Consider the following 241,568-nt stretch of genomic DNA (forward strand, 5'->3'; position numbering starts at 1 on the left):
TAATATTTATTGTTATTACTTATACAGTTGCTTTCTTATATAAGCCTACAGCACACATGGGGTTACATGTAAGGTGGAGGACATCACCTCAGCTTTTTTACCCACTCTCCATTAAAAAATCGTAAGCAACATATAGGATGTTATATATCCCCTATATAGCGTTGCCTGTGTTGTGCATCCCTCAGTCACAGAGATTAATTGCTGTGAGTAACAAATCAATTCAGATTGTATTCAATTACTGCCAAGGTTGTAGTAAACAGAATTGACTGATGCAGCCACTGTATGCTTTACAGTTTCCTGTGCTTAGATGTGAAGATGGCAGGAATATCTATTTGTTTATACAGCTCCAGCATCCCTGGGTCAAAAGTGTTTAACACTGCTTGTTCCACATAAAACATACATGCTTAAGGTACCATTTTCATGGTACAACATGAGCAACAAGAAGAAATACAGACAGGTCCCTTCCTTTTTGAGAGTGTAATTGCAATTCACTAAGAATTCCTCCAATATTTTATTATGTACAGGAAATAGTGATAGATAGATAGATAGATAGATAGATAGATAGATAGATAGATAGATAGATAGATAGATAGATAGATAGATAGGATTTAATTTCATTTTAGGTATTCGGTATAGTGTATATTTAATGTGTAGCAGTAGTCTACCTGTTGAGCACGAACGTTTTGTAACGGAAGCACTAGAACACACACACACACACACACACACACCGACACACACACAAACAAACAAGCACGCACACGGAGACACGTATACCCGCGCGCGCGCGCGCACACACACGCACATACACACAGCCTCGCGCACAAGTGACGCGTCGCCTCTGCCACTCTCTCTCTCTCTCTCTCTCTCGCGTGTGCGCTCACGCAGTGATCAGTTGAAAAGAGCAGACCCCTTACACAGCTGTCGGTTAGAGAAAGTTTCTAGCAGCAGGACAGAATAATGGTGGACATTATTTTCCAGCTTTATTTTGGAGAGCATGTAGGACTCGCGCGCTGCTCGAGTCTGTGTAGTGATCATGATCTTTGCTCATTCTTCATCCGTTAATAAGCAGCGCGCGCTGTTCACTCGCCTCGTTTCTGTTTTTATTAAGGAACAGCTTCGGCACTGGCTTTTTCTGATTTTTTTTTATTAAAGGTAAGAATTGATTCTGTGACAGGATTAGGACAAACTGTGACTTTTCCATTGACAGTACACGCAAAATTCTATGATTGAAACTTATTTCCAATTACAATTTTGTATTAGTTTATTTAAATTGTACTTATTTCTTCTTTTTACACTTTGCAATTACCACTTTGTATGTGTTTTTTTTTCTTCTTCTTCTTCTGGATATTCATATATCCTAGTGTCAGGTTAGGATACACTAGATGACAGATTGCCAAGCCTGTGTGTGTTCTGCACCATCATTACACACCTACCTCAAGCAAAAGCTGCCTGTTAACTGATTAATTAGAGAAGGTGTATGAGCAGGGGGAAAAATCTAAAATGTTCAGGAATCTGGGAATCCAGGACCAGGGTTAGGATCCTGGGCTTCAGGGACTGTTGGGGTCTGTGTGATTAAAATATAATTAGCGTTTGTGTGTGTGTGTGTGTGTGTTTTCCTGGTGTTGGGATTTCTCTGCACTAAGCAATTTAGTGTTTCAGCAGGAAAGAATCGTTAAAACAACTCAAGAGTCATTAAAACAACCGAAAAGATTCATTTTTATTGTTTCTTTTGCCTCTTAGGCAAGCGAGATAGTTGATGATTATGATGTGAAGAAGACAATCATAATGCCTTTGAAATCCCAGTCATCATCAGTAGATTATGGATTATTTGTGGAGCCTCAAAAGAACAACCACTTACAAGTTGTAGTACAGTTAGGCATACATAAAAAAAGTATTTTCTGTGTGTGTTTGGAACAATTCTCCGATTAATTATGTAACCACATCTCTTTTAGATCAAAAATGAACAGAGAGTTGAACATCACCGTTGGGGATGATGAGAACTGGACTTTGCCCAACGTGTCCAGAGAATACACCGTACGCCGGAGCAACATCACATATGTTGGATTTTACCTGCATGAGCCATCAGTAGCAGCTATCTTCATAGTTTCATACCTGCTCATATTCTTGGTCTGTATGGTTGGCAATGGAGTTGTGTGCTTCATTGTCTTAAGGAGCAAGAATATGCGTACTGTAACTAACCTGTTCATTCTCAACCTGGCTGTCAGTGACCTCCTTGTTGGGATATTTTGCATGCCAACAACTCTTCTTGACAACATTATTACAGGTTAGTGCGGTTTGTATTGTGTGATTTCATTTAGACTAATAATAATTCTGCTCTTACATTTTGTTCTACTATGAATTTTAGTTCAATCATCTTTTTTTTTTTTTACAGCAACCGCTTAAATTAGCTTAATGGTTTTTCAATATTATATGAAATGTATTGCAAATGTCATCACTGTAGATTGTGTTAGACTTTCAGTAATCAGTGTGTTTAGTTAAATGGCATGGTAAATAAATAGAATTTTAACGGAACAGTGCTCTGCTACTTAGAGTAACATTTTAACCAAGGTAAAAATAAAATCTAAAGTTCATCGTGAGTAAATGTAAAAGGAGCTAATTACTTGTACTTGCTGACCAAGACTACAAATACTAACCACAGATACTTGAGGGTTTTGGGCAAATGCCCAGCTGACTGTATCTCTGTGACAGACAGTGATTACATGCTTTCCAGTTATGGGCATTGTTTTGTTTTGTTTTTTAACCTAATGGTGTTGTGACACACTGGGATCTGTCCCAATCTTTATCCTCACCAGTGATGCAAAAACCTCTGAATCTCTCTGTTGTCTGATTAGGGCATTTTGAGAAAGCATCCATAATTTAGAAAGCACATACAATAGGCATTTTTTTAGAAAATGTAAAAATGAAACACAAAAAGGCTTGTTTATTTATAATTAACACACTGTGGATACCTGCAAAAAGTGTACATTATAATACTGACCTCTTTTTCTTACAACAGCTAAGAATGTGTGGAATCGATTTGAAATTGACATTTGAAATTGACATTTGATTATAAATACTTATTTCTAGAAGATTTTTGCCAAGCTAATATAGATCTTGTGAGTCTGAATTTGTCAATATCAGTTGTTTTTCCTGCAGTTAATATGTTGCAGCTTAACGTTGTTAACTTCAAATGATCCACTCCATCTCCATCATCTCCTATAGCGATCAGATTAGAGCTAAATCAGCTTTGCAACCACCAGTGACAGGTGAAAAAGAAGAAGAAAAACTACCGGCTCTGCGAAAGAGTCACTGCAAATCAATACAGAGGTCTTCCGACTGATCTCGTTTATCCTGTGATGAAACATTTTTATCCTGTTGAGAGTGCTCTCTTTCGGAAAGATGCTGCTCCCAAGCACAGGACATGAAGGCTAATGGAATAGATTGATGAGTATGAAAATAATTAAGATCATATGACATGACATTTACTGTGAAACAATCTTAACCCAGAAATTCTGTTTTAAAAAATAAAGAACTGCCAGAATATCTTTTGAAAGAATGGTGTTCATCCCTTCTGTACAGTTCATTGAAGCCATTCTGGCAGATCATGGTGGCCCAACACCTTCCTAAAACACTCATTTAGTAACACTATGTCTAAGATGGTTTTCCTGGTGCCTTCTACAGCATTGGTCTAGTTTCATACTCACTGGATTTTATCAAACCTTGCTCGTCTTACATCATCATCACCAATGTGAATGGATAAGGGGAGATGGTAGCTGAAGTGGTTAAGTCTCTGGGATGCTGATCGGGGTTCAAGCCACCGTTGGGCCTTTTAGCAAGGCCCCCAACCTCCCTCTGCACCAGGGGCATCATGGCTGACCCTGTGCTTTGACCCCAATGCTCTAAGGATGGGATATGCAATGAAAGAATTTCACTGTGCAGTAATGTATATGTGACAAATAAAGACTACTTAAGTTAATATTGGTGCTATTATGGCACAGTCTCACATGCATCTCTTCTGTGTATCACAACGTTCCCCTGCCACTCATGGTACACGTGTGCTGGGTAAACTATTGATGTCATCATCGGCTAAAACGCACATGCAGGTTACTTTACTTCCTGCAGACGTGTGTAAGAGTCATGTTCATATTCTCAGAAATAGTGACACATTTCCAGTGTAGCAGAACTCACACTACCTCCTACAGTTGGTCTTGGGTTCGTTATTCACATGAAGGCTTTCACATTACCAATTTTTAATGTGAGCTGTGCTCTGTTATAGACTAAACTGCCAGGGTGAAATCCCCCTTATTGAAGTGTTGGGCAACCTGTAAGGTATCTGGAGAGTTACATGACTATGTTGTATAGCATACTCCGGTTGCTGTCTCAACTGAACACTGCTCATGAAAATTTGAAGTGTTCGTTACATTAATGTTGATATCTAATGGTGTGGAGGGGGGAAAAAGGAGATAAATAAGTCATCTTAGGCTAGACATGAGACAACTTTAGACATCAACATGAGGCACATGCAGATCTTTTACTAATTGGGCAAAACAGTGTTGGCTCATGTGTGTTGACTCATTATGAATGCATACGTGTTTGGAATATTTCATAGCTTTAGACAAGTTGGGATATGTATAAAATTTCTGACTTTGGTTAGTATGTTAAAGGGTGAATAGTTCACCAAAAACTATGTCATTTAATTATAGGAGGGAAGGAGAGAGCTGCTTAAGACATGGTGAGATTATGAAGATGTAATAAATCATCACCAAGAGGGGGCGCTGTCTTACAGCACTGATTTAAAGTTTCATGCATTTTACTCAAGGATGGCTGAATATAGCAGATCTTCACAAAAATGTTGGTATCACATTTAATTTTATTTTATTTCATTTTAAGTTTCATATTAGCAAAGGTTCTATGTGATTCGCTGGGTTTACAGGCAATGTACGAAGGTGGAGCTCACTGAAAAACTTTCCAGCAAGTATTAGTTAATTCGCTAATTCAAGAAGAATAAGACTGATTGATTCACAGTGTGAATCAAAGTGAGAAAAAAGTTTTCTGCTTTTTCTGTTAAATTGTCTAGCAAGCAATCAATTTGTCATAACTAAATAAAAAAATTTGCCAACTTCGTCACTGGAATGTCTTCGCTTCAGAATGAATAAATATAACCTTAGGAACAAATAAATACAAAAATAAATAAACAAATAAAAATCAATTAATAGGGAATAAATAAAAATATAAATTAAGAAAAAATATATAATAGAATATAATTAAAAATAAACAAAAATATTTATTTATTTATTTATTCAGTTGTTGTTGTTGTTTGGAGTTAATCATTCTACAATATTTGTAGTGGAATAATTATTTTATTTACCTCATCATTTATTTGCTTGTGTAAGCATTTTCGATATGTAAGAGATACAAAAAAAAGTTATCTTGATGTTTTGTTACTTATGAGAGTCAGCATGAAGCTAATGATTTCATTTTGAGCCTAAAGACAGCTGAAGATGACAGTGTCACTGAAATGTATGTGACTAATTATTATTGGCACATATTATTAACTATTATTAAGTCCTGCATACTGTATAAAGAGATATTTTCAAAACTTAAATAAATAAATAAACAAATAACTTAAATATGATAGTAAGGCTTCCCCTTCCTAACAGCACTCTAGCTCCATGGGTGGATGGATGGGTGGATGGATGGATGGATGGATGGATATTTCAAGTTCTTCTTTATGCTTAGGTTTGAACATTTCAGTTCACAGGCAGCTGGAGTGCAAATCCAAAAATAAAGGAGCGTAAACTCTACATGTGTAAAGAACACTCAAAGTAAATTATTAGCTATGAGACTAAAAAAGGTTCTTCAGTTTTGAAGAGAATTTTAAAGAGGATTGCTTAAATACAGATTAAATCAGTGTAATCAGTTTATTGTGATTATCCCTCAACGAATGTGGATCCAACATTATTTTCCACCCCTGTGATTAGCATGGTTCATGCATATTTAATGTGAAGGAATGGATGATTGGATCAGATTGTATGAAGTTTTGTGTTCAAAGTGAATAATAAGGTGATGAGGTTTTTAGTTTTGGGAGTTGGGGGTGTGATCATCAATGATCTAATACACATTTTTCAGTTTTTATCAGGTACTTTTCCCTCTATTCAGCCTATCTAGTTTTCTTTTCTTTTCTTTTTTAATTTATTTGTTTGTTTGGTTGGTTTAAGGTTAGATGTTGTACATGGCCAAAAAGTGGAATTCTGGACTCATAAGACACTGAATTGTTGTCCTTCATTCATGCCACACTCCTAAACAATGACTTTGAGTATACTTTTTCAAATATATTATATTCAGTATTTCTGTATTTTCTATATTTCAAGCACTACAAAAAATTCTTTGTTGTATTCCTGTCACATGTCCTGAGACTATTGTCCTACGTATGTTTATGTTCTCTGCATTCTTTAATCTTATAGGTTATATTCTTAACCCCATGCCATCTCCAGCTTGAACAGCTAACACAGGAAATATTACCTGTGTTCTGTAATTCATTTCCGTAATTCATTCTCCATCTCTAATTACTGCCTCTTTCTCAAGTACCATGTAAATACATAAAGATATATCTTTATTTATACAGCAGTATATAGAGTGTATAATGTACAAATCTGCACATAAATCATCTGTTCCAGATTCATACACGTATTATTATTTATTGTAAAGTCTAACTATTTTAATGTTTACTGTTCTCAATCCGGATATGTATATATGTATGTATGTACCAAGAGCACCTTAAAAACAACAACAAATTCCTTGTGTGCCTGCGCACACTTGGTGAATAAAGCTGATTCTGATTCTAATTCTGATTCTGATCTTACCGCTATAACACTTTATATTCCACCTTACCTAATACTTTTTCTTGTCTTGTCTTGTCTTGTCTTGTCTTGTCTTGTCTTATCTTATCTTATCTTATCTTATCTTGTCTTGTTATCTTATCCCCTCTCGTCTCGTCTCATCTTATTTTAAAACCTAACCAAAATAGACCTAAACTATATCTAATATTCTGAAACTATGATTACTCAAGCATTTTTGTCAGGCAAACATTCAACTGTGTCAGATTTTCAGGTCACAATTGCAGTTAATGGTATCTTTATGGTATCTTTCACTGCTTGTTCATTCATTCATTCATTCATTCATTCATTCAGTACAATACTTGAAATTTCCAGTCCTTACTGAGCAATTCTCGAAAATAATCTTAGTTATTGACTAGTCCTCACTCCAGTAGCACTTAAAGATGGTGAAAAGGAGAATAACAATAACTGTCCCTGGATATCTCAATGTAGCTAGACTCTAGAATTGATACTTTTTTACTTTAAAAAAAATACATGGATTTTATATATGGTGTCCTAGTCGATGTTGCACTGCATCAGGCAGCGCAGGGATATAGGATTCTATGGATTATACGTCTATGATTATTATTATTTTGTTCATTTCACAGTACTTTGACATAAACAGAATATCTCACCATGTGTTTTGCTTGTATGTGCTCCTTAATATTTCCCCAAAATGTAAGTTGAACTTGGATGCAGTAGTGAAACCAGATTTCAACTATGCATCCTACTACCAAGACATAAATAAGGAATAAAGAATCAGAGCACATGCTATTATAGGCAAATAAACAACACCAGTATAGAGTGATACAGCCAGGTGTTGCTGAACCACAGCAATTTGACTTGGTATAATGACATTTAATACTCTCTTATTAGTTATTTATATAGGATAGTAACATATTATTATTTGTATAGTTATTTTTAAAAAATGTGATATTAACCTAATTTTCTCTGACCTTTGTTAAGAAGTCAGAAATCACAAGTTACATAGAAATCCAAATGCGCAATGTCATGATGATGCACTAGGGACAGAAAATGTACTGTAACGAACCACTGACAGTTAAAATATTATCTGATGAATAAAGGGACGAGAACTTATTGATTCCAGTCTAAAGAATCCCTTAACGTCGGAGCATATTTCAGTCAGTGCTGTTAAAACCTGCAATCATCCTGTATTTAATCACAACAACAACAGTGGAGATGATTTAGCCGGACAACACCCTTACTATCCTTACTAAGATATTTTCAAATAGTGTGAGCAAACACAACAGGCATGAGACTAACAGTAAGGCAGTTAAAAACTTCATCATTTATGAAGCAATTTAGTATTAAAGCTAATTTCCAATAAATGTTTGAGAAAACTGCTTATTTTTCAGATTTTTTTTTACAAGTTTTTTAGCAATTATTAGTGCTCCTTATGATGATGCATTACAGTGAGCGAGACAGAGAGAGAGAGAGAGAGAGAGAGAGAGAGAGTGCTCATTGTTGACACTGAGGACAAATTAATTTGTAAATCAGGAGCTTGGAAGTATTGAAGTGGTTTTGGCTACAAAGAGACACAGAAAAAATTGTCAGTCAACATTAAATAAGAAACCAAATGGACTCAGGCAAGCAAACCTGGAGCTTCTATGATTTCAACATCATATGACCGAACAAAGCAGGCAGTGTAATTAAATTACTGAAGCTGTCACTTTATCATTTTGTCATAGAATACTGTTTTTTGCAACAACAAAAAAAAAAGGACCCCGATTTTAATGAACAATTCATTTGCCATCCACTAACACTACATGAATGTTACTTATTTAACATTAATGGGAGGAATAATAAACTCAGAACACACAAACCTGTTATGTTAGTGTGGTTTGTATACAACAGAGAAAATTCATTTACCTTCTCTTCTTCACAGGTTGGCCATTTGGAAACATGATTTGCAAAATGAGTGGTATGGTCCAGGGAATATCTGTCTCTGCCTCTGTCTTTACTCTGGTTGCTATTGCGGTTGACAGGTAATCTCATTCTTCATCTTATACATACATATGTGCATATGACTTGCTTTTGCCATCAATGTATACTCAATAATCCACCATGAAAATGAAAAGTGGGCTTTAGGGTAGAGGACGTAGATGGGAGACACTCCTAACTATAATGCATGGCAGCCCATCTGAAGGTCAAAAGGTTTCCTATACAGACATTTAACTGGTTTAAGCATTAAATTGTACAGAATGCATATAATTAGCTAGCTAATATCATCACTACAGTGGAGGCAGCTTTATATCAGAGTTCTTCTGAGGCCAGGGTCTGAATTTTCAAGAGGATGAATCCAGCCAAATACGTTCTGGATTCTTGCCTTGAAATTCCGTTGATTTCCATGGGTTCGGGTAAAGGTTCACCATTTAGAGTAGCACTGTCAGTAAAAACAGTGTTTAAATGGTTTCAGGATAAATCCAGCGAGAAAAAGAACTCAAGGCTTAAGGTAGAAGTTCACAGGCTCTTGCCATTTAATTCCAATGAACTTCAAAGCTTCTGAATGAAACAGAGAAAAACTGCACAGATACTCAAAGCTGTAATTGCTTCACTAGCAAGAATAATAAAAAAAATATATAAAAAATAAAGTGATATAAAAATAAAAGTGAGAGGAAAGAACAATAAAGCTCAGAAATGAACAGAAATAGATAGGTATTATTAAACTATGGGTGAGGACAAAATACATGCAGTTTAAAATGATCAGGAAGCATTTCTATAGTAAAAGCAGATCAAGAGTGTTATAATCAGATACACTATATTGCCAAAAGTATTCGCTCACCCATCCAAATAATCAGAATCAGGTATTCCAATCACTTCCATGGCCACAGGTGTATAAAATCAAGCACCTAGGCATGCAGACTGTTTTTACAAACATTTGTGAAAGAATGGGTCGCTCTCAGGAGCTCAGTGAATTCCAGTGTGGAACTGTGATAGGATGCCACCTGTGCAACAAATCCAGTCGTGAAATTTCCTCGCTCCTACATATTCCACAGTCAACTGTCAGCTGTATTATAAGAACGTGGAAGTGTTTGGGAACGACAGCAACTCAGCCATGAAGTGGTAGGCCACGTAAACTGACGGAGCGGGGTCAGCGGATGCTGAGGCGCATAGTGCGAAGAGGTCGCCAACTTTCTGCAGAGTCAATCGCTACAGACCTCCAAACTTCATGTGGCCTTCAGATTAGCTTAAGAACAGTGCGCAGAGAGCTTCATGGAATGGATTTCCATGGCCGAGCAGCTGCATCCAAGCCATACATCACAAAGTGCAATTCAAAGCGTCGGATGCAGTGGTGTAAAGCACGCCGCCACTGGACTCTAGAGCAGTGGAGACGCGTTCTCTGGAGTGACGAATCGCGCTTCTCCATCTGGCAATCTGATGGACGAGTCTGGGTTTGGCGGTTGCCAGGAGAAAGGTACTTGTCTGACTGCATTGTGCCAAGTGTAAAGTTTGGTGGAGGGGGGATTATGGTGTGGGGTTGTTTTTCAGGAGCTGGGCTTGGCCCCTTAGTTCCAGTGAAAGGAACTCTGAATGCTTCAGCATACCAAGACATTTTGGACAATTCCATGCTCCCAACTTTGTGGGAACAGTTTGGAGCTGGCCCCTTCCTCTTCCAACATGACTGTGCACCAGTGACCAAAGCAAGGTCCATAAAGACATGGATGACAGAGTCTGGTGTGGAGGAACTTGACTGGCCTGCACAGAGTCTTGACCTCAACCCGATAGAACACCTTTGGGATGAATTAGAGCAGAGACTGAGAGCCAGGCCTTCTGTCCAACATCAGTGTGTGACCTCACAAATGCGCTTCAGGAAGAATGGTCAAAAATTCCCATAAACACACTCCTAAACCTTGTGGACAGCCTTCCCAGAAGAGTTGAAGCTGTTATAGCTGCAAAGGGTGGGCCAACGTCATATTGAACCCTATGGATTAGGAATGGGATGTCACTTAAGTTCATATGTGAGTCAAGGCAGGTGAGCGAATACTTTTGGCAATATAGTGTATATCCCATCACAGACAGCTACACAGACAAGCATATTAACTTACTGAAACATTTTCACTTGAATGCATTTGAAAAACATGCATCTTTCAACATGTCCACTAATATAAACAACTACCTTTTGAAAATTGTATGAATAATAATTTGTTTACATGGTTCTGGATTGAATAAAATGTTCCTTTGATCAAGAATAAATCATGTCTGATACTGCAAAATTACACAGGACAGATTTCATCCTTTACATCCCCCTTACATCAGCTATAAAAACAGATCTTCCAGATCTACTAGTAAGCCTAGTCTTCAGGTATGTTAAACATTGGTAACTAATATAACCTAAACAGTGCAACAACAACAACAACAACAAAATAAATAAATAAAAAGACTGTACTTCACTTAATATCCATGAACAGCGGGCTACAAATGACTGCTTTATTTAGGGCTACATGGTAAACTACTAAAATGAATAAAACAATGCAATAAATTTAGATAACAGTATATTACACTGTTTACCTATTGGTAAACTATCTGAAATGATTGATTCTGGACCTGAGATGGAGCATGGAAGTTCATGTTCATTAACAGATCCCTTCTTATAACTCTGTGACTGGCCTATGAGATTTATCCAGACTGATAATGAGCCTGAGTAGCATCTGATAATGAGTCTGGATAAGCTGCTATCAGCTTCCATACTCTTCTCTAAACTAGCTGATTGGGATTGGAGCGACGTGTAACTCACAGCACTGATTGCACTCTTTTGCACAGTACTGATTAAGATAGAATACACTATGCCTCACTGCAAGGATTTACTTTTTTTTTTTTTTTAGCAACTGTAGGGGTGTGTGCAATTTGTCAGAATTCCTTTGTGACTGGGAGGATTGGGATAAAAAAAAATGTGCATGGACTGTGTGTATGTGTATGTGTGTGTGTGTGTGTGTGTGTGTGTGTGTGGATGTTCTTCCTGTGCCTAGGGTGTTTCCCAGTCCAAAAGTAGGCTGATTGGCTTCTCTAAATTGTCCGTAGTGTGTGAATGGGTGTGTGATTGTGCCCTTTGATAGGGTGTGCTGTGACCCAGTAGGATAAGCCTAGTGGAGAATAGATGGATGGATGGATGGACCCACTATATTAAGAGTCACAGGTAAAATGTTGTTGAATAGCTTAATCCTTGGCCCGTATGCCAATACTCCCTTGTCATTCCCTTTGGTTTATTTAGTTTTTCACAGGAATGAGGTAACAACAAATCACAGGATGGTAATTCAGTTGAAAAAATATAAGTAAACATTTAACAGTCTGCTAAGCCCCTACGCTTCTTTACCCCACCCACTAAACCTACACTTACCCAACTTCAAACCCACCCATGAAACCCTCCCATGACCACTTAAGAGAAAGGAGAAAATGATGATAATAATAATAATAATAATAATAATAATAATAAAATAAATGATAGAAAATATTAATATTCTAATTCATACCTAGTTTTCAAAGAGATCTAGAATGCCTTGGCTGTGGTTTTATTCTTGTTGTATGGTCTTCTATAATTACAACAGAAACCTTGTATTAAAAGTGGCTTTTACCGCAATCATGGATGTTTATGTGATGCAGAAAAATCATCACTAATGGTACAGAGAGAACGACTCTAACGATAACCCCCTCTGTCACTCCTGATTTGACACGTTATATTCTGAGATATCCTCCCTCGTGAACCACTTCCAGATTAATACTCCCGTAGCAAATAACTTGCTGTGCCAAGCATGTGCTAGGCGTTCCAAAGATCATACACCACAACAGACCTGAATAGTGCCTAGAGGAGACTGTCTGTCTATTCTCATATGCCTCCCTAGACCCACTTGCCTGGCTGATATGCTGCTTTTTGAAATGCCAGAGATGCAGACGCTGTACTTACTACTTGGTTCACTGGGAGGAATTAATATTAGAAACTTTCATGTGACATCCTGAACCAAACCTGGAGCTATGCGTCACATCCTTGTCTCTTATCCGTCTCTCATTCTAGTAGTGCTTTTTCTTTCATCTAGAGTTGGCAACTTGAGTAAAGTTCCCTGTGGATACGTTCTGTCTCAGTAGGTAATTAGCCTTAAAACAGACCTCAGCAGGGGAATGAAAATAATAAATCTATTTTACCAGCATATCACTAAATCCTGACAAACATTTTACACAGTGTATGAAAGATCTGGGGATTGATTGTCCACATGCTATATATAACAGATTATATGTACAATATAACGACTATATGAACTGCATTGTTGATAAGTCAATCAAGTTTCCATTCTCTTCATATGTTTGAGATAATGGAGCTGAAGAAATGATGGAGCTTTCTTTGGCTTAGAGACATCACATCCCCTGAGCTATGTGTTTTGTATGCCTGCATGAAATGTTTTGAACTGTCAGTCCTTTCAATGTATCTAGAACAGACAGTCATGAGCCTAGGCTTGTGTTCTTATTGTGTTACCTTTTGAGAAAAGCTTTCTGGATATGTGTGTATTATATCACTCTTTTTGTTTGCTTCCTTTAGAGCATGAATCAGGCTACCATATGCTTCTCGATAATTAACCTTTCCATATACTTTTCTTTTAGGAAATGAAATTGCATTATAACAATCTCCCATCTGAATCATTTGCATTTCCATTTGCCAAGGTGAGAAAACAAAACAAGCATTTTCATTCATAGACATCTGTTTGTGGGCTCCATATCTGTGTATCTACTCCTGAGCCTTCTGAGAGTAAAATAAAACACTTGCTGCCAAAACCTTTTCAGTCCCTTTGCACATGTCAAAATTCAATCTCTGCCTCAAATTATTTCCAGATATGGCTTTTTCTTTTTCATATATTCTATGTGAATGTAAGGAATAATAGATACCCAAAGAGAGATTTCAGTATACCGGTGCACACCCTTACTTCTCCTTGTAGCAGGTGGGTGAGTGGTTTGGCGTGGGTCTGCATTGTAAGGGAAGGGTTTGAGGACGAATCAGAGGCTCGATGATTAAGTTGACATACATGGGTTTTTTCTTCCCTGCATGTATTTCTATTTTCTTCCTCTACCTACCGTGAACATGTGTATACGAACATGTGAATCTGTGAGCAAAGCAAAGCTGTGGGAGTGTAGCGTGAACTAGAAGGCTGCTAGGTTTTCTGCTTTTTGTTTGTGGTTGCTTTTATTTGCCAGGGATGTTACAGAAAAGAAAAGTTCACGTTTAATATAAATCGTTGCATGTGACAAATCTACTGCTTCTTTATAGAATAAAACATGATGAAATCAATTTTATGGTGACTTTAATTGTGATGTGCATCCAGTGACGTTGGGATTTCTTGGAAGTCCAGTAAAACATTGAACATTACTGAATGGGAACTGGATTATTCTACTCAATAATGGATAGGAAATACTTGCTATACCTGCTTCTGCTGGTAGCTGATTATGTGGTTGAAAGGACTTGGATATGAACAGGTATTGCATTTGTCCTCTTCATTTTCCTCTTCATTTGAAGTACCAGCTGATGGCACACATTCATCAGTATTGGCTCAGTGACTTTGTATCTGCTGAAACAACACTCATAGCTTTTAGCAAGCAAGCAAACAAACAAACAAACAAACAAACAAACAAATAAATAAATGAAAAAATAACAGACTGGTCTCAAAAATGTGCTTTTGCCAAATGGCAAAATGAAATTATATCCACCAACAAAGTAAGACAATCAATAATAATACATAATACTTTCTTGTATTTAATAATTACTGCCATTGGGACGTCAATGTTTAACGATCATTTGTAAATGTAAAGGTTACAAATGATTCATTTTAACTTTGTGTTTCTGAAATGTCACTTTTCAAAAAAATCAAAGCCTCCAAATATTCCCGGAACCTCTACCTCCAACTGCAAATAAGCTCTGTGTAAACACAGAGGAAATTGGCAGGAACTTCAACACTGTGTGTCAAATGATCACATCCTTAAATGACATCTCAATGCTGTGAACTACCGAACTTCATTTTCCATATCAAGATGTGATTCCAATTCCTTTAATGACTTATACTGTATTATGGTATCATCTGAATACTAGAGATATATAACATAGTGTACGCATTCTCCTATTACATTTACATTTTGCTATTGATCAGACACTTTTATTCAGAGCGAACAATTGAAGGTGCAGCAATAGAAAAGCTTCTTGCAAAAGCATCTTTCAAATTTGCAAGAATTCATGAACTGAAAGCCTAGATTGTAAAAGGGTTTTGTGAGTGGTTTGTGTGGAAAGAAACACAGTTTTTTGTATGCTAAGAGCAAGGGCAATTTAAATCTTATGTGCATATATATAAATGTACTGCAGGATAAAGCAATGAGTAAGGAAACATGTAAGGCAATGAATGCAAAGTATATATAAACAAGGTGAGGTCTCACAGATACTGAGGAGGAAGGTCTTTAGCTCTTTGCAGAAGGAAAAGATATACACAGTTGTGAAAATGGAGGTCTATTCTACCAATGAAGTACCAGGATGCTGAAACAGCGAGATCTACAAGCTGCATGTTCAGACATCAGAGGGAAACATATCAAGTGACCTGAGGGTGAAGGTATGTAGTTCAGAACCAGGGTTCATAAGTAATATGGTGCAGAGCCCTTTGAGGCCTACAATGCCAAAACACATGTTTTTATTTTTTATTCTTGCTGTAGCTTGAATCTAGTGGAGTGACCCCTGTGGAGGGGTAACACGAGATATCTTAGACAGCATGCTGAATGCTCTGCACAAAAATATATGGCATACAGTATGTAGGAATACAAGCAAGTAGGGAGTTGCGGTTGTCAAGTCTAAAAAAATGTCTGGGGCTTTTACAATAATACAAAATGAAAGGTCTCCTGATGTCATGAAGAAGACATCTGCTCGATCAGGTGCTTTATATGGTAGGACTGAGGATGTTACACATCACATCAAGCTGTGTGTGTGCTGGATAGACTGGAGGTGAGTGTTGATGGTGATTGACAGGTCCCAGTGGAGGAGAGTTTTGTCAGTTAAGTTTCACATAATGAGTATTCTTGGGAGGTTGATGAAGGAAAAAGAGAAGTAAAGTGTGTCATCAGTGTAGCAGTGATAAGATCCATGTGACCTGATCGCTAAAGTCAAAAATCAAGATATCAAAAGATCAAAAATGGACCAATTTCTTACAACCCATTCTTAGACATATTCTTAGTCTATACTGCCCCACTGCAACACTAACAAAAATACAAACTAAATACAAGAGACAGAATTATTTCACCTGTAATAATATAGTAGTTGAGTATACTAAAGGCCATAAGTGTACTAAAAAGAGTATCTTATAGCGTTTAATCCTTCTATGTTTATTTAGGCCTGCTCAAAAGATATTCTCATCATTATCAAAATATCCAATAACTTAGAAAAACATTATTTGTGCATTCAGTAGTTTTTCCTCATCCATCCATCGTCTATACTCGCTTATTCCTAATTAGGGTCACAGGGATCTGCTGGAGCCTCTCCCAGCACACATTGGGCGAAAGGCAGGGGTACACCCTGGACAGGTCGCCAGTCCATCGCAGGGCCACATATAGACAGACAACCACACACACTCACAGGCAATTTAGAATTACCAATCAACCTAACGTACATGTTTTTGGACTGTGGGAGGAAACCGGAGTCCCCGGAGTAAACATGCAAACTCCACACAGAAAGGCCCTTGTCTGTTCGAACTGCGAGGCAACAGTGCTAACCACTAAGCCAGTTTTTCCTCATGTTAATGAATAATTAAGAGAATTTCACCTCTGTGTCTCCTGAGGTCATTGATCACTGCTTAAGACTGCTCAAAAGCATCATAATGTTGTAGTAACTTTCACAGGCAAGTCTTAAAGAAGAGAGGGAATGATTTTTTTAAGCCAAATTACATTTTCTTTTCACTTTTATAAACAAGAAATAACCCAGAGACCTTCTCTCAGATAAACAGCCAAGAAAAGAAGAAGAAGAAAAAAAAACAGAACAGTGGACCATATTGCATGCATGAAAACAATATCAGTTATCTTGTATCTTCCCAATTTCCTCAAAAACCACCCACCCATCAAACGTCGGTGCGAGCCAACACACCTACACTCCAGTAGCACCTATTAAATCTGAAATATCAGACACTAAGGAGCACACTCTTCCAAAATGAGCATTATTTGCCTATTTGGCTTGTTCTTATTCTCCCTAATGGTAGAAATCGAAGAAAAAAAAATATCCCTGCACTACTGGACACTTTTGCGTGCTTATCTTTTACCCACTCATTTAAACTTAAATGTCCTGAACTGGTCCCTACTCGAGGCAATATATTTGCCTGGAAGGTTTAGTATGAAAAACCATGGGCCCTTTCTAAAATTAGTTCTCGTAGCTATTCTCAATATTTTTTTTGCAATTTTGTCCCGAAAATGAAGTATTACAGGGTTCAGTTAGTTCAGTTCAATTTAACTTTATTTCTATACTGCTTTTAACAATGGGCATTGTTACAAAGCAATTTTTAAGGAAATCTGGGTCCGGATTTATATTTGGCTCTATAATGAGCAAGCCAGGGGAAACATGAGGAAAAAATGTTGAGAGGAATTAGACTCAAAAGGAAACCTGTGTATTTCTGGGGAACATTCTGCTAAGTGACCAAAGTTTTTTTTTTTTAAATTACACTGATTTCTTCATGAAATATGTGTGTTAATACAATTACTTCTTGTTAATCATCTTCCTTCCTGTCACAAGAGAGACACTGAGATGGATGCAGTAACAGGTTGGTGATAGTGCAAAACATAAAGCAGTGATAAAGAGAGTCAAAACCAGGATCACTGAATACTAGGAAACAGACTTGCTAACATCAGGACACAAAAATATAGTTGTATAATATACTCAATAATATAATATAAGAAACAAACAGACAGAGCGTGTGTGTGTGTGTGTGTGTGAGAGAGAGAGAGAGAGAGAGAGAGAGAGATTGGAAATGTGCAAGTGCCATTAACTATGAACATGCATTGTGGGGAGTGGAGTCCATGATTGTAGGCCGTGATGTGTCGTGGGAAATTACTAATGAGCAAGCCTGCGGCTACAGTGGCAAGGAAAAACTCCCTGTTATGATATGAAGAAGAAACCTTGAGAGGAACCATGCTCAGAAAGGGAACCCATCCTCATTTGGGTGACACTGGACAGTAAATAATGTAAATGTAACTAAATAATGTCCTTTCTACAACAGCAACCAAGGGCTTATGAGGTGAGTGTAGTTTCTGAATTCATTATAGGCACTAATTCCTTGCTGTCACAAGCTGACAGATGTAATGGAAGATCTGTGACGATGTGAAAGTCCCCAAATGGCTCTGTCCATGGCTGTCTCCTGGTCACAGGCTGTCCACACAGATCCATCCACAGCGTCAGTGAGCACCAACCATGCTAGCGACGAGACTCCGACCAGGGGTAGAGCCAGTGGTCACACTGGAAACTCAGAACACTGGGAGCTCGGGAGTGTGATGTGTAGCTCGACAGAGAAAGACAGAAAGAGAGAGAGAAAGATATTAAGTATGCTTCTGATCATGTGATGTTTAAAGACAATGTAGATCATATGTAAAGTGCAGGCAGGGACTCCGGCAAGACTAGCTATGACAGCATAACTAAAAGAGAGGGCCAGAATGTGACAGACATGAAGGCTTCCCTGGACCACTTCACAGACAGCAAGCCTGGAGATGGAGAATAGGAAATGGAGTTTGAAATTTGGATAGATCTGACACATTCAAGTCAAGAAACTTTTCACAGAGCTAAGGACAGAAGCTAACATATAATTTTAACATATATGCTTGTAAACATATACATATACAGTGAGGGAAAAAATTATTTGATGCCCTGCTGATTTTGTACTTTCCACTGACAAAGAAATGATCAGTCTGTAATTTTAATGGTAGGTGTATTTGAACAGTGAGAAGCAGAATAACAACAAAAAAACCCAGAAAAACGCATTTCAGAAAAGTTCTACATTGATTTGCATTTTAATGAGTGAAATAAGTATTTGATCCCCTATCAGTCAGAAAGATTTCTGGCTCCCAGGTGTCTTTTATACAGGTAAGGAGCTGAGATTACAGTAGGAGCACTCTCAGGGAGGGCTCTTAATCTCAGCTCCTTAACTGTATGAAAGACACCTGTCCACAGAAGGAAGCAATCAATCAGAGTCCAAACTCTCCATCACGGCCAAGACCAAAGAGCTGTCCATGGATGTCAGGGACAAGATTGTAGACCTACACAAGGCTGGAATGAGCTACAAGACCATCGCCAAGCAGCTTGGTGAGAAGGTGACAACAGATGGTGCGATTATTCCCAAAAGGACTGTCAATCTTCCTTGGTCTGAGGCTCCATGCAAGATCTCACCTCATGGAGTTTCAATGATCATGAGAACGGCGAGGAATCAGCCCAGAATTACACTGGAGGATTTTGTCAATGATCTCAAGGCAGCTGGGACCATAGTCACCAAGAAAACAATTGGTAACACACTACGCTGTGAAAGACTGAAATCCAGTAGCGCCTGCAAGGTCCCCCTGCTAAAGAAAGCACATGTACAGGCTCATCTGAAGTTTGCCAGTGAACATCTGAATGATTCAGAGGAGAACTGGGTGAAAGTGTTGTGGTCAAATGAGACCAAAATCCAGCTCTTTGGCATCAACTCAACTCGCCGTGTTTGGAGGAGGAGGAATGCTGCCTATGACTCCAAGAAGACCATCCCCAGGTGACAGGACAACTGCACCGCATCAAAGGGACGATGGATGGGGCCATGTACTGTTAAATCTTGGATGAGAACCTCCTTCCCTCAGCCAGGGCATTGAAAACGGGTAGTGGATGGATATTCCAGCCTGACAAAGACCCAAAACAGACGGCCAAGGCAACAAAGGAGTGGTTCAGAAAGAAGCACATTAAGGTCCTGTAGTGGCCTAGCCAGTCTCCAGACCTTAATCCCATAGAAAATCTGTGGAGGGAGCTGAAGGGTCAGCCACAAAACCTTAATGACTTGGAGAGGACCTGCATAGAGGAGTGGCTCCAAATTCCTTGAGATGTGAGATGTGTGCAAACCTGGTGGCCAACTACAAGAAATGTCTGACGTCTGTGATTGCCAACAAGGGTTTGCCACCAAGTACTAAGTCATGTTTTGCAAAGGGGTCAAATACTTATTTCACTCAACAAAATGCAAATCAATTTATAACTTTTATGAAATGTGTTTTTCTGGATTTTTTTTGTTGTTATTCTGTCTCTCACTGTTCAGATAAACCTACCATTAAAATTACAGACTGATCATTTCTTTGTCAGTGGGCAAACGTACAAAATCAGCAGGGGATCAAATAATTTTTTCCCTCACTGTAGCAGCCGTTGGTGACCGTTTGAAATGTGCAAAAATAGAAATAGCAGCAATTGAATAGTGTGCATTCACTTCGTATAAGCAAAAATGATCCTTTAATGATTTAAAACTAATCTTTATATCATAATGTGCAGGGAGATTTGCATCATGTTTCAGTTTCAAGCTATCAAAAGTGTAAGGTTTCAAATGCTAATAGACAAAATGTCTTGGAGGAATGCCAGATTTTTGTTAAAAATTGATTAAAAGACTTCAGCACCTTGCAATAGCAAAGAAACCCAATTACTTTCTCTCAATACAGACCGATAGTTAAAATATGACTGATTTTTTGTCAATATGGCAGGTAATTTCCTCTACTAATGTGCTTCATGATTTCTCTTCAGATGTTTATAAAACATGATTTGTCTTGATTTTAAGAGATCTCTTATCTGAAGGTAAAAAAAAATATATATATATTTAATCAAGAAATGGGTGATACAAACCACTCATCTGTACAAGGCTCTGAGTGAAAATGATTCTCTAACCATTCCCAAAGAGGATAAATGGGATACTGGCAGTTATATAAGCTCGGTTTTTATAGCACCAGATATACTTTGAAAATCTGAATCAGCTTCCACTTTCCTAGATAGCCAGACTGCTATTATCAGCATAGGAGCTGACTAATTCTCCCCATCCAAGAGAGAGGGAAATTATTCCACTGCTTCATATCACCTTTAACTTTCTTGACAATAGTGTAAAAAAATGAGTTCCCCTAAATCCTGCACATTTGGTGATACTTTAATCCCATAAGTAAGTAAAGAATGAGTTTATGATTGACAGGACGTCAGTGACCAAAACCTCTGACTTTAAAAACAGACGCATGTTGTTGGCATGCATACATAGTGATTTACTGTGGGTTTTTTTTTTTTTTAAAGAAATGTTATCTACTGTTGTGTGATTCCTCATGCTATCTCCAAGAGGCTCTAATACCAATACCTTGGTTCTTCGAAATGAAGCCTGGATTATCTGAGCCTTTGAGTATATGCAGGACTGACTCCAATTTTGTAGCCAGTAATTTGGATAACAGTTTTCAATACATACAATATGTACAGCCCTATATATTCCTCATTTTACTAAGAAAAAATCTATGTAAATGTAAGGTTGTGTATATAAATATACATATATATTACTGTACAACAATATACATATATATTTTTGTACAACTCTGGGACAGTGCTTTTTGGACTGTTTCTGAGGCTGACAATAGCCTCTTGACCCTACAAGAGGTAGGGAGAGAGGGAGGGAGGTCTAATATCAGAAAGATTTTGATATAACCATAAATAATTCACAGTGTAAGAAATACATGAGTTAAATTTGTTTTAAATGTGTTTTCTCCCTTTCTCGGGCACACAGACCAGATAAAGCACCATAAAGAAACTCCTACAGTGTGACTGTCTGCATTGCTTCCTAGAACATAAAAGAAAAGTGACTCAGGATTATTTTAGGGAAGAAATGACAGAGATGGGATTAATTACAGTAACTGGAACAGATCCATTGTGATCGTGTCCAAGCCTGAGGGGGCATTCCATTTCTGCATGGACCTTGCTGAGAAATCCTCCACAGTTGCAAAAAGGCTCTTGTTATATATATATATATATATATATATATATATTGTAGTTTTCTAGACAACAGACAGATGCATTTAGCTTAAGTGGTGGCATGATATATTTCGAAGGCTGCTGGCTGTTCTGTAAATCAAACTGATTTCCTGTTTCAAATACATCACTGCTTTAAGGGTTTTTAAATATTGGTGACGTTTAGGAAACACAAATTCCCCAACTAGATCAGTCAGTACCAGATAAATCAGGAACTACTTAATGCTGAAAGTCTCAATTCCCCAAACAACCTAGAGCAATTTACCCATAATTACTTGCTATCCATGAAGCCCACAATACCCCTTCTAGCACCAGACAGGTTTGTTCTGTAACTGGCAGAACAAATATGTTAAGAAGATTCTTATTATACTAAAGATGAAAGATTATCCTAACAAAAACATGTGTCTTTCCTGCTTATCTAGAAGAACTGCAGTGCATGATTTAGACATTAATACCTAAATGATGCAAATATACCAAGCAGCCTGTTGCATCTTCCCATAATATCCCATAATGCTTTATGTTATTTCAGGCAGAGTCGAAGAAAGGGAATAAGATTTGAGAGAAAATATTACATGTACTACATAGAAATATTTAGTTTTTCATCAGTGATTTCTGTTTAAACTATATATAATGTAAATATCTAAAGTTCTTGTTTGAATTATGTAGAGTGATCAATTCTTCTAATATTATTGTGATCCAAAAACATTATATAACCTTTCAAGGATGCTGGTGCTGACAGAAATGGATACAGTGTTAAATGATCTTGATTAAATCATGTGTGGAATGATAGCACAGTTGCCTCCTTAAAATACCAGGGTCGTGGGTTTGATCCTGAGTGCATCGACTTTTCAAAGCCCTTTTAATCCAGGCCTTTGAACAATACATGATAAAATCATTTTGGCTGTACAAAAGCAAATTATGTTAATACAATCTATTTTATTCATGTGGAATTATTACACATAATTCAATTAATTAAAGTCAATGAAACTTTATTTATGATCTGTTGGGATGGGATTTGTGTTAACTTGAGTAACTTATGAAAAATATCACGTTCAATTTACGCCTGATTTGAATACATCTGCTCTGCAAATCAGTTTTTGCTTGCTGAATCATTGCTACTTGAGTTCTTCAAGAGTTCAGAATCTGCTTTTTGTGAAGCTACTTCTCTGAATATCTTTAGGTAAATCACAAGCATATTATCACTGCCCATTTTATTAGGAAATTTATCTTGTTGGAAAAAGGCCATGCTGTATGGTTTAGAGACAGTGTCACTGAGGAAGAGACAGGAGTCAGAGCTGGAGGTAGCAGAGCTGAAGATGTCGAGGTTCTCTTTGGTAGTGACACAGTTGGACAGGATTAGGAACGAGTAAATCAGAGGGACAGCTCATGTTGTGGGACAAAGTTAGGGAGGCCAGATTAAGATGGTTTGGACATGTACAGAGGAGGGAGAGTGAGTATATTGGTAGGAGAATGTTGGACATGGAGCTGCCTGGCAGGAGGCAAAGAGGAAGGCCAAAGAGGAGGTACATGGATGTAATAAATGAGGATATGAAGCTAGTGGGTGCAAGTGTTGAGGATGCAGAAGATAGGGATAGGTGGAGAGAGATGATTCTCTGTGGTGACCCCTGAAGGAAAAAGCAGAAAGAAGAAGAAGATCTTGTTGGAAAAAGGCCAGGCACGGATTTCCGCGTTGCACTGTCCAGTTTAGTTGAACTGTTATCCAGTATAGTTTCAGATTCTTGTTCTTGTCTGATAGCAGTGGAACCTGACGCAGTCTTTTGCTGTTGTGGCCCACACACTTCACAGTTTAACATGTTGTGCATTCTGAGATGCTTTTCTTCTCACCATGGTTGTAAAGAATGCTTATTTGAGTATACAAAAGACTTCCTGTCAGCTCAAAACAGTCCTGCCATTGTTGTCTGACCTCTCTCATCAACAAGCGGTTTCTCCTTGCAGACTGCTGCTCAATGGATGGTTTTTATTTATTGCTTTTTGCTACCATTCTGTATGAACTCTAGACTCTGTTGTGTGTGAAATCCCACGATATCACCAGTTGCTTAAATATTCAAACCAGCCCGTCTGCCACAGATGAAGTCACTGAGATTACATTGTTCCCACTCTGCTATTGTACTCTGTTCCCTTCCCACCCCTCTCCCCATTTTCTCCCCAATTTTACCTGCCATTTTTACCTACTATTCCATAGACTACTGTTCCAAAATTGGGCAGTGTCACTGTGATTGACAGACAAGAAATTGTAATGCCATCCCTCCCATCTCAATAGTTTTTTTGCTCCCTTTGGCTCCCATGGCTGTGGCATCACAATAATTTGAACTTGCAATTGCCAGATAACAGAGTCTGCACTTTCTGTCTTATTTTAATATTAATATATCCATAGGAAGTAATGAATAGATATTATTTGAACTGCTAGAAGATGGCTAAGCAGGGTAGCTATATTTTTTCATTGCAGGTAAACTTTACTCATGTTGGTGATGTGGCTGGGTACAGAGATAATACAATGACAAAAAGTGGCAGCTTTCTGAATGTCATCTCAATATTTCAGTCTCTAGCCCTTGTGGCCCTCTAGCCCAGGGGGCACTCTGGTCTTGTTAAAATTCAAACTACCAGAGTGACCAACAAACTGTTTAGTGATCACAGCAGCAGTGTGTATAATAATGTGACTAACAGTGCAGATGTGCACATATATTTACCAAACCAGTGAATGATGAAATGAATGCTCCAAATCAGACCTGCAGCAGGTGTAGCCTGAAAGTCATTGCATTGCTTTGATCGATTTTATTCTGCGGGCATCATATGGGAACTTTTTCTCTCACCTGCATTTTTATTTCTTGTTATTTTATTTTATTTTATCAATTACAATAAACTAATATAACCACAAAATAGTGGTGCTTTCTGCATGAAATATTTATATGATGTCATATATTCTCATATTGACAGAGAACATCCTCTTAATGATTAAGAAATAGATATATATGTTTGAATGCAGTCATCTCAAAATGGTAACACAAATGTAGATTGAGATAGAGTCAGTGTCTGGAAATAGTAATATTAAAAATGGGTTCTGTTACATGGTTGATGTATCCAGCATTATAGTTTGATTTATCAATCATTTTAAAAGGTTCAACCTGCAATGATGTATTCATTTCCCGCAGAAGTAGTTCTACAGAATACATTCATTTGATATTTATCTTGTTAAATTCATGTACAGTAATATAATGTGATTAGAACAAACATGCATATCATGATCAGTACTAATCTTTCTTTCTTTCTTTCTTTCTTTCTGTCTAGATTCAGATGCATTGTTTATCCCTTCAAGCAAAAACTGACGATATCGACTGCCACACTCATCATTGTAATCATCTGGGTCTTGGCCATATCGATCATGTGCCCCTCTGGAGTCATGCTTCAAGTGACCAAAGAGCAAACTATCCGTGTCTTTCTTGGGGATGGAAACAGAACAAGTCCTTTCTACTGGTGTCGGGAAAACTGGCCAAATCAAGAGATGAGAAAAATATATACCACTGTTTTATTTGCCAACATATACTTGGCCCCTCTATCGCTAATAGTGATCATGTACGCGAGGATTGGGATCACTCTGTTCAAGACGGCTGTGCCAACAGGTGGAAAGCCTGGCCATGACAACCGCCATAATGTGTCCAAAAAGAAACAGAGAGTCATCAAAATGCTTCTGGTTGTGGCCTTCCTTTTCATCTTATCCTGGTTGCCTTTATGGACGCTAATGATGCTTACTGATTATGCCAGGCTTACTGAAAACCAGTACAGGCTCATTAACATCTATATCTATCCTTTTGCCCACTGGCTTGCCTTCTTCAACAGCAGTGTCAACCCTATAATTTACGGTTTCTTCAATGAGAATTTCCGGCGTGGATTTCAAGCCATTTTTAAGTTCAACCTGTGCTCGGTGAGCGGTCATCGACGGAAGACCTATTCCCATAGAATGCAGAGTAACTCTGTGCTGCCAGCTAATCCTCATCCCTCTACTGAACCTATCTCACTGAACAGTGTGGACAACTCCAGGGTCAACCATGTGAATGAGCAAGACTTAGTCATGGAGGACCTAGAAAAAGTATCTGAAAGCAGTTTGGGGGGAGCTTCACTCTAAAGGAAGGGATGTAAAGGTCCGGTCTAGTGGGGAGGTGGTTGCATTCAGTTTTTATTATATACAAAGTGTTATATAATGTAAAGTATCTAGTGTTTTGGTATGTATATTGTTCGATATGCATTTAAGTGGCATTCCTGTTTAAGGGTAAAATCTGTTTGCGAGTACTGAATTGACACTTAATTTGGGTGTCAAAACAAAACAAAAAAAAGCCCAGACGCAACATTTCTGCATTTGTATTTAAGTAATACAGTTCCATAAGGTCAGGACAAAGTAATCTAGTCTTGCTGAGTTTTGGCACCAAACCCAAATTGTACAGCGAAACCGTAACAGGAAACAAATTCATCCAGTCAATGGAAAAAAAACCCAGAATAAATATTTTTAAGAAATGAAGATTTTTTTTATGTATGGTAAAAGGCTGGACATCATGTTTTGGGTGAAGAAATCTGCAGCGTTCTCTGGGAGCTAAGGAGGGATGGATTAATATTGACATTTCTTTTTAAAAATCTATCCTATTATAAAAAAATATTCATACTGTGTGGCTTCTGTAGTCAAACAGCGTGTGACCCTGAGATATAAAATGTTCTAGGACTTATTATGTGCAGGATAGGCACTACAACTTCTGCAGGCGTTTTTCGCTCAGCTTGTTCGCTATTGCACTCACACACAATCACAAAAATGGAGTGAGAGAAAATGTGTGTAGTAAGTGATTATATAATTAAACATATCAGTATGTAAATGCCGTTATAATAAAATGCCATAATCACTTTTTTTGAAGGGGGGTATCAAGGGGTTACTTAAGCAATCCCAGAACAAAGATATGTATTTTATTATGTGTGATGAACTCAATTTTTTCAAGCACTTAACCATCAAGATATTTGAACTAATGGGTGTATTGTATAGCATGTTGAGCTGTGCATTGTGAACTAGCACATCAATCATTCATAGACCATAAATAAATTCAACATATTGCATATGCTGTTTATCCATGAGGAATGATGGAAGGATATGTTTAATTTAGGGGATGCCTTTCTTTGTTGCTTTACAGAACAAACTGACAACCAGACAGAGAATTTTGGCGAGGGAGTTTTGTATATTTTGCTTCAAATATGCTTGAAAAAGTTAGCTGGTTGTGGTTGTGAAACATGTCGTGTTTGATCAACAATCTGGGAGTCTTCAGCAAAAATGCCTTTGCAAACTAGATATAGCAAAGGTGAGAAAAAGTGTGAAAAAAGAAAAAGAAGAAGAAAAAAAAACATTTTGGTGAGTGATCTAATTTGAAAGCCTGACAGCTTGGAAAAGGAGTTCAAAGTTATGCCAAGGTTACACGCTACAGGGAAAGGATAATCACCCAATCAATGATAATAACAAAGTCTAGACCTCTGGAAATTAGGTAGTTGAGCAGAATTGTGTTTTGCTGCTGGCAAATAGTGTCTGTTAGTGAGATACAGCTGTGAGAGACAGAAAGAATTGATTATGCAGCCTGGGAAGTTTATTGGAGAGTTGGTCCCCTAGGTTTTTACTATTTATTTATTTATTTATTTATTTATGTATGTGTGCAAGTATATAAGGGTGTAAGAAAGTGGAAAACAAAACCCATATGAATTAAAAATAAACTGTTCTGGGATACAATTACTCTACCCCCCCCCCCATATATCTTTATTGTTAGCTCCATAACTGCAATGACCTTAGAAAGACTAAGATCTGTAAACATCATTAGAAAGCAAGCAACATGAATGATGCTGTTCCTTCTAAACTGAGGCTGGAGTATAATTAATCATAATGCTGTAGTAAGGGACATTAACAAAAAATAAAAACAATAATAATTATATTACAACAATAATAATAATAATAATAATAATAATAATAATAATAATAATAATAATAATAATCTCAACAACATAAGGACATACAGAGTGTTTAATAATATATAAATATATAACATAAATGTATTAAATAATACAATTAATGGTCAGTGTATTTGTGCATTGTTTATTCTCTAGCAGCTTTTTAAATTGTATGTAAAATTGTAATAAATATGTAAAACCATGAGTAACTGTAATCACCTACATAACTGCTAAAGTTGTGTTTCCATACAGTGGACATTGTTTACTTGTCACAAATAATTTGTACTTTTTTGATGGAACTGTGTTATTATATATACTGGTATAAATATACCAGTTTGTTTGGGAATGAAGAAAGTACTCCCAGTGCTGTTTGTGCTATGGATACATGCAATACTGTGGGAATAATACAATGCATGTGGACACCTAACCATCACACCTATATGTGTTTTTGTTTTTTTTGACTGGACAAGATTGTTGACATGGCGTATCACTTAAGGCTGTATTCAGAGTTTAGTTATGATATACCTCAGACATATAGTAGCTCAAGCACTATTCACAAGTTAGACAGAGTAATATTCAGAAGAGTTATACATACAGGGTAGACTATTTTGTATTTGATTTCATTGATATACCCACATTATGAACTGAAATTTATGCGTTAAAGATTTTAAATAAACTAAACAGTATTATTACTTAATTAATCATATCACTCAATTTTGGAGTATATTGGAGGAGACAGCAGCAGATTTTGAGACACAGCTTATTATTTTATTATGTTTTTTAGCAACACTTAAAGTGAGCCATAAACATAAGTGATTGGTCAGCTTATCCTTCAAAATATTGGCATGGTTTCTTGATACAAGAGTACAATTAAGCTTTTAGTTTTTTAGGCTTTTGTTTGACTAAATATACTAAATTATACTAAATAAAACTAAAAGCATGATAAATAAACTACATCCTGCACATACATTACGAGTTCATAGCCACTATGGCACGGCATCATTAAGTTGTGCACACAAGTCAGAGACCATCATTAATATTATTTAAAAATTTGTCTCCTGGTTTAATTTGACAGCAAATGGGGTGAAAACAGCCTATTTTCTTTCTTCAGTCCTCAATTTCAAGTCATTTCAATTTATTTTCAGGCTTAAAGGCAAGTGCTTGTGTGTCAAGGCAGAGGTCTAGATGCTGTAGGAAAATAAATCTGCCAACCTCGAAGGCATGAACTAAATACAGGACATTTGCATAATGTGAATACATTTTTCTGCATAAATAACATTTGAACTTAAGTCGCAAGCTTTGAATACAGTCTTTATTGACTGATTGGGAATTCTTAGTTTTGTGTTTTAACACTATCTTCTAATGTACTGTATACTGTGTTGCTAGATGCACCGGACTCCACTACCTCAAATGCTCAAACTGATCAAAACACAGTGTATATAAACTATTTAATGGAGCTAGTAACTATGATCAAATCACTAAGAGTATGTTCAGGCAGTACTTTCATCAGCAGGTTCATGAGAGAAGGACAATTCTTCAAAAGATATAGCCTATGGAGCTGACAATAATTCTTATAGACTAATACTATATTATCTATTGCTTTGTATAATTCATGCCAATCGATACAAATAATAGCGGGGAGAAATGAATAAGAACGTCCATTTTGTGTGAGATATGGATTAAAGAGTCTAAATAAAAAGCTTCATGGGGTTTGAAAATAATTTTCATCAGCCATGCAATGTTCACATGAATGCAGAGTGATTTGAGGCCCTGATTTTCTGGGGCTTCCGGTCAGCTTTCTGGCTGGGAAATGAATTGTATAGTATGTTGAAATCACATGTAAAAATGTTATCTTTGTGAACCACCCTCATAAAGATTTCGCTCAGAAGTTGTTGACTGTATTACCAAGTTCATATTCAGTTTGTGACTTCACCGCATGGGCTCTTAACATTTTAAGTGAGAGTCATATTGGAAAAATTGATACTGTGTTTGTTACCAATGTACAGAAAAACAAATAAAAACCAAAAATGAAATCCATAGACAGTACTCAGTCTTTTATCCTCTCAGTAGCTTAATACACAATGTGTATAATTAGAAAATGAGAGTCTCAGTTCATTAATGCAGAAAAATACCTGGGGCCTGTGACTTTAAAGGTGCAGCTGAGCTTTAGTTTATATCCTTCATACGAGGGATGAGGACAGAGTGAGCTTGTTAAAGTAATTGGCTGTAAATTAGGACTAAGTTTGTTCTCATATCTGCATGTCAAATTAAGAAGCAGAAGGTGTAATGTAATTGAAATGTCTAAATTAATTTAGCTTTTTCTGAAATATGCAACAACCATTGCATTGAGTTGCTTTAAAAAGTATCAAAAAATCAATTAATACTTTATTTAATTACAAGCATCACGCCTAAATAAAATCTTATAGACATAAAAGACATAAGCTAGAGATACATATCAATAATTTAGTCTTTATTATTCACAAGCAGTTCCTCTGGCAGTCATACATGCCCATGCCATTATACTGCCTCCATCATGTTTAGCAGATATTGTGGTGTCATGAGCTTTTCCTTTCCTTCGCCATACATTTCTCTTCCCATCACTCTGCTACAGCTTAATCACCATTTCATCTGTTCAAACAATCTTGCTCTGGACCTGGATTTGCTTTTTGAGATGTTTTCCTAATCTGCAAATCTAATCTGTCCTTTTTGTTCATGAGTGTTACTAGTTGATTGCACCTCGTGGTAAACTCTCTGCATTTTTATCATTTTCATTCATCAACGTGTCTTTGATTGACACTCTCAAGAGTGTTCTTGACTTGGCTCGATGTTGTGAACGGGGTTTTCTACACCAAGGGAAAAATCCTCAGATCATCGAAGTTGTCTTCTGTGGTCTTCCAGACCTTTTGCTGTTGCTGAGCTCACCAGTGCCGCCTTCTTCTTTGTTTTTTGTTTTTTTGACCACTCGTAAAGTTTCTTCTAGCTCTCTAATAGTTCTGTTTTTTGTTTTGTTTTTTTCAATGTAATGATGGCCTCCTTCACTTGCATCAGCACTTCTCTGGACCACATATTAAGTGTTCCTCATGAACAGCTACCAGATATAAATTTGTTGCAGTAAAGCACATGGAAACATTTTCATGAAATAACAAGGGAAAAGGCTACACCTGGCCATAAATCTGCTTAACATTCAGTTGTCCAATTACTTTTGAGTTTGGACCATGTCAAAACTAGCTGTATTCCTAAATGGTTAATGCAACATTTTTTGGTTAAACCCTTTGAATGACACCTTCATTGCAAATCCATTGTTGTGGTGTACAAATTATGAAAATTGTGTCACTTCTCCCAATACTTATGGACTCGGCTGTATGTTCTAAATGTTTATCCTTACAAACCATGCATTTTCTCAACTGCTGTATCATTTTGTTATTTTTTTTTCATTGGTTGCCGGCTTTTTGCAGTGACAAAGAGAGTTGCACTGCATAGGCCTATAAAAATACAAATAACCAATTGGCAAATTTAATGGATGAATCCTACATGAGATCCTGTACTAAAACAAAGGGGCTGAGATGGGAAATGCCAAGCTGATCTGACCTGACAGGATGCTTCAGTTATTTGAATAACCTCTTTGTCGTGAGGTTCAGAAAAGTATCTCAGAATGCTGTGATGGATGTACTACACCAGCAGAAGACAAATGTACCATGTCAAAATGCACAAGTAGTTTCAAATTGGTTCCAAGAAGATGAAAATGAGTTCAGTGTACTTCAATGGCCTCTCTATTCATCAGATTTGAATCCAATAAAGCAGCTTTCAAGATGTGGTAGAACAGGAGATTCATACAATGATTGTGTGCAATTCAGTTACATCAAACATGGACCAGAATCTTAATGTTAATGGCATGAGGAAATAAAATGAAATGAGGGAAAATGAAAGTCCTAAACCTTATTAATATGTTTTTTTCTTAAAAAGAGGCTAGTGAGTGTATATGCCATTAAAAGTAAGTAGATCACTTCTGCCCTCTTGATAATGTTCCCAGGTTTTGGTTTGTTTCTTACTTCTCGGCCACTGCAGTTTCTGTTCCTTTCATACAGATATATGACTGATTACAGCCTGAAAGGGTTCATTAATTAATGAGAGAGAGAGAGAGAGAGCACATCCTCTGCGCTTTATTTTCACCAAGTACGCTGTTGTGTACAAACCGTTTTTCTTCAGTAAAGATCACAAAACCACTGATGTTGGAAGGGAGTGAGACTCTTTCTAAAAACGCATAACCATCTGTACCATCTTTAGAGTGACAAGCATCTGGTGTTTATTACTACACTAGAACCCCAGCAGCATGAAATTCTTTTTGTAGTCAGACTCGTCACTGTTGGAAATGAGGCTGACGACAGTGGGGTTTTCAGGAACTGCTGGGTCAGGTTTCTTAGAGTCGCAGCTGTGGGTATAAAGACTAAAGCAAAAGGAAGAGGAAGCACATTTGGGTGATTTGAGGTACTGAGGGCAGAGCTGCCAAGGTTGCTAACCAAAAAAAAATAGCATGCTGAGAGCAAAAAAAGGATATTACCACAGAAAATCCTAGAAAATGTTGACTGACAGGAGAGGTCAATGCTACCTGCTTAAACGATAAAACATTTTGGTTGAACTGATATTAAGCCCTACAATAAGGCCAATGTCTTTTCAGCTTTAGTTTCATGACTGACTGCGTCACATTTGCTATCAGAGTTTGTTGGAATACATTCTTCCTCTATTTTTCCATCTAACCATGCTGTATTTTCTGTCTCACTGGCTGCCACATAATCCCAAAACATAATAGATCCACCCTCATGGTTAACGGTTGGCAAGGTGTTTGCATTAAATGCTTCTGTCTTTTTCCAATCATAACTTTGGTGATTGTTGCCAAAGAGTTCCACTTTTTCACTTTAGTCCACTTCTTTTTTTAAAAAAATGCCTCTGGTTTTTCCACATATTATTTTTGCGTACTTCAGAATATGACTTTTGTGATGAGGTCACCGATGACTTCTCCATGGAGATCAGGTTTGTGTGGAAAATGCTTCTCAGTTTCTGCAGGCATTTGCTGTAATATGGAGGTTTTGCTTTGCCTTTCTGCCCAGCACACCGGCAGTTCTCTAGCTGAGAGTTTCTTTCATATCTTGTGTTGACTTTCACAATTCCTCTTAACTACAATTTCTTAATAATATTTCAGACAGTGGAAGTGCAAGCTGGAAGAACTTAATATCTTGCTATAGCCTTTCCCTGCTTTGATTCTCAGCTGTTTAGAAGGAGAGGCCCATAGATATGTATTGTCAATACTCAAGGTTTTAAGAGTCAGAGAATTAATTTTGTTCTAGGAATGTTATACCTAATTACCAATATACCAATTATTATTCTGAGTAAGGAGTACTAACAAGTTAATTAGGTTCTTAGACTTTTAAACCAAGAAGTGTCCAAACATTTGTCTATGCCACAATTGACACTTTTTTTTTCAGTTGTTTTGTTCTTCAAACATGGAGAAGAGGAACTTTTCCCTTAAAGATATTTTTGCCCAAATGTGTGCATACAACTATACACATGTACACTACCAGTCAAAAGTTTGGACACACCTTTTAATTCAATGTTTTTTGTTTAGGGATTTATTTTGTACATTCTAGAACAATACTGGAGATTTCGAAACTATGAAATAACACACATGGACTTAAGTAATCCATGTAATGTAACGACAACAAAAAACAGTCAGTTGTTATTTTAAGACACGAAGGTCAGGTGTTCTGGAATAGTTCTTGCAAGAACAGTATTGTCAAGTGCATTTGCAAAACCCATCAAGCACCATGATGAAACTGGCTCACATGAAGACCATCCCAGGAAAGCAAGACCAAAACTGACCTCTGCTGCAGAGGAGAAGTTCATTTAGAGTTACCAGCCTCAGAAATCACCAATTAACAGCACCTCAGATTAGAGGCGTTATGAAGGCTTTACAGAGCATCAGTAGCAGACATATCTCAATATCAACTGTTCAAACGACATTATTGTGTATTTCGGCCGCCTTCAGCATTGTTTTACAATGTAGAAAGAAATAAACATCAGGAAAGACCATGGAATTAGAAGGTGTGTCCAAACTTTTGACTGGTAGTGTACATAAGTATATAATGTATGCATGTATATATAATGTAAGTATAAAGTATGCAAACAAAAAATCCTCATTTTAACGATATAATGTAAGAGCTCATAATCTTCTATTGTCATTGTAATCGACAGTGAAGAGAGAGCATGCCCCTAGTCCCCACCCAGATACCACAGCCAGTTTTGCTCCCTAGACTTTCTACCATACAGCTGATGATTGTGTGATGCTTTCTACTTTGAACCTTAGGAGATTGCTATAAGATGGATACTGAAAAATATAGCAGCGGCACTCAGTGGATTTTTCATTGCACTTTTATTAATGATCAGTCTGTTTATTGCAACAGACATGCAGAATTGATGAAGTTGAAAAGAAAAATGATAAAGTTTACAAAAACAAAGAAACGCATGCAAAATGCATGTCTTTATTCACACCCCATATTTCTTTTCATTCAGTGAGGCAAACTTTTTAAACATTTACATTCGGTCTAACTGATGCTTCAGGCGAAAAAGTAGAAAAGTGTTTTCAGGAATCTCCCTTAATGGCACACAAAGGGATCAAAACTCAGAAATGTTGCAGCTAAACCTCTCAACATAAGGGTCAGAACTACTTTTTGCTGTCGGTCATTAAATACATATGAAATATGGGCTCTGGTGCAGTCGGCTGACAGAAAATCTTCAATAGCAGCTCTTGTAAAAGTCAAACTCCATGAAGCCCATGAATTGAATACTAGCACAGCTCCCAGAGTGCAAACTAATGCAGTAGCCTTGAAAAAAATCACTTTTATGACTTTGATACCACTTTTAAGTCTTTTAAGTGTACATAATAGAACAAATTGTTCTGATTTCTACAGTGACATTTGGACGTCAAAAAACATATGTGAACACGTTACCATTAGTGTTAAATCAAGACTCTATGTAGAATTTTATTTCCCGCTGTCTATGCAAGGGTTCTTTTAGAGAGCTGAGCATTACGCTGGCTGAAGAAAGGCTATTTATCTGCAATTACTCTCTTTTTTAAATGCCTCTTTTGTAACACTTTTAAATGGTAAATTTACTCAGGTCTGAAATATTTCCACAATATTAAACTTCTGGCACTTATTTTTTTGTATCTTTACAATGTCAACTGCTGTATGAGCAACTCCATACTATACTGGTTTTTCTTCCTGCTATGGCAGAAGAGAGTTATGTTACCTGAGGTCTTTTTTCTGAGAAATGGGAAGAAAATTATATAGCAACTACACCTTCTCCCTATGTGCAATCACATATACTTGTCATGAAAGGAACTACTCCTACTCCATGTCTTTTATCTGAAATACGCCTGATGTGAAATGAACGCAGTACTGATTTTCTGACGCGTGTGTGTGTGGGATGGAGCATATGGAGAAGATATAGTTCTGCTCTAAACCATCGTTTTCCCACAACCTTTAATTTTTCTTTAACATTTCAGTATGCCATAGAGTATGCAGTCAACCTGAAAATATAAAAAGCACAGAGTTTTGTTTATTATGTTGGAAAGAAACTGTTGCATCAGAATACAGAGTACTTTTTTATTACCTACTTTCAATCCAAACAAAAATAAATTTGTTTAAAAAAAGGGGGTATCAGATGAAAATGTCTCCATTTTTTTGCAACTGAGAACGGAGTTCACCCTATGACCTAACTTCTAATAAAATAATTATGCCAGGGTTTTAGGAATCCTCAGGCTGGTGATAGTGTAGTAGCCCTGCATAGCTTTTTCAGTTCCCCTCAAAAGTTATTTGACTCCATGTGTTTCGATTTATGCCTATATGTATAAAGCTGCTCAGAGTAACATCTTTTTCAAAAGTCTTATTCCGAGACTCAAGAGAAAGTATGATTTATAAAGGATCAAAGTTTAGACTAGGTTTCAGCCTCTAAATAATTTAAGAGTACTGGAGAGGTATCCTAAACTAGTTAAGAGTAACAAGATGGCTGCAGAGAGACAGAGAGCATTCACTTTGCAACGTTTGTTGTCCAAATGTCTTTGAATTATATGATGACTGGAAGTTGATAAAATGACATGATCGTTAAGGTATTCTTTTTGTTACTGATCTAGTAAGAAATCCTGGATCCTGGTCAACACATGGTGCTCCAGTTCTTTCCCAGAGTGGCTTTACTGGGTTATTTGAACAAAATGTTCATTCTGGATGCAGGCTTCTCATCCCTTACAGAAGACCTTCCCTTTACACAAGAGTATTATTACAGTATCGGACTGAACCGTTAGCAAAATACCAATTTTTGTTCACCTAGTGCTTTATCATTATCTTATTTATCTGAGCTAGGTTCATTAATCTTTCTGTTTTGATCAAAAGGAATGCACAAGGTGATATAAGATGTGGTGGACAAGCTGGACAGCTAAAAAGAAGATTCTGTGTCCTTCATGGAGAGATTCAACACTCCCCTGAGCGTGCTAGTTGTGTTATTATGGCTTGTGGCATTACACAACATTTCCAGAGCTCGTATCCTTCTACTGCTTGATGATGATGATCATGATGGTCATGATGAAAGTGATCATGATTATTATGCTGAGAATGATGATAATACTACCGACCACACATTACAGTGTGTTTCAGGCAAAGTGTGATAAGAGATTGCTTGACTATCTTGGGTCAAACTGGTTGACGATTAACATCATTGTTTTGGAAACACAAAACACATGTACAATTAACGAGTATTCATTTATCAAGAGAATGTGTAATATTTTACTTTTTGTATTTCCAGCAACTCTATTTGTAATTTGCTCTATTTGCTTTTTTCTTCCAAGAGACTCAATGTCATCCTGAGGAGCTTTGCTCTGAGCAAACTATGTCTTGTGAGGCATGAGGATCATCTGAAAGCCACAGGGAAAATGTCCTGAGATGATCCATGAAAAGATCTGTAAGATGGGCTCCAGCATGTCTGTGGATTAAAGTAACCAATGTCAAGTTATAAACAAGGAACACAGGAAAATTATTACATATATTCTTTTTTGTAACTTCTTTGTTTGAGCAGTGCAATGTCTAGGACATGTGTTATTCCAAAAATGGATGGATTAGCCATTTCCACTATCGCGATCTCAGGGAGAAGATTAAATGGAGGCCCTCCACCATTTTTAGCTCTTGACCAGACAGAAACAATAATTTGATCAAATAAAGGGTTCTGTTGTTGGCCTATCAGTGGCTCACAAGCTTTCTTTGTATGCTGTAATTTCCCTGCTGTTTGTTGGCAAAACATTGTATCACCTTTTCTCACCATTCTCTGCTGAACATCCTGTCTGAAGAAACACTGCATTTACAGTAATCACAATGTCTTGCCATGCATTTTTTGTCCTTACTTGGTGAAGTCGGGCCGAATCTTCCTCTTATGCCCGCCGTCAATTTGAGGACTCACTGCAATAGAACACTTTCTTCTTTGGACCAGTTTGAAACCATTTATTTTAAAGATAAGCAGCTATGGTCTTTCCTTTATACACGTCTGTGAGCGCAATTTAAAATGAAGTGATTCATCAGCATGTGTTGGAACTTGTTATGAAATTTGTGCAAGATTATGTAAAATAATTCATAATGTATTATTTTGCATTCATGTCATTTTTAATTCATTACGTATTAATTCAGAATATTTTTGCACATTATAAAAAAACTAATTTTTAGAAAGGAATTGAAATATTAAAATAATTGTTTCAATGACTTATGTCTCATGAATGAATGATGTCGTGCTGCTGTGACTTTACCCCATGCAGGCTCACTATTGGCTGTTTCAGAGGTTGATGGTGGGGATTTTGATTTGACAACACTGTAGGTCCTTAGTTCATGACATTTAAGTGCTGCTGATATTAAGAAGGTAATAGTTAACAGCAGCCTGTGAATCACCACCATATGCAAGGTTGGAGTAATTTCTCAACCTCAAACTTGTATATTTAGTACTTCTTGTAATTGGCCCAGATACTTAACACTATGACATACTATGTCACTCACATACTTTGTGAGTATAGGCCGTACATCAATTTATGGTATTTTTCAGAACTGTGGACCTCATTGTGAGATCAAGAGATCCCCAGGGGGAAGCATAGCCAACGGGTATGTAATTTTTTTTTAATGTAACTTAACTGTTATCAGAGTTAAAATGTGTATAAATAATGCCAACTGAAATATAAGTTCTTTGGATAGAAAGAAAGCTCAGTAGCTGAAATATTACTGTACAAGTTATTTTTTAAATGTGCCTAATATTTAACTGACTGGACAATACAATATTTATATAAAAAATCCACATAAAAATCCACAATAAACATCCAGAATAACTATGAAAATATAGGAGAAGGTGAACTCCTCAGACTTGGGCTAGAGTTCTCGGTGCCTTTTTTGGGGGCTGGACAGCTGGAGTCCATCACCGGACAAGTTGTTCAATAGTAAGTCATGTAAAAGAAAATGTAAAAGTTGAAATGAAAATGATGGTAGACCTACTGTGGGAATCATTAAAGGTTCTATGTAGAACACTAGAACTCTATTTAAAAAAAGCATAAAACCAAGTAGAACCATTGTTTGTTTCACAAAAGTCAAGAATGATCACTTGCACAGGAAGTTAGCATAGGAAGAGGACATTTAGGTAGAGGGTTCTCTAACTGAGACTCTATCTGAAAGTTAACTATGGTGCAGGAAGAAACTCTGACAAAGATTTAGGTTGTTTCAAATACTTCAAAAACGTCAGTGTTTGCTCAGTGTTCCTCTTTTAATAATGCAAGAATGCGATAGGTGTGTTTCACGGTTTACTGTTTTTTACTGTTACTGTCTTTGAGAAGTGTTTAAAATATCCACAACTCTTTCTTTTCTTGAAAAACACATGGTGGCATATAAAATTTTAATTAGTTTTACTCTGATTGAATTCCCAGGAAAGTGTTATATTCACTGAACTGCCAGAGATTTGAGATGTCAGACCTTAGAAAAGAGATCTGCTACAAAATCCCAGGAGAGGATGGCTGTGTCCTAATTTGCTCTTAGAATCCTCTAGCTTTCTTGGTTGGGTGGATATAGATAAACCGTCATCATCATCTTTGAAAAGCATTTACTACAGAATCACTGATATGCTGATATGCAGGGGCGTATCTAGGATTTGAAAACATCAGGGACTGAGCCCAAAACATCCAGGGCTAATTGAGGAGAGGGGGTAAGCAAGAATAACACGTTTTGTGAGGGCATTTTTATGTAATATTGTTTAATAATAAACACAAATTAACACAAACAGTCTGCAACTTTAGAAAATTTAATTCAATCTTTTTTCTGACTCCTCCCATCATTTCAGAGTATTGCTACTAAAAAAGGAGTTGATTAAATTCATGACATTTTCTCTCACACAGGTATGCCATGCAGTATTATCTATTTTACAGCTTGTGTGTGAAGCAGTGCCGTGCAGGTATACATGCACCTATTATTTCATTCCTGATTTATGAATCAGTACTGTATGAAACTACTGTATGAATTATTCTTTGTTTATTTTTTTTTTAATTTTTTTACAGCTTCTCTTCTCTTCTAGTTCTCTCATCTCTCATTCTCTCAGCTGTCTTACTGCTTGTATCTTGTCTACTTCATGCTCTTAATGACTTTTCTATAATATTTTTTTGAGGGTGGAATCACCAGAGTGTATCTCCGAGCCTTGAGCAAAACGGTCAGTTATCATACCAGTATTTCTAGTGCTGAGAATTCCTTTATCAACAGAACAGCTGAATGATGGAGTCTGTTCTGGTCCATTGTTCCCCTAAGTCATGTCTGTATTTTAACTTCAATACTGCATTAGCTGAATAATAGAAAGTCATGAGGTTCAGACTGTAATGTCTTAGTGCTTTAACAGTTTAGATTTTATTTAGATCTATCTATTATGATCTAATTTAAGGCTTTTGTACGTCTTGAGTATGGAATAATATTCTAAAGGGTCCTATATGTCAGTGGTTTTCAGAATCAGAGACAGTGGGCCTCCTTTTTGACACAACATACATTTGTTAGCCGACTTTAATCAACTGTGTTAACATTAAATATTAGAAGTTAGACTTTTATCTGAATAATAAGATTGTTGTGTTTTCTGACATTTTTATTGCTGTCCCGTTTAAGGGCTGTAAGGTGTTTTAGTCACGTGGTGTGAAAGCGGCGCCGCGCAGACCGACAGGTGTGGGACATTAAAGTATCGCGAGAGCAGTTCTAGAGCGTATTCGAGCGCACACTCTCGCGGTATTTTGGCGAGAGCGGGCGCGCTTGCGGAGAGAGATGCCAGTCAAAACAGTAAACGGCAACAGTGCTCTAATCAAACGATCAACATTTCATCAATTCCTCTACACTCCTGTGGAAAATTCGGGATAAAACATTCGGGGCTAGATTAAAAACATCCGGGGCTCGAGCCCCGAATGAATAGCCCTAGCGACGCCCCAGCTGATATATATGTATAAGTTGTGGTACGCTAGTTACTGTAAATCTAAATACAATATGCTACAAGAAATACCTCTGTGCCTTTAAAAATTGAGCATTATTTAACAGCATTTCCTAGACATTTACATTGTTATGTGATCAACAATGATTAACAGTAATGAAACAGCCTTTATTTGTCACATATACATTACAGCACAGTGAAATTCTTTCTTCGCATATCCCATCCTTGGAGGTTGGGGTCAGAGCGCAGGGTCAGCCATGATACGGCGCCCCTGGAGCAGAGAGGGTTAAGGGCCTTGCTCAAGGGCCCAACAGTGGCAACTTGGCGGTGCTGGGGCTGGGGGACCCAGAGCCTTAACCACTTGAGCCACCACTGCTAATGGGATGTAATCAGAAAACTAATAACTAACAACCAGACAATGAGATTTTTTTTGGTTGTTGATATATTTTGAATACATATTAGTACACTCTGTCCTGGGCTGATTTGTTTATGACCTCATCTTATGACCGTGATGTCTTTTGTTTGGTCCTAGAAATTCTTTCTGTTCTGTTTTGATAAATGTGCTGAAGACAGACCCTTTTTTGTAATAAACTCCCCAAACCAGCAGTGAACACATTAACTACCACATCTGTTTCTCCTGACGTCTTTTCTTTACCTATATATATATATATATATATATAAATAAAACACTGGATATTACACCTTTCTTCTGTATAAATGGTCCCTGTTCATCTCAGTAAATTTCAAAGAGTTTTGCTATTCAATCACTGTCTCTGAATATTTTTTCCGCAATATCTTCCCTGATATCAGCAGAGTTGGCAGCAGCAGCATGACCGAGGCTTCTTCTCCGAGTTAACAATTTTAAATATGGTCTGGTTTGTTCATGGTGAATATCCAAGGACTATGTGGCATGAGGTAGGAGTACACCCTGGGACTTAACTGACCAGGCTGAACAGATAAAATGAAATCTATCATTATATTCAATCAAATTTATGAATATCATCAATATCAATACAGATGGGCAGACAATTGACGGAATATTTTTTTGAAGAAAGCTGACCAAAGCTTCAGTCTTACACCAGGATCCCACGGGACAAAACAAAAAAGGTTTTTAGTTTAATGATGAACTTTAAAGAACAGCTTGAGGAAGCTCATGTGGAGTAATGCCAGGCTTCATCAAAAACCTGAAATATGCTTTCATCTATAGCACTGTAGCTGATACAGACCACAGGGCAGAATATCTCTGCTGGGCTTTTTAAAGAGAATCATCTAATTAGTTTAATTTTAATTTTATTTTAATAAAAAAATTATAAATAAAATTATATACATATATATATGTATATATATATATATATATATATATATATATATATAATATATATATATATATATATATATATATATATATATATATATATATATATATATATATTATTTTTTAAAATTTTAATTAATATTTTTAATATTAAAATATTAATTGAATGTGATTTGTCATGTAAATGAATGTTCCCAATTGTTATGGAAAGGAAATTATACAGCCATTATAATAACATGTAAAGCGTCCTTGACTTATTAAAGATTCTAATACATCTTATGTCTAGTATGTCCAGCAGACTATTCTGATCTTCCTAAAAAAAATAATAACAAACCCCAACATTAAATTTGGGATAGAATTGAATCAAGTCATTTTTTTGCAAATTGCTTTTTACCACATTTGTGGGTTAAATCTGTATATGAAAGCAGATATAATACACTATATTGCCAAAAGTATTCGCTCACCTGCCTTGACTCGCATATGAACTTAAGTGACATCCCATTCCTAATCCATAGGGTTCAATATGACGTCGGTCCACCCTTTGCAGCTATAACAGCTTCAACTCTTCTGGGAAGGCTGTCCACAAGGTTTAGGAGCGTGTTTATGGGAATTTTTGACCGTTCTTCCAGAAGCGCATTTGTGAGGTCACACATTGATGTTGGACGAGAAGGCCTGGCTCTCAGTCTCCGCTCTAATTCATCCCAAAGGTGTTCTATCGGGTTGAGGTCAGGACTCTGTGCAGGCCAGTCAAGTTCCTCCACACCAGACTCTGTCATCCATGTCTTTATGGACCTTGCTTTGTGCACTGGTACACAGTCATGTTGGAAGAGGAAGGGGCCAGCTCCAAACTGTTCCCACAAAGTTGGGAGCATGGAATTGTCCAAAATGTCTTGGTATGCTGAAGCATTCAGAGTTCCTTTCACTGGAACTAAGGGCCCAAGCCCAGCTCCTGAAAAACAACCCCACACCATAATCCCCCCTCCACCAAACTTTACACTTGGCACAATGCAGTCAGACAAGTACCGTTCTCCTGGCAACCGCCAAACCCAGACTCGTCCATCAGATTGCCAGATGGAGAAGCGCGATTCGTCACTCCAGAGAACGCGTCTCCACTGCTCTAGAGTCCAGTGGCGGCGTGCTTTACACCACTGCATCCGACGCTTTGCATTGCACTTGGTGATGTATGGCTTGGATGCAGTTGCTCGGCCATGGAAACCCATTCCATGAAGCTCTCTGCGCACTGTTCTTGAGCTAATCTGAAGGCCACATGAAGTTTGGAGGTCTGTAGCGATTGACTCTGCAGAAAGTTGGCGACCTCTTCGCACTATGCGCCTCAGCATCCGCTGACCCCGCTCCGTCAGTTTACGTGGCCTACCACTTCGTGGCTGAGTTGCTGTCGTTCCCAAACACTTCCACGTTCTTATAATACAGCTGACAGTTGACTGTGGAATATTTAGGAGTGAGGAAATTTCACGACTGGATTTGTTACACAGGTGGCATCCTATCACAGTTCCACGCTGGAATTCACTGAGCTCCTGAGAGCGACCCATTCTTTCACAAATGTTTGTAAAAACAGTCTGCATGCCTAGGTGCTTGATTTTATACACCTGTGGCCATGGAAGTGATTGGAACACCTGATTCTGATTATTTGGATGGGTGAGCGAATACTTTTGGCAATATAGTGTATTTTTGGAGCTTTAAACAAATACAAACACACACTATATTACACCTTTAATGTGCACACACATTCACACCTAGGGAGAATTTATTATATTCAATCTGTCTACTGTCATGGGAGGTAGATGCAAGCCGAAGAAAACCCGTGCACTCGGGGAATATGCACAAAAACTCCACAAAGAAAGTAATTTAAGCTCAGGATCAAACCAGGAACCCTGGAGCTGTGAGATAGCAACTCTACCCACTGTGCTCAGATTAATACTGTGCCAAGAGTATAAGATGCTTAGAGCAGGACTAGCACATAACCCTGCTCATTATGTTGTAGCCTCCTGCAGAGTTTAGTTCCAGCTCTATGCTCTTAGACCTGGTGGTCTCCTGCACATGTTACGTAACTGCATCAGGCATTGTAGCTTAGTGCCGAAATCTGTAGGTGGAAAGATTTCTAGCAGCAGCAAAAATCAGACAGCATTGGTTTTGATGATACAGCATCATGGCTTTATAAGATTCGGAATTAAAAAACGCTAAGCTTGATACGAAGAGATTACAGCTGCCGTTATCTTTGCCTGCACTGAAATAGGTCAGCATCTTACATTGCAGAAACACCTCCATGAGCTGTAATAAATGATAAAATGAGTAATTTTGACACACGCTTTGATAAGCAACTCACCTCTGCTGGAAGGCTCAGTTCAGGTTGTGCACTGAACTGGCATGGAAAGACAGAATGCAGAGAACAAGCAAACCAGAATGTTATAAAAAAGCATTTTCAGTGTATATAAAATAAGATGTTAGGCACTGGTAATCAAAAATGACATTTTAAGCTGCAATCCATTATTCTCAGAATTCATATTTGTATGGTTTGTGAATTTCATAAATTATAATTTCAAAACTTATACTTCTAATAATTATTTCTGTGCGATTAGCAAAGCAACTCTCAGTGTTTATCTGGTCTTATTGCTTTAGTAAAATTGGTCAGAAATCAATATAATTCTGCTCAAATAAAAGTACAAAATTAATTTACACAAATGGAAAATGGTCACACAAGCTGGAAGCTGACAAAGTTAATTGACTGCCACTTTTCCATACCCAAGTTCATGTGTTTCGTACCTTTCGAGTACAATGGGTTGTAAAATGACTGCATTTATAATAACATATCTGGATATTGCAACTAACTAGTCACTTGATCAACTTTATATCAAGCAATTTTTTTATACTGTAGCTGCTGCTGTAATATTTGTGGCTTGCAAAAATATTGCAAAAAAAAAAAAAAAAGACATAATATATGTCTATATATTTGACTGCCACAAAAAATTACTGGTTCTATAGATACATTTACATTGCAGTCAATTAGATTTATTAATTAATCACATAAATAATCGCCTCAATCAGAATAATAATTGTGCTATAATCGATATAAAGTCTATTTCCACATAACTTGGTCAGAAAAAAAGTATACCAATGGAGGCCAATCTGACATGTCCATACTTTAAGATGGATCCCACACAAATTAATTTAGTTTATTTATTGTTTGTGTGTAGAATTTAGCAGTCTTTTCTCTATAATGAAATGGCAAGAACCTACATAAGGACCACCAATAAGTGGATCGACACAAGTGGCCAACATGTTAGTGACTTTATTGTGTGCTGTGGTGTTACAGGTTAATCACATGCAACAGTGAATTTGGAAACTGATGGACTGCGATCTGTAAAGTTATTTGGAAAAGGCAGCCATATGTAAGTTATCCTAGCATTTCTAACTCATAAGCATGCTTTACAACATGTTATTAACAAGGGGAATAAAATATTCGGGGTAAAAAAAAAAAACTATTTAAGAAAGAAAACTTATTGTTTGAGAAAAGTGTTGCAGAACAATGAGTGGGTTGCAGTGCTTTTTTTAAAAGTGTTGAAAACAGTGCAGTCATGGAGTCATGGTATTAAACAAATATTTTCTTTTTAAATTTTAACACTGCTAGTCTGCAAGCAGTCTACTACCAGAGGAGCCACAGTACAGTTAATCAGTGCAACACACATGGCACAGGTGTGATACAAGCAGATTGTCTGTCTGGTGGGTGTTAATACTGTAGTTCCTGAGAATCTAGTAATGATTTGGATAAAATTATATTCAGAGTCTTAAAAACAACCCTTACATTATACTCACAAAGCTTGCCATAATGTTCACGAATTGAATCAAGTCATTTTTGGCTAATTGCTTATGGTTGTTAGACCACACCCACTTCCGGGTGTTCTATTTCTATTCTGAATTCTGGAAAAAATATGACCAAAACATTTTAGGGTGATATCTACAATGCATATTGAGGGAAGATGGGGGGGGTATCTATCATGCTTAAGCCACAGTGAGCTTAAGGAGGAAAAGAAAGTGAACCAGTTTTGACACAGCAGGAGGTCACTGACCACTCTCAACAGATCCAATAACTGTGATGTGCACAGACTGAAAGGGCTTATAAAGGTTATTTTCAGTGAGACATCACTTTAGCCTAGAATGGAAGGTTGGAAATTGGTCTATGATTGGCATGAAAAGTCATGTCAAGGCCAAGAATTTTTACTGTGGGGCACAGTACTGAACAGTCTAAACAGGTACTGTATGGCAGCTGTGATTCATGGCTACTGGTAGGTTTTCCTCTATCCTCATATGTAGTAATTTCACACTGCGAGGAGTAGTAAATTCAAGACGGACAAACTTCTCGTATTAAAGACTTACGGTACCGAAATTTTTATACACTGTGAATCTATTTCAATTTTCACCACTGTTTCCTGCAAAAGCCAAACTAACCCAAGTTTTCAAAAACACTTAGCTTGTTCATTAATATGCAGGTCTTATTTAGGACTGGATACACTAGCCAGATATCAAACCCTAAAACTGGATGTGTGCAATGATGAATGAGAAGTGAAATTTCAATTTTAAAAGTGCCAGGTACGGCTTACTTGATTACATCTTTGAGTGGAAGCTGCATTAGGTCATATATCTTTGTCCTAGCAGGACATATCAGCTCAGAACAGCAGCGCGCTAATTAAATGAAGCTGAATATGTTCAGCTCTGACTACTCTGAGCTTATCTTTAAAGGGGTTTGTCTCTGTTTCTATATGGGTGGCTATTTAAGGAAACAAGTAAAAAGAAAAATGCATATTGAATATGTAGCTTCTAATTGTCAGTGTAGCAGTGTAGAGTGGTGTAACTCGCGCCTCTTTACTCAGCTATTTTAAATAACAAAGTATGAAATCTAATTGGAGTTGATTTTACTATTGCTTTAACTCAGAGTAATTGTCAAAGAGGTTACTGACATAACATTGAAAGTTCTTGGAATAACAGGAACAGGCCAAGTGTTGCTCCAAGTATTGGGATTTCCACTGTGTTCGCTTGTTTACTCTAACCACCCTAAAACCTCTCGGAGGTGGAAAATAATCAATTAATCCACAAGTAAATTAACTGTAGGGAGGAAAACCTCCACCGTGTCCTATCCTTAACTATTTTCCTATAACAGCATGCTTTTTGAGTAGTATTCCTTACATCAGTGCCAGTGTAATAAAATCATACTACTACTACTTACAGTTTGTCATTTACCATTTTGAATACCTCCGTTTAGTCTTACAGAGGCAGCTAGCTGTTCAGGAAATACTGTCTATCTGCTACTAGACAAAAGTAACAATACACAGAATGATTTGATTAACCACATTTACAGGTATTAGTTGCTTACAAACAGTAACAGCAACTAGACAAAGTAGTGACGAAGTAAACTGTTCAATTTCAGCATTAGAAATCGATTACAAATATATAGGGTTCAACAGGATTGCTTGTCAGATGGACTAATATGGAGCTGCTTCTCATTTTGCTGCTCAGATAGACAACACTCTTTTGCTAAGGCGTTCCACTAGATTTTAGAACAGGGCTATTGGGATTTGTTTACCTTCATCCACAATATTGGACTTTAGAAGGAAAGCACATTATCGAGGGCACAGATGTTATGTCATAAAGCCTGAATTACAGCTGTAATCCCAAAAGATGGAGTTGAGGTCTTTATAGGCTGGTTAGGTTCTTCCATAGTGACACATTTTTATGGACCTTAGTGGGTCTTTATCAAACTGAACCAGGACAGGGCCTTCCCTTAACTGTTTCCTCAAATCTTTCTGAATATTGTATCATGAATCGGAAGAGACACACGTAGCTTAGCCTATGTAGTGTATCTCAGTGGTCACTGTAGAATGTTGTCATTAATAAATAGTTATGTGGAAATAATTTTATTACTTTTGTAATTAGCTGAATTTGTGTAATACTTTGTTTAAGATCCCTGTAAGAAGACTTTTAATAATCTTGTAGCAAAGGTTTATGTAACAATAACAACTGGCTGAACACAGGTTGCAAGGTATGTATATGCACACACACACACACACACACACTATATATATATATAAATAACAAACAGCTTAACAAGGAGTGTGTTTCACTAGTTTTAGTCAAGATTGGAGCTTTATCTCAACAACATTGTAATATTTTTTTGCACTCCTTGAACCTCCCTCCCATATTCCCACTAATGTACATAAAACCACACTTCCAGAACATACAGTGGTTAGCACAGTGCAGTTAGAGTTGTCAAAGAAGCAGTGTTACCATAGACATCACCTACCAAAAAGCTAAGCTGCTAGTTCCCTAAAAATGCGTAAAAGCAATATTCCAGCAATCTACAATGTATGCTATGCATTGTTTGATAGGAATTCCCGATATAGCATACATCTCCTTAGCTGTGTTTACATCACTGCTTCCTTTTTAATACCTTAAATAGCATTTTCATAGTGATTACCATGCCTAATGAATATCACAGTGGCTGAGCTTTCAGAAACGTCACTAGAAGACAAGCATCAGCAAATTGCCACAGTTTTGCTCTTCCAAGTAATCATTTGTAATCAAGAATTTCCAAGAGAAATTACATTTGCTCCAGGAAGAGACTGAGAAAGTATTAAATGGCAATTATTAAATGGCAGGCTGTTACATGCAAAAAGAAAAAGGGAGATGGCATTGTGCATGCAGTTCTTACATTTAAACAAGCAATGATTTCCACTAAACAGTCTAAACCATGTGCTAATAGTAAAGTAAAAGAGGGAAACTGTAAAGATATGCTATACTGCTTATTGTATGTGTATATACAGTCATGTGAAACAATTAGGACATCCCATAAGAGCCTGTTTTGTTTTGTTTAACATAGTTAAACAATATTGATCTATTCAAGTAATGTAACTAAACAAATAAAACCAAAGAAAAGTCTTTTTTTCTGTAAAATGTAATTTTAAAAAATCCAAATTCTTGGACACCACCACATTTATTTGTACTGAAAACGAATAAAATGACCTACTGGTGTATCACATCAGGTGCAAATGATTAGAATATTGTTCCAGAGCATTTTGAAGAAGGCTTGCCTTATTTTAACCTCAGACATTTAGCTTGGTTTGCTCTTAATTGTTGAAGTGAGAGGTATCACCATGGTGAGATCCAAAGAGCTCTCTGAGGCTGATGCTTATGAGTCTGGTAAGGGATATAAAAAAAAAAAAAAAGACTCAAAAGAATTTGTAATACAAATAAATACAAATAAAAATGACATTGTCCAGAAAATAATTTACAAGTGGAGAACATTTAAAACAACTACCAACATGGCCAGGTCAGGGTGTCCAAGAGCAGACCACAAGATGCTTAAAGGTGTCTCCAAAAACCCTAAAATATCATCACGGGACTTATACCAAGCCAAAGTGCATGAATCTACAGTCAGAAAGAGACTACACAACTTTAATTAATATGGGAGGTGTGCAAGAAAGAAACCTTTGCTGTCTTAAAAACATGAGGGCAAGACTGACGTTTCCCAAAGAACACAGAGACAAAGGCCAAGACTTCTGGAATAATGTGCTTTGGACAGATGAGTCTAAAATTTAGTTATTTGGACACAGTAACAGGACATGTTTGGTGTAAACCAAATACAGCATTTCAGCAAAAGAACCTCATACCAACTATGAAACATGGAGGTGGAAGTGTTATGGTTTAAGGATGCTTTGCTGCAGCAGGACCTGGCCTAGAATGATTAGAATCCATTCTGAATTCTACACTGTATCAGAAGGTGCTTGAGGAACATGTAAGTCCATCTGTCGAAAAAAAATTGAAGCTAAAGCAGAACTGAACCTTGCAACATGATAATGCCCCAAAACACACCAGTAAATCCACCAAGGACTAGCTGAAAAGGAAAAAATTATGAATTCTGGAATGGCCAAGTCAAAGTCCAGATCTAAATCCTACTGAGATCCTGTGGGGTGATTTGAAACGGACTGTGCATGCAAGAAACCCCCCAAACATCACACACCTGAAAGAATTCTGCATTGAGGAGTGGGGGAAACTTTCTTCCACTTGATGTCAGAAACTGCTAGATGGCTACAAGAAACGTCTCAATGAGGTTATATAATATGCGAATAATAATACTAAGTAAAACATGAGTATATATATATATATATCTATATATATATATATATATCTATATATATATATATATATATATATATATATATATATATATATATATATATATATAGTACCCAGATAGATAGATAGATAGATAGATAGATAGATAGATAGATAGATAGATAGATAGATATAATAAGTAAAATACTCATTCATTTATGAACAAGCTTACAGATATATTTGATAAAAAATGATACTCACTAATTATATTCCATTTTTCAACACAGTGTTCACAAAGTACTTAGTGTTAAGGACCTTTCGGGATTCTCAGGAAGGCTTAATAAAATATCACTGGGTGTTTGGGTACTTAAGACTGTAGAGGGGAGAAGGGCTAGTTCAACAGCCATGTTAAACAAATGTCATGCTCATTCGTGGTGTTTGCATTGCTCATTGTGATATTTAAGGGCTTTAAGGTGCTTGGTATGTATAACCTCTTTCTGCTCTTTAATATCTGCTCCCAAGTTCAGGAGAGGAGTGTGTTATGATATTAATATATGATTGATGTTATCTTGAAAAGGGGTTTAATCACTGAATAATATTAAATGTGTTTCATTGATACATTATTTCTGAGACAAATTGTGAAAATGTCTTCTTGATAAATTTCTGCTGCCGCTGCATTCTGGGTTGCTGTTGAAGCCATAGGCAGCATTACACTTCCATTCATTTTGCTGGCTGACACTTAAATCCATTCAGGTGTTCAAACTTCAGATACACACTGAACCTCATTGATCAATCTTTAAGTCATGTGTGAATGTTTTCGTATGACAAACCAAACTAAAAAAAAAATAGGTTGTCCAAAAGCTTCTGAAAATTTCTTTGTATTTGTGAATATGTGTACTGTAAAATCAGTGGCAGGCTGTGCATTTCACACCTAGGCCTTCACCGGTGTCCGTCCTGAATTAATCCACCTCCATACCATCATTATGACGCCACGGCAATAGATACTAATCAATCGTTAAATAGCAAAGTAAAAAAGAAATTAGGCGACAGTATTTCACACCTCACAAGGAATAATCAATTTTATTACAGTCCGCCTTGAAAATGCATTTGTAACCAAATTGATTTCTTCTCCTCTGTCAGCCATTGTGAGTTAAAATTATATATATATATATATATATATATTAGTTTGTGCAGTTCCCTACCTCTGACTACTCCAATTATTCAATCAAAGGACGGGAAATTGCTGACGTAATTGTATGACTGCTAGATGGCCCCAGTGACACCAACTCGAAATCTGATTGGTTAATGTAACAATTTCATTGCCACTTATTTTAAGCTATGGGCGCCTGCACTATTGATTCTGAAGGCCTTAAGGATGGGCAACACATGATGTCAGCTACTGGCTGAAATATGATTGGATAAATTCTCTTATCATAAATATACACTAGTGGAAGCAGCACAACCGAGAGAAAAGCTACGAAATGTAGAGAATAGAATATTGGGAATAATTTAATACACATTCATGTAAAATATATTAAATATATTAAAATGCACATCAGTGATTCAGATCACTGCTGTTTAGGCCAGCAGAGAAGGCCTTGCTGGCCCTGACGGCCCACCACTGTGTAAAAGAACCAGAAAAGGTAAAACAACAAAATGACTAAATGGTGAAAGGTCATCCACCTAAATTCAGCATGTGCAACTCAGCCACTGAGAACGTTATCTTCTACAGGTGAATCTTATTTCGCTGAAATTAAAGATTTATTGTGTATTGCTATGTTTGAAGTAATTCACTTGAATCAGAATTTTTCATTACATTTAAATGCAAATGAAATATACATGCTATAAAAATCTGACATAGCAGTAATTACATCTACTTGACATATCGGTAACTCAAGCCAATTAAACATTCCAAACCAGAACATTCGAGGTTCATGGTAGTCACAAGATGAGAGCCGATGGCACGAGCAACCAAAACTGGTGACACTCAACACAAGACTTTATATAGAGGTGTTGATTATGGGTAACCCAGAACAGGTGTGAGTGATCATTGGGGGCATGTGACAGGAATATACGACATGCTGAGGCTGATGGGTAATGTAGTTCAAGGTGTATTCTGGTATTAGTTTTTTATACACAAATGCATGAGCTCTCATACTTGTTTCATTCTTCCTGAGACCCACCTCTGAAATATTAAAAATTTAAATTGCTATGTTAAAACAATGCTTGAGATTGTTTACATAAACCAAGCTGCTTTTGTTGTTTTGTTCATTTTGGTACTTTCTTTTGTAGGTAGAAGATAAGTTAGCTCAATCTTCCAGCCAAGCCTAATTATTCTCTTTTTGCTTTTTTTTTTTTTTTTGGTCTGAATATGCTATTAGAACTGTCTGAGGGTTAAAACGAATTAAGAGATGCAAAGAAACAAAAGGTTTTTCAAACCAGATTATATATTTATTTAGTGTGAATAATGACACAGAAAAAACTAATAGTTCTTTGAAGCTACTCTTCTTTCAAACCTGTTGCAAATTTAACAGCTTTGAATAAGTTATGAATTTATTTAGGCTACAGATACAGATGACTGGCCGGTTTTATCTCATTGTGCACCTCTGAATTAAAGTCTCCTGGACACATTAACCGTAAGATCTCAGCCAAAAACATCCAAGTCTCAGATGTGTGTTGATTGCTTGGAAAAGAAAGTGGGTGGCAGTCTTGTTATTAAACGAATTGAAGTAAAGCTTACTGAATGGTGGATATTTTTAAACCGCTGCGCTTTTCATCCAAGAAAGTAACAAATGGCTGCTGCTTGCCCACCACAATTACAGCGTGCCAAAGCTCCCTGCCTGAAAAAAGTGTGACAGGGGCTTTGCAATGAGAAGAAAATTGAATGCCAACACAAAAAAAACTCCTTTGACGTTGACATTTCATTAAGGAGAGAGAAACAGATAAAACAAAAGTTTAGTCTAGAACTGGATCTTGCCTTGGTATTTTATATGAAGTTCCTTGAAAATGAAGGCTCTTTTGACCTTTCATGTCAGGTTATCCAGGTGCGTGATTGTTGGAATACATCAGCAGATTGTTGGAATACATCTGAAGACCAAACTTCGTTGCAGACAGAAAGTAGATCCACTGCTGCCCCTCCTTCCCCAAGCAAAACATTTGCACCAAACAAAATGGGATTCAGTCTGCATTATTTACTTCTCACACTCCTTGTGAATAATCTGCATTGTACCTCGAGATCTTTGATCTGGTGTAAACATTTCCAATTAATTTTGGATCTACAGTAATGCATCTTGAGATTGATTCCATCTAAAAAAAAATAATAATAATAATTCTCTTGTGATCAGGAAATCTAATCTTTGCCAATAGAGCATGGATTTGATAACAGCACTGTGAGTGCACTGCCTCTTCTCTTTAGTTCTGCTCATGCTGATGTGCACGCAGGACACTCAATCCAAATTACTCATCCTTTGCTTTGTGTTTCCGGAGAACAGTGGGAGCAAGCTACATCGTGAGTTAAAGTAGGAAGTGATTATGATAGCTAACTCTGAGGGGGTGGAAGTTGGTCTCAAGATTTCTACCACAGAGGAATCTAAGAATAGTCGAAGGTAAAAAGTTCGTTCAATGCTAATAATAAAATCCAGCACGCAGCCGACATAGGATCAAGAATCTTTAAATACCTTGTTTACAAATGATGTATATGATCTAATTTTTAGATATTCCTATTTGCTTTAATTGAAATAAAAGACAATTACAGGATACGACAATGATGAAATGATTCACCCTATTAACTACACACCTCATATTTATTCTCTCTCTATATAAAGGTGCATCTCAAACAGTTAGAATAAGGAAATTTTTCCCTACAATTTAATTTAAACATTGAAACTTTCATATATTTTAGATGTATTACAAATGAACTGAAATATTTCAAGCCTTCCTCTTGACAACACCCCATTGATTGTCTATAGGGTTCAGGTCAGGTCATGTTCTTGAATCGGATTTGCTTAACAACCTTCTCAAGGCTACGGTCATCCCTGTTGCAGGTGTACCTTTTCCTACCACACTTTGTCCTTCCTGTCAACTTTCCATGGATATGCTTTGATACAGCTCTCTGTGAACAGCCAGCCCTTTCACCAATGATCTTCTGTGGTTTACCTTCCTTATGAAGGTAAGGTGTCAATGAGTTCCTTCTGGACATACATCAAGTCAGCAGTCTTCACACTCCACAGACAATTTAGACATGCTAATTAGCCTACTATGCCTGTCTAGAGTACCAGAGGCCCTGTGTACGGAACAAGGAACTTATGACTTTAGTTTCACTGGGTTTACTGATAAAGACACGTATAAAAGAATCAGGTCATCAGTGTCCTAAAACAATGCCAAAGCCAATAAAAAGATAGCGCATGGTAACCCAATATACACAAGACAGCTATAAGTGTGAGAGTGGCAATTATTAAATGTAAACAAAACCTGGGATTAAATTACAGTCTAGTTGTTTTCTCTAGAACAAACATTGCTACGACTATAGGGCTTTATTTCACAATATGCAATCAGTTTTCTGCACTAGTCCAATTTGCCAGGCATGACACAAGCAGTGCATGTCAATTTCTCTAAATGTCCTCTATAATAAACCAGGTATATGATTAAATGTATGACAAATAGAATAATTGTAACTGAGATTTTTCCATCAGACAGCAGGCTTACTCAGAGTGTATTTAATTTTCATAATAAATGAGGGAAATAAAGTGGTCATTACAAACAAGCCTTGTAATTATGTTTAAATGGTTGTTTTTGCCCTCACTGAATACAAAATATAAATTTGCTGAAAGTAGCAAGTACACATGAGGAACTGCCCAAGACCAAAATTTAAGCACATTCCATGGTATGAATGTAACTAAATCAACCTCAAATCTGTCATTTGTAGCCACGTGTTTGTGTATTAATTTAATTGACTATATGAATTTATTTAAGCTGTGTTTTGTGTTTTCTTGTGCTTGTAAAATGTTTTACAGCATCATCCCAAAAATATTTTAAAAAGTTCATTATGTAAACATACATATTTTATATACAGATATATGCATTTCATAGCTGTTCAATTAAAGGTGCAAATATGGAGGTGGTTCAGAGCTACAGATATCTGAGATGTAAACAGAGTGAAGATGATCATCAGAAAGACTTTGAGGTGGCAGAGAGAAGAATGCTGAACAAAACTACTAGACCTCATGGACACTCACCCTCTATGCAGCACATTAGGACAGTACAGAAGCACCTTCTGTGGGAGGCTGAAATCACTGAGGTGCTCCACAGAGGGACAGAGGAAATCATTCCCTGCTATCAGACGCCATTCCATTTTCTCTTTTCCCAGGTTGCCAAATGAGCTATTTTACCAAAAGCAATTTTGCTGAGTGACTGACTGTGTGACAGACGGATGAATTAACTTACAGCCAAATTGATTGACTGACTGATCCTCAGTGTTGAAAATTATTTGTGTGGAAAATACCATATATATTATATATTTATATTTATTTATAATATATATATATATATATATATATATATATATATATATATATATATATATATATATATATATATATATATATATATATATATATATAAAATGAAATTAAAAATATAAAATTATTTAAGTATTAAATTATATAGCAGATTATATAATTATATATATATATATATATATTAAATAAAATAAATAAATTATATATATATATATATATATATATATATATATAAATAAGTGACTTCTATTATACAGTGACTTCTATTATTAAGTTAGAGAAATTTTCCACTGGAATTAATAAAGCCTTATTATCAAGATATTTTTTTATCTTGCCTTTAATCTTGTCTTAATATTGTTTAGCTGTAGAAATGAATATATAAATAAATAAAAATGAAATGAAAGGAAAATGAAAAGGATTGTTTGCGTGAGTAGATTAAAAAAAAATCAGTACTGAGATTGCTATCTTAATTTGGAGTAGGAACAACAGCTTGAGGGAAAAGAGATGGATGTGTATCTTTGCCGGTCGAAAGAGTAGTGTGTAATAGAAAGCCTATCAGTAAGCTCAGTAATCGACTTGTCACGCACATAAAAACATGCAATTATATCTGTAGTGATAATACATACACTCATACACTTGCTGTCTGAACTCAACAGACATCACAGAGAGAACAACATAATCATTTATATGCATGCTATAAAGACTGTCCAGTCCCATCTATCAGTATTTTCGTAATTCTGAATGTCTTCAATCTCTAAATGAAAGAAAGAATAGGGAAATATTAAAGAGAGGATGAATCGTTAGCTGAGCTGTCAGATTTTATTCTTCTATACTAGAAGAGACAAGTGTCTCATAAGACTGCTGATAAAGTGTGAAAATTTCATTTAAAGATTACGTTCCGATTTTGACACATGAGCATCATAGGCAGATCGCCTGGTCAAAGGTAATGACAAACTGACTTAATTAGGTTTATGTCAGCTTTGCTACAGTGCATAACTATCTAACACTCCAAGCATCAGAGTGTGACATTCACTATGTGAGGAAATAACACTTAGCTAGCAAGGTTTTTGATATTTTTAGATAAAACCGACTGTTTTTCCCACCATCTTTGTTAAACTGACAGATTTTACAACATGATATTTGCAGGAAGATAGCCTAGGCAAGATTATAAAGTAAATATAAGGTGTAAATGTATATTAATAGCCAGAAACAAATACTCCCATGTTTTTTTTTTCAACTGCTTGCCAGACGTCAGCCACAACGACATACGAAAGATTTCCCAGACTGCCACACAAATACTAACAGTACCTTATTTACACTAATACAACATTTTAATTATAAATATACAGCCCACGTAGAAATAATGTAAACTTCTGCATTTACTGCACAAAGTGGGGTCCATGAAACATAGCCATAGTGTCTGTGATTTTCTATTTTTGTTACAGTGATGGCAACTAATCAGTACCGAAGCTATTATGCTTGTAAATAATGTCAAAGGGAATCTAATTACAAAAAACAACATAAAAATATATAAAAACAGGATCCATGGGTAGAAGTTCAGAAAGTGTCCTTCTATTTAAATAATGTGCCTGTTTTAATTATTTTGTAAATCAAATATATACTGTAATCTATAAACTATAATCATTTTTGTGTATAGTGTTAAAGGGTTCTTTCAGTACAATAAAAAAAAAAATTAGGAAACCCAGATGTAAAGTATTTGTCTTTGGTATAAATAATAAAAAGGGGAAATTTGAACAAATATTCCACAAATTAAGATGTTGGACAAAAATTAGCTTTACATTTTTTTAAAAAAGTAAAGAACATTAAGGTTTGACACTATGTAATTTACATTACCTCAGCTCTGCTGCACCCTTGAATCTGTTTAAAATTAGAATGCCTCCATAGACTTTCACACTTAATCAGCTTAGATACAGTATGTCACAAATGTCAATGTCATGGAGGTGGAAGCCCTGGTATTTGGGAAAGATCTGCTAAAGTGTTAGCAAGAATTTAAGAATGAATTCTGACACACAAGGACTTACTCTTGCTGCGTATTTACCTGCAATATGAAAGAGGCATGTAAGGCTACTGCTCTATAGAGGGCTTCATTAAAAACAGACTGCAGTTGAGAATCTCCTCTTGTGTCATCTATTTTTTAGGTCAGATTTCAAATAGATCATTTAAAGACAGGTGATAACTGAAGCCTTAAAGTATGTAAATAAAAACTAGTAATAGTGAGGAATATTTTCTATCCATCTCTAATTCATTAAAATTGCATATGGTGTACTTTACATTTCAAGTTCCAGGAACAGAAGCACACTGAAACTCTTTCCTCCCAGATTTTAGTAATGAGATGAGTTCTTTGGCATGCAGCAGACAAGTTCTAGGAATGGAGGCTGAACTTTCAAGACATTGTCTGCACTTGGTCGTTACCTGCACCTTGCATCATCATATAACTCTTTTCAGGGTACAACATCCTTGATGTGGTCTGAGTATGGTGTGATATGTATGTCTAGAAGAGCACCGACTTTAACTCCACTCTATAAAAGTAAACAGCCACATAGTGCCAAGTGTACCTTGTCTACTATGAGTCCCTTGACCTTGCACATTTTTCCATGGTAATTATTTCGATGTTCTCTTCTCACTATGGGTCTTGGTCATGCAGGTTTCCTGGTATTCAAGACCGAAACATGTCTCTGGAGGTGGCTGGCTTGCTGGTATAGTGGCTTTCTGTGTTCGAGATAATTTCAGGCACCTGTCTTTTTTCTCCAGTATTCCTGCAGAGAAACAAAGATTCACAGGTAATCAGTAGTTTGCTTTCATTCTTTCAGTCATGCACAAACAAATCAATAAACAGACAAATAACAAAAAGAACACGGAAGAAATTCGGCAGTGGGATTTGAGAGGGACAAGTGAATGGAATTTTAAGTTATTTAGAACACTGAATGCATCATCTATTGTTTCAAAGTAAGCAGGAAGTGGTGAACGTGAAAATGAAGGCAAAGCAATTTTCTGACGTTAGTTTATTCTAGTGACTCTGAGCACCTTGTTTACTCCGTTTTAAGTGTGTGTATATATTTCCTAAGTTTAACACCAAGTCAGAAAGTTCTGAGCTATGTTTTTTTTTTTTAGATATTTTTGACTCTTGTTCTTCGTTTTCTGTGTTACAATAATAGAGTATAATGTTTCCATGAATTTGAACTAAACACTGTTTCTGGATCATTAGCACAACTTCTCCTGCCTCCTTTGGCGTTCACATGAGATTTAAAGTCCTTCTGCTTCGTAATGAGCCACTTAGCAAAGCTGCTATATAAGAGCCGGGAATATGTAACCACACAGCTTCTACAGCAGAGATCCTCAGCATCTGTGCTTGGTTAGAGAGATGCTTCTTAACCCCAGGAAATGTTCAGAATGTGAGGACTGCACTGTGTGTTACTTCACCAACAGCATATTTCCACATATACATTCTAGGGATGTGAATAAATATGAATTTACAGGGTTTTTTTGTTTGTTTTTTTATATAATAGAATAATATAAGCAGGAGGTTTTTTACATTCATGCAGTCACGAGTATATAGTCCAGTATGAAGTTGAGGCAAAAATGACCATGTTAACATTAAAATCCTTTTTAGTAAATATTAAGCCATGGGTGCAGTAATTTAAATTAGGCATAAAGTTTAAAGTAAAGTTGAGCATAAAAACTGTTCTAATCAAAACAGTCACATTCACAGCTCTATATAAGATCCTTCATGAATTTGGAGTGATGTAGCTGAGGTTGAAGTGTCAGAGTTCACAGACCAGACCAGTGCTGGTATTTCTGCATTGCAAAAAATCTAGGCAAGTGAAGCTAGCATTTTCTATAATAAACTTATAGTAAACCAAATATGGTTATCAAACAGTTTTCTTAACAATTTTCATTTATATAAAACTTGAAATAACATCAGGTGGCAGAAAGAGACCCATGTATAGAAGAGCATTATATCTGAAGCTTGCAGACAGACCCAAACATGAGACAAAAACAAAATGTACCTAAAGACAGCCCTGGATAATAGCTGGCATGCAAACACAACATACTTCACATTGAGTGGGACGACCGAAAGTCTTTAAATACTGTGTAGTGTAATTGAGTTCAGATGTGTGTAATTAGTAATCAGGGACAAAGGTAATGGGAGTTGGAGACCATGGCAGCCATGACTGTAGGCCGCATAGTGTTATGGGAGTTATAGTTAAATGGCATGTATTAGATAAATGTACCCATTTTCTGATTAAATAAAAAGAGCAAACAGCATGTTTTGCAATGTATCAGAGTTTATAGAGCTTTTTTGAGGGTCTAAAAATGAAAGCACTAAACAGATATGGATACAAACACCCCTAAAACATACAAATGCAAGCTCACACCTTTTACCTGTTCAGTCTATTAGTATGTCCTGACAAAGACTATTAATGACCAAAGGCCACTGATTTTGTCTGTTGATTATGAAAGCCCTCACTGTCACTCTCTGACCACCTTTTAGAAATGTTAAATATCTTGCTCAAGGATTGAAATTACCCATTGTCACATTTTGAATGTGAAATAATTACTACTGTGCAAAGCTGTCCTAGTGAGCAGCTCATTAATCATGTACACATTAATTCTTTCAAGTAGAAACAGTATTACAGTAGCTATTAAATATATAAAAGCTGGAAAAATATAATGCACCAGTGAAACCTTGGATATCGGTTGCTGTATAAGTCATACTACACAATACTGTGTGAGCACAATTAACCACCAGTTTGTTGTTTTTCCACTCTGGCTCCACATGGGCTGCTTTTATTATTCTTTGTATTTTATTCTCTCAGCCATTGAATTGTTTGTGCACTGAGTTTGTAATGTTTGCCTGGTTTGCCTTGCTGTGTAGGAGAAGCATGATAAAAATGAGAATTGCTTACTTGAAATGCATTTAAAAGGTAATGGAGATTCCATAGTGAGTCTGAATTTAAGACCTTGAGAGTATGATTTTAATTGCATGACTACAATAAACCACCATGTAAATAAACCATAAAAGAAGGCTTTAGATGTCATGCTGGATTATATGCTACATAAATAATTAATACTGTATGTGCCAAAGGACTGCTGGCAAGATGTAAGATTTCAGATCTGTCATAATTAGATCAACGGATATCTCTTCATTAGCACCACTGTGCAACATTTAAGGTGCCATTTTAACCTTTCCGTCTGAAGACGTATTCTATTTGATTTACTACAAAAGCATTAGTAGTGCCCCTCAGCAGCCATCTTGATAAAAGAGCAATACTGACATCTCTAATAATGCTAATGTAGCATTATGTGGGAAGGTTCAATATCTATTATTACACTTTCCAGTAATCAGTGTTAAAACATATTATTATAGGGGATGCACTTCATTTTTTTGATGTTTTTATCAGAAATATTAAACACTGCCTAATTAAATTTCATAAAATTCATCATGATGTTTTCTGTAGCACATGTATAGTAAGAAAATATATTTGTATAGTCAGATGCATGGTAACTTAAAAACAAAAATAAAGCAGGTGGTTACTGGTTAGCATGGTTAGCATAAGTTACTGATACCTCCTAAGGAAGTAAAGGCTTTGGTGATCTTTCTTGAAAAGGGTGGTCTTGAGTTATGTGAACCCTCAGGATCTTAATGCTGTCACCTGTCTGCCCAGCAGCTCCACTGATGGAGATAGGTTTTTGGTCCACACACAACTTTCTGGAGTCGAAATAAATTGGTTAGTCTTGCTGATGTCGATGCACAGTTGCCCCCAGCACACTAGGAGGTCTACTTCCTCCCTGCAGGCTGTACGATCACAGGCTCAAGCTTAGCACAGTAGTGCTGTGGGATGATTTGTATGTTATGTCTGGTGGCACACTTAAGGGGTGAACATGAGTGGGCTAAGTACAAAGCCCTGTGGGGCACCACTGTTCAGCATGAGTGAGGTGGACGGAATGTCCTCATAACTTGGACTCTGCAACTGAGAAACTCCGAGACCCAATTGCATATGGAATTGTGTAAGCTGAGGACTTTGTTGAGCAGCTTCAGGAGGTGGCGTCAAACACTGCGAGGAAGTTCATTAATAACATTCACACATAAGCATTACACTGTCCAAGAAGTTTAAGTGTGAGTTCTGTGGCTGAGGAAATTACATTTTCTGTCCAGTGGTGAAAATAATGAAAACATTTCATTATTATAGGAGCATGTGCAGTGGGACTTGTGATGGAAGATTAGGAACCAGTAAGATTGTGGTAGTCTTAAAGCAATCTAGCAGCAGCTTGGGCCTATGGCGTGGCTATTCCACAGAGGGCACTGTGAAGTATTTCATCAGGTCCTGCAGCCATCTGTATGTTTATCTTACTCAGGCATCTCCTCATGCCATTAGTTGACAGCTGAAACACCTGGTGATCTGGGATTTTAAGGCCCTGCATTGTGACTCTGGATCGTTGGCTTTGCAGCATGAATACAATGTGTTGCGCTCTTTCAATTCACAGCAGCTGAGTTTGCTTTTGTAATCTGTGATCACAAAAAAATTACACATCTTGTGCTGTGGATTGAAGTCGCTGAAGTGGTCTTGCTCTTTACAGACACTTCACAATGCCTTGCTTATGACCGATTCTTGCCAGGCAGAGTTTATTTCTAGGGTGCTTTTGAATGCTACATCATAGGTTTGAATAAGGGTCTGGATCTCACTATGCATAAAGAGTGTATTTAATACAAAATTATATCATCACATCAACTAATTTCTTAATGAATCTCACTGATCAATGAAGCATACTTCGTGAGGTTCATGTGAGAGCCCTTCATACCTAGTACATTCAGAACATTCAAAAAATCTCTAAGGCCAATTCTTCAGATGTTAAGTGCACTTTTGAGAACAATGTCTGAAAGCCAATTTGCTTAGTTGAATGATTGTGTGTTCGTTTGTATTTATTTTTAGATGCAGGCAGTGGCATTGCTCTTGTAATGTAATTTAATCAAAAATGCTTCCTGGAAATCGCTTTGCTATATCTGTACTGTTCACGACTGTTGTTCATTAGTTGGCGCTCAGTTCGGTATAGCAGGGAAGATCCATCTGCCCTGCTGCTTGCTGAAACGTTCTGGATGTAGTCAAGTGTAGGGAAGGCAATACATTATATGGATGAACAGATGAATTAATGAAGCGATGTGAACAGCAGTAGTGCATTAACTTTAATGCAGAGATGCATACTGTATTTACCATTCTTCTTTTGTAGTGCCTTACTGTTTTGATTTATCGGTTTTATAATATTTTGCTCAATGCAAAGTAACACTGCTGTGTAAATTAGATGGAAGAACTCAAAGAACAACTGCAGCCATAATTAGGCACGGTTAGTCAAACTACTGCAGAAGGGAAAAACAGCAGTGAGCTGTTAGCAGAGCTGAGCTGACTCACAAATTCACATCTGTCAATTTTATTTAATTATTTTCAAGTGCAACAGGACATTATAATGATGTCTGTGAGTTAATTGGGGTCTATAATATAATTTCTCTGAAATCCTAAAGCAATACCACGATGACATTTTTTTCAGACCTTTAATTAGAGTGTTATTGGAAGAGTTTGACACAGTAACGTTATGTCATTCTGACCCCAGCAAATGTACACAAGTCATGATCTAATAAAGTAAGTTAGCTGAAAGGAACAAAAATCTGCACTGGAATTCACAAAAGCAGTCTTTATGACGGCTGATATTAAAATATAGCATGATAAATGTTAATACAAGTTTATGCAAGCTGTTATGAATAACTTTTAACATGTAGCCCTATGAACATTACCTGTGTTCTGAGGATTTTTCACTGTGCTAACTCATAAAACAACCCACACAACCTGTTAAGCTCAGAGATAAAGTGTATATTTGTTCTGACAAAAAGGATATTCTTACCCTTATCACCCTCCCCTTTCCAGCTTCCTCTCTCCTCTGTAAAATCCATCATGTACTGTACACACTGAATTATGCAATTCTGCACTGATATGCTGTGTGTGTATATTACAAATGGACAATTCTGTCATACGTTTATTTTAGCCTTCAAGTATTATGTTACTGCAGTAATATTTATGCACAAATTCTCTCTATGTCTTTTCTCGTTCAAACAAGAAATAATCAAGGATTAACCTCAGACAATTTTATCTTACTGAAACTGCTAAGGTAGAGATTAGTGAAAGCCTCTGGTGCCTGTATGACATTTCTTTTTTTTTTTTTTTCTTTTTTTTTTTCTTAGGCTTGATCCTATTGAGATGTTATTTTGTTTGAGCAACATCTAATTAAGGCAAGACACTGTAGGTACAAATTACAATTCTGGTCCTGTCAGTCATTTTTGGCTAGATTGTGTAACATCAGTAACCTCTAAATCTCTGGTAATAAAATGAACATCAGAAAAAGGTGACTGTGGCTGTGTTATCTGAAACTCAGTACATCTGATGAAAGATTTAAGCCTTAAATCTTAGCATAATCATGTCTCTTGTCATATGTCACGGAGAAACCTTGCTTCCTGATATTATTTGTAATTATATATTTGCATACACTAGACTACACTACACTGCACTACACTACACTACACTACCTAGAGAGGAAAATCATTTTTTCAAAATTCAAGACCAAAAAAATAATCCATGAAATTTTACATGCTTATTCCTATCCCAGATTAGCAGAATATTACAGGAATTTCCAAAAATATATATGAATATTGTTAAATTTACATTCAATTATTTATTGAAAAATAGTATGAAATATATTTGATATATACTCTTGATTTAACGACAAAGCTATGATTTTTCAATAATTTTTAAAACATGTTTTAAAGCATTGTGTGTGAATGTATGGATACTTAATTTTAAGAAAAAAGCCTTATTTGCATAAATAAGTTAGGGTTAGGGTTTAGGGTTAGAGTTAGGGTTTTTCGAGGAAAAATTCAAAAATCTAAAGAAATTGTTAGCATTCATTTAATGTTATTTTAGATCCTTACATATAAAGCAGTCACTGTATATAAGGGAGGGGGGGGTGCCATTACTGCTTAGGAACATTATTCTCACAGGAACTTGGATTAGTCTTGAAGAAAACTTAGTACTTAATGGACCTCCTATGGATACACTATAAAGACTGCGTCTGACTAATGGACCAGGAGGGAGGTGGAACTATTTATACCACTTCTCTAGGCTTTATGCAGAAGGCAAGCTACAACTCTTTTAAAAACTCTCCTCATTAATACAACTACTCTAGTACACCAATTACAGTTGTTAGTCATTCATTAGATTTCTTTGCATAGTAATTAAAATGACATAATCTCAGCATCAATCTCTGTGAAGTACCACTGCTAAACTAGCTAAGACTGGTTTTCATCCTGTTTAATGTTCCATTGCTCCTTGGTTTATTGTAGACCACATATCGATTTTTATGATTTCTATCTTTATACGTGAAGAAAAGACTTTCCCTGTGCTGTAATGTTAATGATAAAGGAGACAAAGGTTTTCTTCTTCTTCTTCTTCTTCTTCTTCTTCTTCTTTTTCTGACTTAATCTCTATCTTTTACCATTGGATTCATCTAAATTTGCCATTTGCACTTGCATCTAATCTCTGTAATTGAGTCATGACCTTTCTATATACTGTACATGATTTTCTCTTCAAATGTCAAACAAAATAGTTTTTTATAGCAACCACGGCAGCAGTTCTGGACGTCATTTAAATTACTGCACTCATATAAGTTAAATCTATAGTAATGTCCCATGTGTGGCTGATGCACCACATAATCTATGGCTGAAAAATTAAATACATTTTTTTTTTTTTAACAAAGGCATGTTGTATACATGATCTCTCACATGGTGAAGTTACAGTAGGATATATTTTTTTTTATCATTCAATTATGTCATTTACTTCCTGATTCTCATGTGTCAATGCGTTAAAGAAAGAAAGTTTCTTGAAAGGCAAAGCGTTCAGGACAGGTGACAATGTGTTTTTGACTTTTTTGTTAACATTTGACGTTTGTTTGTTTGTTTATTTATTTATTTATTTATTTATTTATTTATTTATTTATTTTTGTCTTATTACCTTCAGAAGAGAGAAAAAAGAGGCTGATCAGAGGTTGCTTATAGCTGCTATAACAGAATTTTACAGGCTTGGTTTGTGAAAATTCACAGCAGTTGTTGTTGTTGTTGTTTTGGAAAAATATACTAATTAATCATATTCTAAATGATTATCCTGAGTAATAAACTCTTTGACCCCCCAATCCCCTATGGACATCTAGCTCATACTTTACATACCACTTCAAAAAAATATATAATAATAAAAATAAGTTAAAAATAAATAAACAAATAAATAACAACAACAACAACAACAACAACAATAATAATAATAATAATTATTATTATTATTATTATTATTATTATTATTATTATTGTTGTTGTTGTTGTTGTTGTTGTTATTATTAATATCATTATTATTATTATTATACTACACTACTACTACTAATAATAATAATATGCAATAAAAAAGAGCTTTCAAAAGAACACCAAAAAAGCTTTTTAGCTTTGACAGTGCACCTTTTGCTGCAAGAAGACTGTTACTTACGTGGCATCACTTTCATGGCACCATGCAGAGATCCTAATATCAACTTGCCTCACTAGCAATCTTAACAGCATCTAAAAGCCTGGCAACATGCGTGTCTTTTATATTCTACTGAAATTCAAAGCCATTTCCACCCACTTTTCATGCCCTGCCAATAATAAATGCTTATCCTTCAGTTGTGATATGTTTTAATGCAAAATCATTCCAAAAATATGTAGTTGAAACGCAAGTCTGTCATTACCGAAACATTTGTCTGAATGAAAAGAAAAGCTGTCTCGGTATGGATGTTCAAAGTCCACATGAGTATATGGGATTCACAAAGGAAATTATACAACATGAGACATTTCATTTTAGACACCATTTTAACATAACATTTACTGCCGTCTCTAAAAAAAAACATGCTTCATTAAACACTGTAATTAGAAGTTATGTGACACCAAACTGATAGACCATCTATACATCTATATCTATGCTATACATTGACATATAAATTAACGTACATTTTTAAAATCCAAATTATTTCTTTAGTATTTGTCTGTTTGCATAATAGGCTATAGAGTTTGTTCTTAAAGTCTTTTTTCCTCCACCTCAAGAGTTAAATCTATCTAAATCCTCTTTTCAAGCTCTAATACCCAGTTGCTTTCAACATTCTATTCCTAATGTTAATGTAATACACTGATCCACTCTGATCCATCTCTGTGGGGTTTTGGATGCTGAACCTATTAAACATTTCAGGCTAGCTGCACCAGAACAGGCTTTGGGTATGCCTTTGTTATTGATTTCTTAGAAGGGTAGTACTTAGAGTCAGAAATTTCTAGACACATTGTGACTATAGTATTTTCTCTGGTAATCATCTCCCAGGCTTGTAATGTAATAAATCAAAGCCCATAATGATTCAGTGAAATGAATTCTCTGTGGGATTTGAGTCTAGAGACTGATAATGGCAGCCAATGATTTTGAACTTTTTGGGCCTGAAAATCTCTATAATTCGTGTCACAGCATGTATCTGTCCAATTTCCTGAAATGAAGTGAAAACTTACAGGGTTTAGGCACTTAGTGTAATCTAAGCAGTTAATGTGTATCGTTAATAAAGAGAAGTGTGGCCATTTTTCCCGACAGCCTGATATAAAACCATCTTTCACAGTTGAGGTACGCTTTGGATTATGCACACTTCATTTTTTCCTCCTTAACACAGAGGGATCAAGCATAAATACCTGTAAGACATACCGAATTTGGCTGTTAGAGATGTCTTATAGCCTGAAATTCTAATCCAAGTTAGCATATTAACTTCATTGTTTCAATTGTGACTTGCACTGTACTTGTTCTTAAAATACTAACTATAGTGCCTGAATCGTTTTCTACTAAATGCCTAAAATTGGACATTCACCCTCTTAGGTATTAATATTTATCTACTAGTCTGAGTGTGATCTGGCTTGATTGTGCCAAGGGTTTGAACTTTAACTAAAAAATAGTTATCTTTTACGAAAAGGTTTTATTAGATCATTGTTTGCTTATAGCTAATACCTGAGTCAGAATCATTAAAAAATGAAAAAATAAAAAAGTTAGAAGAACTAAAGTGTTCCAGTGAAGTCATGTACTTTAATCTAGTGAGGTTCCATAATATTTTCTAACTGGTTTTGGAGCAACACCACCAACCTTCAGACAATGTCATGATGGAATGAGATTCGCAGAATTTATGACCAATTTTCTACTGTTATGTCAATTCTTTATTCATTATAATGAGTTACGATGCATAGATTAATGAAAAATAGAAAGAAATAGTAATTATGGCATGTGAAAAAGGGGGTATGTCAAGTGATTAAGAACAACAGTTTCAGAGTGTAATACATTTTCTCACTCTTCAACGTGTGTGCTAGCGCTCAGCAGTATTGGGCTTCTCTGAGCTAACTACAGATCAAAACATGAATAAAATTGATGCAAAAGAGAATCAAAAAGATATCAAAGAGCTTTCAGTTTCTGAAATGCCAACAAGAAATAGTTAACAGAAATTGTGCTAATCAAGACAGGACCTCAAATACCAAAAAACTGAAAGAATATTCATAAGCCATCCATATGGTTTGTTAAGTTGTTAAGTAATTGTATAAATTGACGTAAATGTTTCAAAATTCAATTTATCTTTTAGTCTTTGCTTGTTTGTATACTAGATTATTTCTTAAAGCTTTTTCCCTTCACCTCAAGAGTTAAATCTATCAATATATAATATCACATAATATAATAATATCATTTGTTCTATTTCTAATGTTAATGTAATACACTGATCCACTCTGATCCATCCCTGTGGGGTTTTGGATGCTGAAGCTATTAAAACATTTCAGGCTAGCTGCACCAGAACAGGCTTTGGGTATGCCTTGTATTGATTTCTTAGAAGAGTTCAACTTAGAATCTGGAGCAATAGTGGCTCTAGAGTCATGTTGTGACTATAGTATTTTCTCTGGTAATCATCTGCTAGGTCTGAAATGTAATAAATCATGCCTGTAATGATTCAGTGAAATGAAAAAAATAATAAGGTTTAGCTGACATGGTAGTAGTGGGACACCATTCTACTGTGCAGTGTTGCTTACACAGACATGATCCGCCTGGAAGCATCATCAGAGGGAAACCAGAGTGAAACTAGACAAAATTCAGGCTCTGATAAAAATGGAATTCTTTGGCCACAATCACCATACACATGTCTAGAGCAAATATTAGCAATATGTGATGAAAAGAATTCGACTGGAGTGAATATTTTAAGCAATGGGGTTGTATGACCGTGACACATTAAAATTTCAAGGGTAGATGGAAGTATGGATTCCTGCAAAAATCCTGGCAAATTCTGGAAACAAATGTGACAGACTGGAAAGATGCTGGCTTCTGCAATTGGACAAAATCCAAATCCTTCAAGAAACAAAAAGCTGAAAGCATCACTGACAGTCCCCATTACTTTAACATCATTACAGATCCATCTTAAACATGCTGTTCATGCAAGACAGACCAAAATGATGCACAAGCAAGGAAAAGAAGGTAAAATCAACTTGAAACGCAGGTTCAAAAATGATCAGCCATCTGTCATCAGTCAAGTGATTCTGATCATAAACCCCAAGCTGTTTCTGTAAGATTTTCTTGACATCATCTTGGTTTCGTCTGGCTGCTGAAGCTGTGGTTTACAAAGCATGTACCATCAAATGTCAGGAGAGGAGTAAAAAAGAATTTCCAAAACATTAAACTTACTGAGCTGTACCAGAGCTGTGGGGTAGAATGGCTTGAAGGGGAAAAAAAGAAACAATAAAATATAAAACCCTGCCTAGATTTTGCCAAAACCACGTGGTGAAATGTGTTACAGTGTGATGAAACCAAGGCATAACATTTTGGACATACTGCTAAAAGATTTGTTAGGCCCCAAACCAAGACAAGACACCAAAAAGCACCATACTCATGATGAAGCATGATGCTGCATCCATCTCTTCAGCTCAGACTAAAGCTTTCATCAAGGGAATCATGAATAGCTCCAAATACCAATCTACCAACCTGCAGGCCTCTTTTAGACAGCTAAAGATGAAGAAAAATTTCACCTTTCAGCACAATAACAGCACAAATCACAAATCCAAGGCAACAAAGAAATGGCTTCCAAAGATCAATAGCGCAGCTAGAGCACAGATCTAAAAAAGCTGTAAAATGTCTTGAAGCATGCTGTGCACAGGAGATCCACTCTCATTTAGATCAGTCAGGTCCATAAGTATTTAGACAGTGACATAAGTTTTGTAATTATAGAATTTTTTTTATGTACACCTCTGTACACCAACATAATGGATTTCATATTAAGCAATCGAGATGTGATTGAAGTGTAGACTTTTAATATTGTATTCAAAGTGTTTAACAAAAATATTACATTAAATATTTAGGAATAGAAACCATTTTTTACATAGTTGCTCCATTTTCACAGGCTCAAAAGTAATCGGACAATTGACTGATAAACAGCCTAGAGTTGATTCCATGTGTCTAATTTCCTAGCGGTTTATAGGAACAATGGCAATTTGGAAGTGGTCTATAGAGATGTCCATGCAAGTAAAGAAGGCCATCATTAGACTGAAAAAAAAAAACACCTATAAGTTATACTTAAAGATATAAGTGTGATGAAATCAACAATTTGAAACATTCTATTAAAAAAGCAATGCCCTGGTGAGCTCTGCAACAGAAAAAGGCCTGGAAGACCACATAAGTCAACTAAAGTGAATAATTACAAAATTCCTTCCCTTGGTAAAGAAAAACACCAACATCTAGCCAAGTGAAGAACATTCTCAAGAAGGTAAGTGTAAAAGTCTGCAATCAAGAGACAACTTCATGCATGTAAATACCGAGTTTACCTCAAGATGCAAACCACTGGTAACACTCAAGAACAGAAAGGTCAGATTAGACTTAGCTAGAAAACATCTCAAAAAGCCTGCCCAGGTCTGGAACAAGATTCTTTAGCCGTGTGAAACCAAGATGAGCTTGAAAGAGTATAGGAGAGAGGAGCTTGAAAGAGCATAGTAAAGGAAAAGGAACAGATCATGAACCTAATTATGCCACATCGTATGTTAAACATGGTGCAGGCAGTTTTATGACATGAGCATGTATGACTGCCAGTGGAACTGGGTCACTGCTGTTTATAGTTCATACTCTATATGAATCCTAAAGTGTATAGAGCTGCTATCATTTCTGCTCAGATTCAGTCAAAGTGCTTCACAGAACAGACAGACAATGACACAAAACATACTGTGAAAGCAAAGAAATGGAATGTTTTTAAATGGTCGCTTCAGTCAACTGACCTCAACCCAACTGAGCATGCTTTCACTTACTGAAGATAAAACTGAAGGCGAAAAGACTCACAGCAACTGAAGGCAGCTAGAGTAAAGACCTGGCAAAGCGTCTGAAGGAAGGAAAGTCAACATTTGGTGTTGGCCAGTGGGTTCTAGACTTCATACATCATTGACTACAAAGGATTTGCATGCAATTATTAAAATGAATCCCTATATTTATCCAATTAGCCTGGAAAAATGAAGAGACTATGTTAAAATGGCAGTAATGAAAATTTGTTAAATCCCTTCAATTAAAGCTGAACGTCTCTACTTCATTCTTCTCTTAATTCAAATCTACTTTGATGATGTACAGATATTCCAAAATACCAAATCTTATGAATCTAGACAGTAGATTTAGATCTTTCTTTTTTTTTGCAAGGAAGAGTGGAATCACATTGCCAAATCATAATGTGCTAAAAAGACTATTTTTGCTAATGCAAGGAAAACATTCATTTTGGAATTTGAATTAAGTCCAGTTTTGTGCACATTTATGCAACCAGATTATTGTTGTATATGTTTTTTTTTTTCTAGTTCTTAACACATTTCTGTCTGCTTTATCTTAGGCTCATCTTTTTTACATCACAAAAACCTGCGTTTTAACAGTTATGATTTTTATATCCACTATAGATCAATTTTGAGAAGTCATTAAATCTTAACTTGCCACACATGTTCCGCTGCTGATATGCGTTGGAAATGCAATTACATGGTGCTTTTAACAAAACCCATGAAGTCACAACTGATAACCTGAATGTTGTTGGGGAAAATTAATAGGAATAGAAGGTTAGACAGATTTTCCGAGGAGACTTTAGGACTTAAGGAAGTGTGATACATTGATTACTACTTTCTTATCACTCACAAAAGTTAATGGCTAAAAACATTACAATCAAAGGACAACTGATAACAGTTTTAGAGACTGAGACAAATTCCATTAGTGCTACAGGACTGCAAAATAACATACGACATATTCTGAAGGCTTTTCTTCATCTGTACTGTGACGTCCATAGACACTAAAAGCATGGGACATTTATAAACCGTGACAGTTATGGAGAATTTACACAGCTGTGATCTCATTTTTCAATGAAGACTCTCAACCTCAGGTACAAATGGATATCCTTCCCCCACCCCATCCATCAACCGTGCTCTAAAATAAAACACGTTCCACACTGGAGAGAAGAGCGAACGCAAGAGATACACACTGAACGGAAGAGAAAGTAACAGGTGACAGTAACAGATGAATATTTACTATGTTCTTTATTTGCTATGTGCTCCCCATTACAACAAACAGCATCAGTAGTGTACACTTCCATTAAAACTAAAAAAAGAAAAAGAAAAAAAAAGTACAAATAAACAGATGGCAAGATGTAAAAGAAACTGACATTGATAGTCAGAACATTAATTAACACCCACATGCAAAGTCAGGACTGGGAATATTAAAGATGTTTTTCATATACAGCGGATCTGTCTGAGGCTCAGGGATTGTCAATAAAAAACACTACGAATACTAAACTACTTGGGCTTTGAGGGAAAAAAAAATAAAAGCTTTGCATAGCATTAGCAGCAAAGTTGTCAAAAGGCAGCAATTCAATGGCATTACATTGAAAATATTTCAAAAAACAGTTTCAAGAATGTTACAATAGGGTTGTTTTTTTTTTCTTTCTATAAAACTCATATCTACAACACCAACATTTTCCATGTTTGTCTTGGATTAAACCGTTTTCATTAATTAGATCCACTAATTGACTGTAAGAACAGATTCGTCAACTACAGTTGTGTTGGGCTTTTACACTACATGCTATTCTAAAACAGCTGGACTACAACTTTCTCACTACTAAATTAAAACTGTTTTTATTTATTTATTTATTTATTTATTTGGTGCTTTTTTTATGGTGCTAAAAAGTTTGAGAAAAATACTTGAGAAAATTGAGCAAATGTCTGGCTCTTACCTGCTTGTGAAATAAGAGATGCTGGATATATGTATATATATATATATATATATATATATATATATATATATATATATATATATATACATATATATATATATACATATATATAAAAACAGACGAGGAGGTCAATAAATACTCTAAAGTTCTTAATTCTATATACAACAGCTATACAGTAGCACACAGGCAAGCGTGTGTGAATGGATTTTTATAAGTTTGGACTCCAATGATACGTACACCAGAGTTCCTTGCTATTGCAGTCAGATGCATTGTGGTTGAGAAATTACCCTTGTTTAAAAATAAACATCTTTCCCTTGACGTCTTGCAGGCGAAAGCGCACCAATTCACACAATGTGCTTTTCGTTAATTAATTCTGTATTAATTCTACCTCGGTGCCTTCAAAATACAGCCTTTCACACTCTATGCACTGCGCTGGCACGTGACAGACTGCACTTTTGTAGCCTCGCTGGGTTCTGACACATAAATATGTCTCTACATGTAGCTCTCTTGCTGGTGAAATAACACGTTTAGCTTAGAGAATAGAATACAGTACAAGATAAAAGTTAGGAAATTGGTTGTGAAGACATAGCTTTGACGTTAATCACTGATGTGCTTACACACAAAAGGAATATGATTAAATACATTTCTCGCTACGTTTGGCGAATAATGGCTTTATAAGGATGAGGTGTTTAGACAGGGAATAACTGAAAATAGTGACAGATCTTCAGCTGCTGTCGTGTTACCCATACACGTTAAAACATTTGCACCATGTTTTAGTAAAAAATAATACTGACTATTACACATACAGTATTTACAGGAACATTCATAAATATTTATTCATTAAACAAACCCTTTTGTGCTTGATTCTGAAATTCTACAAAACTAGAAGCATTTCTGATCACTGGCAACTCGATCGCAATGAGCTCAATGTGCAAAACCTTGGAGGTTGCTGAAAAGGGACATCCGACTAATTTTGAAACATCTTTGGTGCCTCATACCCCCCCCCCCCAAAAAAAAAAAAAAAAAACAACAACAAACAAACAAACAAAAATGTATATATGTCTAGTGTGATTCTGAGTAACCACTTGAGGGCATGACGTAGAAACCAAAAAGTGAACCAGCACTTTACTTCCCTAAACCTCTTATAGGAATGATTTGAATGAAGACAAAGAATAAAGCTATTTATATCTACAAAAAGTCCAGGAATGTAAAAAAAAAAAAAAAAATTAAATTAATCCTTGCTTTCATCTTTCAACTTTGGAAATGTCTAGGAGGCTATCTGTGTGCTGTGATGCAGCGGTAGAGATGTTGTCATCGCGCTGCTTGGACGCTGTCATGGCGGGCAGGTTTCTAGTGCCGGGGTTAGTAGCCTGCACCGGACGTTTTGGAGTTTTGCTCTCAGTGTTTGCTTTGAGAGCTGCACTGCTGGAGGTTTGCTTGGCCAGGCCACTGGGTTGGTTGGGTTTTTGAAGGGGTAGGTTAATGGTTTGATTGACGGAAGCTGAGAGGGTCTCGAGTAACTGTGAGGCTGAGCCAAATCGCACCTCCTCCTCGACCTCGGCAGCTTCGGTCAGGAGAGAAGAGAGAGTGCCACTGCGCTTGCTGCATGATTCACAGCACAGTTTACTGTAGCCCGGGATGGAACAGTACCGAGCGAGGACCTCCATCTGGCAGAATATGGACTTGTCTCCTCTACAAGGCTCATCTGTGACACAAATACATAAGTTGTTGATTAAAATGCACATAGAATTTGTATTATTGGAATTTTGGGTAATATTCTTTAACTGTAACGATTCACATGTATCTCAAGTTTAACATCCTGGAATATTCATGCCATTACTGCTATTTATATAAATCCATTTTTAAGGGTATGTAATAATCAGAAAGTAGTGTTAGAAGCATTCCTATACAGAGACTTTCTTGTACAGAGGAAAAAATACCAATATGAATACAGTCATTTAGTATGCATTAAGTAGACTGAACATTTTCCCAAGATTGACTTGCAACTCTGATTTTGTCCATTTGCCAGAAATGGTCAACTAAATGAAGTAAAGGGTAAAATGTTCTTCCAGGCATTAACTGCTCCTTAAAGGTCTTAAAAGCATCTCAACAGGGTTCAAGTCAGGATTTTGATTCGATTTCCTTTGAGCCATTCACAAGCAGACATGATGTTATGCTTCATATTGTTGTCTTGCTACATAAAACTAACTGTGCTGGAGCTTCAGGTCTGTTGACTACACATTTTCCTTCAGGGATTTCTGGAAGTGGGCAGAATTCATGCTTCTGACAATTATGAGGCTCAAATGGTCATCTGGGATCTTTTGTAACTTCCTGAATGAGTTGTTGAAACCTTTGTGGAGAAATTTTGGTGGGCTAGCCACTTTTGGAAAAAGTCACCACTGACTGAAGTTTTCCATATTTGGCATTAATGCTTGTGGTTTGCTGGAGTCCCAGAGCCTTGGCAATGTCATTTTAACCCATTCCAGATTGACATACTTTAATAACTTTGTGCTGGCAGTAATCAAGCCTTTGTGTGTCTAGTCTAATTAAACACAATTATTAATTAAATTTGGTTTATTAATTAATTGATTGAGTAGCTAGGGAGGAAATTACTGTTTCATACAAATCATTGGATAACTTTGTTTCCCCTTCAACCAGTAAAATCCTTATTTAAAAAGATGTATACTGTCTTCACACAGGATGTGTTTGTCTTATATTAAATTTTCTTAAACTAAGTGTGACAAATATGCAAAAACAAAAGAAACCAGTAAAAGGCAAAAAACCTTTTTCTAAACACTGTAACAGTATGGTGATTTACAGAAACTGCATTTATGAATAGAGATATAATAATCCATTTCTAAATATAAACTGTTCTTCTATCGGCTTTCCAGTTTCTGCAGGTCTGCATCTCTATGCATCTTATCTCAAAAATTCTCAGAAAATGTGTTTTTTCTTCAAGCTTTGAGGGAAAATCCAATGCCTTTATATTTTTACAGATTCAATTCCCTTCACAAATTAGCAATAATATGAACGAAATTCCCCACAACAAACAAAGGTCTACTTTGCCTTAAAGGAAATAGTAGAGTATATATTATTATATAATAAGAGTAAAATGTGATATAAGGAAACATGAGCTCCAAAGTGCGCAACAAAATCTAGACTAAAACCAGTGACAAGTAATTCATACAATTACTTACTGAGTATTCCTTGTTTCGTATTTTATTTTATTTTTTCAGAATTGCAAAAAGATAAGAACATTCGCAGTGAGGGCTTGCTCGTGTGATTAAAGGTATAAGCTCAGAAACTGCACTATTTATAACTAGATGTGACAGCACAATAATTGCAATAAAGGCTCCCCAGAGAGCAGATATGTTAAATGGTCTCTTTGCATGAGAAAATACGCATCCTTTCACTTCACACCTAGCACTGCAGAGTAAAAAGGAGTAAAAAGGCTATGCCAAAGCAATTCTCTTTAACCTTGAAAGCACTTTCCCATGTGGTACAACAATGCTACCTGTCTGGCAGGGTGAAGGCTATACTGCTTTTGGTGTAAATGAAAAACTGATAGCATATTATTATATTTTTGTTTACACTACACTAAAGTTTTGTATTGTTTATCGCTTCACTTATGGGAATTTTATTGAAACTCCTCGTGTAAATAAACGTTCAGCTAAAAATTGGGCTAAACTTTGGAAGGAGCATAAGGGATTGAGCATAAGCACCTGTCTGTTTTATGAATAAATTCTAATAGATGTTTAATGTAGTACTAGTGCAGTAGTACCATAAGGAGCTTCTTCCCTAAGGCCATCAACACAGATATGTATGTCCACCTTACAGATCCTGTAGGACTCTGTACAGTTTATTCCATTGTATTTCTGTTACTGTTACCACATGTAACTCACCTGCACATTTAGTACAGTATGTAGTAATTTTTACTACATACTGTAGTATAAATTACTATTTGATGTGCATTATTGCACATCATATTCCATTATTTCTATTCAGTTTATGTACAGTCTAAGGAGAAGTGGGACAGGTTTTAATTTCATTGCTAGTTGTATACTGTATATAATTGTATATGTAACAAAAAACTAATTTTCACTTATTATACTGTACTGTATATCCTAGTTTATATCCTTCCATTCATCTTTCTATCCATGTGTTTATCCATCCACCGTGCACTTCTATCACTTTCATTGTTATTGATGTGTAATGACTTGGCTCACCGTTGCAGGGTCCTGGGCGGCATGGCCTCTGTGACTCCGGTTTCTCGCCGGCGCACTGATCGCCAATGCGGCAAGTGACCTGACGGCGTGCCACTCCCTCACCACAGGTCACTGAGCACTGGCAGAGAGAATTACAATCACAATCAGAAACTTCATTTGTTTATACATTATATCCAGCAATTTACTATAAGTTAATTCTGTAATTTAAATCATAAATGTGTTAATGAGTTTTGGGTGGCACTCACAATCACAGTTAAAGTGGATTTGCACAGTTATTGTACAAGTACAGGGTGTACGCAATAAATATATATATATATATATATATATATATATATATATATATATATAAGATCTTATTACTCCTCACACTGCACCTCGCTCCCTCCGATCCACTAGCACTGCCCGACTGGTCCCACCATCTCTCAGGGCAAAAAGTAAGTATACATCTAGACTCTTCTCTGTTCTGGCACCGAGGTGGTGGAATGAACTTCCCCTAGATGTCCGTATAGCAGAGTCTCTGACTATCTTCAAACGACGTCTTAAGACCTACCTTTTCCTCAAGCACTTAAACTAGCTCTTATCTTTCCCTGTTTATGTGTTGTTATATGTTTAATAAAAAATTTTTTTTTTAAAAACATCCAATTTTAGGCTAATGGTATCCTAAGTCTGTAACCTATTGAACCAGTGTTAATATTTTCAATGATAGAGACTTAAAGCTCTGGATAAGAGCATCTGCCAAATGCCAGAAATGTAAATGTAAATATATATATATATATATATATATATATATATATATATATATATATATATATATATATATATATATATATATATATATATATATATATATATATTTACTTATTAACTATATTATTTATTATATATTATAAATAATAACTTTATTATTTATTACTTTATGTATAGAGCTAAATGCCAACATGTAACTGTTTCAGAAGTGAAATGTTGAAAAGATGTCAGGAGATTGAAAAGGTGTGTAATGTGCAGGGGGAAAAAATTGCACAGTGAATGGTTTGTTCCCAGGGTTGATGGGATAAAGTGCTTGAAAGAAGAAATACTCTCTGTCTCACCCTAGAAGCATACAAGTTAACGGGGGATAAAAGCTGACAGCCAATTCTTTTCTTCAGTCGAGAATTGAATGTCACAACAGAACACACACACTAATGTCCTCAAAACAAAATAACTGGCTTGTAGTGCTACAGTGTAGAGCCGGATGCTTACTGGCAGACACATTAATCCTTTCAGTTTGTGGCCAAAAAATCAAATTGAGGAGCGGAAGCTGAAACAAAAAGTGTTCTTCTGCCATCTCTTTAAGGCTTGACATTGGTTTGGCTATAGAAATGAGGACTGGATTCAAGGAATAGTATTTAGGTTTTCTAGCATGTAAATGTACGGTAAATATACGAAAGAACTCTCAAGTGGATGTGGGTTAAAAAGTTTAAATATCACAGCTGTCTGAAACGATCTTATCAATTGTAAGTATTTGCAAATGTCAGTGTTATTCATATTCAATGCAGGCAGGAAAAATAGCATATAACATTCGAACAGGTTTAACATAAAGCTTAGCAAAAAAATATATATTTTTCTTCAAGGATTTTCTCTCTCTCTCTCTCTCTCTCTCTCTCTCTCTCTTTCTCTCTCTCTCTCTCTCGCTCTATGTAATACCTGTAATCATAACAGCAAGCTATTCATTTTAAAGATCCTTTTCAAAACATGCCTCTCTAATTGATTTACCTAAAAAAAGTTCTTGACCTGGCTTATTCAAAATTCCTTGTTCTACCAAAAACGCAAGCAAATAAATCGAGTTTTCAAATACCCATGCACAAAAAAAAACAGTTCAGATTCTTTCTATCATGTTTACTTGACCTAACTATTTGCTGTAATAAGCAGCTGAAAGACAAGAACTGTGTGTCTTGGCTTTCAGCTTGTTAACAGAACTGAATTCCAAGCAGCTTACTATATCTTGTGATTAGCTGAAATAAAGGCTTGTGTGTGCTAACTGTAAAGAGCAAGGCCTGTAATGAATCACTTCACACAGAGTCATGAAATTGTTGGATAAAACTGGTGAATACTGTAATGAGACTTTTTTTTTTGTTGAGATAAAAAGGCAGACCTCAGACCAGGCTCCAATCCTCCAATGTGCAGGGCAGGGTACTCTGTTGCAGGGACGCCTGGTCTCGGGTTTCTCTCCGCTGCAGTACTTGCTGTGGATGGAGCGGTTCGTGCCCTCATGCAGGAACTGAACACAGCGCACGGTGCGGATCTGGTAACCCAGGTTTCCACATGTCTTGGTGCAATGTTCCCATTCCTCAGCTATCCACCTTTTGGAAGACAAGAACAAGAATGGGGTTTGGAATTAATTTAGGCTATCAATTAATTTTATGCCAATTCTAATATTAGGAGTTTTCTAGATTGTAAAGCAGGATGGTGCCATAGTCTACAGAGGATTCACTGATCAAGCATAATTTATAAAGATGCTCATCAAAGACGTATTGTAGTAGCCTTCACAAAGCACTGAACTAAATCCAATAGTATATTTGTAGACTGAACAAGCAAGGAGGCCCACAAGTGTTTGATTCAAAGTTGATTTGAGCAATCAATAGAAAGTGGCAGCAAATAACATACTGTATGCATATGAATATAAAAAGACTGGAAAAAAACAATACCAAAAAAAGTGTTCTCTAGTCTCAAAGAGCACATAAGCACAAATGATGCCTTATGCTTTTCCTGATTAAAGTGCTACCAATTACCTACAAATCCTTTCCTTGTAATACTCCTAGAGGAGTAATGTCATCAGCAAGTGGAGCATAGTGTCAGTGAATCATGAGGTTTTCTCTGCGGTATTTATACTTTCAGCTCCTAGTTGGCTTCAGTGTTAAGTGTTTAACACGTCAAAACAGTTAAACACTGCTTTCCTGACCATGAAAAATGTATAGGCAGGCTAATGCGTTCAGGCTAGTGGTATACTTCTGACAGATATTTTCTAAGAAAGTAGCATGACTACACTGCAGTTTTGTTTGCTTTTATTTATTTCTGTGACTGAATGAAGAAAAAAGCAATGATTTCAATCACTTATATACTGTAGTGTTTATCGTGGAGTTGAGAGTAACTGAAAATGACCTTTTCAGGCTTGAACACACTATAGTTGCTTTTTCGATTGCCACATATAAAAAGAGAGAAATAAATTGTGTTGTTGTTGTGTCTCATTTTGATGCCAGGTAGGACTACAATGGTGTGTAAAACTTGCCATCCCTTTAAATGGACTCAGATTTGAAACAATGGTAAATTCCTCTGCTTTTTCGATCACAGAAGCTATTGCACAGTGTAGATGTCCGAAGAGTTCTTATATTAAACATGACTGGAAAATAATAACTCTCTTGTTGAAGTTACTGATATACATTTATGTAGTTTAGGGGGTCAAAGCCAATCGAATGTCACCACATAAATTTCAATATGAATATTTATTTCTGCCTGTATATCAGTTGTGAGATTTATGATAGTTGATCTGGTGTCACACTTGAAATTCTGCTCAAGGCTCAGATTTGTCTGCACCGTTATATCAGCATGGAACAGATTTATGTGAGAAAGCATATTTATTACACTTAATTTAAACACAATAAAATCAGTGATCTGGTTTATGTGCTTGTGCGATACAGCTATGTAGTCCATGCCTGGTGTATGCTAATAAGACCAGCTAAAATAACCACTTTAAACAAAGCTCAGTATTTTATTAAAAAATACTTTTGCCTCTATCCAAAAAAATGTAGTTATGCTGTTGCATATGTAGTTTTATGACTATCTGTATCTCTTTAATCATTCAAATATCTGTAAAAGTGTATTAACTTCAATTATTATTATGGGTTATTGTGTGTATACTGACGGGCAAAAATGAAACATAATCTATTTTAAAATAAATCTATATTTTAATAAAGTGTGCAAAAACAGTTATACTTTTAAAAAAAAAATGCTGTAAAGAAAAATGCGGTAATAAAAATGGCTGTTTAAGGCTGGGGAAGTAGCTGTCTTGAATAAATGAAGTCAAACTGAAAGCCATGACATCTATCCTGATATAAAGCAGCACACGATCTCACCCCAGAGTCTAATGCCAGGCTTTTCATTAAATGAGACAGCATGTGAAAAGATCCCAGGATATTTACAGTAGATGACAGAAGACTTGGACTTCTCTTATAGCTTCTCTTATATATATATATATATATATATATATATATATATATATATATATATATATATATATATATATATATATATGAAAGGCTATAAGGTTACAGTTTTCAATGTCAAAACTGACTTCCATTCATGGAATAAAGAGCAGTTGTAAAGGGGAAGAAAAAGGAAGGGAAAAGAACGGAAGGAAATCAGAGTACTCTGACACTTCATACTACAAAACTAGGCCACCCACTGAAAAGAAACGGGCCGAAATGTCAAGGAGAAGAAGTGAAGAGACGGGCAATTAGAGGGTTGGGATAAGTTGGTCACAGAACCCAAAGGAAAAGATTGAAATATATAGAAGTATTTAGGTGGTAGGTGTGCTTTAAACTGTGTTATTCTCTTTGTTATTTTATAAATACATTTTCTCTAAATAGGCTATTTTAAAAATGTATTAATATGTAATATATATGATCTACAAGAGTAACAATATGGTTCTACATTATTCAAACATTGTCCTTTAATGTGAATTAAACGTTAAATTAAAGGTTATCAAAATGTTTGTCATGTTTTTACATAGATGTTTGTGCCCATAGCAATAATTATCAAATTTCAAAGGTACAAGGCTCTAAAGAACCTTATTATAGGCTGGTAATTACATGTCATGTGAAACCCCAAACCATCCAAAAATACAAACAAAACGCTTAAGGCTAAGACCACGCATACTCATGCTTATGCATACATTTAGATGAAGAGCATGACAGGTCAGCCATAGCATGAATTCAGAATGCAAATCACTCACGTAATACTCTTCATCTCTTTGCAGAAGTAACATATGCATCATCTGGCATTTTCTGTTCTACACTACAAACACTTTCTCTCCCGCAATTGGTAAAAACATGGACAAAAGATAATTCTATGATCATGTAAATGTAATAAATCCAACCTCATTAAGACCTCATTATAACGCCATGATGTAATTCATCATTGATTGTATTTGTGCAACCACAAATGCTTCACTCTAATACCTCATGCCTCTTAGAGGTTTTTCAACATGTTCTTTGTATAGTTAGGGGTACTATGAGGGTTCTACAAGGTGGTCATAAGGGTTTTCCTTGGAACCTTTCATGATTTCCCTGGAACAACAGACGCCTTAAAAGGGTTTAAAGTCTTCCTTTTCTATGCTTTATTTTATCCTGTCAAGGCAATCTTACTTATGTTTGTTTTAACCACAGCATCACAACATTAATGAGAAGTTCCTTAAAGTTAAGCCTAACTCAAAGCAAACTTCTGCAAGCTTGAAGTCGTTCACACACACTCATATGTAGCCAATTACCACTGGATGATTAAACTACGAGTACAGAGAAGTATTATTTTCTCTACTCACTGTGGTTGTGTGCAGTCTTGGAGATTACACATCCTGCGGATGGGTTTGGGTTTCTTACTAATATCACAGTAGCTCCTGTGTACCATCTTATTATCCCCCTTTTTACGACATCCATATTTGGTGTACTGGAATCCTTCAAGAAAACACAACATAAGAAAAGCCACTTAGGATAAATTAGATGTATGCTACACCAGAATGAGGAAGTGTAAAAGAAAAAACGATGGAATCGTACAAATAAGTAGTTAGCAGAAACATGTGTTTGCAAAATATTACCTCCAGCACAGGGACGTGAGCACTGGGACCAACTCTTCAAAGCCCACTCATATGTATCTTCCTGAATGACATTGTTGTTGTTTATTGGGACCGAGTCTTCATGGATGATGTATTTATACATCAGTGATGATCTTGTCTCATTGTCTTTTGGTATAATCTAGCAAAGGAAAGCAAAAGAACACACACACACACAAATCATAAGCAACACTTTTACCGCACTTTACATGTACGGTATGTTCATATTAACAACTACACAAAACTCAGGTGAGATTTAGCGTAACATTATTAACACTATTATACAAGCTGTGTAAACAGATTAATAGTCATGACACCATGAGATGCATGTGGCTATAGGGACAGCCCACAGAGGTTTACAGTTAATTAAAGAAAGCCAGCTCACACAAATGCCTTGATAGATTTTGTTTTTATTGCCTGTCCAATTCAGCAACAATCACCAGGATGCAGAAATTGTCATGTCATCATGTCTATTGCACAGATTTGAAAAGAGAAATAATTGCATCTACTCTGATATGCTGGAACGAGCGTCACTAGTACACAATGAGGAATAATTTTATTCCAGAAATATGAACTGTGCCACTGTATGACATGCCTCACATTACAGCAGCTGGGGTTTTTGTTTGCGCTTTATACAGTACATTTTATTCCGCAATGGCTTGACTGACTTGATTAATGAAAACCATAACCTAATCAGATATTATATCTCATATTTGCTGCTCAGAAAACCACATAGTTTTGATCTATCTTTAATAAGAAGGCACTATACATGTAGAGACTATAGTTAAATTGCTAAAAGGAAAACATTCATGAAAATATGAATTATTTAGGTTACATAAATCTAATGGCTTCACACACATCTCAAGATGCTACATGAAGATCGATCTATATCACTACAAAAGAAACATGAATTCCTGCACTGCTGTGCTACACATTCACTGTTCATTCCTCATCTTCCAGCTTGTCTAAGCTTGACTTGTCACCATTTGTTGTAAAAGATAACCTGTCCTCATCCTCGGTCTCTAACCCAGAGTGAATATTCTGTGGAGCAGGAAGCAGTTGCTCTCCATCACCTCAATTTCTCTGTCAGATGAGCATATCTGTCACAATGCGAGCCAAAGCTTCTTGCTGAAGCTCGCCTCAAGTATGAGCTCCATTTAGAAAGGCTGCTGATGTCAATTGGTTAGTAACCCTGTGCCTTCTTGTGTTACCTAGTGACACATTAGGCAGCAGTTCTGGCTCGATCTTCCGTCTCTGCAACCTCCCACTTAATTTGGACTCCTAATCTCAAAATGAAATAGTGCCAAAGGTACCGGCACACAAATTATAGAAAGAAAAACTACTTGAAATATGTGTTTACGACTGACATTTTTAAAGCTGGAATTGACTGATCAAAGAGCTTTGGCTCTAAGGTTTAGCTGCTGTGAAAACTTGGCACGCATGCTGAGAGAGGGATATACAACTAAGTACTTTTAGATTAAAAAACTCCCTGTATGTTATAAGTCAATCCACGTATCATGTTTTAAACATGCTCTGCAATGAATTAGTGAATCTTCAAACATCAGATAGATATTGGATAAACATGCTCCTATTTATTTTTTTAAGACAATACCGTATATTAACTGAAGATAAAAAACTCTTCTCTACAACGCTATATTCACAAAAAAATTATTATTTTTTTTTCAGTTTTCCATAAAAGTGATTCATTATTAATGACACCATGCCTTAATATTGCAATTCACCAAGAAACAAAAAAAAACACAGATGTGTATTCCCGAGAGAAAGCTCCATGAGGGCCAAATAACAAACCCTCCAAAGAATGAAAATAAATAAAGATTTTTGTCAAAAAGTGTCAGTGAATGACTCGGGCAACTTGCATCAATAATTTATATGGCTGATGTGCTGCCAGATTAAGAAAAGCAGATATGATGACACTTGTTGCCTAGCAACTGAATACTCACTTCAAACTTAGCAGGAAAAAGACAAAGAAGACTGAAGAAGCCTAGGTCTTTAAGATGTGTCCAGGATATATTCCATCAAAATTAACAGCAATCTATATCAATACTATATTAAATACTTAATCTTCTGTAACCAGCTTATCCTGGTCAGGATGGCAGTGGGCATGCATATTAATAAATGGAAAGTCCTAAATAATTCATTATAGAATTCTACACTAACTACGTCAATAGGGATACCTCCATCACCAACAAGCTTCTTGTTAATAATCTGTATGCCAGAACTACCCTTAAACCCAACCTTGATGCTGTTTAGACCAATTTCAAAATCTAATGAGTTAATCTGCTGCTGATGATTTCATATAAATCCAACAAACATGAACCACACATTCCTGAGATATCATGCAAATAAAAAACCTGATTCTTAGGCAAACACTCTGATGGTCGGACACTCGGATGGACCAATGACAAGGACTTTAGGTAGTAGAAAATGTGTCTTGAGCTCCTGAACATAATCATGTAAGAAACATCTTTATATGACAAAAAATGAAACTATTAAAGAAAAACTATTTTAAAAATTTGAAGCTAAAACATTGTGCTAACGAGAATCTTTGTCAGATGAACAGACGGACAACCCCAAAACATTCCCCAATCCAAAAACAAAGGCAAATTAACACAAAATTAAGCAAATTGATAGATATGTGCAAAAAAATACAATTACCAGTATGATGACTGCATCATGTAATGGTCCGTCTGTATGCAGAGTCTCAGCGTCTTCTTCAATGGCATAATCCCACTCGACTCCGAGGTCAATGAAGCTGCGTGACCTCACCTCATCTCCTTTACCATTCAGGATGTAGTGTCCTGTTGCCTGGTTCTTGACAGCTGCAATCGATGATCAGTTACAAACCCTCAATCGTTACAATTGCAGGAAACTATAGGTGTCGACTGAGAGCTTGTGAGCGATGAGAAATACAGATTGTCAAGTGATTTATATCAGGTAAATACTAGTAGACAATCTACTAACAATCTATCTATGAATAGGATAATATTACACACAATATACAGTAGAAAGCTCACAGGAATATAAAGTTAGGATTAGTTGTAGCTAATTACTAGCACTACTGAAGTGTGTAGAGAAGGAGAGGTCGAAATGACACAGTTATTCAGTAACACTGAGGGGCAATGATGCAATCTGCGCCGAGAAGCAAAGAAAGAGTGAATGTCAGTGGAGATTACTGGCAGAGAAGCATGTCAATAAATCATCATTGCTGTCTGGCATTAAACACTGAGCTAGAACCCTGGATTATTACTTAGTATTAGAATTAGGATTCTACTACACTGACATGTTGTGTTATTTTACTACTTTCTAAACCAAAAGTTTGATTTAGCTTTGAGTCTTGATTTTATTAATAAAAACATTCCTTATAACTCACACTGACTCACATTCTGCTGTATCTTTACACAACAACAATGTCAAATCTATATTATTCATACCTCAAGCTTAATGGTAATTAAAAAACAATGATAATCATCATAATGGCAATAATATGAAAAGCAATTACAGACTATTGATGACTGAAATCTTTCTTTGTTTAAAATAATTATAGGGAAAAAAAAGTCTAATAACCAAAAATACAATTTCCTCTTTCCTCTTTGCTGAAATTCCAGCAATTAAAAAGATGTAATGGCTCCATGAATGTAATTGCAAATCCTAGGCTGAATACTCAAATCAGTGCAACTAAGGATAGCCTCATTAGAACATTTGTCACTGTCCATTCATCTATTTTTATCGGACGTTTTAGAAAAAAAAATGTATGTATGTATGTATGATTAAATATGCTCTGACAGAGCAGATAATACTTGGTAAATGAAGAATATACTGTAGGTGCCAACTGGCCGATTCTGCTCTATTGGACGGCTATAGCATTATCAGGATTTACACTCCTGACAATAGAGAGAACACATTTATGCTGAGGCAATCGAAAGCCCACTAAACAAACAGTAATCATAATGTAACATAAAACAAAGGATATAGGTCTACGTGTGAAGAGGTGAGCATGCATCATTTGCTGACCAAAGAGTTGTGAGGACATCTGTCACTTACCAAGAAAGTGAGGGGAAGCCTCATGTTCTTGGATGATCACATGTCTAGCCCCAGGGGGGATGAGGAACATCTTTAGGTAACCTTTGCACCAGAGTGAAGTGGCAACAGAGACAAGATGTTCGGATGGAAAAGACAGTGGAAGCGATTAGTGAGCACAGAGTTGAACATTTAGTTTATTACTTTGCAGAAGTGGACATCTCTTTGTTAGAGGGCAAACGGTCTTGCTGTCAGGCTCTAGGACAGGTTAGAGCCCTACACTACTGCAGTTTGTGTCAAGTCCATCCAGCTGGCTCACTTAAAGCCTACTAAAGAAGGCTACTTGAGCATGTGACTATAGGTTTGCTATACAGACTTCATGCAATACATTTTCGGTGTAAATCTTTCATTTATGCCTCATGAACATGAGCTGAAAGTGTATTAATATAGGACTGAAGGAGAAACCTTCCGAAATCAAGCGAGCTGTAGAGCCTTACTCCCATTAGATGCTACATAATCTCTTTGAAGAATGTATAACAGAAGCTGCAAAAGCAAAACCTTGAGTCACTTTTCAACAAAAGCACTACAAACACTGAAGCACCCTTCCTGATCTTGGATGTCCATTCATCTGCAAAGCCTTGTACCACTCACCAATTACATTTCTAGAGTCCTCACTCTCATTTAGATACACATGTCGCGCTCCCTTGGGCAGCAAGAAGATTCCTCTTGTCTTCCCTTGAAGAAAAATGCAACTATTACGTCTGTATTGCACTGCATTCTTTTACCACTGACTTACATGGGTGCTTTGAAGTCAGGGTCTTATATAGGGGTCTTATATGGGGCGAAATATAGGTTGGTATATAGGTTTCGGCAGCGATGGTGAGCTAGGAAATGGGACGTGAGCACAAAATGACAAGATTGCAGTGCGTATGAAAAGGATATATTGTAAAAGAACAATATAACATGCATAAATAGACACTGCAACTTTGCACAAGTCTTGCTCACTGGGGTTTGTGGAGTCATTTCTAAAGCACTGAATATGTCACATTGTTACATTAGGTTCATTTGATGTTTAAAAATGAAGATGTCTTTTTCATTCACCCTAGTGAGTCACTGGCAAAGAAAGCATCACAATGGGGAGAAAGCATATGATTAGGGAACACAGAATACTTGCAGATTTTGTTTTCCAAAAAGGGCATTTCTTTTTGGCATCTCTTGCTTATTTTTTTCCCTGTTAAGAAAAGTGAGTACACGTTCACATTAGTACAAAGTTAGAGACATTTTTCAGCATTCATGCAGTCAACAAGGCCATGTCACATTGCAGTAAGATCATACCGGATATGTGTTATAACCTGTTAATGACAATGGCAATGACATGACACGTTATCTGTAAGTCAGTTGTCATGCTCCTTCATCAAGTAAACATGCCATGACATACTGCATTGTGAAAACTAAGACAAGCTTTAGCATGCAATTTTACCGTCACAGAAGTGACATCATTCCAAGCAAGGAATGCTCAGTGCCAAAGACATTATGTCAAATGTTGGACACGCTTAATTGAACGTGTGATGAATAAAAAACATCAGGCTGTGCTGGTGTAAGAAAATAATCCATAACAGGATTATTCTCTCTCTCTTTTATGTTAATACAAAAGGAAATCACATCACGTTACATTACAGAGAAACCAGAAAGAGCTAACTCGCCTGTCTTGAATACTTTCCCAAGGAGGACTGTTGCAAAGTGCTAAAACTCGAGACCAAATTTGCTAACTTCTACTAACTTCACAATATCAATACGTTTTTGTTGCTCATGTTTCCATCATTAATAACATAATACTTAGAATTAGATAATAAATTGCTGGAATATGTATATAAGCTGTACAGCTACTATTAAAAATGAATATAAATAAATCATTAATGCTGTGGTATAAATATTTTTCAGTGTCTTCAACAAACATTTTGATAAAGGATTAGGAGGGAAATCTGTTCCTAAAAAAAAAAAGTACATAATGAAGTGAAGTTATTTATTTTTTCAGCAATTATGCCATTCTAAAAATATTAGAAATAAGTAACAATGAAAATAACTCTTCTATTTAAGTGTGTCCAAAATTGACTTGTAGTGAAAGCATGCCATTATCATCAAACTAATCTCAAACTCAGAAGTGAAAAGGTGCACCAAGAAGACTCATTAGAGAGACTCATTGGTTTTATACTTTAGAGCCAGAAAATAGTCAAAGAGCATCACATATCACAAAACATACACACCAATCAGCCATAACATTAAACCCACCCACTCCCTAATATTGTGTAGGTCTGGCTTGAGCCACCAAAACAGCTTTGACCCATCAAGTCATGAACTCCACAAGCCCTCTGAAGGTGTGCTGTAGTATTTGGTGCCAAGAGATTTTAGTGTCCGGTAAGTTGTGAGGTGTGGTTCCATGGATCAGGCTTGTTTCACCAGCACATCCCACAGATGCTTGATTGGATTGAGATCTGGAGAAGTCAACACCTTTGTCTTCAAATCATTTCTGCAGGATGGCAGGGAGCATTATCCTGCTGAAAGGGCCACTGCCATTAGGGAATGCAGTTGCCATGAAGGGGTGTACTTGATCTGCAAAAGTGTTTAGGTAGGTGGTACTTGTCAAAATAACATACACATGAATGACCCAAGGTTTCCTCGTTGAACTTTCCCCAGAGAATTGCACTGCCTCTGCCAGCTTGCCTTCTACCCATAGTGCATCTTGGTACCATCTCTTCCACAGGTACATGGCACACACACACACCTTGCTTTCCACATGATTTAAAAGAAAATGTGATTCATCAGACCAGGCCACCTTCTTCCATTGTTGCATGGAAGGTCTGATGTTCATATCTCCATTGTAGGACATGGACCAGTCTAGCCCCTTTACACAGTGAGCGGAGATATATCATGTTCTGATACCATCAATGCCAGCATCAACTTTTTCAGCAATTATTGCTACAGTAGCTCTTGTGTAAGATTAGACCAGACAGGTTAGCCTTCACTCCCCACACAGATCAATATGCCTTAGGTGCCCATGACCCTGTCACCCCCCCTCCCCTTTGACCACTTTTAGTAGCTACTAAATGCTGCAGAGCAGGAACAAGACTTTGACAATTCACACAGATCCTTCTGATGCTTCCAACACATCACCTTTGAGAACCGACTGCTCATTTTCTGCCTAATATAGCTCACTCCTTTACAGGAGCCATTTGTAATCAGATAATCAATGTTATTCACTTCACCTGTTAGTGGAGTTCATGTTATGACTGATCGGTGTATATTTCCCTCGGCACACAGTACTTCGATTAGTGCAAGGCATTTATACGTTCACAGTAGCTTGCACACGGTGCTGTTACTGTATCATTTTGATACACAAGAACATTTGATACAACTTACTGGGTAATTAATACCTGCCTTCATTGGATACAGTCACATAATTCATGTTGATGTCATTCATTATGAGAGTTTCAATATCTTAGAAAGGAGTTATTTTAGTTAGGTCTTATTATTTTAATCGATGCACAGTCTGATATGTGATGGGACCATAATTACTGTGACATGCATTTATTACAGACAGCAGACCCATTGTAACACAATCACTGCATTGTGGTTTGCCTGTGTAAACTTCGCTCTGAGTAACAGTACATTAGATTAATGCAAAAAAAAACATTATTTAAATGAGTTATGTAATCAGTTATATGCAACGTTCATAATATGTACATAACAAGCTAAGCAGCATAATAAGCATTCATTTTTCTGTTGAGGATGTTTCACAAGATTAGAAGGTTTTCATTTGGTAAACACTGCTTCAATGCAATTTCTAATTATGTTAAATAAAATGTATAATAAAATACATTACTGAAACTGCATCAAAATGGATTCTTGAATTATTTCTCTGAAGACTGAAATTATTATATATTGGTGATGAACACCAAACGTTCATTATTATAACAGTAAAAGCAATTCATCATTCACAATAATGACCTTTGGAAAGGTCAGGGAAAAAGAGATTTTTGCTATTGGCAATCAAACAGACCCGACATGCAAATGGACCTAAATAAGCAACATATATACTGTATAAACCCTTCAGTTGTAACTCATTTAGTAACTCCTCTGGCTGCCAGACTGTTGCACCCTTCAGCATATTTCTTGTTCCTCAAATGTTCAGTCTGGATTTGATTCAGGCTTGCTGTAAGCTTGCTGTCCATAAAAACCTTTTCCACATCTGACCACCATTGGCTTGTAAGAATAAATGTCTTTTAAGATAAAACTTCACCTTGTCTTGTAGCATGGTATAGTTGCTAATGCTGCATGACATTACCAAATACCCATACCCAATAATCAACACTCAAAATTTGAGACCATTCCCCAGATTCTCTTGATTATTATAATTATTTATAATATGTAATTTGCTTTTAGGTAAAGAAGGATCATGGTGACGCTTTTATGAGGAATCTGGCCCCAAAAGTAGGACAAAATACTAGAATATAAGTGTGCCATGGGAAATCATGAACCAGAAGCAAAAGCTTTATACCTGCTTTTTTAGGGGTTCGGGTAAAGGTTCCTTTCACAGTTCTGCAGTGGGAATTGTCACCCCCACACACTCCGCACTTATCTTCCTCCTTTTCAGAACCAATCTCTTTATCGCATCCCACTTTCTGAAAGACAGAAAGAAACAAATTACATATTACATGGCACTTTCTTTGAAGCCTCTGATAGCTTCAATTGTATTAATATTAAATTAATAATAATTGCTGTTTACACATTTACACATTTAACACTACAGTTCCACTGTTCTGAAAAAATGAAAGTGCACCCTCTTAAAACCAGAATAATACAATATGCTTGAGATACTCATCCACACGTTTGTGTTATGATAAATGAACACAATTCTTTTCTTCCAGAATTAGTTTTATTCCCTGTCTAATGCGGTAAAATAAGCAGTACTTATTTGTAGCAGTGTGAAAATGCAGAATTATTATTACAAGGGTGCCAATGCTTACATTTTTTTTTCCAGTTTCTCATCTCTTTTTGCCTCACAACTTTTAGTTATTTTAGCTGTTAGATTCTTTAAGACAGATGCAATCAGGGGATGTTTGCTATTGCACTGAAGCTACATCGCTGCAGGGTGTAAAAGTGGGAGTTGAAGATCAGGGCTGTCAGCAGCTTACCACACATTCCCCTCGTACGCAGATGCTGTAGGGATCCTTGTAGGAGCACCGTGTTCCATCATGCACCAGCTGCTTCATGTATGCCACGTCGCTCGTCTCCTTCGACTGGCAGTACAGGTGACATCTCTTGCTGGCTGGAGGAAAGTAAAAGGCACTGCTTAATTATTTTATTCTGTTTCAGCTTAAGATTACATTTTTAGCTATGACATGTTCAGGTCTTTTTAATGTAAGACAAACCAGATGAATTAAAAATATTACATACTTTGTCTATTTGTGATTATTAACCAAAAATGATATTTCACTTCCAGGGATATTGCCTCCATCTGTTATTTGCACACACCAGATTTTATTCAGTGTCAAAGACTTAATTGCAAAAGATATGTCAATATTTGCATTGGGGGAAATGATTCCAGGTTCAGAGTTTATGCAGGTCCATAAGTTAATTTCTTTTGGCAGAATGTATTGTGCACCTGCAAGGTTGCCAGATTTCTAATACAGAGTTTTTCAGTAGTACATGGACCAGCGCCTACATAAAAAAGCACTTGCTTTTATATAAAATGTGCACATAAATAAATAAATGAATGAATAAATAAATACATAAATGAATAAACAAATAATAATAATAATAATAATAATAATAATAATAATAATAATAATAATAATAATAATAATAATAATCAAATGGGGTTAACTGTACCAAAAAATAAATAAATAAAAAAGAAAATTGATGACCAGAGTTGCCGGTGAAAAGCATCCCTATAAACTCAGCAATAATAAACACATAGCTGTGTACTTGGCTCCAGACTCCCAGACTGAGTTTCTCTCAGAAATAACAGTGGGGTATTCCAGTATGCTTGTTTCCTTTCCAAATACCAATGCCAACGTCATCACTCCGTCACCCCATGTGGGTAACTAATAAAAGGTTCCTGCCATGTCACATTTGTCTTCTTGCCCATTATTATCTCATCAGTAGTTAGGGAAGAGAATTCAAGACACTAAGTATAGCCCTTTAAGCATTTGTTTCTTGCTTTTGTTACTGTTTAAATCTGTGCTCTCACCAGAGTGTGTGTTGACGCACACCTTAGGTGACAGTAATTCTAGTATTTGACTTATTACTATTATCACTACAGCTGACTCGGTCCTTAGAACAGATGCATGGCCTATTTTTTGTGTCTGGTGTTTAGCAGCATGATGCTTTAGGGGCTGAGTGGCTAATTTTATAATTAATATATTCAGAAAAGTCATAACTTAATAACACAACTATTTGTATTTCAGGGCAGTATTTGTTCTGCTAGGTCATGAAGGTGACAAGCATTAATAAAGCCAAAAGCAATGTGTGAAGCTCATAGGCTGTGAAGATACCACTCAATCATTCATTATTTCCCCCCGATACTGTGTGGGCACAGCAGGGTGTGAATAGAACAGCAGACAATAAGCCATACTTCTTTGTCATGTTTTCATGGCAGGAACAGGAAATGGGCAAAAGGCTTAGCTGGTCAGAACCTGGAATTGGAGCATCTTTGAAACACGGTTCTGTATTGGGCGTGAGGCAAATGTCAGAGCTGCTAGTGGTAATGCAGCATCTCGGTGAAGTGCAGCACTCAGAGAATCCTTGTAAAGTGCCTCGTGTACAGAGACAAACCCTGATGTACTCTTTGTGGCTATCTCTTATTCTCTAAACATGAATAATGAGCCAACCAGCAGAGAGTGCTGATAGCCTGAAATTAATTTTCACCTAATTTACACCCAGTTTGCAGACAAAGTCACGTGGCTAGCAGTAATTGCCCGGTATTTAATACACTGAACAGAATATGTAATCAACCACACTTCCCATTTCTCCCTTTGTTTGTCTCAATTTTGAAAACAGCTGTTACTCAAATGCATATGTATGAGGGATAGAAATGCATTTTGCTTGCTGCCATGTGTGCAGTGATTTACCTGTGTGTTTAGGCTCCTATTCCATTTTCCTACATAACATGTGACCTAACCGCTCCCTAAATAAGCACAATCAGGCTCTCTGTGTCCACTCGGGAAGTCCACAGAAAACTACCACTGGGTATACTGATCTCTAAATTGTGATAGTAACAGTTTTTTCCACCTCTGCAATACTGTGAAAATTTGTCTATAAGTATTAGCAATAGCAATCAAAATATTATAAACCCATGTACAAGTGTCATTACACATTGGCACAGGTTTGAGGTATGAATCATTTTCATAACCTTTCAAGGTATTTCCAACATCCACCGTTACTGTCTGTAGTAATTAGCTCTGGAAGGAAGGAATCAATAGGGTTGTCCCAAATAAGTACAGAATAAGAGTAATAAGATTTTCTTTCCACAGGCACTGTAAATGAACATCAGTACACAATTACAGACCTGGCCTCAGGTGTGAACCTTATTAAACAGAAAGGTAGCATCTAATAGAGTACAGTATCTACTGTGGTCCAGGATACACCAGAAACCTAGGTTATTACTGTAGCTAGTAAGCTAGGCTGTAATCAGCCATGTGCACTCACCATCTGGGTGCTCATATGGGAGCCAGTGGTGTTTGGTGTTCTGGTACTCAAAGTGAGAGTTGCGATGCTGACACTGCTGGGCTCTGAAGTCCTCAAAGTGCTTGGGGCAGTCATCTGTGTTGCACAACTGGAATTCATAGTTGACCCCTGGGCAGTCTTGACCACCATTAGATGGACTGTGTTACAGAGTCAAAGAAAACAACATTTATCTTCACCTAACACCATACACAGTTGCTTGATTACATTCAAAAGCGCTAAGTACATAATTATCTCTCTTAAACAGCTGTTGGACAATTCTTTACGCTTATTTCTGTCACAATAAAAATGAAAAAAAAAAGTTTGTCTGTTTACTTTCTAATTATATCAATATAATTTCAACGGCAGAATTACTGACAAAAATAGCTGAAATTACTAAATAGAAAGAATAACACAGTAAGGACAGTACTGAGCATATTATATGGTATCACTGTATACTTTACAACAACACTTTTACACACATATAACACTTCCATTAGTGCAAATTGATCTAAATTGATTTCTAAATTAGTTGGGAGCCTACAACTAATATTGGCTGAAGAAAATATCAAGGTTAGAGTCCATGGTGGGGTCACTGAGCACTGCTTTATGCTGAATATTCTCAGGTTTGCTTCATGTGAGCAAATTGAGACGCTTATTGAAAAAACATTATTCCGCAACAGTTTCTGGATTGATTTAGATGCATGTTCATAGTGTAAATAGTTGCCTGTGGTTGTCAATAATATTGACTTATTGTTGTGAGAAAAGGCTATATGAAAAAGTTTCTCAAATTTTTGAGCGCAAGATCTGTGTGCAATATTTACGCAAGTATTATTGTGTATTGTCTTGAAGGGTGGGGTGTCAATAATTGCCTAAAGAGAACTAATCAGAGTGCCTTTGTGAATATTATGGATTTGTGAAGCTAAACGTACGCTGGGTTGTTGCACTGACGTGTCCTGAAGCGTACGCCTGTCCCACAGGAGCGCGAGCATGAACCGTACTTGGTCCACATTCCCCAAGCTCCATCCTGCTTCACCTGGTTGGCATTTTTCCACATGCAGTGACCTTTGTAGCACCACTAGAGAAAGAGGATTGTATGAGTGCATAATTTACTCTGGAACAAACAACAATATTGCAAAGAAGGTAAGGATTTACCTTTCCGGGTGCACATTCGGTGCCGTCCAGTGGTGGTCCCTTTTTAGTCTTGCAGAAATAGGGGTTATCTGGATGGCTGCACCATAGCTGTTTGCAAGGATCGAATGTACGGAACTAACAGGAAAGAAAAAGTGTAATATGATATTTATGATGAATTTATATGTCAGTTATATTCCATAGCACATGCCAAATGGGTCTGTGTTTCAGTTCTGGGCAAATAGGCCCTGGCAAGCTGATGGGACAATTCATCAGAGATTATTAATGACACTCTGTGGATTTGACAACACAATGACATAAAAACTTTGTTTATTAAGCCACATTTTATACACCAGTATGTAACCCAGGGGCTCTAGGGATTGTAGTTGCACCATAAAATGTGTGAAAACACAAGGCTTGCTAATTGCCAGCAGTCAATATGTTTTCAAAAACCACACATACTGTAAACACTCTTAACAAACTCTGTTTTAGCAAACGTGCCTACAGAAGGACAGTCCTTCCATTTACACTTACTGATGTGCATATTTTGTATCCAACTCCAAAATCGAAGCGACACTGCTCATCCATAGAGTAATTGATGCCAGGAAGTTCAGGGAGCTGTGGCCAGTCATGCTTGAATGGATCATCCAGTAAGCAGTCATAAGAACTGTGAGGAAGCAATTAAAAAAACATCAGTCACAAGACTGATATGTGTTTATAACTTTTTAATACAGAAAGAATGAAAGTAGTTCCTAAAGGCTAGTGAAAATGAAATACACATTGATTTGTGAAACTGAAAGAGGGTCACGGTGAAGAGGAAAATGTATGAAGCTTGCCAATGAAGTGGTCTTACATTTAACGACTAATTGGGAATGTTGGTAATTCATCCACATTGTTAATATGGGTTTCTGATATTCATAGAGTTTGTGGTACTTTCTATTCACTGCCCAGTGGGCATCGCTCTGCTACCTATTTCAGACAGGCTTTAGATGTTTTTTCTGCTGATTAGCAGTTGGTGATGAGAACAAAACTCTTGCTTCACGCTGTAATGAATTGATCAACAATAATTGAACCACATGTCCCCTAAAAACAGAATTATTAGTTTGGCATGGAAAGAAAGATCATTCAACAATGACCGCTTTAATTGGTAGAAAGCAAACGTTTTATAGATAATGATGTTAATTTAATTTCATATAATACAGTAGGTAGAGAAAGAATTTCAAAGAGTTCAACTGAAGAGTTCAATCATCCTATTGTTCATGAGGATTAGCCTCGGTGTGAAGCAACAAATATATTTTTTTCTAAATAAGCTAGTTATCCCAAAACCACTTGGCAAAATCACGTACTTGTGAGTCTCAATTTCCATGGTTTATTATAACTGTCTCTGAGACTGAAAGACACTGCAAAAATCTGTCAGAATTCAGAATAGGGTGAATAAAATCAGTGCCTGTGACAACTTCGGAATCATTTATATATAAAATAGCAATGAAATATTAATTGTGAGTGCTGCAGCATTAAAAAAAAAAATAACCTGGAATGTGGGCACTTGCAGTAATTGGCCCTGTTCATTAAAATGATTACAACTGACTTTGTTTGTAGGCTTAACAAGATAAACTTTTGGCAAAACAAAGCTGAAATAGACAGAAATTCAAGTTGGTTAATGGGGTATCTGTGAAAAAGACTGATTCTGGATATCTTCAAGAATCTGCTAATTAGCCTAATTGCGGTTGTTCCACTGAAAAGAGAGAACTAACACCTAAAAAAAGCTGAGACGCAAACAAGTAAAGAATAACACACGATAGGTTGTGCCACTATAGGAAAAGAATCCATGTCAGGTGGGGTCATAATACATGGAAGCGAAGTGGGATAATTACCTATAAGAACCCATTCCAAGAGTGTTATTCAACTTACACCGATCAGGCATAACATTATGACCACTGACAGTGAATAACACTGATTATTTCCTCATCATGGCACCTGTTAGTGGGTGGGATATATTAGGCAGCAAGTGAATATTTTGTGTTAGAAGCAGGAAAAATGGGCAAGCGTAAGAATTTCAGCGAGTTTGACAAGGGCCCAATTGTGATGGCTAGACAACTGGATGAGAACATCTCCAAAACTGCAGCTCTTGTGGGGTGTTCCCGGTCTGCAGTGGTCAGTATCTATCAAAAGTGGTGAACCGGCGACAGGGTCATGGGCGGCCAAGGTTCATTGATGCACGTGGGGAGCGAAGGCTGGCCCGTGTGATCCGATCCAACAGACGAGCTACTGTTGCTAAGGAAGTTAATGCTGGTTCTGATAAAAAGGTGTCAGAATACACAGTGCATGACGGGTCAGGGCAAATTTGGCAGCAAAAGGACGACCAACACAATATTAGGCAGGTGTTCATTAATGATTGGTCGGTATATACCAATGCCATTGCAAATGATTGCCAGAAAAAGCCTTCTTTGCTACATAAACCTTACATAAACCTGTAATTTTATATTATATTAGAATAACACAGATTAGTATATTTTTTAATAGTCCCATGCTGGTCTTTTTTAAGACTTTTTTTTTTTGTACCTTCTCTTCAAAAGGCCCTTTTATAGTCATTATAGAATGTTATAAAAAGGGGAAAAAATGACATTAATGAACTTTCAGACATTAGTGGCTTTAAATAATATTTCAAAAAGAGATCAACGTTAAGCAAGAGATTATTTCACCAAAAAAATTAGGTACAGTTACATTTCTTCATGAGCCTATTCTTCTATTAAACCAAACTCATCTGATTACACATTTATTTCACACAGAGGCTTTAATGATAACTGATAATGAGTAAGTAATTTACAACCTAATGACTGATTATTTTTAGAAGAGATCATAAACTGAAATACAGAGTGCACTAAAACAATAAAATGTAGCAGTAATGTATTATAATGCATAATGTCAAATGCGACCGATTTAAGCCAATATTCTGATTATCAGCTGCTACTGCTATATAACAGGTACTTTTGACTTTCATCACCATTAATTCTTTTTTATTAATTACAGTTTTTTCCAGTACCGATAATGTGCCACTATTCTGTACAGACCTTTCATTTTTAAGAATAAGAAAAGACAGAGACAGTGAGAGAGAGAGAGAGAGAGAGAGAGAGAGCTGATGACTCACTGAATGTATCTCTTCAGTTCTTGTCCACTGCACATGGACCAATGATAGCGATGAAAAGCAGCTTGCACCAGAGGGGCCATGACGCTCCCCATGGCGGTCTCATCACCACAACGATTGCCCTGTCCATCATGCTCCATTCCCAGCCTAAAGACACAATAGTGAGAAAGAATTCAGTACACAGAATTCAGCAAGTAAAACCTCTGGTTTGAGAACCTCTGCATTATTGCATGTGTTGATATATAATCATCTAAATGTAAATGCATTAATTACAAATAACAGTATGCAGAGCATTCATGCTAGTATTAGTTTAATTTGCTGTTTCACAAATTCCTTTTTGTCCTTTTTGCCATTGCAAATGGCTGATGGAAAACTATCCGGGCTCCTGAAACAACAATAATACAGCTGTGGCAATGATGTGCTTTAGTACAAGAAGAAAATGAAAGACTTCACATTCAATTACGTGGACATAAAAGTGGTATAAAATGCACAAGAATGGATTGCAATTCATCCGCCTCTATATAGAAACAACAAGTGTTTATGTTCTTCTGTGATAATTGCCTAATCATCCATTTTAGCTGTGCTAACACCAGATCCAGAGAATGAATGCAGGCAGGTATCTGGGGAAATGAGCTGTTTTTGTCTTATGTGCAGTGAAAATCAAAGAGGAAGAGAGACAGAGAGAGAGAGAGAGAGAGAGAGACATGAAGTAAGCTCTGATGAGTGTGTTCAGTATGCCAAAGATGACAGGATCGACAGGTGGTAAAGAATTATAAGCGCTTGTATACACAAAGGTCTTTACGCTTTATACACAGCAAGTATTCTGACAGATGATATTATTCAACTGGGAATTTAAAGTGACTTTGCCAAAAGGCTTCAAATAAATGTATAAAAAAAGGAACTGTCACAACACTAGAGACTATCATTATTCTAAGGTGAATACCAATCAACTTTGTACACAGTATGTTCTAGCAAGCAAGTGTCCTGATCGTCAAAATATATTCCAGCACGCTATACAATTCAGCTATTTTGCTAAGAGCTCAAAACTTTATCACGTGTCTGGTTAAGGTCATGAACTTGTTAAGAGTTTAGGCCTGGGGATTTCAACACTAGTCCCAGCATCAAGTATCAACCTGTCTACTTTAAGGCTTTTATGTGATAGTCAAAGCTTAATATTGTTTAATATGATGCTTTCTCCTCCATTTAGTGATGACTTGTCAGAAGTGGCTCCAGTGGAGTGGAGTTCAGAAGCCCTGCTTTATGTGTGAGCGATAATAATACCACAGTTAGTTCCAGTCCACTTATTTGGTTGATCGAGAGGCATTCCAAGGAGGATTATATATAGTATAATCACACTGTTCTGCCATTTGTATCACTCTACTTATATACCGAAACGGTTACAGTTCGGTTCAGCAGATATGGCAAACAAGACAAATTTTATAAATATAACTAGTGACTTAAAGAATGAAAGCTTGTCAGATGAAGATAAAAAGGAAGAAGGGATGCCAATTTTACCTGAAGCATCTTTATCGCAAATGTTAACATGTGAACATGTGCAAGGCTGTGCATTTTGGCTGTGCAATTCGGCGTAGGCGAGCTAATCAAAGCCGTGCACGTATTCATTATACACGTATGCTTGCTCGTGATACTGCATAAATAGATATCATGACTCATCTCTCTTGGAATGTTAAAAAAAAAAACCTTTAACATCAGAAGGAATCCTCTGAATTCATTACACTAACAACATACAGAAAAATGAGCCATTTTAAATAATAATAGGTAGCCTTCTGAGACTGCTGAGAATGTTCATGTACTCTGGGCACTCCAGACTTACACGTGTCCAGTCTCATGGGCCACTACAAAGGCAGAGGAGAAGCCATCCTCATGGTTGAGGGTACAGCTGCGAACTGGATGGCACATCCCGGTGACCGGAGCATAGCCTGGGAGGAGACAGAACAAGAGTTAGGCTTATAAATCATGGCTTCACGTGCATCAACATATAAATAGGTTCTGATTACTGAGGGTTCTTATGTTAAACTGATACTTATACATCTGAATTAAAACCTAGAGAATTACTGAAGTGTACTTCAAGCGAAGGCTATGGATAACAATTTCAGCAAGTGAAATGAACATGGAATCTGTTTACAACAGGATATAATAGCAGATAATGTACATTTACATTTACAGCATTTGGCAGGTGCCCTTATCCACAGCGACTTACATTTATCTCATTTACACATCTGAGCAATCGAGGGTTAAGGGCCTTGCTCAAGGGCCCAGCAGTGGCAGCTTGGCAGCGCTGAGATTTGAACTCTCGACCCTTCGCTCAGTAGTCTAACATCCCCGCAGTCCAACAATTGTTTATGCGACTTTATTATTCAATGGATTCAAAACATAAAAGTGGTTGCATGAATATTCATCCCTGTGGCTTTGATACCCATAAACATTTTTTTTTAAAGAGACACAATTACAGTGTTAAAATGTGAGAATTAACAATACAGATCATTAAGAATTATCTGAGCTTATGACTTATACGACTGACACAAACGACTGATATTTTAATATAAAGTCCACAAGATATATATTTTAGAACAGAAAATCTGAATTAATTTGGATTAGAATCTTCCTACATATTTTTTTTCCCATTTCATTTCATTGTCTGTACCACTTATCCAACCTATCCTCGGGTCACAGGGAGCCTGTGCTCAGGCATCAAACACCCTGGAAGGTGTGCCAACACACACACTACATAATTTAGAGACTCCACTCAGCCTAGAAGCATGTCTTTGGAGGAAACCCACCAAGCCCGGGGAGATGCAAACTCCACACACACAGAGAGTGAGAGTGGGAGGGAGCGAGACTCGAACCCAGGACACTGGCGGGGTCAGGCGAATGTGCTAACCACTAAGCCACTAAGCCACTGTGCCGCCCCCTTTAAAGAGCCGACAGTATCTTCAACTGATTCAACAATCAAGTTACCAAATGAAAATGTATTCTGAACCTATTTCATTACAAAACTTTCCAATAATACAAAAAGACAAAAGAAAAATGATGAAAGCATGAAAGAAAAAACACAGAATAGAATACCCATTTTATTTAGTTGTTTTTTTTAAAAAATTGGCTCATCACTCCTGCAATTTAGAGCTAAATATCAGATGGTTAGCTCTTTGTTGACTCAGTGATGAGTGTATTCTGAGTCATGTCACACTGAGAGAATTTCATCATTGTAAGCTTACAAGCCTAATATACCATGAAACAATATACCAAAAAACGATTTGCCGCAGGGTGATGGCTCTGTAATACAGCAATCAGCGCAGGAAGCACTGAGCTCAAATTGCTTTTTAACTCAACTGTATAAATGTGGAGCAACGGTATTCTCACTTATGGTGTCAGGGTCATCAAAGTCAGGTCCTTTGAACCTTCGCTTCATTAAAGCACTTGCAAAGTGGAAAAAAAATCCGAAAAGATATCTGAGGCACTCTTTAATAGAGGAATACTAAATGTAGAAGTAAAATTAAGCCAGTGTCGGTGAGAGTGCTGAATGAATCACAATGACAAATGTGGCGGAATCAAATTCAGCGAAAAGAGGGCTCCATTTGTTTGTGTGGTTCTGTTTTAGTTGGCAAATATCAAAGACGGTGAAATATTATGCTGAAAATTCATCAGCTAGTGTTGAGAAATAAAACTTGTCTCAATCTCAATTTGTATAGGTTGAGTTTTTCCTTGATATGCTGATGAATTCGTATAAACCTTCGCTTGTTTGATCCCGTCTAACTTCAAAAACAGCTTTACAGATTTACAGGCATGTAGAACAGGGCACAAAGCCAGCACAACAGCCCTTTAGGCTGCATGCTCAATTGCACACACCCACATGAGGGAATCACATCTAAACCACAGTAGCAAGCTATACAACAGAAAGATGGTGAGGAGAGAGAGAGGCCTGAGAGTGAAGTGGAGATGAGATAAGTCGTGTGCTCTTGATGACACAGTATGAAAATTAAGAATGCAACAGTCAGGTGCGAACTCCACTTCATAATTACCTCCTACATTTTTTTTTACCACCAACTACAAAACAGAGCAGAGAAACAAATGCATTTTTCATGCCTCCCCTTCAGTGAGTTTTATCTGGAGGTAAACAGCCAAGTGTGACGATGTGAAGTACCCTGCATGCCGGTAGGGCCAAAACCCTGGCGTGTGAGGAAGATGGCATGGTCATGGTGCTCGGAGTGTTCTGGATCCTCTTTCTGCTGTACGAAAGCCCAGCGGCACACGTTCTCCAAGCTCCGTGAAGGGTTCCCACGTTCAATAAGGCTAATGGACTGAGGGGACATAATTAAAGGCAAAACACATTAGTATTTGGTGTCCTCATTTGTTTAACTTTGCTTAACCACACAAACTAAATGACTATGAAAAATCACTTACGGGTTACAGCATACTTAAAAAAAAAGGGAATATGTGGTCATCAAATTGAATAGAAAATATTATATTTACATAAAAATATTGTGTTTCTCAACACAACGTGATTTCATTGCTTATACTAAATTGAATTTAAGCAAGTTTTCTAATTACTAGATTGAATTACGTAGGGAAAGCATGATCAGTTTACGTAGTATAAGCGTAAATATTACATTGTGGAATCTCATGAGGTTTGCGCTAACTATAAGATTAAATTTAGGAGATTAAAACGTGCATGGAAGACCAGCACAGTGGTAATGTGTGCTGCAAAACACCAGCATTTACTGGTGACGCTGATGTGATGCTGACTTTTGCACTTTACTTAGTACAAAATAAACTGTGTACTGCTCAGCATTACACTGACCCTTGTCAGTTATTGCACTGTACCGCTAGTATTCTTAGCACTTTACGTACTAATGTACTACTTAGTTCTGTGTTTTATGTAGCACCATGGTCCTGTAGGAATGGCGTTTTTCTACGTTACAGTGTACTGCAGCAGTTGAATTGAAAAGCTTCTTTACGTGACTTGACCAGCATCATGGGTTCGAGTCTCAATTCAGGTGTGAACTTGGTGTTCGATTTTATTCAGCGCTTTGAAAGTATGTGATCAAATCATGTTGAAAAATGTACAAAATCTAATTTTGTTAGTTCATTCATGTGGATCTTATGTGTGTATTTGAATTATGCATTTGTTTGCAATCCAGAAAAACTAAGGCAGATATTTTTATGTTTTCTTTTTCTATGCAATTTAATAGAAAGTTTCATTTGTATGTGAAAACATGCATATGTCTCAGTTTGGTGTATCTTACCTTTGCATAGCCAAGCATGATCATCCTCACAAGAACGACATTGATGTGTACGCCTAGTGACTCATCATGGTATATCTCATTCACCTGAAACAACATGTGAAAGAAAAACTCTGTGACCTGAAAGCCAACATTTCTTCTTCTACCCGAACAGAATAATGAAAACTAAGAATCTCGCTTCCAAGTATTAATAAAAGTGTTAACCCAATGCACTGTATTCAACATCACATTTCTTTTCCTTCAGCAGGAGAAGGTCAGGAACTGAGAATTAGATATTGATGTCACGTGAAGCAGCGATGAAGGCTTTGTACACGATCGTCGCATACCTGTTCAGACAGCAATATTTATCCTAACAGCAGTGGTGTATGAAGCCCACTGGGCATTTCATATTTGCTCTGTGAAAACACATTTAATAAATTTAATAAATTTAATAAGGTTTAATAAATCACCATCTGATGATTTTAGCTGAAGTGTCCGGGACCATCGCTTCTTATTGGCGGTCTTTTGAACCCCAAGCTCAAAACATTTTGGCATTATACGTGCTTTCGCCTTTAATCGGCTCATACTGGGCTTAATAATCAAATGTTCAGTTGAATCATGTGTCTTTGCGACTGTCACAGAGAGAGATCTTTTGGGCCTGGACATTTAATTTGCACCTGAGTGCTTGCAGGATAGTAACCATTACTTCCATTTGTTGCACAATAAATAAAGCTTCTAACTAAATTTGATGGAAAGACAACAAGACGTTCGGCTTTTTAGAGGGAATATTTCGGCAGGGCAATGGGGTCAACCCATTAGACTTTTAGAGCTACACACTGTGTTCCTACTATATAAATCCGAGTGAGAACAAACACAACTGACTCCTTTTTCCATTCCAAAACATCAAAGACAACCCAGGAACATTTTAGAATGGTGTATGCCAGGAGCACCATAGCAGTGGTTTTGGCAAAGCAACGGTTCCATGCTACTGCATGCTGGAACCAGACACTCCACAGGATGGATGAAGAAACATGTCATTTAGAAGCTGACTCATGTCTCCTAAAACCTGAACAAACTGGACTCTTACCTGCCAACTGACTTTTGTTTATCAGACTGCCCTGTTCTCCACATGTGAGCTATTTAACGCACAAAATGTTCCATTTTCTTGATCTTGTGTCTACAAAGCATAGATCTGTTTAGGTAAAAGCAGTGCATGAAACAAAAAAAATACATTTTCCAAGCTCTGAATTGAATGAGACACAAAACTGCTAATGAAACTTTTGAGACATACTCTATAATAAATTTAATTGAATTTTCTTTTAGTAATTATTTAGTTATTTGACCCTTTTTACCAGTACATTAGTGTTCCGCTGGCGGACATTTTCGATCAAAATAAACAAGTGAATTATTTTATCACAGAAAGTCTGATATAAAATGAGTCAGGACACTGTTGGCTTTCAGTGTGAGATGTTTTTCCCATATGTTGGGATAACCTTAGTGGTTAAAAGCACTTGGGGCATATCAGAGAGCAGAAATGGGTTTGATATCACCATTTACATTCGTGTGACAAAAGCTGTTTTTGTTTTTTCAGACCTTTTTTTGGGAATATACTGCCTCTAGTATGCAAGGTTCAAACAGAAATACTTATGAAAAACTACAAATTCTTTCATCTGTGTAATTAACCATTACCGTGGAAAACCACAAAGAAATTCAGTGCTTCACACGAAACACAAATGAATCTTTTTAGCCTCTGGTTAAAAACAATTAACTATCCAAATATTAAAAAACTTTAAAATGTCCATAAGGACTAATTTGTCCTCAGGTTTGTGTGTTTTGCCAGTGTATTTGCTTTATTTAGCTCCATTAATACAGAACAAGTTCCTCGGGTTTTTTTTCTTGATGTGCGAGAAGTCTGTCACATGCGGCAATGTTTTCAGTCTTAACAAGTGTCACAATCAACACCCTCCACATTAGAGGAGCATAAACCGTGAGCAGTTTGTCATGTGGCTAATTTTTCCACCTCACTGCTGTAGGAATCCACTGAACCCATACGCTTTCTATAAGCGTGACTATGATGTAGAAGAAATGTAATTATTAGTCCAGTTGTTGCCATGGGTAAGGTAAGGGAAGGTATGAGAAGAGCTGGTACGGAGAATAAACAACCTAAAAGAAAAGTACCCATAAAAGCAAGCACCACTTGTATTAATATCGATTTGTAGGCTGCAGCTGGCTTTGTTCAGCATTGTTCACTATGATTGTGACATTCGGTCATCTTCTCTAACCATTTTATCTTGGTCAGGGTTGTTAGTTCAGAGCTTCTTTGTTTGTGTGAGGCAAGAATGAACATTTGTTTTAAGATTATGTAAATGAGATGTTAGAATGAATGTAACTGTATTTCTTTTCTGCTTGTTTTTCATCGTTTTAAGATTGCTTTTCGGGCTTAAAATAACAAACGAGCTTAAATAAGCATGATATATCGGAAATTACTGGGTAACTAGCAGTGAGGAAAGTGTAGATGAAAGATTGTTGTTAGTGCGTAATGCATTGCTCACAAGGTCACTATGTGCTTTTTAAAAATAGCACGTGTGTGGAGGTAAAGGGGGATGAAAAAAATCAGTGGGATTCGATGCAATTATTTAATCATAGAAAAAAATCTTTTCTGTTTATTTTAATCCTATATTTATCATACGTTTTAACAAAAAAGAATATGGTCCTTAGTCTACATTTTTGTGTATTTTTTATTTGGATCCATAAACATTTGATTTTATTGATATTAATAAATATTTGATATATTGGAACTTGAAAAAAAGTAAGAACAAATATCACTATTTTAATTTTATTTTTAATTCTTTTTTGAAAAATTATTTGGAAAACAGAACTAATTTCTTAATTGTGTGTGTTTAAAAAGGTAAAAAGATGTTTTCTTCTGTTCCTACATTCATTTACAAAGGACAAACAATGGGTGCCATGTGCACTGACCTAGAAGCAATCTGATCAGTTTATAGAAATCTACAATGCAATAATTATCTAGGCAGCTTATTTAGTCTCCACTTGATCCCACCCTTGAAAAGTCTCTTCACCAAAAATGAGGACACAATTTGTGACAGCACAGCCCTCAGAGAGCCTCCAGCCTGAGGCTGTCACACGGCTACTGTGCAGATATGAAAAAACCAGCAAAAGTAAAAGTTTCCTTTTTTTTATGAGCAGAATTGACTTTACAGGAACAGAAATGCATCATAGGAATCATATATTGCCTAATGCATAGGGGACGAAGGGGACGGGGACGGATTTCGATTTGCAATGCTCTTATAGGGAGGGGCGAGCAAGTGGGAGGTGAGGGGAGTAATGTGATGGCATTTATAGGTGTTGCTACAGACGAATGATGAAAGGGCCCCAGTGTTGAGCCGGTAATACAGAGGTCTTTTAAACACAGCTGTTTTTCCTTCCTCACTTAGCTAAGAGGCTGCTGTGTGGCTGCGAATTGGGAGGTACAGAGTCTCTAAGGCCCCTGACGCCTACTCCATGAACCCAGCCCAGAGTCTTGCAATTTTGCTAAATGATTTGCTATGATGATATATATATTGATATATATATATAAAATTTAAACCCCTAGAGTATCCTGAAAAATATAGATGGAGGTGGAGATACATTAAGGATGGATGCCTACAGCCATTTTGTTCCTAATGTTCATTACTTTATTCAGGATAAGACATTGTGACAGACATAATTCTGTGACCAGCCATAGACATAGAATTATTCAGTGTTGACTGAATAAACAGGTGGCTAAACAGTCCAGGTGTGATGTAGCCCTGTTTAACAGCAGATGTCTGCTCTAATTCTGATCTAATTAAACATTACTCCTGCTTACAGGATTTATTTAATAATTTATTAATACTTATATTTAATAGGTAATAAATCATTTGACAGCAGGCCTGCCAATATTTAAAAAATTCTGTATAGCCACTGTCGTAATAACAATTACAAATTTAAGTCTTTTTGACTGCAAGTTATGTTTACAGCGTCATATAGATGTCTTTAAATCTATATAAAGTTATATATATATAAAACTAAAACTGTACTGGCATTGCATAACACCTGTATTGTACATGCAATTTCTGTCTTGCCTTTACACTGCAGATAAATGCAGCACAAATACTGATTAAGAGGCTAAAACCTGGTGGTGTAATGATTTGGATTATATCAGGAACCTAACTGAGATGAACTATGACTACATGCAGTATATTCACACAAAACAATAAAAAGCTCAGTCACTTAAAATATGGTGCAATGATTAACAATATGGACAGATAGCTAAAGATCTCTTAAAGGAATCCAATCTATCACAGAATATAGTATAAACTGTACCAACAACTGAATAATAACCAGACAGATCCACATTTCTCCTTATAGGAGAAACTAATCTGTTGAGAAACACAGAGTAAAGACGAGCACAGAAAGCTTACACTTTTTAATATTAGACAATACACCTGCTAGAGCACGCCTATAACAGAGGTCATGCTGAAACGTTTTATAGCATGCCATCTTTAAGAGACCAAAACAAGCCCATAACTATCAAAATAGGCCAAACTACACTCACCGGCCACTTTATTACGAATCAGGAATAGGTTTGCTGCTTTGCTCTCAGAACAGCCTCAATTCTTCAAGAAATGGATTTCACACTGTGTTGGAAATATTCCTTTTGAGATCCTGGCCCAGGGTGATGTGATCGCAGTACATAATTGCTGAACATTTGTCAGTAGCACAGGCATGACGCGAATCTTCCGTTTTAACACATCCCACAGATGCTCTACATGCTCTACAGATCTGGTGGCTGAGCAGGTACTGAAGTACACTGAACTCATCGCCATGTTCCTGGAGGTTTGAGATAACTTTGCGACATGCATGGGGCATTATCCTTCTGGAAGTTGCCATTAAAAAATGAGTAAATTGTGATCTTTTTAATACAATAATCAAATTGGCTGTGACATTTAAACAATGCTCACTTGGTATTAAGGGAGCCAATGTGTGAAGCATTCCCCACATTATTACACTGCCACCACCCACTACCAGTCTAAACTGTTGACACAAGGCAGGTTGGGTACATGGATTCATGCTGACCTTACCATCTGCATATCACAGAATAAATCAAGATTCATTATACCAGGGGCCTCATTTATAAAACTTCCCATAGATTCCTGAGAGAAAGTGTGTTTTTGTCACACACACACAAAAAAAACAGGTTTATACAAGTTTCACACACACTTGCACTTTACACACTGTTTCTGCTTTATAAATCACAAACGTTCCCAGGTTACTGACCACAAATATCCACAACAATGAAATGTCAGTGAAGATTAACTCACGCATACTATATTTAAATGTGAGGTGCACCGTATAGTGTTAAGTGAAGCATCGACAATGCCAAAAAGAAAAGAGAAAAGCAAACTAAAAAAAACTATCATGTCTATAATTCCAATGACATTAAAATATCTTGTTTAAAAATATGCCTTTGCACTGATCCAGTGCATGACATGACATCCTCACACAATCTTACTCGTTTGGTGGGTAGAGATGTGTATTGTGTCATTGGCTTATCGGTTGGTGAAATGAACAGGGGGAGCTCATTCCAGCGTTTCAATCTGTCAGATATTTTCCAATTTGAGTCTAAGTCTCCTACCTGATGTATAGCAGATTCCTATCTGATGGATCCAGAGCATGCTATCGCCCTTCAGGCAGGCCGATGCTGAGCTCCACAAGTGTACATGCAAGACAATGTGCATCATTGTAGCATATTTCCTCTATGCTTATGTGGGTTATGGAATTAAATTCCCTTGTACATTTATAGAACGCAAGTGCTTTCAAGTGAACTGAGTGTGTGCCCTTATAGTGACATGAGTGCAGTCAATTGCTCTGATTACTGGGAAGCTGGATACTGCTGTAGATTCAGCTTTGATGTTGGCCTGTTCATCCATCATGCGAGGAAATATGATGTACGATCTTGTCAATTTAATTTAACTATCCACAATGGCTGGATGGTATGCTTAAGGATGGCTTGGATTTTCCTGAATTATCAGCAAATTCTCTCTGGAGGTAACCAGTTTCCAGGTATCCAGTAGTTACCACATGTAAGAGGACTCATACTTCCTGTGTTGCTTTCTTTAAACTCAGTACACAGTTCCAAGAGGATGACTCTAAGTTGGTGTGGTCTTGTCAATAAATAAACACAGGCCAATAAACTGACCAGTCTACACAAGTAAATAAACAAACCAAATAAATAAATAAATAAGTATCCTATTATGATGTGTTATTTGCGAGTGTGGTGATTTGAGCATTTAGCTGTAATTCTTTACATATCCACAGGGTGATGTCAGTTCCCACTGTCTAAATGTTACTCATCGATCTAAAGCTTTCATAAATATATGGTCAGACAAGTATTACTTTATAAATCCCGTCTTTTGTGTGAGAGGTTGTATATGTACATTTCAGACCCATTATTGAAAATATGCACCATTTATCAACGTAACAGGTGACCTTTTTCCAATGTCAGTTCCTAGTTTCTGTGAGCCTGTGCACACTGTAGATTAGGTTCCTGTTCTTGCCTGACAGGAGAGGAACCCAGTTCAGAACAACCTTCCTTCTGTTGCTGTCCTTTCAGCTCAGGTTTTGAAGCGGTTTTTGATGCTTTTCTGCTCACCATGGTTGTAAGGAGTGGATATTTAAGTCGCTAGATGTTTTTGCAACATTCATTTTAACTCTAAGGAACACTGTGTTCCTTAAACACAATGGGAATAAAACAGAAATCATGTTTCTGAAACACTCTCACCAGCCTGTCGACAACAACAATCATTCAAGTCACTGAGATCACTTTTTGCTGTGAATATGAACTGAAGCTCTGAATTAACTGTACTGCTGTCACATGATTGACTGTATAATTGCATGATGTACCAGTGTTCATATTAAAGAGGATATTAGAATCTCATCAGAAACCCCAAGTAATTGACATTTTGTCACTAAATGGGACTAGTAGTTGTTATCACAACAAGTACTTGTGCAAAACAAATGAGTGGGCTCCCAAATCGGTAGGGGTGAAGTCAAGAGTATATCATATATCAGAGTAATCTCTGGGACAGTGACACATGTCACATCTCTTGAAAACTGAACTGATCGCACTATTGCACTGGGATCATTATAAAGCCTCAAAAACACCTCCACCTCCTGAGGTGATTAAGGTGGTGTGGGATAGCAATGTGAACACTGACCGATCAAGCATGTCCTGACAGCAACGATCAGTGACAAAACAATATATCAAACCTCACAAAGAATTACAGGCTTTAATCAATTCAATCTAAACAGATCTCTGCAGCAAGAAAATGCAAAATTTGGTCCTGGTAGCATGGATCAAAGGTTCCTAGTTTGATCCTGAGCTCAGGCACTGTCTTTGCATATTTTGTGTCTTCTCCCCATATCCACATGGGTTTCCTATGTTGATTATCTTTTAAATTGCCCCGAGATAGGATATATGAGTGCATGATACCATGTAATGAATGTAATCTGATCCAAAATGTATTTTTTTACCTCACACCCACCATGACCCTAACCAGAATAAAGCAACAATAAATGAGGTGTCACAATGGCTGAGAGCTGGAGCAAAAAGCCTCCAATCTAATACATTTTCATAAAATATCTAGTAATAGATTTTTCTCTTTTGCCCTTTTTTTCAAGTAGAACACAAAAAAAGTTACCTACCTTTGCACATACGGCATTTTATATACTGTACATAGAACATCTTTACACTTGCCCATTTATGCAATTACCTAATTAGCCAATCATTGGGCAGCACACATCACATGTAGATTCAGGTCAGGAGCTTCACTTCAGCTCACATCAAACATCAAAATGAAGAAAATGTGTGATCTCTGTGACTTTGATCGTGGCAGGGATGTTGATGCCAGATGGGCTGGTTTGGGGATTTCAGAAAATGCTGATCTCCTGGGAATTTCACACAAAACAGTCTATAGAGTTTAGACAGAAAGGTGTAAAAAAATTTTTTTTAAAATCCTATGTGTGGAGGGTCTGGAGGCTGATGAGAGAGATGAGAGGAAAGTCTGTAGAAACTCTTTACATCCATGATGAGCAGAAAAGCATCTCGGCATGCACAAAACATTGAACCTTGAAGAGGATGAGCTACAATAGCAGAAAACGACCTCAGGATCCACTCCTGTCAGCCAAGAACAAGAATCGGACACTATCATGGGCACAAACTCACCCAAACTGGACAGTTAAAGATTATAATAAAAAAAAAAAAAGGTCTATTTCCAGTCTTCAGCTGATAAGTTATGGTACAAGGATATTTTCAAAGATATGAAAATGTCAATGATTAAACTATTCACTGACATATGACCAATTACACTTAAACAATATAATAAATACTGTATATATATATATATATATATATATATATGTATTAGAAGAAAGCCAGCCTCTTCATGCCTCTCATGTTGTCAGGAATGCTGCTGGTGGTAGGATGGATTGAAATAAAACAGCCAACTGGAGGAGGTAAGGGTTATGTGTCAGCTCAGTTGTGTGGAAGTTGCAGCATTCAGCTAATTCAAAAAAGGGCTTCTGGGGGTGATACAAAACAACTAATGGCGATCAATTCTTCCTTCTAAAAGAGCCATTAAAAATGCTTCTTCTTTTTCTTCTGTTTCTTTTTTTTTAAACTCAGCAACCCTGGCAGTAATCCATTTCCATTGTGTATTACAGTGGGGTTGGAGGGGTTAGCAGGAGACTGCTGTTGCCACAATCGACACTAACAGGAGGTTTTATTTCTCAGAAGCGACTGAAATAACAATGTATAGTAGGATAAGTGTCAGAAAATGAGTCTGGCACAGTGAGCATGGTGGACATGCTGGCAGCAAGTCATTAGTGGACAGCTCGTTAAACGCCACTGTGCGCCACGCTTCCGAAGACAGATGTGTGCAAAGAACACCAGGGACATCTACTGGAAAATAGGCACTAATATTATCAACCTGTTTTCCACAATACTGTGCAAATACAAAGTTGTTTAACACAGGGGGAAGCAAAACAAAGCAAAGTACGTCTTACAGTGCAAATTATATCATCATCTTGAAAGAATCTTATTCCACTTGAAGAAGGGAGGAACGAGCGAAAGCCTGGTTAATCCAAACCATCCATTTAATACCTTTAAGCAACCAACTCAAGGTCATAGGTTAACTGTACTAATTGAATTCACTGTCACTGTAGTGAAAGAACCATTTTTTATGTAACTCCAATCGATAAAAAGGAGCAGTCTAAATTCATGTTAAGCGATTGTTCTTGCTCACATTCGACACATTCGGAAGAGAACCAACTTTTAATCATCGAAGTTCGAAATGATTGTCTAGAGTAGCTGGAGAGTAATTATTCATTTAAGCATGTGTGTAAGGGGGGGAGCAGGGACCGGAGTTATTAAACTGTAAGCCTTTCATACTTGACAATACTCACAATGTTCATGAGGGTGAGAAGGTAGTTCTGTACATGCTCCTTTCCATGAAAGCGCACCACAGAGTCGTCGACGCCAAGAAGCACCTCGATGTTGTAGTCATCGTCTCCGGCGTGCCTGCGTCTCCTGGATGTGTGGTTCACTTGTTTGGCGATGTTGTCGAGCGCCCCAGGGACGCCGAGTTCTGGCTCTGTGAAGGTAAAAAAAACAAAAAAAAAAACATTTTTTGTATTTAGAAAACAAAATTATTAGCATGATGAGTCAAAGACTAAATCTTGCTTATTAGTTGCTCTGACTCTCTGATTCACTCAGCTAAATCAGCCTGGAAGCAAAACTGACAAGTCTCTTTGGCATACAAGTAAGTGGATGGTGTCCAAGAATGACAAAAATGAACCCTGTGAGTGCTTCATGTAATTCACCGGTCTATAGGGCACTGTCCTTCATGAGCATGGGCACTAAGGTAAACATCTCGAGTGGCTCGTGGTCTGAGTTTTAACTCTACAGTGTGGGGATTGTGAAGCGCATTCCTCTGCTCGTGCATCCCATCATTACATTCGCATTCTTGCTCTGCCTGCCTCCCAAGAGAGTAAACATCGTTTCTGAGGTTCCACTTCAAAGACACTGAGGACTTCCCCCTGCACTCGAGACTGTGTGTGCTTTGTGCATGGCCCTGCTCAGGCAACCTGGCCTGCTCTGGATCAGCAACGTGTTCCCTTGGGGGGTTTCTCAGCTGGTGAAATGGTGAAGTAAAGATAGCGCACAGAAGGAAAAGATGCCCAGATATTTCTAAAAATGAATACTGATGGAAGCTGGCATGGGCAGAGTGCCTAGCCATGGAAATGTACCATGCACGTGCTGGAAGTAGTTGGATTTCACTGGTGCATCAAAATGATTCACTCCCACACACACACTAGCGATGTTTGGCTCTGCAGCCCAGACTTCATCACTTTTTCAACGTTAAAAATGTAAGGACTTGTAATGTAATTACTAATAAGTTAATATTTTACTATTTGCTTCACCACTCAAATTCAAGCTTCCAACTCTACGACTTGTGGCCTTGTAGCATTGTTCATGAACGTACATTACATCTCTTGACGCCAAAAGAAGAAGAAGGAGCTAAATGGTAAATAGTTAGGACTGGATTTAATCTACTTCGTGCTGTTTTATTTACCTTTGGAAAATAGGGGTTGATAGGCTTCCCGCACATAAACCCCCCGATTAACAAGCGTCTCTTTGAAGGCTAAAGCTGGTTCTTTTTTCCTGCCTACTAGAATCAGCAATTAAGATTGAACAGCATATGCTAACAACGTAAAGCGGGAGGGAAAAGATGCAGCATGAGGCGGTTTACGTGGCGGTCTTTAGACATGGCACTGGGAAATATAAAGCCAGAAGCAGCGCTCTGCAGCACTATTCGCTGCTGGAACACTTTATAAGCATGCAAATGCACCATTGTAAATGTAACAAGCTGAGCTGGCAAACTGAAATCTCTGCAGGTTGGAGTGAAACAATAGGGGGTTTTGCTGAATACACTTATTCAGTGTTTGAGTTACATGAATTAGGTGCATTATAAAGCTTTGTGGTTTTTTGTTGTTTTTTTTTCACACTGGTTGTTGATTCACTTGGTCTAGGCCCACATGCTGATTTCTGAAAATCCTGTTGAGATAAACGCAACCACCCAATGAGGATTATTTTATAACATCTCATCTACTTATCTATTTAAATCATTTGCAGTGTTTAAACATTGTGCCTCAAGATGTGCCTTTTCACAGCAGAGGTTTCAGGGGACACACTAATCTGAGCTAGTTACTGTGGCATTTTCTCTCCAAACCCCACAGTTTTGACACAAAGACCTACAAAGTCTTCCTCTGATATTCTCTTCACGCCAGAGTCAAATGCTTGACCTTTGTGGCTTTGGACACTAATGCTTTTTGAATGCAGTTGGGATTTTTCAGAGTGGAGAGAGGGAGATATGTTATGTTATGTACAAGTGCAATATCATAGAGGAATGCCAGTGTTTGTTTAATTATTTATTTATTTATTTGCTTGTTTGCTTATATGCAGGCTGTCAGCTGAACGTCAGCGATTGTGGTATAGCTACAAATGTCATTATTATTCTAACTGAACTTATGTGCATGTGCTGTTTGAGTGTGCAAGCGGATATACACTAATATCTAATAATCACTGTATCATTATAGTAAATTACATGAATGAGTTATGATATCTAGAATTTTCAATTCAATTCAATTTTATTTTATTTGTATAGCACTTTTAACAATGGGCATTGTCTCAAAGCAGCTTTATAGAACATAGTAGCATAGTAAAGTCCAAGATTAATGTTAGACAAAATCATCCCTAATGAACAAGGCTTAAGCGATTGTGGCAAGGAAAAACTCCCTTAGATGGTACAGTAAGAGGAAGAAACCTTGAGAGGAACCAGACTCAAAAGGGAACCCATCCTCATTTGGGTGACACCAGAGAGTGTGATTATAAATTATTATAAAAACTGAAGTGTGATTATAAATTATTATAAAAACTGAAGTGTGGTTATAAATTATTATAAAAACTGGGGTGATTATAAATTATTATAAAAACCGAAGTGTGATTATAAATTATTATAAAAACTGGAGAGTGTGATTATAAATTATTATAAAAACTGAAGTGTGATTATAAATTATTATAAAAACTGGAGAGTGTGATTATAAATTATTATAAAAACTGAAGTGTGATTATAAATTATTATAAAAACTGGGGTGATTATAAATTATTATAAAAACTGAAGTGTGATTATAAATTATTATAAAAACTGGGGTGATTATAAATTATTATAAAAACCGAAGTGTGATTATAAATTATTATAAAAACTGAAGTGTGATTATAAATTATTATAAAAACTGGGGTGATTATAAATTATTATAAAAACTGAAGTGTGATTATAAATTATTATAAAAACTGAAGTGTGGTTATAAATTATTATAAAAACCGAAGAGTGTGATTATAAATTATTATAAAAACTGAAGTGTGATTATAAATTATTATAAAAACTGAAGTGTGATTATAAATTATTATAAAAACTGGGGTGATTATAAATTATTATAAAAACCGAAGAGTGTGATTATAAATTATTATAAAAACTGAAGTGTGATTATAAATTATTATAAAAACTGGGGTGATTATAAATTATTATAAAAACTGGGGTGATTATAAATTATTATAAAAACCAAAGTGTGATTATAAATTATTATAAAAACCGAAGTGTGATTATAAATTATTATAAAAACTGAAGTGTGATTATAAATTATTATAAAAACCGAAGTGTGATTATAAATTATTATAAAAACCGAAGAGTGTGATTATAAATTATTATAAAAACTGAAGTGTGATTATAAATTATTATAAAAACTGAAGTGTGATTATAAATTATTATAAAAACCGAAGAGTGTGATTATAAATTATTATAAAAACTGAAGTGTGATTATAAATTATTATAAAAACTGAAGTGTGATTATAAATTATTATAAAAACCGAAGTGTGATTATAAATTATTATAAAAACCGAAGTGTGATTATAAATTATTATAAAAACCGAAGAGTGTGATTATAAATTGTTATAAAATCTGGAGAGTGTGATTATAAATTATTATAAAAACTGGGGTGATTATAAATTATTATAAAAACCGAAGTGTGATTATAAATTATTATAAAAACCGAAGTGCGGTTATAAATTATTATAAAAACTGGGGTGATTATAAATTATTATAAAAACCGAAGTGTGATTATAAATTATTATAAAAACTGGGGTGATTATAAATTATTATAAAAACCGAAGTGTGATTATAAATTATTATAAAAACCGAAGTGCGGTTATAAATTATTATAAAAACTGGGGTGATTATAAATTATTATAAAAACCGAAGTGTGATTATAAATTATTATAAAAACTGGGGTGATTATAAATTATTATAAAAACCGAAGTGTGATTATAAATTATTATAAAAACCGAAGTGTGTGATTATAAATTATTATAAAAACCGAAGTGTGATTATAAATTATTATAAAAACTGGGGTGATTATAAATTATTATAAAAACCGAAGAGTGTGATTATAAATTATTATAAAAACCGAAGAGTGTGATTATAAATTGTTATAAAATCTGGAGAGTGTGATTATAAATTATTATAAAAACCGGAGTGTGATTATAAATTATTATAAAAACTGGTGTGATTATAAATTATTATAAAAACCGAAGTGTGATTATAAATTATTATAAAAACTGGTGTGATTATAAATTATTATAAAAACCGAAGTGTGATTATAAATTATTATAAAAACCGAAGTGCGGTTATAAATTATTATAAAAACTGGGGTGATTATAAATTATTATAAAAACCGAAGTGTGATTATAAATTATTATAAAAACTGGGGTGATTATAAATTATTATAAAAACCGAAGTGTGATTATAAATTATTATAAAAACCGAAGTGTGTGATTATAAATTATTATAAAAACCGAAGTGTGATTATAAATTATTATAAAAACTGGGGTGATTATAAATTATTATAAAAACCGAAGAGTGTGATTATAAATTATTATAAAAACCGAAGTGTGTGATTATAAATTATTATAAAAACCGAAGTGTGATTATAAATTATTATAAAAACTGGGGTGATTATAAATTATTATAAAAACCGAAGAGTGTGATTATAAATTATTATAAAAACCGAAGTGTGTGATTATAAATTATTATAAAAACCGAAGTGTGTGATTATAAATTATTATAAAAACCGAAGTGTGATTATAAATTATTATAAAAACTGGGGTGATTATAAATTATTATAAAAACCGAAGAGTGTGATTATAAATTATTATAAAAACCAAAGAGTGTGATTATAAATTGTTATAAAATCTGGAGAGTGTGATTATAAATTATTATAAAAACCGAAGAGTGTGATTATAAATTATTATAAAAACTGGTGTGATTATAAATTATTATAAAAACCGAAGTGTGATTATAAATTATTATAAAAACCGAAGTGTGATTATAAATTATTATAAAAACTGGTGTGATTATAAATTATTATAAAAACCGAAGTGTGATTATAAATTATTATAAAAACCGAAGTGTGATTATAAATTATTATAAAAACTGGTGTGATTATAAATTATTATAAAAACCGAAGTGTGATTATAAATTATTATAAAAACCGAAGTGTGATTATAAATTATTATAAAAACCGAAGTGCGGTTATAAATTATTATAAAAACTGGGGTGATTATAAATTATTATAAAAACTGAAGTGTGATTATAAATTATTATAAAAACCGAAGAGTGTGATTATAAATTTTTATAAAATCTGGAGAGTGTGATTATAAATTATTATAAAAACTGGGGTGATTATAAATTATTATAAAAACCGAAGTGTGATTATAAATTATTATAAAAACCGAAGAGTGTGATTATAAATTATTATAAAAACCGGAGTGTGATTATAAATTTTTATAAAATCTGGAGAGTGTGATTATAAATTATTATAAAAACTGGAGAATGTGATTATAAATTATTATAAAAACCGAAGTGTGATTATAAATTATTATAAAAACTGAAGTGTGTGATTATAAATTATTATAAAAACTGGGGTGATTATAAATTATTATAAAAACTGAAGTGTGATTATAAATTATTATAAAAACTGAAGTGTGATTATAAATCATTATAAAAACTGAAGTGTGATTATAAATTATTATAAAAACTGAAGTGTGTGATTATAAATTATTATAAAAACTGGGGTGATTATAAATTATTATAAAAACTGAAGTGTGATTATAAATCATTATAAAAACTGAAGTGTGATTATAAATTATTATAAAAACTGAAGTGTGATTATAAATCATTATAAAAACTGAAGTGTGATTATAAATTATTATAAAAACTGAAGTGTGATTATAAATTATTATAAAAACTGAAGTGTGATTATAAATTATTATAAAAACCGAAGTGTGATTATAAATTATTATAAAAACCGAAGTGTGATTATAAATCATTATAAAAACTGAAGTGTGATTATAAATTATTATAAAAACTGAAGTGTGATTATAAATCATTATAAAAACTGAAGTGTGATTATAAATTATTATAAAAACCGAAGTGTGATTATAAATTATTATAAAAACTGGGGTGATTATAAATTATTATAAAAACTGGGGTGATTATAAATTATTATAAAAACCGAAGTGTGATTATAAATTATTATAAAAACCGAAGTGTGATTATAAATTATTATAAAAACTGAAGTGTGATTATAAATCATTATAAAAACTGAAGTGTGATTATAAATTATTATAAAAACTGAAGTGTGATTATAAATTATTATAAAAACTGGGGTGATTATAAATTATTATAAAAACTGAAGTGTGATTATAAATTATTATAAAAACTGAAGTGTGATTATAAATCATTATAAAAACTAAAGTGTGATTATAAATTATTATAAAAACTGGGGTGATTATAAATTATTATAAAAACCGAAGTGTGATTATAAATTATTATAAAAACCGAAGTGTGATTATAAATTATTATAAAAACTGGGGTGATTATAAATTATTATAAAAACTGAAGTGTGATTATAAATTATTATAAAAACTGGGGTGATTATAAATTATTATAAAAACTGAAGTGTGATTATAAATTATTATAAAAACTGGGGTGATTATAAATTATTATAAAAACTGAAGTGTGATTATAAATTATTATAAAAACTGGGGTGATTATAAATTATTATAAAAACTGAAGTGTGATTATAAATTATTATAAAAACTGAAGTGTGATTATAAATTATTATAAAAACTAAAGTGTGATTATAAATCATTATAAAAACCGAAGTGTGATTATAAATTATTATAAAAACTGGGGTGATTATAAATTATTATAAAAACCGAAGTGTGATTATAAATTATTATAAAAACTGGGGTGATTATAAATTATTATAAAAACCGAAGAGTGTGATTATAAATTATTATAAAAACTGAAGTGTGATTATAAATTATTATAAAAACTGGGGTGATTATAAATTATTATAAAAACTGGGGTGATTATAAATTATTATAAAAACCGAAGAGTGTGATTATAAATTATTATAAAAACCGAAGTGTGATTATAAATTATTATAAAAATCGAAGAGTGTGATTATAAATTATTATAAAAACTGGGGTGATTATAAATTATTATAAAAACTGGGGTGATTATAAATTATTATAAAAACCGAAGAGTGTGATTATAAATTATTATAAAAACTGGGGTGATTATAAATTATTATAAAAACCGAAGTGTGATTATAAATTATTATAAAAACCGAAGAGTGTGATTATAAATTATTATAAAAACCGAAGTGTGATTATAAATTATTATAAAAACTGGGGTGATTATAAATTATTATAAAAACCGAAGAGTGTGATTATAAATTATTATAAAAACCGAAGTGTGATTATAAATTATTATAAAAACTGAAGTGTGATTATAAATTATTATAAAAATCGAAGAGTGTGATTATAAATTATTATAAAAACTGGGGTGATTATAAATTATTATAAAAACTGGGGTGATTATAAATTATTATAAAAACCGAAGAGTGTGATTATAAATTATTATAAAAACTGGGGTGATTATAAATTATTATAAAAACCGAAGTGTGATTATAAATTATTATAAAAACCGAAGAGTGTGATTATAAATTATTATAAAAACCGAAGTGTGATTATAAATTATTATAAAAACCGAAGTGTGATTATAAATTACTATAAAAACTGGGGTGATTATAAATTATTATAAAAACCAAAGTGTGATTATAAATTGTTATAAAAACCGAAGTGTGATTATAAATTACTATAAAAACTGGGGTGATTATAAATTATTATAAAAACTGGGGTGATTATAAATTATTATAAAAATCGAAGAGTGTGATTATAAATTATTATAAAAACTGGGGTGATTATAAATTATTATAAAAACTGGGGTGATTATAAATTATTATAAAAACCGAAGAGTGTGATTATAAATTATTATAAAAACTGGGGTGATTATAATTTATTATAAAAACCGAAGTGTGATTATAAATTATTATAAAAACCGAAGAGTGTGATTATAAATTATTATAAAAACCGAAGTGTGATTATAAATTATTATAAAAACCGAAGTGTGATTATAAATTACTATAAAAACTGGGGTGATTATAAATTATTATAAAAACCAAAGTGTGATTATAAATTATTATAAAAACCAAAGTGTGATTATAAATTATTATAAAAACCGAAGTGTGATTATAAATTGTTATAAAAACCGAAGAGTGTGATTATAAATTGTTATAAAATCTGGAGAGTGTGATTATAAAATATTATAAAAACCGGAGTGTGATTATAAATTATTATAAAAACCGAAGAGTGTGATTATAAATTGTTATAAAAACTGGAGAATGTGATTATAAATTATTATAAAAACCGAAGAGTGTGATTATAAATTATTATAAAAACCGAAGAGTGTGATTATAAATTATTATAAAAACTGGAGAATGTGATTATAAATTATTATAAAAACTGAAGTGTGATTATAAATTATTATAAAAACCGAAGAGTGTGATTATAAATTGTTATAAAAACTGGAGAATGTGTTTATAAATTTTTATAAAAACTGGAGAGTGTGATTATAAATTATTATAAAAACTGGAGAATGTGATTATAGATTATTATAAAAACCGAAGAGTGTGATTATAAATTATTATAAAAACCGAAGAGTGTGATTATAAATTATTATAAAAACTGGAGAATGTGATTATAAATTATTATAAAAACTGGAGAGTGTGATTATTAATAATGTCTTTTCTACAGTCATAAATAGTCAGTTGGAGTTTTCGCTATATATGCTACTGGCACCAATGGTAACAAATGAGTAAAGGTGCATGTCATTAACTAAAATATACATTTTTTAATTAATATATTTCCTTTAAATAAAACTACTTGAAGTATCGGTTAGATTTTCTAATATTTTCAGTGTGTGGTTATTCAGATGCCCAGATTCAGATTATATACCCGTTTTTTACCGTGAGCACCAAAAATGTTTTATATCTGTATCATCTGTATCTGTATCTTCCAGCAAGGCAATGATTCACAATAGGTGTCTAAATCTACAGTCACCACAGAACCAAAGCTTTAGACATGACCAGGCCAGACCTCTGACCTACACCCCACTGAAAACTGGGAACTGTCGGTTGAAGTGAAGTAGAGAATCCATAAAAGACGCTCTAGGACTCGGCGTACTTGCTCAGCATTCACATATCTCACCAAAGCGTTAAAGAAAACTGGTTTTGTTTTGCAGGCAAAGCGAGGTTGGATAAATGCAAGTAGTTTAAATGGAATTCTTAGAAATGTACTTAATGTTAAATTGCTCTTAAAATGTCAATGTGCAATGAAGTTAATTATCTGCAGAGACATTTCTTCAGAACCCTTTTTACCCAACTTTACCAAGGATATCAATTCTTCAGTGCATTAAATGTGTACATATGATCATTTTATGAAAAGAAATGTATAATCCAAATAAGTATATACTGCGCTAAATCAAAATCCTGCCACAGGAAGACAGGAAGTGAAGTGGACTGGCAGTCAAGGACACCTGTCACACTCACTTCATTCATTTTTCTGTGGCACTGACAGTCCTTTTTTGTATCGTGTGTGTTCATTTTCTTTTGGAATGCCACTCAAGCTGTCAGAGACATGATAGCTGAATCTCTGTAAATACCAGAGAGCACGATTTCATGGAGTCGGGAAATAAAAATGGTAAACCCGCCCACATGGAGTTTTGTTTAGGTTTTATTAAGTGGAGTCCTTAGATTAAGCAGTCTGAGGCCAAGTTGGCGGCGAGCTCTGAAACCAAAAGCGCAAAGAGGTATTATTAATGTTTAAAGTACAATAAAAAAAAGACGCTGGGGACTTCAGTGGAAAGCTTAGAAAATTGAATTCCGCATGCTGCCCATACAAGCATGAGAGACTTCTATGGAGTCTAAAGGATGACAGGTTGTTTCATTTCTGGACAGCAACACAAACGAAAACATGGCAGCTTGTGCCTTTGTTTTCTTCGTCTTGCCCCTGAGGCATTGCAGGGCGCGCATGGCTGGTAAGACCCCGTAACTAGCCAGATATATCCGCTCCCACAGCAAAAACACACGCCCCCCACCATTACACACACACACACACACAAACAGAAAGGCTTGGTATTCTCTAGACCCTCCACTTCTCAAAACAAAAACAGATGTGGCCCTATTGATGGAAATACAGCAAGGTCTTAATACTGAGATTTGTCTAAGGTAAACCAGGTGTTCTACAAAAAAAAGCCTTTACCAAACAAAAACAAACAAAATCTTTACCACAAACTCCTGAAAAAAAAACACTTTAGGATATTTGGCATTAAAAGAAACCTGGTTTTGATATCCAGGGAGGATGTGAAATTTCTTATGCTTCATATTCAACGTAGAGATCTGCATCAAAAGGAAATGCGGAGGAAATCCTGGTGCCTGGGAAAGCCAGAGACACATCCTGACAGACGCTGGCAACTATAATATCAAACCGTACTAACCACTAATCTGAACCACATACAAATGCCCTGAAATTATCTTCAGCTTCAGACTCCGCTGAGAGCCTTCCAACCTTCGGATTAAAGGTCCTACATCAGAATTAAAAAAAAAAAAAGTTAAACATATTCTCATGCTCCAAAATTGGCTTGTACTGACATAAGCACTGCTAATCCTGAATAGTCTAAAAATGGGGAAAGAAATGTCAATATACACTCACTGTCCACTTATGCAGCAGCGGTGCGATGCATAAAACCATTTAGATAGAGACGAAGAGCTTTAATTAATGTTCACATCAAATATCAGAACCTGATGAAATGTGATCGCCGTGACTGTTGCATGGATGTCGATTTTCAGAAACTGATGATCTTTTGAGATTTTCACACACAACAGCCCCCACTGTGTATGCAGTTCTGGTGGCTGAGATGCTAAGTTGATGAGAGAGGTCACTGAAGAATGGCCAAGCTGGCTCAAACTGCTATGGTAATGCAAATACCAGTCTTTACATCCATGGTGAGCAAACATACGTCATGAGCATTGCGTCAAATCGTTCTGATGTTTGATGCTACATTAACTGAACCTCCTGTCTTGCATCTACATGTTTTTTTCCCCCCTTTGGCACCGCTGCTACATGATCGCCTGCCTGGATAATTGCATGAATGAGCAGGTGCACATGTGCTCCTAATAAAGTGGACACTGACTGTTTGAGGAATAAAATATTTTTGCTTTAATGAATAATTAATTGTAAATACTGCAATTCTTTAGTCTCAGATAACTATCAATCTGCACAGTGAATGGCATAGTCCTCCGGGCTAGGAATTTTAGGAATGGCTTTTTTTTTTATATCACCCACGTACCTAATGCTGGCAGTCCACACACCGACAGTGAAGAAGAAGAGCATTGTGGGATGGCAATAAAGCACTTCCTGCTTCAGTGCCAGATGGCATGGCTGTGAGGTGATTCAATGGAACAATTGCTCAAAGCTCAACTGGCTTTCTCTGATACACTGCAATGCTCAAGGTTGCCTTTATTTTTCAGACCAGAGCTATCGAGAGCTATAACTATATTCCATGGAAAGTATTTATCAGGCTGTTATTACACCTCATTTTTGAAGGAGAGGATGGCAAGCACAGTGACTGTGTAATCCATGATTGATGATTAATTTAAGAGCGTAAGCACAAACTCTGGCTAGATGAATGCCAATACATCACACGTTGCACAAAATTTTCCCTTGTTGATGCCTTAGGTTTATGTACAAAGCTGAAAAATATTGAATACTTTGGAATCCCTCTGTGTTATTCTGACTCTGAGCATATGCTTGGCTAAAGCTGGCCTGACTAGTGGTTCCAATTAAAGCTCGAGAACATGTGCATCAATCTCATGGTTTTTCTCTACGACACCACATCATCAAAAAAGGGGTCATCAGAAAATTACTGGCTGTTTATCTAAACTGAAAGTATTGTTACAGCATGCATCTTCGTGAACCATAGAGAGTAGCCTATACACCACATAGACACTCACACACTGGTCTACCAAATGGCGTTAATATTTCATCACAAAATGAGGTGTCGATAGGAAAGAAGAGAAGGCTTTTATTTCCCCAACTTGGGGATGAGCGTTAGGTCACAGCACACGGTGTTTAAGAGAGCAATATGGAAACCAGACTTGTGGGACATCACTGTTTTCACAGACTCCATAATCCACACGCCTCAAGTTGTGTGGGTTAAAAAATGTGGAAAAAAGCATCCATCTGCTTTGTCTATGCTGTTAAATAACACATTAGTTGAAGGCTGTCTTTTAAGATGCAGGTCATTTAGTGGCTGCGTAACTATTGCGAAACAGTAACTACATAATAGTATCTAAAACTGTAACAATTTATGGGCACAATGAATCTCAAGGTACACTTTCAATAAGACTAGAATCCATCGTGTCACATTTAATAAGTAAGAAGGACATGGAAGACTTTCTCTACAAAAGATTCCTTTTTGACTATTGATAAAAGCTTTTATTAAATTATGTTCATTTTTTCTTATTTACTAATCACAGATTGAATGGATTTTTTTTTTATCACAAACTGCACTTGACAGCTATCTGTCCTTGTGTTCTTTGTTTAGATGGATTTCAGAGAAAGCTTCAATAAACACTGGAGCGCAAATTGATGAAGGTTTTATGACGCTCATAAAACTTCACTTAACTTTTTTCTTTTCTGGTAACCGAGTCATAATGGGGTTTAAACAAAAACCTGGCGCTTATATCTGTCTTCCTCTTTCTGGCTCACATGCATTAATCTGGTTCATGTGTCAGAGGCTGGTTCCAGTATGGTAATGAGGGATAGTAAAGACTTAAGGTGATGCCATTATTCACAATCAAGTCTCTTGCCTTCACAATGGCTCACTTCCTAGCTGCATGCCATTACTTGGTCATTCCCTAATGTCCCAAAAAGCCTGATTGTCCTGAGTTGTTCACTTGTCACTAAGTGGATTCCAGAGCTACAGCATTCCACAGGAAGTTTCTGACCCTTGACCTTCCTATTGTGGCTTTCTATCGGGAATTAAATCTAACCTTGCCATTCAGGCAACAATTAATAAGATCAAGACAACATGTGGTTGATTGTTGGCCAGATCCTTCCTTTAAAAAACTTTTAACCAATCATCTTACAGACTCATCTATCCTAACCTCATCTATCAATCTTTTAATAATGCTGTGTTTGTAAATGTTTTCGTAAGACTAATTGAGGTAAAAATAAATAAATAAATAAATAAATAAAATTACTGCAGGCTTCATGAATGTTTTGCTAACATTAATTTTCTTCGCACCCTTGTGTGCATGCTGATAGAAAAATGCTAATCCGAGCACATTTGCAGCACAGATTAGTATTTAGCTACAAATCTCGAAGAGAGCTGAAAACAGCAAAATGGCGACTATAAGAGTGCTTTATTAATGTGGTGTGTGTGCTAAATCTCCAGACTTTTCAGCATGTTGGCTACCGCAGACATACTCTAGCTTGTTTTTTTAATGGGTGCCAATACTTTTTTTTTCCTTCCTTAATAGGCCAGTGTTCTCTCTTTGAATTCATGGATTCATATTGGATTGTTTTCCCCATCACTGACACGAAAGCCCAAGTTATACAAAATCCTCACTACATTCATGTGTGCGGTCGAAATAAACAGACTGCTTAAACTTGCATGGAAAATTTCCGTAACTCACATTAGTTTTGACGCGAGGCTAAGTCTCATTATACTATCTTTCTTATACTAACCTTATATGCAAACGCCAATGGATTTTCACGATTAACACATTTATTGTGTGAAAGCTCCCGTGAATGATTTATGAATAAATATGCACATATCCAGTTTGATAAATCAGGCCCGATGTTGCTATGCTATCTAGAAACACCACCTTTCATGTGGCACTAGCCCCGAACGCAATTTTTGAGCCATCCCTCTGAGCTATAACGCACTGCAATCAGATACTATGGATTACAGATTAAGAGCTGAGGTCTGCAGTGACTATTTTCCTACCTGCTATGTGTTCAGCTGGTACAGCCAATTATAAACCCGAAGCCAAAATAGAAAATAAAAAAGACGGTGTAACGTTTACAGATAAGGAGCTTAATGTCAGTGACCATCATCCCGGTCGGATTTGAGTCCTCCTTGTTCACAGTTCTCTCTCTCTCTCTTCCTACCGTTTCTAAATAATGTTCACCTGCTACTAATAAAAAGCATTGTTTGTTTTTGAGACTGTTTGGATTTTCTTTACTTGTCATCAGTTTGAATATTACTCGTTCTTCATTCTTGACAGCTCACCAAATTCCTCCCAGCTCGGCAGCCCTGGCTCAACCTAACACAGCTGTGTGACAAATATAAATCATTTCTTTTCTTTTTTTCTCCAGAGACCAAATCCGGATCTTCCCTTCCGAGGGTACTTTGGGGTTGAGAATAAATCCACTCGACCACTACAGCTGTATGCTTCGCTGGATGTACCAGACAAGAATTCTCAAGGGTTTTCTTGAACTATCCGCACTATTCCTCAAGCTCGCTGTTAATCTAACATCTTAAATTGCCCCCCTGCTAGAAGCTTTTAGTGGATGCAGCATGTTAATGTGCAGTGTCGTGTGTAGCTGATTCTATGCTGTCATTCTTGGTAATTGTTGCTCCTCCTTTTTAAGCACATCTACTCAAGGCATGACCAGTGAACTGTCCACAGGCCAGTCATGTTGAGACAAGATGAGACACTTATTCTGCCGCAAGGCTGTAATTTGCACAGAGATGGAGGTTCTGTGCATAAAAAGAAAATGATATCATTCGCAATCATGAGTTATATAGATATATCCAGATCTGTGTTTGTACAATGATTTGGACAGGAGCAGTGTCTGGTTGATTTATTATTATTTTCTCCTGCCTAATCATTGCATTGTGTTTATTGAAAGAAGAGATTAACATCTGAGAAAGCAACTAAGTGAAAAAGGCAGCATGAGACCAAAGTAGAAAAGGTGCTTATTATTTCTAAATAATACAGGATAAAAGGTATTGTTTTCACATACAGCTCGTAAGAAGGATGGAATAATTCAACTTTAGCCATTTTGCAGACATTTATTTATGTCGTACAACATACAGTTCAGGGTCCAGTGGTTATCTAAAGGTCCAGGGATCTGAGCTCGCAAATTTCCGATCACTAGCTCGGCACCTTAATCACTGACCCTCCCCTGCTCTTTGAAACGCATGCATTACTGAGGCTCATGCGCTGTCTACTGTCTACAGACCTGAATGAAAAGGGCTTCTGTTAATGACAGGAAGCTATGTGACTCATTCATCCTAAGGCATATCCTAAAAAACTCCGTAGAAATAATCTAATTTAAAATCCTCTCTAATGTTCTGTCTTAACCTTTCACCTCACAAAAGATTATGTCGTGCAGAAAAAAAAGCACTCCATCTTTTCACTAATGATTAATATAAGCCAAAAGTTGTCAGTTTTCATTATGCAAATTAAAAAAATGGCTGCTTATGGCATTCCTTCCTTTGTTAGGACGCTTTGGGGGTGTGCTTCTTTAAAGAACTTGAGGTCAAGAAAAGGCCCTGGCTTAACCTCCATGGAACATTCAAATAAATAACACACCTCTAAGAGCCTCTTTTTTTACTAGTCTGCTGACTAACTGTACTCAGCCAACACGCTACCAGGGGCTGTGGCCAAGTCAGTGTTGTAACACACTCAATGGACACATTCTCTACCACTGTCGACGGCTTCGACTTGTTCAAAAGAGGTCCTGTTGAAGTTTCTGTAGAATGTACAGTAGGCAGTGTAATGTATCTCACTGCCACCAATAGAGACACCTCCCTGACCATGACTTACTGGTCACAAATAACCCTAGAGGTATAATAAATAAATAAATAAATAAATAAATAAATAAATAAATAAATAAATAAATTAATCAATCAATCAATCAATCAATCAATCAATCAGCTTCTCAGGTTACTAGGATGGGGTCTTCTGCAAAGCCTGCAGATTTTCCCATGCTGGAGAACTAATTGTGAACTGATTTATATGGATCTGTAATGAGTTGAAGTATATCAGAAGTTGCTTGGTTAACAGAAAGATGAAGTTTCATACCCCTGCTAAAAGCATTTCATTGAGAACTCCTTGTCTGAATGGAGTGAAAATTTGGCTTCTTTACTGAATCCAAATAAAAAATGGATGAAGTGCTCCAGGCTGGTGGTCCTTAGTAAAGCCTAGGATGCACAATGGTTTGATGATGGTGGGAGTATACAAGGTTAGCAAGGTTGAGAGAAAGAACCCTGTTCTCAGACTGTAAAAAAGAACCAGAATTTCCAAGCAACCAGAACAGAGTGAGTAATCATTTCTCATTCCTGGATGCTTGCAACAATGGCACAATGGCACGCCACTGCTTTGCTATAGCAACCCCACCCACCAGACAAGCGTTTACCCCATAGTGAGCATAAAGGGGTGTAGAGTGCCAGTCCTGAGCTTCCCACCTGTTCAGCAGAATCATAAACCTTTTCACAGAAAGCTTTTTGAATGGGAAGTACTCTGATTGAGATGCGTCTAGTTTATTGTGCAAAAAGAGGTCAAACTAAGCATTTGATTGGCTATAACCTATAGAGTACTGGCCTACATACACAGAACGAATTATTCCTCAACGTTTTATTTAATGGTGGATAATTTATCGCTAATTATGCACAATAATGCTTTATATATAAGGGGTTATGATGAAGTGCTCATTTTTTGCCCTCAACACAAGTGCAGCTGCCACATCTGACATAATTGAATTGCCTTCCTGCACTCAAAATATAATGCTTTTAGATTGAGCAAGGCGGTTAATTATAGGCAATCTTGGGAGCCTGGCTGTATGCAGAAGAATTGTTTGCATGATTGAATAAAACACAAAGTTCCTGTAGAACAGACTGCTTGGCAGTGGGCCTGTAGCACTTATTGACTTGACCCAGGAAGGGGCATCCCAGGGGGTATTGCACATCTTGATTGTGCCTGATTGTGACAACGTGAGGTGAAATCCAGCCCTCAGTTTGAAGGACCCTGAGAGTGGTGAGAGTGGTGCCAAAATCTAAACATTATCAAGCTATAGATAAGAGCAGACAGTGGTTTTATTCATCGCTATATGGCAGCTAATTCCAGTCCTCTAATTTTAACTGTGACTATATTTCCTGTAATCGCACTGGGATGTCGCACTGTGTGTATCAACCCACTTGTGTCTGTTTTCACCACATGAAATTCCACTTCCTAGTTCAAAACCGTTACTACAGTAAAGTTAGCAACATTAAAATATATAAGCTACTCATCATAACCTCTTGCTTACTTAGTTCCATGTGGAACCTCCATTGTTTCTTACCTAAGCTTGTGTCAAGAAACAGAAAAAGAGAAGACATGGATTTGATCAAACTGAGACACGCACCAGGGTGTTCGTAGTCCACTGAGATGTCTGAGGGTGTTTGCAGCAGAGCGGATCTTCTATACACCACGTGCACTCGTCCGTTTTCCTCCTGCTGCTGCGTGCCACGCTCCAGAGGCTCAATGAAGTATTCATCAGAGTTGGTACGGATCATGCCAGCCTTTAGGGAACAAAAACAAAAACATGGCATTTAGCACTGCAACAGGGATGAGCTACATGCAGAAGTTTGGCCCTGTAATGCTGAGGATGAAGTTCTGGATAACAACATGAACTTTAGCATATTTTTAAACTTTTGTGTTTTTTCATGTATTCCCATGAAGCACTGTTTTATTTTACTAGACATAACAATGTCATAGTATCACATCTTAGCAACTGAGACAATTTGACTTGTTGTTATAAATACTCAGGACTGTTTCATCTTCACTTTTTTGTGAGCTACTTTTTTCCCCTCTCTCTTCCTTTCCAGCTTTTCTCACTTTTCCACCATATGGTCAGACTTTCAACAGGCACTCCCAAATTTCTGTCAGTGTTTCAGATTGTTTTTTTTTCTGCAATATATCACAAATATTACACATCATGCATCCTGTCTACAGTGTTCTTTTTTTGCAGAGGTAATAAAGTGAACAGGTTTTATTTTTGTCGTCCCTTTTACATGCTTCAGGCATCATAATTTACTGTTCATCGAACAAGCTGAATACTGATGTTTCATACATACTATGTCTGTAAATGTTGCTCTCAGGTGAGTATCTAAGTGTCATTGGGTGTGTTTCAAGTCAGGAGAGTGGGTATGTATGTGTCAATGTGTACATACTTGACGGTTTGTGTGTGTAAGAATGTGTGTGTACGCGCTGACCTCCTTGCACTTTTAAAGCAGCTCTTTTAGTCAGTGCCTCAAGCCCCAGAACCGGCCTCATGTACTCATGTACACAGTCCAGCCTCTCAGAGCTGAGCTCTGGAATGTGCTAGAAGACTAACTCTCTCTCTCTCTCTCTCTCTCTCAGATTCCAGCTTTCTCCTCATCAGAAGTCTGGCCTTCTTAGTGCTATCATGTGCACTTTTCAGAAACAGAGTGCAAAAGTTTTGGCATCTCTGGCGAGATGACATCATTTATTGATTTCAGTGCAAAGAAATAAACACATCCTTTGCACAAAGAATTTAAAATAAATGAATAAATAAATTCTTCTGCAAATCTCTTTTGCACCTGTTAATGGACTTTATATTTGATGGATCCAAATAATAATTGTGGCATATGCAAAAGTTTGGACACCTAGTCTCGAGTTCATCCATCCACAGGGTTATAGGGAACCTGGAGCCTCTCCCAGAGGACTCCCTGGGACAAAAGCCAGGGGATACACTGGATGGGATGCCAACCCATTACAGGACACAAACCTAAACACACACTCATTTTAAAGATGCCAACCAACCTACAATGTATATCTTTGGACTGAAGAAGGAAACCAGAGTACCTGGAGGACACATGGAGCATGGGGCAGATGTGGGAGTCAAACACCTCAACTCCAGAGGTGCAAAGCAAACATGTTAATCACTAAACCACCATGGACCCTAGTTGTAAAGCCTAACAAACTCGTTAGACCTTAATTGGGACTAGATAGGCTTGTTAGATTTGTTAAATCAAGAATTGGCATAGAAATAACAATTCTAGAGCATAATAAATTCTCTAATACAACAATCATAGGCTTTGATAACCAGCTGCCTAGGGACCTGAAGATGAATCTAGCTGATGGCTACAATCCAGGGAAAGGCTATAAATCAAAGGTTTTCCAGCTTACAATTTCTACTGTCTGAACTGTCAGTGAGAAATTGGAGGTAAGGTGAAGTGTGGAAGTCAACGAAGACCAAGAAAACGTTTATTTTTAGCTGTTCACATGCTAGGCAGAAAGGCAACACAAAACCCCAATTTGCAGGTAGGTCATGCAGGAAGGATTTGATGACACAATTGGTGGTGCAGCATTTTACTCAGCAGTGTTGCTTACACAGACAGGACCTGCATGGAAAAATCATCAGCAGGAAACCTTACCTGTGAAATGCCTAGAAATGGCAATAAACTAAACAAGATCTACATTTGCAAGCCGCATTTTGGAAACACGGTATTAGAAATGGACCTCTATGGTTAGGTAGGTTTGCAAGGAAACAAAACACCAGAGTGGACCTATTAAGCCATGTGACAGTGGCACAGGAAAAATTCCAGAATGGAAGAATGGAATCCAGTAAATATCAGCAAATCCTGAAATAAATGTGGCATAGTCAGTAAAGAAACTAAAGCTGAAAAGACTGGCTTCTACAGAAGAGGAATGAGCCGAAACATCTGAAAATCCACTATGAGAAACACAAAGCAGAGGCTTTTGGAATGGCCGTATTTTTAATGATGTACCGAGTCCCCTGACTTGAACATCGTTAAAAATATGTATGTATATCTTAAACATGCTGTACATGCAACACAGCCCAAGAATATTTCAGAAATAGAGGCGTTCTGCAAGACATAGTGGGTGATAATGCATTAAACATGAGTAGAAAAATCTACGCTGCCAAACGGGGTGTTAAGGAATCACTTTCTCTTCAAGATTTCGATTTGGAGTCTTTTATCGGTAGGTGATCAGAGTTCACTCAGAGCATGAGTGAAGATTGCCTGTTAACACTCTGATTGCGTTGTGTTACCGGGGAAGGCAAGGAAAGAGTGTATTCAAAGTATAAGAGAAAGAGAAATAATGTACAAGCAGAATCCTACACCTTTCTAATGGGCCTAATGCAAATACTGTCTGTTGCATAAAACATGGCAATGCTCAAAATGAAATATTTGCACACTTCAGATGCCTTCAATAACCTGGCAAGCATGAGATAGCTTTAGCCTTGACACTCAAAAGCTTTCTCTGAGCTTTAGCTGTATCCATATATCACAAATCCTGAGGTGTGAGGCCAGATTAACAAAAGGGCAACAGGCTTGTAGCTATCTCTGACATATCTACTTATGACATTTTGTAATTAATGTATGGTCATAAATGAAGGATGCCAAGCATAAGCTTCTGTTTGCAAGGATTTAAGGTAAATCTAAACAAAAATATTGGAGGATATAAGTGACAATGAAGTGCTTCTTCTTGCAATATTTACTGTATGTTCCAGCATAGATTATTACATCCATAACAATATTTGAAAAGGAATAATAATAAATTATCCCATATCCCTAACCCTAACCACAACACTGAAAAAAGTTACATTAGCAAATGTAAAGATCTTTGATATGGGGAAATTGTATTTGTAAATATTCCTTAATATGAGATTATATTTATATTCTCTTACTCATTTCAAGCTGTAAATATTCTTATTATATTTTCATATAATGTTCTAATAATAAACGCTTAAAAATGATCTGCTGTACAACTTAAAACTTATTTTGGATCATCATTATACTTTAATATTAAGTTGACTCTATCCAATATATTTTTCACTTGTGGTCATTTTTTGCAGTGTACAGTGCCTATACTATTTTTTTGAACAAGAGCAATGCCGAATAGATGAGCTGTACAACTGCTGACCTTTACATGTTCCGTAAGTAGATGGATAACAGCTTAGCCGCATCTGAGTACAACAGAACGGATGAAGGAAACTAAAGAAACAGTAACGTATTTTTGTGTACAAAGACACACACACACAAAAAAAACCCTTGTCAACAGATATTTGTATGGAAAGATGGTCAGCAAACCATCTTCTTAAATGTCAGGATTTAGAACTACTCATTGGCATTTATTATAATCCTAGGCGCATACTGTACACTAGCAAGGCTGTAGTTCAAACCGTGTCTTGCGCGTATCTATACTGTCCTTCTGTGCTATGGTTATGTATTATTAATATTATAAGAACAAAGAGCAGTGCATTATGGGAGTGTTCGAACTATGATCTCTGAATGTCAAACAATATCTCTGAATGGTGCTTACTTCGTACTTTCATTTAGAATTAACTGTGTTAATAAAAGACGTTAAGAGTCATTTGCCATCTATTCAGGAGTCTTTGTGGCACCAAACCAATTACAACCAGGACAGTCATTTTCACCACTGATGTAATAATACCTTGATCGTGTCTGCAGGTACAGTTTTGGAAAAGCAAATACTATAATTGATGTCTGGGTTCATTTTTAAATCTTTACAGACAACAGAGTTAGGAGTATATTTTGAGATGCACATACATTAACAGCCAAAAGTTTGGACACACTAGATTGTGCCATCCATTTTCTGAACCACTTATCCTACCAATCCTACCGAGCCAATCCCAGGGGACTTTTTAGAGATACCAATCAGCCTACAATTCATGTCTTTGGACTCCTTTGAAACCCCCGAAGCATGGGGAGAACATGCTAGCTCCATGCACACAGGGAAGAATTAGGATTCAATCCTCCAAACCCTAAAGATGCAAGGCCACCAAGCTAACCACTAAGCCACATTGAATTATGTTTTTTTTTTTTTTTTGCATCATTTTATATCAATTCCTGAAACAAAATATGTAATAGCTTCCTCAAATAAGTAGCATTAATTCAGGAGAATAAGTGAGGAGCTCAACCTATTTAGGAATTTTAAGAAAAGCCACCTGGGTGATGCTCCGTCATGAATCTCATCTCAAGTTGTACGAAGATTTTCTTGGCCACTGCATAACTTGGTGCAATTTCATAGTGTTAACGTTTTCATTATGATTCTAAAGCACTTTTATCAGCAGGTGTCTAGACATGTGACTCGTAGTGGACTGTGGATGAATGTGTCATGTGCTTTTGAAAAGTATTTTTCCTTTTATGCAAACCATTTTTGGTAGCTGACCTGGTGATGTAGGTTAAAATGAGTCGCTTTGTTGCTTAATAATTGAGTTCCTCTTGTGCACATACTCCCTTCTTAAAAAATCATGTACTAAAAATGATTTTTAGTACATTCGTATCTACAAGACCGCGAAAAAGAAACTAAATGCAATGCAAAACATTTGCAACCACTTCAAAACAGTGATGAGCTCAGAGCTACGCATGCCTAGCATACCATATACTAGCCAGAGAACACATGCTGCAAAAATGACTATAATACAAGCTATTGGCAGCAATGAAGACGTTAAATTTATAACACTGAGCACTTCCTTGTCTAAATAAAATGCATCACATCAATAATAAATTCACTGACAGGTATGTAACATCATGTGGATATCCCTGTTGTCAACTCAGGGGGTACAAAGATATGACCAATCCTCATGTAGCAGACAAAAGCAGGTGACTTGATAGAGCTTTACATTACTTAAATAGCAGCCTTAAAAAAGAGATCAAGAGTTCTGTGTTCCATCAGTTTAATATCCACAGCATTAGGGCTAGCCAAGCAGACAGCCATCCCTGGCCAAGACAAACATATGGGATTCAGCTGAAGGGGTCCAGTTTTCTAAGACAGCCCTCCAGTCTAAACTTTTAAGGAGCCGGTATGAACGTATTTTAAAAAAAGACGCTACCACCTTCGGAAAAAAGCGTGGATTCAGCCTGAGACACTGCTACCTTTCACCCTCTGCGTTTAAAGGCGTATTTAGTTTAGAAATATGTGCAAACCTTCGTCATCATTACCTGCCATTTTCATCCTTCCTTAAAAAAGGAACCTTAAGCAAAAAAAAAAAAAAAAAAATTACATAGACTAATTTCTTTCACCCAAGGGGAAAAAAGATGCAAAGTTGCCCATCCCCAAGGAGAAAAAAAAGAGCTTTCCTCTAAACAGGAAATTGCGGAAGTAATAGCAAATTATTATTTGTAGCAAAATAATAAAGTTTCCTTTAATCATGCATTAAACGACATGGTTCAAACACATTATTTCTTTTAAACAGGCTACTCAGAATCTCCCACATCCTAAGTGCTCAACCCCAAAAACAAACCTTTGCTCAGAAAACACATTTTATCTAAACAGCCCAATAACTATAATGAGTGAACATGACATGAGCTAACCTCATTTTAATTCCCATTTGTAAAGACAACATGAGAATCAAGTCTGGCTCCTTCATTTCTTTTTGTGCTGTCAAGAGGGGGGAAAAAACGAGCAAACATTTACCCAGTGATCTGAGTGGTGTCGAACCCTTACTGGTGAACTGAAAATAAAACTGAACTCTTCGGGTGAATAGGCCCCAATGTCCAGGGCAATGACAACAGAAAATGTGGGCTCTTCTCAAGTTTGGAAGGGTCATTTTCTGTGTAAACACATAAATATATCAATATAAGTAGCCAAAGTACACGGCTAGACCTACTTCGACTTGGTTTATGCTGAAGCTAAATTAAAGAAGTAACTTGCCACTGCATATCCTCAGGCATCTCCCTTCCTGGACCTCAAACCATATACCAAAACAGCTCAGGGGTCAGGCTTCTGCAACACGCAAGCTCCTTGGCTGAATCAACAGGCTACATCAGTAACTATTAGTGAATACGACTTTTGTGCCCGCTCGTACTTGGTTGGGGGAAGTAACTGGCTCCAGTTCGTTCCATCAAAGGAAACCTTTTTGCTACATCTCAACATTCTGTATATGTGAACTTAAAGAAACACAAAATATCCCATCAGATGTGCGGCAGCACGCTGACCCTAAGCAAAAATACTTACAAATTAGCCATGGTACTGAAAACTAGGAAAGAAATCAGCAACTTTGCAGCGTAATATCATCCTTCTCTTGAGTGTTTTGAAGTGCTGTATCAAAGCACAGGTGCCTCTCCGAAAACACAATGAGAACTTCCCACTGTAATAAATTCACATTTAGGAATTTATGTAGACGGAGCTGAGAAAAAGTAGAAGGGCACTGGCTCCTTACACGAGATAACAGTTAACATGAACTGCTGCACACATCCAAATTTGATTTAGATCGGTTATTCTTTTCGGGCTGCAGGTGCCAGGACAATCTCCTATGATCCAAAGTTTACCTGCTTTAGTCCTTGAAAAGAGCCATTGAGCTGAGCCAAAATTTGCAGAGGAAAATGTGTTCGCTCCAGATGGCTGGGTTTTAGAGTTCACTTTGGAACACCTTTACATAAAAAAAAACAAAAAAACTAGAAAGTTCACAAAGTTCATACACTGGTTAGAGTTGTAGATGCAAGTCAGGTGAAAAAAAAATATACTAACCAATGCACCGTAACCTTAGGTAGAGTACTTTTTCAAAAAAATAATGTATACCACCCAGCTCTCTGGAACTGATGCGTTAATGCCACATAGAGTGCTGGGTGGTGTACCATATTTATAGCTATGGTGGAAAAAATGCTTATTGCAGAGGTATGAAAAAATGTGTGATGATGCTAAAATACTTTCATACTAGTCATGTTTATCAATATTGAGCTAATGTAATTCATGTCAGAAACGACAAAAGTATGTGTGCTTAGCATGGATTTCTTGTCTATTTACTTTATTAAAAGTCATAGTGATTCTGTCGTATAGCTAATTTAATAGTAACAGTTTTGGAAAGCTTGTGTGAAAGCTTGTGTGTGCAAGCAAGAAGGAGCTGGCTGCAGGAAAAGGTCAGGTTTAAATAATGCAAAACACTGCCATGTTGTCTGTGGAAGTGAAGGACCAAGGCAGATGAAAAAGCCATCATTTGAAACCATCATCAATCAGACAGACAGGTTTAAAAGTTGTTGAACAGAATCAAACTGAGCCTATAACACCAAACACAAGATTTCACAATGGTTTGCTTCAGTTCTCTTACATGTGTAAACGTTACCATTAACTCCATTATATATAAACTCTATATATTACCATTGCCACTATCCATATGGAAGTACAAGCGTTATGATTCGGTCTGGTGTTTAGAAATGCTCTGGTTTCAAATAAGAATCTGCACACCAGAATATAATATTCAGTTTTTTCATTAACGATGCTTGGGAAAAAACGAGCAATGTTTCCGTGAGCAAATATGAAGAATATTTGAAAAGACAGACCGTAAAGACTTATTGAAAGTCGTATCTTTTTCAAGTACGATGCATTGGAAAATAAAATACCACCAATTACAAAAACGGCTTCAATAATGTAAAAAAAAAAATAAAAAATTAATAAATAGTGATATAGTAATTTGGTCCTATTGCGCATCACTACATCATCCCCATATTTTCCTTCGTTTCATTATCCATTCCTAAAACGTCTTTGAACCGTATCATAGTTCAACAGTAAAAACTGCGGCACGATTCTCTGGTGAAATAGCAGTTAGGTGTCAAATCGCAGCCAATCAACTGTAGTGCCATGCAGCAAAGATACAGAGAAAGTCTATTAATTTTATCCGCATTATTCTACTCCCGGCGGTCAGATTTAATGAGACGTTATTGAGATCAGAGGTTTTCTAATCAGCTCTGTTCTTCTGTTCTCACCATGCAGACACAGCTTACTGTTCTGTATTCAGACAAATATAATACAGTACATTACAATTCGAAATCTTTTCATTTGAGATGTATTGTCCAAGTAACAAAAGGACATTGCAAAAGTGGGCTAGTGAAGAACACAATTCAATGACTCATGCACTTGACCACATCCTGGACACGTAGTCTGACAGCAAGGAAAATTTGCTTTAAAACTTGCATAGTTTGACAAACACTGGTAACCCATGTATGAGCATTTTGCAGGTTGTCTAGCGTAACATAACATAACACAACAACTGCCAGTGCTATCTGTTTCTGGTCCACCTGATCCAGATGTACAGTAAATGTCCAATAGCCTGCTAAGCAGTGCTCCAACACCAAGTATGAGAACCAGAATAGTAACTTCATGTACCTGCAGATGCCCTCATTCTAACACAGCATTCTTTGTCTAACTTGAGAGGAATGCTAGGTATGACCTGGGCTAAGAAGCAAGAAGAGTTCAAAGGCCCTGTTGCATTGGCGCATGGATCTGAGGAACACCAACTGCTGCAGACATGTAAAAAGACATGGTGCTGAAGAGCACTGGCTCCACTCATTAGTAGCACTAAGTTCAGGACAAAAGGAGCGGTGTAGGGCCAAGAACTATGGCATGAGGCCAGCTGCCTGTGTGAAGCTCTGCCAGAAGCCCAGTGTTCAGATCAGACATTCTGCACCAGGCTAAGGAATATAAGTTTGACATCCATTTCCATAGAAATCACAGAGATGTCAATTAAGCATAACCACTGATGTTTATAAAGGTTTTTCAGTTTTCCACATGGATTTGTAATGTCTTTTACAAATAATTCAGGGTGACTGGACTTCATTGGTGCCTTAGACTAGTGCACTGAAATGCTGAAAATCACATCCCAAAGCAATGAGCATTTATTTTGAGTTGTTCCCCTTTTGCTGCTATAACAGCCTCCACTCTTCTGACAAAGTTTTTCACTTGGCTGTTGGTATTTGTGACAAATACAGCAGAGACTGGGCAGTGATGTCCAGTAAGAAGGCCTGGCATGACGCTGGTTTTCCAGTTCATCCCAAAGGTGTTCAGTAGGTTTGAGTTTGGGGCTCAGTGCAAGTCCATCAACCTTGGTACACCATGTCTTTATGGACTTCAAGTTGCACACAAGGGGTATTGTAACACTGGAATAGGTTTGGGCTAGGCTTCTTAGTTCCAGTGAAATTAAATTTCACTGCTTCAGCATATAAATACATTCAGGACGATTGTGTACGAGTTGGGTCAATATGGATTTTATGGTCACATCCTTTTGACCATACAGTGTACCACAGCCTTTATTACTGGACAAAAGTTTAACAAGATCTGCTTGAGCAAAATGTGATTAATGCATCAGGTAAATCCATTATGGCAAATTTGGGATCTTGCTTAGAAGGACCAGACATGATCATTCTGTAGATTCCTCCTTCCTTCCTGTATGGAAGGAATGTTCACAGGCCAGAGTCATGCTTATCTCATGTGAACAAGTCCACTCCTCCTTCTGACTTTCCTCCACAGGGGTTCAGGTCATTCCACTATGCTCCCACAGACTTCACAGGCCCAAGAACTGAGGCTACGCATAAAGACTTCCAGACCTGCAGCAGCTCTAATTAAGACCAGTGAAACACACACCTAGTAAAGACAGAGAGCCACTTAACTTCAAAGCCTGTCCACCAATGTTCAACAACATTGACAGGTTATTTGGGCATTAGAGGATTTTCTAGAAGAGTTGCATTTTCTGATAATTATATCTTGAGGCCAAAGAATGATTGTAATGGGATCTTGGGACTTTACTCAAAGCTGATCGATTGAAGATTATAGCAAACTCTTGCTCTTTACAGCTGCCAGAAACACTTGACAATGACACGTCATCCTACTGCTGGTAGGTTCATTTCATGTTGTAAATCTGCTCTAAAGAACCCAGAAAGGACAAACACATCATATTATGAACAACATACAAGATTTTTTAGAATACTAAAAAAAAATACTCCCAGAAAGGAGCTTGGGTATTTTAATCTTCAACCATCCTCATAATTTTTATTAAAAAAAAAACCCGTACACTTAGTCTTTTCAACTACCATTATGTGTTTCTTATAAAGGAAGTATGCTCTACAGAATTCAAAGTACATCGAAGGAAAGCACAGCTCCTTATAAATAGATATCCATTTTTATCCATTTTTTGTATGAGGGCAGAAGATCTCAAGGCCCATGGCAACAACTTTAACTCCAAATTAGAGACTTTGTCCTTGTCCTAAATATGCTTCAGTTACAGGTTAGAATTCAGCATATTTTCAGCATATGATTATGCTAATAACCAAAAAGAAAGAAAAAACCTAATCATTTTTACCAAGGGAGCCACTACTTCTTATTTGTCTATATTCAGAACACCCATGCTAACTTATTGCAAGGACTTTTTAAAATTGTCCTGAATTACTGGTCTCATGTATCGTCTCTGATAACTCCACACTTTTTCCTTCCTGTAAAACCCCTCGCAAAGGAAATGCACTCTTACCCCTGTGTTAGTTGAACCCCTAAGGATTGGAAGCCGCAGCTCATTTGTCAGCATCCTGGAGTGACCCGAGGTTCACTCAACTCTGCTATCAATTTGGACACTCGCCCAGGGCACCAGTATCTGTTGTGAGGGGGCTGCTGGGCTTGAAGTGCTGCACAATGGGAACCCTGTGTACTTTTTACATCAAGGATATTTATATAAGCTTCAGCTTAAACTTCAACTACAGTGGGGCAAGAGAGAGCAAGACTTTTTACTTTGGATGTCAGCATCCTTGTGGTCGATACGTCTTCCACATTTATGACCGATGTTTAATTGACAGCATGTGAGAAGCAAAGGCCACTGTCACTTTGGAGCTGGCAAAATGTCAGTTATTCATGATATCATCATATTACCACATAATCGCCAACTACTGATGGGAAACGAAGATGCACAATAATTGCCTTCCACTGTGCTAATCATTAGTGTCACTACGACAGTAAAAATGCTAATGTTTAAGCTCGGGAGGCCTGGAGCATGCCTGAGTGAGCGGAACACCATGCTGCCCCCACATGCGGGAAAAAAAAAGTTTACAAGGAGGATATATGTTGCGTAAAGAGGAAGTTAAGTCTGCAGGCTGTATATTTTGTGTTGGAGAGTGTGGCTAACAGGCAGGAAGTCTGAGCATGAGCTCTGCAATCCATAACAAATCATAAACCCTTAAACCCCTGCCTTATTATAGAGACATTTATTCTTTAATTGCTACAAATTGTCCTGTAGATAGAGTCAAATTCATAGAAAAGGTATATAGTTATGAGACTAAGCAAATTAAGGGTGGATCCACCTTTCAGGTTTGGCTATAAATAACATATATACCTTTTTTATAGTTTTGAATAGTCTTGCATTAAAAGTTCTTGAAAAATGTATTTTCTGCAAGCTTTCTTTCTTCTAATGTTTGCAGTCGTTTATTTGTGAGCTTGGACTATAACATTAGCACGTGTTCACAAAGTAAGTTTATTAGAGTCAAATTAGTTTGGGGTAAAAATTGTTGCTCAGAGTAGCATTGCATAAATTATTTCACAATATATGACAAGAATTACAAATATACAGATACTGAAAATAATTGTAAGGCTACGTTAAGAAAGCAGAGACCATATGTACATACAAATTAATTCTGAGTGGTAGCTCGGGGTCAGAACATTTTTTTGTGAGAACACTTACCAGACCATCACAGTTGTTAATAGCAACTGATGCTCCAGGCACGTCGGTGATGTCCCCAATAAAATTGCAGTCCGTCTTAAGCAACTCTCTCCTCAGAATCCTGTCTGTGTGCGTGTCATTCTCTGTGCCATTGCCAGGCACCAAAATCTCGTCGTGCCACTCTACCATGGCGCCAGGTGCCACTAGCCTTCTGTTGGGCCAGAGCCGCAGGTGAAACTCCTTGCCAAAAGCAGTGACATTGAAGAAGAGTTTCTCACCTGCTGGCTCAGTGGCATAGGGCACGTTGCGCTTGACACGCTGCTTGTGATTTGCTGAGAGGAGGTGTGACAAGAAGTGGCCGCCTGAGTCAGTGCTGATAGGAGTGACCAGGCCATACTCCTTCAGTCGGCTCTTCAAGAAGTCTGATGAGATAGCAGAGAGACAGAGTGAGAGAAAGCAAGAGAGAGAGAGAGAGCACATCAGGTCAGTAGCCAGACCTTCTATAGAGATATCATCAATCATTAAAAAGGTCACTGCTTGGTTAAGACCAAGGAGAAAGGAGAAATCGCTCAAACTTTTTAGAAATGACTCTAACCAGGCACTTCTAACAGGAAAAAGACACGTACATAATAACCTAGTAGGCTGTCCGTAATTATACAATTCATCTGCACTCGCCGTGCTGCTTCATTTATACGGCAATATTCCATAGGATACTCGTTTGTGGCTCACTTAATAAGCAAAGTATGTTTAGCATGCTCAGTCTAATTCTGGAAAGTAATTTTCCACCACACTTGGCCTGCACCATGTATAAACAATGGCTTGAATACAGGTAAGCATCTGAAATTAGTAAAAAGCTGTCAGAGTGCCTTGTAATTTGCCTGTGGTACCTTTACAGATGTGGGATATAAAAGCAGATGTTATTGTCTAGAACACTATGTCTGTTTGACAAAATTGCATCCTGCTTGCATGGCCTGGTTTCAGGTGCATTTACAACAAAACATAATAAAGGTAGAAGTGTCTATGTTTTATGTTTTTGGGTGTTTATATAACTTTCAAGGCATCTGATTAAAACAACGACGTCAAACAGCTAAGTTACAAATTAAAGGAAAATGTAAGGTGTTGGGCCACCATGAGCCAACAGAACTGATTCGAAACACCTTGGCATAAATTTTGCAAATCTCTGAAGCTGTAATGGATAGATGAGTACTATTCCTTTAAGAGATATTCCCTCAAAAGATGTTTTGGTAGAATAAGCATGAAAGAGAATATCATTGTTTCGAATATTGTGATATGAAACACTTGCTGGTCATATCACATATATTGCACTATTCCTGTTTAATATTCTTTACCAGCGCTACCACTGTTAACACACTAGGCAGAAGCACCAGAGGGAGTAGAATTATACATGATAAAGTTTGCTAGTGGGAACCTAAATGCCTCAAAGCATACTTATTTGTGCAGTTAAGGTAATCAGAAGGAAAGGTTATGGCACACGAGTCAAACAGAAGGTCTGCTGGACAAGCCCGCAGCCTAGCTTCTGCCTAGAAGCTTTTTCTTCGTGTCAGTATGACTTTGGGTCAAAACAGCCTTGTGAATCGTGTTCAGGGATCTGTGTCGTATTGTGGCTTTAGTGTATCATGCCTAGAGTAGAGCATTATCTAACACATCATTCAGAAATCTTGCACATTGAGCTTTGTTGACTTTGAAGGCCATAGCATATGAGTTCCATCATTTGCCTACTCTTCAAACTATCCTGTAAACCCCCGTGCCCTGTGGATAGGGAGGAGTCATCCTGGAAAAACCACTCCTATTAGGATGGAAATGTTTCGTCATAGGATAAAAGTAATTAGGATAATTCTGTACTGATTTGAAGTGGACCAATACTAACCCATGAAATTCTCCAGAGCAATCTTTTTTTATTCCTTTTAATTCATCATTCATCTGTACTTCCTGTCAAACTTCCTGTCAAACTCTGTCGATGTCTCTGACTATTTCCTAGTCCAAAGGCATGGATATGTACTCGTACGTTGAGCAACCTTGACTGTGCATAACTATCCTGTTGTCTTTACATGCAGTATTGTCTAAGATGTCATAAAACTGAACAAAGAGTTTTTCCCAGAGGCCATAAAGGGAATTTCTGCCTGTTTTGAGGTGTCCGTGTTCAACATCGAATTTATTTGTCATGTCACACAATGGTAGTGGTTAATGGCTCATATGTATATTGTCACTCCGGGACTTTTTCATAAATATTTTTCCTCCGAGTCTACTATGTTGAAATCTTATAAATATATTGTGGCAGTTGTATACAGTGTTTTACTCTCAAAAAAGCTTTAGTTTTGCTGTCTGTTTTATCTCTGTACCAGTGTTATTGTGGAGAGGCCCAGCAGGGGGCCAACACCCCTCCCCTTTCCCATCATCCTGCTAAACACAGCCTCACAATACTCTACACACAGAAACCAAACAGCGTCTTAACTAATCTTATAACCGACTCGCAGCGATAAAGTAAATAATTTGTTTATACTGATTGAAAATGTCTGATAAGTCAATTTCCATTCCTCCGGAGGAACAGAACAACAGTGTACCGTAGGAAAAAGGGTAAAAGTCTACAAAAAATGTTTTGAGTAACAGTCATTGGCAGATACTGGAACTGCTATAAGAGCCATGTCAATAAAGCTCAGTGAAGTTGACTGTAACAGTTTAACTGAGTTGTAACTCTATCTCCCTATGTGCTTGAGATTGAGTACGGTGTGCAACCTTTCCACAATAAACAAAAAGATGTCTCATAAAGGAGTTATTTATTGGCTAATTATGTGACAAGTGTATATAATGTTTTTCAAACCTATAAAGCAGTCTCGCGTTTGTTCTTGCGCAACAAAGATAAACAGGCTCAGTATTATTCCACTTATGTCTAGATGGTAAATATTATTGTGGAAATGTGTTAAAGTCTTCTCCGTGAACAGTTAGAACTGCTATAAGTCCACGTTATTTTATTGTCTTGATAATGTATTTGATGCGTCTGGCCGGACTGAGCTAAACCGAGCTCCAACTTGAAGTACTTCTAAAATTCTTGAAATGTCCCAAGTTAGTCTACTAATATTATATGTTAGCTTTTCTTCCATTCTGGTTATTTGGTTGTAATCCATTAATTCATGAATGCACCAAAACAGATCATCATACAGAGTCTAATAAACTTATATCCTACTTATGTGTAAAAATACACCAAATCTTCATTTTTATCATTTAACACCCCTAAAAAATAACTAAAAGAAACAGCATCCTAGTAACTTTTCCCAAAAGAGCTTAACATATTCAGTGTTATATTTGAGTATATTCCAACTGGAAAATGTAGTCCCTTCACAACTTTTCTCACTTCGGCCCACTTTGGCCTTCCCACTTGGCATGAAATAAACCCATTTATGCTTCACTTTTTCCTCAAGTGTTACCTGAGAGCGATTAACATTTGCTCCTTAATCTTCAACTGCTCCTCTAAAACAGTGTCGCTGTTCACATAACCGGTCGAACGCCAATTTACAACACATCCGGCAGGGCAGATTTCTAAAATGTGGATAGATAGGATCAAAAATGCTGTGCCTTACCTTCTTTATTCATTTCGCCAGCCTGAAACAAAGAAGAAAGTGATCAAAAATGCATGGATATATAGCGACAATGTCTACATTTTCAGCTCAAGCTTGGAAAAGTGTGGCAAAAAAAAAAATATTGGGTTAGGATGTTGAACTTAGACGTTTTTAATAATATGTTGACTGACTTTTACACTTTATACACATATATCCTGAATAAAAAAGGGTATAAACTAGTGCGCTGGTAGTGCTATACTCAAGTACACCTTTGGTAACTTTCAATCTTTGACATAGATTTACATTTTTAAAAAAAAAAATAATAATGATTATTTATCCAAAATCAAAATGTAAACTTTTCCATCAGGTTAAAGGTACGAAAAGGTGGACCCTTGAGGATAAGACCACAGCAATGAGGAAATGAATGAAATGAGTTAATAGAGACTTAATGGTTTGGCACATATGTAGGATATTAAAATGAAATTCACCTGATCCATGTCCACTTCACGGGTTTTATACCATATAGTCGTGGAAATGTTTACATTTCTATCGTACCGGCGATATTGTCTAACCTTAAAATATCGTGATATTACCGTTAAGTCCTTTACGCCACACTCAGGCTGCTGTCAGGCTACAAACGTGGCTCCTGCCATTCTTACAGCTTCCCGAACTTTTTATTTATTTATATGTTTATTTATTTCTCATCAAAGTTTCTTTTAGATCCAGAAAACTAGTAGGACTTACCAAAGTGGCTGAGGTCAAAGCTACTACAATGAGTAACCTGAGTGACAGCGCGTCCATCACGGGTCGGCTTCAACTTTCAGTCTGAAGAAAAAATTAAAAAGTTCTTCCAAAAAATAATAACAATAATAATAAAAAAGAAAAGAAATCCAACTACAAACTACCACTTGGCCACAAAACGATCAAGCCAACATAAAAAAAAAGTAGGGATGGTTGCGTCAGTCGAAAGTTTGTAGCACTCGGGTCTGGGTTTGTTTAGTTTTTGTTACTTTTCAGAACAACTGAAAATGCCCATGAGCTGTAAGTCCGAGCCTTGTGCTGGCTGGACAGAGCCGCGTGTGTGTGATCGTGTGCGCGCGCGCGTGTGTATATGTGTGTGTGTGTGTGTGTGTGTGTGAGAGAGAGAGAGAGAGAGAGAGAGGCGGCTCGCGCGACCTGGCTAATAAACTCCAGAGCAGCCGGGCCGTGACGTCACTGGCTGTCCATTAGTAGCGAGAAGCGCGCGATGAGAGGAGGAGGAGGAGGAGGAGGAGGTTGTGATGGTGGTGGTGGTGGAGGAGGACTATGGAAAGAAAACACATGGTAGTACTTTTGCCAAAGTGAACTGTGAAGACTCACAGTTTGTCGTCTTCCTCTGTTCGAAAACTCGAGTGCTGTTAATGCATCACGTTGTGTATTATCAGGTCATTTGCATGCCTGCCAGAAACAAACAAACAAACAAACAAAACTTTCACACACAGAGTTTCTACTATACACTGCAGTTAGGACAATGACTGGCTTCTCTTTTATGTGTAACTCAACCTGAATTTCTAAACTTATAGACAATAGGAAGACTATGATTAGATCTAAGGGAATGACAGTCATATAATTCTGATGCAAAAGCAAAAACAATACTGTTATGCAAGTTTTCAATGAGAAATCATTCTGGCCCTGTTCACATCTGGTATTAACATCTGTCCCGGGTGATCCTTTTGTAATTAGACAGCACTAAATACAGGTGTGAGAGGGGTCGAATGCAGCTCAAAGTCGCATTGTGATCTATGTTCAGAGCTGGTCTGGGACGCACATGGACGTCTGATCGACTGCATCGTTACCGGAAACTACGTAATCATGGAGAGACTGAAATTCACACTGATATGATAATAAACCCCTGCTATACACAGGTCATAGCTCTGAGCAACCCATAGATGATAACTCTCCGCTATCCACCGATAATAACTCTCCACCGCACTTCTAATGTACACCCAAAGTATTCTCCAAGGTCAACATCAGGAATGAAAGCAGCTGCTTTTCACAACAACTCGTACGTACATGTACGTAAAATAGGATTCACGATCGGTCTCTGCGTCAACACCTCAGGCAAAAGTCACTCACAGCATTTGAAGAACCAGAGCCTTATCCTGCTATTTTCACTAGAATGCTCACTGAACTATAATCACTGACTACTTCAGTCAGTTGCCTGTTTGTGGGGAAAATATTATCCTTAGGTCGGGCCAAATTAGCAAAGTGTAAAGGCGGCAGTGGAAGAACAGGGGCAGCGTGCCGTCAACCAGTTTCAAGATAACAGATAGCACCTGAGTGGCCTCTGTGGAGAGAAATGGTCAGACCCTCTTGATGTTGTAAAGGAAAAAGCTGCATTACTGAGGCAGATTAGTATTATGAGGAGACAATAATAATTGCTTGTCCAGAACTACCCCCCAAGGTATCATAAACCAGTTAAATGATGCTTGAAATGTTGCATGGAGGACAGTGGGAATATTATAATGATCATAATAGGCACTTTATAAATAATCTTAAGATGTTTTTTTGAATGACTTGAGTACCATTTCTGTTTGCTCTCATGTTTATAGGAGAGGTTTTGCTTAGAGGTCAGAAATATGTGGGGGTTTGTTTTGCATCTGAAGATAATTATTTCTAATCCCTCTGCACATACGAACAAAACAAATGCTGTTTGCCAAAAGTCAAAGCTTTGTTTTCATAGCTTTCGATTTCTTATCTCAGAGGAAAAGGCAGAATGAATGAATGAATGAATAAATAAATAAATAAATAAATAAATAACAATTAATGCACATAAATATGATAGTAATTTGCTGTTGTATTACAGGAAAAAGAAAAGTGTTTACATTAAAAAATTACATACTATAATGAAGAAGAAATTATATTTAAACATGCAAATTTGTTTTTTTGTTTATAAACAAATTTAACCTTTCAACCATATTATGAAATTAAATCAGATTTTATATTGGCCTGTCATTTATTATATCTATTTAGATCTAGCACCTATACAGCAGGATGATACACTGATCAGGCATAACATTATGACCACCTGCCTAATATTGTGTTGGTTGCTGCCAAAAAAAACCCTGACCCGTCATGCACTAGAACCTGCATTAACTTCTTCAGCAATGTGAGCAACAGTAGCTCATTTGTTGGACTGGATCACACAGGCCAGCTTTCGCTCAGCGTCTGCAACAATGAGCCTTGGCTGCCCATGACCCTGTTACTGGTTCACTACTGTTCCTGCCTTTGACCACTTTTGATAGATACTGACCACTGCAGACCGGGAACACCCCACAAGAGCTGCAGTTTTGGAGATGCTCTGATCCAGTTGTCTAGCCATGACAATTTGGCCCTTCATCAAACTCGCTCAAATCTTTACACTTGTCCATTTTTTCCTGCATCTAACTTTGAGGACAAAATGTTCATTTACTGCCTAATATATCCCACCCACTAACAGGTGCCATGATGAGGAGATAATCAGTGTTATTCACTTCACCTCTCAGTGCTCATAATGTTATGCCTGATCGGTGAATTTGCCAGTTCATGATCATGTTATTTCACTTTCTTTTCATGACATATTTGCGGTGGGGATTGATGGTGTAATTGGGGATTGATGAGAAGCCAGAAAGCATTGTTACTGCATGAAAAACACCATATTAGAATCGATATTAATTATATCAATATTAACCTCGTGTAAATATTACAACTATATCAATCTATGCAAAGCTTCTACAGCAGCTGGAAACATTGGCCAAAGTGTTGGTACAGAAAATTAATAAACATCTCCACCAATTTAGATGAAAAAAATATAGAAGAAAGAGAAACATCCTGCGAAACTATCATGCTTTGTGATAAGTATAAAAATACACATGGTTCTGGGTCAGAGATATCAAGAGAAAAAGATTTAAATGACTTTGAAAAGTGGGTTCTTTATTAGGGCACAGATTGCAGGAGTACTGTACCATATAAGGCGGCTGAGAATGTCAGAGCTGGACAAGATCAGAGTTTCCCTAAGATCTATCCATAGACAAAGACTATATAGAGATTATATTATAGAAGCCATGTTACAAAGAGGAATGCACTAATGAGATGCAACTTGTTTACAAGGAGAAAAGCGAGTCACATTTTTTTTGCTTTGACATGTTAGACAGCACTCTCCATCACTAGCATCAAAAACACCAAACTGAGCGAATGTCATTTGGAAGACTGACGTTCATCCCTGCAGTACAGTTCCAGAGACGACACCAAGGTCATTTGAAGCTGCTACAGAAGCCTGAGCAAACTAAGACATATTCTTTTCCCCCATTACTGGCTATTAAGGTTTTTCAGGAGATTTGTTTCTTGAACAATCCCACAGTTGAAAACAAACAAGAGATTTTAGTCTTTTAAAGAGATTTTATATACACTTATACCTGGGAACCTACTTGCCATCAGTGAGGAGGATCCTTAAAACCAATAATAACAAAGATATAATGGATTTTTAAACAAATAGATAGCAAGAAAATGAAAAGATATGGGAACTGCGGTAAATATACATTAACTGCAAAATAGTGAATAGAAATGCCTTTAAAATGCAAATAAAACACAATTTACTTAATCCTGTCAACTTAAACTGTAAGAGCAGAGTAGTCACAATTTAAAAAAACTTTTTTTTTTGTTTGCTTTTTTAATGGCTTTTAGTTTGTTGATATAGAAGAAATACTGTCCTGTGTCTTCTGGGATTCTTACTGACACACAAATACACAGTGCAGGAAACACAGCACAGTAGTGGACCATTTTTGCCCAGTACTGGACGATCTTCTCGATCTTGTCTCTGGCTGCTCTCCAAGAAGTTAGTCGTTGTTTTGCCTGAAATGCAGGGATGAAATTCCAGCCACATTGTTAATGTTTATTCAAAAGAGGGCACTTGGGGGTCCTGAGAATCTGTCTCCCCTTAGGTCAGAGTGAGCCTTAAGGTTTTATGGAGGGGTAAAACTGAATGTCAGCACCTCCTTTGTTTCCTGTCGGTGAGTCCTTCTAAATGCACCCCTCCTACCCTTTTGGTAATAGACATTTATTTAACACAGCTGTAAAATGAGCGACAAAAGGATGACGTATCTGTGACGACGGTGACGTCGAGAACAACATCATTGTTACTCAGTGCATTTTAAGCTGGATTTGTGTAGATTAGATTTATTTGGATTTGTGTGGTATACATTGTTCAGAATGTTTAAAGAAGGGAAATCTCTAGAGTTTATTTGTATATGATGTTCAAATATCTTAAAAGTCACAAAACCAGACCTCACCTCATTGACAATTTGTTAACCGCCTGACCTCGTGGACAACAGTACGGCCATTTATGGATGCAAAACAGTTAGATAAATGTCATGTTTCTCATTTGGAAACACTCGTATTATTGTTTCAGAACAAAGAAACAAGGGCAACAATAGCAACCAAAGGCATGCCAAAATCACAATGGCGTATCTTGCTGGTAGCGTGACCCGTCCACCCTGAGGCTGAATGTGTTTGTCTATAGGAGAAAAGAGGTACAGCATTAAAAATCTTTCGAGGAACATTGGAACATTGTGAAAGGAAGAGGAGTAACAAGGCTTGACATAACCGAACACGTCATTGTCTGCTTGGTTTTACCCAGACTCCTTAGAACTTGACAACTCACAGTGTTACTGAAGAAGAAGAAACTTTCATTTTTACACAGAAAGAGTTTCACAATTGAAGGAGACTGCTTTTATTGCATCTGCTCTGCTAATTGTCATGTAAGGAATTTTACTAACGGGACCCTGGAGAGTCTGCGGGAACACTATTTTCATGACATGTTTGGAATGTGACCAAAGCCAGAACCACTCATCCACTAATGTGGTAACAAGACATGCTTTTTAGCCACCCAGGAACTCATTTGGTGCTCTCGAAATGTCAAAGGGAGACTAGGGTCACGTATTCTTCTTTTTTGTTTTGTATGGGCCAAAGGAAACAGTAAAGTGAAATAAGGGGAAAAAACATGACCTACTTAAATGGAATTCCACTGGACACAAGCCACAAGCCTGTATTTTAACAAATATAGGTCACAGTTTCTACCAATCTGCTACATTCTACAACTGTCATAATTAACAGTATGTGGTGCGAGCTGACATTACTTTTCCTCTATTTCACAATTTTCCAGCAATGTTTTGGCTCTTGTGAGACGTGTGTGGGTGGACGTGAATGCGTGTGTGAAAAAGAGCATGTACACCACAAAAAAATGGGGCAATACAACTTTTAGTGCCAGAAGACCATTTTTCGGGATGTGGTGTGCACTCTTAAAGTGATGCACACTCTTGTAATACAATGTCAGTGCAGGAAAAATACAACAGGGGTTTTCATTTGTTATTAATTTGTAACATCGTTTCCCACGATCTAACCACTGTGGCCCAGTTTCAATTCTCATACTGGTTGCACAAGCCAGTGCACTCTCAGTGCCGGTCTCAAGCATGGGTAAAAACCTTTGCCCAATCATATATGCAGATCATCAGTTGTGGTGACTCCTAATGTGAGCAGCTGAAAGAAGAACAAGAACATTATAGTTAATTATATGTATGCAGCATGGTGGCACAGCAGGCAGCACTGCCACATCTCAAAGCACCAGAGAGCTCAGGTTACTCTCTGTGTAAAGATTCGCATGTTCTACCTGTGGGTTTCCTGTGGGTTCTCCAGTTTCCTCCAGTGTCCAGAAAAAACATGTAGTTACATAGTCTGGATCTGCTATTAGTTGTGAATGTGATGGACTGGTGTCCGGGGTGAATTCTTCCACCTTGTGCCCAACGTTGCCAGGACCTCAGATCCGTTGCATCCCTAACCAAGATGAGCGAATGATAAATATCCACTCTTTAGGAGGACTGCCCACTATTGAATGTGAAACTGTTTCACATAGAAGTGCCCTATTTAGACAAATATGTCTGTGTCCATTAAATTTGGCAAGGCGCATGCTGTATTTGATATACTATAGCTGTCGGGAATAGCAAATAATTGCTGTGCTCGTATTTTGAAAGGATTCTCTACATAAATTTAGCTTAATCTGCCCTTCCTTTATTGATATAGTGACAAAGCAATAATTGGATAATCATTTGGATAACTACTGCAATATTCTGCAGGGATAATGATAATTATATTAATACAGATTTGTTATATAATTAGCCCTGTATTCACATCCGGATGAAGCTGCCTGTATTTTGGTTGCATATGTTTTCCTGTGATAAATTCTGTATTATTTGGAAGGCAGAATAAGGACAGATTGAGGTTTAAAGGATCTTATAATTCTGTTTACTGGGTGAAAAGTACATGAATATATGAAAGACATGCCAGGCAGATCTTAATGAAGCACAGCATATTTGAGTGGTACAAGAGTACATTATTAAAATATCCTGAACTGTCACGGCTGAGTGTGGGGATGAAAAGTTAATCAATATTTATGGGTCAAATGACAAGGCATTGTCAACACATGTACATGTCTGAACATAAATGGCAGGCTCCGAGTATAGAAATCCATGATACATGGTAATGCATGCAGAGATTGGATATAATTATAATGTAATTAACAAAAGGTGGAACATAATGGCCAGTAGGGGGCATCCGCAATCCTGCTTCAGCTGCCAACCTTTCATTAAAGCATGGTTGGACAAGGAAGGGGGCATGAAAGGGAAGGGAAGCTATGCTTCGTTCAAGCCTCTATTTCTTCTCAATAAGCCTGATGTCTTAGCTGAGGCATCTGTGCCAATGCCTCACTATAGCCTACTCAATGAGCCTATTTGATCCCTCCTCAGTTCAATAGACTGATAGTATCTCACTGCCTAAACCACAGCTTTTACTTGGATGCAGAGAAATCACTCGGATAGAAAAAACCCACATGCTGTGACTCACAAAGGGAAAGGGCATTCAATTGCACTGAAATATGTACAGTGAAATTATTATACATTATAACGCGGAGGCAAAGATGCCATTTATTAAGGTGTCATACAACAGTAATCATAATCCGACTGCTTCCTGCCTATGAATATGTATTATTAAGGTTTAGGACATGTTAATGTTAAATTCTCAATTCTGATTGGTCAGAAGGTGTTGAATAATTTTCCTGGACTGTAGTTCTATCTTCAGGTTCATCACAAATTCTCTGTTGGTACAGAAACATTTTTCTACAGTGATAAAAAATGTGTAAAATGGTAATACATTTATTTAGCATTTTTTGCAAGGGGTTTTCTGTTTCAGTGCTCTGTAATAGTCAGAGTCGAACTTCTACAACACAGGAACATTTTCAGAATGGACTTTGAGGTAACTTTGTAACATGGCAAGCTGCATTTTTTGTCTTATTAATATTAATTTATAACATGATATCAGGAGATAACATATATTTCTAGACATTCCACAACATTCAACATAAACATAGATGAATAAAAAGTATGAAATGCCATGCTTTAATAAATATTGTCTTATATGAGGAATAAAAATGACCACTTCGGGAAGTCAATGGCCTTCCATTTTCTGTCAGACATCACACCAAACATTACTGATAAAATTTCCATAATCTTCCTGATTGGAAGGTTTCTAGTTGCAAGCAAATTGTGGGATGTGGTAGCATAGTGGTCAAGGTGTTGGGCTACTGATCTGAAGGTTGTGAGGTTCAATTCCCAGGTTCAGGCCATTCAGGCAAGGCCATTACCAGTCAGCTGTATAAATGAGAATTTGAGAAATTGTAAGTCACTCTGGATAAGGGAATCTGCCATATGCCGGAAATGTAAACATAAGTGCGCTGGGCCCTTGAGGACTTTAACCATCAACTGCATAGTTATAATAAATGTTTTTCTGTATAATAACTATATACGTATTATTTCAGTCAATCAATTGGTTCTCGGTTTTTGCATCAGCCATGTCTTTTCTGCTTTCTTCTACAACGAGTCTTTCACAGTAATGACTCTTTCCTCTAGGTATACAGATTGCATGAGATATAACATCAGCTGATCACCAGTACAGCTACTCAAGCTGAGTCTAAACTGTTTTGAGACAAGGCACACGGGATATCCAGAAACCTGACCTCAAGCTTGTATTCCTTCAAGATTATAAGGAAGCTAATCATGATAACCACAGGAAACAAGTGTTTGAGGTTTGAGGTTTGAGTGTTTGTTAATGTTTCAGGGAGAAAAAATCCCCACAAAGGATTATCAGATTGTTCTGTCAGGTAAGATAATGTGCACGGTGGTCCATCTGCACATCCCAGCAAGGCACCGCAGACGAGACAGAGGTGCCCTCTACCACTGGCTTGCCCTGTTGACGTTGGCATAGGCGAGCTCTCACAGGGCTCCAGCCCCACAGGAAAGTCTAATATTTGAACTTTTCACTCCTGTTGCGGCTGCGACCCTGAAAAAAAAATAAAAATCCTGCTTTGTCGAAGAGATGACAACCAGACAGAGAAAATAAGCACAGCAGGGTTTGCCACAGGCTGCCTTCTCTGACCATTTGTGGTGAATAGAGCTGCAAATTCTCACAAAGTAAGTGCTGGAGTGTGTGCGCTGTGCAGTAACATGAATAATTCTCAGTGGGGCAAATCTAGAATATTGATTTAGATGTTGAAGGGCCTCAGGTCAAGCCTTTTTTTTGTGAAGAGAAGTGAGTGGCATAGACAGTGACTTTAGGGATAGATAATTGTTTAAATAAAGTCTGCTGTTTTCTTAAAATTATGGAAACAGTTTTTGTGTAATTAAATTATGGGAACATTTAATTATGGAACACATAGTGTATAAATACTTTTTAAATATTTCCTGCATAAATATTTCACATTAGCTTGACAACCTTGTTGATATTAGCTCATTAACACTAATTACGTTACATGAACTTACATGCTAAGTGAGTTTTGACAGCATTTATTGCTGCAGTGCTACAGGGCCAGGAGATCAGCTAACAGTACAACACAGGCAATGGCAAGAACATGGACTCAATACAAATGGCAGGCACAATGGACTCAAAACAAATCTAAACAGTGAACAAAAGGGGTTTTGGTATTTTCAGGGAAGGAGTGTAAACTAAATAAATATGTTGTGAATGAAAAATCCTTTTAAAATCAGTGTGTCTGAGTGTGTGTGGCTGATTGACTACAAGTGTTTTCAGTCAGTAGCTGGGTGACTGTGAGCAGGGAAGGGTGTGTGTGTGTGTGTGTGTGTGTGTGTGTGTGTTGTTCATGGTGGAAGGCTGCAGTGTTTGCTGGGAATTGGAGTTTGAGGCTGACGGTGATGTGATACAATGCAAGATATTTGTTTCAAAAAATAAGTTTCTCAACTTTACTACAGAAAGGAATAATTGTTTAAAATGTGTAGGCTTGTTAAGATGTTCTGCTAGCTTTAGTGCTGTACTTAAACAGATCCTAACATCCAAGGTCTCGAAGCCTCACATATGTTATAATCATTATCAATATTTTCCCCCTAAGCTGGGGAGAATTTCAAGTGTACATTTACACATTTACAACTTCTATTTACTGTCTTTTACTGTACTGTAATGCCTTTCTCTTATGGTCTTGTTCTCAAAAGCTAAAAGAATGAAAGTGCCAGGCATTCAGAAATCAGGTCTGATGGTCCCTATCCCGATCAGTAAAAAACAAACCTCCTTATTCAGCTGCAGAGTAGACAGCACACTGGCTGTTAGTACAGGCTGGAAGGAAAAACTGCTCCGATCTGACAGCTAAGTTGACATGCACTGAGAAGACAAATGTATTGATGTCTCCATCTGGCTGGACATCTCCTGCGAGAATGACAGTAAGTGGACGAATCTATTGTGCCACTGTTCTCAGAAATTCTCCAAATACATGCAATATTAATATCCTGAGCTGCTTTGCGACAACGTGTGTGGTTATGAATGTTTCCAAATGACAGAATTTAGAAAAGACAATCGAGCAGTTTATTCAATTTATAAAACAATAAAAGCTGAAATGTTAGAAATGCTTAAATAAGAGTATTGATCCCCCCCATTGACAATGTTGTGGTTTTTGTCCAAATAAATCTGTTCTTTATAATGAACCCATTAAACATGTTCTATATAAAGAACCTTTTGGGCTTCCATATATGAAATACTGATAGAACCAATTTTAGGTTCTATATAGAACCACTGAGTGTAGCGTGTTCAATTCTAAGCTATGAGTATTATCTGTGTGGAGATTTTTCTTAGCTGAAAGGATTTCCTCTGCCCTTTGCCGGACTGGCATACCATTCAGGGTGTACAGTATTCCTGCCTTGTACCCCGTCTTCCTTCAGATTATGGTTATAAAAAACAGAATATTTTTCTATATTTAAGTGCTAAGAACTATGTCTTGCTCATTTGCACAGAGGTTTCATACAGGTAAATAATTTTGCATACTATATTGATTTCCCCCATTTCAGCATGATGGGCAGTTTAATATAGATTCATAAAAAATAATTCATTTTAGTTCCAGGTTACTACTTAAAAATATTTATGCAAGGCACTGTAGGGTTTTAATAGCTAATTCTTTTCCATTTTGAGACTTTTAATATTCCGCATAGGCCTCCTGGAGGTCGGGCGACATGATCCCGTGCTCTCTTTGCCGTGGTTCGGGGTCGATTCCTGGGTAGGGCGCCAACCAGGCCACTGAAGAGTTAACTCTCAGTGCCGGTCCCAAGCCCGGATAAAAATGTGAGGGTTGCGGCAGGAAGGGCATCCGGTGTAAAAACCTGTGCCAAATCATGTGGATCAAATGATCCGCTAAAAACAGCGGACCCTGCCATTGCGCGGGATAAACGCTAGGATAAAAAAAAAAAAAAAAAACCCTGTTAATATTCCTCATGTAGCTTTCCTTTGAATCCACACTGAGAACTTCACTTCAAGTTTTGTTTCCAGTGCAGAAATATAAATAATTGACTCTTAATACCGATCTGCAAAGGTTTTAGGCTGGATAGCTACTGATAATTGTGAAAAATGAATGAAAACTTTAGGATTGGTTTATGAAGCAGCACCTAAGCAAAGACATCAAAAGTCTGGCTTTTAACTCAAACAGAAAGCTTGCCTTTAATCTACTCCAGGGCTTCTGATGTAAGGGTTATCAGGGTGATGCCCATCCACTTACCATCACTCATATACGCTTTAGAGCAATTGTAACTCATACAACATTGCACCTTGTCAATTATTCATGACAGACTCAAATAAATTGCAGTGTTTCCAGAGACATATGTGAAATTGTAAGGGGACAATATTACCCTGCTGGAAATGAAGACGCAAAGATAATTATTTGAGAAATAGGAAGATTACTCTGATCTATAACGTTTTTGTCTGATCATTTCATTACCACTCTACATAATTGGAAAAGACTTGATTGACTGTAATAAGTTCACTCTTGCTGCTTTGAAAATGACCAGCATTTTGAAACATATTCTCCAAAATAAGCCAAATTCTCTTCGTTCATCTTTATCTTGGTTAGGGTCACAGTAGATTCAAAGCCTCTACCTGAACTCTGGACTGAAGGCAGAGATATAACTTGACTAGGATGATAGTGCATTTGTCTTACTAATTTTTTGTCTCGCATATTTACACATAACTCTTTTTCCTAGACTAAAAGCTGTAAAAACTTTTTCCTAGAGAAAATTTTTTTTCCCCCTGTTTTGTTGAGCCCATGTTCAATATTGAATTTCTTTGTCAGGAAACAGTAGTGGCTAATGACTCACATCAAACACAGATCAGGCATAACATTATGATCACTGAGAGGTGAAGTGAATATGGCTGATTATCTCCTCATCATGGCACCTGTTAGTGGGTGGGATATATTAGGCAGCAAGTGAACATTTTGTCCTCAAAGTTAGAAGCAGGAAAAATGGACAAGCGTAAGGATTTGAGCGAGTTTGACGAAGGGCCAAATTGTCATGGCTAGACAACTGGATCAGAGCATCTCCAAAACTGCAGCTCTTGTGGGGTGTTCCCGGTCTGCAGTGGTCAATATCTATCAAAGGTATCCTTTAAGTCCTGTACGTTGCAGTGTGGTGCCTCCATGTTACAGAACTTAAAGGATCTGCTGCAAAAGGGGGACCAACACAATATTAGGCAGGTGGTCATAATGTTATGCCTGATCTGTGTATGTACAGTACATATGTAGTTATTTCACGTATTTCTATTTTTGCTTAACCTACAAGGTGCAATATATATTCATAGGATTTTTATTTTTTTTTATCTTAAGTAAATGTAAGAATAATTGAAGAATAATTGAAAGTATATCTAAGTAAATGTGATATCAAACCCATTTCTTCAACCAGTAAAATTCTGTGTAAGGTTATACAAACAGAGGTAAAAAGTCTCACACCGAAAGCCAACAGTGTCCTGACTAATTTTATATCAGACTTTCAGGCGATAAATGTCTGATAAGTCGATTTCCATTCCGCTGATGGAAGCGGATAGAAAGGGTTAATTAATGTAGCTGTCTGGAAAAGATTGCTGAAATTGTTACTGCTCCTCCTTTGACTATGGGGCAGTGTGATTCCCATCCCAGTGGACCCCTATTAGTGCTTTGTTATTATTTCAACAAGAAAATGTCTGCAGTTGTGAATGAGGACTTTTTAAGGATTGATATTTGTCATAGATACATAGTGCACAACTGAATAATGAAATATATATATATATATATATAAAATTCTTTAAATATGTCAAGGGAACTAATTTATGCCTGGGCAAATGTCTCACAGGAGAATCCTTTTGACCTCCTGAAATAAAAAATAAAAAAACCCTTCAATTCAATCCTGACCTTTTTGCTCCAACACGCACTGCAACAGATTGCTGCTTTCTTTCGGACTGCATTTTAATCGTTTCCCCATGGCTTAGCCGTTATCGTTCATTTCAGCTCAAACTGCTGTACCTGACAGACCTGTAATGTTAGCACAGATGGAAGTCTTCAAGGGGAGGAATAGCATAAAAATCCAATTCCTCACTCCTCACAGATTGTCTCTGGCTCAAGTGTAATTTAATAGACTGCAGAGTGAGGATATTTCCATGACTAAAGCTGTGTGTCAAAGTCAATAAAGCATTGTGGATGCTTTTTGGGTTTTTTTTGTCCCATCAAACGCATCAGGAAAAAAAAATATAGAAATGGATTTAAGTGGACTGTAGCATTCAGGAGTTGTTGGCACTCCTTTGACAGAGTGTCTTAGTGGAAATGAAGTAAATGCAAATAAACAGCACACGTTCCTATGAAAACCACATAGCATTTAAGGCTCAGTTTGTTTCTTTTGAATTGTTGGAAATAGAGGGGAAAAAATTGCTGTCCGTACATCCTATTGTAACCTTTATGAAAGACTCATCAGTTTTGGATTGTTATTTGTTGCCTCACAAATAATGGCAAATAACAACAAAAAAAAAATAAAAACGATTTCTAAAGTCACCAAGGTTTATATACACACACAAAATATGGGATAATAAGATGGAATTATTTGCATGTCCACCGATAATTCTGTTTTGTACACAGGCCAGATGAGAAGAGCCAGAGGACTCGTTCTTTACACGTGCAGTGGGTGAACAAACGGGAGAATGTGTCGCTGTGTGTTCTGCAAATACTGGATCAGCAGTGGAAAAGTGGCAGCATGTGTATACAGCTAAGTCCTTCCAGTAAGAGGGAGTGAAAAGAATGCCTTTAAACATCTAAACACACAAAAGAGATGTGAGAGGGTGAGAGAATGACAGCGAGTACTGAAATATCTGCTTTGCCTCTCCACAATGCACACACCTGCTCTGTGTGTGTGTGTGTGTGTTAACCTGCATCCTTTTTTTGAACATGAATTCCTCCGAAGCACATCCAGATTCCTCTGTACACTGTGCTCCATCACCACCCAGGGTTTCTCCTGTATCCTTCACCCAGGGTTTCTCCTGTCCTTTGGGTTTCTCCCAAATATCACCAGAGCCAGTTCTAAAAATGCACTCATGGACGAAAAAAAGGTCTGATCATGAGCAGAGAGGTCAAACATGGATGTAACACAACAAATAATCCTTCATATATATATGGCAAGCATTAAATCATTTCAAGGCAGTCTGTCTTGAGTTCAATTTGCCTTCAGGTTCAAGGTTTTGTAAAGTCTACACTAGCAACAGCCTTTTACTATTTGTACTCCTGCAGCTGTTCATCAAGCAGGGACAAGTGGTGTCAGATATCTCCAAAGCATTCATTTATATGAATCCAAACTGTTCCACTCACGTGACCACGTACAGAATTGTAGCTAGAGCTAAAAGGTCATTTTTGACACTGGCATGTTCATTAATAACTCATAAACAGACCATGAACTCTATTATTCTTTAACAGAACCAGAAGACCTCTTGACTCGGACAAATGGCTTACCTTAAATCCATTTTCCGTGCCTATTTTGCATGACCTTTCTGCCATTTCAGCTAAATAACTTGCTGGAATGGTGTTAACCAGCATTTCTCCGTACCAAATGCGGTAAAATATCAGCTTCAAGTGGTAATTGGACTGCGTCTATGTGAGGCACAGAGGGCTAAAGAGTGCTTGCAGTTTGCGGGTTGCTAGCACATTATAGGAATGGACAGACCTGTGGGTGGAGGAAGCATTAGATTTGTGAAAGCCTTTGGAAGCCTTTTAAGAGGGACGACAAAAAGAGATCCTCTTCAACCTAATGAGGCATGAATGTCTTCTGGCAAATTCACACACTCTGGATTAGGCAGAGAAGTCGACACATTCCATATCCTTACTGGAAGTATCCTGGGGCCCAGAAAACGTGCGGCCCATTTCAATTTTCAACACGGCGTTTGATACGAAATGTAATTTGTATGAAACTGAGCATGATCGCCAGGGAAAGATCCATCCAGTGCTTATTCACTGAATCAGCATTAACACGTTTCGTTAGGCATGAGAATCCTTTAAAAAGTACAACACAAGAGCATATGGGCTGTACTTGTCTTTTCACACCTTCCGAGTAAAAGGAAATCATCTATTCCTCAGACAGCAAGAAATCTGCTTCTAACAACAACATCCTTCACAGGTTGCACTTGTGTGGTGGCTTGTCAAAAACAATTAAGTAGTAACTCAGCTGATGACTAGATCTGCATGTGAATCTGCCTCATTTTATCTATTCAGTAGTCGACACCAAGTCTTACCATCACACCCCGAACACTGCTCTCACACAGGCATGCCAACCTCAAAAGTTCCCCAGTCTAAGGTTATTAATGTGAGTGGCAGATAAAGAATTGTGCCTAAAGACCTGACTTCTAAGCTGTGTAAGAAAGTTTTGCATGTTTTTTTTCTTTAATTGAGTTCAGATGGTGACTGGCAGCAAGAGAGGTCAATATTTGTTTGCCAGAGAATGTCGAAGGAGAGGTTAGAGGTTTTTCTTACTGAGGTAGGAAAAAGTTAGAGAAATTAATATAAAATCAAATACAATGAATACACTAACTTGTCTAAGGCAGAGGGATCTTTCAAACATGATAAAGAGCTGGAAATAATATATCCTGATCAGTAAAACCACCAAAGCAAAGTGGATTAGAGAGATGGTCCTAAGGGAGAGGTCATGATGTCATGAAGAAAGTTGTCATGATGGACAATGGACCAGATGATGACAGAGTCTGGTGTAATGTGCTATTCTTTACTGAAACCCATTACCTTGGCACACCACGCTCTGCACTGCCATGATCTGTAACACTAAAGGTGGCACCAGCAAAACCAGGCATCTGACATCTGGACGGAAACACAGGTGAGAGTCAACTTGTACCGTAAAACGTACAGTCATGGTCCTGAGGCCGGTCTTGATGAATTCGAGGAACATTTCCAGTTCTTAAAAATAGAGGCTCAAAAAGGTTTCTTAGGTAAAAAGCAAAGGAAGCAAACAGCTATCCACCTTCCACAACACCACCCACCAGAACCAGCAGAAAACAAAGGACGACATTGACATTCACTGTGACTCGAACGGAAACCACCTCAGCCAGAGAAAGCTGTTTCCAGGGAGGGTAAGGAAGCTCTGGTGTCACACCCCACACTCTGCTTTGAACCTGCTGAGAAAGAGTGTATCAGAGACGCCCTCACACATCATCCTGCACACCCGAACAAATGACCTCTGCACCAGTCGCCAAAGTTCTGATTAAGGTAGTAGAATCAACCCCAGAAGTTATCATTTCTATTCTTCTACCTTGCAGAAACATACCTCAGAGCAATTCTTTCATAGAACATAAGAATCTGTGCACCAGTAATCAAATGCATAGACATCAAACCAACAGATTACCCATGAGCATCTGTACAAACATCTTTACATACATCATAGTGGTCTACTCCAAAACCCACTCAACCAGAGCCTGAAAAAGATTCTTCAAATGATCTGTGATCATCTATTAGGTTAACCAGCAACTTAAGTGCTTCATGCTTCAAGAACACAATACTTACACAATTGTCAAACTGGATTCAGAGAACAAGTGACCATCTTTCCATTCTACATACAATCCTACAAAAATCTGCTCACCAAGACCATTTACCTGCTAAAAAATGAGCCATTGATTCAGTTTGGCCTAATAGACTCTTCATGAAACTCAATCAGAGTGAAACAGCAGAAAATACATACAACATCATAAAAAACACGGGCTAGGGGAGTTTATCACGGCTGCAGCCTGAGCCCAATATTATTTAATATTTACACGAACAAATTGGTTACAGTCCTTCAGGTATCACCCTGCGCTGAACTGACCCTCAGAAATTAAATGACGGCTATATGCAAATGGCCTGCTTGTGTTTTCATCATAGCCTCTCAATGCTGGATTATGACATGGATTATTACTGCTGGATTATCTTCAACCACTAAAATTGTGGTGAATCCCAGCAGAGGCATTTTAAACTTACAGCCAACAAAGTCCTGACTAATTTCATAATTATACTTGCTGTAGTAAAATAATCCATTATGCTGGTGGAAAGGAACACCATTGTACTGGCCAAAACCAGTCCAACCAGGCAAAATGGAAACTGTTAATGGGAATGGAAAATGTTAACAACACAATTAAAACTTTACAAAATTGACAGCATATCTTATTAACATTAAAGCTCCTGTCAAAGTAAGTGACTCAGTGAGTCTGGCTGTCGAGACAGACCGACATAGACAGAGCTGGCAGCTCAGAGGGAACAGACTGTGCTGCACTTCCTCACTGAATGCAGCAAATACACCATTAGAGCAAATTCTCAAACTCACCTATTATATGGGAGAGAAGGCAGACTGAATTCAGCTGACAGCTCAGTGTGTCCTGTCAATATATGAGGGAGAGAGGCTGAGAACATCCATCCATCCATCTTTCCTTTGATCCATCCATCCATTTTCTGTAACACTTATCATACACATAGGTAACACCGCTTATAGGGAACCTCTAGTCTATTCCAGGGACTCAGGTGCAAGGCGGGGGACACCCTGGAGGAGAGTGCCAACCCACTGCAGGGAACCATCACACACACACACTCACACATCCACTATAGATACACTACAGACAATTTAGAGATACCAATCAGCCTGCAAAGCATGTCCTTGGACTGGAGGACGAAATCAGGAGGAAAGCCACAAAGCACGGAGTTTTCATGTTGGTTGGAACACACATAGGTTTGCAGACATAGGCTGGTATATGGGAATTAAGTCAGACTGATACATGGTAAGCAACACCCCCCCCCACCCCCGGCCCCCAAAATCACCCCACTGACAATGCATAATGTGTAATATGTTAATTTCATTTACCTCATTACCCTTTTTTACCATTTGTTCACAATGTATTCTTTTTTGTGTATGTGCAAATATGATTTTTAAGCACTAAAATATACTAAATGTGTATTAACTGATGCTTTGGCAACATTATTGTACAAAACCAATAAAGCTAATTTAAATTCAATTGATTAGGGTAGTACTAAGGTGGAGGAAATAGCAAAAAAAAAAGAATAATTATGCAAGTAAACACAGCAATCCAGACCAATTCAGGATTTGATATTTCGATATGTTGATACACACACACACACACACACACACTTTTTTCATTTGAAAAGTGCTAGACTGAGAAGTTGTGTTGAAATCCTTTGGCGATATTCTTAATTATTTTCTTACATGGTAAAATTATTGATACCCTAAAGAATTTATTAAATAAATAACAAAATTCCTTGATAATAATCTGATACTTTTAAATTGCTTTCGGTCTCTGTGGACTATGCCATTTCCTTTTATTGGGATCAAGTTACAAGATTGCAAAAAAAAAAAGGAAAATCTATTTCAACAAGGTGAAAGCCAAAGTGAATCAAAAAGTTTATGGAGGGATATTAAGATTTCTTAGCTTCCTAATAGTGTATACTTTGAGTGCTGTTACACTGCTGCAGGGTTTTTACATAGAATCACTAAATGTAAAAAGTGAGGGACAGATGGACATAAAGCAAGGCACTAAGCTAGCTATTATACTTGAAGTGCATTTTAAGTAGATTGCTCCATTCTTGAATAACAATGAGAACCTGAGCATTTGAATTTTTGTGATCAAGGATGGAATTAATATTGGATGCCAACATAATATTTGTGACTCCTGGAGAAGGCCTCCATTTAATCTGAGAGCAGTACAACAGCATTTGTTAGTATACCACAGCATGGTCAAGAATAGAGCGTCATGCAAAAGATGAGCGTGCCCTCTAATTTTTTTGCCATCGTATTTACTACTGTGCTACAAAGCTGTGATTTCCCTCAGAAGTACTTAAAGTTCATAGCAATTTAGCAACTCCAGCAACAGCAGATTGTTGAGCAACCTGCAATAACACTTCATAACCAGCTACTTTTCATCATTTTTTGTGCCCGGTGGTTTCTCGCTCATCACACCAGGCTGTAACACTAGTGTGAAAAGCTGTTCAGTGGCTAAAAAGCACTTTTACAAATTTACAGCCAGCCGAGATTCTTCATTCTTTGCCAACAGCAAATTCTTGTGAATAAAGGTCTGCTGGAGGACAGTGCGTCTCAGTGGCTAGCTATGGAGAAACACATTCCGTCTAGTACCTTTTCAAGTGGTGCAGATTTGGGTTGTCGGGGTTTTGTAGAGCCGGCTGAATCAAGAGATACAAAGGTGCGATTTATGCCAGTACTTTTAATAATAGAGAGCACCTGGCTCTTTCATATCAATCATACATGACTTCCTTTTCCCACCAATCTGAAGGACTCACAAAGGCTACAGAGGAATAGCATGGAATGCACTGGCACCTGACATTCCAGCTGACATCTCGGGTGCTGAGACACGGATTACCGTCCAATTTATCTCTTTATTCAGAGGCTTAGCTCTATCTAAACAGCTATGTACTTCAAAGTGTACGACGAAAACAGAGGCAGCAATGGATGGCTGCAGACTCTCAGGCAAAATTGGCTTAGTCCAGCTCCGTTTAAATTGTGCAATCACACACACAAAGACAGAGCCGTTTTGATCTCCGGGGGGAAAATTAGCTTGATGCAAGTAGAGACTAAGATTTCCTTTCTACTGTTCCCTGGTGCTCGGCCGGGGCAGGGGTATCTGAGGACAATGATGGACCCTCTGTGGACATGATCAGCTTGTCAAATTGTTTTATTTCTCAACACCAATGATTTATCGGAAGCATATCACCTAAAAAATCAGGTCGCTTACTATAGGGACATTTATTGAAATGCTGAGTAGTATACAGCATGATTAACATTATTACAAAGACTCCAGACAGTTATTCCTTTCATTTAGTTATTATAAATGTCTTTCCTTGAAGTAGAAGAGCATTTAAAGGCAGAATGCTTTTCAAGAAGAATTTGAGGTTACGTATCTACAGAACCATGAAGGATGTTTCTGGTAGACTGGCTGATTCGAGCAAAATACATGTAATCATGTAAAAATGTCTGATGCCATTAGAAGCCCATTATACCACAGGTTTATTGTTGCTATAGTAACAACGTATTCACAAGGACTCACGTGGCCGATGCTTATTTTTTACTTATGTACTCATACGCTGCAAATTGATATACTGACAAGTAAAAATGTCCCGAATTCAGGCATTAGTCGAATTCAACTTATATTCCTATTTATTAGATTTTAATATCATTATTTAAAATGAATACAACATTATTAAGCCTATTTCTAGACATCTTGTTACTCATTTTAAACCTGGAATTGACTTATTCTATTGGTTGAAAATTTCACGCATTTCATTAAAGAAGCAAAATGATCCACAAACACAATAAGATAACTTTAAAGCTTAAATTTAGTAAAAAAAATGTCCATAAATATTCCTAACGGTCGTATATTTGATATGTAATAAGCTCACAATGAATTCATTTATTCAAGATGCACTATATATATATGTGCCTTTTAAATATTTGAATCCAGACGTAGTCCCAGCTTCTGCTGGTGTGAGAAGATCCACTCTTTTGGGAAGGTTTTCCACTAGATTTTGGAGCGCAGCCGAGGGGATTTGTGTTCATTCAGCCACGAGAGCGTTAGTGAGGTCAGGCACCGACGTTGGGTGAGGAGACCTGGGTGCAGTCAGAGATCCAGTTCATCCCAAAAGGTTTCAGTGGGGTTGAGGTCAAGGCTCTGTGCAGGAGACTAGAGTTCTTCCACCCCAATTTTAGCAAACCATGTCTTAATGAAGATTTGTACACAGGGACACTGTCAAGATTGGGCATTTTAGTTCCAATGAAGGGAAATTGTAATGCCGCAGCATACAAAGACATCTGATACCATTTTGCACTTCCGACTTTGAAGCAATAGTTAGGGGAAGGATAAATAAAGGGTGTCAAATGTATGTATGTATACCAAGTGAATGTTCTGCAATTCAACATACCTTAGTAATTGAGGAACTACAGCAAAGCCTTTAGAATCTGTGACATTTATTTGCTTTGGGGTATGCGATACAACCACAAAGACATTGTGCAAAGAAAGCAATGATTATGACACTTCAGAAAAGGTGACATGCATAAAGCAAAAATATATAAAGATATACAGAAGAGATTTCTAGAAGAAAAACGTTCAGTTGGAACAAGAGGGCAAACATCAGGATAGAGAAAGCAGAGACTAATACTGCTCGATGCAAGCTCATTAGCAAGACACGATGTCCTTTTTTTAATACTTGAGTATTTAAATGTCTAGAATTTTAACAAAAGTTCAAATCTATGAAAAAGATTATATAAAAATATCTAGAGCTGTGAGGGCTGCTATTAAAGTCGCGATAACCAGAAGCAAGTGTGAAGTGTCACGTATAAGATAATTGTGTTCGAATGTCCACTAAAACTGCATCAGATTTATCTGTGGGCCAAATCAAAGTCAAATTCTATCCGTGTTTAAGCATCTCTGCAGAATGTGCTACCGAACGCCTCTACATTATATGAGTTCATTCAGTTTAAGGCAATCAGCTCATCTGGTAAAAATGTTAAGAGTATATGAAATTCAAAGATATTTATTTGACACAAGTGTGCCTTTTTACAAGATAAAAACCTTTAGATAAAAATCTTAGATACTTTATATGTAAATTATGAGCTATTCTTCTTGCAACAATCAAAGCAGAGATTTCGGTAGAACATGTTTTTCTGTGCAAGAAAACATTTATAGATGGGTGAAACATGTACAAGGTCATAGACTCAAGTTTCAACAGCGCACTGCTTATGGTGAAGCCACGTGAAAGACGAATAAAACAGAAATGCTTTCAAAAATCTGTCAGATGGACCGAGAGCAATCCAGACCTAAGTGTCATATTGTCTTCAACGACTTTGCAGGGTAGACTGGGTAGGTATGCTGGCAACAGACCCAAAAACAAGACGAAAAAAACTGGACAGAGAGTAAGAGACAGGTCCGTGGTCATTCATCTTCTGTGCGGCTGCCTTCAGACTGCTCCTGTGAAAAACACCAACACTTGAAATGGTGAGATGGCAGACGGAAGTACAGACCAGAGTTGGAATGCCGACAATCCTCAGCTCAGGACTGACAGCCAGACTCAAGAGACTCGGCTCCTTTCACGTGTCACACTTGTGCGGGATAATGAGACAAAGCGTAGGGTCCCACTGCTACACTAAATATTGACAGACTCTCTAATCCTGACTGGATTAAGTGTGAGAAAGGAGCATGGGCTGCTATTATGATGTCAGTAGCTAAGAGGGAAAGTGAAATGTCTGAACAACAAATAAACTGTGATTCATATCAATTACTGCCTCATTAAAATGTTAATACAAGTAACTGCTCATACACTACATGGCCAGGAGTGGACACCTGGAACCTGGAACCATGGACAGTAATATGGAGTTGCTTTCCCTTTTAGGAAGGCTTCTACTAGATTTTGGATCGTTGCTTTGCACATTAATATTCAGGCGCTGATGTCATGCTAGAAGGCCTTGCGTGTAGTCAACGTTCCAATTCATCTTGGCCAACACGAGCCTTATGTTTCTTTCTCTGGCGGTTTTCATTTGAGTGTCATAAGTGTTAACATCTTTTTGTCAAGACTGACATGCATGATCCACATGAATAACAAAAATGTAATATATATGAGAGACAATCCACTTTTACAATACAAATAAATGGAACAAATAAGTGTTTCCCTTGCTTTGAGGGGTAGCTAAAGGTAACATAAACACAGGTAAGATAGACGTCCAATCCAGAATAACCTGAGTAACTGAATCTTATGTGTCATATTTACGCAGTCCCTTGTTTAACATTTAGGCTCCGATTCAGCAAATTAAGCCAAGTTCCCTTAACAGCACACATCTGCTTCAGATGCTTTTATGGGTGTAAGATTCAGATGATGTGAATTGCCTGCATGTACTTCATGCCTCCTACGTTGCTGAATGTCAAGCATCCGAGACAGAAGAACACTGCCATTATAGCTATGTGCCTTAAAGCAAAAAAAATCAGGGATAGAAAATATAGACTAAAGAAGAAAAGTTTTTTTCTTGTGCTGTCCATGTAATACAATGCTATTAAATAATATGATGATATATGAAGTATGATGTATTACAGTGTATTGTTTTTAATGTGACAGGCTGATTTGAGATAAACCTACATTCTCTTCCTGCTCCTCATCACTGTCATCGTCACTGACCACAGGCTTGGCCTTGATTCGGCTCGCCCGCTTCTTGCCTCTTTCTTGGCTGCGCTCTTCCCGCTTGCTCAGCTTGATCTTCACCTTCACTGACTTAGCTGGGGTGGAAACCATATTGTTTAAATAAAACAACAAAAACAAATATTAACACGCATACACACGTCTTTAAAACTGCACTTTGTGAACGCTAACACGACACAGCCCTTGCTTGCATGCTCGTATAACCGAGTAAATTAATAATTAGACTAAGTAAGTTAATAATTGAGAATGACATCAGAAGTGACGTAACAAGTTACTCTAATAAGTCAGAGTGGAGCTAACGTGAAAGCTTTCCTGCGTTATGAAGAGGGAAAACCTAATTGTGCATGAAATGATGAGCTTTAGAAATCGAGTGCTAATGTTTTTGGGCTGACTCAACCATATGAAACATCTATGCAAAATTAATCAATGCTCTGTTGCAGTAAATTCCCTATATTTTAAAATTCCTACATGTACTATGAAATTTTAATATCAGTGCAATGCAGTTTGTTATAGAGACATAACAGGAAAAATAATATAAGATATCTTCTTACACTCAGCGTCTGACTCATCCTCGTCATCTTCCTCATTGCTGTCATCCTCACTCTCCTCTTTAGCAATCTTCTGCCTGGCACTCCTAAACACAGACTGCAGTACTATGGAGTCCTCAAAGATCTAGAAGACGGCATCATATAAACTCAATAAAGGAAAAGTTGGGGATAATTTGCAAAGCCATTGAAACCAGGACAAAGCCTGATTACCTTTACTTTTCTTTTTAAAACAGTGTAAAAAGAATTTCTGCATGAATTGGAGTTACGGGGCAAGGCAAATCAACACTCATTTGGAAACTTTAATGAATGATTAGTGTGTAGTTTACTAGATATGTAATCTACCTAAAACAAAACGGCAAAATCTGTTTACCGAAGGCAGAGAATGCTAAAAATTCATGGTTCTCTGAGAATGTAGGGGGAGTTGTGTTGAAGTACAAATTCTCTTTACAGATGTGAGCGTTTTGAAGCAGATAAAATGATGGAATCAATTACAGAGTAGAGGATTTTGGCCCATAACCCTGCACTTCCTGGCAAAGCTCCGGGACATTGCAAAAGAACATTCTGTGGAAAGTTAGTCTCAACTCTCACATGGCCAGTATTTAAAGACCCAAGTCCAACTGCGCATTTGGTCTGAAACTATAAGATGTGCTTTCAATCACTCACCTGAGAGCCTTCGAGATTGTAGGTTTGAGCATTGTGACAGAGGAGCATTACGTCTTTTTCCAAATCTCCCAGGCTCCTGTACTTATGGTTGCGCACTCTCTCCTACAAATATACACACACCGCTGCATAAACCATTGGAAATTACAACATCCAATAGAATATGGTCCATTGGTAATGCTCTATTCCAAATGAAATGAACCCAGTAACTTGCGGTAATATCATTTTAATGCAATGTCTCATCGTGCACTGAAAACCTAATTTTGTATATCTGCTTGTTCATGTTATTATCTCTCCTGAGTAATTGAAGTGCCACTCAAGATATTATCTGCAAATAATGTGTCACAGATTTTATTAGAGAATAGAGTTATCTCTGAAGAAGGGAGAGTTAGCCCTTGCTTTCACCCTTTCCTTTTTTTTTTTTTAAATATACCTTGATCTTCTTGAAGTCCACTGGTTTCCTTATCAGTTCGTAGTACTCTGGGAGCTCTTTCCTGGAAGGCAGTTGTACAAACACCTCACTGAGCTGACGGCCCGATCTATAAATGGAGAAAACAGAACCAGTTTGGAAAAAGATTCCTCTGGAGTAGAGATTAATTAAAGAAACTCTGGTTGACTTTCTTCTTAAATTCTACCAGGGCTCAATTTGACACCGATTTATTTATTATTTATATTTCATGTATGTTTATACACTACCAGTCAAAACACCTTTTAATTCAATGTTTTTTGTTTAGGGATTTATTTTCTACATTCTAGAACAATACTGGAGATTTCAAAACTATGAAATAACACACACGGACTTAAGTAATCCATGTAATGTAACGACAACAAAAAACAGTCAGTTGTTATTTTAAGACACGAAGGTCAGGTGTTCTGGAATAGTTCTTGCAAGAACAGTATTGTCAAGTGCATTTGAAAAACCCATCAAGCACCATGATGAAACTGGCCCACATGAAGTCCATCCCAGGAAAGCAAGACCAAAACCGACCTCTGCTGCAGAGGGGAAGTTCATTTAGAGTTACCAGCCTCAGAAATCACCAATTAACAGCACCTCAGATTAGAGCCGTTATGAAGGCTTTACAGAGCATCAGTAGCAGACATATCTCAATATCAACTGTTCAAATGACATTATTGTGTATTTCGGCCGCCTTCAGCATTGTTTAACAATGTAGAAAGAAATAAACATTTTTGACTGGTAGTGTATATAATAGTCTATAATAATTTGCTATATCAGAATTATAGTGGGTCAAAAGATGTCATACACTAAGTTGACTGTTGCTGTAAGCTGTCTGGAAGATTGCTTAAGGAAGGACCTTCAGAGCCTATCTTTTTGCCCTCTACACCATGGGAATATCAGCCAAGATTTCAGAAAAAAAAACTGTCGACCTCCGAAAGTCCAATTTTTTCCTTTCAAACAAATGGAAGAACCAAAAGAAAATCTGGAAATGGAAATCGTCCACACAGGTAGGAGACCTACCTTCCAGAGCCTATAAGGTTCAACAACAAAGAAACTGGAGAAGGAGTCAGAGGCACTAGGCACATTTAGAATAAAGGGCATACTGGTGTAATTACAGTCTGCTTGTCTCCTGGGATACTTCCAAGTTCTGGACAGAGATTTTCAGAAATAACTCATATAATCACACTCATGACCATTTACCTTCACATTCCATGGCCTATTTTAAATCAGCTATAGCAGTAGTAAGCATTTCAGCACTAGTTACACTGAAAGCAATCAAGGTAATTACCATATATATTGTGCTGAGTATAATGAAGAACTCAAAATTGCTTGTAAATAAGAGTAGGGACAGTTACTGAAGCATCTTCGAATGTTTTAGGCTGACTATAAGTTCAGTTTTGTTCAAAATGAGCAGGAACCATGTATGCTGTACCCATGGTGACATGGTACTGCAGTGTGAGCTACAATTAAAGTGTTGGACCATGCATGACATAGCTGCTGAAGTGTCTCTTGGTCCAATGGACTTGCCTGACAAATGGGGCTTACACAATCCTAACAAGAAGTGTCCCCAGACTTCCCTAGCCACATGGTACAACTGCCAGTTGCAAAACCCTGTGTGAAATTCCCCACAATCCATGGCAATCTCATCTCAATCACATAAAAAACAGGCCATCACTGGCATTCAGAAAAATATGAGCAACCTGCGAAGTAAGCGCGGTCCATTCAGTACAAAATCACAGACATCCCGTTTTTTTCCATAAGCGGGAACAAAAACATCAGTAGTATGTCTGCCACAATTCTTAGTACATTACATAACCTGCAATAAAATGAAATGATCTTGGCTGTCCCTGTTAGTGTTTTGACTCGGGTAAATTATAAAGAGTTCAGAATGACAGTCAAAACAATAAGATAGATCAAATGTGAAACAGAAGAAGCTCTGAGTCACGCTCAGGAGAAATGTATTTCTATATGGTCATACCCATCTCTGTAGTTGATGACCGTATCAATGATGGCACTCATCTGTTTGGTGAGTTTCGGAGGGTTAGGGGAGAGCTTTTCAGCCGGAGGTCGTCCCCTTCTCTTTTTCGCCTTGTCCCCTTCCTCACGTCGGCTGCCTTTGTCCATGTGTCTCCTGCGCTTGCGCTTCTTCAGACGGATCTCCTCTTCCATCTCCTCCAGGTTGCCGTCTTCAATGGCCTGCAGGACCACACAAGAGAAGCTTTACAAACTAGAAAACAAATTTCATAGCAGGACAATAGCAAAGGTTAAATAGTTCCCAAGATCTATTCTGAAGCATTGCAAGTTGAAAAGATTACACAATATCCTGCATCCAGGTTTATAAGAAAGCACATGTGAGGCGAATAACTACTCATATACGGTATGTTATTTTCTGGGTATATATTAATATCTGTTGATTTGTTGAGAATAACAATGCAGTGATGATCTTAAGTGCTTCCATCTAGTGTGAAGGCTTTCTCCCTTCAATGTTTTACAGATTCAAGTAACACAAAACAGATGTTATTTTTTGTATAAGAAGACACAATATGACTAGCCCAGTTTAATTTACTCTGATTCTTATTCACTCCTGATATAAGAAACAAGGCAGCAGATACAAGGCTTGGTGAATGTATATCTCCATGATGCACAAATCTGGCTGGTTCCATATAGCTTGTGTTTCATTTCTGTCAGCCTACTGCCTTTATAGGCTATTAGTCACACTTTAGCTATAGTATACTTTCAGAAACTCGCAATGAACTTTAAAAAGGACTTTGGGTACAACTCATTCAAAACTCTTTAAAGTGGCCCATCCAAATCCAGACAAAAAGCACTGAAATGCACTGATGCCTCACACATCCATATACTCTAACGATTATCCAATCTTCTAGCTTTATCTTGCAATTACCTTTATGTTTGGACTAGAATTCCAGCACATAATTAATCTATCATAACAATCAAAGTCTGCTCTTGACCATTACTTCAGCACACCCGCTAAAGATGAAGCCAGGTGCTTAGGCACCAAGGCAATCCAAGTAAGGAGATGCTAGCAGTCTTCCAAATTTAATGATGTATTGGAGGCACTATGTGGCTAGACCATTCGATTTCAAGAACTAATCGGGAGGACCACAATCCCGAAGCAGAGGGTCACTAAACTGAACACAAAACTGAACGTGTGCCTTTGTCTAACCGCTCATGCTCTTTCATTTTATTCTATTAAACTCTGCAACTCTTTGCTTTCTGTAAAATCACAAAACCTTACATGACTACAGGCAGTTATATTTCACCACAAACAACAACAAACACAGACACAAGGGCACCAGTCAAAAATATAGATGATGCTTATTTTCCAGGCTGAACTTTACACTTTCCGGATTCGTCACATTAAAATGTATAAATTGTGTGTGAGGTGGGGACGGGAAGCATTACGACACAAAATCTCCCCAACATGCAGGCGTTGTGACAAACGATTTCACTGAAAAGGGTGCAGGACTGGTCTAAGAGAGAGATATTATCTATAATTTCGTCTGGAGCTTTCGGAGTGTGGTGCGGTCTTAGCATGAAAGATTACATCAAGATGCTGTCTAGCTTTTATATTGTACTTCAATGTCTCTTTAAGGCTTAGAAACGTAGTACTGACTTTATCTCGTAGTAATATGTACTGTTTACAAACTCGGTGAGGCATTCATTACAATTTATTGAGTCACTGAGCCATGTGAATCTAAAGATACATGTTATAATGGTTTATGTACAGTTATATTCCCAAACCACCTTGAGTTATGCCAGATTGGCTGGCAATATGAGATCAAAACAACATAATAATGACAGTCTGAATAAACAAACGAGACACACAGTATAAACTGGCCTCCTGCTTTTCCACCACTCACCCAGTCTCTGCCCAAATGTACTACATCCAAGTCTCTCCACAACTTTGGGCGTTTTACACCAGAGCTTGGCTCCTTAGGCCAGATTCAGAGCAAACTGGGAAACAAGGACGTGAGCTGGCATCTCACAAGGATGTGTGTCTTAGGGAAATGGAGGTGCACAACAGTGCCCCAGGCATAGAGAGCAAGCCGGTTAGTAATAAGATGTCAGATGGCCTGTTTGGGCTAATTTGTTGCTTATTTCCACGAGCCGTGGAGAGGACTGAGCCTGACTAATTTATGTTGTTTTCATTTGCAGGACTGTCTGAGAAGTGCTGTGCAGTCAGGTCACAGAGACAATTATGCACCAAAAGAAAGAGTGAGTAACACAAGCTGGGAAAGATATCTAATCAGATACTCTCTATGCAACAATAGGCAAAATGTTATGTATTTGTGAATATTCATTTGCAAAAATCATGCTGCAGAATTCTGGGTAAAATCACGCCTTAACAACCTGATTTACTGACATGTAGCTTGTCTTGTGTGAGATTTAGAAAGAATAATAGTGTGAATGACAGCACGTACAGGTAAAACAAAAAACTACACACACACACACACACACAAAGCAAGAAAGCAAGCAAGAAAGAAAGAAAGAAAGAAAGAAAGAAAGAAAGAAAGAAAGAAAAATCTGTAATATCTATATATCTATATGTACAATATATATATATTATAATATCTAATATCTATTATATACAGTATAAGCCAACATTAGGGAGTATGTTAAGATGAATTAGAATAAGATTCTTCGACAAAATATTTTCTTAAAAATTGTAGTTAAAAAACGTTTACATTTTGTAAAGTATATTTTTAGCAGTATGAAGATGCTGCATTTTTTTTTTTTCATAAAGGATTCATTTACCGGGCCTGTGGCCAATCTAATTAGTTTCCACATGCATGTGCTACTGTGGAGGTGGAATTTTCAGGCTTTGTAGATCATACTGTGGGGGCTAAACTGATCGAGTTGCACTGACAGCAACATGAATGTTTTAAACTACATAACACACATACAATATAGCAAATCAAACCCACAAAATGGACATGGCATATTAGTTTGCTTATTTGAAGGAATCTATGATCTGTAAGTCAATTTAGTAAATCTTCCTGGTTAACAAATTTCTGCAGATGTTTAAATAATTGCTTGTGCAAATTTTACTAATTTTACTTACTGTTCTATACAGCAAGTCAGACAATTCTGTTGCTTCAATTAAGTACTACCTCAAAGCATGGACTACACTAGAGGCTAGGTTTGGAGACAGCATGACATGCCGAAATCTTCACTCTGCTACTTTTTAATTAGTAGACAAATTTCGGTGACATTTTGGCCTTACTCTCAGCCACTGTTTCTCAGTCAGCGTGTCGCTGTAATCCACATCCCTGCGGTGGCGTGATCCACGGGGGAACATCTTCTCTTTCTCTTCCTCACAGGTGAGCCGCTCGACCTCGGCGTCATCTTTGATGATCCAGGCTGGTAACTCGTCCTCCTCCATCAGACGAGGCTTACGCTTAGGGTTACGTGCATCTTCGCGACGCCGATCCAGGTCCATGCGCTAAAAGGGACGAGATTCATTTTTATCCTCATCACTTGTTGTTAAACTTATATGAAGCATTTTAAACCTTTATAATCAAGCAGTACTGTATAAAGGAGGATGGGAAGTGATCATGCCATTCTTACCATGAAAAGCTCAAATTCCTCCTCATTACGGGCAATCATTTGATTTAGCGTTTCATCATCTGGAACTTCGTCTTCTTCCTGATATTATAATGAAATGTACAAATATAAATTATAAAGACTTAAGTGAGGCAAATGTTGGTGTCTTTTTTTAAAAACTGTTATCACACTGTTCAGTCCTAAACAATTAAAAGTTTTTAATGACCATGACAAGGGGTTAGAGCAAATGGTGGATACAAGTGAAATATATGAACTCCAGTGAACTGGTGGTGAAGCAGGTAGTGTCACAGCTCCAGGGCCCTTGAATTGGTCCTGAGCTAAGGTTACTGTCTGTGTGGATTATTTTCCTCCTACCTCAGGTAGTCTGTAATTGTCTGTAATTGTAAAAGAATGTGCTACATGTGTGAATATGTGTGTATAGCTCTTTCATCCAAGGTGTATCCCCATCTTGTGTGTAATGATCAGCTCCGGATCCACTCCTCTACATCCCTGGCCATGAGACAGCTTGTACTAAAGATGAATGAATCACTAAAATGAACTGTCATCTTTACATCTAGCTGAAATCGCAAGTCACTCTACATCAGGAATCGACTGAAAGTAAAACTCTGCTTGATTATAGATTAATACTGACATGAGCTGCAGTTTGCTGGACAAAATAAGGTGTGTTTCACACTGTGAATAGTGATCAGAGCTAAATATTAAAGAGTTAATGGGCGTTATTGAAGAAGCATATGTGTTGTGTTTCAGATCTGTCTGTGCTCCAATTCTCAAATCTTGCAAATCTTCTATTGTGAGAAAAGTGAAATGCTGCCCATATAAACACATCATCAAAATGAAACATCCGCATAAAAACGGCAAAAACAGTAATCGCGCTAAAAGAAATCACCACACCGCAATTACTAATGTGAACATGGCTAACACAGAGCAGCAAAGAGGTTGGTGTGAGGTATTGGTATGGTTTATATAATATATAATGTATTTACAGATATCGTGGCTTTGCTAAATATAGCGGATATGGAAGATTTTAATAAGAAAGCCTGCTTTATTTACCATTATACCTTCTTTCTCATCACTGCATGAGCTTGACTGTAATGCATTCTGCTGCCTACCATTCACAGCTCTCTCTCACACTCAGTCTTAGCACTTTCTCATTTATTTACCAGCCGTTTCCAGAAAATGTATTGCATAACCTTCATAAAAGTGGATTATTACAAGCTTTTGAATGGTACACCATGTGCTCATTATATGCCAAATGGAGAGAGCGAAATTTGTCAGCAACTATTTGTCTAAACAGCTTTTCCCACGCAGTAGTTGCTGCTGCTCTGCCCCTCGCTATATATGCTAAACTCACAGCATTAATTGCTTTATTTGCTTATTTAATTGGTGTCTCAGTTAGCAGCTTTCCTAATATAATGAATATATTAATTTAATTTAAAAACATTTAGTGGCCTACTAATATAGACAGAGAGATCACTACAGCATGCTACAAAAACTCTACATGTAAATTATTTGGCAGACATTTTCTGTAATACAGTTACAAACTAAAGTAACTACTAAGTCCAAACTATCCAGGTAGGCAACAGACTCTGTATTTGAACACTGAGCTGTTATATTTAACCCAAGACTTATATCATCTAAAGTCATATTATTTAGTAACATATTCAGTAACTATTAAGTAATTACTTCACTCAAGTAATGTTAGCATGTTAACGATTTATTTGCTTTCATTCAAACGGCAACTATGAACAAGTCTAAATTGCCATCATTGTTGCACCTAGGGTAGTTAGTTAAACATTTCCACACTACACATCAGCTTGGAGACAAGCAAAGGTCTTTCTTCTTCTATTTTTATATTCCAGGAGTATTGTCTGATTTTTAACAACACATCGGCGGACCACAGCAGTGCTGTCCTTAATAGAATTGCCTGACCTCAATCAAAGTTGACCTACCTGAACCCAATCAAGATGTTCTGGGAGGATTTATATGGAAAGGTTGAACAGAGAGAGGAAGCTCTTTGAAAAGGCACTGCAGAGCATCTGAGCATCAACAAGGCCTGACTGATTCATATGAAGAATGATTTCTTCGGATGAATATATAGTTTGTCTTTTCGCTGTCATACACTTTAATATATCAAGTTATTGCAGACTTGCAAATAAGGAACCCATTTATTAAAAATAGTCTTGTTGTAAGTCAATGTATATAAGCAGTGAGACTTGTTCACATATGAAATTGATTAAAAATCTATGCTCACTCAATTTTAACAGTAATCCAGTTAAACACAGACTTCATTGTTTTCTTATTTGAGTAAATAAAAAAGGACCAGTACTAAAAGATGTGGTGGTTAAGGTAGACCACAGTCTGTTGATGAAAGGAGGTGTTTACTACATTCAGCATAACTGTGATCTCAGACCAAGTCGCAAATCAAGAGCTCCATTATGCCATATTAACACACGTTCACTATCCCAAATATGCTAAGGGCCCCTGCATTTCAAAATCCACATTATCAGCCTAATTTCCTGCCAAAATACTTGAACCGAATATCCTCAGTTTAGCAGCACCAGTGCATGCAGAGCGCTCAGGGAAAGCTTGCTGAATAACTTATGCACAACCAGGAAGAGCTATTACCTGTATTTTGGTTTAATATAGAAATGTTTTAGGGGTTTTTGCATATAGAAATATTCTATATACACACATATATCTGTGTGAAAATTTTCTTAAAGCAGGTTTCACTGCATTTTAATTTACATTTAACGTACATTATTACACTCTGTATGATGAAGTGAAATATGAAATATGTAACAGCGTCAAGGTTGTTTTTTTGCAGGTTTCCTGTAGGCTTACCTCGTTCTGCTCCTCGTGTTCCAAGATGGCCTGTAGGAAAGCCCTGCGCTCGTGACTAGAGGACTTCTGGTCGAACATGCCGGCCTGGATGACTTTCTGATCGACGTTGAGTTTATATTTGGCAGCAGCGAGGATCTTCTCTTCTACGCTATTCACGGTGCAGAGACGCAGGACGCGGACCTCGTTCTGCTGTCCGATTCGGTGGGCGCGGTCCTGAGCCTGCAAATCCTAAATTCCAAAGAGCGAGTGCTATTGACATTATTTTCATGTAGTGTCATTAAACATAACCCTTATGTTTGATTTGTTTCACAGTGTCTCATTTTTTATGTTTAAATGGATTTCAATTGTACTATTTAAGCATTATATCAAAGGTCATTTTGACAGGACAGTATTTTAAATGGTCTTCGAAAATATGTAATAAATAATGTTTTTAGTCGCTGTCATATTATCTTCAGTCTTTTTCCTGTACACACCTAAACATCAGAAGAATCCCAAAGCTGAAGGGCTATTAGTGTAAATAACTGAGATATTTTAAGTATTTAAAACCACTGCACTGATATGAAATCTAAAAGTTCCAGTGAAACATCTAACTGTGCACAAGTAGTACAGTGTAGTAATACGGGGAACAGGTATATTCACTGTTGACTGTTACAGAAAAGGCTAAACTATTTATCCTTAGCAATTTTATAGGCTGTATAGGCAAGGCCCTTAACCATCAGCTGTATAAATAAGATATCTGTAAGTCACTCTGGATAGGGGCATCTGCCAAATGGCGTAAATATAAAATTTTAAGACAAGTTATTTTGAAGAAAATTGTTGTTTAACAAGTCCGCTGATTATGTCGCTACAACTATAATAGTAATGGTTTCACTGGGAGAACTGGAATTTTACGTCTCGACTCTTAGAGTCTTAACTCAGCTTGAAGGTAAGTAATCCTCATGTGATGCAAATTTTTCCAATTCTTTATCCAAAATGATTTCTACGATATAAAAATCTATTTAATCCCGATTGGAGCTTAGCTCTAAGTTTTCAATAATTCTTAGCATCCACACTCCAGACCTGGTGGGGGTTCCAGTCACTATCAAAAATGACAACAGTGTCAGCAGCCTGTAGGTTGAGGCCCAGACCCCCTGCCCTGGTGCTCAGCAGGAAGATGAAATACTGTGAGCCCTCATCATTAAACTTCTTCAGCAGTGTGGCACGATCTTCAGCCTTGGTTGTTCCTGGAAAACGAGACCAAAAAAAAAAGTTTCCTGGCTTGAAACAGCACTGGGACCCAGCTATGTTTGGTGTAGGATGACTAACACTTTCCTCATTAAAATTTAAATAAATTCAAACACCCACTGATGAACTGAGGTGAAAACAAGAATCTAAAATAGTCGCTAACAGTTTTTCATTGCAAATGTTATTTGACAACCTCCAACATGCTTGTTTGGTAAAACCAAATGTGTTGATCACCATCTAGACGTAGGTAGAGGAAGTTGCGGTAGGCGAAGTAGTCCTCCATGATGGTCATTAAGGAAGTCATCTGACAGAAGAGCAACACTCTGTGATGGGTGGCCTGCAGCTTAGGCAGGATGCGGTCCAGCAGCTCAAATTTTCCTGAAGCACGGTAGAGATCTGGACTGTCGGGCAAAAAGAGAACATCTCATAAATCTTGACCCATAGCAGAACACTTGCAGATTGGCAGAGTAGGAAGCAGAGACAGGTTTTGTAACCCACATATGAATCAGGTTATAACTAATCCCTTTGGCTTGTTATTGAGGTTACGGAAGACTGGGTTTAATTTAAAAACTGCTCACCCGTTAATGATGCCATTTGGGTAGCCTAAGTGCTCAGCAAAAGACTCCTGAAAGGGGAGACAGAAAATGGAGTGTGTACAGTTAAAGACACCTACTGAGAGTGAGACATTTGGATGCACTTTACATTCCAGCAGTAGATTAAAGCAGCTTCTCTATTGTTTGTCAGCTGGCACTTACCTCAATGTGCTGGAACATATAAGGGTGGTTGCAGATCTTCTTCAGCTGCATGATGGTGTTCATCAGAGTCTTTGCCCCTCCTTTACCCTGTGGCAGATTAAGGTTTTTAATAAGGTTCCTGAATGCAAACAGAAAGCGAAAACTCTCCTGTGCTTTCTTACACTTACCTTCTTGTCTTTCTCAGAGCCATCTGTAAGCAAGATGCCTTTGCCTTGCATGTGCCTATACAGAACTTTCTGTATAGCTGACATGTCACATTTGATCACATACTCCACCTGCAAAGGAAGGTTAAGGAAAGCTGTAAATGAGTAAAATAAACTTAGAAATTAAGATGAGATCCTAGTATGATCAAATTAGGTTCTAATTATCTAGTTAGCCATTACCTTTTCAGGCAGCTGAGACTCCACTTCCTTTTTTAGTCTACGAAGCAAGAAAGGGCGCAGCACTTTGTGGAGACGGCGGATGATCAGGATGGTCTCCTCTTCATTTAGATCCACCTGTGAAAAAAAACACCAAGCATCCATCCATTGTCTATACCCGCTTTATTCCTAATCAGGGTCACGGGGGTCTGCTGGAGCCTATCCCAGCGCACATTGGGCGAAAGGCAGGGGTACACCCTGGACAGGTCACCAGTCCATCACAGGGCCAAAAACACCAAGCAAATTTACTAAAATATAGACCAGGATCACTTCAGGTTAATGCATTTTTTCATTTTCATCTAGCCTTCAGCCTGTTAATGCATTAACGACACCATTATGTACTACATATACAATACGTTTGTATATACTACGTTACATATACAAAACTTTATCTGGCTTATAATAAGCACTATTAGGATAAAAAAAAACCCTTGAAATGATTAATGGAAATGCATGCACACAGAGTAGGGAGCTAAGAGTAGCATCCTTGAGCGGGCAGAAGATTATCTCACCCTTTCTCCGGTCATGGCAAATGGAGCATTGAACCACTGCTCAAAGGTGCTGCAACTTTTAAAGATTGTGGGCAGAAGAAAGTTGAGCAGAGCCCAAAGCTCAGGCAGTTTGTTCTGCAGAGGAGTTCCGGTCAGCAAAAGCCTGCGTGGGGCAACGTAATGCGTGTTCAAAACCTGTGTAAGCTTGCAGTGGTGGTTCTTCATACGATGACCTTCGTCCACAATCATGTACTTCCAGCGGATCTTAAGAATAATAAAAAAAAAAAATACATAAAGAATAAGGTACCTTAGCAAAAATAAACCAGCCTGTATGTATGTAACTCACTGTAAGCTCTTACCTTAGCTAGAATGTGTTTGTCCTTGATGATGTACTCATAAGTGGTTATGAGGACATTGAACTTCCCGCTACGAAGTTGAGGCACTAATGACCTTCTCATGGATGGCATGCCCTTTCACAAAAATAGATAGATAGATAGATAGATAGATAGATAGATAGATAGATAGATAGATAGATAGATAAATTAGACAATCTATCAAGTATTCATTAAAAATAAACATATATTTTACTTGAGTAACTGCAGTCCTCTGGTAACAGACTGGCAATCTTAGGATAACAGCAAGGATCTAGATTTAGTTGTCTATTGAATTTAATACTTCAGTTTGACAGGCAGTCAGGAGAGAGGAGGAATTAAGCATTCCACCAATCTCCTGACTGCCAGGCCTGAAGATTTATAGATTTTCTGTTACACGTGAGGAAAAAGAAACCAAGTGGAGACCCCAAGTGCCTCTTGGATTAACCCTTCACATATTTAGAAGTGGGTAATGCAGGCAGCTTTTTCTTTTACAGAGAAAGAAGGCTCCAAAATGTTAATCTTTCTTGGGATTCCTTTAAAGCGTGCAAGCAAGCACCTCTTCATCCTCCTCACTGCTTCTCCTCTGTTAGCAAATATTTGCTGAACAAACAATGCAAGAAAATCGGGAGATTTCACCTATATTACTTGTGATTGAGAAGGCTTCACAGCCATCTTGGCTATGGCCTTGGCAAAGGTATAGGGATCCTGGCCTGAGATTATAAATCCATAGGCAGCTAGACAAGAACAAGATGTAATCTCTTCAGCTTCAATCAAATTCCTTTTTGGGCAGAAGAGGCCATCCTCAGCACAGCAATGCCTAAGGCATTTCCCATAATGGCATACCGAACAAACATTTAAAAGAGAGCCAGACATTTGTTATGCTTGGACTGTTAGCTTATATTTACAGCAAAATCATACCTTATAGGCAATTTTCACAATGGATGGTGCCCACTTGTCAAGTTCATAAACCCAGTTAGACAAAGTCCTATAAGAAAAGAGAAAAATAATCAATCAATGCATTCAAAAAAGATCTGTATAACAGGGGGGTTAGACTTAATGAAATAGTTTTACAAAAATTAAATGTACTCAGTTTTCCACTCATATGCAAAATAAATCAATGCATGTTTTATGCCTGAAGTTTCCTTGCTTGCTGGATTTTTTGGGTTTTTTTGCAATTCAAATACAAGGCTAATGTATTTAACAAGTGAGGGCCGTAATCACAAACCATTCTGTTCTTGTTTCTTTCAGACAGTGATGTCTATCAAACTGAACAAATGCACCTCACACCCTTACAAAAGGTGTGGTATCAGCCATCTTAAAGCACAACCACTTTCTGCTTTAGCAAAACATTTTGGATCATAGTGATTCAGATTTGTTCTGCACATTTGGAAAACTGTTCAGATACAAACGATAAGGACAGTGTGTACTTATTAAGGGTGGGAGTTTCTGCTTGTCGATTTAGCCATGCAGAAAATTTCTCATGCTGTGAACATCTCCGTTTCTCTGAGTTTATACAGCTGAATATAACAGCATGAATCGCTTTCTATTGTCATCCATTATAAAGAGTTTATTTTTAAGTTTCTGCTCACAGCTTGCCTGCCTCTTAGGTTTTGCCGTATGGCAAGTCTCCAGCATTATAACAGACTGGAAATGATACATACCCGAATGCTGACCAAAGCCATTTTATTACAAAAGTACCTTCTGAGGAGTAAGAAAGCTGTTCTCACATGAGTTCAATAATATATATATATATATTAGATAGATAGATAGATAGATAGATAGATAGATAGATAGATAGATAGATAGATAGATAGATAGATAGATAAATAGCTTGTATAAAATATGTTTATTTATGTGGAAAGGTCTCAGTGAAGCCTAGCTAAAAGCCTAGTTAAATAGAGCTGAAGCTGTAAGGCTGCATATATATAAATATAATTTTGAATAGGAAAGATACAAATTTTCCATGAAGATAAAGTTTAAAGCTAATATACCTCTTACTTTTATGTAGATTTTAGTTCATCATTTAATATTTTCTCTTACAGAGATTAATTAACCTAGGAATTATTTATGAAATCATTCAGTGGCTTAGAGATTTGCTTTCAATTTGTCCAAAGAGTGTATGTTAACCATAAATTGTCAAAGCCAACTATTTTAAACAATTCAGAATATAAATTATATATAAATATAGAAGTTTTGGCAAAGGCTTTAGAAGTTAAAACATTTTTGGAATCAGTATGCATGTTTTAGACATAGTTTACTTGAATCTTGTGGAGAGTATTCAGTCTTTTACTACAACTGGTCTGGAATATCTGAGTGTCAAACATAAAGCAAAATGTTTTGCTTTAACAATACATTATATGGCTTAAAGTATGTGAACATCTCACTATCACACCATTATTTGCTTGAATATCTCATTCTAAAACCACAGGCACCCAAAGGTGTTCAACAAATGGTGTTCAACAGAGTTGAGGTCATGGCTCAGGTCTCTGAAGTTCTTCCACACTGCCTTGTAAAACCACGTCAGGGAAATTGTCACACTGTAGCACGATGGGGCTATTCCAGTTAATGGAAATCTTAATGATAGAACATACAAGGCACTCTAGATGATTGTGTGAAATTTGTGGCAGCAATTTAGAGAATAGACACACATATATATATTTTTATGCAGGCCTTCTCAGGTGACATCAGTGCCCATGGTCACTAAAGCTCTTGTGGCTGAATGGGCACAAAAATCTAGTAAAAAAGTCTTTCCAGAACAGTGGAAGCTATTATAATCACAAGGGACCAATTCCATGACAAGTAGCCTTTGTGATATGGTCAGTTCAAATTCTTCTGGTGGATGCAGTGGAAACCAGGAAAGTGCAGGTTTAAATAAGCAGTTGCTTAGTAACAAGCTTGACCAGTCCGAATTTAATCTGACTCTATCTCAGGTAACAGCAACGAAGCATGTCCTTTACATTTTTTAAAAAGCAATGATTATCAAGCCTCCTCAGCTTAGCCAAGCGCATGGTAAAACATTGCACGCACACACACACAAAACATGGGTCTAACACAGATTATGAAAATAAAAGGAAGAGAAATCTTATCCCTTGCTGAAGGGATGACTTTGACTGGATGTGATATGAAGAGAACAATGGAGTGGTGTTTTGCATGTTTTGTGTCAGATTTATCCCAGTTCGGCTGACAACAAAGTTATTAGCAGGTAATCAACTAGGCTAGACTATATTTTTAAACTTGGATAAGCAGTTTCCTGATGATTGAGAAATGAGTAAGACAATCGGGGCTGTAGCAAACATTATTAATATTGTGGCATTTAGCAAGTTACATTGCTCACTTAGGCCTATTTTCACCAGGTCAAAACATCTTTCTGTACTGTTATCTTAATACTGATCTTACAACACCTTCACATACTTTGCCACATGATGTAATGTTTTGTAATTTTGAGACAGGTGTTTATTGATATAGAAATGCTGGACTGAACTATGATGCAGGTAGTATAATGTTTCCCACAGTATTTCAGGACTCTTTTATGTCTGTCACATGTGCTCAGGTTGAATTTGCTCTGTGAAGAGAACAGGGCACTAACAGCAGACCTGACCATTCTGGTGCACTCTGGCAAATGCCAAGCTGTAGCCAAGGATGTCAGGCCCTCACGCCACCCTCATCAAGTCTGTTTCTGACAGTCTGGTCAGAAACATGCTCTGTAGGGCTCTGGCATTGCTCCTCCTGGTCCTCCTGGCACAACAGAGCAGATACTGGTCCCGCTGCTGCTTAGTTGTCTTTCTAGGGTCCTGTCCAACTCTCTTTATGTAATGGTCTCCCAACATATCCTCCATGCTCTTGAAACTGTGGAGACAAACCTTGCGACAGCACGTATGGACATGCCATCCTGGAGAACCCGGACTACATGTGCAAACTAACTGGGTTCAAGGTATTGCCTCATGACAAAAGTAGTGACAAGTTCCCTAACAAAACACAAAACTAGAGACAAATCAGTCAAAAACAAGAGAGAGCCACCTACAAAATCATTCCCTTGTTGGGGGTTGTCTTGCTTGTCAAGCTTCCTAACTGGACAGATTGATATCCATTGACTTAGTCATATTGTGATGATTTAGTGTTTTAATATTGACAATGCTTAACGTCAAGTCCTACCCATGGTTTTGGAATGTGGACATATAGGTGTGATGCTCAGGTGTCCACGTACCTTTGGCCATATAGTGTATAAACCCATGATTAGGAATAGTGCCAGTATTTTTGAAAAGAAGTGCCTATACAACATGATAGCAATTTCCGCTATAGAGAGGCTACATGAAGTAGAAGTAGAAGAGGCTACATGAACTCTGAAAAAGCCTTTTAGTACTTTAGTTTCTTTAAGTGTGTGAGTTGGGGTTTTTTTTTCAGTAAATTCCCACCCAATTCAAACCTGCCAGAAGAAAACAGAAGGAAGTGAGAACTCTCTGCAGACACCTGGCCAGGCCAACATCATTCTTTTATTGGCACTTCACTTAAGATGCTATAAATCAGGGGTCTTCAATCTTATCCACATGGGCCGGTGTGGCTGCAGGCTTTCATTGCTATCAGGCAGGAGCCACACCTGATTCCACTTGTTTAATCAGTTCATCTTGGTCTCCAATTAACTATCAAGTGTGCCTCCTATTAGGCTGGAATGAAAGCCTGCAGCCAGACCAGACCTTTGTAGATAAGACTCCTGAGGAGTCCTGCTATAAAAAATAATGAGAAACTGATCAAAACAAGCGTTTATTTAAACTTAACAATATTGAAATGGTGGACTACAGTAAGTATATTTTTAGTACTTAACCTGGGAGTTTTCACTTTTGAGAAAAACATATCATGGAAGTGAAGATAATGTTTATCACAGACGTAGTGTCAGTTATTTGTTTTGCCCTTTAACACTGTGTTAATGTTTAATATGCCACTTTAATCCTCTGCCCTGCATTATGTCCCTTATTATCTCATTTGTAGTGCCTTTTTGTGTTAGCCACGCATCATCTGTCTGTCAGCATGTTTACTTACGACAATGGCACGATGATCAGATAAGGACCATTAAGTCTCTTGTGTTCCATTAGGTATGTGATGAGCGCAATGGTTTGGATGGTCTTCCCCAGCCCCATCTCATCCGCCAAAATGCCATTTAGGTTATTGTTGTACAGGGACACCATCCACTCCAGCCCCTGGATCTAACCAAGAGAGCAAACAAGTGTTATGGTTTGCCAAACTGTCAGTATACATCCTTCATTTGATATTGTTCAGCCCTAATATTTTATTTATAGGTCAGCTCCTCTAATTTAACACTAATATATACATAGTTCCTTACATAGTATGGTTATTTTCTGTTTAGATACATGTTTAGATACATGTATTTTATTGACAATTTTTTATTTTTTCATTAGAGCTATACATATTTGATATTTTATCTGTTTAGCTCCATCTACTTCAAAGCAGAGATCAACTGAAGCATGCCAAAATCACTTTCACAAACTATTTCTAGCTTTTCTTGTTCAATCTTCATGAAATTCCTATATACAGAAAATACAGAAATATATTGCTAAAAATACAGAAATCAAAATATGGAAAGCAAACCGTATTTTTTTTCTTTTTTGCCAGTTCATCAAAAGTTTGCTCTTCAACTCCAGTGATGACTTTTTTGTTAACTAAAATGCGTGAATTTGTTAGAACTACTTATCACTACAACATGCCTTGCCAATACTATTTAAAATTTTTGTACCCCTATAAATCTGACATTTCCGGAGAAGTACTTAAACAATCAAGAGAAGAGATGATAAGAAAAGAAAATAATCAATAATCTCTAAATCTACAGATAAATCCCGAAACAGGCTGTAGCTGTCAGGGGTGTGATCGTGTATAAGATAGAACCAGGACCCGACATTCAAAGGTAACTAGTTTCCGTGTTGTCTATTTATTTTCCATTTCAGCTCAGTATGCTGCTGGCAATTACAAAAGAAGTTTGTTTGTACCTACTGAGAATTATAGCAAGCTCCCACAGCAAAATACACGACGGCAGAAAAGCCCTTGGTTGTTTGATGGTTGTGTTCCTTCTTTTATTTACTTATTGTATCTCAAATATAGAACAAAATCTGTTATAATACTATAATATTTCCACATCCTGGTTCAATCTATATTGTTTTGAGTTCATCCTGTGACTGACTGCAGACTTTGATGCCACTTCAAATGTAAATTCAGGCCTCTTGTGGCCTTAATTTATCATTCATGAGGGTGCATGAAATCATTCATGAGGGTGCAATAAAGGGAGCTATACTGTATAATCCTTTCTGCAAATGTTATATGGGAATAAAAAGACAAAATACAAAATACAAAACCTCAGCAAAAATATATCTGAACAACACGTCAGCCTGTAGGCCTAATACAGCAGCATGCACCATCAAGTTAGTAAAAAGTCTAACTTTGTGAACGTGGTACGGTGCAAAGGAATAATCTTGTCACTGGAATACTCGGTTACATTCGCAACATATGTTCATAATAACAGACCACAAGAGATAATTAAAGGGTATGCTCTGCCTACACTGACGCTTACATGATTGCATCCCAGTGTAAATTAAAAATTGCTGCAGCATGATCATAGTCTGGGCTGCCTACCTTGTCTTATACCATATTCATTATGATGGCTCTGTGCTCTTATATCTGGTGTGAAATTGAATTTGTCTAGGTAATATCGAGTTACAAATTCCTGTTCATGGAAACCATTTATATGTTACAAATTGGTAAATGGAGATTTGGTTTAAAATCTGCTGAAGCATTCATTTGGAATGTTTGAATCGTACAGCTGAAGGCTAGGTATGCTTAATACAAATTTCTTTCATAAAATGTAATTGCAAACAATTTAACGGTTTAATAATGGCTTGCACATAAAAGACGCTAACAATATTTAACCGGTATTTAACTAGTTTTTTTAAGCTGTTAAAATGCTCTGCATGCATTTCACCTGGTATTGCTTGAGTGTGCCATTGATCAGTAAAGATGACTGCTTCTCCACCTTCTCAATGACAGCGTGGGCTACTCCGTAGTAAGACTGTGAGCTGGTCTCTCCAGCCTGGACACTATACTCATCATCGACATCCTGCTTGGCAGACCTACAGAGGCCAAACATGAAACGTGATCTCACATTCTATTTAACTGAAGAAAATGGCTTACAGCTCGGCCTGTACTGTACTCATCTCAATATACAATGAACACACAAATCACCGTAATCCACAGAACAAAGAACAAACCGATATATCAAAGTAGGTAAAAAAGGAAAATCAGACCATTTTAAAAGAATATGTCTTGGTTTTTCTAGCTTTTCAGTATAAAAAAAAAGTACTGCATACTCTATGATGTGCTTTGCTGCTGTTTCAGACACCTCATCACTATTGGGATCCAAATTTTTCTTTTCTTCTGATTCTGCCCGGGAGGCCGCTTCTTCTTCATCCTGAAAAATCAAAAAGAAATAAATGCAGTAGCTTGATGAAAAAAGAGCAAAGTGCTTTTTTTTAAAAAAATGAAGGTATTGAAAAGTGGGCTAATGGATCATTTCGCTGACCAAAGCTTGTGTGTGTGTGTGTGTGTGTGTGTACAGAATGTGCTAGTTTGTGTGTACACCTGTGTGTATGACTCACTTGCACATTTGAACGTTAAGACTTGAGAGGAAGAAAAATGAGAATGCTAACCTCCTCTTCAAACTCTGAACCGCTCGCTTCACTGTCTGACCTTGGGGCCACTTCATAACTATATTGAGAAGGGTATACATGACAGATAAGTGCTTGGACCTGTGTAATGAAAACCTCCTTTGTTTATAGTAAAAAAAAAATAAATAAAATAACCAATGTCTTTGCTTTCTGCAGTTCAAACGTATAAGTTCTGTGCAATAACAGTCAAAGACACAATCTGGTGAGAAGATAAAAGTCAAAAGCATACACAAAAGTAATATATACATAATAAAAGATGGGTAGTGCAAAAGTAAAATTCTGTATTCTGAATTGCACCGAATGCTAGGTTAACAAAACCAAAAAACACAGTGGTGGGAAAGTACAATCTTACCCAGGATTCATCTCAAGCCAGGCCTCCAGTTGGCTAGACTTGGGAGCGTCTGTGCCCTGTAGCACCTTCCCTGTTTCCGTCTGAATGACTTTGACTGGAAGTTCACTCATCTGACTGCTCTCATCAATGGGCTGTGGGAATAAGCATTTGTATTTCTGACTGATTAATGCTGCTGTCGTACTATTGATTAGCAGCCTGTCTCTGCATGGATTTCACTCACCTCCCCATCCGGTCCAATTGCTCCAAGCCCTTCAGTATCTCCATCTTCCTTCTAAAGGATTTCAGTCACAGGAGAAAAGTACATTTCATAGAGGTACAAAGTAACAACATCTTTCATCAACTCAGTATCATTATCTTAAGTATATTACAGCATCTGCTTTCAGATTTGCATTTTCAAAGTGATGAAAATGCACAATAATGACATTAAATGACTTACAACCCTGAAGCAGCCATTTTCGTAACGCCATTATCTATATTACAGGGCTGGACAGATCACTAGCCTAGTCAAGAAGATGTTGTGCCAGGGCTCTTAGTTTTTTATTCATAGTCGGCCAGAGACCATGCATGTTTAACAACCATAGAAAAAAATAAATGCTAAAATTAAGGTTCATTTGGTAGGTGTAAACATAGCGCTCTTATTCTGGTGTGTATTTTGGCAAACACTCTTTAATTTTGTAACTATAGCATATACATAAAATGTACACCGATCAGGCATAACATTATGAGCAGTGAGAGGTGAAGTGAATAACACTGATTATCTCCTCATCATGGCACCTGTTAGTGGGTGGGATTTATTAGACAGCAAGTGAACATTTTGTCCCCAAAGTTGACGTGTTAGAAGCAGGAAAAATGGGCAGGTGTAAGGATTTGAGCGAGTTTGACAAGGGCCAAATTGTGCAGTGGTCAGTATCTATCAAAAATGGTCATGGGCGGCCAAGGCTGATTGATGCACGTGGGGAGCGAAGGCTGACTGACGAGCTACTGTTGCTCAAATTGTTGAGAAAGTTAATGCTGGTTCTGATTGAAAGGTGTCAGAATACACAGTGCATGATGGGCCAGGGCTGTTTTGGCAGCAAAAGGGGGACCAACACAATATTAGGCAGGTGGTCATAATGCTATGCCTGATCGGTGTATATATGCATCAACATCTACAACACTTATTCTGTCTTTTATGAATGCTAAATCATGTGATCATCCACCTTCTTCTTCTTCTTCCTCTTCTTTTTTTCCTTGGCAGCCTGGGCAGCCTTGTGTTCATAGACCAGGGTAGTGAGGTTGGCCACATACTCGTCGGTCTGCTGGAGCAGGTAGGCTAGACGCTTGTCCTTCTTCTGGTCAATCAGCTTCCTGTAGCCCTCTTCATCCTCTGCCTAAAGAGAAAAGATATTTAAAAAACTCTTGGATGTTCTTCAGATGTCCCTGGACATATGGGTGTGCATAAATGTTTCCAAACCAACAAACCATCAGCCTTCTCATCCTCTCTTTCTCGATTCTCTCTGTCTCCTTCTTCTGCTCCCTCTCTGTGTTGGTATGCCATGTGGCCACAGCTTTGGACAACTTCTGGATCTTTCCAGAGATCGAACGGTGATACTCCTTAAAGTCCTTAGCATGCTGGAGAATGCTGTTAAGATATTCCTATAAATAAACAGGTATATGAATGATCATTAAGTGCTGTTTTCTGGAAAAGATGTTGGTTCAAGGAATTTTAATTTAATTCTAAACGAAACTCTGTAAGAAAATAAAAGCTTATTTATATACAATATTATGATCAAGTCACTAGGCCTTGTCTCTTAATTGCAGTTATTTTCATGTACTATATTATTTACAAAAACATATCCTGGGTGTATTAATAGAATTGTTGAATCATTTGAAAAAATTTTTTTTATTGAAATTGCATGTAGTAATAAAGGGACATGTAGTGTGGCAATGTTGCAGTTCAACTCAACTGTATATAGATGTAAGTGTATTGAATAGAACATGCAGTCTGAAATTCATGCACTGTAAGATCAGTGCGCGAAGATCTACTACAGTACCTGATGTTTCTGACGGCGTTTTCTCTCCTGTTCAATTTTCTGCTGCTTTTCCAGCTTCTCTGTCATGCGTGCCTCTCTCAGTGTCTGCCTCTTACTGCGCTTGTAGGCCTTCGAATTCAGTGCTGTCTCCAAAGTGGTATCTCTGCGCATACAAGCCACAACGTCCTGGCGCAGCTGAGGGAATACATGAGGGTGGTGTTAATAATATGCTTGGCATCAGTGTAAATTTCAGGTCAGTTCCAAACCCAATTTAAAGGTTAAAAAAGTCCTGTGTTCTAATTTTGTGATCATTTTGTGCTTCAGACCTGGTAGAGACACAGTATAGGGTGGTTTACAACTGGCAGTGTTTATATGCAGTAAGAGCTCCCCCTAATGAACATCCTGGGACACTTCATATGCTGGACTGTGACGTTTATTTCAGTGATATAGGCAGAATAGCACACAGCAATTAGAGAGAGGGAAAGAGCCGGCATTTGATACCGTTGTCTCCAAATAGGAAACAACAGTTAGACCAAGTTTAGAGAGTAGTTAAAACATTGTAATTAAAGTCACAAACAGATTCACAGAGAAGCTTAGCCATTAAAATGAATATGTTGGGTTCATTATTTTCTAAGAATTTTTTTTATTTACAATAGTGCAAACAGTGTATAAAACTGGCCAAGGCCTTTAGTCAGTTTCTTATCATGGACTGCTGAATTCTTATTATTCTCACATGAGGCCATCTTTCTTTCAACTGTTGATTAACCTGTACTATTTCATTCAATGCTTTCAATGTGAAAATACCATCAAGTTCCTAATTTTTCTCTTCACACTATACTGGGGCAGCAGTGGCTTAAACGGTAAAGGCTCTCTGATCAGAAGGTTGGGGATTCAAGCCCCAGCACTGCCAAGCTGCCACCATTGCCTTTAACCCTCGTTACATCAGGGGTGCTGTCTCATGGCCAACCCTGTGCTCTGACCTCAACTTCCTAATCCTGGGACAAGCGAAGAAATGAATTTCACTGTGCTGTAATGTATATGTGACAAATAAAAATGACTTCTTCTTCTTCTTCACCACTAAGAACCAGCCATTTGCAATTCAGTGCAAAGGCTTTACCGTTTCAACTCTAATTACTACATTGAAACTCTAATTACTACAAATAAAGATTTGTGGGGATTTTTTTTTTATTTAATTTTTATTTGTGTGTTTATATCTGGGAGAAACAGAACATCCTCGGCAAAGCCACTTATGTAAATTTCCCTGAAATATTACCAGAATACAGGGAATTAATTTGACCCTGAAGTATCTGTCCACTAGGCAGCTATCCTGGCAAAGCTCTAGGTGGTTAATGTCAGTCAGTGACCAGGCCCCTATCTACTCGAGTGGGGAATGAAACCTCATTCAAATAGATGGAAGATACCAGATGGACTGACAAGATGGCCTTGCAAACACAGATTCAAAATTACTGAGAAAAACTGAAAAAAATGGTGTGGCTTTTGACTGTTTCAGGTTTTTTCAGATACCGTAATTTGGCTTGTTTTATTGCAGGGGTGGGATTTATGGGATTCAGCCTCCAATGCACCAATCACATTTTATCTCTGGTAAAAATATAAAATGTTTGGGATTACCAACCCCGGCAACAGTTCAATTCAATTCAATTTTATCTGTATAGCTCTTTTAACAATGGACATTGTCTCAAAGCAGCTTTACAAAAATACAAATATATAGAATATATATATAACTTATCCCTAATGAGCGAGCCTGAAATAACAGTGGGGGAAAAAAACAGTCCAGCAACCACACTAGCCCAACAAAAATCGTGATTACCTGATTTCCCTCTCTTATATTGTTCTTAAGGAGTGCTTCATTGTAAGATTAAGTGTCCCAAAACAACTTACCCAGAGATCAAGCCTTCTGAATGAAGGAAAATGCAGCTGGCAAAACATCACAATATACTAGAATACTTATCTTATGAACATATATTAAGTAATTATGAATATGTGACAATACAAACTATGCTGGGATGATTTTAAATAAATTATTATGTAGTGTTCTAGTCCGTTCATCCCTCAGTCCCTCCTGCTGGCCTGGCTGGCACTTTTACAGTTTGTTTAGTCACATAAGAGTATTCCAAACACTTCGCTGTACACAATTATCACCATTTAACTGGCCAGAATTGGTTAAAAAGTCCTAATGACACCATAGAGGTTTCTTTCATATGTTCTTTACCTGCCGTTGAAAATTGAGTAGCCTTAAGGCCTTCAGCTCAACCGTTGCTTTAGTTCTTAGGTCATGAGGCAAAGAACCAGGCAAATTCTCCAGCTCTTGAATTCTGTGAGCAATCCTGGCCTGCAACCTTTTAAGAAAAAAAAAAATACAGTTTAAGGTCTTGTAATGAAATGCACAAAACAAACACACAGATTTCACTGCCTCTCAGACAACGATTTAGGTCATCAATTGTAATCAACCAAAACCTATATCAAGACTTCTCATCTCCCTGATGTTTGGAAAAATCAAATGCTTTTAGAATTTTGATTCCCCTGGTCTGTCTGCTCCTCAATATCAGAGGCTGGGTCACTGAAACTGGAAAGCTAAAGATAAAACTTGCAACGGTAAAGTCATTGAGATCTTCCTCTAATGCTTGATGTGTACATTAACTGAAGCTCTTTACATACAGGTTTTATAGTTTGTACTGGCAATAATGTTGCCTCTGTGTGTGGGTGTGTGTGTGTGTGTGTGTGAGTTTGGTGGTGACATTTAATGCTACACTTGAGTGAAATGCTCAAAACAAATTTCTCCCTTCTACCTATTTCAAAAATTGGGTTTATTGAGGCATAAGAGCCATGCCAAAATATGTCAGACTGTCTCAATATGAAGTATTGAATAATTTCAGTGTACAGAAAATATCACATAATTTGACTTTTGGTTTGACTGCTTGTCTAGCTGCTTTACATCATAAATACAGAAAAATTTGCATGTTCTGTGTCAAACAGGTTTGTAGAAGAAAAATAGGAAAGTTGCAGAGTGGCTATGTCTACACCTCCTTTTTACACTAATACGACTATTAGGCCATCTGCCTCCTTTCCTGTTGTCACCCCCTGTGATCGTACACCTTCTGCTTCACAAGCCACTGGATAATACAATCACTGGATCGACAGCAGAAATCCTTGTTATTTATTTTCACATAAAAGACAGAGATGTATTTTTTGTGCATCATTTCCATTATTTAACCACTAAATGTTACCACTACAGTCCTTGCATCCCTGAAATTAATAGCAGCGAGCCTTTGACTGTTTTGTTGAACACTCTGTTAGGTCAATTTGCTCGATATTTTGTTAGAATCTGAGCTGGCTGCCTGTTGTACGAGTGAGATTAAAAGCTCGCTGAGGCGTTACAGTTGACAGCACTTTAATAAATGCTCCTCTTTAACCTGACACACAGAAAAGCAGCTTTGCCACTTTATCATCAGTTTCTCATCAGGCACTAAATTATTTTTACTTACACAGTGGCAATGTATGTCTATATCTAATGATCCATAAACAATTTATACAGTATCTTCTCTCACTCATGGAGACACACTTCACGCTCGAATGGAATGATGGTGGTTCTGAGAGTCACAGGCAGTGTCATTTTAAAAGGCTGAAAATAATAATTACAGTTCGTGTTCAAGAAATAAAAACACTTTTTAATGGTTGGAGAATTAAATGAACTAACCTACAACAGCCATGGTATTGTAGGGTGTGTATTTTGTACCTGTACTCGCGCTCCTGCAGAAGCTCCACTGGGTCCAGGCCCTGTGGTTTCTGAATGGGTGTGATGCGGTTCTGCTTCTGCTGGAGCTGGATAAGGAGCGATGTCTGTCCAGGACCCTGTTGCTGCTGGGGCTGCTGGGCTTGGGGTTGAGATTGGGTCTGTGGTGTGAGAGATGTACTGGGCATGGGCTGGGCAGCTGTGGGTGCCTGAGGAGGAGCAGGAGATGGCCTGCCACTAGGGGCTGGCACAGAGAGCTTCTGGGAGCTGCTACAGGCCTCAGTGGCTTGACCTAAAATCAGGAATGAAAGAGCTGTTAGAAAATTCATGAAAACATGTACTTTCAAAGGAATGATCCAAAGGTCTCCAAAACTGGATTATGTATAGGCACAGATCTAATGATGCTTTGCTTTGAAAATCCCAAAATGAAACTTAGAGATCTTCCTAGACCTGGTCACACAAGAGCACTAAGAAATGGGAAGTGCTTTAGTCAGAGAGGTGAGCAAAAACCCAAAGCTCAGTTTAACTGAGAGGTAGAGGTGGGTGCTCCTCCTAGAAGGACAACAATTTCTGCAGCACTCCAACAATCTGGCTTCTACAAAAGACCAGCAAAAAGAAAGCCTCACTTTTATGTTGCCAAAAGGCACCTTAAAATGCAACTTGAATGCATAATCTAAATTCCTTTTTCATGATGTTCATAAGGAAAGATGTTGCTCTTTCAGTGTCATGACTCCTTAGTAACAGAAGTCTGTTCCCTGTGCTTACAGTATTTTCCATCTGACTGTCTTTTGTTACTATTCTCATTTGTCTGAATGCCTTTGCATTTAGTGTTTATGGATTTGATTTTGATATTGCTATTGCTGATACTGACTAGTCTTCTTTAGCACATTTACAAACCACCATTAGTCTCTTGTCCAGGATAATTCAATTAACGTTATAAACTTATAAACATAATCAGCTATCATGATTGAATGGCAATTTAGACTTATCTTGCAATTTTAACCAATTTCTGCCTCTAAACAAGACATAGTTATGTTTTGTTTCATAGTGATAATCAACTTGTGCCATATATATAGACATCCATTTGTCTTTAAACACTTTCATTGTCAACATTTTTTTAAAATGGCCTGTCAAGAGTTCACTAACCAGAAAGGCTAAGCAAAAGGAAACAGCTCTAGAGAAGAGACAACTCTGTGAAAACCCTCCCCTTTCTGACCCAATGTCCAATGTGCAGCTAAATGTTTTCCATTAATGTTCAAATAAGAAACAACAGAGGATCTGCTACAGAAGCAAAGCTGGTTCATGTTTAGAGAACACTTAAATACCATCAGTTTTTTTTCCTGTCTCTATCAGCTTTGCTACATATTTTGATAGGTTTTCATGTACACAGTTTGGTCTTTTGAAATACTTCCAAGGTCTATATCTAGATTGTGTTTCATCAGTTGATGACCCCTGCTCTAGGTTAAAGATTTCTTTTGTACTTTGCATCAACGGGGCTATAGCTGTTTGTACATTGTATCTTATACTGTATCATCACAGAATGAAGGTGTGTGTCCCTTAAATGTTGCTTGGGGCTGGTACAAAGTTCACTTTGGGGACCACTGGAGATCTCAAGACCATGATCTGAATTAAGTGTTGGTACTGAGACGGTCAGAAGCATCTAGTATTTTGACTTGAAGCTACTTCATCATTTGACTGGCACTGAAACCTTTAATCCTATTTCAGGAGACCGGCTAGAGGTTTGGTCAGATATTACAAGTTTCTTAAAACTATTGCAAAGATAAAGGAAGCAGGTTAAAAGCACTGCATGCATTTTACAACAAGGATTGTTCAGAATAGCATCAGCATTGGCACCTTCTAAGACACCATGCGATAAACAAAGAGAATTCCAGTGGGAGGGGAAAGTCTCAGTTCAAAGGAAGTGTGTGTAAGACTCCCAGATTTACCTTCTGCCCACGGTTTTGGCCCGGTACTTGGAGCATGTGTCTGCATGCCTGGAGTGGAACATGGGCCAGATGCAGGGCTTCCGTGGGGAACAGACATACCTGTGAACACAACACAAACAAAGAAAGGAAAAGTAAATGTAAGAAGTAAATGACTATTTAAGTGAAGCAAAGTACACAATACTACCACTAACAGTAGGTTAGGTTACTTTTTTTTAGCATTTTGGACAAAAAAAAAGATTACTCGAATATAACTCACAAATCTCCAGGTAATGCGATGGATATTTAATGCAGCATGCTTGGATTTATACAGCCGAATGAATCCCATGAAATACAATTAAACTGCATTATACGCATCTTATACCACAACTAATTGGATTAGATCATGCTAATCAATACAGAGAGGCCCTGAGCTTGACCAAAAAAATTAATAAATTTATAATATTCAGTTTTTTAAGGACATTGGACTTTGGTGTGCTCCAAAATCTGCTCAGTTTACCTGCTGGTTAGAAATATTGAAAACAGAAAACAGTGTAATGAGTGATTTATTATTGCTAATAAATTAAGAAAAGTTCCAATTAATTTAAGATGCTGCATTTTTTGTTGATTTGAAATTTAAAAATAATAATTTGATTTGTTATGATGGTGATTTAATTTGTCAAATGATAGAGAAAGGTTGAGAAAATCTGTAGACTGTAATAACTCATTTCATTTGGATTTTATAATATAACTGAAGTCGTATAAAATAAGTTAATACACATCTGTACTCCCAGCAATCCCAGTACACACCTGGAGGCCTGTTGTAAGGTCCAGTGTTAACAGGCTGCTGCTGCTGCATTGTGGGAAGGCCCCTCTTGCCCTGCACAGCCAGTTGCAGGTTCTCAGGCAGGGGCTGTCCCCGACCCAGGATCTTGTAAGCCAGTATCTGAGCACGGAGCTGCTGCAGTTGAACAGGGCTGAAGGCTGAGTGGCTACGGCCTTGCTGTGCCATCGCCTGATTCTCCATTGGCATCATGGGACCTGACTGAGCCTGGGACATCTGTGGTGGTGTAGGACCCCCTCCAGACATGGGGCTTGATACATGCTCAGGTACGGAGCCCATTGGGGAAGGGTGAGGTGACATGTATCCTTGAAAATAGAAGTAGCATATTTGGAAAGAAATTAGCTTTTGAAACGATTTGATTGTCATGATGAGGTCAATATTACAGGTATTACTGCTAAGAGTATTGCTCGTAAACGTTGCTTTAGAAGTGTCACTAAAGAATACTTTAAATACATTTGATATTATACTAAATATCTACTGATTAACAAAATAAACTACTCAAAAAGGCCCCAAAGCAATGAAATAAGAATAATGAATTTTAGGTAGTATGTTTGAAAGGTGGCGGCCAAGGTATACTTTCCTTGAAGGACACTGATGTGAGGTCAGATATACCCAATATTGCACAAATACATCAGAAATTATGCTTCATAAATTTTAAACAATGACCTTGTTTGCTAATGGAAAAAAAAACCTGAAGAAAATCCGGTGTGATATAAACCTGTGTGTGTTGTAAGACAGCACCTCGTCTTGGTGAAGCTTTATTTAAACTTCACACTCTCGCTGTGTGATAAGCGGATTCTCTGCAAGGTCACTTGACACAACCGTAATTAAATGACAATATTTATTTGCAGTGGTGTTTAGCTAGTAGCACCACATGACTGACTACTGAACAAATACATCTATAAAATGCAGAATATTAAGAGCACACTTTCAGTGATCAAAGACCATATGATATGTCCCCAATTAACAATCGAGCTGCATATGATCGTGTTGAGGTGTAATTTCTTCGTCTTTCTCATAGTCACATCGACTACACAGTGTTACATCTGACTCCCTCAGTGACACATAAATATTAGAAAACAACTTACAATTCAATTAAACTGATTATTAATCATTTTTGCTCACAGAATATAATACTTCCCATAGTTCTAGGCACATAACCTGGACTTCAACAATGTTAACTCATCCATGGTCTGATAAATACTTGATGAAATTAAAATAAACTAATAGGGAACTACTTAATTTGTAGTTACAAGGGTGAGAAATGTATTAAGTGGATTGAGACGTTCATTAAGTGGGTTATGTTACTATAACTATAACTGTCCAGTTTTGGTGAGCCAGTGTCTAATGTAGCCTCAGATTTATGGTCATGCTGAACCTGATGTGATCTTCTGTTGTAGATGCTGTCTATCACTGCAACCATGCCACAGTTTAGTCAGGTCAGTTAAATGAAGCTCTAGAACTGCAGTTGTCTGCTACATTATTGGTTGATTAGATTAATGATCAGGGGTTACAGGTTTCCAATTAATGTTGCTGGTGAGTGTACATTGCCACTAAAACAAACCTTGGCTGTGCTGATCCATTGGACTCTGTGGTGGGCCCATGCCACTATGCAGGGATCTCATGCCAACACCTTTGATCTGCCCATAGTGCATTTCCTCTCCCATGCCCTTCTCATGCATTCCTTCCAGGGGCTGAAAGTCGGAAAATAAAGAGAGCTAAGATATATTTTCTTCTTATGACTATTCAAAAATTAATCTTAAGACTCGCCTCTGTAATCTGCCTACCTTGTGCATCGGATGCATGCCCTCCTGAGAATAGTCTCCTGACCCCTGGCTCTGCATGCTGTGAGGTACACTGGGAGGTCCTGGGCTCGGGCCCATCATGCTGTGGACAGAGCCTGGAGAGGGGCCTGGTCCAGGACTGGGGCCTAAAATGGGCCCAGGGGAAAGGCCAGCACCAGGGGAGGGACCAGGGTGGGACATTCCAACTGAGGGATCAGTTGGGGTGGACATTTGTCGGGTGTAAAGCTATGGACTGAAAAAATATATATATTATAGGCATTAAAAGAAAGATACATGTTATTCACACATCCGTTTTGTAAAACTGGCATCACCCTATTCAGTCATTTCTGTCCTCTTTTGATTATACTCATAGTGGCTAGGACATACACTAATCAGCCATAACATTAAACCCATTCAAAGGTCAAGTGAATAACATTCACAATCTAGTTACATTGATACACGTCAACGGGTGAGATATATTAGGCAGCAAGTGAACAGCCAGTTGTTAAAGTGTTGGAAGCAGGAAAAAGTGAACAAGGATAAGATTCGGAGTGACTGGACATAAGCACCCAAGGTCATGGTGCCTTGATGTGAATGGGGAATGAAAGCTAACCTGTCTGGTCTGATCCTACACAACAGCTACTGTAGCACAAATTCCTGAAAAGGTTAATGCTGGTTTTAATAGAAAAGTGTGCATCACATCGTACTGTACATGACGCTGTGTAGCCACAGACCGGGTCGAGTGCCCATTCTGACCCACTAATGTAGCAGTGTGATGCACGATGTTCTGCTGGGAAACCTTAGGTCCTGGCATTCAAGTGGATGTTCAAAGTGGCCTCCAAATTCTCCAGACCTGAACCAACCAAGAATCTGTGGGATGAGCTGGACAAAAAAGTCTGATCTATGGGGATCTTTTCATTTTGGTTTCAATAATAATTATGAATAATAAATAATAAGTTTCAATAATAATCAATTATTATTAATTGATTTTTGACTGTTGCATTGATTAATATCGATGGTGGTGGCTCAAGTGGTTAAAGCTCTGGATCGTTGACTGGAAGATCACCACCAGACTACCACCGTTAAGCTGCTTCAGGGGTGCCGCATCATGTCTAACCCTGCGCGCTGACCCCAATGGTGCAGTAATGTATATGTGACAAAATTAAAGGCTACTTAACTTACTTAAGTAGATCATTACACCACTAGTAATACTAATAATAATAATAAAAAAAAACACAAGAAATTACAAAAATAAATCCCTTAGTACAGACTTATGAGCTTAATGAACATTATTTAAATACAGTAAATAATATTTCATCTATTTAATAAGACTCTGTAACCTACTATCCCTGAAATGTTTACAAGACTAAACTTAATAGATGCAAGTTAACTTTTAAGTTTACTGACTTCTGGATTAAAGTTAAACAAAAAGCGGTCAATAACAGAAAAAATAATATAATCAATAATGAATATAATTTGGTGGGTTATAATGGAGGTTTGTGATTAATTCCACTGTAATTAACATTGCATTACAGTGATGTGCAATATTGTACCATTTTATTTTATTTTTACTTTCTTTTCCTATTTGTATTGCTATTAGTTTAGTTTATTATTATTTGTATTATTCCTAAGTATTGTGCAATATTTATTTATTTATTTATTTATTTTCTTTTAATAATTTTTTTTACATCATTTTTCTGTCTTTCTTTAGGTTAAAAACCTGCACGTTACCTGTCAATTGAATTTGTCACTGTGGGATCAATAAAGTTTATCTTAAATAGATAAATGACAGATTTGACTCTCACTTATGAGAACCAGTGCTGAGAGATCCAATATTGCCTCGACTTAATTTAGCATGAAATGGACATTACAATGTCCACACACTGCTTTTGCTGGACAGCAATGTTGAGCATCACACCAGGGCTTAAGGTCACATTGAAAGACATTACATTAAAGCTGACGTTTCACAGGATAAAATCCTTGTTTTTTTTTAGTGTGCATTAAAAATGTTTTAACGTATAATAAATATCCTAGTCACACAAAAGCTTATGTATGGAAGATGAAACTGTATAAATGTCCCAAAGGAGTTGTTGTTGTTGTTGTTTTGCTGTAACCAAAACAAAACACCCACGTTAACGGAAACTTTTAGGGGGAACAGTAGAAACATATAGATATAGATATACATATCCTTAAAACTAATTTCTCTAACTTCTAACTCTAGTGGAGAATTAGTGGAGTATTATTCTATATTTTCGGACAGAGTTGAACATGGCTTCCCCGCCCCACTCTCTCTCTCTCTCTCTCTCTCTCTCTCTCTCTTTCACGCCATTGCACTTTGGTTAAATCTGGCAGAAAAACAAAACAAAAAAAAGTTTCCAAAAACGTTAGCTCTGCACGTGCACAAATATATCCGAACCCCTTCAAAAAAATATAAAACAGGCCACGGGTATTAAAAATATAACAGCTTTCTTTCTAGGTGTATAACGAAAAGGCCAGATCCTCGGTTGAAGAAGTTCACATGCAGACGTTGCTAGCTACACCACACCATTACCAGAAGTAGCACCAAGCTAATGCTAGTGTACAGTTATGCTAGCATGCAAGCCTCAGAGCTGACTAGCTTCCTATGCGCACTTTTTCTCTCTCCCCCTCCCCTTACCCTTTCCTATTACCGATGAATAAAAGAGCATAAGACTCGTTTACCTTCAGAGAACCAACTGAATCTGGTGCATTATTTCAGCTTCAGAAATATGAGTTCATACCCTTCCTTTTTTTTTTGACATATTGTGGTTTTATTGTTTTTTTTATTTTTTTGATATGTTTCTATTTCTGATTTGGTAACAGAGCAGGAAATACACGGTTGCCCTGCTCTGTGATTGGTCGAAACGCACATCAATCACACGGTTCGCGTGTTTTGGGGGGCGGGATTGTTATTCTCATGGACAGACACTTTCGCCGAAAGTGCTGGAATTCACAGGCGACACATTTCCCAGCGTTTGAATGATACACATTTGTCACACAGTTGTATTTACTAGTTATTTATTCCAAGATATAATATATACGCGATAGACAGCACGAGCATAAACTACACTGCCTCACTACATAGGTTCAATACATAGTATGCTGCGCGTGCTGTGTGTGTGTTTAATAGTTTTAAACATAACACAAGTAGTTGTGAAGTTCATATTACTAATATATCACTATGCTAGGGATGTATTATTTTCTTTTTCTTACTTACCGACACCATAAATAAACCTAAAATCAATTCAAGTACTAATACAGGCCCACTATATGGCCATTGCATGAGCGCATGAACATTTCCTTTGAAAATGGCTTCCTTAGGCTTTATAAGATGAACAAAAATAAACTGCAAAGGTTGCAATAAATGAAATGCACATGAAAAGAAATGACATTAAGCGTACGTTCACAATTCTGGCATTTGGCAAGACACCCTTATCCACAGCGACTTACATTTTATCTCATTTTATACGACTGAGGGTCAAGGGCCGTACTCAGGGGCCCAGCAGTGGCAAATCAAACTCACAACCTTACGAGCAGTAGTCCAACACCTCAACCACTGAGCTACCACATCCCCCGTTGGAACTGATATACGTGACTTATAATATTATCAAGATTACTAAAAAAAATTTTAATGCTAATTGATATAGTGCTACCTAAGAAATAGCTCATAGGCGAATAGATATAAATTTAAGATGACTAAATTTTGTGCAGGAATATTTTATCACTTCATGTCTGGAGATTTTTATTGAATTATTTTGTTTTAATTATTGATTTTAATTGAATGAATTTTTATAGAATTAATTTGTTAATTTTGCTCATGCACAGAATATTTTCTTTATAAATATTGTAATTTTTGTAGATAAACCTGAGTTTTTGTGAATTACCCTGTTTCCGCCACACGGTGGCGACACTGTCTAACAAATCAGCATGGAGACGGCTCGTGTAGACTTCCATTAATGTCAGTAAATAGATCAACAGACACATTTATTGATAGCACATTTGGTCTAAATGTTAAAAAAAATTGACTTTGAATGCTTAAACATTGGTATTATAATAATACTATTATATAATACTAAAGCTTTTTTTTTTTCACCGATCCATGCATCATATTAAAATACAAAATGACATAATGCAAAGTGCAGGAAAGCTTTAGCTTAAAAAACAAAAAACAATAATAAATTAGCCACAACATATCAGTTTGCTGACTAAGTATTTTACCCCCGGAGTGTGTGTGTGTGTTTACTAATACACATTCCCAAAACATCATTTGCCTTGCAGATTTGCCGTGTGTGTGTGTGTAAAGGACACCTGGCTGATGCTATCAGATGAGATAGGCATGTTGTTGATTGCCAGGCCAGAGTGTTGGAATGATAGATTACGCTTTTGGTCATTTTTTCTTATGGAATTTCTCACTCAGACCTCAGGTTTATACAAATGACGTAAATAAACGATGCTATTGTGATAGCCTGCATGGCACACACCGCAAATGATGTAACACACACACTCACATACACACGTGCACACTTGTACCCACACACCACAGACACACGTACGCTCATGTACACACGTACAGCATTAGAGAGAGAGAGAGAGAGAGAGAGATGTTAACACAATATATGTATATGTCCTATATCAGTGGTTCTCAAAGTAGAGTTCAGGGTTCCATGAATCATAGCCAAGGGGTTCACATTTTTTTTCTGAAATTACAAGCCACTACTATCAAATAAATATATATGGATTATTGTGGTTTTATAATTATTAGTCAGTTAGCCAATAATTACTAATTACTAATAATTCTAAAATCTTGAATGACTTGAATTTAATGGATTTAATCCATCAACCCAAACCAAATGGTCTGTAAATAACGTCAACTTGAACTCAATGAGGTCAAAAATAATTTCCAATATACAAAGATAATAATTGTAATTATTTATTATGAGCTTCTTGAGTATTACATTATTAATATAGAATATAATTATAAATAAATATAAATTTGCTTGTGAAGCTGTTGTGCTTAATTGTACCTAAATAAAAATAACTGCAAGTGGGAGCTGACTAGATATACTTACTTCAGAAATAATTCACCATATACATCTGTATACATATCTATTAGTTATAAACCTATAAGTAAATCATGCAAGGCTTTGTTGGGTGCTTTAACAGTGGAAGTTCAACATCAAAAGTATCTTGTTAGTCTACACAATGTGAGCTCAATGCACTGATTAGGATTTGAATAGGCTATAGGCAGATATACAAAGTGCATGGTTTCGGTCCTGTCCGAACTTCCTTTCCTCAACAATCCTCTCCTTTCTTAGCATTTTCAGAAAGGATGTGTGCAATGAACCCTAATGTAAATGCAACCAAATAAAACCCCCTAATTAACCTTAGTGGTTGTTTTCACCACACTCGATGCATTGGCTTTGCTAGCGTTCATTTGATAGGGAAAATGACAGTGGTCGCAGAGTAAGTTTGCCTTAAAACCAATGTCTCTTCAGGTTTACCGCCATGAAATTATTCAAACATCAATCACACGCACATCCCAATTACAAATCTTTTAAGAAGTAATAAAGAGCCACTGCAGTTAACCATTCAAAAACAATTGCAAATTCATTCTGAATAGTAGCAGAGGGTTGGACAAGATTGTAGGAGAAGACTAGTAATAAATAATTTAAAAAAATATAAAAAAAAATAAAATTATATTATTAGTTGTTTTTTTGTTTTTTTTTTACCAGGACCACTAATACTACTACTACTAATAATAATAATAATAATAATAATAATAATAATAATAATAATAATAATAAAAAATAATAGTGAAGTATTTCTCCAAAGGTTTCTCAGTACACATTATAGAAACTTCATCTCTTTAGCATCACAGTGTTTCTCTTCAATCACAAGGTGTGTGTTTGCTCAGCGGCTATGGCTATATTTAAGACAGATTCCCGTGACTTCCATATTTTGACTAATAGCCAGGTGTGAGCCAACAAAAGGCACGTTATATATAGTTTTACATGCGACGTCTGTCAATGGGCCTTGTTTGTTTTACACCACTGGCGCGGTTGATGCTGTGTGCCAGGTGGATAGCTTACTTTAATACGCCTTTTCACATTTAAATGAAGATAGAGACACACACAGGAATTGAAGGGAACTTCATTATAAGGTCAGGCCTAACATTCTACCACTAAGTATGTGATGATGGGTTGGGTAAAAAAAAACAAAAAAACCCAAAAAACAATTAGTTAAAAGAATGAGCCACCTTAGAAGACCTATATATAATTTTAAATAACAGATGATGTGTAAATTAGAACAGGCTACTGAAAGACCTAACTTGAATTGCAAATGTGGAATAGACATCACAAACAGGACTGGCTTTGTTGTTTCGTCTTTGAAACAGTGGATGCGAAAAGAAAATACGTGGCTTTTATAAACTTATAAAACAAGCTATATATGTCTTCCTTGCTCGAAAATGAAGAAACCAAAGACCCAAAGTCACCCAGCAAAATGAACTCCTGCATCTTTCTCACTGTCCACCTGGTCAAGAGGTCTCTAAAACATCCCTCCGTGGCCAATTGTCTGCCTTTGCCCTCTTTTTCATGTTGCCTAGCCAGGTCAGTATTTACTATTTATTTTAGCACTTTATGTCAGCCTCATGAAAGAAGAAGCTGACTGGATTTATGTGCAGGTGTGGAACACCATCTATCGCTTGACCTTCCACGTCATCTCACTGGATGTCCAATTTGCAAAAGGCCGCACTTTTAAACACACTCCGGAGAGTGGTGTCTGATGGAGAGCAAATCTTTTTCCAAGATGGCGCAGGATTCCAGCAGGGTCACGGGAGGGGCGAGGGGGCTGTTTGAGGCGTGGGTGGGAGGAAGCACCACTGGTGAAAGGCCCTTTGTAGTCGGCTTTGTTGCAGGTGCTCTACCAGTCACTATTATCCCTCCAGGGTCTGCTCATCCGCTCAAGACGTGCATGACATCTGGCGGCTCGAAGCACATCATGGAGGCCTGGAAGGTTCTACGCGCTAGTAACACACGTTAAAACGTGGTGTAAAGATCAGAGTTCATTAGGGTTGAAGATTAGAGAGGTTATGGAGGTCAAGGTTGCGTTGATGAGAAAGAAAAGCAAGCCAAGAGAGTCTACTATTATTATTTAAATTCAATTAAGACATGTTGTCAATTGATGTCCTTATTTTCTTTTACAGCGAGGAGGGGGGGGTTTGTACCTTTTTTTTACTCCCCAAATCTAAGGGCATGTGCATCTGGCAATTCAAGCGCACAATGTGTTTCAAACTTGTCACACTGAATGCTTGCGGCTCGTGATGTGTGATGTCAGCAGAATACCTGCCCACCACCAAGGAGCCACCAGCATCTGGGAGCTGTTAAAGCTACTTTATCTTCTTACCATCAGTCTTCAATAGACCCACTCCCTGTGTGTGTGTGTGTGTGTGTGTGTGTGTGTGTGTGTTTGTGTGTGTTTTCCAATTTTGCGTGTGAAGCAATCTCTCTCTCTCTCTCTCTCCCCCATCAATTTTACCCTTAAAGATATCTATATTTAATTATCTGTAAAGTCTTTGTTGCTGAATATAAACACGGCGGAACAATACACACATGAACACACAGACACAACTTGCACTTATGGTTTTTTTCTGCTCATATAATATTTGCCAATAGAATTAGTCAAATGAAATGTAGGAAAAGAAGTATAATTTTAAATATTATTCTTATGACTAAATATATGAATCAGTGATTGATGAATCTTAAAATAAGGAACATAGGTTAAGAAAATATTTGATCTGCTCATCCAGGTGAATTATCTGGAAATGTGCCCAGGAATGTATTTATGTTGTTGGACAGATTGTGTCAACACTGAAAAATAAAAATGTAAAAAATAAAAAATAATTAAAAAAAAAAAAAAAAAACTATCTGGAATTAGAAGGCTGATGCTTGGTCATTTCTTTCTATAATAATCATATATCATGTATCATGTATCACTTTCTATAATAATAATAATAATAATAATAATAATAAAATTTAATAATAATATTAAATTAAATACTTGATATAGTTACAGTAATGTTTGATGTAATGTATAATTATGGTAGTGATGTATACATTATAGTACATTTTACTACAGTAGCATTTAATAATACTTGTAATTAATAATAGTTAGTAATAGTAGTAATTGAACTAATAATTAATTTTAAGGTTAAGTATAAAGAATTGGCAAAGTATCAAGCTGGTCAAACCCTTGCAATCTGATCTAGCCCCTGGCTTTATGTTGTTTTAGGAATAATGACAGATTTGCAATAAGTGATCGACTAAATGTGCTTGTTCTCAGTTATTCAGTTTTCACTGTACAGTATAAACTCTACAGCATGTACTACAGGTACACATACTTATTCCTTCCTCTCCCGGCTCAGCTAAACCACTTGACGCTTTGTTTTTGGCAGCTCGCTGTGGCTGCTATTCATTTCTGATTCCTCTATACACAAACCTCATCTCAAACCATCCCACACTCTTTGTCTGATGTAGATGAATCCTGCTTGTTTTTCACTAAGCAAGGATTCTACAGGGGATTTTCCCCCCATCCTCCAACCTCATGGAACCCAGATGTGCATGTAACATTTTACGTGTTTGATAACGTGTGACAACTTGTCGCTAATAAAGACAGCATCGGGGCGACTGAATAGCATTTGGATTGCAGCCCGAGTAAATAATTACATTGCATGTAACAGCTAGCAAATAACAAGGGGCATCCTTCATCAAGGCACTCGATGAGCTTTAAACAGGAATAACAAGCATAGCCATGGTGACATATGAGGACAACTTTATTAAAAGTGTTAAGGATTCGTTTAATAGGTATGTTTACTTTAGATCTACGCTGTCCTAAATGATACATATATAACCCTCGTGTCATTCTTATGCACAAAAAACAACGTGTCAGTGTGTGATGAACTACACCCCCCCCCTTTTTTTCTTGAAGATTTAGGTTTGGGATCCTGATGAATTCCAGTATGAAATGCTGGAAAGAGCAAACGTTACAAGATTTTGCTGTCAAGTGTTATGACATTACGAGTTCATTATGATTACATCAGCTCATCTGCGTTGGCAAAAAGCGAATACTTCCCACCTGCACCCATGAATCAGACCAAAAAAGGCTTATCTTGGGCCATTGTCTAAGCATTGTGGTCAGTTTCACATCACTAAATCACACGCAGGACTGGACCGATGAACAACATTTCCAGGGCAAAGAGCTTAGATTTAAAATTATCTGCCCCTCAGCAGACAGCACCGGTAAAAGTTGACACCTGGATTCAATGAAACTTCACTCTCCCAGTTGCGCTAAGGAATAAAACCTTATTTTTTTGGCACAAAGGTATTCATATACCCTCCATCATAAATGCAGAGGAAAGCCTGTATTTAAAAAGTCTAAGCTTTATATGTTCGGCTAGCGAGGGCGAAGAAGGAGAAGATCGGAGCTGATATCAGGTATTGGCTTAACGCTGAAAAAGAAACACATGACTGAATGCTCATGGGCTAGAGAAGATGATAAATTGGAGCTTCATTTAGTTTTTATGTTTTCGTTTTCTAGAAAAGCGAGTTGGTTTTGGCTCGGAGGTATGACTCAGCTAAATGGAAGAATTTGTGTCATTGAGAGGCCTTGCTTTGCAGTTCAAACAACGAGCCATGAATTATAAGCTAGCTAGTGGCAACCTGTCCGCACTTCGCATAAAGGAGAGGTGTGTTCTGTCCTGCTAAAACAACACTCTGGAAACAAATCTGACACAGCGGGAAGGGTGACGGATGTGCGTGATTTGGCATCCTCGGCGCAACACGGAGATATGTTGATACTTTTCCTCCCACGCTTCTTTCCGTGATTGACACACCTGAAGAACTTTCACACCTTCTTCTTAATTTGTTGAGCAAAAACTGTAACATATTGAAAACGCACCTGTCCAGGAGAATGCTATGTTACGTTTAGTTTGCTGTGTCTTGCAAACTTTTCGGTTACCTAAATAAACAAAAGTTGCGGACGATTATTTTAAGCGCTATGTAGCGTGTGCTATGGATCCCATGCTGTTAGGGGGGGGGGGGGGACTTCATAAAAGGTGTGCATGTATGTTGTGCAAACAAAAGAAAATCTTTTAGGATGAATAATTGTTTCACAGGGGGATATGATGTGCCAGTTTGTTCTGTTTAGCGACAGATTTGGATTAAAATTAATTTTAGAAACCTATTAACTATACTGAACTATTTCTGATAAGCTTAGAATTTCCTGGTATCTGCTGCATTCTCATTACTCGTGTGACATCTTCGGGGGTGGGGCGGGTGTTTCGGAGGGCCCCATGAAAGATTAATATGCAAGTCATTCAATATAGATTTTTTTAAGCTTTCTTAACCCTGTTTATTGGACAAAAACCTTCAGGGTTCCATGTAAAGACAGGGATCTTTTCAATAACTATTAACATTTAAATATACAAGTGTTCAAAGTCAAAACATTTGTGCCCCTTGTTAATGTATATTGTAAATTCGCCAAAGTCAAAGTCGACAGACAGACTCTATAAATCGTGCACATCGTAACCGAGGCCGATACTTCCTTCCTCTCACGTTCCCAAACAGTAATTTCTCTTTGTCAGGCTCATATCATGTGTCCAAAATCCAAACAAATCTCTTATGAATGCCTATTTGAGGACTGCAGCGCTCTACAAGTCTCAACTCCACCCGTTAGACGTGCGCCACTGGACAAGCTTTCTCTGATCGTCTGATAACAACAGATCTATATTCCACAGGTGTTTGATAGAGCTTAGCCTGACTGTGTACTGTCAAATCACACTCATTAATCACCACACCAGAGTCAAACCCATTACTTTTACTTCCCATCTCCATTTGCAAGCTATTACAGGCCACAGTTCCAGAGTTGCTCTGACTTGCAACTCTCCATTTGAGGATTCAAGTAACCCGTGTCGCAATGTTGTATTTTACCTCTTCTGTTTGTCTTTTTTTTCCCCAAGGTGCTGAAAGGCTTACACACACTCTTACCTTATTTGCACTGATCATATGATTCCCATTGTCAAACCTTGATCACTCGCTCATCACCTGTTGGGAAAGGATCTTCAGATTTGGCCCTGAATTGGCTTGGTGTAGGATAAGGGGAAGTCCATGCCTTGATGAAAAACTTTTTTTTTGCTGACTGTAAGAAATTAGCTGCGGCTTGAGCTCATGATAAACATTATTGCGTCTTTAACTTCAAGGATCCCTTGCATAAAATGCTTGAAATAACATAACAAGACCCCTGGAGTTTCCCAAGCACCCACATCTTATTTAATACCTGTATCTGTGCTGTAATCATTAACATTTGGTTCACTCAGAGTTCAACTCTCGCTGGACGGTTATTAAGTGTGGGCTATGAAAGCAGTCTGGTTTTCAGTGAAACCACAGGAGAAGGGCTGGCTAAATTGTTTTGCTTTGCATGCCCATGAGGAATCCTGGTGCAATGGGGACACTTTCGCTTCACCGTGGACGGAAATACGACGCCTCCTCTACGATTGCAAATGATCACATCTTCTTGAGAGGTTGCATTAAGGTACAGAGTACAGTGCTGACAACTCGGGTGAATTAAAGCGTCTTCGGCTTGCCACTGAAATGGGGGGTGGAACATACTGTATATGCGAGAACCGAAAATGGCATGGAAGCAAACGGAACTCTATCCAAGGGCGCTTAGACAGGCGCCATTTTCCCCAAACAGCGATTAGAAGTTCTATCAAATATCAACACTAACCTTAAGTGCGTCTCTGGCTTTAAAAAAAAAAAGGCTCGCTATTGTGCACCTTCTCGATGAAACTCATGAAATGTGATATTTTATGTGAAGAATCTCTTGGGTGAAAGGAAGTAACAATTAAACTTTGGCATGGTAACCATTAGACGGTCTCAGAACATGCCCCAACTTTTTACCTTTCACATACTGCAAACTTGACCTACTGTAAAAATCTTCAGCAGGAAGAAACTTCATCCGTCATGAAGTTTAACAAAGGACGTAGCACAGATTTGTAAAAGTCTAAGCAATTATATAACGTTCACAAAAAGCGATGTGTAAATAAACATGCCTAAATAAAGAAGTTCAGTAACTCAACCAGGTCCACTCACTCCCTAGACAATTACTGGCTGTAGTCTTGGCAAATCCTAAAATATGGACCTGTGACTAATGTCGGAATTTAGCAAGAAATCAGCTCTGGTTTCAAAAGGCTTTATTGGAATAAAGCATGATGCCCCCCTACAGCCCTCCCCGCTCCACCACCCAACCCTTGGCTTATGATAAATTGCACTAGGCTAAGAGGCTGGGCCGGGCTTTCCCCTGCTTGTCTTCCACTATTAGTTTAGTGTTAGTGCTAATGAAAAGTGTCAGAGAAGCATGTAACAAGGCTTTTCAGTCTATTGTAAAAGAGATAAGCTGACATTAAGACAAGAACGATCAAGCTGGTTTAGTGGTGGTTTGTTTCTCAGCTGCTTTAAAAATGTTGTTCAGCATAAACACATGAGTGGAATTTTCGAAAATGTGACAGGAAGTTGTGTAATATCTTTATTTTATTTGTCTAAAGAAAAATAAATTCAAAGGAATAATAGTGTCTAGTAGAACACTAACATACTTCAGTTTACATAATAGAATCTTAAATTTGTTGTTACTACAATAGAATTAGGTGTTTTTTGCGAAGGTTTTTCTTTTTTAAATTGTCAATAAACCGTGTGTTCAGTTAAACAAGTTGACAAAGCAAAAAAAAGTGGTGATGCCACGAGCCTGTTCGGAAAAAATTCTGCATTCTGCGAATTGCCAAAACATGTTGGTTTTTCTCAGAAATTTCTAAATATAATCTGAAATAAACACATTTTCCATTTTCGTAAAACATGTCAACAAATAGCCTTGTGTGTTTACAAAACACAAATGACCAACATTTTCTTTTTATTTTTTTAAAATCTTGCATTAGCAGCAAGGGCATTTCATTTTCTTCAAAGTCGTTCATTTTGGCTTTAGTTTAATTTTTTGTCTCTTGGTTGTGATCGTTTATCGCACGTGAACGATATAGTTCGCCTGAAAGAAAGGCTATTGTGAATTTGAAAAGATTTTCAACCGTACACCACTTACATACTCTTAATATGAAATCACCGCTACTTATGTAAACAGTTTAGGAAGAAAAGACCCCCAAAAAAAGAAAATCCACAGTAATACCCAGTTCCCCTCGACGTATATTTACACATACACATGGAGCAGGCTGAATACACTGCATGTCCCAGTTCTGTGTTTGATGTTAAATACAGATTTCTGCTAAAAAGAAACGGTACTCTTCAACACAGCTGTTTTGTAAACAAATGCTACCTGTATTTTCCAAGATAAAACTTATTAATCTTGTTTAATAGATAAACTGTAACAGATAACCAAATAAATTGCATAATCATTTTGACCACACACATTTAAGGGATTTAAGCTATTTATAAAAACCTGAAACAATTACTGTCAGTCGATCTCAATCTGATGGATTGTAGAAGAATTGAAATAAAAATCTTAATTTGAACGTCTTTATATAGTTTCCCCATCGCATATTGTGTGTGTGGGGGGACCTCTACTTCCCCTTTAGGTAAACATATACAGTATATAAAGGTTTCATAATGCTGTTAAATAAGCCTCAGCACAGCTTGATATCATTGAGGATTTTATAGCCCATTTCCAGCGCAGATATAAACTCTAGTATCCCTTAATAATTCCCCGGAGTGTAAAGCGCAGTTGAGGAATGAGAACACGCACTATCAGTCTGAAAGTACTTTAGCACGTGTATCCCATTCATGACAAATGAGCTGTTAACATTTTTATACCGTCTATCCAGCACCGGCAATTCTCACTCCATTATCGAAACCATACACTGTAATGCATATGTGGGTATTTGGTGGTAATATTTTGGAGGAATTGAATTTAATTAATTATGAATAATAGAGTTGCAGAGATGGAAAATAGGTGACTTTTTACTCCATACGTTTTATTTGGACCTTCAAAATTTCCAAATATCTCTTCTTCTTCTTTCATAAAGCCAATGACTGCACATTACATTTCAGTCTAAAGCGTCCAATCAAATTCATGAATGTAGAAAAAGACGATCATGACAAATACTCGTCTGCTGTGATCTCATGCTACACAGTTTCATCAATTAAAACCATTTTCTAATCTAACACACTTGAGTACCTTATTACCTATGCTTGTGGATACTGCTGGAAGTTGTAAATTTCCCATTGCGATGAATAAAATATCTATCTATCTATCTATCTATCTATCTATCTATCTATCTATCTATCTATCTATCTATCTATCTATCTATCTATCTATCTATCTATCTATCTATCTATCTACATTCAAAAGTAACAACTTGATACTTTCACTTTTCTTTGAGTAACACTTGGGCACGGTCTCTAAACCTTCACCTAAAAATACACTTTCAGTAGAGTAAAAGTAAAAGTAGAATTTCTCAGAAACCCTGCTGATCTGTAACTATATATAGATGAATATTCCTCAGAATATTGGAAACTTTCAAAATATTTTCTTCTGCACATTTTTTTTTCCACGCTGGTATTACACTAAGTTGTATTGAAAAGAGCATACATAAAATATTCCTGTCTTAAATCTAAGCCACATTTGCGCCTACCATGACAACTGTCAACACTGTATTATCAAGCACTAACATCTACAAACACCATTATAGCACACAAGCATGCTGTAAATGCTACTGACCCAGAGACAGGGCAGAAGATACATAAATGTGTCTAAATCTTCAAAGCCTGTCAAACCATTAATCAGCACCTCTATGTACCCAAAGCACACTGCATTCAAACAATTGTACACAACCCCAATAGGATTAGGGTTCAAGTATCGGCCATGATCTCTGCTTATGGAAAGGGGTCCTGAGATTTTCTTCTGTGTATGATTGGTCATTTGCCTCACTGAAAAAGCCCCTTGGTGTATCTAGGCCAGCAGTGGAGCATGGCAAAATATTCAGAGATACAGGTGTTGGGGAATTTTAAAGAGGTACCCCAGCTGGTTGTTGATCAAACACAAGATTTGGACCATACAGGGACTTTTATATTGTATGTTAGACACAATGAATATATTTATGCTTCCATTAACCTCATGGAGGCATTTTGATGTTCAGCTCTGGATAAGCAGGGACACTCACTTCAAATGTTGACACTGTTTAGGTCTGGTGGAAGCATAATGTCTGTATCATGAGATGCTCAGATTACAGAAGAGCAAAACTTTCTCTCACAGCCCTGCACCAAGCGTTTATACGGGTGCCAACAAGTTATGCGTGATAGCGAAACACAGTCGTCTGGTCATTTTACATCAGGGGTTCTCGACCTGTTTTGGTCAGTGACCCCATTTTAAGACCCTGAAATTCTTATTACGTTGATTTGATTCACACAAGGGCACTAAACCCTGCATCCCATAAATAAATGCCAGCAACCAGTCGGGTTTGTCTGGATCACGTATTGCATTTCACATAATATTTCCATGATCGTAAAGCCCATTTTACAGCAGAAGCATCGCAGCATGGAGCATGTTGTTCTTTCTTGCACCGGCTTAGTTAATATAATGTGCAAATCTCTGTATATATAATAAGCATGCATTACTGAACATGATCTCATAGGTTCTCATTAAAATGATTAAGTTTTTTACTTACTGATTATTGAGATTTTCAAATTTCTATGTTGTAGTATTTTCTAGATAGAAACCCCGCCTGTGTGGCATAATAAAAACGTTTATTTTTATTTTAAAATAGCCGTTCTGCATGCTGCCATTGTCAAGGCCATTCTGATTAACATTTAATAATCGTAACCTGACATGTTTATGATGTGAGATTATGTGCAGAGAACTACATTAAAATAAATAAATAAATAAATAATAATAATAATAATAATAATAATAAACTACTTTAAATCTTCATTGTCATTTTACATCATGTGATTTGATGATGTGAATTCCCACCTAAAATATTATCAAATATATTATTATTATTATTATTAATATTATTAATAATAATAATAATAATAATAATAATTTGTATTATTATCATTATTATTATTATTATTATTATTATTATTATTATTTTAAATACAAATTTCTTTATTTTGTAAAGCAATACACAATGTGGATTGGAACAGTAAAAACCAGAGAAGGGTAAAGTGTCACACATTTTGAGAACACATGTTCCTTATGGTGCATGTTCCTCATGTGCGATCAGATCTTGATGAGATGCACACGAGGCATCTTCCTGCCTGCTGTGTGACTGATAGTTTGGAATTTCTGCATGGGAAAGATGTGTTTTATTGATGCATTGAAGCTTTTGCCTCACCTTCACCCGTGGAACTACAATGCATCATGCATGGACTTTCACATTTGCCATATCGCCACCTGGGCTACGCTAATAAATGGTAAGGACCAGTAGAGGGGATTGTACATAAAGAAATCCATAGCTTTTGCAGTATAACACTAGCAAAAAAGGCAGAGGAAGTGTCTAGTTCTTTCCCCAGCCAGTTAATAAAACAGTATTCCATTTCATTGCTAATGAGAAAGACCTGCCGAAGTAACGGCTATGACATTTGAATCGTTGGCTCGTTTTTTATAGAAAGGTGTATGAATCGTGTAATCTTTATGACACCATTGTTTCAAACCTCTGTAAACCTGAGCAGTAATACAGGCCTCTGGATGCAGCAAGCAGGCACCCTGACTGTTCAGTTTCATAGGTGTTAAGGGTTGAGGAAATGACGAGCCTGGAGCCTCCAGCACCTGAGAAAGGAAATCACTTGATAGAGTAGGAGTCCAGGGGTGAAGGACCCTGAAAATGTTCATGAGCAGCATCCATGAACCCAGAGCCAGGTGTGCGAAGAAAATCGCCATGATCCCATTGAGTTCTTCTCAAAATACCCCTGAACCATCATCTCTTCTTGATCTCCAGAGCCTTCTGGCTGTTGGTTGGTTCCATCATGAAAATGTCACAGCGGGAAGTTTAAGGGGACAACTGTTAGTGAGAACCTCTTTGACCAGCCTAAGAGTTATGTATCTTCTCCCCTGCCAGGTTCAGAGGCACGAAGTGGGAGGTTGTCATAGATGTGCCAGCAACCTGGATGAAAAAAGGGTGCATTGTAGCATTCAAGTCAGAGAAACTGAGGTCATCCTCACGGGAGCTATCTGTCTTATGGTAGAGCCCTGTGAACTTCTTTTTAGTATCAGGTGCACAGTCTTGAGATCCCATCTGACATTCCAAAAGAGGAATTAGCTTTTCCCCCGCACACTTAAAGCACCAAGGCCAGGTGGTTGGCCATTAAATGAACACGCTGTGTAGAACTAAATAGATTTGCATGTCTGTGGAATGCTTGGGGAAATATGAACACAGGTTTTTTAGTTAACCATGAATATTTTTACAATCGGGTTTTATGTTTTATCTTTTCCAGTGCATCACCACCAAACATCTTTATAGCCATATTTACAGAGTGTACATCAAAAACCGCAGTGTATCAATGTTATTGGAGTTTTTTTTAACTATTTTTAAATAAACCGAAAAATATATAGTAAATAGTATAAATAGTAAAATTGAGAATGTAAAAAAAAAAAATAAAAAAAAATGCAGTCCTTTTGACATATCACCAGTTGATATCTCGGTATATATAAAAGCTATTATAAAAGAGACATCCGTGGACGTCATCTGTCCCTTTGAATAAGTCATCTATACTGTTTGAAGTTCTTGCATGCAGGTTTTCTTTGCCTATGGTAGTCCATGTGTGTTTTCTTTGCCCTCTCTGATCTTTGTCCATGACAAACTGTAACGTCCTATGACTGTCAGATTCAGAACCCTTCTTCTCGGACCATCTGGTTTGCTTTGGTTACACCAGGAGTGTGGTAAGATATTCATAGTGTGGTATGCGGTGACTGCACTTGTTGAAGTTGCTTCCTGCTGCCTCTGATGTTTGGCTGAATGAATTGAGTTAGTGACAGAAGCACTTTATCTGTGCGGATGGATGTTAATCCTGCGGGAATATTTCTATAGAGTAATCAATCATTTTATATAGATGATCGATTAATACAAAGCAAATGGTTGGAGAATATACGTTATCTGTGACACATGATTGCATTCAGTGTAAATATTTGATTTTCTTTAGAGATTTAGGTTTTCTTTCAAATCGTTTGAAGACAACTAACCCGGCTTTTGGTATGTAATGTAGCATATACTTCTTCGTTGTAGTCTTAAATGTGTTCTTTTCAGAAATAGTGTCTGTACTGCAGCACTTCACAGCCCATCTGCAGAATAATGGGCATAGAGAATGTATTGGCTCTGGCCAGGCCAATGACTTTCGAAAAGATGACACCCAGATTGAGTTCTGGTGTTGCATATAAAACTAATAATTTATGATCCTTCACCACTGCTTTCTTTCTTTTTTTCCACACATCAGTCCAGCAGCCGATTTAGCCATTCTTAATACCTCTGTTAAATACAGCATTGAGTAAATGCAAGTTTTATCTAGTTTGTAATGATTCTCTTGCAATAGGGTTCTATGCAAAGGACAACTAAAGAACCATTAAAGGTTCGATATTTTCCTATTTTTCTAAGGGTGGGCACAGGGCACAAGTGTGAATACACAGCTGGAAGAGTCTCAAAGCTTGACCTGGTCTCCATGTCTCTATGAGCTGCAGTGAAGATGCAGAAAAAAACAGAAATGAATAGCTGAGAGAAATTATGAACAGAAGATGCATCCACAATTAAAGCAAAAGCATAACAATTTCCCTGATTTACTGCAAGTATAGAAATAACAAAAGCAGCGGTTTTGTCTGCGATAGCCATGAAACAAGTACATCCTGTGTTGGGACTTCCTAAATCAGCATGAATTATTGTTGCTTGTGCTGCTTCTTTCATTGTGAAGATGGGACACGTTTAACGCCAGTTAGGCCAAAAATGTGAGCCTGGTGTGAGACAACACCCCCAGTCATGAAAGAGGTGGGGGAAAAAACAGAAAGAAAAAACACAAACACACTCACAGGGTGTGTGATAGCTCTCACCTCCAACCCAGCAGTTGCTTGGAGGTTTCAAATCATCCTAACAACCACATAATGACCTCACTCCAGTCACCTGCTGCTGTGACCAGGCGTGACCTGGCACTGGCATCTATGAGCAGAAAAAAAGCTGCGGCCTTTCAGAAATGTTATGCAAAAACCATGTGGGCTGGGAGAGTCACTTCTGGACACCTCAATTTTTGTTGGTGCTATGCTGCTTTAGATCATCCAGAACATATAAAAATGTGGAAATGCTTTGGTTATCCAAATCTACTTGGTAGTAAATCAGTCAGGGAGCTGAAACGTAGTACAAGTGTGCATTTTGAAGAATAAGGAAGTTAGTATCTTGTTGGACATATAAACAAAGACGTTTCCAGAACTGTCCCAAAAGACTATTGCACTACCTTTAAACCTTTTTCTTTATTCTGACATTTTGGACTGACTATGGAATATTATTTATGAACACTAAGTCATTATTTATTTCAGGAACTTAAAAACCTGACATTTTAAGTCATGGTTTTATATTTAAAAATATTATTTGTCATAAGCAAAAACAATTATATATATTTATATTTTTTTAAACTCTTGCCTTTTTAGTAAGACAATGCTAGATTTGAAGAGCGAAACCAATTGACTTGTTAATGTGTATTTATATAAATGGTTTCATGTACTATGCCTTTGGCTCTCTTTTTAAGTCTCAAGACATTTATACATTATTTAACATTTATTTGTCCCAGTGCTCACATTAACAGCAAGAAAAATCCTCTGGAGACCCAAGAAAGAAAACAAACTTGCTTTTGTACCCCCACCATTTCAAACCATTTTAAGGACATCTGCACTTAACCCCATGCTGAAAAGTCCACTGCCTCCATCGGTAAGCACTCGTTGACCATTTGCACGTTGGAATTGGAAAGTTTAAGCCATCCTGCCAATTCCCATGAAATCTGTCAATATTTCTTTCATTTGTTCTCCATTTGTGATTAGTCGTGGTCAAGCTGATCAAAGAGACCGGCCGGTCAGTTGCATGTGAACCAGCGTCCTTCGCAATGACATCCGCAAACCAGAATGAAATATGAAATATCAAGTTTCCACGGATGCATGGGCTTGTAAAAAAAAAAAAAGAAAGAAAGAAAGAAAGAAAAAAGAAAAGGCAAAAGAATAGGAGGATTTTCACACCGGTAATGTGAAACATTTGGTGCGTGTTTTAGGCCTCTAAAGAGAAAAGTCTGCAGTCAGAAAGCCGCCTGGCAGTAAAACTCCGAGTCACTCCAACGTTAAAACAAAAGCAGTTACTAAGTCCTATTGATTTAGATGTCATTTCTACTTCTTGTTACATCAGATAGCTGCACTCTTATGGGAGTCATCGATGCACAGTCCATGTTCTCCAGCATGGCATGGCTTACCACGGAAAAAATGAAACAGATTCATTTCTGAATGCTCTGCATATGATATATGAAAACAATGTTGCCAGAAAAATAACCACTTGCTGGAGATGTAATAAATATTTTAGTGAGAGAATTATGGCTCGCTTTTTACAGCATGCAGTTCTTTCAGGTTTTCTGCACATAAGGAAGGCTGCTAAAAAAAAATTTTAGACAACACATTTTGCACATTGCAAAAAAAACGTCAAATAAAAATATCATTGTTATTTTGTAATAAAAAATAAAAGCATTAGAAAATTTACCACCAGATACTGTGTTTTCATTCTAAATAATAACATAATAGAAATGTTTTATTAAGCAATTTTGTCTTTTTGCGTCTAAGTGACTAGTCTCCATCCACCATAAAAGAAAATCGAACTCGTGCTATATATAATTGATTTGATTAGTGGTGGTTAGAAGAATTAGTTTATTAGTTTCTCTGAAGCAAACAGCTCACTTCATCATGCTTCTTCTATTGGTGGTAAATGTGGTGTAGGATTACATCCTGACTTACCAATTTATCTTCCGTAAAACGGTTGATTCAGACTGACAGAGCAAAGGCTTGAAGGGGGGGGGGGAGGAGGTATTTAATGTTTTCATTCCAGGCCTCCTTTTTTTTTTACCTCCCTTGTTTCCCCGCCGTCTCAAAATGAAGTAGCAGATTTTGTAACAAACAGGCTCGGCTAAGACAGGTGCAGGCAACAATTAACCTCTAACGGCCGAACGTGTGGCCTCTCCTAAAGCTGTGAAAGCAAATAAACAGTAGGTGGGTTCAAGAGAACGGATGTGTAATTTTGTGCCTGCCGGTGGCCAAAGTGTAACAGAAGCTAAGCAAACTCTTTATCTCTTTAGCAGACGCTCGCTCTTCAAAAGCGTGTGTGCAAAAGGCCACCGTTAGAAAATACAGTGTGTTTTTAATTGCCCTCTATGCCTTCTCCATGTGTGAGAGCTGGCTGCTATTGAAGGCTGAAGAAAGAATGAAAGTTTATATGGAGCAGGTTAAGTGTAAGATGTTTTTAAGTGGCTCTATTCAAGAGTACATAAAACCTGAAAGAAACTTATTGTTGTGCATATTTTTATTATTGTGCATATTTTCTACTGTATTTTGATACTGTAATAGAGTATAAATAAATGATAAACAACAACAACAGTAATAATAATAATAATAATAATAATAATAATATGTTGTTGTTGTTGTTGTTGTCTTGGTCTTACATAACAAAGCCTATGGAAATGATTCATGCAACATTGTGCCACATTCAATTCTAGAATACAATTTTGAAATCTCTCGTTCAGACCTGTAAATGTAGTCTTGGCCTTATTTACATGAGGTGAGGTTAAGGTAATGTGCAAATGAAGTGTTGTGTGGACGCCCAATTTCAGTGTGTAAGTAAATGATGGGTGCCATTTTGAATATGTAACAAATATATTTGCTATTTGCTGTATATGCTTCATCATTTTTCCCTCACTGCAGAACCCAATTGATTTCTCAATTGCATACTAGCCTAGAGTCATGTTTTTAATATCCGCTTTACTGAGAATAGCAGAATAAATTCAGAACGTAAATAAAACATTATTAAAAGATTAAAATATATATATATATATATAAATATATATATATATATATATATATATATATATATATATATATATATATATATATATATAATATTAAAATAGCTATATAGCTATTTTAATATAATATACATATATATTAAAATAATACATAATATATATGTAATACACACACACACACATACATATATATATATATATATATATATATATATATATATATATATATATATATATATATATATATATATATATATATATATGTTCTGTGTATTTATACTGAGATAAAATGAAAGCAGAAAAAAACTAAAATTCTGATGGAAAGCTACATGTTCGCTATAAAGAGAACAAGATCAGAGCATCTTCACACAAAACATTACCTCATTTTAAAAATGGTGCTTTCACCTGCCAAATGTGTTCATTATAAAGTTTTTGAATTTTTTTTTATTATTTTTTTTACTTTTATTACTAATTTGCCTTGAACAAATCCCACGTAATCCCAAATAAATCCAAGTGAAATAAAAAATGAATCATAATATCTTATCTTACTGGCTGTCTTGTTGCTATTATGTCTGCTTAATCATTTAAATATAGTCTATGCGCACAAAAAGAAAATGAAGCAAATGAAGACGTATTTGATACTGTAATGTTTTCCTACAATCAAAACACATACTGCATTCGTCCACAAGTGGACATAACACCTCATGTATTTCATTTGTGCCCTCTGTGCCCTGATCCCAATGTCTGGTTTAGATCTGTTGGTTTATAGGGTGATGCAGGGACCACCACCAAGCTCTAATTGCTTCAACATAACCTCTCGCTCTTTTGGTCATGATTAGTTTTCCTAGCCCTCCATCATGTGGCTTGTGAGCGAGGAGGAGGTCAGCACCGCTTACACTCTTTCCTATTACGTGTACAGGCAATAACCTTAGTGGGGATCTGCACTGGAGGCCAAATGACTCTTTGTACTATTGCAGAAAGTAGAAATAATATAAAAATATAACGCAATGCTAGTTAGTGACAAGGAAATTTTTTTTATTAAAAAATAATTGTTATTTAAAATAATTTAAAATAAAGATTTACTTTGCTTCAAATAGGTGTCATCTTCATTTAAAAGCTTCTAGGAATTTTGCTGTGCACTTGTTCAACTCGTTGCGGCTCAAGCCAAATGCTTTACACACATTATCCCAATTAACACTTCCACTGAATAAAGTATGTTATTTGAGATCGCTCTGCCTTTCCCTCTCAACACATGGGGCCAAGCAGTCAAGCTGGATTTTTTGTATTATTTCCTCTCACAAAGGATTATGTTATATGGGGACTGTCAGCATCTCTTTGATACAACTCTTGGAAGCTGAGAGAAGCAAAAGCAATGACTTCCACATGTGCCTAATCACACAGCCAAGGTTTGGAGAATTGGAGCTGTGTTGTAGCTTTCAAACAAGCCTCGACGTCTCTGGATTAAACTCGCTGCCCGAATAGCGGTTAAGTTATGATCTTTTAAACAAACAATATGCCATGCTGTTTCATAATGCCTTAGCTTGATGATGCCAAGAATACTGGTAATTATTGTCAGGAAGCAAGATAAATTTGAAAATGATGTGACCTGAAATGATTAAGCCTTCTAATTATGTATAATTGCTACCCATTAAGCGGTGTGGTCGAATATTTCCAGTGTACATGGACTCAAATACTGAGATTTACAACATTTATGTCATCACAAAGGCTCTTTTTGTTACAGAATGGAATGATATGGATGTGTTTTGATGTGCTGTATCAGTGTGGCATCACAAAGAAATTCTCACTCTCACAACTGATGCAGAGCAATCTGTTTATACAATCATCCGCTTTCATGTGGTGCAGTGGTTAGGAGGCCTACAATACGGGCTAATCTCTCTACAACCCCTTTCTCAGATGGAATCTTGTGTTGCATGGCTATATAGACCTCCAGACTCCAGAGACAAATCACAGCACTCCATAATCCAGTGCTGTTTTCCTTTCCATGCTGCTCTTCTATTGACTAATAAAGTTATGGGGGCATCAGTTTAATTCCCAGTGGGGAAGAGACGATAATACTGCAGTCTGCTATGACATATAAAATTAGGTTGAGTGAATTTCATTGACTCATTGCAGAGGATTTAACTAGTGTTGCTTTTCTTTCTTGGTCAGTGAGCTTATGGCCAGTCATGAAATACATTTACAGCAGTAACAGCAGTTCAGTTCTAATTAACTTACGTACTAACGTGCTTGTTTGCATAATTTAGCCATATCGCCATTAAAGCCATAACTTTTAATCAATATTAGATTGTCCTAACTGAAGCGCAAAAAGAAAACAAAATAAATAAATATATAAATAAATAAAACAACTATAATGCTTGTTGAAGTCTCAAATAAAACTGAATACTCCATATTTGTGAAGAAAAGAAAAATCCTTAAAATCCCTATTTCTCACTATCATAACTGCTTTCCAATCAGTTTCAAAGTATTTACTAAATAATTAATAATAGTTGATAAATAATATGCTTCAGGAAGGACATCTAAATAATGAATAATAATTACTAACATTAGAAATCATGATTCTTCCTGTACACTGGCTAGGTAAATACACTTGGATGCAAACAGAAGAAGTAGCTTCAGTACCCATTTACTAAAAGCTGACAACAACAACAACAAAAAATGAGCGAAATCTAAAACAGGCCATTTAGAATTATGTCAACAGAATTAATTCTGTTTATCGTGCCCAAGGTCACTATTTTCTCTGAAAAACAATTAGGACTCAATTCTGTTATTTAAATTTTATGTGGTTGTTTTCAGTTCAGGTGCCAACACCTGGTTATGTGTTTGTGTGTGTTGTTGTGGTGGTGTACACTAATATTTAGCCTCTAAACACAGTTTGTACACTCGAGAATAACTATAACACACATGAATACCCAAAACCGACTACAGACACCTTTTCAACACTTGTTTTTACTGTGGTGATAATCAATGGATAATTACAGTAAGTGTCAAAAATGTTTGTCAAGGCAAAAAGCGAATGAGCTTTACACACTTAACACTCTTATAACATAAAAACGTTAAATATATAACTCCTGGATTCTTCAACTGTCCATCTGGGGGGACTTTATGTAAAATCAGATAAGAGGAATATTTCCCTATCAGAAAGAGTTCCAGCTAGAGAGACATTTAGGAAACTAAGATGCTCCTTCTTGAAAAATAAGAACCTTAAAGAAAATATTTTTTCTCTGAGTGCAATTCCAATTATTATTATTATTATTATTATATTATAAATAATATATATATATATATATATATATATATATATATATATATATATATATATATATATAAAATATCAATAATTAATAATATTTTATTTATTTACAGTATTTGTTATATATATATATATATTGTTGTTGTCGTCGTTGTTTTTTTACTCCATATTTTATTAAATGTTCTGTAATATTTCTTCATATTTTTGACAGTGTTATAGTGTACAATTAATCTAGGAATCTGGGAGAGATCTTAAACACCTACTAGCTAAGACATAATTGTTCTAAAACACTGTTTAAACACTGTTTAATGTCTAATTTAAACAAACAAACAAAGAAATAGTCTCTACCATCAATGGCAAATGTAACTGTGACTGCAAGATGATTCATACTGAAGTGCAACCTAAAGTTGTTTTTTAGGTTGACAGCCAAAGCATCCTAATAACCTTTTTTTTCCATTACGGTGGATGTTGGAAACTGTGTATTATATCTACACCGACTGTACACATCTAATTATGGAACACACTTCGTAACACCTTTATGAACCTTTATATTGTTATTCAGAAACTTACACAGAAGATGCTCATCTAATTTGGCACACACAGTTTAGAGTCAAAACAAAGCGAACACTTTCCATTGCAAAAGGCCAAGCCAGTGCACTTGCAGGCAATGGAAAACAGGTTAATTCATAGAAAAACAGCCGATTCATGGAAAAACGTCTCATCCGTTCCTGCATCAACACCCAAACAACTGTTTTCTACAAACAAGCCTGTGTTCCCTTAAACAACTTGGTGAACTTTGAACTTGGGTTAATTTAAAGGAATTAGCTCACAGCAACATTCTGCCGTGGAGCTAAAACTGACCAATCAGACGTTTGAGGCCAAATCCAATACACAGCCAACATGGAGCTGTTACTCGGACAGACATGCTCAGAAAGTTTCAATATTTAAAAGCTGTTCTTTTCCGCTTTATAGCATCCTGTAATACAAACCAGTGGGAGACCATAAAACTATTTGCATGTGAAACATTAAAATGAATCGCTTTTTTCCTAGTCATATTAGCACATCATACCTGGCTGCTGAGCCTTGGAATTTTGGCTTTTCACAGTTCCAAAGTTCAGCTTCTCTTCTGTCAGTTTGATGTGGGAGGGATCTCTGATAAGGTGTTTCTGCGACATAATCCAAAGCCAGAACAAGCACGCAAGTGCATTTGCAGAACATGATCCTTCCTCTGTCCTGGAAAATATTGAAAACAGACACTCTGATACGCTCTCATTTGCACATTTGATACCCAAACGTGGTTCTCAAACTTTAACACAAAATGTTTACTCCTTCTGTACAGATTTATTCCATAAACATATTTTGTTGTGAATTACTCACGTTTCGGGATAACTGTTTAAATGTGTCCAATAATATTGTATTGGATAATATTTACTGGAGCCCTCTGGCTTGTTTTTCTTTAAATGTCTATTCACAAACTACTTTGTTTCTACATTATGCTAATCATTTGTGAGTTGTTGGGGTTAAATCCATACAACTCGAGTGAGTAAACAGCCACGCAGCCTAATAACTATAAGAATGCAATAATACATATAATAGCTATTAATAACTAAATTAGATAAAATTAATGGTAGGCTGTGATTCCATCCACTGTAACATGTTTAAAAATGATGGACCTTTGTAGATTGTTTCTACTTTGGGAACTAAGGATCTATATAATATCTCTACTTCCTTTTTATTAAAATGGCATGCATCAATGACACCAGCATATGTGCTAACAGCTTAATGTGCAGTATTCGCTAAGGTGCACCCTGAGTCAATATGGTCCTAATATTTTTTAAAGCATCTGTGAACAGTTCCATAAGCATTAATGACAGAAGCTGACTTCAGCACTATACTACAAAGCCATTATGAAACGATATGAAGACTATACCCACTGATTTTTCAGGACATAGAGTCAGCAAGGTCATAAATTCTAGCGCAAAATAAAATAGATTTAAAGTCCCATATGCTTAAGCTCTGTTGAGCAAACCGGTCTATCAAACCAAGACTAAACCCATCTCCTTGCTTGAGAAAACTGGAGAAAAAAAGTCCACACTCATCAGTCAGAGCTTATAAAGACACATTGAATCCAGAAGTGTCCTCTGGGTCCCTTAACCACACACTCCATCGCTCAAAACTTATGTGAAGCTCAGCCAGCTCCAGGCCCTGTCTAATTGGCTGAAGTTGGCGAAGGACTTATTTCTACCTCCAGTTTCACAGCTATTGTTCTGGAAAGCTGAAAGCTCATTTTTCACAAGTGTCTAACCCATCATTCCACTTTCTTTTCCTTTTTTGGCCCCCATTATGCACTAAGTAGTAGATTTCTAAAATGATTACAAGCTTTAATCAGTAAATGACCTCATGTGACAGGCACACGCACTATTTTTAGACTGATTACAATTGCATGGTAATAAAAAAATAAAAAATAAAAACCCTTATTAAACAATGGACTTTTTCAGCATGTTCACTGAAGTGCTGCTGGCACATTATGACAGAAACCACAAATCACGAGTCAATTTTTCTACATCCCTCCTGCTTGACTCGCACTGTAGAACGAAGACGTTATAAGATTTGAGACTTGGATGGGGCGGAAATATGAAAATTCTCCTTTGATTGTAGCATTTAGGATATTGTGTGCACTACTGGCTCGGCTGCTGCAAAGCATTAGGCTCAGTAACCAGCTGCTTGTAAAATATGTTTGGAAATACTGTAGACAAGGAAAGGGGAGAAGATGAGGATTCCACATGGTTATCCTAGGAGATGATAAACAAAGGGATAAGGTGATACACTTTAAGTGATATATTGAGCACATGTGGGATAGAGAGAGAGAAGAAAAGAAGGACGAGAGGAGGGAGAGAAAAGACTAGAATCTCAGTACTGATTTATTCTAAGCCTTAAACGCTAGCGTATCCAAGAACAAGATTAGTTCAGTAAGATCACATCACCCTACATGTTGCACAGATTTGCTCTCTTCCCCAATGTTATCACAAAAGGCTAAAAGATGGGAACAAGAGTTCCTGTTAAACTTGCTAGTCGACTGACAGGGGTCTGAAAGAGTCTTCCAGAAAGGAAACTTCCAGCAGAGATTAATGTGCTCCTCTATATATTATAATCTAGATTCCAGATCAGTTTTGCTTTTATAGCTTTCCGAGCATTCCTTTGGCATTGGATGCTCTTGGAAATGGCTACCTCATCCGTTTGAGTCAGTCGCCTTGAAGTAACCACACCTAGACCACTTGAGGCAGCCCTCTTTAGAGGTGATCATGTCTGGAGAGTTCATCTTCATGCTCCTGTGAAAAGGGCTGTGGCTCTTCAAATAATCCATGTTAACTTTTATAGGAAGTGCTTATGTAAGGTCAGGGACATCGGTTTACACTTCTCTATTTTCCCTGCCTCGGCTGCTTTTTTCTCTGTTCGCAGGACATAAAAAGATATAAGAGCAGGAGCCCCTTTTAACCTCGAGCTTTAAAGACAAAAGCCCCTAACACAGTCACTGGCTGTGATTTTTTTTTCTTTCTTTTTACAATCATCTCTTTCACACAGTGGCCCTTCATACCCAGCTAGTACAGCCCCTCTGTGAGCTCACTAACCTCTTGCTTACACAGTAGCTCACCAGCACAGCTTGATTATTCATCCCGAAAGCTAGGGAGGTTAGGCTTTATTTGTGTGCTAGGCACTAGAGCCTTGATGTATCACAATGCCAAGAAGGCCACAAACTGAGCGGTGGAGAGCATCTGCTTTCTCTAGTTTATAACCCACCGAGAGAAAACACACACACACCAGGGGACAACATACCAAAAAGGCAAACAAACCCAGCAGAAGCATCACACAACTGGGGTTTGGTGGCTTAAGGAAAGTCCTGCCCATGAATCACTCATCTTCTGAGAAGTAAATTTAGCAAGTAGACAAACAAAAAGAGTTTGGAAGTTCAAATGCAGGCTATACATCTTGATTCTCATTGTGTAGTTAAGAGGTCATGAGAGGCGGGGTGGGGTTGGGTTGGGGTGAGAGGAACAAGAGATGATCCAATGCTGATGGTTTGTAATCCACTTCCCTTTTTTTCCCAAGCGCTCTGTTTTGTGTGCTCGACCGAACCAGCTGTCTATAGTAATCAGCAGGAGTCTGAAACTGATCCCGTGATGGATTGAGCTTCCACTTTCAACTGTCCTGCTTAAGAAGCCTGAATGCCAACATGGAAATGAGCAAGATCATATTTATGTGCTTTTGTTGAAGAAGTAGCTTGAAAAATGGATCTGCATATCAGAGAACATGTTAGAGCCTTGCCTTGCATTCCTCTTGAGAACTAACTCATACATCTCTCCAATGTACACCATAGCTATAATGCTTAGTTAATCACTCCGGATAAGATTAGCCTATATCTATATAATCTATACATTTTTGATAAATTTACAAACAATATACCATTTTTAAATGCAATTATCAATATACATAAAGTATTTTGATGTACATTATCAGTATATATTCTGTTTTGGAAAGAATATAATCCAATGACTGTGAATGCAAAGCAAAATATCACTCTTCATCTGCTTAAATAAACAAGCAACAAGACACATCAAATCCACATTCCTCACGGCAAGTAGACCTCAGATGTATTCCTGTATTTCTTTACCGGGAAAACACAGTGCTTTCCCTCACTAGATGTGTTTTTATTTTAGGCTTTGCCATTATAGCATAGCCTATTCACAGTGCCATGAGGGTGAAATATCTCAGCCTCAAAGCAATAGCTTACAACTAGCATTATGCTAAAATGGCATCCAGTTACCAGAGGGTGATGGCCACTTGTATACAGGTAATAAATGGTATAAGTAAATAACTCCAAAGAAGACCAAGAGTAACCCAGAAAAAGTTGAAAAAGGAAAAGCTTGTGGAGGCTTGTTAGACCACTAAGTCCTGACAAGAGGCTTATTCATCTGTCTCCCATGCCAGGGTTAACATGCTTAAGAAATACTAAAGCTGGTTGACAAACTGTTTGGTTTTAGGACGTCAGGCTTTGAGAAGACTAAGCCGCATTCCCTAAGATCATTCTCTCTGTCTTTGGATATTTAAAGTGTGTTTGTCAAACACCACTCTCATGAATAGTGTAATTTGATTAAATAAACATAAGCAACTTAAGTAGTGGGACTTTATTTAGCTTGTACTAATAGATATGCAGGGTATATTTCTACATGAAAAGTCTTTTAAATAACATAATTCCACCATGTGATCTATAAACATCACCTATGTTATCTAAACAATACCTATGACCAAATGATAAAGCAATAATATCAGGCTCAAATGTTCCCCTGCACAAAACTGGACTTGTATTATAGTCACAATGGGAAGACCATGAAACAAAATTCTTTTCACTTGTTTAATCTTACATGTTGGACCTTTATCTTCATCTGGCCAAATCTTTCCACTGAAACCAAGACGGATGAGTCCAAGCAATATAATAGGTTGCCAATGGCCCATTATTCAGAGCTTGGAAAAAAAAAACTGAGCAGGCGGCAGAGAAAAAGAGAAGGAAAAGAAAGTGAACGTCTGGATGCAATTAGCCCTTCCTCAGGTCAATGCTAGCCGAATCTACGAAAGCTTTAGCGGCCAGCTTTGCCTGTCAGGACCCCTGCTGGGCTCATCGGGGTGTCCCTGGAAAATGTGTGTGCCAGAGCGTGGGGAGGAGGCCCAGGGAAGTGGCTCAAAAGCCCGCACTACTCATCCACCAGCTCGGCAACTCCAGAGCCCACAGCTGCTCGTGTTAAAGTTCGCGCGGAAGAATGAGAAGCCTGCTCATAAATAACATCCATCTTCTCTTGGGAAAGCATACATGGGAAGAAGAGTGAAAGGGGGCTTTTTTGATACTTATTACAGATACGGCTTATTTCGTTTTGTAAAGGAAGGTCTGAGTTTATAGGCTCCTAGAGTCATAGAAAAGGAAATGATGTTCACTCAGTTCGATGGAACCGATGTGTTTATTAATCATATTTGGGTGAACTGGTCTTTGGCGTTTTACAGACTGAACCATCTGCGGAATGTGATCGGCTTCCCCTAAGCAAACTCTGATGGATGTGCTACATAGGGCATATGGTTGAGATTTGTAATGGTTGGAAAGTCACACTGAAGATGAATCTTAAGTGTAGCAGGTTGTTTGTAGCCCCTAAGCAAGAGATCCTCTTAACTCCCATCTGACTGATCTGCATTAATATCACTAAATGTTTTAAATTATGCTGATAACATGACAGATTCACCCAGAAATAAAGAGGAGTTCACATGAGCCCTGTGTTTTTTAATCAAAGGCATGTAACAAGACCTGGCTTCAGAGGAAGTTTCTGGAACGGTTTTTAAAGCATGACCTTTGGAAAGCATTAAGTCTTCAGCGGATGGAGGTATAAATGGAAGTCCATATAAAATATGACTGCAACATACATTACCATTCAACAGCCTGCGAGAAAAGAAGACGGGCCAAATGAAGTTCCACAAAGGAAATGTTGTCAAGCACTAATAAAAAATGCTAGTGGCTGATATCTTGTTAAAGGAGTTTCTGCCTAGATGTGCTGATCAAAAACTTGTTATGTGAGAACATCTATCACATGGGATTTGCTTATATAAAGGCTTTGCCAAAGTATTCAGAACATTCTTATTGAGCAATGCAATTAAATGAAGTTATTATTGAAGTGCAGTATAACAAGAATCATTCAATAAAATTGATTTAAAAAAAAATATCTGATGTGTTTGGAGATGTTAGTTGATTCCCAATGAAATAAAGGAGGCGTTCAGTCAGGTCTTTGTGAGCACTGGGTCTTGCATCACTGGCAGCTCAGCAGGGTCAAGTATGTTATAACCAGTGCAGCCAAGCATGTCAGACTGGAGAGTCTGCCATTTCTTTTAAGATCTGGAACCACATTTTGAAGTCATATAGGCCATTATATGCCCTTTGTTTTTCCCATCAGTTAGTCGATCAAATCTGGCTCAATTTACTTTCTCGTCCTCTACAGTCCAATAATATTCTGAGCTTCCTCCAAAACAATAACCCATATATTATAATGTGATATAAAAAGGTTAAATTAAACCATTTAAAGTTACCTCAGAGTGTAAGAGTCAGCCACCAGAGATGGAAGTGGATATACAAGTGTAATCATAAAAGAATGTGGATAGCCAGCTTCGGAAAAGCGCCCATCAGCATGGCACAGTGAGAAAAGGAATAAGTTTTATTTTATTACTTCCTTTGAAAAAAAAACATTTAATTTGTGCAAAGGCTCCTTCAGGATTGTCATATACAATTCCCTCCTGTGCTCGTCCTATTAAATCTTTCAGGCCGAAGGTTTTAAAACTTCAAATGAACCAATATTTCCTTACACATGTCACAGTATATACTCCTATATATGCCTTCACTGGTCACTCAAGGCCTGTGTTCTGTGCTGACTCTTTTCCACCAGGAGAAAAAGGACCAACCAGCATACTGTAAAAGTCTAACTTTTCTATCAGGTCATTAGACAGGATGAATGAATGAATGAATGAATGAATGAATGAATGAATGAATGGCATCTGCTAATCATACACAATCGTACATGTTTTACACTGACCCTGAAAGCTACTGAGGAGAAAACTAAATACTGAAAGGTAGGTGAGAGTTAGTGTAATGATTATAATTAAACATCGTAACAGTATACTTGAAGAAAGAAAGTATTTTTATCACCATGATTCCTCTGAAATCTTTACAGTGACACAGAGTGTAATAGCTGGTAATGTCACTGTGAAACAATCCTAAAATATTGTCTCAGATTTGCAGGGGGGAAAAATAGTTTATTCCTTGTTAATGTTGAGGAACAAAAATGTAATACTGACTCATCCAGACACAGCTGGAAACATGACTACCATGACAGATGGAGTTAAAGCAGATCACCCAAACCTCTGAAATCATGATGCTTGAAAGAAACATATGGATATTTTTGATATTTGATGTTATAGAAAAAAAAATCACTATAAATCTTAGATATTTTAGGGCTGACATCACCAGTCTGAAATGTCTTGAAAACCCGGGAGTGTGAGTTAAAACTGTAAACGCTAGTCACTCACAGTCAAATTCAGAGAAAACATCAGTGAACAGATAGAGAAATAACTGAATAATCAGCAGCATTATTTTACTGTGTTCGATTACATATCTGTTATAAAGATATGCTCACAGAACGTTACTAAATCAGACATATGGTGTTTCTCTGAAAAGGTGTTTTGTAACAGACAAGGACCGTGTTCGAGTTTATATAGTTTTTGTTTTTTATTGTTTATGGATATCCTATTTTTTCCTATCACATTTTACCAGTTTTTTAAAACACATTTCTCTGACTTAAATGTTCACAGCATTTGGGATATTCTGCATACTTTTATCTTAAATGTTTTTTTTGTTTGTTTTTTTTTAATGATGATACTCAAAAACAAGTAACAAATCAAACTATTATGAAATTTCTCTTTTCTGTCTTTGCTTTATTTTATTTTGTTATACATCATTTATTTAGCTTCAGGTTCTGGTGAATCTGAGTTAACTCAAAACAAATACACCGAACAGGTATAACATTATGAGCAGTGAGAGGTGACGTGAATAACACTGAGTATCTCCTCATCATTTAGTGTTAGTGGGTGGGATATATTAGGACGCAAGTAAACATTTTGCCCTCAAAGTTGATGTGTTAGAAGCAGGAAAAATGGGCAAGCATACGGATTTGAGCGAGTTTGACAAGGGCCAAAATGTGGCTAGATGATTGAATCAGAGCATTTCCAAAACTGCAGCTCTTGTGGGGTGTTCCCGGGATGCAGTGGACAGTATCTATCAAAAGTGGTCCAAGGAAGGAACAGAGGTGAACCGGCGATAGTGTCATGGGTGGCCAAGGCTCATTGATGCACGTGGGGAGTGAAGGCTGGCCTGTGTGGTCAGATCCAACAGACTAGCTAGTTTTGCTTAAATTGCTGAAGAAGTTAATGCTGGTTCTGATAGTAAGGTGTCCGAATACACAGTGCATCACAGTTTGTTACATTTTGGCAGCAAAAGGGGGACCAACACAATATTAGGCAGGTGGTCATAATGTTATGCCTGGTCAGTGTATATCTTCTAATAAGCAGGCCTACTTTTTTTTTTTTTTTTTTTACCGCAAGCTCTTATTTTTGTTTCAACATAACTCCCTTGAACACTTATCATACTCGCTGGATGACTTTTGTGATTCTAGTCCATATGCACAACTTGTCTAAAAGTTTTATTTAAAATTTTATGACTTAAAAGAACCCACTGCAATTCATTGCGTTACAGCATTTTTATTGTAGTTTTATAGTAAATCTGCACAGGATACTCAGGTGGCTCACAAAAAGGCTCCTTATTTCTTTTCTATGGTGTTAAGTGGCTCTAAATGAAGCGCATCACAGTGATGATTAGATTTTACAGCGTTTATTACAGGCTATTTCCTGGTGTGGGACTAATAATCAAGGTTCCTCATAGCGGTCACGTTTGGAGCAGAGAACATAAATCTCTTTTTCCTTTTTCTCTTTTTTGTTCTGCGTTACTCTAACGCGCAGCTTTTACGCGCACGCGCACGCGACGCGGCGTATCCGGTGTGCGCGCGCAGCTGAGCAGCACATGGAGGCGCCTTTACAAGGGCAACTTCCAACAGCACGAGACACTCACGTATACAAATACACATACCTGGCTCAGGTAGTTCATTTTCAAGCTCGTGGAGTAAAATGACCACGTAATCAATCTCTCTCTCTCTCTCTCTCTCTCTCTCTCTCTCCACCCCCTTCATAATTCTCCTCCAAAAACCCCTTTGATAAAAATTGGTAGCCAGCCTCGCAGAGCTGTTTTGCAGGTGAGAATAGTTTAAGGCTCGCTGATTTTCTATAATGAGCGCGGAAACATAAATCACTCGGGCAGCTCCTTAAAGCAGCAGAGAACAGAGAATCAAAGGGAAGTACGTTCATCCATCATATTTTATACCATATTTTAACCCAAGCCTCATATCAGTTTCTATTCATTCCCTAGTAAGGGAAAGGCTACACATAAAAGACGTGCGCAAATATTTATAGGAGACATCTGTGATCCAAATCTCCAGTTTTTCAGTTCATAAATTTCATCCTAAAATCGACAACAAATTGAAGCCAGTGATATTCAAAACATTATACAGGATACAGAAACCCTCAGTGTTTATTAAATATTATATGTATAGTCCAATAGCCTTGAGGTAAACTACAGTAATCAGGGACTAAGCAGGAATGATGATTACTGTCAGTTATATAATAATTAACGACTGGGTGATTATTTAGTAAATAATAGTAAAGTAATGGTTTTTAGTTCATGAAAAGAGCTTTAATTAAAGGCTTTAATCCATGTCCCTGTACAGGAAACCCCACCTGCCAAAACATTTAGTTTAGGCCCTTAGGGAAGTGTCAGGAGTTACATGTAAACACAGCTAAGGAATCTGTCCCAGACTTGTTCCTATCAATTCTGTAAGGAATTTCATATGCATGCTTTGATCACATTATTTCAATTATTATTTTAGTTATAGTATATTTAACTGTGTTTATTAGAGACAAGCATCCTGCAAGGGTTGTTTGGATTAAATAAAAAAAATATTGTAGGATTCTGTATATAAAACATTTAAGTGTTTCACCAGTGAGACATCCAAGCCAAAGACCCCTAGACTTATATGTTTATAAGGTATTTGTAATAGTAAGACAATAAAACGATCTATTCCACCTTTAATATATATTAGTTTGTAAACTGAAATATATTTGTTTGCAGTTTCACCGTTTTGTTACGGTATTTCATCTTATATAATTATTTTATTCTATTTTATTCTATTTATTCTATTTGTAATGCTTTATGTTGTGTTGTATATATATATATATATATATATATATATATATATATATATATATATATATATATATATATATATATATATATACCATAGTACTAAATGAAAATACTTTGTAAATGGATGTCTGTCACATAGATTCATTTTTACAGTAAAAAAACAAATCATCTTGAAATTCTTCTGTCCAACACCCCGAATCACTTCGTCATGCCGATGAGATGAACACTACAGTTTCAGTTACCTTGAAATAAGTGCAAATTGAGTATCTCTTCAATGGCATGATCCAACATCTGGGCGGAGGAGGAGGAATCTGACACCCACCCAGCTCTTCCTCATTGTAGATGTGGTATGGATTACATTAGTATTCTGGAGTCTTTCCCTGTAAAACAGTTCTACTTCAGTAATGGGACATGCCATTCTATAGCAATCTATGGTATCATCCTGAAGCTGCAAGATTTTGAGCGTCACAGCAGATATTTTTCATCAATATACAGAATTTACCATATGAAAAGTGTGAATTCTAGATATTATTCGTTGTTTGTTTTGGTGTAGACAACCGAATGTTATCAATTCTGTGTTTATCCTATGCACCTATCTAACCACTAGCTCAGTATTTTTTTTTTTTTTGACCACCTTTTTTTTGTCCACTAGGGGATGTAAGTAAGCTTGCAGGTTAATCAAGTGTAAAGGGAAGGGAGGAGGGAAATCAATCACTTTTGCTATCACCTTCATAACATCGTGTGCCATTTGTCCCTTTTACTGAGCGACGCTAAAACAGGATAAAAATAAAAATAAAATTACTCTAAATAGCAGTGAGGATTAAAACAGAGAATCAGAGAAAATCTGTACATGAGATTTTGATTGTTGAATTTTAGATCAAGTTATTAAAATGACTTCCTGTGATTAGTGAAATGGAAAAAATCGACTTAGAGATGTTTTGGAGCATCATTCTAGCCCTGCAGGTGGACATCTGAACATCTGGTCCCAACCCCTGCAGAAACCTGAGCAGATAAGAAGTATAAACCAGTTTTGTGACACCGCATTGTACAGGAAACAATCGATGTTTACATGACAACACGGAGAATAGCACACCTCATGTTGGCTAAACACAGCATAAGTGTCACAGTAGCAACGGCTCAAAATGTGGCCTCTGTCAAGGTTAAATTACTCAAGGCCATTATCAAATCCAATAAGAATAAATTATTGCAGAATCAACTGATCATCACACATGTTCTTAAGAGGTCCATCATTCTGAGTGCACTGGATAGGTGTGGTGGAGAGTGGAGAGCTGGAGTGGGCCTCCCGCAGCCCAAATGGTCAAGAGGTGTTATTTCACTCACAGTCCAGATATTTACCAAACAACACCTCTGCTCGTTTCATAGCATTTTTACGGATTTTACAAGAATCGTCATATAGGTGTTATTTCGATCACAATCTAAATGTTTCCAAAACAATTCTTTTTTCGTAGCAATTTTTTTTCTTTACAATTTACAAGAATTTGTGTGGATGCTTTGCATTAATTACAATCTACATGTTTACAAAGCAACAGTCTTATCATAGCAATTTTTCAAATTTTGACAGGACCAGGAAAAAGGACTTGTAAAAGGTCTGTAAAAGTTGATATCAGCTCCCTTGGTTAATTTTTTTTTTTTTAGAACTAGCAATTTTCTCACCTGTTCTCATGAAACTGGATGCTAAATTTCGATGCAAGGCATACACAGTCTTATCTCTCATGCTGGTAGGTAGGGTGGCATGATGGTGCAGTGGGTAGTGTTGCTGCCTAACAGCTTCAGGGTTGCTGGGTTGATCCTACACTCGGGTTACTGTCTGCGTGGAGTTTCTCAGATTGTCCATGTGGGTTTCCTCTGCAGGAAGGTACGCTGGCTACTAGAAATGGCCCCTAGGCGTGAATGAGTGATGCCTTGAGATCCCCAATTTGCCCCCATTGTTCCTGTGATCGGCTCTGAATCCCTGACAAGAAGAAACCGGGTCCTGAAAATGAATTAATGCAGATAGAGCTTTTCGATCTGTATGAACATTAATGTATATTACGTCTCATTCATAGGATAATTTCGAGAGCATCATGTTTCTGTCAATAATTACTGAGATTTTTTTTTTTAAACACAGATCACATGAACATTAAAATGTTAATATGTACAATCTATAAAATATACTCGACATCTACATTTGACAGAGGTTTCACATTCCTGATGCCATTAAGAGTTTATGGCCAAATTAGGCCAGCTATTCAATTCCTGCTGCAACATCAGTCAACAACAACCACCCCAGCCAAACCCAAACAGCTCCTCCTGTTCACATTCCATCTTCCCCACCTCCTCCATGAGCCCATGAGGGATTCCCTATGTTTGCTCTATGAGCCACTCTCAACCTGACACACAATCCCTTTCACTTCACCTGATCTGTCATCAAGTCTTTGTTTAGCCTGCTCCCGTGAAGGACACAAGTCCCCTCTCACAGCAGGGCAGACCCCATGAGAGCAGAGGTATTGGAAGGAAATTAGAAGGCCACATCCAGGCCAGAAGTCAAATAGTCTCATGGGCTTGACTTTTCAGTGCAATGTTGTAGAAGGATGGCATGGAAAGCCTTTGCAACATCAAGTTAAGCACCACTTTGGGACAACAGTAATGTGTTTTGACACTGGCTTTCAGTAATAGCTGAGAAGCCCCGTGGGGAACTGTGTGACCTCATGAGATTATCAGGAGCTTTAATTGCTACTTTAAAA

At 37.1% G+C, this 241,568-nt stretch overlaps 3 protein-coding genes across 3 annotated transcripts; 1 reads left to right on the forward strand and 2 right to left on the reverse strand.

Annotated features, from left to right (window-relative positions):
- The first annotated feature begins 914 nt into the window (after positions 1-914).
- npffr2a (neuropeptide FF receptor 2a) lies at positions 915-27,987 on the forward strand. Its single transcript, XM_058374550.1, has 4 exons — positions 915-1,152; positions 1,953-2,284; positions 8,782-8,881; positions 25,186-27,987. The coding sequence occupies exons 2-4, from the start codon at positions 1,960-1,962 to the stop codon at positions 26,018-26,020; spliced, it is 1,260 nt and encodes a 419-aa protein (XP_058230533.1). The 5' UTR covers positions 915-1,152; positions 1,953-1,959; the 3' UTR covers positions 26,021-27,987.
- A 44,009-nt stretch (positions 27,988-71,996) lies between these two features.
- Positions 71,997-147,866, reverse strand: adamts3 (ADAM metallopeptidase with thrombospondin type 1 motif, 3). Its single transcript, XM_058375020.1, has 22 exons — positions 147,484-147,866; positions 146,761-146,782; positions 143,186-143,586; positions 131,105-131,261; positions 113,572-113,759; positions 104,092-104,175; positions 102,990-103,146; positions 100,662-100,767; positions 98,831-98,974; positions 96,217-96,349; positions 95,707-95,820; positions 95,484-95,629; positions 94,537-94,712; positions 92,022-92,155; positions 91,385-91,508; positions 86,854-86,934; positions 85,468-85,631; positions 82,777-82,933; positions 82,504-82,636; positions 79,063-79,270; positions 76,932-77,049; positions 71,997-74,410 (listed from the first exon to the last, which is right to left on the reverse strand). Exons 1-22 carry the CDS (start codon positions 147,538-147,540, stop codon positions 73,950-73,952), a joined length of 3,465 nt encoding a protein of 1,154 aa, XP_058231003.1. The 5' UTR covers positions 147,541-147,866; the 3' UTR covers positions 71,997-73,949.
- Positions 147,867-168,701: 20,835 nt separating this feature from the next.
- smarca2 (SWI/SNF related, matrix associated, actin dependent regulator of chromatin, subfamily a, member 2) lies at positions 168,702-205,411 on the reverse strand. Its single transcript, XM_058374944.1, has 34 exons — positions 205,263-205,411; positions 202,566-202,815; positions 202,343-202,472; positions 200,745-201,083; positions 199,959-200,057; positions 198,016-198,304; positions 196,492-196,618; positions 194,283-194,456; positions 193,711-193,884; positions 193,449-193,619; positions 192,470-192,520; positions 192,250-192,380; positions 191,880-191,937; positions 191,541-191,641; positions 191,156-191,303; positions 189,208-189,371; positions 185,092-185,158; positions 184,159-184,269; positions 183,821-184,063; positions 183,273-183,386; positions 183,057-183,164; positions 182,890-182,976; positions 182,713-182,759; positions 182,369-182,535; positions 181,970-182,133; positions 180,911-181,138; positions 178,073-178,150; positions 177,729-177,947; positions 174,462-174,679; positions 172,460-172,565; positions 172,030-172,131; positions 171,370-171,490; positions 170,759-170,895; positions 168,702-169,599 (listed from the first exon to the last, which is right to left on the reverse strand). Exons 2-34 carry the CDS (start codon positions 202,791-202,793, stop codon positions 169,564-169,566), a joined length of 4,737 nt encoding a protein of 1,578 aa, XP_058230927.1. The 5' UTR covers positions 202,794-202,815; positions 205,263-205,411; the 3' UTR covers positions 168,702-169,563.
- Between the last annotated feature and the right edge of the window lie 36,157 nt (positions 205,412-241,568).

This window comes from Hemibagrus wyckioides, linkage group LG22, assembly GCF_019097595.1.
Source record: "Hemibagrus wyckioides isolate EC202008001 linkage group LG22, SWU_Hwy_1.0, whole genome shotgun sequence".
NCBI lineage: Eukaryota > Metazoa > Chordata > Actinopteri > Siluriformes > Bagridae > Hemibagrus > Hemibagrus wyckioides.

What these genes read in the sequence shown, in the direction of transcription:
- npffr2a (XM_058374550.1), top strand. Translation starts at nt 1,960, where the DNA reads ATGAACAGAGAGTTGAACATCACCGTTGGGGATGATGAGAACTGGACT. An exon ending in TCTTGACAACATTATTACAG is followed by an intron (nt 2,285 to 8,781) that starts GTTAGTGCGGTT and finishes TCTTCTTCACAG; the next exon opens with GTTGGCCATTTGGAAACATG. An exon ending in GTTGCTATTGCGGTTGACAG is followed by an intron (nt 8,882 to 25,185) that starts GTAATCTCATTC and finishes CTTTCTGTCTAG; the next exon opens with ATTCAGATGCATTGTTTATC.
- adamts3 (XM_058375020.1), bottom strand. Translation starts at nt 147,540, where the DNA reads ATGGACGCGCTGTCACTCAGGTTACTCATTGTAGTAGCTTTGACCTCA. An exon ending in CTTTGACCTCAGCCACTTTG is followed by an intron (nt 146,783 to 147,483) that starts GTAAGTCCTACT and finishes TCTTTGTTTCAG; the next exon opens with GCTGGCGAAATGAATAAAGA. An exon ending in CCGAACCCCTAAAAAAGCAG is followed by an intron (nt 86,935 to 91,384) that starts GTATAAAGCTTT and finishes TCTGGTGCAAAG; the next exon opens with GTTACCTAAAGATGTTCCTC.
- smarca2 (XM_058374944.1), bottom strand. Translation starts at nt 202,793, where the DNA reads ATGTCCACCCCAACTGATCCCTCAGTTGGAATGTCCCACCCTGGTCCC. An exon ending in AGAGGAAGAAGAAGAAGAAG is followed by an intron (nt 192,521 to 193,448) that starts GTGGATGATCAC and finishes GAAATCCTTTAG; the next exon opens with AAGGAAGATGGAGATACTGA. An exon ending in ACAAACACATTCTAGCTAAG is followed by an intron (nt 184,064 to 184,158) that starts GTAAGAGCTTAC and finishes ATTATTCTTAAG; the next exon opens with ATCCGCTGGAAGTACATGAT.